Source organism: Myxine glutinosa, chromosome 4 (genome assembly GCF_964187855.1).
Source record: "Myxine glutinosa chromosome 4, kmMyxGlut1.1, whole genome shotgun sequence".
In the NCBI taxonomy this organism is placed as follows: Eukaryota; Metazoa; Chordata; class Myxini; order Myxiniformes; family Myxinidae; genus Myxine; species Myxine glutinosa.
The window spans coordinates 181,351,178-181,591,678 of record NC_136264.1 but is presented as its reverse complement, the minus strand read 5'-3'; the positions used below and the strand labels follow the sequence as shown (position 1 = coordinate 181,591,678).

At 46.1% G+C, this 240,501-nt stretch overlaps 2 protein-coding genes across 4 annotated transcripts; one reads left to right on the top strand and one right to left on the bottom strand.

Moving 5' to 3' along the window:
- Positions 1 to 2,010: 2,010 nt before the first annotated feature.
- Positions 2,011 to 61,133, top strand: SLC2A13 (solute carrier family 2 member 13). The gene is made up of 11 exons (XM_068114067.2): positions 2,011 to 2,752; positions 32,679 to 32,835; positions 33,121 to 33,389; positions 35,336 to 35,441; positions 36,296 to 36,459; positions 39,758 to 39,869; positions 46,505 to 46,630; positions 50,475 to 50,587; positions 50,898 to 51,050; positions 52,369 to 52,532; positions 60,387 to 61,133. The coding sequence occupies exons 1-11, from the start codon at positions 2,305 to 2,307 to the stop codon at positions 60,417 to 60,419; spliced, it is 1,845 nt and encodes a 614-aa protein (XP_067970168.1). The 5' UTR covers positions 2,011 to 2,304; the 3' UTR covers positions 60,420 to 61,133.
- Positions 61,134 to 82,334: 21,201 nt separating this feature from the next.
- On the bottom strand, positions 82,335 to 229,958 carry LOC137416734 (sodium- and chloride-dependent taurine transporter-like). 3 transcript variants are annotated; one of them, XM_068102352.2, is made up of 15 exons: positions 229,826 to 229,958; positions 218,275 to 218,591; positions 200,177 to 200,311; positions 179,710 to 179,938; positions 178,365 to 178,497; positions 177,893 to 178,027; positions 162,279 to 162,326; positions 160,844 to 160,947; positions 134,770 to 134,894; positions 132,377 to 132,489; positions 104,792 to 104,917; positions 91,865 to 91,967; positions 88,156 to 88,256; positions 86,185 to 86,355; positions 82,335 to 83,704 (listed from the first exon to the last, which is right to left on the bottom strand). In XM_068102352.2, the coding sequence occupies exons 2-15, from the start codon at positions 218,540 to 218,542 to the stop codon at positions 83,618 to 83,620; spliced, it is 1,878 nt and encodes a 625-aa protein (XP_067958453.2). In that variant the 5' UTR covers positions 218,543 to 218,591; positions 229,826 to 229,958; the 3' UTR covers positions 82,335 to 83,617. The 3 variants fall into 3 exon arrangements, with proteins under 3 accessions (XP_067958453.2, XP_067958452.2, XP_067958454.2); XM_068102351.2 differs by having other exon boundaries at positions 218,275 to 218,597; positions 229,826 to 229,912; XM_068102353.2 differs by lacking the exon at positions 162,279 to 162,326 and having other exon boundaries at positions 218,275 to 218,597; positions 229,826 to 229,923.
- Between the last annotated feature and the right edge of the window lie 10,543 nt (positions 229,959 to 240,501).

Sequence of the window (240,501 nt, the reverse complement as noted above, 5' to 3'; positions counted from 1 at the left end):
GCGGGTATAATCAGCTACACCTGTTGATCACGTGACCACCGAAGCACGCCTCGCTTGAGAGGCGTGGCTTCCGGTTTCGGTTTCGGGTTGTGCTTTATAATGCAGCCCGATAAACGGGCTTTTCAGTGTTCCCGAGTTGGTTTTGAGAATAAATATCTTCTCGGACGAGGCTGTGCCTTGCCATCCTTTTGTCCGTATTCTGCTGGAGCCCGGACTCCTTCACTGGTGACCCCGACGTGATATGAACACGCAACCCCGACTGCCCCCGCACGGATGCGGGGGCTGCGAACGGACACGGCAAGCACGCCCTAGCCAGGGAAGCCACCTAAGCTGGTGACGCCAGCTTCTCCCGCACGGCTTCGGGCGCAGTTTCGAACGCGGTTTCGAAATGCCGGAGTTTCGGAAACGACGACGGCCATGACTATGAGGTTCGCGCACCGCGCTCGGCTCCTCCTCTACGACCAGAGGGGCGAGCCTACTCCAAGACCCTCCGAAGGCACGGCCGCTTCGTCACCCTCGCGCAACTACTACTACAACTAAAACCGCAACTACTTCTCCGACCCTGCATCCTTGGGAGGCCCGCGAGGAACCTCGGCAGCCTCCCCCGAGGCCTTGACCAGCCCCTCGGCCGCCCCCCTTCCACTGCATCCCCCGAGGCCTTGACCAGCCCCGCATCCTCGGGAGGCCCGCGAGGGACCTCGGCAGCCTCCCCCGAGGCCTTGACCAGCCCCTCGGTTGGCTCACCCGCTTTTCGCGTGCACGGCTCGAGCCTTCTCGGCACTGCACCCGCGAACTGCAACCTCGGGAGGCCCGCGAGGAACCTCGGCAGCCTCCCCCGAGGACTTGCCCGGCCCTCGGCCGCCCCCCGTCCACTGCATCCCCCGAGGCCTTGACCAGCCCCTCACCCTCGGGAGGCCCGCGAGGGACCTCGGCAGCCTCCCCCGAGGCCTTGACCAGCCCCTCGGTTGGCTCACCCGCTTTTCGCGTGCACCGCTCGAGCCTTCTCGGCACTGCACCCGCGAACTGCAACCTCGGGAGGCCCGCGAGGAACCTCGGCAGCCTCCCCCGAGGACCTGCCCGGCCCCTCGGCCGCCCCCCCGTCCTGCACCCCCCGTCCGACCACCCGCCACCACACCGGACCCCCCCTGCCCGCACCCCCTGTCTGACCACCCACCACCACACCGGACTCCCCCCCCCCCCGCGACTGGCCTGGGGTCGTTTCGGTCGGGTCATCCGGACCCCCCTCAGGTTGACCTCCCTGGACAAAGTCCATTCTGGGGGGGCGTGTGTAGCGACCCATGGGTCCCCCAAGCAAGACCGGCATCAGAATCTCCTTGCTCCAGCCGGTGACGTCACCGGCGGGGATCCACGGCGCCAGAGTGGCTGGTCACGTAACCACCAAAGCGTGCCGCGCGTGTGGGTATAATCAGCTACACCTGTTGATCACGTGACCACCGAAGCACGCCTCGCCGGAGAGGCGTGGCTTTCGGTTTCGGTTTCTGGTTGTGCTTTATAATGCAGCCCGATAAACGGGCTTTTCAGTGTTCCCGAGTTGGTTTTGAGAATAAATATCTTCTCGGACGAGGCTGTGCCTTGCCATCCTTTTGTCCGTATTCTGCTGGAGCCCGGACTCCTTCACTTTGACTCTTTAGTTCCAAATGTTTGCCTGTGGCCCTTTGTGCTTTAACCACATACAAAACCAGTTTTTGCTCCTTTTCTCAAGACTTTCCCAGCAAGATATTACAGTCATCTCGTTTTTCCTGTTTAAGCATGTCCGTTCACGCCCGATGATCTTATCCAACCAAGACATATTTAATTTACCAACCTCGATCGTAATGAATCTTCATATAATCAATCTGATCGTGCAGACAAACAATTCTCAGTCTTCACTATTATTTCAGAGTGGCGATCTTGTTTCGGTGCCGTTTTCTGTCTGGTAAAGAAAATTAAAACGACCAACATCCATTCAAACGTGATGAAGGATGCATAAAGAGTGGGTAGGCGTGGTTTAGAGTGGGTAGGCGTGGTTTAGAGTGGGCGTGCTTTGACAAGGGGGAGAAGCTTGCCGTGCAGTTGCCTTCCGTTTTCAAACAGTAAAAGTAAGCGAGGAGTTTCTCATTTTATGGTTACGCTTTTACGCTTTTTTGAAGGTTTAAATAGCGCTTGTTGATGCGTACATGCTGCAAGTAAAACTTTTAAATTGGGAGAATCGTAAAGAGAATAGGATAGCTTATAGTTATACGAACCCGGAACTATAACAGTGGCGAGAAAGTGGCCAACGTAGGGTTCGCAGGTGTTCGAGTCATGGGTTCAGTGCTGCGCAGCCGCCGCTCTGACGATGAGCGAACACCGGTGTGGCAGCCCGACGAGCCCGGGTCTCCATCGAGGTCACGGTCCCACCAAGAGCAGCAGCAGTCATGCACGGGTTTCGTGGTCCTTTTGACCATGTTCGCGGCCATGGGTGGATTCTTGTTCGGTTATGACACCGGGGTCGTGTCTGGAGCGATGCTCCTGCTTCGCCGGCGCTTCGCGTTGACCCCGTTGTGGCAGGAGTTGGTGGTGACGGCCGCCATCGGGGCCGCGGCGTTTTCGGCGCTGCTGAGCGGTCTTATCGGAGTGACGGACATCCTGGGACGTCGACCGGTCATTCTTGTGTCTGCGGCCGTGTTTGCCGGAGGTTCCGTGCTGCTGGCCGCCTCGGGGAGCCGCGAGATGCTGCTGTTGGGGCGCGTCGTGGTCGGTTTGGGAATTGGTAAGGACGAAGTGGTGGTGGTGGTGGTGGTGGTGCTTATGGTGGTGGTGCTTATGGTGGTGGTGCTTATGGTGATGGTAATCCAGATCGTTGGATCCAAAATATTATGCTGGACCAATTATGGAGATTCAAAGGATCAAAAATGGAGTGTTAATCTCTGTGTTTTCAAATAACAAGGAGATGATTACAGATTAGCTGAGACCCAAACCTTGTGGAACACCTGCGTATGTATGCTAGAAATGTCTGTGGGCATGTCACCTGTGGGGAAAGGTTAAGATTTTACATGTTTTATACTATTAGGGGATACCCAGCGTTGCCAGGTGCTGTTAGTTTTTTTGGGGGGAGGGGAGGAAGAGGGTGTGGGCTAAAACACTTCCCTACACCTACTATAAGGAATGGGGTAGGTATCATTTAATATTGCCTTTCATGTAACACTGTGATGTAGTAGCACACAGTATCATGTAGTAGCACACTATCATGTAGTAGCACACAGTATCATGTATGATGTAGTAGCACACATTATCATGTAGTAGCACACTATCATGTAGTAGCACACAGTATCATGTATGATGTAGTAGCACACATTATCATGTAGTAGCACACTATCATGTAGTAGCACACAGTATCATGTATGATGTAGTAGCACACATTATCATGTAGTAGCACACTATCATGTAGTATCACACTATCATGTAGTAACACACAGTATCATGTATGATGTAGTAGCACACACCATCATGTAGTAGCACACTATCATGTAGTAGCACACATTATCATGTATGATGTAGTAGCACACACCATCATGTAGTAGCACAGTATCATGTAGTAGCACACTATCATGTAGTAGCACACTATCATGTAGTAGCACACCATCATGTAGTAGCACACAGTATCATGTAGTAGCACACTATCATGTAGTAGCACACTATCATGTAGTAACACACAGTATCATGTATGATGTAGCACACAGTATCATGTATGATGTAGTAGCACACAGTATCATGTATGATGTAGTAGCACACTATCATGTAGTAGCACACAGTATCATGTATGATGTTGTAGCACACTATAATGTAGTAGCACACAGTATCATGTATGATGTAGCACAGTATGATGTAGTAGCACACAGTATCATGTATGATGTAGTACCACACACTGTCATGTAGTAGCACACAGTATCATGTATGATGTAGTCGCATACAGTATCATGTATGATGTAGTAGCACACACTATAATGTACTAGCACACTATCATGTATGATGTAGTAGCACACTATAATGTAGTAGCATACAGTATCATGTATGATGTAGTGGTACACAGTATCATGTATGATGTAGTACCACACGTTATCATGTATGATGTAGTAGCACACAGTATCATGTATGATGTAGTAGCATACACTATCGTGTATGATGTAGTAGCATACACTATCATGTAGCAGCACACAGTATCATGCATGATGTAGTAGCACACTATCATGTTGTCGTACACACTATGATGTAGCACACAGTATCATGTATGACGTAGTAGCACACAGTATCATTTATGATGTAGTTGCACACTATCATGTATGATGAAGTAGCCCGCTGTATCATGTACGATGAAGTAGCACACAGTATCATGTATGATGTAGTAGCACACGATAATGTAGTAGCACACAGTATCATGTATGATGGAGTAGCACACAGTATTATGTATGATGTAGTAGCACACTATGATGTCACAGCACACAGTATCATGTATGATGTAGTAGCACATGCTATCATGTAGTAGCACACAGTATCATATATGATGTAGCAGCACACAGTATCATGCATGTTGTAGCACACACTATCATGTAGCACACAGTATCATGTATGATGTAGTAGCATACACCATCATGTATGATGTAGTAGCACACACTATGATGTCATAGCACACAGTATCATGTATGATGTAGTAGCATACACTATCATGTATGATGTAGTCGCACACTATAATATAAAAGCACACAGTATCATGTATGATGTAAAAGCACACAGTATCATGTATGATGTAGTAGCACACACTATCATGTAGTAGCACACAGTATCATATATGATGTAGCAGCACACAGTGTCATGCATGTTGTAGCACACACTATCATGTAGCACACAGTATCATGTATGATGTAGTAGCATACACCATCAATCCATCATGTATGATGTCGTAGCACACAGTATCATGTATGATGTAGTAGCATACACTATCATGTATGATGTAGTCGCACACTATAATGTAGTAGCACACAGTATCATATAAAAGCACACAGTACCATGTATGATGTAAAAGCACACAGTATCATGTATGATGTAGTAGCACACACTATCATGTTGTAGCACACAGTATCATATATGATGCAGCAGCACACACTATCATGTATGATGTAGCAGCACACAGTATCATGCATGTTGTAGCACACACTATCATGTAGAACACAGTATCATGTATGATGTAGTAGCATACACTATCATGTATGATGTTGTAGCACACACTATCATGTAGCAGCACACAGTATCATGTATGATGTAGTAGTACACTATGATGTAGTAGTCCACAGTATCATGTATGATGTAGCACACACTATCATGTATGATGTAGTAGCACACACTATCATGTATGATGTAGTGGCACACACTATCATGTAGCAGCACACAGTAGCATGTATGATGTAGTGGCACACTATCATGTAGTTGTACCCACTATGATGGAGCACACAGTATCATGTATGACGTAGTAGCACACAGTATCATGTATGATGAAGTAGCACACAATATCATTTATGATGTAGTCACACACTATCATGTAGTAGCACACAGTATCATGTATGATGAAGTAGCACACAGTATCATGTATGATGTAGTAGCACACTATCATGTAGTAGCACACAGTGTCATGTATGATGTCGTAGCACACAGTATCATATATGATGTAGCAGCACACTTTCATGTATGATGTAGCAGCACACAGTATCATGCATGTTGTTGTAGCACACTATAATGCAGTAGCACACTATCATGTAGTAGCCATCAGTATCGTGTTTAATGTAGTAGCACACTATAATGTAGTCGCACACTATCATGTAGTAGCCATCAGTATCGTGTTTAATGTAGTAGCACACTGTAATGTAGTAGCACACTGTAATGTAGTAGCACACTGTAATGTAGTAGCACACAGTATCATGTCGTAGCACACTATCATGTAGTAGCACACAGTATCATGTTTAATGTAGTAGCACACTGTAATGTAGTAGCACACAGTATCATGTATGATGTAGTTTCACACTATCATGTAGTGGTACACAGTATCATGTATGATGTAGTAGCACACACTGTAATGTCATAGCACACAGTATCATGTATGATGTAGTAGCATACACTATCATGTAGTAGCATACTATCATGTAGTAGCACACAGTATCATGTATGATGTAGTGGCGCATTATAATGTAGTAGCACACACTATCATGTATGATTTAGTAGCACACACTACCTTGTAGCAGCACACAGTATCATGCATGATGTAGTAGCACTTTATCATGTAGCAGCACGCAGTATCTTGTATGATATAGTAGCACACTATCGTGTAGTATTTGCTTGTCGCACTAAAGGCCTAGGCATAATAGAGCCATTTAAAAAAAATACATTTTTTTTCATAAATATTCAAAAATTGTTTATTGCCTAAAACGCTCTCCAACACTGACTGATGGCTGAGCGGAACTTCCAGAAGTTCATCTCAGAATAATGGCAAGACACACACACACACACACACACACACACACACACACACACACACACACACACACACACACACACACACACACACACACACACACACACACACACACACACACACACACACACACACACACACACACACACACACACACACACACACACACACACACACACACACACACACACACACACACACACACACACACACACACACACACACACAACGTCTCTCTTGTAGTTTATACGAGCAAAGGTACAGTATATATATCACGAGAATATTAAGTAAGATGGGTGGGAGGTGGGGGGGAAGAGGGGAAGGGAAGGGGGAAGCAGAGGGAGTGGAAGGGGGAGCAGAGGGAGAGGAAGGGGGAGCAGAGGGAGAAAGAGAGGGAGGGATGAGGACAAGGTAGGGGAGAGGGAGGATGAAGAGAGGAAGAGGGGGAGGGGAAGGGGAGGCAAGGAGGGATGAGGGAATGGGGAGTTGTGTGGGAGAGAGGGAGGCGAGGAAGGTGGGGTAGAGAAAGCAAAGGTACCCATCATAACCTTGAATGAATATTAACTATAAGTTATGGAACTATGAATGTAAATATGAATATATTATTCCAGTTGAATGTTTTATACTACATTTTCATTCCTTCTGCCATACATCTATTCCACTACTCTAAATTGAGAAATTTATTTGTCACTGATATCTATCTATAATTCCATTAATCTCTGTGTGTATGTGTGTATGTGTGTATGTGTGTATGTGTGTTTGTATGTTTGTCTGTGACCGCTGTTTCTCGACAACCACGGGTCCGATATACTTTAAACTTGCCAGGTATATTGCTGGGGACCCGAGGATGTGCCTTTTCAAGGTTTGAAATTAATCGGACAAGTACTTACCGAGCTATGGCGATTTAGCCGTTCGCCGTTCGCTTTGGCGTTGCGAATGGACCAAACCATTGCATGTAAATAGAGGGGGGGGTTCTGTGGTCGTTGCGAATGGACCAAACCATTCATGTAAATAGAGGGGGGGGTTCTGTGGTCGTTACTGCCACGTGGTTTCAAAGTTTTTTTTTGTTGTTGTTGTTTGCACGCATGTTTTTTTGCACCCACGTACGGGCACGCCCTAGGATGTTTACACACACACACCCCTACACAAATTTTTTTTTTTTTTTTTTTTTGGCAAGGAACGGGCACCCAGTCCACCCACGTACGGGCACGTCCTAGCTTATATATAGTACGGGCATGCCCTAGTACACATAAATCTACTATATAAGAGAGCCGTTGGTCTGTCTGTGTGTCGCCATTTTTTCAGAGATGGCTGAACGGATCTTCGTCAAACTTTCAGAGGTCCATCAGTGAGTGCCTGGGAATGCTTTCGGCAAAAAAAAAGTTTTTGAAAAATTAAGTTTGTTTTTTTGGAGTATTTAAAAAAAATCGCTCGATAGTGCCTAAGCTTTTAAAATCAATGACAGTTATATAGAAGTATACATTCGCATAAATAAATACAAAACAATCGCCAGACATTTGAACACAAATAAATCAAACAATTCCGGAAGTGTACGAAGGTTGTAGTAAGGCTTCTTCTTCTTCCTGAAAATCATCATACTTGACTTTTCAATATATTCAGCAGCATATATTCAACGAAAAGGTAAAATGATGATTTGACATTTGTAATGGATTCTGTTTGGATGCAATTGCTTTTCCACTATATTTTCCCTCATTTTAAATATGTTAATGTTTCTTTTTCGCTTGAGCAACTCCGGATACTACAGCTATAAGCGCTTAAATATACTTTACTCGGGGTACAAATACAAATACAACTTTGTCTGGGGGGGGGGGGGGGGTACCATAGGCTATGTGGCCACGGCCTCATGTGGGGGCATAGGGGACCGGGAGAGGGGTGTAAATTCTCGATTATAAATGTGTACCGTGTAGCGCCACCTGTTGTTGGTGGCAGAGGGTATTACAATTTCCTTTTTTTACCTCGGCAACACTGAGGTTAAAGCACTCTTTGCACAGGTAAATGTTTCCTCCTTCCCCCCCCCCCCTACCCCAAAACGGAGGGCCCTATCAAAGCCAACCCCCCCCCCCCCCTATCAAAGCCAAGTATGTATATATAGTATATCTTAGAGTCCCTGTATAGAGAGAGTTGCGACATGAGGAGTCCAGAAAAAATTGGTCAGGTGGTCTGTGGACGCCATGTTGTTTCCTGTCCGATCTTCACGTGTTTCGGGCCTTGCATTGAATACATACGAGGAACGCTCTATTTTATTGTCTGGCTTTGTTTGTTGTCTTTAATAATACTGTTACGGATCCGGGGGGCGGCACTCCTGTTAGCAAGGGGGGTTTAATCCCCTTGTCTTGTTAAGCTGGCCGTCCGACCAGTCCTCCTGGGGGTATGACGTCACGCCCGGTCAGTGCTGAATAGGGTAGTAGGCCGATTTGTCCTATGACCTAAGTACCAGCGCCTTCCGGTACGCAAGGAAATGCTCCCGCCCGAGCCGCAGGGTAATTGATGGATTGCGCCGAGCGAAGCGAGCCGCGACGCGGGCCGTTAACAAAAGACTAAACCCGATTGTGAGCGGTTCGGCCGAAATCGCGCCACAGGTACTCAATGGGGAAATCACTAAAGCGATCGGACGAGAAAGAAGCCAAAGAATAAGAAGGAACAGGGATTTATTAACTACTATACAAAACCAAAGAAACCAAAGGAGAAACGAAAGCAATATACAGAAGAAGAAGAAGACACAGCTCAATTCTTAAACACTCTTACTTATACCTAGAGTCCCTTTATAGAGAGAGTAGCGACAACTAACGATTTGACGCCATTTTGAGTCCATTCAGTGCGGAGCCGCCATATGGCGCTAGTGCATTGAACCGTGTATTCCATTATGTTCTCTATGTATGAGAGATGGGAATGGTCTTTTCCATGTTGATAATGAACAAATTATGTGAAGATGACAAAATAGAAGATTTATGACAACTAAGAGCCATATGATAAAGAAGAAAATCACAGAGCTGGTTGCGATTTAACAGTCACAGACATTTAGAACCATGACAAAGAAGGAATGAACTAGACAGGTACACATGCTGCTTATTTCAGCCTCATTTTAATTTCAGGGAGGCGAGAGCGAGACTCGAACTCTCACCTCCCTGCTTATACATGTACATGTACAATACAATGTTAAGAGTTATCTTTGTATTTCTGCAGTTGTTTGACCTTGTTTATCGTGTGTGGGTATATATTTGTTTGTTTAATTTTCATATTTAAATTATTAATCTAAACTTTGCTGCATGTTGCCGATCATGTATTAATCCCACCAAAAATAGATTAGCCCCCCTACCCCCGGCCCCCTCTTTCTCTCTCTCTCTTTCTCTCTCACTCTCACTCTCACTCTCTCACACACACACACACACTCTCTAATACAAATTACATATTTACAATCATACACATACACGCATGTGCTAATGCACACACATACAAATTATAAATTGAAAGTCACACACACAAACACAAGTTAATGTCCTCACACATTCAAATCAACAGAGACAAATACATACATTCAATGCATGCCCCCCCCCCCCCCCCTTTCTCAGTTGTGGCATACAACTGTATCACTGGCATGAATTGGTTTCTAGCAAATTCTTTCTGAAGCATCATTGAAAATTTTGAATGACAATAATCCTATCTTCCATGTGAAAGTACAAAAAATAAAACTTATTTTATTATTTGTTTTACGAAGGTCTCAGAGACCATTGTGAAAGGCTTTGAACTCATTTACGATTAATACTCAAACCGTGAACCTGTAACCTTCCACTTTTATAGCAAATTACATAATTTTGTTAAAAACAAAGCATGTCATTCACTTGTTGGAGTACTAACTGAAAAGTTAGGGGGGGAAGTTAGGGGGAAAATACCAGGAGGCATGACTTCGAACCAACATTGTTGCTAGAGCTGTAGATCTAGATCCACTAACTTGAAAAAAAATAAAAAATCTACACACACACGGTCACACAATTCTTCCAATTCCAGTGTTCTCATGAAAGATTTCATGTTCCTACAACAGTTAGTCTAATCCTAGACACAGACCATCCATGGCATGTGTTGTTCTTGGAAAAAAAGCAGTTCAACTCAACAAAATACTAAATAGGGTCTAACTTATATACGATGCGTTTTCACGGTATACCATGTGCGTAGTCCTGAAAAGGACTGTTGGGTTATTCTTTCGGAATAGCTCTGAAAAGAGCTGCTCAGAGAGCGAGTTGAGAAAAGAGTGAGAATATAGAGGGAGGATCTAACTCGGAAGAGGTTGTATCACAGATTTAAAATCTATTGGTGTGGGTGTTGTAGACTGCCAGATCTCAGGATACTAAACAGGTCGACCACCCCATAGAAGCATAGAAGGCAGCCTATCTAAATTCTGACTGTAGAATGGTCGGGACTGGCTTTTACCTTCTGGAGGTGGGGGAAAGGAGAGGGGAGGGGTGGGGGGATGGGGGAGAGGAGGAAAGGGGGGGAAGAGGTAAAAGGGAGGGCAGGGGTTAAAGGGGGGGGGAAAGGGTGGAGCGAAGTGGGGATGGGGGAGGGGGAAAGGGCGGCAGGGGGAGGGGGAAAGGGCGGCAGGGGGAGGGAGAGGAAGAGGAGGAGGGTGGAAGGAGGAGGAGGAGCTCGATGGAGCAGCGAGCGAGCAGTGTGTGTGTGTGTGTGTGTGTGTGTGTGTGTGTGTGTGTGTGTGTGTGTGTGTGTGTGTGTGTGTGTGTGTGTGTGTGTGTGTGTGTGTGTGTGTGTGTGTGTGTGTGTGTGTGTGTGTACGTACGCACGCATATGGGACCATTACCACCATCACACTGACCTGGCAGAGAACTCACGAAGAAGTTACTTTCCATCCAACACGACTGACTCTGTTCTCCCAGATTTTCCGTCTTTTAGCATCTGATGGAAATCTATACATCTTGAATCCCTTCTCCGTTCTATTTGTGCACCCACAGGCGCTACAACCTGTCATTTTGTCGTAAAATCGATGTAAAACACGAATGAGAACGCTGCGTACAGCGGGAACGTTAAAACGCTGACCGATATGCGTCCGATCCTGATCCTGTCCGCGATGGACTCGAAATGGCTCCACGCAATCACGTGACTAGATTTTTCCGGACCCTCTATGTCGCAACTCTGTATATAAAGGGACTCTACTTATACCCAGGGACAAGACAAACGGAACAAACTCACGTACACTAATGGGGTTTTTCAGGCAGGAATGGCGGGAAGGATGAGAAGGGCAGACAGTCCACAGAACTGGTGGTCAGGGAGGTTCGGGAATCGCGGCACGCCGTTGGTGGCCCACGTGCACGCCCTCGCTCTTTGTTCAGCAGGAACCCGATCGTCAGCGCGTCTCTCTCCAGCGCTCCTTTCTCATGCGTCTCCAACACTTATCGTGCTCCCTTCTCATGCGTCTCTTGCACCTCCTCCCGCGTCTCTGGTGGGGGCCTCTCGCCAAGGGTTTTATATCCACGCCCTTGGAACCCTCTCAAACTCTCTCGATGTTTCTTGCCACGCCCTATCAAGCCATGCCCACCGAGCCCTGGTTGGTCGTTAAGGGCTCTCTGGCTCCACCTTTGATGACGAGGTGGTGCCACGCCCGTGCTCTGGCGGCTCCTCCCCCCTTCTTCTCTGATCTTGGCCTCGTGGGCAATGGAGTTTTGGCGGTGTAATGCCAACGAAACAGCCCAACTGTTATTGGCAGCGAACGCTGCCTTACCGCTACTGCACTTGAAGAGCGGGAGACGATTCGGGAAAATTGAAAGGGGATCTATCTTATTTGATTGATGCAACATAGGGTCACACTATTGGGAACACAGCCTTACCTGGAACACATAATAATGAAATAACTACAGAGAGGTCCTATGGTTCGCTACATGTTGCTCGTGGACTAACTAAGGTGCAATCTTTAATTAACAGCCAATTAAGGGGAAATGTACACAGGGGTTATTTATAAGGGAATTTACTACTAAATTTACATGTGAAGGTTCTAAAAACCGTAACAATACTTAATAATGCGAGTATTGTCTTTAATACTCACTCATTCTAATGACGCCAAATACTTAAGGCTGGTTAAATTTTTTTTTCTGTTTATCATCACTTTTTTTCAAAAAAGTGGGTAGTGCAGGAGGGGTTTTTTTTTTTTTTTTTCAGAGTGAAATTTAAATGGATTATTCAACGCACAATATGTTTTTTTCTTAAATATACTTGATCGGACATACATGATGAATCATGTCATGATTTCTAAACTAGTAAACCTTCGTATGTACGCACTGATACGATTCAAATAAAGAAAATAAAGAAACCTATGTCACATTGAGTTCTGTTTACTTTTAATATTTGCTGATACATATAACAATGGTAGACCAAAACTGCGGCTTTTAAGAATAATGTCCGGTTGCCATACATCTATCTATCAGCAGCTACTGCTATTATAGCACTCATAGATGTATCTATATATCAGCAGCTACTGCTATTATAGCACTCATAGATGTATCTGTATATCAGCAGCTACTGCTATTATAGCACTCATAGATGTGTCTGTATATCAGCAGCTACTGCTGTTATAGCACTCATAGATGTATCTGGATATCAGCAGCTACTGCTATTATAGCACTCATAGATGTATCTATCTATGAGCAGCTACTGCTATTATAGCACTCATAGATGTATCTATCTATCAGCAGCTACTGCTATGATAGCACTCATAGATGTATCTATATATCAGCAGCTACTGCTATTATAGCACTCATAGATGTATCTGGATATCAGCAGCTACTGCTATAATAGCACTCATAGATGTATCTATATATCAGCAGCTACTGCTATTATAGCACTCATAGATATATCTATCTATCAGCAGCTACTGCTATTATAGCACTCATAGATGTATCTGTATATCAGCAGCTACTGCTATTATAGCACTCATAGATGTATCTGTATATCAGCAGCTGCTGCTTTTATAGCACTCATAGATGTATCTGGATATCAGCAGCTACTGCTATTATAGCACTCATAGATGTATCTATCTATGAGCAGCTACTGCTATTATAGCACTCATAGATGTATCTATCTATCAGCAGCTACTGCTATGATAGCACTCATAGATGTATCTATATATCAGCAGCTACTGCTATTATAGCACTCATAGATGTATCTGGATATCAGCAGCTACTGCTATAATAGCACTCATAGATGTATCTATATATCAGCAGCTACTGCTATTATAGCACTCATAGATGTATCTATCTATCAGCAGCTACTGCTATTATAGCACTCATAGATGTATCTGTATATCAGCAGCTACTGCTATTATAGCACTCATAGATATATCTATCTATCAGCAGCTACTGCTATTATTGCACTCATAGATGTATCTATCTATCAGCAGCTACTGCTATTATTGCACTCATTATATGAGCAGCTACTGCTATTATAGCACTCATAGATGTATCTGTATATCAGCAGCTACTGCTATTATAGCACTCATAGATGTATCTATCTATCAGCAGCTACTGCTATTATTGCACTCATAGATGTATCTATCTATCAGCAGCTACTGCTATTATTGCACTTGTAGCGGTTACCGCTGGATGTATACACAAAGAATTAAGTTAAGCACCCCCCCCGTTTTTTTACAACCTCGCACATTACAAGTTTGTTGTCGTCAAAACAGTGTAATATACCCATGATATTGCTATATTTTCTGGAGAAGTGATATTATGGTCACATAAAAACATAACAATCATGCCGTTTTCAATATTTTATTCTGAATAATTTAAGGTGAAATTTTTTGGGAATTTTAGGCATATTTTCACCTCAATTTAAGTATGGAGCTATAGGTCCATCACGGACAGTGTGTGTAGTGAAATTATACCAAGGTGAACCCAGGGATGCTCGCCACGAAAAAGGGGGGCCGTCTATAAGACCCGGGACACTCGGGGCGTGCGGACACTCCGGCGGGACTCACTGTGACATTATCCAGTAGTTGAATGGTATGTACGCCCCAAAGGCTGCGCTGCGCGAACCATTGTTATATCGAAGCTACCTTTGCTGTGCTTGAAATGCTCTGATTAAATGCCTATTGTTGCATGTATTGTTACAGGAGATATTATCGATCTAAATGATATTAAAGCCTACACTGAGGAAAGTCGTGTCTGCGCTTGATTTCACGACATTGCCGTGCGGTAGATGACGTTTATGTTGTCTAACGTACAGTCATTGTTCTGAGAAGACCTCTAGCGATCTTTGCGTCAACGTGTGTAGGACCCACGTGATCGGATCACTGACTCAACCCTACGTCTCATAGACCCTGTAAGCCGTCGTATGCGTTGCTGTGGCAGGTTGTTCCATTCCCGATGTAATGCACGTTCCAATTCATCCAGATTGGCTATTGGAGGGACCATCTTCGCAATTTGTCGTCCCAACATGTCCCAAACGTGCTCGAGGGGGTTCAGGTCAGGACTGTACGCAGGCCAGGGGATGGTTGTCACAGCACCTTGCTCCAGCAAGGCTCGGACGCGTCTCGCACGGTGAGGCCTGGCGTTGTCATCCATGAAGATGGGTCTGCTGGCGAGGGTGTGGTCATCGAAGTGCGGGATTACGGTGGTATTCAGGATTTCCTCGGCATATCGCTCTCCGTTGAGGTTACCTCGCACAGTTATCAGGTCCAATTTACAGTCATGGGAGAAGCATCCCCAGACCATAATCGAGCCACCACCAAAGGGTACCGTTGGTTGAATGTTTTTAGGTGCATACGCGGTGTTTTTGTGGTGCCACACCCGAACACGCCCATCTGTCACGTACAGCAAGAACCGGCTTTCATCCGACCAATGAACTCGCCTCCAAGACCGGATGTTCCATCCACGTCGCGCTAGGCACCATGCCAAACGCTCCCTCTGATGTCGTTCGAGTAGCCTTGGACGCTTGATCACTCGTCTTGACCTTAAACCGGCCGATTTCAGGCGGTTCCTCACGGTACGGTGACATAGCCTTCTGTTGGGCAGCCAGTTGTCCTTCAGGAAATGGCTCGAGGCGAAGGGATATCGTCGCACCAGTCTCAAAAGCGCTCTATCTTGGCGGACTGTTGTCACGCGAGGTCTTCCTGACCTTGGGCGGTCCTTCACCGCATCCGTTTCCTGGTGTTTCTGCACCAACCGACTGATCACCGAATGGTGGTAACCAAACGTTCGAGCTACAGCTTTTCTGGACATTCCGGACTCGATCATGCCTATTATCCGCCATCTTTCTCCGTCCGACAACTGTCTACGAGCCACCATTACGAGAAAATGACCATGTAACCCCCACACGAGCTCAGGCGTGACTTGCAATAACCCGTGATGATAGTGCATTTACAGAAAATCACGACCACGTGGATGATAACACGTGCTGCACGAGCGATGGGCGTCACAGATGCGTGCACTCATCTGCATTTCATCAATGGATAATTGCTAATGTCATACCAATCATTATTTGATCTCACATACCTTAGAATATATGCCAATGTATACATATACACAAAGAATATATATTAGGGGGTGCTTAACTTAATTCTTTGTGTAGGGGTGCTTAACTTAATTCTTTGTGTATACATAATCGCCTTGCACCGGCCAGAACACGGCCAGACGCGCCTCTCCCGGGCATGCCCGGACTCACTGTTCCCGGGCACGCCCGAACCTCCCGGGCACGCCCGGTCTCGTCTTTCCCGGGCATGCCCGCTCTCGCCTTTCCAGGGCTCGCCCAGAGCGTCCGGGCATGCCCGCTATCGCCTTTCCAGGGCTCGCCCAGAGCGTCCGGGCATGCCCGCTATCGCCTTTCCAGGGCACGCCCAGAGCGTCCGGGCATGCCCGCTATCGCCTTTCCAGGGCTCGCCCAGAGCGTCCGGGCATGCCCGCTATCGCCTTTCCAGTGCTCGCCCAGAGCGCCCGGGCACGCCCAGCCTCGACTTGCCAGGCCGCAGCCAAACACGCCCGGGCAGGTCCAGACTCGCCTTTCCAAGGCTCGCCCTTGATACCCGGGCATGCCCGGTATAGCTTTTGCCGGGCAAACTTCCCGACATAAATGTGTATATATATTGTTGCCCGAAAAACGGGCTTGTGAGAATACCTGAGCTGTTTTGTTTCAATAAAGCAACTCGGACGAATTCCGTCTTTGGTCGCGTCAATTCTTTCGACTCGCGTTGGAGCGCAGTTCCTTCACACTCATTATATGAGCAGCTACTGCTATTATAGCACTCATAGATGTTGAGTCGAGTTCAACACCAAGAGAATGTTGGTTGCCGTTTATTCATGTATCTATCATCACCTACTACTACATGTAGTGTAGCGCTCGTTTAATTTTTGACTAGAAATCCACAGCAATAATTATCACGTGAGGCTCTCCCGTTTGCCGATGATATTTGGCTTCTCCTTCAGAATAGCAACTACTTCTTGAACTTCCGAGTGGGCCTCTTCTCGGCAGTATGACGCTTACTGCAGGTACTGCATATAGGATATGACTCATCTGTGGCACTCAGCTCCTCAACACAGCCACAGAAATAGCACACATCTTCATAGCCAGCCGTGTAGTATAGCTTCTCTGTCGCATCGTTGCATGTGAGATTGGTTTTGGCGTAGACATTATTGAAGACGTTTGCCTCATTGGTTTCCTGCAGATCGGCGAAGTTCGAGCACATGTAACTTGGCTCAGACAGTACGCGAGCACATCCAAAATTCGAACCTGTTCCACTGAGCGGGAACGGATTTTACTGACTTCGCGAGCAAAAAAAATAAAATAAAATTTTAGAGGGCGGACGACTTTTATGGGGCGGGCGGCGATGATAAACAGGAAAAAAAATTTTAACCAGCCTAAAGTGCAAGTAAACTGATAATATATATTGGGCCTTATTATATAATATATCCTGAAGTTATGTTTTACTGAAATGAAATCTTTGAAATATTATTTTAACTATGAGAAAAACGCTTTTTCCTGGAAATTTCCCGAATGAATTTCGAAAGTGGGCGGGGCGCATCTGTGACGTCACGAAAAGACAATAGGCCTATCGAGGTCAACAACTATGGCATCAGCGAGTGCAGAAATACTTGTGGAATTTGAGGATTTGAGTGGGAGTGAGAGCGAGTTTGTGCTGGAATTTTCGGAGGATGAGGGAAGTTCTTGCGATGGATTTGTCAGAGAAGAGATCGAGGAATTTAATGTGGATTTTGCTGGGATTAAACCCTATATGTTCGAGCCGGAGCGCGACGCTAATCAGGCTAATGGCGGACCGCGAAACACAAATGTCGAGGAAGAAGCATCCAGAATGGGAAACAGTGACTGGTGAGTTCTTAACTAAATATAAATGTGCATGCTTTCATGAATGACAAGTATTTTAAGTATCGCCGCTTATGGACATAACATAATGTGTTGATGAGTGTCGTGTTTTGTTGCAGGTGTACATGTGGTCACTGCCAAGCAATGGCCACAGTCAGGGAATCGACGTGTCGTCACGAGATTGGACAGATAGCACGTCGAATTCAGGGAATGATGGATGTGAACTGCATAACACAACACCCGGGATTTCAGATTGAAAAGGGGAGGGAGAGGAGGAAGAAGAATCATGATGGAAATTAATTGCAGAGGAGGAAGAATCATGAAGGGAACAGATTGAAAAGGGGAGAGAGGAGGAAGAAGAATCATGATGGAAATTAATTGAAGAGACTTAAAGAAAAGATGGTGAAGGATGAGTATTGATTGGTAATACGTCATGAACCGATTGGTAATGTCATATTGAAACGGAAAGACAAAATTCATTCAAACTCTTTTGCACTGATCAATGGACGTTCCAAGTTTGTGGATGAAATCCTGTTCGTTGAGTTTCCGGGAGTTGTTGTTCCTCCATGTTCGAGTTGGAGAACCCAACCACAAACAGAATGTCACGTGATGATGAATAGTGTGTCCTACCTGGTTAAAGTGACGAGGAACGGGGTTACCTGAAGGATTCTTTGACCAAACTGTCGTCCAGTTTCACCGATGATGTCGGATGGTTGTAGGATCTTTTTTTTTTTTTTTTTTTTTTTTTTTTGGTATACTGAATCGAGGCTCGTGAAAGAGCTAACATTTACTTCACAAACAAATCGACCAGACAAACAAAATACACAAAAAGAGGGAGCGGAAGACAAGATGGGGAGAGAAGGGGAAGCACACAAACACAACATCCGAGAGCAGGGAGATGTGTGGAAGGGAGAGGGCCCGGGGGGAGGCGGCATGGGAAGGGGGGGGGGGGGGGGAGGGAGAAGTATAAAGCACAAGGACACCAAGGACTTCCAGGACAGAAGTTGGTATTTCAAAAAGGGGAATTGGGGTGAAATTAGCGGGGGTAGAAAAAATCAAGGTTTTGGATGGGGGAAGATAAGAGAAGGTGGTGAACAGCTGTTTTAAAGACTTGGAGGGTGGAGTGGGATTGAAGAGAGTGAGGGAGTTTGTTCCAGAGACGGGAGAAAAGAGGAGTGAAGGTGAGCAGAGAGTCTTGATTTTGGCAGTTTAACCAAAAGAGAGTTGCAGGAAGAGGGATGGATGATGGTTGTAGGATGGATGTGGGATGGTTGTAGGATGGATGTGGGATGGTTGTAGGATGGATGTAGGACGGATGTAGGATGGTTTCACCAATGATGTAGGATGGATGATGATGTAGGATGGATGATGATGTAGGATGGTTGTAGGATGGTTTCACCGATGATGTAGGATGGTTGTAGGATGGTTTCACCGATGATGTAGGATGGATATAGGATGGTTGTAGGATGGTTGTAGGATGGATGTAGGATGGTTTCACCGATGATGTCGGATGGATGTAGGATGGTTGTGGGATGGTTGTGGGATGGATGTGGGATGGATGTAGGATGGTTGTAGGATGGATGTAGGATGGATGTAGGATGGTTTCACCGATGATGTAGGATGGATGATGATGTAGGATGGATGATGTAGGATGGCTGTAGGATGGTTTTTTTTTTTTTTTTTTTTTTTTTTGTATACAAGATCGAGGCTCGTGAAAGAGCGAACATTAATCACACAGAAAGACAAACAGACACATAAAACAAATAACATCGGGAGCGGTAGACAAGATGGGGAGAGAGGGGGAAGGACACAAACACAACATTTGAGAGCAGGGACCGAGAGACATGGAGACATCGAGAGATCTGTGGGAGGGAGAGGGCTTTGGGGGGGAGGCATGTGAAGGGGGGGAGGCATGTGAAGGGGGGGGGGTGGGAGAGGTATAAACATATGGACACTGCCAGGATTTCCAGGAAATAAGTTGGAATTTCAAACAAGGTGGATCTGGGGTGAATTAGTGGGGGTAGAAAAGATCAAGGTTATGGATGGGGGAAGATAAGAGATGGTGGTGAACAGCTGTTTTAAAGACCTGGAGGGAGGAGAGGGATTGAAGGGAGTGTGGGAGTTTGTTCCACAGGCGGGAGAAAAGAGGAATGAAAGAGTGAAGGTGAGCAGAGAGCCGAGATTTCGGCAGTTTAACCATCAGAGGGTTGCTGGCAGATCTTGTGCGACCTGTAGGAATATTTGGGGGACAGAGCACAGAGAGAGCTGGGGGAGCAAGGCCGGAGAGGAGTCGGTAGAAGACAGAAAGACCACCTACCTGCCTGCGGTGAGTGAGTGAAAGGCCCTCAGAGATAGCTTCATCGCGGGAGATTCCAATGATTTTGAAAGCTTTGGATTCAACAGCGTGAAGCCGAGCCAGGTGTGAGGCAGGAGCACCAGCCCATAGGGGAGAACAGTATTCCATTGAGCTGCGGATGAAAGCCTTGTAAGTGGTGAGGAGCTCAGGTGTGCCGAGGAAGGACTTCGCACGACGGAGGATGCCCAGTCGGCGACTGGCTTTGGAGGCCAGCTTGGAAATGTGGTTTTCCCAAGAAAGATCATGGCAGATAGTGAGACCCAAAAGCTTGAGTGACAGAACTTCTTGGAGAGGATTGTTGAGAAAGTAGATGGGAGGGTTGTCCAGTCGATCTTTTCGGAGAGACATAGTAAGAGAGTGAGATTTGGCAGGATTGAAAGACATGTTCCACTTGTTTGACCAGTCTGTGATTTTGTCCAGGTCTTCAGAGAGTGAGGAGGCTGCAGACTGCCGATCTGAGGGAAGAGGAATGGAGCGGCAGAGAGTGGAGTCATCAGCAAAGAGATAGAGAGGATTTTCCAGAGAGTCAGAGAGATCATTGATAAAGACCAGAAAAAGCACAGGGCCCAGCACACTTCCTTGGGGAACTCCAGCCTGAACAGGAAGGGGAGATGAGAGAAATCCATTCAGGGCCACACGTTGACTACGACCAGAGAGGAAGTCCGCAAGCCATGCATGGAGATTTCCATGGATACCATAGGAGGAGAGTTTGGTGAGCAGAGCTGGGTGCCAGACCGTATCAAAGGCCCTTGATATGTCAAGGGAGACAGCTCTGATTTCCTGTTTGGCATTGAGGACCTCCATCCATTGTTGAGACAGCAGAAGCAGCATGTCCAGAGTAGAGTGACCTGGTCTGAAACCAAATTGATGATCAGAGATCAAGCCATTGGAGAAGAGGAAAGATTTCATATCCGAAGCAATGATGGATTCCATGACTTTGCTGATAATTGGGAGCAGGCTGATTGGTCTGTAGTTGCAAGGATCTGTTTTTGCACCTTTTTTGTGTAAAGCGGTAATGTTAGCTGATTTCCAGGATGCTGGCAGATGACCTTGAGCAAAAGATAGGGTGAAAAGAACAGAGAGAGGGTGAGATAGAGCGGCAGAGCAGGATTTTAAGACCCGTGGGCTGATGCCGTCTGGTCCAGTTGCAGAATCAGAGTCGAGGTTTGACAAAAACTCCTCCACCTTGTCAGGAGAGAAGGACACAGAGTCCAGGAGCAGTTGGGTTCGACTGGGAAAGGTGGGAACAGAGAGAGATGGGTTTGGGACTAAGGATTTCGAGGCGAACACAGAGTTGAGGCATTCGGCTTTGTCACGTGCGATGTCAACTGTGTGGCCATTTGAGGTAAGGGAGGGGATGGAGGGGGAACAAACACCAGAAACGGATTTGACCAGACGCCACCAGGATTTGGAGGAAGGAGACAGGTTTGAGAGTTCATTCTTGAGTGAGGAGAGATAGTGCTTCCTGGCACTCCTGAGGGTAGACACACACTTGTTCCGAGCTTGGTGGAAGGAACTGAGATTTCCTTCCGTTGGATTAGCCTTCCAAGAGGCAAAGGCAAGTTGTTTCAGGGCAACTGCCTCACCACAAGATTCAGTGTACCATGGACGGGAGGAAGGGTAAGACAATTGAAGGCGAGATGGGATAAATCTGTGCATGAGAGAGATCAGTTTGCTTTGGAAGAATTCCCAGGAAGAATTGATGTCAGAGGCAGTGGAGATGGGAGACCAATCCAGACGATTGATGGCTGCTTGAAGACCGTCCCAGTCGGCCTGAGTGAAATGCCAGACTCGTCGACGCTGAGGAGGCTCTCTGAGAATGGCCAGAGAGATGTCCACTTTGACAAGCACATGATCAGAAGAACCGATTGGAGCAGAAGAAGAGCAGCAGACATTAGCAGGGAAGTTTGTCATAACCAAGTCTAGAAGAGAAGATACTCCATTGGCTGAGATCCGGGTCGGGAAATTGACAGATTGTGTCAATCCCAGTGAGTCACAGAAGTCCTTTGCTGAGGTGCCATGACTAGTGAGAGAGGAACCCACACCCAACCAGGTGGCATGATGACAGTTGAAGTCACCACATATGAGGAAGAGAGAGTTGGGATGAGTGGATAGAAGTTGGTCCATGTTGTCAGACATTGAAATGTAGATGGAGTCATCACTGTTTGGGGGACGGTACAGAACACATATGAACAAAAGGTGGGAGCGGAGAGGAAGCCGTAACCAGAGGTACTCCTGCGGGTGAGGAGGAAAGAGAGCAGTGCAAGGAGAGTGAGGAAGAGAGTTTTTGACAAAGATAGCCACCCCACCACCAGGCCGAGGCTCAGGTCTATCATACCGGAGGAGGGAGTAACCAGGAAGAGATATTAAGGAATCAGAGACATCTTGAAGGAGGAAAGTCTCTGTTAAGCAGATCAAGTCTGGATTGTCAGAAGCAACCTGTATGGAGAGATCAGTCAGGTTTGAGCGAAGGCCCCGGATGTTTGAGGTCCATACCGTTAATGAAGAGAGAGGGGGAGCATCGGGTACAGGACAGGGGAGGGGAGGAGTAGGGTAAGATGAAGGATGAGAGGGGGAGGTAGGGAGAGCAGTTGATAGCGTTTCAGATGTTGCAGAAGAGTTCCAAGAAAGGGAAGGATGAGGAGGATGAAAGGTTTGCTGGTGAAGGGATGCGGCACAGTGAGGGGTTGTTTGAGGGGGGGCAGAGGAAAGTAGAAGGTTTGGGGGGGTGGAGGTATGAGATAGAAGGGAGACGAAGTGGGGAGGAGGCAGCTTGGAGGAGGAGGGGGGAGGAGAGAGAATTGGAGAGGAATGGTATGGGGGGAGAATTGAATGGGAGGGATTGGGGGGGAGTTTTGAAGGGGAGGAGTGAGGGGGGAGTTTAGGAGGGGAGGGGCAAGGGGGGAGTTTTGGAGGGAAGGGGAAAGGGGGGAGATCAGGAGTGGAGGGGCAAGGGGGGGGATTAGGAGGGGAGGGGCAAAGGGGAAGTTTAGGAGGGGAAGGGCAAGGGGGGAGTTCAGGAGTGGAGGGGCAAGGGGGGAGTTTAAGAGTGGAGGGGCAAGGGGGAAGTTTCGGAGTGTAGGTGCAAGGGGGGGGATTTGGATGGGAGGGGCAAGAGGGGAGTTTAGAAAGTGGATGATTAATGAAAGACGAACATTGATAACAAATTGGGTTTGTTGTGATTTTCAAGTTAGCAATCCGGTTCAGGATGATGGAGGAGGGATGGAATGAATGTGAATTTAGACCATTTAGTGAGGGAGACGTATAAGATATTGAATTTCTTTTTTTTGAAGTGGAATGAGTTGGAGAGGAAATTGAGAAAAGCCTTTTAAATAGGAAGAAAAACAGCGTGTTGTAATATACCACTGAATAAACCACTGAAGGGGAAAGGTTAAACATATTTAAAATAATATTTAAACAGAACTATGAACAATCTTATATGCACAAAAATACCAACGGGGGGAGGGCCGAGAGGGACCACCATGAGTCACGTGAACAGGGCAAACGGTGGATGGCAAGGAGATAATGGGGGTGGGGCGAACAGCACACCTGGACAGAAAATACAGGATGAGACAACAGTACACGTGGAGAAAAAAAAAAAATGTTTTTTTTTTTTTTTTTTTTTTTTTGGGGGGGGGGGGGAGGTGGGGATTTAGAACGTTAGACAGTATTATGTTCGGGGTAGAAGGGAAAAAACCAAGAGCCAAGCAAAACACACTTAAGTTAACAAAACACCGACGGGGGTACAACTACAGTACAAGGCCACACACGAGGAGCAGAACACGATTAATTAAATACGAGTTACAGGAAATTCAAACCAAAACTAACTATATCAAACAATATCACATGGACGATAAAATAACGAATTGAAATTTGACAATCTATCTGGGGAAATGGGGGAGAAACACGTGGTCGAAGAACGAACGAACGAATAAGAAAGAATAAACGAATGAGCACAGAGAAGGTAATGTCTTTTTTTTTTTCTTTTTTTTTTTGTTGAGATTTACATAAGGAAGTAGGCTTTGGGGTGGAAAGACTGCGAAAACAGAGAACGAAAGTTATTGGATCACAAACGACAGGCGCTGAGAGAAAAACAAAGCCTCAAGGTTGTACAGTGTACACTGTACAGGGCCTCGAGACGACACGAATTAACGCGATTTCACCGATGATGTCGGATGGTTGTAGGATGGTTTCACCGATGATGTAGGATGGTTGTAGGATGGTTTCACCGATGATGTAGGATGGTTGTAGGATGGTTTCACCGATGATGTAGGATGGTTGTAGGATGGTTTCACCGATGATGTAGGATGGTTGTAGGATGGTTTCACCGATGATGTGGGATGGTTGTAGGATGGTTTCACCGATGATGTAGGATGGTTGTAGGATGGCTGTAGGATGGTTTCACCGATGATGTAGGATGGTTGTAGGATGGTTTCACCGATGATGTAGGATGGTTGTAGGATGGTTTCACCGATGATGTAGGATGATATAGGGTGGTTGTAGGATGGTTTCACCGATGATGTAGGATGGTTGTAGGATGGTTTCACCGATGATGTAGGATGGTTGTAGGATGGTTTCACCGATGATGGAGGATGGATGTAGGATGGTTGTAGGATGGTTTCACCGATGATGTAGGTTGGTTGTAGGATGGTTTCACCGATGATGTAGGATGGATGTAGGATGGTTGTAGGATGGTTTCACCGATGTAGGATGGATGTAGGATGGTTGTAGGATGGTTTCACCGATGATGTAGGATGGTTTCACCGATGATGTTGGATGGTTGTAGGATGGTTTCACCGATGATGTTGGATGGATGTAGGATGGTTGTAGGATGGTTTCACCGATGATGTAGGATGGATGTAGGATGGTTGTAGGATGGTTTCACCGATGATGGAGGATGGATGTAGGATGGTTGTAGGATGGTTTCACCGATGATGTAGGTTGGTTGTAGGATGGTTGTAGGATGGTTTCACCGATGATGTAGGATGGATGTAGGATGGTTGTAGGATGGTTTCACCGATGTAGGATGGATGTAGGATGGTTGTAGGATGGTTTCACCGATGTAGGATGGATGTAGGATGGTTGTAGGATGGTTTCACCGATGATGTAGGATGGTTTCACCGATGATGTTGGATGGTTGTAGGATGGTTTCACCGATGATGTTGGATGGTTGTAGGATGGTTTCACCGATGATGTTGGATGGTTGTAGGATGGTTTCACCGATGATGTAGGATGGATGTAGGATGGTTGTAGGATGGTTTCACCGATGATGTAGGATGGTTGTAGGATGGTTGTAGGATGGTTTCACCGATGATGTAGGATGGTTGTAGGATGGTTTCACCGATGTAGGATGGATGTAGGATGGATGTAGGATGGTTTCACCGATGATGGAGGATGGATGTAGGATGGTTGAAGGATGGTTTCACCGATGATGTAGGATGGTTGTAGGATGGTTTCACCGATGATGTAGGATGGTTGTAGGATGGTTTTTTTTTTTTTTTTTTTTTTTTTTTTTTTGTATACAAGATCGAGGCTCGTGAAAGAGCGAACATTAATCACACAGAAAGACAAACAGACACACAAAACAAATAACATCGGGAGCGGTAGACAAGATGGGGAGAGAGGGGGAAGGACACAAACACAACATTTGAGAGCAGGGACCGAGAGACATGGAGACATCGAGAGAACTGTGGGAGGGAGAGGGCTTTGGGGAGGAGGCATGGGAAGGGGGGGGGGGGGGGGTGGGAGAGGTATAAAACATATGGACACTGCCAAGACTTCCAGGAAAGAAGTTGGAATTTCAAACAAGGTGGATCTGGGGTGAATTAGTGGGGGTATAAAAGATCAAGGTTTTGGATGGGGGAAGATAAGAGATGGTGGTGAACAGCTGTTTTGAAGACCTGGAGGGAGGAGTGTGATTGAAGTGAGTGTGGGAGTTTGTTCCAGAGGCGGGAGAAAAGAGGAATGAAAGAGTGAAGGTGAGCAGAGAGCCGAGATTTCGGCAGTTTAACCATCAGAGGGTGGCTGGCAGATCTTGTGCGACCTGTAGGAATATTTGGGGGACAGAGCACAGAGAGAGCTGGGGGAGCAAGGCCGGAGAGGAGTCGGTAGAAGACAGAAAGACCACCTACCTGCCTGCGGTGAGTGAGTGAAAGGCCCTCAGAGATAGCTTCATCGCGGGAGATTCCAATGATTCTGAAAGCTTTGGATTCAACAGCGTGAAGCCGAGCCAGGTGTGAGGCAGGAGCACCAGCCCATAGGGGAGAACAGTATTCCATTGAGCTGCGGATGAAAGCCTTGTATGTGGTGAGGAGCTCAGGTGTGCCTAGGAAGGACTTCGCACGACGGAGGATGCCCAGTCGGCGACTGGCTTTGGAGGCCAGCTTGGAAATGTGGTTTTCCCAAGAAAATCATGGCAGATGGCGAGACCCAAAAGCTTGAGCGACAGAACTTCTTGGAGAGGATTGTTGAGAAAGTAGATGGGAGGGTTGTCCAGTCGATCTTTTCGGAGAGACATAGTAAGAGTGTGAGATTTGTCAGGATTGAAAGACATGTTCCACATGTTTGACCAGTCTGTGATTTTGTCCAGGTCTTCAGAGAGTGAGGAGGCTGGAGGAGGTTTCACCGATGATGTAGGATGGTTGTAGGATGGTTTCACCGATGATGTAGGATGGTTGTAGGATGGTTTCACCGATGATGTAGCATGATGTAGGATGGTTTCACCGATGATGTAGGATGGTTGTAGGATGGTTTCATCGATGATGTAGGATGGTTGTAGGATGGTTTCATCGATGACGTAGGGTGGTTGTAGGATGGTTTCACCGATGATGTAGGATGGTTGTAGGATGGTTTCACCGATGATGTAGGATGGTTGTAGGATGGTTTCACCGATGATGTAGGATGGTTGTAGGATGGTTTCACCGATGATGCAGGATGGTTGTAGGATGGTTTCATCGATGATGTAGGATGGTTGTAGGATGGTTTCATCGATGACGTAGGGTGGTTGTAGGATGGTTTCACCGATGATGTAGGATGGTTGTAGGATGGTTTCACCGATGATGTAGGATGGTTGTAGGATGGTTTCACCGATGATGTAGGATGGTTGTAGGATGGTTGTAGGATGGTTTCACCGATGATGTAGGATGATGTAGGATGGTTTCACCGATGATGTAGGATCGATATAGGATGGTTGTAGGATGGTTTCACCGATGATGTAGGATGGATGTAGGGTGGTTGTAGGATGGTTTCACCGATGATGTAGGATGGTTGTAGGATGGTTTCACCGATGATGTAGGATGGATGTAGGGTGGTTGTAGGATGGTTTCACCGATGTTGTAGGATGGTTTCACCGATGATGTAGGATGGATGTAGGATGGTTTCACCGATGATGTAGGATGGATGTAGGATGGTTGTAGGATGGTTTCACCGATGATGTAGGATGGTTGTCGGATGGTTTCACCGATGATGTAGGATGGTTGTAGGATGGTTTCACCGATGATGTAGGATGGTTGTAGGATGGTTTCACCGATGATGTAGGGTGGTTGTAGGATGGTTTCACCGATGATGTAGGGTGGTTGTAGGATGGTTTCACCGATGTCGGATGGTTGTAGGATGGTTTCACCGATGATGTAGGATGGTTGTAGGATGGTTTCACCGATGATGTAGGATGGTTGTAGGATGGTTTCACCGATGTAGGATGGTTGTAGGATGGTTTCACCGATGATGTAGGATGGTTGTAGGATGGTTGTAGGATGGTTTCACCGATGATGTAGGATGGATGTAGGGTGGTTGTAGGATGGTTTCACCGATGATGTAGGATGGATGTAGGATGGTTGTAGGATGGTTTCACCGATGTAGGATGGATGTAGGGTGGTTGTAGGATGGTTTCACCGATGATGTAGGTTGGTTGTAGGATGGTTTCACCGATGATGTAGGTTGGTTGTAGGATGGTTTCACCGATGATGTAGGTTGGTTGTAGGATGGTTTCACCGATGATGTAGGATGGATGTAGGGTGGTTGTAGGATGGTTTCACCGATGATGTAGGTTCGTTGTAGGATGGTTTCACCGATGATGTAGGATGGATGTAGGGTGGTTGTAGGATGGTTTCACCGATGATGTAGGTTGGTTGTAGGATGGTTTCACCGATGATGTAGGTTGGTTGTAGGGTGGTTGTAGGATGGTTTCACCGATGATGTAGGTTGGTTGTAGGATGGTTTCACCGATGATGTAGGTTGGTTGTAGGATGGTTTCACCGATGATGTAGGATGGATATAGGATGGTTGTAGGATGGTTTCACCGATGATGTAGGATGGATGTAGGGTGGTTGTAGGATGGTTTCACCGATGATGTAGGTTGGTTGTAGGATGGTTTCACCGATGATGTAGGTTGGTTGTAGGATGGTTTCACCGATGATGTAGGTTGGTTGTAGGATGGTTTCACCGATGATGTAGGTTGGTTGTAGGATGGTTTCACCGATGATGTAGGTTGGTTGTAGGATGGTTTCACCGATGATGTAGGTTGGTTGTAGGATGGTTTCACCGATGATGTAGGTTGGTTGTAGGATGGTTTCACCGATGATGTAGGATGGATGTAGGGTGGTTGTAGGATGGTTTCACCGATGATGTAGGTTGGTTGTAGGATGGTTTCACCGATGATGTAGGTTGGTTGTAGGATGGTTTCACCGATGATGTAGGTTGGTTGTAGGATGGTTTCACCGATGATGTAGGTTGGTTGTAGGATGGTTTCACCGATGATGTAGGATGGATATAGGATGGTTGTAAGATGGTTTCACCGATGATGTAGGATGGATGTAGGGTGGTTGTAGGATGGTTTCACCGATGTTGTAGGATGGTTTCACCGATGATGTAGGTTGGTTGTAGGATGGTTTCACCGATGTAGGTTGGTTGTAGGATGGTTTCACCGATGATGTAGGTTGGTTGTAGGATGGTTTCACCGATGATGTAGGTTGGTTGTAGGATGGTTTCACCGATGATGTAGGATGGATGTAGGATGGTTGATGTAGGTAGGTTTTTATAAAGTGACCGTGAAACACAGTAGTTTCCATTGCAGGTGCCACAGGTAAAATGATCCTTGATATATTGATGGTCTGCTTTCCTTCGGATATATTGATGTCATAGGGTTGATAAAGTCACTTGTGTCGGCAACGGCTGCGCAGGTATCACAATAATCACACATATCACAATAACACACTTCACACAATAACACACAATAACTGGCAGAACAGCCGTACTCCACACACTTCCGTACCATTGTCAATTGAAACACGCAATAAGTAAAAATAATCGGGTAAACATCACACGGCAAATCAACGCGATAGCTTTGTGATGGCGATAAATCATCTGTTCGCAGGCGAAGTCTTTTCGTGACGTCACAATCCGGAAAATGCCGAACGCTTCCGGTTTATTGCATATGAAGGTGTGTGTTGAAAAATGGCAAAAATATGCTAATTATGTTAACTATAATCACTAAATATTGTGTATTGCCAAATAAATGTTAAAAATGAACATAATTCTCCCTAATAAGGCCCAATATATATTATCACTTTACTTGCACTTTAAGATCACACGCTGATAAGACTCTCCTTGTCTGTAATAGAACTCATATGCCATATGGGGACAAAGCCTTTTGCAACTCAGTACCTGCCCTCTGGAACAAACTACCTATAACTATTCGGACCTCACACAACATAAAAACTTTCAAATCAAAACTCAAAACCCATTTATTTCCAAAGTAACTTAATTGTATTTTTTGAAAAGTAGCTTTAAGTCGTATTCTTCTAAGATTGTGTAATGTAAGTTGTCGTTTTCAAGATATGTTGTGAAGCGCTTTGTTCATTTCATGCTAAGGCGCTATATAAATACTGTTATTATTATTATGTACGTGTATGTAATTTGGAATAGTTTAGATGTACAGCATACAACTAATTGTACATTGCTATGAAAAACGGGTATGTTTTACATGCATACTCTTCCATTGCAAGTCTGGATTACAATTTCTGGGCCCTTTTGTCCCCCGTCGCACCGCGGAGCGAAAGGGGGACTATGGTTTTCCCGTCCGTGCGTGCGTACGTGCGTACGTGCGTGTGTGCGTGCGTAAGCGAAGGACCAAATTCTAATTTGGTGTGTGGGTGCAACCCACGTCAAAATCCAAGATGGCCGCCACCATGTATGTCTGACGCCATGAATGTCTGAACATTGTGAGCGAAATATCTTGTAAAATAAACGAACTACTAACTTCTAATCTGGTGTGTTGGTGTATCTACGCATAAGGGAGAACGCTATTGCAAATTGGGTCGCCACGTCAAAATCCAAGATGGCCGCTTGCGGCTTCCACTTTGCAACTCACATCACTTCACCAGGGGACCTTGTATATAATTACAATTTAATTGTGCATATGTATTTCTCCCGGTGCGCCTACATGAACAGTTAAATTACTTTTTAATTTTCATATTTAAAATCAATATTTCTGTCATTTGTCAAGATGGTTTTAAGGCAATGTTGTTATAATAATAGGAATTTATATAGCATAAATTGCAGGAGCCTCTAAGCACTTAGAAAAGAGAAGAAAGCCAACGAGATGAATATACAAATACAAATTATACAAGAAGAAAACCTACGATATAATCAGATGTAGGCATTTTCAAATAAATGAGTCTTTAACAGAGATTTGAAAATGTTCACATTGTAGGATTCACATTGCTTTGTGTGCATGCATGTTAGTCAAGAAAGTAAGACACAAGAGAGCAAGGTAGTCCAGAAAATGATAGGCACTTCCTGTCCCCTCTTTCCCTTTTATTCCTTTTCCCCATCTCCTCCCTCTCCTCCCCACATAAAACTACATTTCTGAACAAAGATTATTGCAATAAACAAAATGTGATTCTTATCTTGGACTAAGAGTAAATCATATCAAAAGCGAGGGGCACGGTGCAAATCACAAATTACACAATGTAGGCACTCAAATTTTGTACTACGTTACGCACAATGTATACACACTAGCAGGCAGTGCACTAGTGCGTGGCGCAAACAATGGAAACAAAATGGCTTCTAATTCCGGGTTGTCGTAACTCTCTCTATACAGGGACTCGAGTATATCTTTACCCTCCCTCTCCCCTCACACATCTCTCCCCTCCCCCTCCCCTTCAACTCTGCCCACACCCTTCCTCACCCCTCCCTCTCCTGCCTACCCCCCCCCCCCCCCCTCTGGCAATGCCGGGTACTCCTGCTAGTACATATAATGTCAGTGGAATTTTGTTTTTTAGAATTTTTTACAAAATAATTAAAAATTAAATTCAGAAATATCTAATTTACACAAGTATTCACCCCCCTGAGTCAATATTTTGTAGAAGCTCCTTTAGCAGCGATTACAGCTTCAAGTCTTCTTGTGTATGTTTGTATCAGCTTTGCACATCTGGATTTGCGGAGTTCCTCCCATTCCTTGCAGATTTGCTCTGTCAAGCTCTGTCAAGTTGGATAGGGAGCGTCGGTGAACAGCAATCTTCAAGTCTTTCCACAGATTCTCAATGGGATTCAAGTCTGCGCTTTGGCTGGGCCACTCAAGGACTTTCACATTCTTGTTCTGAAGCCATTGCAGTGTTGCTTTGGCTGTAGGCTTGGAGTCATTGTTCTGTTGGAACGTAAATCTTTGCCGCAGTCTGAGGTCTTTTGCACTCTCAAGCAAGTTCTCAAGAATTTGCCTGTATTTGGCTCCATTCACTGTTCCCTCTATCCTTACAAGTCTCCCAGTCCCTTCCACTGAAAAGCATCCCCATAGCATGATGCTACCACCACCATGCTTCACAGTAGGGATGGTGTTAGATTGGTGATGAGCTGTGCTTGGTTTGCACCAGACGTAGCACTTTGCATTCAGGTGAAAGGGTTCAATTATCATCTCATCAGACCACAGAATCTTTTGCCTCATGCTCGTGAGTCTTTCCCATGCGTTTTTGCAAACTCCAGGCATGCTTTCATGTGACCTTTTTCTCAGGAGTGGCTTCCATCTGGTCACTCTCCCGTAAAGCCTATATTTGTGAAGTGTTGCAGAGACTGTTGTCCTTCCGGCAGGTTCTCCCATCTCAGCCAAGGAACTCCGTAGTTCTGTCAGAGTGGTCATTGGGTTCTTACTCACCTCCCTGACCAAGGTCCTTCTTTCCGGGTTGCTCAGTTTGGTCGGAAGGCCAGCTGTAGGAAGAGTCTGAGTAGTTCCATATTATTTCCATTTCCTAATGATGGAGCTCACTGTGCTCTTGGGAACTTTCAACACTCGAAATTGTGTTATACCCTTCCTCATAGCTATGCCTCTTCACAATTCTATCTCGGAGTTCTACGGACAGTTCCTTGTACTTCACGGCATAGTTTCTGCTCTAACATGCTGTGGAAATTTGAAATGGAAATTTGATGCATATTGGATGCCAATGCCCACTTATCCATTTCTCATTCATGTCTGACTACTGTTTTCTGTTTCAGGTTTGGCATCGGTAACAGTACCGGTTTACATCGCGGAATCGTCACCCCCTTCTCTTCGTGGTCGTCTCGTCACCATTTATACCTTGTTTATCACTGGTGGTCAGTTTTTTGCCAGTGTGGTGGATGGAGCTTTTAGTTACGTCACAGATGGATGGAGGTTTGTCATAAAGATTGCAGAATGAGAATAAATCTTGTTAAAATGAGGCATTGTATAGGAACAATTATTAAATTAATTAATTTAAAAATGATTATAAAATTAAACAATTAATTGTGTGCTGATTTCACATTTATTGCTCTTCTGTACCTTCTGAAAATGGGACACAGTAAAGGTTTTGCTGCATTGATACATTATTTTTGGAATTCATAGTTGTTGGATTTAAGGTGCTTGTTTGAACAATTTATCAGATGCATGAATTGACTCCCATGTACATCTGCTTCTCAGATACATGCTTGGACTCGCTGTGATCCCTGCAGTTATACAGTTTATTGGTTTCCTCTTCCTCCCGGAATCTCCACGATGGCTGGCTAAGCATGGCCGCTGGAATGATGCAAGGAGCGTCCTCACCAATATTTTTGGGTCAGATACGGCATCTGGTGTGTCCGAGTCTGCTTCGTCTAACGCCGAGCTTGGTGAACCAGCACATAGCCTGGTGGAAATGGAGATAGAATCGATCCGAGAAAGCTTGGAAACTGAAAAGGCTGAGTTGCACAGTAAGTAAATAAAGTGGTGGTTTGCTTTTTATTCCACCATGAAACCTTATTTGTGGTCATTATTTCCGCCACAGAAGTTGGACGGAGGTTATGTTTTCACCTGTCTGTCTGTTTGTTTTCTTGTCTGTTTGTTTTTTGTCTGTGAGCAGGATATCTCTTGGAAAAAGTTGTAAGATGGCAAATTTTTAATAAATAAAACACAATCTCTCAAATGGTTGTGGACGGATTTGGACGAAACTTGATGGACAGGTTGGGTGTGTGACAGACGGATTGGTGAGATTTTGGTTCAGACCCGGATCTAGATCTGGCCTCTCGGTGGGATACAAAATGTAAACTGTTCAGCCTGTCAGAGGTATGCGTTCTACCGAGTGCCATTCTAATTTGAATATGAGACGACTTGCTCCCTGAAGTTACATTTTCTTGGCGTAAGGTATGATCATGCAAGCATGTTGTTTTATGTGGAGACCCAAAAGACCCTTAAAGACGTCGAAGCATACATCTGCATACAATATCTCCCAAGGTAAACCCTCCTTTACGTTCCGAGCCAGCACCTCCATCACAGCTACAAATAGTAGTGGACTTAGTACCGACCCCTGATATACTTGAAGACTGTAGTAGACAAATTGCTTTCATAATACTTCCAAAATCCCCTAGTTTTGTGTTACTTCAATTTATAGAGGTTAATTGTGGTGGTGTTTAAGGGTGTTGTTCAGGAATGCTTCTGGACTAAATTTTTGGATTGTTTAAACGATCCTTAAAATTATTATTTTATTAAATTTGAAGTAACACTTCATGGGGTATCATGTTCTATGAACGCTCTAGTAGTCTCGTTTGTTCCTGCTGCATCCTTTTTACCTGTGATGTGTCACAGGTCTACAAGAGCTCTGCATGGTTGTTCTTGCTGTTATTGTAGTTCTTGTTGGGAGTTGTTTTTCGAAATGTCCACCCATTGGTCAGCTACCAGATCCCACCCACATTTGTCACTTAGGTTCACCCACCATGGCACCCAGATGAAATAATATGGCATTATGCCTGTAGGCCTCTGCTGATTATACACTGCCCAAGTTTGTTGCGTCAGATTTCCTTTGTCTTTATTTGGGTCAAGTGTTACTCACGATGTGGGACCCCTAAAAATCGATTTAATTTCGAATAAAAATTATAAGTAAGGTTTAATCAAGTCCATCAGCATGCATGGTACGCACGTGCCTCCCTAAAAAATAGCGTTAAGTAATTTTTGAACGGCTCCATATTGGGGTTAAACAATCCGTGACCGTGTGATGAATCAGCTCGTTCTGATATAAACCGTGGTGGAGGGTGATATGGATAAGAGGTGTCGAGCTAATATTTTAATAGCGCATTAAATGTGTGTTTCCCAATCGGCCCTTACTCAATTTTGTCACAGGTTGTGACCACAGTGCAGTCATTCTTGGTAAATGCTGAGCATCAAACAAGGAAATAGCATAACCATTTTAAAGTCTTTGGTATGACCTGGCTGGGGTTGAACCACCGACATTCCAGATTCAGCATGGATGGTCGAATCATTACACCACCGTGTCATTACACAGGTCGAATCATTAGGCTGTATAAATAATGCCCAAAGCCTTCTCATTAAGCTTACATCACCCCAGAGACTTTTCATGTGCAAAGGATGACATGCTACTCTGAACAGCTTTTCAACTCGTCACTAGGGGACTTCAGTAGCTACATAACTCTTTATTTCCTCAAAAAATGCATTTCCATGAATTATTGTTTTGCCTTCTTGGGATTATCAACTTGTCCTGAGCTTGAGTTGCACCATTTAATTTGTTAAATCAGACGATTTAATCACAAAGTCTGGTAAAAATGTTTTCTATGGCTGCTTTGTCCAAACTTTGGCAATGTAGCTGTGTTTGATTCCTTGTCTGTTTGTCTCATTTGCCTCCCCAACCCGCCCCTTCCTTCTTTAGGCAAGGTCCTGTCTGAGATGCTACAACATAAGCCAACCCGTCGTGCTCTTATTTTGGGCTGCTCCTTCCAACTCATCCAGCAATTTTGTGGAATCAATACTGTTATGTGAGATTACGTGTATAAGCACTGCACACACGCACTATTATTGTATAGCTCCTTATCATACAAGATGATTTTAAAAGTTTCATACATTGGGGAAATGCTTCTAGACACCCTTCACAAACACAGCACTTGATTTTGAATTAGGAATTACACATGACAATGCACACACACACACACACACACACACACACACACACACACACACACACACACACACACACACACACACCTTCCAAGCCTCCGTGACAGTTTGTGCAATTTAAAGACACGAACCTTTGAGAGCTTTGTATGTTTTGAGTCTCAAAACCCACTCAACTTGTGCGTTTTGTCTCAAAACTATCCATACTCGTGTTTCTGAGTCTCAAAACCGCTAGATTTGTGTGTTTTGTCTCGAAACTTGCTAGATCTATGCGTTTTGTCTTGAACCCCACCATGCTTGTGTGTTTTGTCTCAAAACTATCCAGTCTTGTGCATTTTGAATCTCTAAAACTGCTGGACTTCTGCGTTTTCAGTCTCAAAACTCGCCAAATTTGTGGTTTTTGAGTCTCAGAAATGCCATGCTGGTGGTGTTGGTGGATGGTGGTAGTTGTTCCACCATCACCTTAAGAGACTCGGATTGATGAACCAGACTGACTTTATGGAGATGCATTGGGCAATTGAAGGACAAATACCAGGTCATGCGATAGGGCATATTTTGTTGCCCCATCCTATCAATCGTAACAAAAAGAATTGTCTTTATAGGTGTCCCAACATCATGAGTTTACATGTGGAAATTGTCATTTTAGCTTTGGTATATCTGGATCATGTACTGCAATGTAACTTGTTTTCCCTAAATCTTTTGTTCTTTGTATGAACAGGTACTACAGTGCAACGATCATCCAGATGGCAGGAGTGCGAGAAAATTCCCGTGCGATCTGGATAGCTGCAGGCGTGGCCTTCACAAATTTTCTTGGTTCTATATTAGGTGTCTGGCTCGTGGAGAGAGTGGGTCGTCGTGTTCTCACCCTTGGCAGTCTAGCCGGTGTGTAGCATTACACTGTATATTGCTCCTTTTTTGTATACGAAGCTGAGGCTCATGGAAGAGCAAGTTCATAATCAACAGTGTTTTGCTTTTCACACCATTTTACATCGCTATCGCTGTTATGCATGAATGCATCACTTTGTGGGACTGTTTCTGGACCATTTGGTGCCTGGATTTATGAGATCAAGTTCTGATCCTCATTGCTTGAGGAGAGCTGCATCTTTAATTCTATACTTTATGCTGCTATTGGCATTGTTGTGTTTTATGGCCTTGCCATCACGTATTGCTGAAACGCCAACATTCTAGAATTGAAAAAGTTCACATAACACCTTGTGGATATGTGCAATGTATGACAGCATTCATTAATAATAGAATAATAATACATTTATTTTATATAGCGCTTTTCAAGAAGCCCAAAGACGCTTTGACAGAGTACAAAAAAACAAGTGCAAAAAGACAAAAATCAACAGGTAAATAATCAAAGCAAAAGGAAGGAGAAGGAGAAGGAGAAGGAGAAGAGATAGTCAGGGGTGAAATGCTGTGGGTTAAATGTTGAATGCAGTGTTGAACAGGTTGGTATTCATTGGCTTGGTATTCCATTCCACGTGGTACAGTTCCACCAGAAACCCCATTCTCGGCTTCCACGCTGCTTTTAAATGTGTATATATTACATCAAGAAGAAGGTGTAGAGCATTTGTACTTTGCAAGTCGAACATTCCATAGAAACCAACATAGACCATTTCTATGGGTCTCAATTGGAAATCACGGTTTTCTATTGGTTTCTACAGGAACCAGTAGTGTTTCCAGTAGAAACCTATCAATATGCGGTTGAAGCCAATAGAAACCATTAGATGCAACTGGTCTGAAACCCAAAGACCAACCAGAATACTTTAATTATGTTCTTTATAAATTAGCCAGATGGCTCAGATGGCAGACCACTGGTACATTTCACCAGCGGACAAGGGTTCAATTCCCAGTCCGGGCATGTAATTTTCCCAAATATCTCAATTGGTTATTTTCAATCTTGTTCATTCATACATTGGTATTCTATTGGTCTCCTACTGGTCCCAATGACCTACTGGTGTTTTATTGGTATTTTCTACTGCTCCAGTATTTCACTTTCCTTATTGGAACCAGTAGATCGTCATGGTCCAATTTCCTATGGGATTTGTCCTTTTGGTTTTCTATGGGATTTTCGACCTGGGTTATCTTATGTGTGGGTTTGTTGTATGCACAAAATCTTTCCATTTGCCTATTATTATCGAACAAATGGCAGAAATTCACAGATGTCATTTCCTCTGGTACTATACAGCTGGGAACACTGTCACCTCCACAATTATATTTATGCGGGTTTTTTGTTGTTATAAAAAAAAAAAAAAACCACCTTTAGAGGCCATTCGCGGGGATTGGCCTTTTTCGGGAACCGTGGTTGTTGTTGTTTTTCGGTCCCCTTTTTGAAGCAATGTTTTACGGCCGGATGCCCTTCCTGACGCCAACCCTTTTTGCCGCCTTTAACGACAAACAGGGAATTACCAGTGAACTGGTACTCAAATTAGCCGACCTCGGAAGGATGACAGGCTGAGTCAACCCCCCTGGCGTTAATTCAGCGATCGACCGAGATTCGAACCCAGGATCCTTGTTGTTGTTGTTGATTGATTTTTGATTTTTGTTGATTTGATTTTTGTTGTTGTTATACATAATTGAAGCTCATGGAAGAGGTAGTACACTGAACAGATCAGGACTTTACAGGTCAAAAAGGAACAGAAAAGGGAAGGGGGAAACACCAACAGCAGAGTTGAAGGCTAGGATAGAGGGAGATTTGGACAAACAAAGGGTGTGGGTAGAAATGGGGGCCAGGAGAGGAGGCAAGGGGTAGACGAGATGGAAACGGAAGGAAACTCTCAGGAGGGAAAACTGGAAGCTTGGAAGGAGGAGCGATTGGAGTGTGGTGAGAAGGAGGTGGTTAAATAGTTTGGAAAAATGTCATGGTTTGGGATTTGGGATGATCTGAGATGTTGGTGAACAACTTTCTTGAAGATCTGGAGGGAAGAATGAGATTGAAGAGGATGTGGAAGTTGATTCCACAGGTGGTAAAAAGAGGAACAAATGAGTGGAGGTGAGCAGTGATCCTGGATTTGGGTAGTTTTACTTGAAGGCGGTTGAGGGTGAACTTTGTGAACCCTACAGATACATTGTGGGGATAAAGTATGGAAAGAGCATAGGGTACAAGACTATAAAGAAGACAGAGAGACCACCGACCTGTCTGTGTTGACAAAGTGATCGGCCCATAGACTCTGCTTCATCACGGGAGGTTCCGATAATTTTAACGGCCTTGGTTTCCACGGCATCAGCCTGAGCAATATGTGAGGCAAAGGAGAGCAGTACCCCCATCTTGCTGTGGATAAAAGCCTTGTCGTAAATAGAAGTTCAGGTGTGCTAAGGAAGGGCTTTGTTCCCAGTCGGCGGCTGGCTTTGGAGGCCAACTATGAAATGTGGTTTGCCCAAGAAACATCATGGCTGATAGTGAGACCCAGGAATTTGAACGACTGAACTTTCTCAAGAGGATTGTAAAGAAAGTAGATGGGAGGGTTTGCCAGTCACACAAAAACGAAGCAGGACATCGAGTATTTCACCTTCGGAGGACATTTTCCATTCAAAATGGTACATCAGCAATTATGATAACAGCATAATCATAATATTAACGTTATTACAAAATAATAATGTTAATAACCGGCAGGGGCTACCTGGCACTGTCCGGGGATGTGGGGGAGGAGGGGAAGGGTTATACCCGGTGCTGCCTGACTGGGTGAGCTTTTTCCCGGCGGTGGTTTTGGGACGTGGTGGACATTGAAAAGCTATGAAGTTATTGCCATCATGGTGCTTACCGTTTGCCTGCTGATCAATGGCAGCAGTGCCTGATCCCACATCCCAATATATGCTTTATAGCGGCCTTTTGCCTCAAAATGGATGTTAAGGCCAACGTCTGGTAGATTTAAGACCTTGCCCAGATTCTGCAGTACCTACACCTAAAATTTGGGGCCTCTAAGTGCTACTCTGTCCCCCCCCCTCCCCTCCCTCCCCTCACTCCCTGGCCACTCCCTTACGGGGGCTCGTGTTTCCAGTAGATGAAAAATGAGTGTAAAATAATGTTTGCTTCAGCTCTCGGTACAACAGTCAAATCTGTCATTATTTGTCAATATCCACACATTGCAAGTTCCATCTCCCTCTGTCGTGAATTAATCCCAATTTTCCTTATTGATGCCCATTTCCTCCTCCCTGTACTATTTTCTCTTTGCAGGAACCATGTTTGGCCTGCTGGTGCTTGGTTTTGCTTTCTTGTTTGCTGCATTATCATCCCCTCCGGTGTCATTTTCCACTCCTTTGGCAGCCTCACCCTGCTCTCAATACAAGTAAATTTTTATCTATGTTCTGTGTACCCACAATTTCCAGACAAAGCTCATTATGAATTAGAACAGCACTCAGTAGAGAGCATACCTCCACCAGGTGAACAGTTTATGTTTTGTATCCCAGAGTAGACCAGAAAATCACAACACAGAATCGCATTTAATCAAAATCATCTGTCCACAACTTTTTGAGATATCCTGCTATGTATCGTTTTTGGCCCGATCTCCCAATGGTGAAGAATCACTTTAAAAAATTCTCGTAGTTGGATCCGAATCCGGATCTTCACGAGAATTAAATCGTTTCTTCCTTGTCACACACACAACCTGTCCAACAAGTTTCGTCCAAATCCGTCCATAACTTTGAGATATTCTGCTATATGTTGGTTTTAGCCCCATCACTCAATGGTGAAGAATCACTTTAAAATTAAATAATTATCATATCCGAATCCATATTCAGATCTTCACCAAAATCGAATCGATTCTTCCTTGTCACATACACAACCTGTCCACCAAGTTTCGTCCAAACCCGTCCACAACTTTTTGAGACATCCAGCTATGTATCGTTTTTGGCCCTATCTCCCAATGGTGAAGAATCACTTTAAAATTATATAATTATCATGTGAATGAATGATCGTTTTAAGGCCATTTTCCCCGCTAGAGCGGGGGTTAGCCTTGCGGGCCCCATGACGATCATGGTTCCCTGTTTGAGGCAATGTTTTTATGGCCGGATGCCCTTCCTGACGCCAACCCTTGGTCACGCTCTTACGATGCGCAGGGATACGGTGTACCTATTCTAAATTGGGGTACACACCGTGATCATTCATCCCAGCAAGCTGGTACTCAATTTGCCGACGGAAGGATGACAGGCTGAGTCAACCCCCCTGGCGTTAATTCAGCGATTGACCGGGATTCGAACCCAGGATCCTAGGATCCCAAGCCGGCACCCTAACCGCTAAGCCAACACCAGGCTTTATATAATTATCATATCCGAATCCATATTCAGATCTTCACCAAAATCGAATCTATTCTTCCTTGTCACACACACAACCTGTCCACGAAGTTTCGTCCAAATCCATCCACAACTTTTTGAGATATCCTGCTATGTATCGTTTTTGGCCCTATCTCCCAATGGTGAAGAATCACTTTAAAAATTATTGTAGCCGGATCCGAATCCAGATCTTCACCAAAATCGAATCATTTCGTTATTGTCACATACGTTACCTCTCTGGCAAATTTCGTCCAAATCCGTCCACAACTTTTTGAGATATCTTGTTCACAAACAGAAAATCAGACAGACAGACAGACAGACAGAAAGGGGTGAAAGCATAACCTCCTTCCACCTTTGGTGGCAGAGGTAATTCATAATCTTAACTAATCTGAAAGCATTATTTATTTGCTGCTGTGCAAGTCTGAGATGCATTCAAGATTTTCAATATATGGATGTGATGAGCATCAATTTACTCCAAGCCTCCACCAGTGTTTTCTACTATTATAACTAGAGAGTTCATAGAACACGATGTCCTATGCAGTGTTCAAGTAAATACTTCAGTTTTAATAAAATTAAGATTTAAAAAATCATTTAAAAAAAATCCAGATGTTTAGAGCTAATGAAGTAGTCTCATACACCACCCTTATACATTGTACATTGTAATAAGACGACGTCGTTCAGTCACAGTTTAGTAGATGGAGGCTTTATTGATTACCATAGAACGCAGCTTCAATCAGCATCATACATAGCTATATTGGCGGCCTCTTCTTCACACCGATACTGCACCATCTCGCATGCCACGCCCACTTCCCAAGTGTGCTTGGTGGATCGCTTGATGTCTCGTATTGCATGCGCCGCCCGATAGAACAAATCCAAGTACTGTAAAATTGGAGATTCTTTGAAGTATTATAAAGGCGATTTGTGTTCTAATGTTCAAGTGTAAAATTAAATTTAAACAAGCATTCTGAGTATTGCGCTGCAATACATGTCCCCTACCAAAGTTCAAAGTGCCATATCTTTGTCAAAAATGATCGAATATGCAAATGTATGCACGGTTGATGCTGGTTTTCAAACTTGATCTGAGGTATGCTGAGACACGTGTGTCACGCCTCGCCTCGTTGATAAGCCCGCAAGGTCGCTCCGTGGAGCAGCCTGCATGTATTGCACTGTGTGAATTATATAAATTATTACCAACTCACGGTCTGAAGTACTAGCGATTCAAGAGATATCCATTTAAAAAAAATATTTTCGTTTAATTAACGATATCTGCCAAACCACGTGCCCTATTGCAAATTCCAAAAGGACATTTTAGTAGACTGACATGCTGAACAGATTTGTGAAGTTTCCCCTCGATTGTATAAAAAATGAGGGAGGGGCTCGGTTTTAAAGGTTCATGCTTAAAAACGTCATAACTCTGAAACCATCAGTAATTTATTATATTTTCCGGTTCACGATCAATGATCGATGTGTATATATATGTTGCTCGGCTTGGCTCCGCCCCTCCCGAAAGCGCGTGCTGTGTCGTGCTGTTGACGTTTGCGAGACGAGGCTGAGGACACGCAGTGCGGCTTGAGGAGAACTCTGGAATAAACAAGAGATATCCATTTAAAAAAATATTTTCGTTTAATTAACGATATCTGCCAAACCACGTGACCTATCGCAAATTCCAAAAGAACATTTTAGTGCTGAACAGATCTGTGAAGTTTCCCCTCGATTGGATCAAAAATGAGGGAGGAGCTCGGTTTTAAAGGTTTATGCTTAAAAACGCCATAACTCTGAAACCATGTGATGCATGACGTCATGCTCACTGACTTTTTTGTTCGTCATGGATATGCGATTCTGCCTGCAAAGTTTGGCCTCGATCTGTTCAGCCGTTGCAGAGAAAAAGGGGTTTTCGTGTTTTCACGAAAAACAATATGGCGACCGAACCACGTGACCTGTGACGTCATAATTACCATTAAAATATTCTACAGACCGAGTCCATCATATGGTGAAAATTTGATCTCAATCGGTCCTATTATTGCAGAGAAATTGGTTTTTAAAGGAAATTAAAACTTAAAATGGCACTGAGTTAAGGATCATCAGAATTATCAGAATTACCAAAGTTCAAAGTGCAATAACTTTGTCAAAAATGATCGAAACGTCGTGAAGTTCGAACTCGATCTGTAACTTATCATGAGGAACCCATTTGCCAAGTTTGAAATCATTAGCGTTAAGCGTTTAGAAAAAAAGTCCAGAAAACTGTTCTTTGCGTGACGGACTGACAGACTGACGGAGGGACGGCGTGCAAACCTATAGTCCCCTCCGGTGTACACCGGTAGGGGACTAATAAAGGGTTTAAGAGGTTTAATGGTGTATAAATGTATTGATTCTGCGTTTCACTGCCATTTTACCCAATGTCTATTACATCACCCCATCAAACACGTTACATTAGTTCCTCGTGCCTGTTGTTTGTGTCATTTATAATGCCCCTAAAATCATTAAGTTTCCTGTTTGGAATGATTTTCAATTTTGTTTGCGTGCCAGACAGGCAGAGTAAAAATATTATTTCACTCCTCTCTGCGCATGTGGATTCGGGACGAATTCAGAAACAACGACTGTTCAACGGCAGATTTGTCTTCTGATTCGTTTTCAAAATATAATAGTCGGACCCTGCTATTCACTATTCCGCTATTCGCGAGTTCCGCGTGTTCACGGTTGATAAAGTGCGACCTGCTTCTCTATGTCCTGTGTATTCGTGGTTTTTCCCAGGCGCAACTTTTTTTTTCACGAACCACGAGCATGACACATTTATAAAACCCATCTTTCACCAGCCACACACAAAGTAGCTGGATAGACACAATAAACATCTTCTATGAGCAGCGAGCATGACATGCTTCTACATTCGCGGTGCTGTGCTTTGCATTTTTATGGCTTTTGTGGGATATCCCGTCATTCACACTGTGAACAGCTTCACATGATATCCCTCGTCATTCACATGTAAACAATGTTTCAGGGGATATCCCGTCATTCACACTGTGAACAGTTTCACAGGTTATCCCAGCAGCTGCATAACAAATACGTCATCCCCGCGAGTTACTGTACAGAATGAAAACACCACTGTAGCTATTGGTGCAATTAGCTCTCTCCCTTTTCCCCCATTGAAACAATGGCACGGCATGCATTCGCGGATTTTCATCGACATTCGTGGATTATCGTCGACCATTTGCGGATTTTGCCTTGCCATTTGCATTTTGTTCCTCAACATTCGCGGATTTTCGCAATTCGGGAACCAATCCCCCCCTTTCCATTGAAACAATCCCCCCCCACCCCCCCCCCCCCCCCCATTCGCGGTTTCGCAATTCGTGGCATTTTCGAGGAATGAATCCCCCGCGAATAGCGGGGTCCGACTGTATTCAATTTGAGTAAGTTGTTCCTCAATCATAAACTGACGATCATAAACTGATAAGATGGACAGACGGACATGAACTAATTGCTAAACCCCATTTTTTGCTCCGCTTGTGTGGGGTAACAGTGTTGACTGTTATTAGTCCCCTACCGGTGTACACCGGAGGGGACTATAGCTTTGCACGCCGTCCCTCCGTCTGTCAGTCCGTCAGTCCGTCACGCAAAGAACAGCTTTCCGGACTTTTTTTCTAAACGCTTAATGCTAATGATTTCAAACTTGGCACATGGTTTCCTCATGATAAGGTACAGATCAAGTTCGAACTTCACGACGTTTCGATCATTTTCGACAAAGTTATGGCACTTTGAACTTTGGTAATTCTGATAATTCTGATGATCCTTAACTTGGTGCCATTTTAAGTTTTAATTTCCTTTAAAAAACATTTTCTCTGCAATAATTGGACCGATTGAGATCAAATTTTCACCGTAGGAGGGACTTGTTCTGTAGAATATTTTAATGGTAATTATGATGTCACAGGTCACGTGGTTCGGCCGCCATATTTTTTCGTGAAAACACGAAAACCCGTTTTTCTCTGCAACGGCTGAACAGATCGAGGCCAAACTTTGCAGGCAGAATCACATACCCATGACGAACAAAAAAGTCAGCGAGCATGACGTCATGCGTCACATGGTTTCAGAGTTATGACGTTTTTAAGCATGAACCTTTAAAACCGAGCCCCTCCCTCATTTTTGATCCAATCGAGGGGAAACTTCACAGATCTGTTCAGCATGTCAGTCTACTAAAATGTCCTTTTGGAATTTGCGATAGGTCACGTGGTTTGGCAGATATCGTTAATTAAACGAAAATATTTTAAAAATGGGTATCTCTTAAATCGCTAGTACCTCAGACCGTGAGTTGGTAATTATATAATTCACACAGTGCAATACGTGCAGGCCGCTCCACGGAGCGACCTTGCGGGCTTATCAATGAGGCGAGGCGTGACACACGTGTCTCAGCATACTTCAGATCAAGTTTGAAAACCAGCATCAACCGTGCATAAATTTGCATATTCGATCATTTTTGACAAAGTTATGGCACTTTGAACTTTGGTAGGGGACATGTATTGCAGCGCAATACTCAGAATGCTTGTTAATCCAGCTTTGTTTGGGTGAGAAGAATCCAACGTTGTCATTTAGCAATGTTTAATTCACATTGATCAGAATCTTCAATACATTGTGATCACAACTCAAAGTAAACTGCACATGAACAACTAATATGAAGTGTTGTATTAGCAAATACATCACATTTACCAAACAAATCTAATTGATAACTAACTGTCAGGTTTTGCTCATCATTAACATGAGGTGTTCCTTTATACACATCCATAAAGTTAAAAGTCAACTTTTATTACTGCAGAATACATATCTAACAGGATAAACAGTTAGCTTTAAAAAATTGCTAAACATTCAGTTCATTCGTTCGTATTCAGCACAAGTTTCCAGGGAAGCATCATTGGCTGAGGGCGCAGTTGTGCCGCTTGATGCATTGGCCTCTGCTGGTTGGGTAGGATGTTTTGGATTTGGCCATGGTGCCAGCGATAGCTCACCTACTCTTCGTGAAGGACACCTTGGGATATTTAATGCGCACCAACGAACACTGGGACCCATGTAACGTCCATCTGAAGGACGGCACACACGTTTATGAATCGCCCTGCCTGTGAAACACTGGGATGACAGTTTATAGCTGGGTCGGGATTCAAACCCAGGCTAGACAGCTTAGAGGCGAGTAAAATTTCAGTAGAAGATTGCCATATAGTTGTTTCTGAATGTTATGAAACGCCCAATCCCTACGTGAAAGTAATACCCCTTGCCAATGGCGGGGCTCGGTCAAGCACTTGCACTATGGTGCCTGCACAATGTTAAATTGAAAATAACCTCCACAACTTACTTGTAATACCCGCTCTCACCACCATTGGGTGGCGCTATACAGTACACATTGCAGTTGATGACAAACGAGCACCGACCTATCATGTTTTTCATTTTTATTTTGTAGATATTGTGTATACATTTTGTTATTTGAATAAGATTTTATTGAATTTACATTGAACGCAAAGTTTTAGTTTAATTATGCAGATTAATCAGAGTATAAAAATGCAAAATGTTGAAGACCTTTGTATAGCAGTGTACAAATACTGTCTTTTTATGCTTTTCTTTCTCCTGAGACTTATTTCCTCCTCTTCAATCAAAACCCTGGTGTCACCCATTCCAGGATCTGTGATCCTTGTATGCAGAACCCAGCTTGCGGATATTGTTATTCCCATAATTTTTCCGGGGCTATCTTTGGTTACTGTGACCCAGCGAAAGAGGATGGTACTGAGGAAGCCATCTCTGGGAGGTAAGGCTGGAAACTAGAGATCTTCCCCGGGAGGTAAATCTGGAAACCAACTCGAGTAGAGATTTTCACTTATCTGCTTGACAGCTTCATTTTTTATTTTTTTTAATTGAATGAAAAAAAATCAAAATGTGTTAATCTGAAGTGTGCGCCAACGAACATGGAGGTTTATTGTGATACAACAACAACAACATGCATTTTAAAAGGCCATTTTCCCTGCTAGAGCGGGGGTTAGCCTTGCGGTCCCCATGACAATCTTCTCCATTTTGCCCTATTTTCTGCATCTCTCCTTGTTAACCCCCTTGCCTGCATTTCTTCTTCCACCATCTTTAGCCAAGTCTTTCTCGGTCTTCCCCGTCTTCTACTTCCTTCTACATTCATTTCCATCACTCTTCTCAACCAGTCACTTTCATCCTTCCTCAACACATGACGAAACCATCTCAACCTGTTCCTCTTCACAGCATCAATCACAGGCTCTATTCCCATCATCTTTCGCAATTCATCATTTGTCTTCCTCTCTCTCAACGATACTCCGCACATCCGTCGAACCATTCACATTTCCACCCTTTCCAACCTTCGTTGCTGCTCTGCGTTCATTACCCATGTCTCGCTCCCATAAATCATAACACTTCTCACACATGCAGCATGCACCTTTCCCTTCAGCTTCAACGACACTCCCCTCATCATCAGCACGCCACTCAATTCCCTAAACTTCTTCCATGCACATCTCACTCGAGCAACCGTTGCCGAGTTTGATCCACCTTCTCCATTCAGCATGTCTCCGAGGTAGCAAAATGTTTTCACACCTTCCAGCTTCACGCCGTCTCCAAGATCCAACTCAACATTTCCTCCATCTGCAGCTCCCTCTGTGCACACCTTACATTTGAATGTAGCTGCCACACTGGTTAATGACCCTCTCAGACCAGTACATTTTTGATGAACCCACTCAGCGCACATTGTACACTGAATGGAGTTCACTCCGACACCCTTCCTACACACAGCACAGGGCGACTTCCCAGTTCTTTCCACCTCACCACATGCTTTACCACTTGCCATCACCTTCGTCTTTCCGATATTCACCTTCAGACCTTTTGTCTCCATACATTCCTTCCACGTGTTCATCTTTTCCTTCAGTCCATCCATACTTTCTGCAATCAACACCAGATCATCTGCATACAACAACTCCCACGGTAAACCCTCCTTTACGTTCTGAGCCAGCACCTCCATCACAGCTACAAATAGTAGTGGACTTTGTACCGACCCCTGATGCACTCCCACCTGCACCTCAAACTCACCACTGTTCCCGTCCTTCGTCCTTACAGCTGTGCGTGCTCTTTTTACATTGCCATCACTACTCTGATCAACCATTCCTCCACTCCTAACTTCCTCAATGCCCATGTCAATACTTTGCGTGGAACCCGATCGAATGCTTTCTCCAGATCAACAAACCCAAGAAACAACTTCTTCCTCTTCTCCATGTACTTGTCCTGCAACTGCCTCACAATGAAAAGCGCGTCTGTCGTTCCTCTTCCTGGCATGAATCCAAACTGCATTTCGTCGATCTTCACTTTCTTCCTTATCCTCCTCTCCAACACAGTTTCCAATACCTTCATTCCATGCTCCAATAACTTTATCGCTCGGTACGAGCCACACTCCAGAGGGTCACCTTTCCCCTTGTATAGAGGGACGAGGGTACTCAGTTCCCAATCCACTGGAATGCGGCCTTCTTTCACCACCAGATTACAGATCTCTGTCATTCTCTTCACACCCCAACTTCCTGCTGCCTTCAACATATCTCCCACAACTCCCGTCGGCCCTCCCGCTTTGCTACCCTTCATTGCTTTTATCGCTTCCTCAACTTCCTTCTCAGTTATCTTCTCTGCCGGTCCTAAAACTGGGTTACTCTCTTTGTTGCCATCCCATTCATTCTCTGTATTCAACAGCATTTCCATATATCTTTTCCATCTTCCTTTAATTCCATCTGGGTTGACAACGATTTGTCCCACTTCATCCTTCAAGCAACTCATCCCCATCACATCACACCTCTCTTTCGCTATCTGCTTTGCAATCCTGAATACTGCTTTCTGACCCTCTTCCGAATCCAAGCGTTCTCCGAACATTTTCCTACATGCCTCCTGCGCCTTTGCTACCTCTTTCTTTGCAGCCTTCCTGGCTGCCTTATAACTTTCATGCTCTGCTGTTTCTGCTCCCGTACCCTTCGCCTTCTGCCACTCCTTGAACTTCTTCCTCTTCTCGTCAATCCTCTTTCCAACTTCATCATCTCACCACCATGTTTCCGAGTGCCTCGGTGGTCCTTTTGTCCATCCACATACCTCACCAACGGCTCCCAACAGACTAGCTTTCATTGACATCCAACCACTTTCAAGCTCAACCACATCATCCTCGACCCTACTCAGCCTCTCTTTTAATGCCTCCCTTACTGTCACCTCTTTCAACCTCCACACCTTCATTCTCGGTTGGTACTTCACCCGCCGAGCTCTCCTCGCACCTTTCACCCTTACGTCGCAGACAACCAAGTGGTGCTGTGAAACAGCCTCCTCCCCCGGGATCACCTTTGTGTCCCGGAGGTGCCCCCTATCTCGCCTACGCACCATCAGGTAGTCAACGGTTGTCGTCGACCCACCTGACGTGTATGTAACAAGCTTATTATCCTCTTTCTGGAACTGAGTATTACAAATCAACAAATCAGCTCCATCAGCAAACTCTAAAATCCTTTCACCTTCTCCATTTCTCACACCATATCCGTAACCCCCATGAACTCTGTCAAAACCATCCATACTCCTTCCCACATGTCCATTTAGGTCTCCTCCTACCACAACAACTTCCTCATCTTTCACGTTTTCCATCAGCTTCTCTATCGCACACCAGAACTTGTCCTTCTCTTCATCGCTTCGACCAACCTGCGGAGCATATCCCGAGATGACGTTCACCAAGAGCTTTCCAATCATCATTTTCACCATCATCAACCAATCACTCACTCTAGTCACACTCCCCACACTGTCTACAAACTCCTCAGAAAACAGGACACCAACACCATTCACGCCCTCCAGGCACCCTTGCCACACAAACTTGTATTTCTGTCCCTGCCTACCCTTCACCATTCTCACACCACTTCCCTTCCATCTCGTCTCTTGCACACAACATATGTCCACTCTTCTTCTGACCAATACTTCCACCACTTCTCCTGATCTCCCTGTCATTGTCCCTACATTCCATGTCCCAAACCTCAGAAACCGATCTCCACTTCGGGCTGTACCCTGCCCACATGTAGTTGTAATTGTCATGGTTATCTTTTTGAGGCAATGTTTTTATGGCCGGATGCCCTTCCTGACGCCAACCCTCTTAGTCGCCTCTTACGACACGCAGGGATACGGCGTACCTATTCTTATCCAGGGTACACACTGGGAGTTGTGATGTGAAGTTGAAACTGCTTTTGATGAAACATCTTTGTTATGCGGGACCTATATCATTGGGCTTTCTTAACTTTAGACTCAAAATGGATTTTATTTACATGAAACCGATAAGATAGTGATAACTAGTGTGAGATGTGCTTGATGTTTCAAGCATTAGCCCTTCCTCATTGAGTGAAAGGCAATTATCCTACTCTTATTGGCTTTCAGTTGATAAAATCCATCGTCCAACTCTAACACGCCTTCTAACACAGGTGCGAGTCACCTTAGCAAAGACTAGTCTTCCATTGTTTTGAGTCTCAGTTCAGCTTTTTCATGATTAATATAAAATGTAACTGAAGTTCCTTTGACACATTTAAGTGTCCTTGTGCAAAATATGTTTCTTTGTCTCTTCTCACCCACCTCCTCCAACACAGGTGCAGTAATGTAACGGATAATCATTACGAATGGGCTTACAACTACTGCCCCACACCTGATGCTTGGTTAGCTATACTGGGTCTCGTGCTGTACCTCCTGGCATTTGCTCCAGGTGAGCGAAAATGCAATGTGAAAGTCACAATTGCTCTCATAAAAGACTGTTTCAGTTTATTTTTTGACGTCATTCAATCTGTTATAATAATAATAATAATAATAATAATAATACATTTATTTTATATAGCGTTTCACTGTTTCACTGTTTCACTACAGTTTCAGGATACAACCGTTCTCTTTGCTGTTCAGGCCTTCTCAAACTTGGCGCTTTTACCTCGTTTAATCATCCAAGTTGAAAAATGTAATTTCAAAAGAAACATAACTTGGTTGTCATCTTTACCTTTTCTTGACTTTGATGGCCGTTACAGGCATGGGTTCTATGCCGTGGACTGTAAACGCAGAGATTTATCCACTGTGGGCTCGGGGTACTGGAAACTCGGCATCTGCTACTGTCAACTGGCTTTCCAACGTGGTGGTCTCCCTCACCTTCCTCCATCTCGCCGAGTACCTCACATACTTTGGTAAATCTTAAAAAATAATGCTTTGCCCCTTTTGCTTCTGTATTTCTAGTGACTTTTTATGAGGTTAAAGACCTCTCTCTCTCTCTCACAGTGCAAAAGTCTGTGTTGTACTGATGTGATTTGTTGGCCTTTTAGACCACTGCATTGCTGTGTGCAGCCTCATTAAATGATGGTACACAAAGATTATTAACATTCCATCTCGTAATTTGGAATTATGCAAGTCCTGACCTTTGCTTGCATTCTAGCCACAAAAGGTTTCTTGACAATTAACTGTGGCCTTCATTTTTGGAAAGTTGTTGCTCAAGTTGCAAAGGAAAACCTATTGTTGTACACCGCTCCTTTCCGATTCCATCTCCAGGCGCTGCATGACGTCATCACCGGGCACCAAGGGGGCCCGGTGATGACGCTCGCTGAAAGGGAGTACTCAGTTTTCACTCCGTTTCTTTCTCTCTTTCTTTCTTTGTTTGTCCGGGCGATATCTAATTTTGCTTTGAAGTAATTTTGCTATAATTCCATCTCGATGCGCTGCATGGCCGCATCGCTGGGCGCCAAAGGCACCCCAGCAATGTCACGCTGTATATGTTATTTATTTATTTGGCATGGGGCCTGTGTACTTTGAATGTATCTGTACTTGTTTGTAAAATTGTTTTCAAAGTAAAATTTCAAAAACCTTAAATTACTAAGTTGTATGTTTCAGTTTGTATGTGAAAAAAATTCAACGAGAGTGAATTCATTAAAAGTGAAAAAATTCATTAAATAGTGAATTCAACGAGGTAACCAGACTCTGTTGCATCATGATTAGAGCGTCCGCGCCGAGTCTGGGAGGTCAGTGCTTCATACCCTGGCCGAGTCATACCAATGACTTAAAAATAATATGTGCTGCTTCCTTGCTTGACGATCAGCATTTAAAAGGATAGAGCATGGATAAACACTGATGGGAAGGCAATGACAAATCACCAAGCACAATACTTGCCAATAAACTGCTTTAGGAGCACCAACGCTCTGTAAAGAGTATGGTACATCAAATCGATGTCGTAACTTTTGGGGAGGCAGCCATGTCTTGTCTACAATTGGCTAAAATTCACGTGATGTCAAATGGGTGTTTGACAAATAATATTGTGGAAAAGACATGGCTGCTTCCACAAAAATTAATTCAAGTTTAATTTGCTGCTTAATGGTACATGTACCTCGTTATAATTAATGGTTCTTATGTACCTCGTTATAATTTTATTTCAATTATTCGACTTTTGTTTCACTTGAAAGAAATGTTAAAATGTTGTTCTGGTCAATATATATGAAACCACCTCTTTTCTTCCAGGTGTGTTCTTTCTTTACCTGGGGCTATCCTTCCTTGGATTTATTTTCCTCACACTGACTCTCCCTGAGACCCGTGGACGATCGCTGGAGCAAGTTGAGCATCTCTTCTCCTTCTCCTTGTGCTCTTTGTGGAAGCGAGAGGAAAGCAATCCTGAAGGTTCACAGGTAGCTTACAGTCACCTTCTGGGGGTGGACTGGGCACATTGTGATGGATAACCTAACCATAAAGTTGCCAGGCAGCATGGTTAGTGGTGAGATTGCATTATCTGCATACATTGTTGGCTCAAGTGGATGATAAATTGTGAAGAAGGCTTCAACGTCCCCAAGTTTTGTTCTAGTTTTTGGGATTGTTGCCCGGTTTTCAAAGGACATTTTGAAGGACATTTTCGAGGAAAGGTTGAAAGTTGGAACTTCACAATTTGCAATAATTTGGGTGGAAGGCTGCTGTTTGAAGATCCAGCAGATTGCACTCTAATAGGGTGGTTATGTTGCCAGCTACCTTCTTCAGATGGGAACCTTATCTTCAGAGCATCGCTTTTCCTCATGAACACCACATTGGAAAAAGTTTCCTCCTTTTTGGAGGCGTGGGTGTGGTTGTCTTTATGCAACGTGTTAACCATTCTTTCAACACTTTTTCTTTTCTGCTGCCATAAGTATTATAGGATAAACACGTGCTTAACTGGAAATATTGAATCCAAATGCAATTGTGTGCTTTGTAGTACATATCTTGCAATATAATTATTATTATTATTGGTATATGGAGGTACAGAGTAAGCATTTGTTGCTGATGTCATGCTTTACTGTGTAGGACTAGGCGCATGTCGCCACAGCGTCGCTGTCAAGAGTGAACCTTCTGCTGAATCAGGCCCTGCACCTGGGACTGGCACTCGGGGGAATTGGAAGGAAGGGAAAGGAAAAGGGTGGGATGGTAACGGCCATTATTTTCCACAATGGAGTCATCTGTAGAGCTTGAACCGGAGAGGGGGTTTATTTGTTTTATTTATTTATTTATTTTACTGGGTGTCCAAACTGTGATGTTCCATTACTTAAACCACTGCTTGGACAAGGAAACAGATTTTATAGTGATAAAAATAGTTTATAAATGTAAAGGTCGACTTTAAGATGTGTGCACAAGTTTTCTAAACTTTTTTCTTTTAATGCAGTGTGTGTTTTTCTCGGGTTGGCAGGATAGATTTGAGGTATGCGCACTAGCTTTTGAGCTGTCTGGCTTGGGTTAGAATCCTGACCCAGCTATAAACTCACCCTGGTGTTTCTTATGCAGGGTGATGCATTGGTGTGTGCGCTTTCAAATCGGATGGCCTTTAAAGTGTGTGTCCTGTCTGACATCGATGGATGTTTATGGACATTAAACATCTCATGGTGTCTTTTGCGAAGAGCATGTGAATTATCACTGACACACTGGCCAAACTCTAAACTCCTGCCATCTTCATATCAAGCCTGGCCAGCTGATTCATGAAAGACTTTGGCCTTAAACGTTATACGGCCGACCCCATAAGTAGGTGGCAATAATTTAGGCAGTTAAATAAGTAGTTTTAGTAGTTTGCTTGACTTTCTCAGTGAAATTGGGAACTCTTTTAAAGTTGGTTTAAATGCTGGATTGTGTGTTTTCATCTGAATTAAAAGCGAGGTGTTTGGTTTTTGAAATAGTGATATCTCTATTTTGGTTCCTCCTTATCCGTAGCTGTTTCCCGATTGCTTCAGCTGTGCTGTTTCTAATGCACTTCTGGTGTTCCGTAGTTTCTCTGTCTTTTTACACCTCATCTGTCTTTATTCCTTCAAGGTTTCTATTTGCTTTTAAAGGGGCACAGCCTGTTTTATTAACGTTAATGTAACATGGTGCCATAAGTATAGTTTTTTTTTTTTTTGTTGTTTTTTTTGTTTTTTTTGTATACAAGATCGAGGCTCGTGAAAGAGCGAACATTAATCACACAGAAAGACAAACCGACACATAAAACATATAACATCGGGAGCGGTAGACAAGATGGGGAGAGAGGGGGAAGGACACAAACACAACATTTGAGAGCAGGGACCGAGAGACATGGAGACATCGAGAGATCTGAGAGAGGGCGAGGACTTTGGGGGGGGGGCATGGGAAGGGGGCGGTGGGAGAGGTATAAAACATATGGACACTGCCAGGACTTCCAGGAAAGAAGTTGGAATTTCAAACAAGGTGGATCTGGGGTGAATTAGCAGGGGTAGAAAAGATCAAGGTTTTGGATGGGGGAAGATAAGAGATGGTGGTGAACAGCTGTTTTAAAGACCTGGAGGGAGGAGTGGGATTGAAGGGAGTGAAGGAGTTTGTTCCAGAGGCGGGAGAAAAGAGGAATGAAAGAGTGAAGGTGAGCAGAGAGCCGAGATTTCGGCAGTTTAACCATCAGAGGGTTGCTGGCAGATCTTGTGCGACCTGTAGGAATATTTGGGGGACAGAGCACAGAGAGAGCTGGGGGTGCAAGGCCGGAGAGGAGTCGGTAGAAGACAGAAAGATCACCTACCTGCCTGCGGTGAGTGAGTGAAAGGCCCTCAGAGATAGCTTCATCGCGGGACATTCCAATAATTCTGAAAGCTTTGGTTTCAACAGCGTGAAGCCGAGCTAGGTGTGAGGCAGGAGCACCGGCCCATAGGGGAGAACAGTATTCCATTGAGCTGCGGATGAAAGCCTTGTATGTGGTGAGGAGCTCAGGTGTGCCGAGGAAGGACTTCGCACGACGGAGGATGCCCAGTCGGCGACTGGCTTTGGAGGCCAGCTTGGAAATGTGGTTTTCCCAAGAAAGATCATGGCAGATAGTGAGACCCAAAAGCTTGAGCGACAGAACTTCTTGGAGAGGATTGTTGAGAAAGTAGATGGGAGGGTTGTCCAGTCGATCTTTTCGGAGAGACATCGTAAGAGTGTGAGATTTGTCAGGATTGAAAGACATGTTCCACTTGTTTGACCAGTCTGTGATTTTGTCCAAGTCTTCAGAGAGTGAGGAGGCTGCAGACTGCCGATCTGAGGGAAGAGGAATGGAGCGGCAGAGAGTGGAGTCATCAGCAAAGAGATAGAGAGGATTTTCAAGAGAGTCAGAGAGATCATTGATGAAGACCAGAAAAAGCACGGGGCCCAGAACACTGCCTTGGGGAACTCCAGCCTGAACAGGAAGAGGAGATGAGAGAAACCCATTCAGGGCCACACGTTGACGACGACTAGAGAGGAAGTCCGCCAGCCATGCGTGGAGATTTCCATGGATACCAAAAGAGGAGAGTTTGGTGAGCAGAGCGGGGTGCCAGACTGTATCGAAGGCACGTGATATGTCAAGGGAGACTGCTCTAATTTCCTGTTTGGCATTGAGGACCTCCATGCATTGTTGAGAAAGCAGAAGCAGCATGTCCAGAGTGGAGTGTCCAGGTCTGAAACCAAATTGATGATCAGAGATCAAGCCATTGGAGAAGAGGAAAGATTTCATATCTGAAGCAATGATGGATTCCATGACCTTGCTGATAATTGGGAGAAGGCTGATTGGTCTGTAGTTGCTGGGATCTGTTTTTGCACCTTTTTTGTGCAAAGCGGTGATGTTGGCAGATTTCCAAGCAGATGGAAGATGACCTTGAGCAAAAGAGAGGGTGAAGAGAACAGAGAGAGGGAGTGAAAGAGCGGAAGAACAGGATTTTAGGACCCGTGGGCTGATGCCGTCGGGTCCAGTTGCAGAATCAGAGTCGAGGATTGACAGAAACTTTTCCACCTTGTCAGGAGGAAAGGACACGGATTCCAGGAGCAGCAGGGTACGACTGGGTATGGTGGGTACAGAGAGGGATGGGTTTGGGACACAAGATTTAGAGGCAAACACAGAGTTGAGGCATTCAGCTTTTTCACGTGCGGAGTCAGCTATGTAGCCGTTTGAGGTAAGGGAGGGGATGGAGGGGGAACAAACACCAGAAACGGATTTGACCAGACGCCACCAGGATTTGGAAGAGGGAGACAGATAAGAGAGTTCGGTCTTGAGAACGGAGAGATATTGTTTCCTGGCTCTCCTGAGGGTGGACACACACTTGTTTCGGGCTTTGTGAAAGGAAATGAGATTTCCTTCTGTTGGATTTGCTTTCCAGGAGACGAAGGCAAGTTGTTTCTGGGCAATAGCCTCACCACAATATTCCGTGTACCATGGACGGGAGAAAGGGTATGACAACTGAAGGCGAGAAGGGATAAAACTGTGCATGAGAGAGAGCAATTTACTTTGGAAGAATTCCCAGGATGAGTTGATGTCAGAGGTGGTAGAGATGGGAGACCAGTCCAGATGATTGATGGCTGCTTGAAGACCGTGCCAGTTGGCCTGAGTGAAATGCCAGACTCGTCGACGCTGAGCAGGCTCCCTGAGGATGGTCAGAGAGATGTCCACTTTAACAAGGACATGATCAGATGATCCGATTGGAGCAGAAGAAGAGCAGCAGACATTTTCAGGGAAGTTAGTCATAACCAAGTCCAGAAGAGAAGATGTTCCGTTGACTGAGATCCGGGTCGGGAAATTGACAGATTGTGTCAGTCCCAGTGAGTCGCAGAAGTCCTTTGCTGAGGAGCCATGGCTGGTGAGAGAGGTACCCACACCCAGCCAACTGGCATGATGACAGTTGAAATCACCACATATGAGGAAGAGAGAGTTGGGATGAGTAGATAGAAGTTGGTCCATATTATCAGACAGGGAGATGTAGATGGAGTCATCACTGTTTGGTGGACGGTACAACACGCATATGAACAAAAGGTGGGAGCGAAGGGGAAGCCGTAGCCAGAGGTATTCCTGGGGGTGAGGTGGAGAGAGTGCAGTGCAGGGCGAGTGAGGAAGAGAGTTTTTGATAAAGATAGCAACCCCACCTCCAGGACGAGGCTCAGGTCTATCATACCGGAGGAGGGAGTAGCCCGGGAGAGATACTAAGGAATCAGAGACATCATAAAGGAGGAAAGTTTCTGTTAATCAGATCACGTCTGGTTTGACAGAAGCAACCTGTATGGAGAGATCAGTTAAGTTTGAACGAAGGCCACGGATGTTTGAGGTCCATACCGTTAATTAAGAGGAAGGGGGAGCATCAGATACAGAACAGGGGGGAGGAGGGGTAGGGTAAGATGTGGAAGAGGTGGAAGAGGTAGGGAGAGCTGTTGAAGGTGTGTCAGAGATTTCAGAATAGCTCGGAGAAAGGGAAGGATGGGGCGGACAAAAGGTTTGATGGTGATTGGGTGAGGCACAATGAGGTGTTATTTGAGGAGGGGGAAGAGCGAGGCAGAAGGTTGGGGGAGATGGAGGTGAGAGTTGGAAGGGCGAAGAAGTGGGGAGGACGCTTTGAGGAGGAGGGGTGAGAGGGGAGTCTAGGAGGGGAGGAATGAGGGAGAGTCTCGGAGGGGAGGGGTGTGGGGGGAGTTTAGGAGGGAAGGGGCAGGGGGGGAGATTTGAAAGGGATGGGTGATGGGGAAGATTTGGAGGGGAGGGGTGAGATTGGATTTTGAAAAGTGTACGATTTATGGGAAACGAACATTTATTGCAAAATGAGTTTCTTGAGACATTCGAGTCAAAAATACGTTTGAGGACGCTGAAGGATGGGTGGAGTTCTGGAGAGTTTAGGGAATGAATGAAAGATGCACTGTAAGAGATGGAATTTTTTTTTTGAATGAATAGAATTGGTGAGCGAGTCGAAAGCATCCTTTTATAGAAGAAGTAGAAAAAAGTGTTATAGAATATGACATAATAAGTAATAACATACATACATACACACACACACTCTGATGTACTTTACTGTCGCAAAGTGCTGGTGCTGGCAAAGCAGTTTCCTCGCAAGGGTTATGCTGCATGGTTAGTCGTTGTCCACCCAGCAGTAGCTAGGGGAGGAATTTGGAATTTGGCCAAGGTGCCTGGGTTCCGGCAATAGCTCGCCTGCCTATGTAGCAATGGGATATTTAACATCCACCAACTAATTTCTCCTGCTGTTGATTCTCCTGCTTCAATGCTGTGATGTCGTGAGTATACAGCAATAATAACAAATTTCACTTCACTGGTCCAATACTTATGTAGGGTGCTGATGATCGTTTTTGGCCCTATCTCTCAATGGTGAAGAATGACTAAAAATTTATAAACACTCAATTTAGTATTGCTTTTTTGTATACAATATCAAGGCTCGTGGGAGAGCTCAAGCCGAAAGGAAAGAAACAAAATTGAAAGGGTAACCACCAACAGCATAGAAGTGACAGTGAGATCAAGGGGAAGGGGGGAAGCATGCATGGGGGTGAATAAGCAGCAAACAATCTGAATGAAACACAGCAAGAAGTAGGGGAAAGGGTGGATGAAACTAAATAAACTATTTCTTTGGTTTTCAGTGGAAAAACACAAAAAAAGGTTTTAAAATTACTAAATATTAGCTTATTCCACACAGAAATCATAAAATGGCTGGACAATATTATTGGCACCTTTTAGAAGTTGTTGGAAATAATTAGATTTCAAGCAGGTGATTCTCCTTTACTTTGGAATTGAACTCACCTGTGCTGAATTGCAGGTGCCTGGAATATAAAAATCACTCATTCAATCTTGTTTGAATAGAGAAAAGGAGGCATTCTGCTGTTTTGTGTCACTGTGTGTACCGCAATGAGCATGGAGAAAAGAAAGGAAACCCAAGAATTGTCTGAGGAGATCAGACACAAGATTGTAGCCAAGCATGGACAATCTCAAGGCCACAAGTCCATCTCCAGAGACCTTGATGTTCCTCTGTCCACCGTACGCAATGTTATCAAAAAGTTTAAGGCCCATGGCACTGTAGCCAACCTCCATGAATGTGGCCACAAGAGAAAACTTGATCGAAGATTGCAGCGAAGGATTGTTCGAATGGTCAAGAAAGCACCTCGATCAACTGCCAAACAGATGCAAGCTGACCTTCAGACACAAGGTACGACAGTTTCAACTCGCACCATCCATCACCAACTCGATGAAAGGGGGTTCTATGGTAGGAGACCTAGGAGGACCCAACTGCTGAGAGAGAGACGTAAGAAAGCCCGAATGGAATTTGCCAAAACGCACCTGAACAAGCCAAAATCCTTCTGGGAGAATATCCTGTGGACAGATGAGAGCTTTTTGGTGAAGCACATCATCTCTATGTTTGCAGGAAAACAAAATGAAGCCTTCAAAGAAAAGAACACCTTCCCAACAGTCAAATATGGAGGAGGTTCAGTGATGTTTTGGGGTTGCTGTACTACCTCTGGCACTGAGTGCCTTGAATGTGTGCATGGCATCATGAAATCGGGAGATTACCAAGGCATTCTGGAGCGCAATGTTACCCAGTGTCAGAAAGCTGGGTCTCTGTCCTGCTGCAAGACCCATGATCTTTGACGATGACCCCCAACACACCTCAGAAAGCACCCAGGAATGGTTCAAGACAAAACGCTGGACTGTTTTGAAGTCCCCAGCAATGAGTCCAGATCTAAATCCCATTGAACACCTGTGGGGAGATCTGAAAACAGCAGTTGGGAGAAGGAACCCTTCAAATCTGGGAGAACTGGAGCAGTTTGCATAAGTGTGCCAAACTGCCAGTTGAGAGGTGTAGGAAGCTCAGTCATGGCTATAGGAAGTGCTTGACTGCAGTTATTTTGTCCAAAGTGCTACCAAATATTAAGTTTAAGGTGTCAATAATTTTGTCAATGCCATTTCTTTTTATTTTCTGATTTAAAAGGATATATTAAGGTTGTGTTATATTTAGTGAAATTAAGAATTGTGGAGACCAAATACTTTTGTCAATTTCAACTTATTTTTAGAGAAAACTGAGTTATATGAAAAAAGTGCAAGGATGCCCATATTTTTGGCCATGACTGTATGTTTCCATTGGACCCGTTTCCATTACATTGGACCAGTGTTGGTGGAGGGTTATTTATTTGATTAAACGTGTCTGTCTGTTTTTCCCTGTAAAAATCGCCTTGTTACTTTGAAATAAAAAAACATTTTTGGGTGCTTTTTCAAATGTCTGTACTTTTTGTGTTCTGCTGCTTCTTCTTTGTAGGACAATATTACAACCAGAGGTATCTCACCGTGAATACACATCAACACCACATTGTCTTGGAAAGGGTCGTCGATTACTTCTACCGACAAACTGGAAGCTTCTGGGAGTCTGCGGTTTTCATTGATTTATTAATTTAAATTTGAGTTGAAAGCTGTTTCGTTTTTCTGTGACCTTAGCCCTTTACGTAATAGTTATTTTACCAAACTTGCATTTATGAACATCACTACAAACAAAGTACAAACTGAAATAAGGGTTGATTGATTAAAAAAAAAAAAAGTTTTCGTCTCCTGCGTTGGACCAATGTTTTCCACTGCACTTCCTGGATTTCAAGGTTCTTTCATTGCCACAAAATGAAGCATATCCATCATGGTAATATTTGAGTATTGGACACAATCGTATTACCTGCAAAACTGCATGCTGTATAAAAGAGAAAGATACTCATATTCTGGTGTTCTGCCTAAAGGCAAGAGCAGTTTCTTGACGAGGGTTATTGGGTGGTTTGCCATTGCCTTCCCAGCAGCAGTTAGAACAGGAATTTGGCCATGGTGCTGGTGATGGCTCAACTACTCGTCATGAAGGGCACTGTGGGATCTTTGGCGTCCACCAACTACAATGCCATAGATAGGATGCCCGTTTGAGGGATGGCACACATATTGATGAATCACCCTGCCTACTAAAAGGACATATTTTATGCATCTTGATGCTTGTAAGAAACTTGACAAGTGTTGAATAATATTGAGTTTGTGAGCCTTCGTCTCCACTTCTTCGGTGTAAGGGGAGGTACAAAATTGGAGTTGTTTTATTCACATTCCAAACAAATTATAGTTATGTTCTCCATTCCATCTTTTGACTTTCTGTTACTAATTTGTGCCACTGAAGCATTGCTAAGAGAGTCTGTTTTTTCAGGTTGTTAAATATACAACGGATTATTGGGATTTTACTTTCACCTATAGATAGAGGCTTTTGCATCCGTGTAAATGTGCATCTCTTTTTTTTACTTTTGCATCCCTTTTTACTTTGGATATTTTTTGAAAACTGGATGGTATTCATCGAATACTTACTCTGCGCAGTCAACTTGGTGCGAGCCAACTCTTCTGTTTTTGAAAAAAAAAGAAGAAGATATCCTGTGATCCAATATGGCTGCCAGGTCATGTGAGCGATTACATCATAAATTTATATTGTCTAATGTAATCGTTGCATAGATCACACTCAATACATTTTAAACTGATCAGACTAAGCATTATCCCTGTCAAATTATGACATCATAATTATGACACCAATTACGTCATCGTTAACACCTATTCCCCATGCGGAGTTCTTTACAATGAGCCACGTTTCAATTTTTTCCATGGGGCGGTTTTGGAGATATAGAGGTGTAACGTTTTTCAGTTTTTTTCAAGATGGTGCCTGTACCATGTGACCTATTACATCATAATTATCATTAAAATATTCCACAGGAGGAGGCGCTCCTATGGTGAAAAATTCGTGTCAATCGGACCAAGAATTGCAGTGAAAAAAAAATTCATACTGATCGGATGAAATGTTATACTCGAATTATGACGTCGTAATTAAGGTACCGATGACATCGTTAACATATATTATTCCCCATTGGGAGAACTTGACAATGAGCAATTTTTCAATTTTTTTCCATGAGCAGTTTCAGAGATATGGAGGTGGTAAGTTTTTCCAAGATGGCGTCTGTACCATGTGACCTATGACGTCATAATTGTGAGGAAAAAAAAATTGTACATGCAGAGGCGCTCCTATGGTAAAATTTAGTGTCAATTGGACCAACGGTTGCCGAGAAAATGAATTTTAAAAATGCAGACATGTATGCCACATGGACACACGTACGTAACTGAATGCCTAACCCTGCTTTTCGCTTCACGGGTGCAGGGTAATAAAACAAACAAGTACAGATACATTCAAAGTGCACCACCCCCATGCCAAATAAATAAATAATATCCTCCAGCGCTGCATTGCCGAGGCGCCTTTGGCAGCACATGGAGACGGTATTGGGAGGGAGAAGTTTACAATAATTGATTGATTAATTGCGTAATTAAAATCAATGAATAATACTCATTAAATAATTTCTTAATCAATTGGCTCAAAGCACACTTCAAGCACCAGCGTTTCATCCGAAGCTGTAACTTTTTGAAAATTGATTAAACTAGGGCATGCCCGTACAAAATTATATCCCCCCCCTCTATTTACATGAAATGGTTTGGTCCATTCGCAAAGCCAAAGCGGACGGCTTGCGAGTACGGTGACAATTCCCCCCCTCTATTTACATGAAATGGTTTGGTCCAAAGCGAACGGCTTGCGAGTACGGTGACAATCCCCCCCCCTCTATTTACATGAAATGGTTTGGTCCAAAGCGAACGGCTTGCGAGTACGGTGACAATCCCCCCCCTCTATTTACATGCAATGGTTTGGTCCAAAGCGAACGGCTTGCGGAGTTTGGTAAAGAAATCGCCATAGCTCGGTAACTACTTCTCCGATTAATATGAAACCTTGAAAAGGCACATCCTCGGGTCCCCAGCAATATACCTGGCAAGTTTCAAGTATATCGGACCGGTAGTTGTCGAGAAACAGCGGTCGCATACAGACACACACACACACAGAGATTGCTGGAATTATAGATAGACTAGGGCATGCCCGTACTATATATAAGCTAGGACGTGCCCGTACGTGGGTGCCCGTTCCTTGCCAAAAAAAAAAAAAAAAAAAAATTTGTGTAGGGGTGTGTGTGTGTAAACATCCTAGGGCGTGCCCGTACGTGGGTGCAAAAAAACATGCGTGCAAACAACAACAACAAAAAAAAACTTTGAAACCACGTGGCAGTAACGACCACAGAACCCCCCCCTCTATTTACATGAATGGTTTGGTCCATTCGCAACGACCACAGAACCCCCCCCCCCTCTATTTACATGAAATGGTTTGGTCCAAAGCGAACGGCTTGCGGTGTTTGGTAAAGAAATCGCCATAGCTCGGTAACTACTTGTCCGATTAATTTCAAACCTTGAAAAGGCACATCCTCGGGTCCCCAGCAATATACCTGGCAAGTTTCAAGTATATCGGACCGGTAGTTGTCGAGAAACAGCGGGCACAGACAAACATACACACATACAAACACACATACACACATACACACAGAGATTAATGGAATTATAGATAGATAAGTCATTAATCGAAAAAAAACTGATTCATTGACAAATCAATAAACAAGAAGACGTCATGCGGAGCACGACACGAGCAAAATCCGCTCCCGCCACCCAATAATTTTTTTTTTTTTTTTTTTGTATACAGAGTCGAGGCTCGTGAAAGAGCTAGCATTTATCAAACAAACAAATCAAACAAACAAGTAAACAAAGTATATAAAAGTGGGAGCGGTCGACAAGATGGGGAGAGAAAGGGAGGAAGCGCACAAACATAACATTTGAGGGCAGGGACATCGGGAGATGTGTGGGAGGCAGAGGGCCTGGGGGGAGGATAGGTATAAAACGCAAGGACACCAAGGACTTCCAGGAAAGAAGACAAAAGTCACCTCAAAAAAGTGGATTTGGGGTGAAATTAGCGGGGGTAGAAAAGATCAAGGTTTTGGATTGGGGTGGATAAGAGATGGTGGTGAACAGCCGTTTTAAAGACCTGGAGGGAGGAGTGGGATTGAAGAGAGTGAGGGAGTTTGTTCCAGAGGCGGGAGAAAAGAGGAATGAAGGAGTGAGGGTGAGCAGAGAGTCTTGATTTCGGCAGTTTAACCATAAGAGGGTTGCAGGCAGATCTTGTGCGACCTGCAGGAATATTTGGGGGACAGCCCAGAGAGAGCTGGGGGGGGGGGGGGGCAAGGCCGGAGAGGAGTCGGTAGAAGACGGAAAGACCACCAACCTGCCTGCGGTGAGTAAGTGAAAGGCCCTCGGAGATAGCGTCATCACGGGAGATTCCAATGATTCTGAACGCTTTGGTTTCAACAGCGTGAAGACGAGCTAGGTGTGAGGCAGGAGCACCAGCCCAGAGGGGAGAGCAGTATTCCATTGAGTTGCGGATGAAAGCCTTGTATGTGGTGAGGAGCTCAGGTGTGCCAAGGAAGGACTTCGCACGACGCAGGATGCCCAGTCAGCGACTGGCTTTGGAGGCCAGCTTGGAAATGTGGTTTTCCCAGGAAAGATCATGGCAGATAGTGAGACCCAAAAGCTTGAGTGACAGAACTTCTTGGAGAGGATTATTCAGAAAGTAGATGGGAGGGTTGTCCAGTCGGTCGGTCTTTTCGGAGAGACATCGTAAGAGTGTGAGATTTGTCAAGATTGAAAGACATGTTCCACTTGTTTGCCCAGTCTGTGATTTTGTCCAGGTCTGCAGAGAGTGAGGAGGCTGCAGACTGCAGATCTGAGGGATGAGGAATAGAGCAGCAAAGAGTGGAGTCATCAGCAAAGAGATAGAGAGGATTTTCAAGAGTCAGAGAGATCATTGATGAAGACCAGAAAAAGCACAGGGCCTAGAACTCTGCCTTGGGGAACTCCAGCCTGAACAGGAAGAGGAGATGAGAGAAACCCATTCAGGGCCACACGTTGACTACGACGAGAGAGGAAGTCCGCCAGCCATGCGTGGAGATTTCCATGGATACCAAAGGAGGAGAGTTTGGTGAGCAGAGCGGGGTGCCAGACCGTATCGAAGGCACGTGATATGTCGAGGGAGACAGCTCTGATTTCCTGTTTGGCATTGAGGACCTCCATCTATTGTTGACACAGCAGAAGCAGCATGTCCAGAGTAGAGTGACCTGGTCTGAAACCAAATTAATGATCAGAGATCAAGCCATTGGAGAAGAGGAAAGATTTCATATCCGAAGCAATGATGGATTCCATGACTTTGCTGATAATTGGGAGAAGGCTGATTGGTCTGTCGTTGCTGGGATCTGTTTTTGCACCTTTTTTGTGCAAAGCGGTGATGTTGGCTGATTTCTAAGCAGGTGGCTGTTGACCTTGAGCAAAAGAGAGGTGAAGAGAACAGAGAGAGGGAGTGAAAGAGCGGAAGAACAGGATTTTAGGACCCATTGATACAGCAAATTGTCCATTTCATCAAGATTAAAATTGTCAATCTTGATCAAAGATTTGACAATCATCAAGATTTCAAGATTGACAATCATTTCATCAAGATTGATAATCTTGATGAAACGCTCTCCGGCCTTGCCCCCCCCCCCCCCCCCCCCCAGCTCTCTCTGGGCTCTGTCCCCCAAATATTCCTGCAGGTTGCACAAGATCTGCCTGCAACCCTCTTATGGTTAAACTGCCAAAATCAAGACTCTCTGCTCACCTTCACTCCTTCATTCCTCTTTTCTCCCGCCTCTGGAACAAACTCCCTCACTCTCTTCAATCCCACTCCTCCCTCCAGGTCTTTAAAACAGCTGTTCACCACCATCCCCCATCCAAAACCTTGATTTTTTCTACCCCTGCTAATTCACCCCATATCCACTTTTGTGAAATACCAACTTCTTTCCTGGAAGTCCTTGCAGTGTCCATGTGTTTTATTCTTCTCCCACCTCTCCCCAAGCCATCTCCCTCCCACAGATCTCCCGATGTCCCTGCTCTCAAATGTTGTGTTTGTGTGCTTCCCCCTCTCTCCCCATCTTGTCTACCGCTCCCCTTATTATATGTTTTATGTGTCGGTTTGATTTTTTTTTGTGTGATTAATTTTAGCTCTTTCACGAGCCTCGATGTTGTATACAATAGAAAAAAAAATTTAAAAAAATCAATAAATCAACATATCATTTATAGCCACATCACTTGGTCATTGTCATGTCCAAATATCAGCTTTCTAACTCAAAAGATGCCTGCGATATTGCCCAGATGAGAAAGGAAATAAATAAGTACTTAATTAATCGATAATAATTAAGTAATTAATGAAATTATTAATCAAAAAACAAAAAATACCGTTTTGCCAAAGGACTTGCTCTCACTATTGTGCCAAAACTTCAGCATCCTAGCTCAAAGGATGGCTGAGAAATCTCCCGGACAAACAAACAAGATGTCACGATACTTGCAAAATCCACCCCCCACTTCCCCCCGAAAAAAGGTTGCAATTGATCCAGCAAATTGTCCATTTCATCAAGATCAACATTGACGATCGTGATCAAACCTCGGGTCAATAGGATGAAAATTGATATTGGAAGTTTGACTTTGAGTTGACCTTTTGACCTCAAAAATAGTTGGTTTCCCAATTTAGTGACTCAATATGCAAATGCTGTTCAATTTTCAAGTCAATCGGATTAAAAATGGCGATTTTAGAAATTTGACCTCCAGATGACCTCAACATCAATAGGCTCTTTGAATCAATTGAAAATTCTCAATTGTGATGACCTCTACAGCTTGGTGAAGTTTCGGGAAGATCAGTTGAAAATTGTGACCTGTAGGCAACTGACATACAGACAAACAAACAAACAAACTGAAACAGACAGACAGAATTAAAAATCGCTCATAGAGCAACACTTGGCAAAAGAGAACAAAGCAGAATGGCACTCAGTAGAGCATCCTTTTGACCTCACAAATAATTGGTGGTTGAATTCAGTTGGCTGATATGAAAATCATTTGAGATCTCGCGAGATCTTGCCGGCGAGGTCATGTTTTTTCGAAGCTGTCCACGCTCTCCACGCTATCGAAGTTTAGTAATTGTTCATATTTGTATTTTTGTCGAAACTGTATTTATCTTAAGGTGTGTGTACCTACAGTGTGTCCCAAGGAAGATTTATCGATGTTAATCTTTCGTACCTGTATAAAAAAATCGTCGGTTATTTCGTGCCGCATTTGTTGCGGCCTAGTACTTTGTTTCCTACCTTGAGGCTTTGTTTTTCTCTCAGCGGTCGATTGTGGTCCTTTTACTTTCGTTCTCTCAGTTCTTCCCAGTCTTTTCACCCCATTCTTCCTTGTTTAATATCTCAACTTAAAAACATAAATAAATAACATTTCCTTCTTTGTTCTTATTCGTTGTTCTTATTTGTTTATTCGTTGTTCTTATTCGTTCGTTCATTCTTCGACCACATGTTTCACCCCCATTTCCCCAGATAGTTTTCACTGTTTAATTTTAAAATGTTTAAACTTTCCCCTGAAGTGCTGTATTCTGTCATGTATTATAACACTTTTTTCTTATTCTTCTTTAAAAGGTTGCTTTCGACTTTCTCACCAAATCTATTCGTTTCAAAAAAAAATTCCACCTCTTACAGTTCCTCCTTCCTACATTCCCTAAACTCACCTGCATTCCACCCCTCCTCCAGCATTCTCAAACGTATCTCTGACTCGAAGGTCACAAGAAACTCATTTTGCAATAAATGTTCGTTTCCCATTAATCGTCCAACACTTTCTAAAATCCAAACTCACCCCTCCCCTCCTAATCTTCCCCATCTTCCATCCCTTTCAAATCCCCCCCCCTTGCCCCTTCCCTCCGAAACTCCCCCATAACCCCTCTACTCGTAAACTCCCCCCTCTCCCCTCCCATCCTAAACTCCCTCCTCACCCCTCCCCTCCTAAACTGCCTACTCACCCCTCCCCATCTAAACTCCCTCCTCACCACTCCCCTCCTAAACTTCCCCCTCGCACCTCCCCTCCTAAACTCCCCCCTCACCCCTCCCCTCCTAAACTCCCTCCTCACCCCTCCCCTCCTAAACTTCCCCCTCGCACCTCCCCTCCTAGACTCCCCTTCGCGCCTCCCCTCCTAAACTCACCCCTCCCCTCCAAATCTCCCCCATCTTCCATCCCTTTCAAATCCCCCCCCCCTTGCCCCTTCCCTCCGAAACTCCCCCATAACCCCTCTACTCGTAAACTCCCCCCTCTCCCCTCCCATCCTAAACTCCCTCCTCACCCCTCCCCTCCTAAACTCCCTACTCACCCCTCCCCTCCTAAACTCCCTCCTCACCCCTCCCCTCCTAAACTTCTCCCTCGCACCTCCCCTCCTAAACTCCCCCCTCACGCCTCCCCTCCTAAACTCCCCCCTCACTGCTCCCCTCCCAAACTCCCCCCTCACCGCTCCCCTCCCAAACTCCCCCCTCACCCCTCCCCTTCAAATCCCCCCATTCTCCTTTTTTCTCCAATTCCAACCCTCTCATACCCCTCCTCCTCAAAGTGTCCTCCCCACCTCTTCTCCCTTCCGACTCTCACCTCCATCTCCCCCAACCTTCTTCCTCACTTTTCCCCTCCTCTAACAACACCTCATTGTGCCTCACCCAATCACCATCAAACCTTTTGTCTGCCCCAGTGCCCCATCCTTCCCTTTCTCCTAGCTATTCTGAAATCTCTGACACACTTTCAACAGCTCTTCCTCCTCTTCCACATCTTACCCTTCCCCTCCTCCCCCTGTTCTGTATCCGATGCTCCCCCTTCCTCTCCACTAACGGTATGGACCTCAAACATCCAGAGCCTTCGCTTCATTAACGGTATGGACCTCAAACATCCGGGGCCTTCGCTCAAACTTGACTGATCTCTCCATACAGGTTGTTTCTGACAAACCAGACTTGATCTGCTCAACAGAAACTTTCTTCCTTCATGATGTCTCTGATTCCTTAATATCTCTCCCAGTTTACTCCCTCCTCCGGTATGATAGACCTGAGCCTCATCCTGGAGGTGGAGTTGCTATCTTTATCAAAAACTCTCTTTCTCACTCTCCCTGCACTGCCCTGTCCCAACCTCACCCCCAGGAGTACCTCTGGCTATGGCTTCCCCTTCGCTCCCACCTTTTGCTCATTTGTGTGTTGTACGTCCACCAAACAGTGATGACTCCATGTACATCTCGCTGTCTGATAATATGGACCAACTTCTATCTACTCATCCCAACTCTCTCTTCCTCATATGTGGTGATATCAATTGTCACCATGCCAGTTGGCTGGGTGTGGGTACCTCTCTCACCAGCCATGGCTCTTCAGCAAAGGACTTCTGCGACTCATTGGGATTGACACAATCTGTCAATTTCCCGACCCGGATCTCAGTCAACGGAGAAACTTCTCTTCTAGACTTGGTTATGACGAACTTCTCTGTAAATGTCTGCTGCTCTTCTTCTGCTCCAATCGGTTCATCTGACCACATGCTCATTAAAGTGGACATCTCTCTGGCCATTCTCAGAGAGCCTCCTCAGCACCGACCAGTCTGGCATTTCACTCAGGCTGACTGGCACGGTCTTCAAGCAGCCTTCAATCATCTGGACTGGTCTCCCATCTCTCCTGCCTCTGACATCAACTCTTTCTGGGAATTCTTCCAAAGTAAACTGCTCTCTCTCATGCACAGATTTATCCCATCTCGTCTTCAGTTGTCATACCCTTCATCCTGTACATGGTACACTGAATCTTGTGGTGAGGCAGTTGCCATGAAGCAACTTGCCTTCACCTCATGGAAGGCGAATCCAACTGAAGGAAACCTCAGTTCCTTTCACAAAGCTTGGAACAAGTGTGTGTCTACCCTCAGGAGAGCCAGGAAACAATATCTCTCCACTCTTAAGACTGAACTCTCAAACCTGTCTCCATCCTCCAAATATTGGTGGCGTCTGGTCAAATCTGCCTCTGGTGTTTGTTCCCCTTCCATCCCCTCCCTTACCTCAAACGGCTACACACCTGACTCCGCACATGAAAAAGCTGAATGCCTCAACTCTGTGTTTGCCTGAAAATCTTGTGTCCCAAACCCGTCCCTCTCTGTACCCACCATACCCAGTCATAGCCAGCTGCTCCTGGACTCTGTGTCCTTCTCTCCTGGCAAGGTGGAGAAGTTTCTGTCAACCCTCGACTCTGATTCTGCAATTGGACCAGACGGCATCAGCCCACGGGTCCTAAAATCCTGCTCTGCCACTCTATCTCCCCCTTTCTCTGTTCTCTTCACCCTCTCTTTTGCTCAAGGTCATCTGCCATCAGCTTGGAAATCAGCCAACATTACCGCTTTGCACAAAAAATGTGCAAAAACAGATCTTTGCAATTACAGACCAATCAGCCTTCTCCCAATTATCAGCAAAGTCATGGAATCCATCATTGCTTCGGATATCAAATCTTTCCTCTTCTCCAATGGCTTGATCTCTGATCAATTTGGATTCAGACCAGGTCACTCTACTCTGGACATGCTGCTTATGCTGTCTCAACAATGGATGGAGGTCCTCAATGCCAAACAGGAAATTAGAGGTGTCTTCCTTGACATATCATGTGCATTAGATACGGTCTGGCACCCAGCTCTGCTCACCAAACTCTCCTATGGTATCCATGGAAATCTCCACGCATGGCTTGCGGACTTCCTCTCTGGTCGTAGTCAACGTGTGGCTCTGAATGGGTTTCTCTCATCTCCCCTTCCTGTTCAGGCTGGAGTTCCTCAAGGCAGTGTTCTGGTCCCTGTGCTTTTTCCTTACTTCATCAATGATCTCTCTGACTCTTGAAAATCCTCTATCTCCTTGCTGATGACTCCACACTCTGCTGCTCCATTTCTCATATCTCATATCTCAGATCGGCAGTCTGCAGTCTCTTCACTCTCTGCAGACCTGGACAAAATCACAGACTGGTCAAACAAGTGAACATGTCTTTCAATCCTGACAAATCTCACACTCTTACTATGTCTCTCTGAAAATACCATCTGGACAACCCTCCCATCTACTTTCTGAACAATCCTCTCCAAGAAGTTCTGTCACTCAAGCTCTTGCAGGCCTGGGGATTTCAGATCTCATCGGTAACCGTTTTTCGGTTCCGTGATTTAAGTTTATGGGAACCGATGGGAAACGTACTTTCGGTTCCGTGTTTTTACTATCGAGCAAATTTCCCCCCAAGCCTTCTCCCTCCCACAGATCTTCTGTTGACTCTGTTCTCTGCTGTTGTACTTGTGTGCTTCCCTCGCCCTCCCCATCTTGTCTTCCGCTCCCTTTTTTGTATGTTTTGTGTGTCTGTGATATAAAATAAAATAAAACCTTTGTCGGCCCAGAGTCCTTGTGCTGAGTGAGTTGATTACATCATGTATTGCTATTGTAACAGAATGAGTATTTTTCCCAGTGATATAAATTTTTACAAATATTCAATGAGTGGACATGACTCGGTTTATGCACACAAAATTGTTCTCCAACACCTTGTAACTCCTCATCCGCTGCCGTGCCGATACGTGCCTGTTGTTTTGCCATTTGACACGACTTAGATTTTCACCACGTTGGGATTTGTGCCCAGACTTTGAGGAATGTTACATTCCATTCACGTTTGGCGTAACTTGAGTTTATTGCTTTGAGAGCATTGGGGAATGATGGTACCATCACATGTATTGTTCATTTGATGCAAGTGATATTTTCATTGTATCTTTAAGAGTGTTATTATTGTGCATGTGAGAGTCCTTAATACAATTACTTGTTTTGTTATACAACTGCATTGGTGTGGTTTTACCATGGTTTATTAGAACACTCAAAATAACAAATCTTTCTGCCGCGTTCTCTCTCGAGACTCTGAGGTACACCGTAACCGGGGGTGGGGAGGTAATACATAACAACATGACAGAGTAACAATGTCCTGCAGAGGAAGCGAATGGGAAATAATCAACGTATGTATAAGATATTGTTGCGGTTGTGCCATAAAGGCAGACCCTCTGTAGTCAATTGCACGACAACATGTAGCCTGCATTAGTCAGTTATGTCTTATTGAATGTAAAGATTAGCCCTTTCTCATTGTGTAGTATTAAAGACCAAATATGCGTTGAGTTAGGCAGGATGTCAAGCCTTCGTGGCTGGGAGAAGCCATTACTAATGTGCAGGAAGGTGTGGCCAGAAGCACAGGCCCACGTGACCAGTGAGGAGGCGGGAACACCTCGCCATGATGCTACAAGCCTCAGCCAATGGGAGGCTCTGGAACATTTTGAAGGGCGTGGGCAGGTCTGATAATAATAGCCCACGTGGAGTGCATTATCATTCTCTCTTGGCTTTGGATTTTCGCTGCGCACAGGACGACCACGTGTTCTGTTCTCTCTTTGCCTCGTGGACGACACGATTCTCTTTGCCTGGGATTTTGCCACGTGGACGACACCCTGCTCTGGACTTTCTTGTTTTAGCTCCACCAGACGACACGTGTTTTGACTTTTGTTCTTCGTCGACACCCATCGCTTCTGCGCCGATCTTTTGCGCCATCCAGCTGACCTGAAAGCGCTGGCCTTTCGACATGACTCACCTGAGCTGAAGTTGTCTGCCACCTGTACTGAATTTACCTCATCCAGGCTGCACGTCACGATCGAATTGCAAACTGCGCACACTAGACCACGTGGCCAATAGCGAGGAATCCCAGCATGTACATCGGTACGCCCTTAACCAGTGTCATTTTTCCCTGTGTGTGTGTGTTTGTGTGTGTGTGTGTGTGTGTGTGTGTCAGAGTGTGAAGGTGCCACGTCGGGGTTATTATTAGGTAATAATTGATAAGCTGAATCTTCGTCTCTGTTTCTCTGTGCCTTCAAAATAAAAGGCTGTACATTTTGTTGTTTACTTTCCAACCTGTTCGGGACGTCTTTTCTCCATTGGCCTAGCATCATCCAGGACCGCATTTGGCTAGACTCAGGTCCATAAATCTCGTGGGGGTAACGCCGCTTTCCACACCCTGCAAATCCGCAAGGCACACAATTGAATAAGGTGTGTGAAAGTGAGGGTTCGATCGTGCGGTTCTTCGGCACACGCGTGCACCTTGATCCGTGCACCTTGAAGGTATTCGTGATTCTCCGGTATTAACCGAGGGGAATCATGCAACAAAAATTGTTGTGCAAGAAGGGGGTTTTGAACCCGGCCCCCGCAACAAATTGTTGTTAAGGAGTGGGATAATTTGACCCTACCGCAACAATATCAATGAGTGCAAGAACATTCAATGGGCAGCCCTCCACTGCTCCTCAGCTCATTGAGGTTGAAGGTTGTTGTGAATTGGGTCAGTTGACCTCAGCGATCATGTGTTATTTATCTGCCGGTGAGTGTCAAGAGCTTTCCCCGCACTGTCCCCAGATGATAGGCTGAGTATTACCATAACCATATTTATTTCCTTTTTGTGCCTCCGCACCCGAAGGTGGCCAGAGGATTATGTTTTCGGGTTGTCTGTCCATCCGTCCATACGGGCTAAACCTTGTTTTTTCAACAACAAAATGTCTGATTAAGACAAGACTTTCAGGTAGGAGCGACACATGTAGAATGGTTATATTATAATTGTGATGTCATAGGTCACGTGGTATGACAACCATCTTGGATTAAATGCAAATGATTAAAAATACATTTTTGGGAAACCGCTGAATCGAAAAATGGGAAACTTGGCACATTGTCAAGAACACCCAATGGGGAACAAAAGCATGATAATGATGACATCATCGGTGAAGTGGTATACCAGCCATAAATGTTTTAATTGAATGTCTTCCACTAAAAATCTGATGAAAAAAATGTATGACCCATTTGTATCGAGTTATTACATTTATGACATCATAGGTCACATGTCTCGAAACTTTACGTGCATCATCGACTCGGCATGGCAATTAAAAGTTGATCACAAAAACGTCATCGGTCACATGGTGTGGCAGCCATATTGGATTGAAAGAAAATATTAAATAATTACATCTCGGAAACCGTTTACCCTATCGATGCAAAACTTTACAAACGCAATCTAACACCATTACTGCATATAGTTTGAAAATGATATCATAGGTCATGTGGTTTGGCAGCCATCTTAGATAGAAAAATAAACCTTATCCAATCAACACGAAACTTCAAAAATGAGATTACTGAATCGCGAAAACAAATGTGATCACGAAACCAAGCTTCAGGGATTTAAATCAAACTTGTTTATTTTTAGGACAGTCAACGAGGGTATCTACCCGTTGTCACAGGCAGGGAATACACAGGCATATTGGTGACGCAGTCGCATTTCTCTAGTTTGTATATGCATTGTTAAGGCTCATGGAATAGCTCGTTAAATGTTAAACTGAAGTTTGTTTGCCTGACGCATAGTTTTGAGGTTATGGTTCCGTGGTTTACTATAGGTAGAAGACCTTTGTCACGATGAGGGTGAGAAACACAAGAGGTGCATCAAAGAACTTGCCCTGCAGCATATGATGATACAGTGCAGCATATCTCTGGCTTTCTCAAGCCAAGTCAGCCCAAGCAGGCTTTCTGCAAGGTCTGTTCCCGGCACGGCTTTTGAAGAATGAGCACAGTGGATATGTCACCTGCAGGATGCTGTCTGCTTCCTTAGCATCAGGCCCAGATCTTTAGTGAAGATAGTGAACTGTGAAAAATAATTGGCACTGGTAATCTGAGGGTTAGATGCAAATTTAAGGGTGAATTTTGTGTGTCCATGGTGGACACTGCACAGTGGCACCATTATTGATCAAGGTGTTGGAGGCTGGGATAAAAATTGATAGGGTTGCAGGACACAGCCTCAACTGGCTACGGGGTGCCGGTGCCGATATTTGTGGCGCGGGATTGTGGTGATGTATTTGGGTCGTCTGGAGGTCAACGTGGTGCTGTGCATGTCCGAGGTGTGTGGACCATGTCTTCTGGATGGGTCTCTTGGTGGAGCATGGCAGTCTGCTAGACCTTGGCATGGTCAAGTGTCAGTGGGCACTGGGGGCTGCAGCTGTGTGGACTGGGGGATGTGGGAGGTGCAGGGGACGTGATAAGGATGCTACGCACTGCGACCGTTCCCCCCCAGGTCCAAGGTTTTGGGAATGGTAGATTTGGCAGCAGGTGCTCACCACATTAGCCAGCTGGGGCTAGAGCAGCCGTGTTCCTCAAAGGGGGGCCGAAGGATGGATGGTGGGTCGCACCCTTATGGACACTCATGGGCCATGTTGGCGTTTCGGCTGCTCAACCTGTCCCGATGGTCCTTGCACTGTAGAGGTGTGGAGCTGTCGTAGCCAAATGTAGTAGTGTAGTAAAGGTCACTGGGGGGAGGCGGATCCACATACTTGCCAGTACAGTGGTATAAAAGCTCAATTTGGTGAATTTGATCGGTCCCATGGGATAAATTGTGGGATCCTGTAGGGTGAATGGCACTCTTGGGCCCGACCAACCTGAAACTGCCTGCACATCAAGGTGAGGTAAGTGACTTTGAGGTGTACTCTTTCAGCCCCTACCATGTTGCTTGAACGGAACCTCCCCGCTGCCTAGTAGAAATGCACACACATGTGTTTTGACATCTATGCCATGGTCCTGCAGGGGGGTGAAATACGTGCTTTATAATGGTTTTGATGGTGACTGAAATGTGTTTGAATGGTTATGGGTTTGTGTTGAATGAATGTGGGCGAAATCTACCGAGCCATGTCACTCACCTGTAACACCAGGACAGGGCTCGTGGAAATTTAGGGCGCATTGGGATGGCCCCGCAGGTAACGTTGAGTCTTGTGGCATCCACCAGGGGACGCGGTCTGTCGGATGGGGATGTACAAAATACGTTCTTAAATTTTTGAGGGTTAAGTTTTGTGGTTAAGGTAGGTTTGTGTGTTGTTTTTTTTTTCTTCCTCCCCAGGAGTTAGGAACGAGGAGTTCAATAATTGTGTAAATATTTGAAATGTACATGGTTGCTTAACGGGGTAGAATGGTAAGGAGAATAGGTAATAGCTTTGGCTCACTTCCCACAGCCCTCCTGATTTATTTCATAGGTTAATCAAGTGTGAATCGGTAAGTGGTAAGACTGGAATGGTAGCGCCTTCAATGAACCTTGCGGGGCTACGGTTCTGGGGGTCGGGAGGGGGGGGGGGGGGGTTGTGTTATGTCGGCGAGGTAGAGATACTTTAGACCAGGTATATTTGTGTAGGTAACATGCTCCGACTGTCGTGAAGAAGAAGAACCACCACCAAGTAATAAGTAGCGGCCCTGTTTAGCCCGGATGTTGGATTAAGGTGTATCTTCATGCCCATTACGAGGAATGGGGCATGTTAACTACTTAGGGATTATATTAACTACTACCTTGTTAGTCAAACCTCTATGATCTATCCTTTGTCCTTTATGGCACCGCACCATAGACACTAGTTAGAATTGCCATTAAACTACACTAAATAACAATAAAAACCAACCGGAAGCTAGGCATCAAGCACGAGGGCTGACAACCCTGACTTGGCAGGAACACAGTGGACAGGCAGGCTGAGAGCCACGGCAGGCTGAGAGCCACGCCCAGAAGGACAGTGATTGGGTGGGAGTTGACCAACGGAAAGGCCAGGGTAGGAAGAGACTCGCTGATTGGTGAAGGAAGGACAAGGAGGAAGCAGCGCGTTGATTGGCAAGGTTTGCCCGATGATGTCAGAAGCGGCCTGCATGGGGATTGGTGGAGAGATGAGCATGCAGTGGTGGCCCGCGGGCATTGGTGGAGAGGCACAGATGACGTCATGACGGTCAATAAAATATATCTCGGACTGACATTCTCTCTCTTGCCTTCTCTTCTCGTGCCTTTTGCCCCTCACGCCTTCCTCTGCCCTCGACTCTCCTCTTGGTTCTGGACTTTGGTGGAAGATGGCTGTGCGGGGACGAAGGGCTCCAGGAAGCGATCGGACCGACCGTGTTCAGAGACGCCTTCGGAGACGTACAGAGGGAGCAGGAAGAGCCGCAGCCCGAGAACTGCGGTTCTCCGTGTGTGGACAAGTGTACGAGCGCTGCAGCACGAAAGGGTGCAACGAAGCTTGGTTTCCGCCAACGCGCGCGGCTATATATATATATATATATATATATATATATATATATATATATATATATATATATACACATATATATATGTATATCCATGTAGTGTGTCCCAACACCTTAGCCCTCCCCCCCCTGCCCAGCCCAACGTAGGAGAGGTAGGGAGAAACCACGAATAGTGGAAAAAAGCTTTATTATTCGACATCTCATGTGCACAGTTGTATATATATATAACATGTGCATATATATATATATATATATATATATATATATATATAAGCCGCGCGCTTTGCACGCAACGTCGCCAGCGTTGCAGACCCTGACGTTGACCTCGTTGACCCGTTTGCAGACCCTGACGAGATCCCACCAGTGATCGGAGCTAAGTGCATGAAATAACCCACTTTTTTTTTTCATTTATTCTTTCCTTCATCTGTGTGCAAGTCTGTTGTGGGGACGTCCCATTTTGAAATTTAGTTCGACCGTGTTTTATTTTGTACCGGCATTTTCTTTTAATAAAGCCAGTGTTTTGGACATTTAAAATCCAGTTTCATTTTAATCTGACCTTCAGACACAAGCTACAACAGTTTCAACTCACACCATCCTTCGTCAATTCAATCAAAGGGGGTTCTGTGGTAGGAGACCCAGGAGGACCCCACTGCTAAGAAAGCCCGACTGGAGTTTATCAAAACACACCTGAACAAGCCAAAATCCTTCTGGGAGAATGTCCTGTGGACAGATGAGACCAAATTAGAGCTTTTTGATAAAGCACATCATCTCTATGTTTACAGAAAACAAAATGAAGCCTTCAAAGAAAAGAACACCTCCCCTACAGTCAAACATGGGGTTCAGTGATGTTTTGGGGTTGCTGTGCTGCCTCTGGCACTGGGTGCCTTGAATGTGTGCATGGAATCATGAAATCAGGAGATTACCAAGGCATTTTGGAGCGCAATGTTCAACCTAGTGTCAGAAAGCTGTCTCCATCAAAAGTCATGAGTCTTGCAGCAAGACAATGACTCCAAACACACTTCAAAAAGCACCCAGGAATGGTTCAAGACAAAACTCTGCACTTTTCTGAAGTGGCCAGCAATGAATCCAGATCTAAATCCCATTGAACACCTGTGGGGAATCTGAAAACAGCAGGTGGGAGAATGCACCCTTCAAATCTGGGAGAACTGGAGCACTTTGCACAAGAAGAGTGGGCCAAACTGCCAGTAGAGAGGTGTAGGAAGCTCTTGACTGCAGTTATTTTGTCCAAAGGCTGTGCTACTAAATATTAAGTCTATTGTGTCAATAATTTTGTCAATGCCATTTCTTTTTATTTTCTGATTTAATAGGATATATTAAGTTCTGAATCAAAAACAAATGTTCTGTAATATTAACGGTGAAATAAAGAATGGTGGAGAACAAATACTTTTGTCAATTTCAACTTATTTTTTATAGAAACTTGTTTTTGTTTTTTTGTTTTTTTGTTTTTTTTGGTATACAGAGTCGAGGCTCGTGAAAGAGCTAACATTTATCAAACAAACAAATCAAACAAACAAGCAAACAAAGTATATAAAAAGGGGAGCGGTCGACAAGATGGGGAGAGAAGGGGAGGAAGCACACAAACACAACATTTGAGAGCAGGGACATCGGGAGATGTTTTTGGAGGGAGAGGGCCTGGGGGGAGGCAGGATAGGTATAAAACGCAAGGACACCAAGGACTTCCAGGAAAGAAGTCAAAAGTCACCTCAAAAAAGTGGATTTGGGGTGAAATTAGCGGGGGTAGAAAAGATCAAGGTTTTGGATTGGGGAAGATAAGAGATGGTGGTGAACAGCCGTTTTAAAGACCTGGAGGGAGGAGTGGGAATGAAGAGAGTGAGGGAGTTTGTTTCACAGGCGGGAGAAAAGAGGAGTGAAGGTGAGCAGAGAGTCTTGATTTTGGCAGTTTAACCATAAGAGGGTTGCAGGCAGATCTTGTGCGACCTGCAGGAATATTTGGGGGACAGAGCCCAGAGCGAGCTGGGGGAGCAAGGCCGGAGAGGAGTCGGTAGAAGACGGAAAGACCACCAACCTGCCTGCGGTGAGTGAGTGAGAGGCCCTTGGAGTTAGCTTCATCGCGGGAGATTCCAATGATTCTGAATGCTTTGGTTTCAACAGCGCGAAGGCGAGCTAGGTGTGAGGCAGGAGCACCAGCCCAGAGGGGAGAGCAGTACTCCATTGAGCTGCAGATGAAAGCCTTGTATGTGGTGAGGAGCTCAGGTGTGCCAAGGAAGGACTTCGCACGACGGAGGATGCCCAGTCGGCGACTGGCTTTGGAGGCCAGCTTGGAAATGTGGTTTTCCCAGGAAACATCATGGCAGATAGTGAGACCCAAAAGCTTGAGTAACAGAACTTCTTGGAGAGGATTATTCAGAAAGTAGATGGGAGGGTTGTCCAGTTGGTCTTTTCGGAGAGACATCGTAAGAGTGTGAGATTTGTCAGGATTGAAAGACATGTTCCACTTGTTTGCCCAGTCTGTGATTTTGTCCAGGTCTGCAGAGTGAGGAGGCTGCAGACTGCCGATCTGAGGGATGTGGAATGGAGCGGAAAAGAGTGGAGTCATCAGCAAAGAGATAGAGAGGATTTTCAAGAGAGTCAGAGAGATCATTGATGAAGACCAGAAAAAGCACAGGGCCCAGAACACTGCCTTGGGGAATTCCAGCTTGAACAGGAAGAGGAGATGAGAGAAACACATTCAGGGTCACACGTTGACTATGACTAGAGAGGAAGTCCGCCAGCCATGCGTGGAGATTTCCATGGATACCAAAGGAGGAGAGTTTGGTGAGCAGAGCGGGGTGCCAGACCGCATCGAAGGCACATATGTCGAGGGAGACGGCTCTAATTTCCTGTTTGGCATTGAGGACCTCCATCCATTGTTGAGACAGCAGAAGCAGCATGTCCAGAGTAGAGTGACCTGGTCTGAAACCAAATTGATGATCAGAGATCAAGCCATTGGAGAAGAGGAAAGATTTCATATCCGAAGCAATGATGGATTCCATGACTTTGCTGATAATTGGGAGAAGGCTGATTGGTCTGTAGTTGCTAGGATCTGTTTTTGCACCTTTTTTGTGCAAAGCGGTGATGTTGGCTGATTTCCAAGCAGATGGCAGTTGACCTTGAGCAAAAGAGAGGGTGAAGAGAACAGAGAGAGGGATTGAAAGAGCGGAAGAACAGGATTTTAGGACCCGTGGGCTGATGCCGTCAGGTCCAGTTGCAGAATAAGAGTCGAGGGTTGACAGAAACCTTTCCACCTTGTCAGGAGGAAAGGACACGGAGTCCAGGAGCAACTGGGTACGACTGGTTATGGTGGGTACAGAGAGGGATGGGCTTGGGACACAAGATTTAGAGGCAAACACAGAGTTGAGGCATTCAACTTTTTCACGTGCAGAGTCAGCTGTGTAGCCGTTTGAGGTAAGGGAGGGGATGGAGGGGGAACAAACACCAGAAACAGATTTGACCAGATGCCACCAGGATTTGGAAGAGGGAGACTGATAAGAGAGTTCGGTCTTGAGAACGGAGAGATATTGTTTCCTGGCTCTCCTGAGGGTGGACACACTTGTTTCGGGCTTTGTGAAAGGAAATGAGATTTCCTTCCATTGGATTTGCTTTCCAGGAGACGAAGGCAAGTTGTTTCTGGGCAACAGCCTCACCACAAGATTCCGTGTACCATGGACGGGAGGAAGGCTATGACAACTGAAGACGAGATGGGATAAATCTGTGCATGAGAGAGAGCAATTTACTTTGGAAGAATTCCCAGGATGAGTTGATGTCAAAGGTGGTAGAGATGGGAGAACAGTCCAGATGATTGATGGCTGCTTGAAGACCGTGCCCGTTGGCCTGAGTGAAATGCCAGACTCGTCGACGCTGAGCAGGCTCCCTGAGAGTGGTCAGAGAGATGTCCACTTTAACAAGCACATGATCAGATGATCCGATTGGAGCAGAAGAAGAGCAGCAGACATTTTCAGGGAAGTTAGTCATAACCAAGTCCAGAAGAGAAGATGTTCCGTTGACTGAGATCCGGGTCGGGAAATTGACAGATTGTGTCAGACCCAGGGAGTCGCAGAAGTCCTTTGCTGAGGAGCCATGGCTGGTGAGAGAGGTACCCACACCCAGCCAACTGGCATGATGACAGTTGAAATCACCACATATGAGGAAGAGAGAGTTGGGATGAGTAGATAGAAGTTGGTCCATATTATCAGACAGCGAGATGTAGATGGAGTCATCACTGATTGGTGGACGGTACAACACACATATGAACAAGAGGTGGGAGCGAAGGGGAAGCCGTAGCCAGAGGTATTCCTGGGGGTGAGGTGGAGAGAGGGCAGTGTAGGGCGAGTGAGGAAGAGAGTTTTTGATAAAGATAGCAACCCCACCTCCAGGACAAGGCTCAGGTCTATCATACCGGAGGAGGGAGTACCCCGGGAGAGATACTAAGGAATCAGAGACATCATGAAGGAGGAAAGTTTCTGTTAAGCAGATCACGTCTGGTTTGACAGAAGCAACCTGTATAGAGAGATCAGTTAAGTTTGAATGAAGGCCCCGGATGTTTGAGGTCCCTACCGTTAATGAAGAGGAAGGGGGAGCATCGGATACAGAACAGGGGGGAGGAGGGGTAGGGTAAGATGTGGAAGAGGTAGGGAGAGCTGTTGAAGGTGTGTCAGAGATTTCAGAATAGCTCGGAGAAAGGGAATGATGGGGCGGACAAAAGGTTTGATGATGATTGGTTGAGGCACAATGAGGTGTTATTTGAGGCGGGGGAAGAGCGAGGCAGAAGGTTGGGGGAGATGGAGGTGAGAGTTGGAAGGGGGAAGAAGCGGGAGGACGCTTTGAGGAGGGGGAGTGAGAGGGGGGAAATTGAGAAGAAATGAGGGTGGGGAGATTTGAAGGAGAGGGGCAAGGGGGGAGTTTAGAAGGGAAGGGACAAGGGGAGGGATTTGAAAGGGATGGGATATGGGGGAGATTTGGAGGGGAGGGGTGAGGGAGGAGTCTAGGAGGGGAGGGGCGAGGGGCAGTCTTGGAGGGGAGGGGAGGGGTGAGGGGGTAGTTTAGGAGGGAGGGTGCAAGGGGGGAGATTTGAAAGGGATGGGTGATGGGGAGGATTAGGAGGGGAGGGGAAAGGGGGAAGATTTGAAAGGGATGGGTGATGGGGAAGATTTGGAGGGGAGGGGTGATGGGGAAGATTTGGAGGGGAGGGGTTTTGGGGAAGATTTGGAGGGGAGGGGTGAGATTGGATTTTAGAAAGTGTATGATTAATGGGAAACGAACATTTATTGCAAAATGAGTTTCTTGTGACCTTCGAGTCAAAAATACGTTTAAGGACGCTGGATGGAGGATGGAGTGCAGGAGAGTTTAGGGAATGTAGAAAAAAGGCACTATAAGAGATGGAATTTTTTTGGGGGATGAATAGATTTGGTGAGCAAGTCGAAAGCAGCTTTTTAAAGAAGAAGAAAAAGGTGTTATAATATACGACGGAATACAGAACTTGAGGGGAAAGTGTAAACATTGAAGGTTAATAACAGTCAAAACTATCTGGGGAAATGGGGGAGAAACACGTGGTCGAAGAACGAACGAACGAATAAGAACGAATAAACGAATGAGAACAAAGAATAAGAACAGAGAAGGAAATGTTTTTTTTGAGTTGAGATTTACACAAGGAAGTAGGCTATGGGGTGAAAAGACTGGGAAAAGCAGAGAACGAAAGTTATTGGAGCACAAACGACGGACCGCTGAGAGAAAAACAAAGCCTCAAGGTTGTACACTACAACTACAAGGCCTCAAAAGATACGACACGAATTAACACGATTTTCTGTACAGGTATGAAAGATTTGCACCGAAAATCTTCCTCGGGACACAATATACGTACACACACCATAAAATAAATGCAGTTATAACGAAAATACAAATGGGAACAATTACTTAACTTCGATTTCGATGGAGAGCGTGGAGAGCTGCGAATAAACGAAACCTTGCCGGCAAGAGTTCTTTGAAAAAAGTGCAAGGGTGCCGATATTGTTGACCACGACTGTATACTTACCCAATAACAGTTTATTGAGAATAAACCACAAGACCATGAAAATAGAGATTCCCGAGAAGCTAGATAACAACAACGCAACAACAACATGCATTTTAAAAGGCCATTTTCCCTACTAGAGCGGGGGTTAGCCTTGCGGTCCCCATGACAATCATGACAATCTTGCGGTCCCCCGAGAAGCTAGATAAATGGACACTAATACCGGGAAATATATAAATGTAACGATCCGGTAGAATTAAGAGCATTTAATACAAGATAATGAACCAAAGGTGACACAAGCACACAACCATTTGCTCACAATGGAGGAGTGGGGGACAAGGCAGGCAAGGTCTTTGGACTGACCCGGAGATTGATACCACGACACAGCGAGGTGGTCTCCAGCCCACAGCATGGACAAGCGAGGAGCACTTTGGATTCAACCTTTCAGCAAAGGGACAGGTCTTATATAATAGTTATTATTAAAAATAACAGGGGAGAAAAAAAACAGTGGAAGTTGAAAAACTCTTTGGTAAAGTTAACACCAACATTAACACCAATTTCAATAAGATTTTCTTTATAATGTATTCATTCAATGAGACTCCTCCAGCAATCCAAGGCGTTTTCTTTGCCAGGTTACCAAGTCCACTATCTCTGGTTCCATAAGCTGCTTTATCCGCTGAAAAACATGGAGATATAGACACATATGTAAGACCCACATCATAAGTTTGTACAAACCCTCCATCAAAAAGTCCAAAGACCGATTATATATAGCCAATTACCAATCGTATTGTGTCGTGAAAACTTCATTTGCAAGCATTAGTTACAACTACTTTTTAATCCAACTATATTTGTGGGGTCATGGGACAAGTTTTTACCCAAGTCTTTCAAGAAACGACTGGTCAAGCCTGACATTCAAATGGAGCCAATTTTTGGCAGGAATTTGTAATTTGGTTAGGGGGGGCCATCGATAATTCACCTACACTTCGCAAAATATTAAAGACTTAGGATCTTTAACTTCCCATTTCAAGGAAGTGTTGAATCACCATCAATTGGGTTACAGGGAGTTTTATACAGGGATTTAATTTGGAAGGGAAAGACATGAATGGTAAAAGATTGAGCAAGAGCAGTATTCCAAAGGGATATTTTAATTCACATGGGTGCCATAAATGTCAAAGTGGAATTGAAGAGAACTTTGTAGGAACGTTAAGGCATCGATTGTCAGAACTACATCTGGAGACAATTTTTTTGGTATCAGAAAAGGCACTCGACGGTCACAGAAATACATGTTATATCCACAATTCTTTAAGGTCTATGTGGAGCAAATTATGAAAATGGCTCGCAATCATATTGGTGGGATTACCTAAGGAAATAAGAACTTAAGTCGAGGATTACTAGATTTTGTCATTACTGGCGTTTGTCTGCATCTGTAGACAAATCTAATAATAGCAAGACAGGGTCCTTGCTCTGAAGTGGGCTTTACTCCTGAAGCACCAGCCCACCTTTACTTCCCATGGCGGTTATTACACAATTGTTGACCTTCAGTTGATAAACCTATTATATTGTTGCGGATCTCAACGTCGGCCTTCCCTTTACCAAGGAGGGGATTAGTCCCCTTGTCTTTTACTAGCCGACGTGATCCGGAGCTATTACGTTCCTTCCGGTCAGCGCTGAATAGGGTGGTAGGCCGAATTATTCCCATTACCTAATTACCAGCGCCTCCCAGGAAGCAAGGAAATAACCCCGCCCGAACCACGGTTTTAGGTGGAAACGCCGAGCGATAGCGAGCCGTGATCCGAGCTGTTAACAGGAACTAACCCGATTTGAGCGGTGCCGAATCGTGCCACGCTTACCCAATGGAAGAAATCACTAATACGGTCGGATTAAGAAGAAAGGAAGAACAGATTGGTTTATTAACACTTTGCACAATGAAGAAGAAGCAGAATACACAGTGCAGCCTTAAAAACAGTCTTAACTTATCCCTGGACAAAGGGGCCCGCACACACAGACACACACACAGGGATGTAGCAGGTCAAGGGTTGAGGGTCCAGGGATGGCGTCCACAGCTCATCCTCCGGGTCCCCGACTCGTACGGCGGTGTAGATAATAGGACAGACGGCAGGCGCTCCCCGCGTGTCATTGGCGCGGATCAGACAATTATAGGGTGGAATGCTGCGAAAGGTAGGCTGGCGGTTACTGGCGACCACGGTCGCGTATGTAATAAATGTACTCGCACGCGCTGCTTGATGCGTTTGCCTCACGAGGCCTCCTGAACAGTCCTCTTGCAAAGCGCGTATATTCCTTCAGTCCTTATCAATTCTTTCGCACGAGAGTCCTCTTCACCTCTTGATACCAGCGCATAAGTCCTCCACACAACAATTCCAAGGCTTGGCTTCCCTCACGAGTCCTTAAGCAAAGCGCAAATTGTGCAAGTCCTGATAAACCGCATAAGTCCTCCTGAAGGGCTTTGTGCTCGCGGTTATATAGCGCCGCCCAGCAAACCCTCTCGAATTTGCCAGACGCGCACTGACCACGTCCCTCACGCCATTCCACCCGAGCCCTGGTTGGTTTGTTGGCTCTTACCGGCTCCGCCCTTGACATCTGCTTGACGTGGCCACACCCCCCGACCTCGCGCTCCTCCCCCTTTTCCAGGCCTACCTCATGGCATTTGGCTGGTTTGAGCATCCTAATGCGAGGGGCAATAGGGCGCAGACTGGATGGTGCGCAATGGGGAATGGGGCGCAGACTGGATGGTGCCCAACGAGGTCGATTGGAGGGTGGGCTGCAAAATGAACGGGACCTACTCTTATTTATTTCTTTACACAACGCAGGTATCACTATTGGAAATGTCCTTATCTCACATATACTATGACATAACTAATGTTCTAAGGTGGCCTACGTGTTGCATGTGCACTAACTATGGGGGAAAAACCTTTAACCTTTATTAATCATATATGTACACTTTCTCAGAACCGCAACAATATGTAAAGTAATCCTATATACTGATAAAGTTTGCTCACAGGAAATGCCTGTGAGATAGAGGATGGTCATAAGCTTTTTGAATGCATACAGCATATGCACGTATATAAATTTTGGTAAATACTTGGTTAATGAAATAATGTAAAGCAGAACTGTCAATGCATATTGTTATTGTCCTACCATGAGGATAGATCCGGGAGCCATGAGCAGGTGTGGTAGAACATATCCAGGAATACATAGTATCGAGGCCAGAGCCATGCACCATCCCAGGCCATGTGCCCATGCTGGATAGTGGTACACCTTGTTGTACACGAGGGTTTGAAATTTCACCAATGTATACACAAAGGTAACCTGCAGACAATTCATAACTGTATTGTTATGTTTGTAGGAGATAGTGATAACTTAGAACCAGGTAGATTTGCCTAAATTAGCATGCTCCGTATGTCGTGAAGAAGAATAACCACCACCATGTAATAAGTACTTGTTTAGCCCGGATGTCGTGTAAGGTGTATCTTCTTTCCCATCACGAGGGATGGGATCATGTTAATTAGTTTAGGGATTATGTTAATAAATCCCCTGTGTGTCGATGCCTCTGTAATTTATTCCTTTGTTTTTTTTTTTGACAATACACCACACGCAGTGCTAGAATCGTGCATTTAATGGCACTCATTAAAGAAACTATATGGAAGCAGGACATTGAGCGCTATGGCTGATAACACCAACTTGGATAGCAACATCGAAGCAGGCAGGTCTGTGGGGCCACACCCCGAAGAGCAGTGATTGGTTAGAGGGAGTGCGAGGTGCTCGGGGATTGGTGGAAGGATGACGTCAGTGAGAACGTTCTGGAGCGGGCGAGTTGGCACGGACCGGTTGGATTAGGATGAGGATGACATGACGTCAGGGGATGGATTAAAAAAGACTGGTGATCCTAACATCGCTCTCTCGGTTGCTGGATCGTGGACGTCTCTCTCCTGGCTGGCGTGGATCGTGATTATTTATCTCTCCTGGCTGGATGGCGGATTGACTGGCTGTCTCCTCGTCTTGGCATCACTCGCTGGGCTTGGTTGATTGTCTTTCGGCCGTGCCGTGGTCTGATTCTCTCTTGTTCGTGGTTCATTCACTGGCTCCTGGGGGAACGATTCGTTAGTGGATTCGTTCTTGGTTTCGTTCCTGGTTTGGTGCATCGGCACCAGCAGGATATTTCATTCCCTCTGCAACATCGAACGGCCGGAGTTTCAAGCGCTCCGGTGCGAGAACATCGGGAGGTTGGACGGTCAGAAGAACGACATGCAACTAGGAAAGCAGGGTCTGGCGGAGGCCGACTTTTTCAGCCACGAGTTGGCACCAACCGGCGTGCGTTTCCCGCGTAGGGACACGAGGCTTGGACGACTCGTGATGGGGGTTCAGGCCGAGCAAAGAAAGCTAAGTGCCAACCACATACATTTATTTTATATAACTTTATTTTATGCTTTGTCTGTATACGAGTCTGTGTGGAGGGTCCCTCAATTTAGGAATTTAGTTCATCGTGCATTGTCTTTGTTTGCTGGCATGTATTTTCATTAAACCTGTTTATTTTTGTACATTTTTATTCCGTTTTGTTTGAGTTATTTATTACAGGGTCGAGGACATCGGGGGATGCGTGCAGGTAAGTGCTCCGGTTTCTCCCCCCATTTTCTCCCCACGTGTATTAACTCCGCCATTGAACTGAACGCCTCGGAGTGTTAAAGCTCGTTTGGTCCTCCATGTCACCTTGCAGTGTTCACCACACAGGGTAGACACATGACAGTATTAATGAATCAGAAATGAAAATTATATACAAACCGACAAATCGAAACAACTTCTTAAACTTGTATTGCCAGCCTTATAACCTGTTCACACCGCAATGCATAAATGTTACAAGGCCAAACCTCCCTTCTCTTTTCTCGCCTCTTCTCTAACTCGCTAACTTTTATCTTGAACCACATCCAATTGTCATTTTTTATTTTTCCCTTTATAATACAATCTGGCCATTCAATGAATACAAGCACATTCCTTATCCTTGGTATTAAGATGATCACCTCTTATTGGCACATTGTGGTAAATTGTAATACCAACACAAAACGATCCCAATAAAATCATTGTTTACGCTCTACATTTTTGATAAAAACCCACCGTGATGATGGTGGGAGTAAAATACATCCAGCACCATTTCATCCAAGGACCAGGACGATAACCCAACATGTTCTCCACAGCCTTGTAGAACCGATTTGCTCCTGTCAATATGCACCACAAAAGGTAATCATAAAACATCAATATAATGATCTCTCTGAGTCTCTGGGAAATCCCCTTTATATATTTGCTGATGGCTCCACCCTCTGCCGTAATATCCTTCCTCCTTCTCACCTGCAGCCTCTTCACTCTCTTCAGACCTTGAAAAGAAATAGGGGCAATACCCCTGGGTGCTCACCTGGTATAATAAAGCAGTATATACACTGACTAAAGGTATTTTAAACAGTATCACGGTATTTTAAACCAATTTCAATGGTTGCTAGAAGAGAGGGCAGCATGTACAATCATACGAAGTAATCATGACTTTAAGCAAGCAAAAAAATACCTATTTTGGGGGGCCAACCAACTACCCCCCCCCCCCCTCTTTCACCCCCCGCTTCCACCCCCACACCCATATCCCTCTTCCGACTCAGATTTTTCTAATGCCTTGTACAATCATTGGTCCATCATCGGTGGTGAAAGTTGTGATCAGGTTTAATAAAAATTGCGTGTGTGTAGTTTCTGAGAAGAAAGCAAATACCTATTTTGGGGGGCAACTCACCTGTATACCCTCTTAGGGAACGATTTTTTTTTAAATGTCGTGAACAAACTTTGGTGCATCACAGGTGATGAAGGTTGTGGTCAAGTTTCATCGAGATCGTGTGTGTAATTTCAGAGACTAATGCAAATACCTATTTTGGAGGGGTCATTCCTGTGCCCACTTTGACCCCCTGTTGAGCCCCTCAGACTTCGATTTTCTTAGTGTCGTGAACAAACTTTGGTACATCACGGTTGATGAAGGTTGTGGTCCTTTGAGGGGACATATATACATACATCACTTTAGATATAAAACTACAAATCTGAATCTGAAAGATCCATAGTTTTGGGAAAGTGGTAATGAACAGAACAAGGAGAAAAAAACATAAAATGTCATACTCCCCGGATTTTATTCATTTTTCTGTATTGAGTTAAAGGCCACCAGCTGCCATCTTTTGTCTGATTACAAAACAAAATCTTCTGCATATGTCTCTCATGTATTGTCTTTGTTTGTGCCAAGTTTGAACAAGATCGGTAAGTGTCTGTCCGAGAAATGTTTGAGTATGTGTTCAACATTGTTGTTGTTTTTTACAAATAAAATGGCCGCCAGTATGCTATCTTTGATTGCATCGTGAAAGCAAATCATTGCTTTGGATATCAAATCTTTCCTCTTCTCCAATGGCTTGATCTCTGATCTTGATCAATGGATTCAGACCAGGTCAATCGACTCTGGACATGCTGCTTCTGCTGACTCAACAATGGATGGAGGTCCTCAATGCCAAACAGGAAATCAGAGCTGTCTCCCTTGACATATCACGTGCCTTCGATACGGTCTGGCACCCAGCTCTGCCCACCGAAATGTCCTCCAATGGTATCCATGGAAACCTCCACGCGTGGCTTGCGGACGTCCTCACCGGTCGCAGTCAACGTGTGGCCCTGAATGGATTTCTCTCATCTCCCCTTCCTGTTCAGGCTAGAGTTCCTCAAGGCAGTGTTCTGGGCCCTGTGCTTTTTCTGGTCTTCATCAATGACCTCTCTGACTCTCTAGAAAATCCTCTCTATCTCTTTGCTGATGACTCCACTCTCTGCCGTCCCATACCTCATCCCTCGGTTCGGCAGTCTGCAGCCTCCTCACTCTCCGCAGACCTGGACAAAATCACAAACTGGTCAAACAAGTGGACCATGTCTTTCAATCCAGACAAATCTCACACTCTTACTATGTTTCTCCGAAAAGACCATCTGGATAACGCTCCCATCTACTTTCTCAACAATCCTCTTGAAGAAGTTCTGTCACTCAAGCTTTTGGGTCTCACTATCTGCCATGATCTTTCCTGGGAAAACCACATTTCCAAGCTGGCCTCCAAAGCCAGTTGCCGACTGCGCATCCTCCGTCGTGCGAAGTCCTTCCTTGGCACACCTGAGTTCCTCACCGCATACAAAGCTTTCATCAGCAGCTTGATGGAGTACTGCTCTCCCCTCTGGGCTGGTGCTCTTGCCTCAGACCCAGCTCAGCTTCACGCTGTAGAATCCAAAGCTTCCAAATCTCTTTGCTGATGACTCCACTCTCTGCCGCCCCATACCTCATCCCTCGGTTCGGCAGTTTGTAGCCTCTTCACTCTCCGCAGACCTGGACAGAATCACAAACTCGTCAAACAAGTGGAACATGTCTTTCAATCCTGACAAATCTCACACTCTTACTATGTTTCTCCGAAAAGACCATCTGGATAACCCTCCCATCTACTTTCTCAACAATCCTCTTGAAGAAGTTCTGTCACTCAAGCTCTTGGGTCTCACTATCTGCCATGATCTTTCCTGGGAAAACCACATTTCCAAGCTGGCCTCCAAAGCCAGTCGCCGACTGCGCATCCTACGTCGTGCGAAGTCTTTCCTTGGCACACCTGAGTCCCTCACTGCATACAAAGCTTTCATCAGCAGCTTGATGGAGTACTGCTCTCCCCTCTGGGCTGGTGCTCCTGTCTCATACCTAGCTGAGCTTCACGCTGTAGAATCCAAAGCTTCCAAAGCTTTCAATCTCCTGCGATTAAGCTTATTCTGAGACAGATTCCAAAGGTTTCAGAATCATTGGAATGTCCTGCGATGAAGATGATTCTGAGGGCCTTTCCGTCGCTCACCACAGGCAGGTTGGTGGTCTTTCTGTCTTCAAACCGTCTCTTCTCCATCCTAGCTCCCCCAGCTCTGTCTGTGCTCTGTCCCCCAAATATTCCTACAAGTCGCACAAGATCTGCCAGCAATCCTCTTTGGTGAAACTGCCAAAATCAAGACTCTCTGCTCACCTTCACTCTTTCAGTCCCCTTTTCTCCCGCCTCTGGAACAAACACCCTCACTCTCTTCAATCCCACTCCCCCCTCCAGGTCTTTAAAACAACTGTTCACCACCATCTCTTATCTTCCCCCATCCAAAAGCTTGATCTTTTCTACTCCCGTTAATTCGCCCCAGATCCACTTTCCTGAAATACCGACTTCTATCCTTGAAGTCCAAGCAGTGTCCATTTGTTTTATACCTCTCCCACCCCCCACCCCTTCCTTTACCCTCTCCCTCCCACATGTCTCCCAATGTCCTTGTTCTCTACCATTGTTGTGCTTGTCTGCTTCCCTCTCTCTGCCCATCTTGTCTCCCGCTCCCTTTATTATATATCCCGTTTTATGTCCCTTTATTATATGTCCCTTTATCCCGTTTTATGTGTCCGTTTATGTTTTTTTGTGATTAATGTTTGCTCTTACCCGAGCCTCGATGTTGTATACAAAAAAAAAGAAAAAAAATGATGTGCGTTATGTATACCATCATGTATTGTCTGTGCCAAATATGAATAAAATTGGTCCATACATCTCCAACATATGATTGCGGACAGACGGACGAGACCCAATCCATAAGTCCCTGGACGGACACTGAGTAAGACGGACACTAAGTCCAACGGGTCAAATAATATGCAAGCGACGAATTGTGTTGAATTGATCTGTGCTATCTTTAACTTAATAACATACTTAATGCTACAATCTCACAGTAAGAGGGGATCATCACCAGTTTGAGTGACATAAACCTTCCAATCATGACGTACCATAAACCCAGGCCAGAGCGATGCATTCGAAAAAGACAACACAGAGCAAGCTGAAGCTGCCAATTCCATAGAAGTCAACCAGCTGGAATAAGTACATTCCTCCCTGTGGGACACAAAGTACAACTGTAAAATTGGCAAAGAGAAGCATAAGGTCGTCGTCTCTTGCTAATACCAACACTCAAATAAGACTTATTTAAATGATTCAAGTATCCATTTTGGTGTCTCCATCTGTTAAGTTGGATTTGATAAAAGAGGAAACAAGAAAGACGTCATGCAGAGCACGATATTTGCAAAATCCACCCCTCTCCCCCCTCCCCTCCCACCCCCCCTACCAAGCAAGACCGAAAGTCTTACATCGGCGTAGCTGGGCTTGTTTGATACTTTAGTTGAAGAGGATAGTATTACCTGGGTGGGGATACCAGTTAGCAAATAATTTAAGTACAGTATATATATTTTTTGAAGTACTCTAAGTCTCTAAGCTGTTTGTCACCATGAAAGTGAAGAGATTGCATTGAGACACTGATTTATTCTATATGTTTTGAGTCAACAATGAAACAACCACTCACCGCTTCAATCCACTAACCTTGTAATCACGACAAAGGGCTTACAGTGTTACGATTATATTTACTATATTATTATTACTAACGTTATTATTAGTATTATTACGAAAACAATACTACTATATCAAGAAACCTGGGCGAATTTGGCCAAAGCGGCCTGAATGTGAGGCATGAACTATGAAGGCATGAAGCCTAAGGCCGATACGTACTGTGACGTTTGAAGATCCTAATGCCTATGCTTTCGATATTTGACATCATTTTACCAATCGGTTTGTTTGGCTTTCACACTGAATGAAAAAACGGAAAAGTAGAGCATGGCAATTGTGATATACAGTCACGTGAAAAAGTAAGTACACCCCATGTAAAGTTTTGACTTTTTCAACATATTTCAACATACAGCTATTTGATCTTCATTTCAACAATATTGATAGATAAAGGTAATATAATATAACAAATATCATGAAACATTTCCATTTTGTAGTCCATTGTATAATTTAAATAAACATAAATGCAAATTTTGCATGTGGAAAAAGTAAGTACAGCCTTGGCTCTAATAGGTGGTATTGCCCCCTTTGGCAGGAACAACCTCAAGTAGGCGTTTCTTATAACTGTCTGCCAGTCTCTGACATCGACTGGGAGAAATTTTTGCCCACTCCTCCATGCAGAATTCTTTCAGCTGTGCGATGTTTGAGGGGTTTCTTGCATGCACAGCTCGTTTCTAATCCCCCCACAACATCTCGATGGGATTTAGATCCGGGCTTTGACTTGGCCATTCCAGAACCCTCCATTTCTTTCTTTTCAGCCATTCCTTGGTGGATTTACTGGTATGTTTAGGGTCATTGTCATGTTGCAAGGTTCACCTTCGGTTGAGCTTCAACTTTCCGACAGATGGCCTCACATTATCCTCAAGCACCCTCTGGTACAATGAAGAATTCATAGTGGATTCTATGATGGTGAGCTGCCCAGGCCCTGATGCAGCAAAGCTGCCCCAAACCATAATATTTCCACCACCATGCTTTACAGTTGGTATCAGGTTCTTGTGGTCAAATGCTGTCTTTGGTTTTCGCCAATCATGTCTTCTGGTACTGTGGCCAAATAGCTCTACCTTTGACTCATCTGTCCAGAGCACATTGTTCCAGAAGTGCTGGTCTTTGCCGAGGTTTTCATTGGCAAACTTTAGTCTTGCCCTGATGTTCTTTCTGGACAGCAAAGGTTTCCTCCTGGCACACCTCCCATGTAGATCAAATTTGTGCAGCCTCTTTCTAATGGTAGACTCGTGCACTTTGACATCAACAGTGGCAAGAGCTACCTGTCGGTCCCGTGATGACATTCTGGAGTTCTTAGAGACTTCCTTCAGCATCTTGCGGTCTGCTCTCGGGCTGAACTTACTGAGGCGGCCTGGCCTGAACAAGTTGGCAGTTGTTTAGAATCTTCTCCACTTGTAGATGATCTTCCGGACAGTCGAATGATCGATTTCAAATTGTTTGGAGATCTGTTTAAATCCCTTCCCAGACTCGTAGGCATATATAACCTTCTTTCTGAAGGCCTCAGAAAGCTCTTTTGATCGAGGCATGGTGACGCCGCACACTTCAACAACAAAGAGCAAACCAAACTAAATGTCTGAGGTTTAAATAAGACAGGTTCCTCTAAGATCCTCTCTAACGATGTTCTAATCATTTGCACCTGAGCTGGTGCACCTGATTCTAATTTTAGGTATTTGAAGTAGTGATAAATGTAGGGGTGTACTTACTTTTTCCACATGCGAAATTTACATTTATGTTTATTTAAATTATACAATGGACTACAAAGTGTAAATGTTTCATGATATTTGTTATATTATATTACCTTTATCTATCAATATTGTTGAAATGAAGATCAAATAGCTGTATGTTGAAATATGTTGAAAAAGTCAAAACTTTACATGGGGTGTACTTACTTTTTCACGTGACTGTATGACAGGTTCAACAATATGTCCGGTTTGAACAGCATAGGATTCAAAATGGCGGTGTGTGGAGTCAGACGTCGTACTGACATAATGACATCACATCACCCCTGTCATGTGACCAGCTCCTCAGCTCTGATTGGTGTACGTTTGAGGGGACATACATACATACATACATACATACATACATACATACGAGTACATACCTTCATACATACGGACATACAAACATTGCTTTAGACGGCTTTGCCCTATGGGCTACGCCGTAAAAAAAAAAGTTGCCATGGATACATCAAATTGTCCATTTCATTAAGATTAAAATTGACGATCTTAATCAAAGCTCGGGCCAATCACATTCAAATTGACGATTTCTCAGATGATAAATTGATGATTTTAGAAGTTTGACGTTGAGTTGACCTTTTGACTTCAAAAATAGATTATTTCCCAATTCAGTGACTCAATATGCAAATGCTGTTCAACTTTCACTGCCATCAGATGAAAATTGACAATTTTAGAAATATGACCTCAAGATGACCTTTGACCTCAAATACAATAGGCTTATCAATTGTGACTATATCCACAACTTAGTAAAGTTTCATGAGGATCGGTTTAGAATTGTGACCTGTAGGCGATTGACAGCCAAACAGCCAAACACAAGAAAACATCATGCAGAGCACGATACTTGCAAATTTCACCCCTCCCCAAAATAATAAGTTGCCATGGATGCATCAAATTGTCCATTTTATTAAAATTAAAATTGATGATCTTAATTAAAGCTCGGGTCAATTGGATTTAAATTGATGATTTTTCAGATGAAAATTGATATTAGAAGTTTGTCCGAGTATGTGAATGAATGAATGAATGATCGTTTTAAGGCCATTTTCCCCGCTAGAGCGGGGGTTAGCCTTGCTGGCCCCATGACAATCATGGTTCCCTGTTTGAGGCAATGTTTTTATGGCCGGACGCCCTTCCTGACGCCTACCCTTAGTCGCCTCTTACGATGCGCAGGGATACGGTGTACCTATTCTAAACCGGGGTACACACCGGGATCATTCATCCCAGCAAGCTGGTACTCAATTTGCCGACCTCGGAAGGATGACAGGCTGAGTCAACCCCCCTGGTGTTAATTTAGCGATCGACCGGGATTCGAACCCAGGATCCTAGGATCCCAAGCCGGCACCCTGCCAACGGGGGCTTAGCCAACGCCAGGCTTAACGACTGAGTATGTATAATGATGTAAATATTAACTGATTATACTTGGGGTCAAAGGTGTAATAGGTCTCTTAACATGAAAATGGCTGAAGTGATCTAATTCAAACTTGGTACAGGTATATAGAATGATGCAAAAATTAACTGATTAGACTTTGGGGTCAAAGGTCAAAGTCTGTAATCGGTCTATAACTTGAGAATGGCTGAAGTGATCTAATTCAAATTTGGAACAAGTATATATGATGATGTAAAGATTAACTGATTAGACTTTGGGGTCAAAGGTCAAAGTCTGTAATAGGTCTACAACTTGAAAATGGCTGAAGTGATCTAATTCAAACTTGGTACAGGTATATAGAATGATGCAAAGCTTAACTGATTAGACTTTGTGGTCAAAGGTCAAAGTCTGTAATAAGTCTATAACTTGAGAATAGCTGAAGTGAACTAATTCAAATTTGGGACACGTATGTATAATGATGTAAAGGTTAACTGATTAGACTTTGGGGTCAAAGGTCAAAGTCTGTAGTGGGTGTATAACTTTAAAACGGCTAATGGGATCTAATTCAAACTTGGTACAGATATGTATTATGATGTAAAGATTAACTGATTAGATTTTGGGGTCCCGAGGTCAAAGGCCTAAGCTCATGTCAGGTAAAAATGTGATAACTTGTGAACAGCTGAAGGGATTTAATTTAAAACTTCGTACAGGTATGTATAATGATGTAAACATGAACTGATGAAATTTGGGTGTCAAGAAGACAAAGGTCAGAGGTCATGTCAGGCAAAAATGTTATAACTTGAGAACAGCTGAATGGATTTAAATAAAACTTGGCACAAGTGTTATAATAATGTAATAATGTGGGCGGAGGCATATCGGTCTACTTCGTGATGTCGAAGAGTGTCGTTCTAGTTTTATTGTTATTACTTCGAAGATAATCACAGAATATACATTGGTTATAGGCTTTTTCTGTGTGTATTCCCACTCTATCACAAGCCGGACAATTCTCTAATTTATCGTATGAAGTATCAGGGATTGCAAGAGGTTCAACATCTGGTATAAAAAACCACCTTTAGAGGCCATTTTTCCCCGCAAGCGGGGGTTGGCCTTTTTCGGGGACCGTGGTTGTTGTTGTTTTTTTTGGTCCCCTTTTTGAAGCAATGTTTTACGGCCGGATGCCCTTCCTGCCGCCAACCCTTTTTGTCGCCTTTTTACGACAAACAGGGAATTACCAGTGAACTGGTACTCAATTAGCCGACCTCAGAAGGATGACAGGCTGAGTCAACCCCCCAGGCGTTAATTCAGCGATCGACCGGGATTCGAACCCAGGATCCTAGGATCGTAAGCTGGCACCCTAGCCGCTAGCCCAACACCAGGCTTGGTATACTGTTTGTATTCAGAATCTTTTATTTAGTATGTTTTCACTTAAAATAAAATTCATCTTCACTGTAATCATCATCGGTGCTTTCCTAATCATTAACAAAAACTACTTTCATAACTATCGTTTGAACGCAAACCCTCAGTATCCTGGCTGTCTTCTGTTCCAGTATAGATACTATCATCACTATCATAATCCCCAAAATTGTCAACTGAATAATGACTCATTTATTAAGGAAAAAAAGAGTTGATAATTTTATTTGAAGCAGAAAAGTATCTATACATATGTCTTAGAACATTTTATTTTAAGCAGAAAAGTATCTATACATATGTCTTAGAACATTTTACAGACTTGGCATTTAATATGAATTTATTTTTTTTCTTGACTTGGGTTTACTTTCTTAACTCAGTATATCAATCTGGTGAGTTTCTTTTACACTTTGGTGATTTATTTGTTAAAAGAACCATGTCACTGATTGTCTGTCGTAGCAAGAAGTCAACAACAGGATTATATCACAGGTGGCGTGGCAAAATGTACGGACAGGTGCATTTGATGATTGGCTTCACAGTCGGGTATACAAGGGTTCTTGCGTTCTGTATTAGTGGAAAACAACTGCTGCACGTCTCCAAAAGTTATTGCCGCTTCCTCTGGAGATGGTCCGTCAACTCGACAATGCTGTTTGTCATGGAGTGGTGGCTTTACGAAATCACGGCATGAAACAGCGTGCTATTCCTCGGCAGTATGGCATCACTCAACATCAGGTGTCAAAGATCCTGAAACAAAATGCTCAGAGGGGTGTCCCTACTCCAATACCGAGGCCAGGACGTCCCTGCAGAACCACAAGGAGGGATGATCGCCAGCTGCACCGGTTAGTCCGCAATGGCCATACCAAGTCAGCTAATCGGCTTAGGGCTGAGTGGCAGCAACTGACAAATGTGCCTGTATCCAGAAGGCTAGTCAACCAACGACTGGTTCAAGCAGGCTATCGTGGCAGGCATCCCCTGAGAAAGCCACGCCTGACCAGACAACACAGCCAGCGCCGATTGCAGTGGGCCAGAGAGCACCGTCAATGGCAGCCAGGACACTGGAATCACGTGACCTTCAGTGACGAGTCTAGATTTCTGGTCTATCATCAAGATGGCCGCGTCCGAGTGCGCAGACAAGTCCATGAAGCCCACAACGAAGATTGTATAGTGCCAAGAGTCCAAGCTGGAGGTGGTGGGGTGACTGTTTGGGCTGCTTTTCATGCAGGGGGCAAAACTGACCTGGTTGTTCTGAATGGAAACCTGAACCAGTTCAAGTTCAAGGTCAAGAACTTGTGGGCAGAATTAACGCGTCAAATCGACAACTTGGACCAGCAGCCTGCCTCTGTGCGTGAATTGCAGCAGGCTATTGTCACTGCATGGCAAGCGATTCCTGTCCAAACCTTGGCAAATCTCGTGAACAGCATGCCTCAACGTGTACGTGCTCTCCTGAATGCTCGTGGGGGTTACACGAAGTACTGAACTGTAATTTTACTGTCCGTAATCCCAGTCATAATTTAGCTTTTGTTTTTGTTGAATTTTTTTTTGGCTAATTTGCAAAATAAAGAGATACTTCTGGAAAACATACAGAAGTTTAACACAGTACTGTCCGTGAATTGAGTTCGATATCAGTTTACATCACTTTCAAGGATCAATTTATTTGCTTCGAAATGTCAAATGTCGTTTTTGTTTCTTTTAAAGGTCACATCAACAAAATCTGGAATAATTTCAACATAATTCCAATGAACTTTTGGTTCTAAGTCATCTTGAAAAGTAAGTTCACCCCCACAAAAAAAATATTCCATATTAAATGCCAAGTCTGTATTTTAAGCAGAAAAGTATCCATACATATGTCTTAGAACATTTTATTTTTAGCAGAAAAGCATCTATACATATGTCTTAGAACATTTTATTTTAAGCAGAAAAGTATCTATACATATGTCTTAGAACATTTTATTTTAAGCAGAAAAATATCTATACATGTCTTAGAACATTTTATTTTAAGCAGAAAAATATCTATACATATGTCTTAGAACATTTTATTTTTAGCAGAAAAGTATCTATACATATGTCTTAGAACATTTTATTTTAAGCAGAAAAAATATATGTCTTAGAACATTTTATTTTAAGCAGAAAAATATCTATACATATGTCTTAGAACATTTTATTTTAAGCAGAAAAATATCTATACATATGTCTTAGAACATTTTATTTTAAGCAGAAAAGTATCTATACATATGTCTTAGAACATTTTATTTTAAGCAGAAAAATATCTATACATATGTCTTAGAACATTTTATTTTAAGCAGAAAAGTATCTATACATATGTCTTCGAACATTTTATTTTAAGCAGGAGAGTATCTATACATATGTCTTCGAACATTTTATTTAAAGCAGAAAAGTATCTATACATATGTCTTAGAACATTTTATTTTAAGCAGAAAAGTATCGATACATATGTCTTAGAACATTTTATTTTAAGCAGAAAAGTATCTATACATAATGTCAGAACATTTTATTTTAAGCAGAAAAGTATCGATACATATGTCTTCGAACATTTTATTTTAAGCAGAAAAGTATCTATACATATGTCTTCGAACATTTTATTTTAAGCAGAAAAGTATCTATACATACGTCTTAGAACATTTTATTTTAAGCAGAAAAGTATCTATACATGTCTTAGAACATTTTATTTTAAGCAGAAAAGTATCTATACATATGTCTTCGAACATTTTATTTTAAGCAGAAAAGTATCTATACATATGTCTTCGAACATTTTATTTTAAGCAGAAAAGTATCTATACATATGTCTTAGAACATTTTATTTTAAGCAGAAAAGTATCTATACATATGTCTTAGGACATTTTATTTTAAGCAGAAAAATATCTATACATATGTCTTCGAACATTTTATTTTAAGCAGAAAAGTATCTATACATATGTCTTCGAACATTTTATTTTGAGCAGAAAAGTATCTATACATATGTCTTAGAACATTTTATTTTAAGCAGAAAAGTATCTATACATATGTCTTCGAACATTTTATTTTAAGAAAAGTATCTATACATATGTCTTAGAACATTTTATTTTAAGAATGGTTATACTATATCAATATGGTGAATACAACACATTGCAATGTTTGTAACCGTGAATATAAATATTATAACAAACATCTTCAAACCCACAAACACACATTCAATTTGCTTCAACTAATATCTCCATTAGAATGAGAAACAAAACATTGTGATGTCTGCTCTAAGGATATCTTAAAAGAGATTTATAAGAAACACCGTCAATCATGCAAACACAAGAAGAATGAAGAAGGGATGGATGGATACTCTATTGAAAATATTGATGGAGCATTTAAAGGACATTTAAGAATAAGATTGCTTCGCTTTTAAGAACAGGGACCATCATCAATCATTTCGACAATTTATATGGACTAGGACGTGCCCGTACGTGGGTGCCCGTTCCTTGCCAAAAAAAAAAAAAAAAATGTCTTCGCCCATGCATGCATGGGCGTGCCCATGGGCCCATGGGCATGCCCGTAAGTGCGTGATGTGACCGTACAATGAATGTATCGTCCCGACGCCGCAGCTCGGATGGCGCTGCAGTTAATCGGGCCTGTATCGGCAGAGTTATTATAAACGTGTACTACAATCGATCGTACCTTACAGCGTCTGCTCGCCACGTTCAGCATCAGTACGTCGTCACTATGACTATCCGTAAGTCCGGAAGTGACGTCCTCATTTGACTGTCCGGAAGGTCGCATATCGCAGTTACGATGAATCGCAAATTAGTTTTAATTAGTTTTAAAACATAGTTTAACGCCAACATAGCGCCAACATAGTTTGCCAACGTGAAATAAATGAATACGCTCTCAAATGTGCCGTCCGAGGCAGAGTCTGTTCGCCACGTTCGGCACACGTGATAGCTCGCTGCTCTCTGATTGGTTGAATCGTTTTTTGGACATAGCTCGGTAACTACTTCTCCGATTAATATGAAACCTTGAAAAGGCACATCCTCAGGTCCCCAGCAATATACCTGGCAAGTTTCAAGTATATCGGACCCGTGGTTGTCGAGAAACAGCGGTCACAGACACACACACATACACACATACACACACACATACACACAGAGATTACTGGAATTATAGATAGATAAACCGAGTAATGAAATTCTAATTAAAAACACATTGAGCGAAATCAATACTTTTAAAATTTTATATGGAAGTAAAATTGAATATGACAGGAGAAGGTGATGAAGAAACACCCTATATGAGAACAAACCCTCACTTTATCACGTCATTAAAAGATTTCGTAGATTGTGATGCCTACGATGAACTCCAAAGACAATAACTAAATGTTGATAATAGTGTGGTAATAGTGGATTTATTATTTAAAAAATCATTTTTTTGGATATACACATCTCAAAATCAGATCCTCGTAATGCTTCTTCCTACATCAATTTTCCAAAAGAGATAAAGTTTAAAAAGGCGGTTGTTAATATTCAAAACAATGATAATAAATGTTTCAAATTGTCTGTTCTTGCTCACCTGAATCCCCCACAATGGAAGCCTGAAAGAGTATCTCATTGTAAGAAAGATGAGAATACACTAAATGTTAAAGATTTAAAGTTCCCAATGCCATTCGTAGATATTCCAAAATTTGAGAAAAAGAATTATCTATCAATTAATGTATATGGATTAACCGATACAAACAAAGTTCAGATATTAAAAATTTCAAATAACTATAAAAATGATGAAACACACTGATTTTCTGTGCTACACTTTGGAAGAAAATTCACATTATGCTTGTATCAAAAAATTATCAAGATTAACCACTTCACAAGTAGTCAATCGAACTAATAAAACATATCCATGTAAGCAATGTCTCAACTTTTTTCACACTAAATAACGATTAAAGCAACATTCAAAATATTTTAGTAATCATAAATCAACCGCAATTAATATACCAGAAATAGTTTCAAACATATCATTCAAAGATTTCAACAAATCTATAAAGCATCAGTTTGTGATATAAGCTAATTTTGAAAGTATCCTTGAAAAGATAGATCAATCATACACAAATAAATATCAAAAACATACTCCTTGTGGTTTCTGTTATTATATTAAATCATCTGTTGATGAAAACAAGTTAGAACTTTATAGAGGAGCAAATGCCCCTCATGGGGTTTGTAAAACGACTGAAAAAAGACTGTTCGATTAACCAAGATAATGGGAAAAACCTATAAGCCAATGTCTTCAACAAAGGAAGAAAAAAAGAAATTTAGGGGAAACAATATCTGTCATATTTTTGAGAATGAAATAACTGAAGGTTTAAAGGTTAGAGGCCATTGTCATCTCACTGGGGAATATAGAGGTCCAGCTCATCAAAGTTGTAATCTCAATTTTAAACTTCTCTCTTTCATTCGAATCTCTCTTCACAACAACTCTCACTATGACACACATATTTTTATAAATAAAGTGAGTAAAACCAGTGGATACATTTTAGCCATTCCTAACATGGACCAGAAATACATCTCATTTACAAAAACAATCCCCACATCTCCCATATTAAATTTCTTTACACATTTAAGTTTATGTCAAGTCCATCATCTTACTTAGCATAAAATATTTAAAACTTTCCATTTCTCAAATCAAGAAGAGATTGAACTCATATCACAAAAGGGAAAATATCCTCATGATTATATGAACTCATTTGAGAGGTTTAAAGAAACACACTTCCCTCTAAGTTGTCTTTCTATAATGAGTTATATAAAATCTATATAACAGTGAAAAAAACAGTCAATTTTGATTGAGCAGCACAAGCCTTTATATTTTAGCCTTTATATTGTACTTTATGCTTCATATTGAAATGCCAAGGAAATCACAATTTTTGTATCGATCAATGATCTTTGAAAGGTGGAGGAGATGATCTTTGAAACGATTAAAAGAATTCACAAATCCAAGATAGCTGACAAGCCTTTGGATCAATCAGCTTCTTTGTAGGTTCTCATTAGATCTGATAACTTGGAGCATTCCTGTCAATTGTCAAGTATATCGGTCCCTGAGAAAAAGCATTACAATTGTTGATATACAGTGTATATATACAGTCACGTGAAAAAGTAAGTACACCCCATGTAAAGTTTTGACTTTTTCAACATATTTCAACATACAGCTATTTGATCTTCATTTCAACAATATTGATAGATAAAGGTGATATAATATAACAAATATCATGAAACGTTTACATTTTGTAGTCCATTGTATAATTTAAATAAACATAAATGCAAATTTCGCATGTGGAAAAAGTAAGTACACCCCTACATTTATCACGACTTCAAATACCTAAAATTAGAATCAGGTGCACCAGCTCAGGTGCAAATGATTAGAACATCGTTAGAGAGGATCTTGGAGGAACCTGTCTTATTTAAACCTCAGATATTTAGTTTGGTTTGCTCTTTGTTGTTGAAGTGTGCGGCGTCACCATGCCTCGATCAAAAGAGCTCTCTGAGGCCTTCAGAATGAAGGTTATAGATGCCTACGAGTCTGGGAAGGGATTTAGAAAGATCTCCAAACAATTTGAAATCAATCATTCGACTGTCTGGAAGATCATCTACAAGTGGAGAAGATTCCAAACAACTACCAACTTGTTCAGGCCAGGCCGCCCCAGCAAGTTCAGCCCGAGAGCAGACCGCAAGATGCTGAAAAGTCCATAAGAATCCCAGAATGTCATCACGGGACCTACAGGTAGCTCTTGCCACTGTTGATGTCAAAGTGCACAAGTCTACCATTAGAAAGAGGCTGCACAAATTTGATCTACATGGGAGGTGTGCCAGGTGGAAACCTTTGCTGTCCAGAAAGAACATCAGGGCAACACTAAAGTTTGCGAAATAAACACCTCGGCAAAGACCAGCACTTCTGGAACAATGTGCTCTGGACAGATGAGTCAATGGTAGAGCTATTTGGCCACAGTACCAGAAGACATGTTTGGCGAAAACCAAAGAAAGCATTTGACCACAAGAACCTGATACCAACTGTAAAGCATGGTGGTGGAAATATTATGGTTTAGGGCAGCTTTGCTGCATCGGGGCCTGGGCAGCTCACCATCATAGAATCCACGATGAATTCTTCATTGTACCAGAGGGTGCTTGAGGATAATGTGAGGCCATATGTCGGAAAGTAGAAGCTCAACCGAAGGTGGACCTTGCAACACGACAATGACCCTAAACATACCAGTAAATCCACCAAGGAATGGCTGAAAAGAAAGAAATGGAGGGTTCTGGAATGGCCAAGTCAAAGCCCGGATCTAAATCCCATCGAGATGTTGTGGGGGGATTTGAAACAAGCTGTGCATGCAAGAAACCCCTCAAACATCGCACATCTGAAAGAATTCTGCATGGAGGAGTGGGCAAAAATTTCTCCCAGTCCATGTCAGAGACTGGTAGACAGTTATAAGAAACGCCTACTTGAGGTTGTTTCTGCCAAAGGGGGCAATACCACCTATTAGAGCCAAGGGTGTACTTACTTTTTCCACATGCGAAATTTGCATTTATGTTTATTTAAATTATACAATGGACTACAAAATGTATATGTTTCATGATATTTGTTATATTATATCACCTTTATCTATCAATATTGTTGAAATTAAGATCAAACAGCTGTATGTTGAAATGTGTTGAAAAAGTCAAAACTTTACATGGGGTGTACTTACTTTTTCACCTGACTGTATATGTTCCCAGCAAGAACTACCAATAAGCTTCCAGTTTAGAGGTTTGAAGCGTAATTGTTAACACATTTGGCAATAAAACAGCTCTCACCTCAGTAACCATAGTAAGCCCCAGAAGGAAGCTAATGATGCAGCTTCCAGTAAGGAAAGACAGCCGGTAGCGGAGTATCCCAAATCTGTCCATTAAAGTTGTGACTTGTCCTTCTATTTGTGCAAACTAGCAACAGGGAAAGATTAAATCATTTTAAAACATGCATGCAACAACAAAATATAATACGCAAACAAAGAAATGCCGTGATATTTTTGAAAAGTCTTTTTTGGAAGGTGGATGGAAAGGGTGAAGTAGGAGTGAAGGGTGAAGTAGGGGTGAAGGGTGAAGTAAATTATACTTGTGAAAACAAATAAGATAAACAAAAGAAGTTTAAAACAGTCAAAAAATAAAAAGATTTCCTCAAACCCTTTTAATAAATTCCAACATAAAAACTTTTATATCGTTGTTTTCCCTTCAGTGTCTTAAGCTCATGCATGAGCTGTAACACAGATCATGCACACACATGCAGACAAACAGATGAGACAAGACAATAATTGATTTCAAACAAACAGCCACTGAGCCTCGGGAAAGTGACAGTACCTTCCTGAGTATGTGAGGACAACGCCATCTTTATGACGTCATTTTTCTCACTGCACTAAGCATGGCAATGAGGAGGAATTTCGTTCTCTCCATGGATGCCAACCTCTGGAGGGGTGTGTCCATGCTCTATCCTTTAAGTGCTGACATTCCAGCCACGTGCCATTTTCAACTCTTTGGTATGATTTGGGCATGGGTCAGAATCAAACTATTAATCGACCGCCAAAAAGCAGATACTCTAAACATTACACACCACCAAGTCTGGGGCTTGTTTTTATGTCCATGAGATGCACAAACGGCAATCTAGCATGCACCGCACCCCTTACTCCAATACCAAAGCAAGAAACATGTCAAATGCCAACCAACCACATGCAAAAGCTGAGACAGAAGCTAACACTTTACACAGATAAACAGATAGCCATTATAGACAGGAGGAAAAGTCAGCATTTGTAACTCCTTGAGGCATTTCTTGTTAAAAGTTGGTAACAAGTGTTTTTAACATAATTTGGGTATGCTGAATCCGAATCCGGTTGTTACCAAGCTGGCAAATGCTTTATAGTGGCTCAAAATCGCAATTCAAAATGGCCGCCAAAATCGCACATATTTGATGTGTCAAATTTTGTTATTTCATGCTTTAGGTTAAAACTATGTTAGCAGAGTAGGTATTTGGTCTTTTGAAAACACTTTCAGCATGGATAATTCAAACTAAGTTGATACCAAGCAAATACAAGCTGCTGGCACCCCGCCAGAGGACAAAATCCAATCAAAATCCAATGATTGCGGTAAGATCATCAATCGAATCTGACGCATTGTCCAGTTCATTTTTCAGCTGCTCGTCATGCTCCTCAAGGTAGCTTGTAAGTTGTGGTCGAAGCACTTGCCAAAGTGCCTGCAATGTTAGTTTGTGAGCTCGCATTCCTCTAGAATATGACTTGCCTGCCATACAGTGTTCTGTGGTGGACGGTCCCATAATTCCACTCGCGGACCAGATATCTGCTAACCCCGACGACTGCATGTGCTGGCCAATAGCTTTGAGAAAGTTCAAGGAGATATGAAGACCACCAAGGCGAGGGATGAGAACTTCCTTGAACTCCGGTATCGCAGATTTCAACTCCAGTAATTTGCAATACAATGCTTGGTCTACCGTGAGTACTACATACTTTTGACCTAGCTTTGAGCTGATGTGCATGCAGCGTTTTATGACCGTTGTAAGAGTGTCAAGCTCATGCGCCGGAGCTTGAATAATTGGTAAGTAGCCAATCGTTGTCATTTCTGGATCCGTCGTGCTGTAAAACTGATTGTGTTGCGTCCATCCCGACTGTGGATTTTCATTTTGCCGTTTCATAAAGAAAGACATATCTGTAGCTCGCGCCAGTTGCGCTGATGCGTTTTCATGTTCAACTTCGGTGTACCATTCTGGCTGGATTTCTGCAGTAAATGCTGGTGTACGTTGTGTTTCCCTGACATTGGCTTCTATTATGTTATTCATGGCATCTGGCACTGAACGTGATTTATGCTTCGATGGTACAAGATCATGGAAGTTGAAGTCTGGAGCAGGACCTTGTTGCCACACAGCCATCTGAGTGGCATGTAACGTGTTCTTTCCAGCCATCGATGAATCATTGATGTCAATGTTATCTGCGGAAAAATGTACAAATTTTCCTGGTGTCAAATTAGGGGGAATGACTGCACCATTTCCAGTATCCATGTTCTGGATGGTATGCTCTGCCAGAGCATTATCCACTTGTAGGATGGAATCGTAGCTGAGGACATGACCTGCACTATTAAACAGTTGCACCAGATGTTTGGACCTCGTTGCCTGGTGCAATGTACTTCCAAGTCCAATGTGCTTTGGGGTCCACTTTTTCCCATGGCTGACTGCAAATACAATATCTTGTGCAATGTTTAGGACGTTTGACCGAACTTTTGCCTCAAGTACTTCATCGTCATTTTCATCAGTGTCACCATCAAGAGCTGACTGGCCTTCAAACAGAAGACGAAGGAACATATATAGGGAATCTGGTATACATGCAGCTGCATCATCTTCACTGACGTTGAATCCTTTGTGGCCTGGCTGTGACACGAGGTCTCCTCTAATCTTAAGGGCTACGTGGACTAATGAAAGGAAAATGTCATCTCCAGGTTGATGGACTGGCGTGAATAGTTCGTCGTTGTCTTGATCTTCCATCTGTGAAATGGGAATATGGCGATATTTTGTGGGAACGAGAAGCGTTTTGTTTCCCGAGGGTGCCCTATCTAGCATAGGGATGAACTCGTAGATCTCCGTCAAATGATGTTTTCGCTTTTCTGCGAAAGAAGCCCTGCGGCTGAGAAACGATGGTGGAATCTCAATGTTTGCATCCTTGGTCAGGCAGCAGTACCGATTGAAAACATCATGTAGTTCCAATACATGTCCTTTCTGAGCTGAGACTTGCAGCTCTGAACATAGCCACGCCATGGCTAGATCAGTTCTGTGACTAATGCTTTGAATAGCTTGTGTGGACCTCGTAAAGTTCACATAGCATTGAAGGTGGTATTTGCCTTCTGACGCAATCAGATCGTTGACACATGCAACTCGAATACGTAACACTTTATCAAACTGTGCCGCCTCGATTATCTGCGCACTCATTTTCTGTGGTGTTACAGATACAAGTCTATGCTTTATATGCACAGTTTGACAGAATAAGCATTTGTCCCAGTCAGTACCCAGGACAGATCCTCACAATATATGTGTTGATCTGGAAGAGATGCACGTTTCTTTGCTGCTCGATGCTTGTTCTCCATCTGTGTCCATACTACATCCTGATGTTTTCTGATGCTGGTGCAACCGCTGAATTTTTCCCTTGTCAGTAAATTGTGCGTAGCAATGTCTATGCCACACAACTGACTCTGCATCTGTTGACTGAAGCACAACTTCGAGTCTATCAATAACATCTCTGTTGCTATCATCTCTGAGTTTACTTCGTGCGGTTACAGCATCTCGGAGTGTCAGCAAACCCTGCTTCCCAGCCTGGTGCACATCCTTGTCGTCCTTCTGACAAATGATACAGAGACTCAGGGATGGTGATGAAGATCGCCTCTTGAGACTAAGCACTGGGTCCATTTTTCTGAAAAGAGATAAGCCATGGTTAACACTCGTACCCAATAAGCATGTTCTCAAATATACAGGTTATAATACTATACTTATAATTAAGTCTTAAATAAGCCGCTCCGAGTGTACACATTTAAACTGTAGCTTAGACAACAATATGTTAGCATGTATATCTTACCTAATGCCATTGCACTGATTAAGTTTGTTAAACACCTTAACTAAGTCCACGGATTGTCGTCCAGCATAAAATGATTCCAATAATCTGAAAGAGAACTTATGAAAAGCAATAACATGAATGAGGCAGTATAACTACCACTACTCCAGATATCATCCAATATGTTTGCTGTTGTAGAAATAGTCAATATTGTGATTAATGAGTTGTTTTAACTCTAAACCTTAAGTACTACATTCAGACACCAATAACATATCTGTGGCTGGTGGGAAACCAAATATATGCATTTTTCAAATTTTACTGCGGCCATCTTGGATTTTGTCCTCTGGCGGGGTGCCAGCAGCTTGTATTTGCTTGGTATTGAAGGAGCTGGGGCTCCCACGTCGATCGGAAGAATGGACGCGACAAAAAGCTGGAATTCATCCGAGTTGCTTTAATCAAACCAAACACTCAGGCACTCTGAAAAGCCCGTTTATCGGGCAGCAATATATATACATATTATCCCGGAGCGTTTGCCCAGGAAAGGCGAGAGGGGGCGTGGCCCAGCGTCCTGGCTGCGGCCTGGCAAGTTGAGGGCGAGCCTGCCCGGGCATGCCCGGGCGTCCCGACCGAGGCCTGGCAAGTTGAGCGCGGGCCTACCCGGGCGTCCTGGACGAGCCCGGCATGGTGATCGCTCCGCGTCCTTGATAGGTGCAAGGCGATTGTGAAAACCCAGCGGTAGCCGCTACACATGTCCCCCCAGAATCGACTTGCACCGGCAGGGTCAATTTGAGGGGGGTCCTGATGACCCGGCCGAAGCGACCCCTGGCGGGTCGTGGGAGGGGGTCCGGTGTGGTGGTGGGCGGTCGAGTGGGGGGCACCGTGGACGGGGGGCGGCCTCGCCGTGGCGGAAGGGCCACCCGTGGTGGGTGGTCGACGTCCACGTGCGCCGGCTTGAGGTGGTCCACCGCAATCCGGTCCGACCTGCCGCCGATGTCGATGACGAACGACTTGTCGTCCCGTCGCAGCACCCGGAAGGGCCCGTCGTACGGCGGCCGGAGTGGCCCCCGATGTGCGTCGTGACGCACAAAAACATACTCCGCTGTGCGAAGTGCTGGGGGGACGTAGGACTGGGGGTCACCGTGGTGGGATGTTGGCACGGGGGCAAACCGTCGGGCGGCCTCCTGGAGGTCCGAGCGCTGGTGAGCTGCGGACCAGGGACTGGTAGCGTCGGGCACGAATTCGCCCGGGACGCGTAGCGCCTGGCCATAGACAAGCTCGGCGGTGGATGCCTGGAGGTCCTCCTTGGGGGCCGTGCGGAGGCCCAAAAGGACCCACGGCAGCCGGTCGGCCCAACCGCCGTCTTGAAGGCCGGCCATGAGCGCGGCCTTCATGGAGCGGTGGAATCGCTCGCACAACCCGTTTGCTTGGGGGTGGTAGGCCGTAGTACGGTGGAGGTTGACCCCCAGGTTGCGGGCGACCGCGCCCCACAGCTCGGAGGTGAACTGTGGTCCGCGGTCTGACGAGATGTCCGCCGGTGCGCCGAAGCGGGCGACCCAGGTGGCGATGAAAGCCTGCGCCACGTCGGCGGTGGTGGTGGAGACGAGGGGAACGGCCTCCGGCCACCTGGTGGTCCTGTCCACCATGGTGAGCAGGTGTGTGAACCCCCGTGACGGGGGGAGGGGGCCCACCAGATTCACGTTGACGTGGTCGAAACGTCGTTCGGGCACGGTGAAAGGTGCCAGCGGGGCCTGGGTGTGTCGGTGGACCTTGGCCCGTTGGCAGGCCGTGCAGGTGCTGGTCCAATCGCGGACGTCCCGACGAAGGCCGTGCCAGATGAATCGCGCCGACACCAGCTTCTGGGAAGCTTTCCGGCCCGGGTGGGAAAGGCCGTGGAGGGAGGCGAAGATGCGGCGTTGCCAGGTGACAGGCACGATGGGGCGAGGCTGGCCTTGGGAGATGTCGCAGAGCAGGACAGTGTCCGCGAAGGGGATGTCGGCCAGGCGGAGGCCCGTGTCCGCCGCCCGGAGGGCTTGCACCGTGGTGTCGGTGGTTTGGTCCGCCGCCATAAGCGCAAAGTCCACGCCCAGGTGGACCGCGTTAGCGCTGGCCCGGGAAAAACAGTCGGCCACGGCATTGTTTTTGCCGGCGACGTGCCGGATGTCCGTGGTAAACTCCGACACGGCGGAGAGGTGGCGCTGTTGGCGGGCCAACCACGGCTCCGTGACCTTGGCCATGGCGTAAACCAACGGCTTGTGGTCGACGAACGCCGTGAAAGGTCGGCCCTCCAGGAGGTGGCGGAAATGGCGGACGGCCAGGTGTAGACCGAGGAGCTCCCGGTCAAACGTGCTGTATTTGAGCTCGTTCGGCCGGAGCTGCCGGCTGAAAAAAGCGAGTGGCTGCCAAACCCCGTTCACCCATTGCTCATGTACGGCGCCCACCGCGTAGTCGGAGGCATCCGTGGTGAGGGCGATGGGAGCGTTGAGCACCGGGTGAGCGAGCAGTGTTGCGTCGGCGAGGGCCCGCTTTGAGCTTTGGAAGGCCGCATCCATTGCTGCGGACCAGGCGATGTCGTGCTTGGCCGGCTTGCCCCGGAGGGCTTCGTAGAGGGGCCGCATGAGTTGAGCAGCGCGGGGCACGAAGCGGTGATAAAAATTCACCATTCCCAGGAATTCCTGCAGGGCCTTTATGGTGCGGGGACGCGGGAACGTGGTGATGGCCTCGACCTTGGTTGGCAGCGGCACGGCCCGGTTCTTGGTGATGTGGTGGCCCAAAAAATCAACGGCCGTCGTGCCGAAGTGGCATTTGGCCGGGTTGACGATGAGGCCGTGCTCGCTGAGGTGCCCGAACAGTGTTCGGAGGTGGAGGAGGTGCTCGGCCCGGGACGTGCTGGCGACGAGGATGTCGTCCAGGTAAACGAAAAGGAACGGCAGGTCACGCAGCACGCCGTCCATCAAGCGCTGGAACGCCTGAGCCGCGTTCTTGAGACCAAACGGCATCTGCAAGAATTCGAATAAGCCGAACGGCGTGATGACTGCCGTTTTAGGGACGTCGGCCGCCCTGACAGGTACCTGGTGATATCCCCGTATGAGATCAATTTTCGAAAAAATGACCCGTCCCGCCAGACGGGCGGAGAAGTCTTGGATATGCGGGATCGGGTACCTGTCGGGGGTGGTAGCGTCATTGAGACGGCGGTAGTCGCCACACGGGCGCCATCCACCCCCCGGCTTTGGCACGATGTGCAGTGGCGAGGCCCACGCGCTATCGGAGCGCCGCACGATGCCGAGGTGCTCCAACGCGTCGAATTCGGCCTTCGCCACGGCGAGCTTGGCTGGGTCGAGGCGGCGGGCCCTGGCGTAGACCGGCGGGCCCGTGGTTGGTATGTGGTGCTCGATCCCATGCCGTACTGCGACGGCCGAAAACGTCGGCCGCGTGAGGGCCGGGAACTCCGTGAGCAGGCAAGCAAACTCGTTCGCCGCCGGGACGGCGCATGCCAGCTCGGTCGGTGCGGAGCTGCTCAATGTGCATACCAGGGAGCTGAAGGTTTCGGCGTTGATTAAACGACGCCGTTGGACGTCCACCAGCAGTCCGTGTGCGCAGAGGAAGTCGGCGCCTAGCAGAGCCATGGGCACGTTTGCGGTTACAAACGTCCAAGCAAAGCGTTGGCCGCCGAAGCAGAGGGTGACGTTGCGCGGGCCAAAGGTGCGGATGGTCGATGCGTTGGCCGCAACCAAGGAGGGGCCGCAAACCGCGGATTGCCTGTCCTGGTCAGAGGCGGGTATGACGCTCAGTTGGGCGCCGGTGTCGCACAGGAAGCGCCGTTCGGACGCTTTATCCGTGATGAACAGTAAGTTGCCCGTGTGGCCGGCGCTCATGGCTGGTAATGAACGCCGGCCCGGCCGTTTTCCGGCCTGCCGAAGGTGCACGGGGGTCGGCATGTCCGGGCCTTCTGTCCGAACCTGGCATGATAGTAACACCACGCTTGGTCAGGTGGAGGCCCCGGTCGTCGTGCTGGAGGTGGTCGGCTCGGTGTAGCGGCCGCCAATTGCGTCGGTAGTTCGGGCGTTGACCGTGCCGGGTGCTCGGGCGCCATGGGTGTTGCGTCGGACAGCGGTGGGTCCCATGTCGCCGCTGCGATGCGCTGTCCTGCGGCGGAGATCTTGTCGGCTTCTCTGGCAAGGGCCCGGGGATCTGTGATCGTCGTGCTTGCCAGGGCGAGGCATACCGGGTTAGGCAGCTGACGGAGGAACAGCTCCCGGAACAGGAATGCCGGAGAGTGCTCGCCGAGCAATGAAAGCATGTAGTCCATTCGCTCGGAAGGGCGCGTGTCGCCGAGCTCGGGCAGGTCGAGCAGGCGCCGTGCGCGTTCCGCCGATGGGATGGCGAAAGCATCGAGGAGAAGCTTCTTAATCGCGCCGTATTTGTCAGCGGCTGGCGGGCTCTCGAGGAGGCTCAGGGCGCGGGCCGCGGTGGCCGAACCGAGCGCTGCTACCACATGGTGGAAGCGGGTGTCGTCGGCCGTGATGCCTCGCAGGGCGAACAGGGAATCTGCCTGTGCGAACCAAACCGCCGCGTGAGCCTCCCAGAAGGTAGGCAGTTTAAGGGCGACTGCCGTGTCCATGTCGGTAGGTCACCAATGAAGGAGCTGGGGCTCCCACGTCGATCGGAAGAATGGACGCGACAAAAAGCTGGAATTCATCCGAGTTGCTTTAATCAAACCAAACACTCAGGCACTCTGAAAAGCCCGTTTATCGGGCAGCAATATATATACATATTATCCCGGAGCGTTTGCCCAGGAAAGGCGAGAGGGGGCGTGGCCCAGCGTCCTGGCTGCGGCCTGGCAAGTTGAGGGCGAGCCTGCCCGGGCGTCCTGGACGAGCCCGGCATGGTGATCGCTCCGCGTCCTTGATAGGTGCAAGGCGATTGTGAAAACCCAGCGGTAGCCGCTACAGTATCAACTTAGTTTGAATTATCCATGCTGAAAGTGTTTTCAAAAGACCAAATACCTACTCTGCTAACATAATTTTAACCTAAAGCATGAAATAACAAAATTTGACACATCAAATATGTGCGATTTTGGCGGCCATTTTTAATTGCGGTTTTGAGCCACTATAAAGCATTTGCCAGCTTGGTAACAACCGGATTCGGATTCAGCATACCCAAATTATGTTAAAAACACTTGTTACCAACTTTTAACAAGAAATGCCTCAAGCATTTTATATAAGGGCCTTTTGAGGTTTTACGTCCTGTCTATTAGGAAAATGTGGAATGGGGAGTGAGGGGCGGGGAAGGACAAATGCATGAAGACTCTCCACTATGAGGAAATTGAAATCATCTATCCAACTCAAATAGATGTGTTTGGGAATTTTTACGAATTGGTGAAAATCTTTTTCCTGCTCCCAGCCCGAAAGATTAAGTGTAGCTTCGGCCTTAGTATATGCTAAATACTATTAAGTTTGAAGGGGTAGAGATTACCTTAGTACAGTTGGAAATGTACAGAGTAGTATGTGCACCATACGGAGGGTGGTGCATTGTATGAAATAGGGTTTAAAGTGAAGGAAACGTGTGTAAATCCTCTTGAAATCCCCCAGGTAAGGTTGAAAGAAATGCGAACTCCGAGTTTGGGGAGAGAGGCAGATCATGGGGTTTCTGCCAAATAAAGGAGAGGGTTATGAAGAAGTTGTTTCTTGGGTTTGTTGATCTGGAGAAAGTATTCGATAGGGTTCCATGCAAAGTATTGACATGGGCATTGAGGAAGTTAGGAGTGGAGGAATGGTTGATCAGAGTAGTGATGGCAATGTACAAAAGAGCGCATGCTGTAAGGCTGTAAGGACGAAGGACGGGAACAGTGGTGAGTTTGAGGTGAAGGTGGGAGTGCATCAGGGGTCGGTACTAAGTCCACTACTATTTGTAGCTGTGATGGAGGTGCTGGCTCAGAACGTAAAGGAGGGTTTACTGTGGGAGTTGTTGTATGCAGATGATCTGGTGTTGATTGCGGAAAGTATGGATGGACTGAAGGAAAAGATGAACAAGTGGAAGGAATGTATGGAGACAAAAGGTCTGAAGGTGAATATCGGAAAGACGAAGGTGATGGCAAGTGGTAAAGCATGTGGTGAGGTGGAAAGAACTGGGAAGTGGCCCTGTGCTGTGTGTAGGAAGGGTGTCGGAGTGAACTCCATTCAATGTACAATGTGCGCTGAGTGGGTTCATCAAAAATGTAGTGGTCTGAGAGGGTCATTAACCAGTGTGGCAGCTACATTCAAATGTAAGGTGTGCACAGAGGGAGCTACAGATGGAGGAAATGTTGAGTTGGATCTTGGAGACGGCGTGAAGCTGGAAGGTGTGAAAACATTTTGCTACCTCGGAGACATGCTGAATGGAGAAGGTGGATCAGACTCCGCAACGGTTGCGAGAGTGAGATGTGCATGGAAGAAGTTTCGGGAACTAAGCGGCGTGCTGATGATGAGGGGAGTGTCGTTGAAGCTGAAGGGAAAGGTGTATGCTGCATGTGTGAGAAGTGTTATGATTTATGGGAGCGAGACATGGGTAATGAACGTAGAGCAGCAACGAAGGTTGGAAAGGGTGGAAATGCGAATGGTTCGACGGATGTGCGGAGTATCGTTGAGAGAGAGGAAGACAAATGATGAATTGCGAAAGATGATGGGAATAGAGCCTGTGATTGATGCTGTGAAGAGGAACAGGTTGAGATGGTTTGGTCATGTGTTGAGGAAGGATGAAAGTGACTGGTTGAGAAGAGTGATGGAAATGAATGTAGAAGGAAGTAGAGGACGGGGAAGACCGAGAAAGACTTGGCTAAAGATGATGGAAGAAGAAATGCGGGCAAGGGGGTTAACAAGGAGAGATGCAGAAAATAGGGCAAATGGAGAAGATTGTCATGGGGACCGCAAGGCTAACCCCCGCCCTAGTAGGGAAAATGGCCTTTAAAATGCATGTTGTATGTTGTTGTTGTTATGAACACCTCGGAGGGCGGAGTGTGGTCCTGAGAAAAAAGAGAGGACTAAAAGTGTCACACAGGTTCGGTGCGCTGGAGGAAGATGTAAAGAGAGTGTGTGAGGTGGGGATTGGAGGAAGAGGTAAAGAGAGAGGGTGAGCTTGGGATAGGCAGAAGAGGTGAAGAGAGGATGAGCTGGAGATTGGAGGAAGAGGTCAAGATTGGCAAGGTGAGCATTGAAGAAAGAGGTGAGATGAGGATTGGAGGCAGGGCGACAGAGAAAGTATGAATAACGATGATGCAGCAGGAGAAATGGCACAGCTGATGCATCAGCGTTGCTGTTCATTTGCGTGTTTTTGCATGGGCTGCTGGCTTCATGTGCCCAGCCAGGCCTCACATGCGGCCTTGTGGGCGGTTTGTCCGCAAAACTGCTGCGGACCAGGAAGTGGATGGGCAGGAAGTGTGTGGCGGAGCCCCGCACCAAGATGGCAGGAAGTTACTGTGGCGTCAACGGAAAAAAAGGCAAACGGCCTCAGCCTCGTCCTGTACCACGGTATCCTCTCTGGCCCGCGGAGCCCAGCAGGCCGCTAGGGTGGGGCCTTGCCTTGGTGCCCAAAAGCAGTGGGCTCTGCTCTCGGGTGTCTCAATGGGGCTCTTTTGTCGCACCATCATCACCGCCACCACATGAACAACCATGATCATAACCATGACAACCACAACCAGCTCAGCAAGCAACCTCAGAACCTTCACTCCAACTTCAACCACCGTCAGGACATGTTGGCCTCACCTGAGATGGTGAGGTGCACATTCAAAAAGACAATCCTTAAGCTGACGTGCCCCTGCTTATTACATCGAGATTGGCTAACTACTTATACACGGCTATACTATGCTATTCACTTCTAACTGTGTCAGGTCGCAGATCTGTTACTGCTTAAATGCCCTGTTATGGATGTCGTCCGACTAATATGTTATGTTATAAATGCTGTTTAAAAATGCTATTTCATAAAGTTAATAAAAGGTTGCCGCTTCGCTTTAGTTTAAAATGAGAAAATACTCGCTTCACCCGTGCTGAACGTCTGGCCTCATTGTATACGTGTGCCCCTTGAAAGCTAGATAAGCCTAAGTCATAAACCTTCTCTCTTCTCCCAGACGGCGCCTCAAACCGCGGGCAGGAGAATGGATAATATGCGCGTGGAAAGTGTAACTTTACGTAGGATGCTTGAATCGTAGACATAAAGCCTTTGATAAACTGCCAAAACATTAACTATATTTCGTATAATCACAGCGACGCTTGAGTTACAATAAATATGCTTTGAATTTATGTTTAAATGAGAAATGTGAACTGAAGGTGCTTTTAACACCTGGAACTCATCAGAACGACCTCATTTACTTTATGGTCTTATCGGAACCAAGAATGCAATCCCCCTTTCAGTGAGTTATATTTTCTGTCACCTCGGAGCCATGAAACCACATCTGGTCCGGATCCTAACGGTGCGTGCTCCACTCCCCCAAAATGAAAGGACGGATGACGGTGGGGGCTCGGCCCACTAGGGATAGCGGTGGGAGGAACTCTCGCCAGTTCCTTTGTTCTCTCGGAGATTTTCTGATAAAGCGTGTCCCTATATAAGTGGACTGTGAATCAATGTATTTTCAGGAAGGCTAGACGTGGCATGAAGCTGGTTCGTGCTGTAGACGTCTCAGTCTCCTCCAGATCTGTATAATTGGTATTTTAATAAAGTTTCGTCATTCTCAATCTCAAACTGTTGGTGAGCTTCTGTTACGATCGGTGGAGGTGTTCCCCACAATTTTGGTGCCGTGACTCGGATGCAACAGAGCAGGGACAGGCGAGGTGAATCCTGAACGACCGGAGGGGGGCTGCCTGAGGCCGGCGCCGGCACGCTGATTTGTTTTAAGGTGAGCATTGTTTTTTATCAGAGGGCAATTTTTCCAAATTCGTACCCCCCTTCCTCGAACGGGCACAGTCCGTCTCCCTTGTCACCTGCACTGCTTGCACTCCGAACAGAAATTGTAAGTAAAGGCTAATTTTTAAGCCTTAGAATGACGAGCCTTTGTTAAATTCACCAGGATAACGTTAAGAGGGTAACGGGTAACGCTAAGGGTAGAATTTGCGCAGGATATCAGTAAGGATAACGTTCAGTAAGGATAACGTTACAGTTAACAAGGAGGAGGGGGAAACGTGAGGTCGGACAGCCATAACAGCTGCACCGGTGACCGAGAACTTTCCAGGAAGGAACAGCCCAGAGACAAGATGGGGTATGCCATTGCATGCCAGGGAAAGAAGGGCTGTGGCTAACTTAGAGGGCCAAAGGAACATGGCCAGGAATAGGGAAACGCGCAGGTACCAGGTAGGCTTGACAAGAAGGTAGTGACAACTACGAGGTCAAGCCAGGAAGCTCGAGACTAAGCTTTAGACAAGAGGGCAGGAAAGTTGCTGAAGCTGTAGGGACAGAGGAAGCAAGCAACAGAAATCCAGATAGAAACAAACCAGGACCAGGTGAACAAGAGAAAATAAATAGGCTCACAGCAAGGGGCCAGGTAACCACAGGTAAGAAGGACAGAAGTGGTTTTTGAAATATTGAAAATTTAAGCATTACAGCTGTAGTTATTGAAGCTACAAGGACAGAGGACAATTAAGTAAGCAGTTAAGCAAGTAAATCAGCGGTTGATGCCGCTCGTCCAAAATCCGGACCAAGACCCCGCGACAGGGGAGGTAGCTACCATGCCTCTACCCCCCCCCCAAGCCCTGAGCCCTGTCCCCGGGCCACAGGCGCCACCTCTCCCACCCCCGCCCCTGTTTCCCCAGGGGTTAGACCCCCAGAAAACTAGACCAGCCGCCCCTCAGGTTCACCTTAGCCCGGGCAATCCATTTAGAGGACAAGAAGTTAGGGGGGCGGACAGAGGGTTCGCGGCCCCAGTAGGGCTAGGAGAACTGTACCCCTCAGAGGAAGGGTTCACGGAATCGGAGAACCCACAGCCTACAATCGGGATGTGTCCCTTAAAAACCATAGGACTGAACAGGGGGGCACCCATTAACATCAGGATACCCTGGAGAGAATCAGATTTGGCGTCTATGCAGGAGCGGGTGAGAGCCTTGCTGGCCGACGAGCCCGGTCAGATACCGGAATTTATGCGTTTGTGGATACACGATACAGGCGCAGATTGGCGGGACGTCTGCCATATGGGGAAGGCTGTATTGCCCGCGCGGGTGTGGGACCAGGCCAAAATACACGCACGCTGGCCAAATGTAGCACCAACCCCGGCCCAAACCGTGGCCCAGACCCTCGTCGATTGGAATGCCCTTGTCGACCTATTGTTGACCGGGGTATACACCGCACTGATGCCAGCCGCACTGATGCCAACCGACCAATTAGTTGAAGCGGCCGAGCAATGTAACATGGGCGACGATAAGAAGGCCGATGTGAAGGACGACATGTTGCAAATGCTTGTCCAGGAACCCACAAGGGCCCCTCCCCAAAACTGGAACATCCAGGGGCCCCCTCCACAGCCGCAGAATTGGGCCATGCAAACCACCCCCCCCCCCCCCCAAGACCTGAGCTCAGTCCCGGGGCTCTAGGCAACACCCCAACACCCCCGCCCTGCCTTCCCTTTCCACCTCAACCCACCCCGTCCAACCCGTCCCAAAAATCCTTTTTCCTTGAATGAGAGACGTAATATGAATGAACAAAGATTGTACATGGGAGTGACTGGAGGAGGGACATGATTTGAGTCGATCTGATTTTCGCGCGAAGTCTGGGAGACTCACTGGTATACGAATGAGGAATGAATGTATATTGGGATATTAATTGACGTGTGTATCTGGCCAATGTATTTGTCTGTATGACGTATGCAAAGCAGAGGGTTTCGGTGTGAAGCTTTGTAAGTGGTCTGCTTGACGTGCGGGAAATCCAGGCGGGGAATGTCGATTTTAGCGTCTATCCGAGGATCCTGGCGATGTTCATTTAATTAAAGTGTGGTACGAACCTGTGGTTTCCGCCGTGCGGCTCCGTGGAAGTTTGGGTTCGTTCGTGCAGGAGCCGAGCTATTGTGCGTTCGGGCAGGAGCCGAGCGAGCCGCGAGTCACGTGTGCGCTGTATGGGGGGCTCTCGGTTTTGGGCAGTTGTTGTTGTAGTTGTTGTTGGATGGGAAATAAGAGCAGGGGTTTTGAGTTTGTTGAATTGGGTTCGGAGCATGGGATTTGCTCAGATTGCAGGTGATAACCTGCCTACTCAAAAGGGATGTGCCCCGCACGGTGGGAGGTCCGTGAATGGCTGGCAAAGGGTTTCTTGAATTTAATGGCAGGAATTATGCGATTAACGATTATATTGTGTATTGGTGACTTGTGGTTTGTTGGCGGCGGTTGGCGGAGGTTGTGGTTGTGTTTGTCTGTCTGTGGAGTTATATTTCAGGATATATATATTTTCTTTCCAGGATATTCAGGATATTTCAGGATATTTCAGGATTATATTTCAGGATGAGGCATGGATTTCAAGGAGGAGGTGTGTGCCCCGAGAGGATTGTGGGTCGCAGATTGGGCACTCTGGGTGGGCACTGGGGCTGCAGTTGTGTGTGCGCGCAGGAGAGTGCAGTTGTGTGGGCGCGAGGAGGTGTGTTGATGAAGTGTGCGAACGAGGAGGGATGTGCGAAAGGTGTGCACCAGGTAGTAAGGGTGCTGCATTGTAAAGCACGCCTCCCACGGAAGTTCCTGGGCGGATTGTGACGGTTGTTTGATTCGTAGAAGCTGGCATTTTGCAATGTAGAGCCTCAATAATGGTCATTTGTCTGTCCGGATGTGGAGTTCTTGCAGGGGCGGAATGTCGCCGGACTTGTATTATACAATTTTCTGGATTGTGGGATGTGTTATGGGATGAAATTGTTGGATGTGGGATTGTGGGATGCCATTGTGGGATGAAAGCGCTGGTTACCCCAATTTGAAGTTTGACCTTTTAAAATTTATTTGACCTTTGTTCGAGATATGTAAGGGTAAGAGGTCAGAGGTAATTCACTAACCTTGGAAGAACGACAGGCGGAGTCAGTCTACTGGGTGTTGCTTTAACGGCAGGATATAGAACTTAAATCTGGAGAGAATATCGGGACATATACTGTATGTACGTAATTAGTGAACAGAGAATATCGGGACATATACTGTTGGTTAAAACTGAAATCATGTACGTAATTAGTGAACAGAGAATATCGAGTTCTGTTTGTTGTTGTGGTTGTCGTTGACGTCTCAGTAGGTGATTCAGGGGACTCAAGAAATAAACAGATTTCCGGTGCCGACCGGAAGCGTCAGGTACAGTATGCTTTGAATTTAATTTAACCGGGTCGAGTACAGTGACGTGTTTGATCGAGCTCTGGGGATAGTCATGTTAAATGGAGGACATTTGGGAGGATAAAGAGATGCAAGTAACATGGATTAAGTTGTGGTATCAAGAGGTGGGTGCCTAGGTGTATTGTGGTTATTATAACTTGCTGATTATAGGGGGCGCACCAAGTACAGACCGGGTTGCATGGTGGAGTATGCATGCATGGAGCTTGATGGAGCTTGGAGCATGCATGGAGCATGGAGCTTGAGGAAGCTTGGAGCATGCATGGAGCATGGAGCAGGGTGGAACACCCCGTGTGGTTGGAGGTTGCAATTGCGTGCAATGCAGTGAACATGCCCGATTTTTGGCTTTGCGAGGCTCTGGATAGAAGTTGGCATTTCGATACTGTGGATTATATTGTGCCTGTCTGGAGAGGTGATGTCCTGTGCTGAGGCTGGTGACACGCCTCTGTTATTTGTCCGTCTGTCTGTCTGATTGTAAGTCTGTGATACGATGGAGGGCTAATTGAGTGCTCAGGCGTCATTGTTCCATGGAGGCAAGTACTGTGTACCTTAGGCCGAGTTGGGCCCAGGTACTCATGGGAATGGATCAAACCCACAAGGAAATTCAGTCGCTGAGGTTGCCAGAACTGAAAATCGAACTCTGGGCTTCTCAAATGGTCACAAAATTTGGACATGGGATGTAAGGTCAATGAATCGGGGAAAGGTAGATGTAACAAAGAGAGATGGACAGGACAACAATGGAGTTTATATGGACTGGTTTGGGGCAGTTTCAATCTGACGATTACAGAGTGTTTTGTTCTGTTCACGAAACATGTAAAATTCATGGAGTTGAAGTGATTTGCAAGAAGACAGCAGAGTCAGTACTGGGATACAACCTCGTCCAGGGGTTTTGGTCCAGCCTGCAAGGAGTCCAGGGGTTTGTTTCAGGGGTTTTGGGGATGTTTTTGGATGTAAAATGGGATGCTGTGCTCATCTGGATGTAGAATTGTAAAATTAATACTGACTACTAGCAGATATATCCATCAAGGACGGGGGATGATGTGCAGTGTGATTGGGTAGGAGGTAAAGGCCATAAAACACCAAACCCATGAGGAACTAAATAAATGGAGACGTCGACAATCACATGATGGTTGGGATTGAAGAACAACCTACTGGGATTTCATGATGTCATCCGGCATGGTGAATGCGTTGATAAAAGTCTACTTTTGACTGGACCAAACGAGATCAAAGTTGGAAGTAAATCTAGATACATAAGGTGTGAAATATAGCATAAATAAGCTATAGGTAATGGAAATATGGCAGTGTAAGCTCGCTGAGGAAGAGTTGCCGGTAGTAGAGGACGTGGCAGATTAGTGGATTAAACATCGGAAAGCGCAGGTCTCAGAAGGGAGTAGTCAGCTTCGATGATGCAACAGTGTATGAGTGAGTAATTGTGATCTGTTTAAGTGTAAGAGGCGGTGGAGATGGAAGGAGGTGATGAAAGCGTGGATGAGGGTTTCTGCAGCCGTGGAGGAAAGGGATGGACGGAGACGGGCGATGTTTTTAAGGTGAAAGAAGGCTGTCTTTATGATCTGTTTAGAGTATTTGTCAAAGGAGAGGGTTTGGTCAATGAGGATGCCAAGATTCCGGATGTGAGGGAAGGTGGATACTGGGAAACCATCAATGTTGAGGGCAGAGTTATGGGTGGTTGAGATAGTTGTCGGGTTGTCGTTGATCTGAAGCCAGGATTTTATTTCAGTGATGCAGTTTGTCAGGATAGAGTGGGTTGTGGTGATTGAGCTGTTGAAGATGTCATCAATTTCGCTTTGGATGAATGAGAGAAAGGAGATGCAGTTGTCTACTGTGAATGACAGGTGGTGTGTGTTATCGTTGTTGTCTTGGAAGTTCAGTTGTTGACATAGTCCGGAGTGTTCTAATTTGCACAGGGAATGACAATTGGGATGACAATTGAAAAGAAAAAATTGAGTAAGTTACAAATTTTGTTTTGTTGATCTAGGGACAAGCTAGTTTGATGGGTACCCTGGGGTCTTCAGCGTGTCTATGTGTTTGTCTGTCTGTTACACCGGACTCTTGAATGGGTTTTCATGAGACGAATTTCAGACATAACAACAGTGAGAATCTATTTTTAGCGAATCACAGTGGGTGAGAAAAACATTGTGTGTGACCAGACACCAGAACTGACCAGAATTGGAATTGGAATTAGACCAGGTTATTTCTATTATTTGTTTATTCGTGAAAATAAATAAATAATAGGGGGAGGTTCATGGAGGTTAATGGTGGTTTGTTTGTGTTAATGGAGGTTAATGGCGGTTTGTTTGTGGTAATTCTAGTTGAAACTCTAGCTGAAATAATTTTCGTTTATTTTTATTTTTTATTGGTTTATTGATGTAGGAAACAGGCAAATGGGATGCTGAGAGAAGGATTAGAGAAAATTGGATTGAATTTAAAATCGAATATTGGATAAAATTGGATCCACTTGGAAAAAGTGGATTAGGAAATTGGTAACCAGGTGTTCCACCAGAGGAAAAAGACCAGGTGTTCGTGGAGCACTTCACCTGCAAGAACGCCTTGGAACCAAGGTGGAAGGGACCAGTCCAGGTGTTGCTGACTACACCAACGGCAGTCTTTTGCGAGGGCAAGACCTCGTGGATCCACGCCACGCACTGTAAGTTGGCCATACAAGCACCAGACACTACACCACAGCAACCATAGTAAGGATGGGCCTAATCATAGGTACGATACTATTGATAACGACAGCAGCTAGGGGAAGCTCCGATCCCAATAGATGCGAAAACGGAACCCGACACCTCACCGTAACATGGGGACAAAGAGTATCACTACCATGTTTCGAACAGAAAACCCTGTACACAAATTGGGTAACCGTAAGATGGCTAGCACTGTCGGCAGGGCCTGGACGCGTTGGCATTGTACTACGAAAGATACGAGAGTTCCGGGAAGACGGGCAAGCTAGCATCAAGACCTTGGCCCAACCAGGATACCAATGGGGAACCCCTGATTTTAAGCTACAAACACGCACACGCCTAGAGAAAGGCATGACTATGCAGGTCCGGTGCAGCGTCTGGACCCCTGGCGCGGCCAGTGGCGAAAAGAACTACATACGATGCAACGAATACATACTCACGCCGCAACCCCAGGATAAGGCCCCAAAGAAGGGTGAAAACACATATTGGAAAGTGGCCAGGGAGGTGGCAACAATTCAAAATAGGACACACTGCTGGTCGTGCATGCACTTTCCCCAAGCAGGCACCACAGGAATACACATGATAGTGCTACCTTTGTCCCTCAATGACCTCTGCTCACAACCTATCGATTCCCCATGTTTAGTCACCACGCTGGAAAGAGAAGGGGTTGACAACGGCAAGAGTTGCAATCGACAATTTAATTATCGCCCGTCAATGATTGCCCATGTGGCCGAGAGGCCTGCCCCCGTCTGGGTCAAACCACAGAAAGGGACGGTCTGCCTCCAGGGTTCCGGCCACTTGCGTATGGGAGAATCAGAATGCGCCTACACTCTCCCCGGGAAGCTGGGACAAGGGAGCTCGGGGATTACATTACGAATAGTACTGCAGGATAAACACAACCACAACATAACGGCTATAACATTCTCTAGGGGGGTTAGTAGGATTAATGGGGTGGTAAAGGGACTCCAGTGCTTATCCACCCACCTGGTCCCACCCCATGGGACAATGTTTATATGCGGCGACAAGGCTTACCCCTATTTACCAAATAATTGGGGGGGGCACATGTTATCTGGGTTCAGTCCTTCCTGACGTTGAGATACTGGATGAGCTAGACCCAAAGTCCTTGGACAGGCGACATAAGAGGTCAGTCATGAACGAAGATGGAACCACTAAACTACACGGGAGCCTATGGGAAAAGGTGTTAGGTTTCTTCTTCCCAGGTGCGGGCACAGCCATGAACAGCTTCCGGATAGACAAATTGGCTTTGGCCCTAGAAAAGGTGGCAAACGACACCGCTACGGCTCATGACATACTATTGGACACGGTAATTCACATGCGTACAATGGTGATGCAGAATCGGGTGGCTTTGGACATGCTCCTGGCAGAGAAAGGAGGGGTATGCGGAATAATAGAGGGAAAATGTTGCACTTACATACCTGATCCATCCGAAGGAGTGTCAGCCGCAATAGTGAGACTAAGGGAAACTAGCCACGCCCTGACGATCGATCGGATCGCGCGCGAGAACTCTTATAAATTTAGCTGGCTCACTGACTGGTTCCGGGGATGGACGGGCACCATAGTGAAGTGGTTATTGACCGCACTGGCCGTGATAATTGGGGTAGTAATTTGGGGGGCACTAATGAAATCTCTAGTCCTCCTCTGTATGAGAAAGTATTTTACAGGATGGAAAGTGAAGAAGCCGCCGACAACGACTATGGTTCTGACCACAAAAGCCGTCGACCTGAATGGGTCCTTCAACAAGGCAGATGTGACCGGCGCTCCAGAAAATTGTATTGAATTTTGTGATGACTGTGATACTTGTGTTGAAAATCCCATGTGGGAACTGGCTGCTGCCTGTAATGATGTTTGTGATGACTGTGATACTTGTGCTGTAAACCCCTTGCGTGTACTGGCTAACGCCTCTTATGTATTATCTCATGGGCATGATCGTTGATTAACTTCGAAGATCTGCAAGGACCGCGTCTGCAAAGGGTGGGGGGAGCAAGTTCCGCAGGGGAGGTTGCGGGCCCTCTGGCGGGGCAGAACCTCATCTGGACCAGACGCCTTCGTTGTGGATCCGAAACGTTAATGGACTTTCATGTTCTGAGCCCTCAGGTTCCAAGCACGCACCACACGACACGTTCCCCAAATGTACGGGCGAGGCGCTATGTGCGCACGGTATGCCCTTGGGAGATACCCGCATTACACGATTGTCTTTCAATAAAGCCCGATGCGGCACGTTGTCTCTTGAGATACTTTGTCTCGACGAGACAAGAGGAAGGGATGTCAGGTCGCAGATCTGTTACTGCTTAAATGCCCTGTTATGGATGTCGTCCGACTAATATGTTATGTTATAAATGCTGTTTAAAAATGCTATTTCATAAAGCTAATAAAAGGTTGCCGCTTCGCTTTAGTTTAAAATGAGAAAATACTCGCTTCACCCGTGCTGAACGTCTGGCCTCATTGTATACGTGTGCCCCTTGAAAGCTAGATAAGCCTAAGTCATAAACCTTCTCTCTTCTCCCAGACGGCGCCTCAAACCGCGGGCAGGAGAATGGATAATATGCGCGTGGAAAGTGTAACTTTACGTAGGATGCTTGAATCGTAGACATAAAGCCTTTGATAAACTGCCAAAACATTAACTATATTTCGTATAATCACAGCGACGCTTGAGTTACAATAAATATGCTTTGAATTTATGTTTAAATGAGAAATGTGAACTGAAGGTGCTTTTAACACCTGGAACTCATCAGAACGACCTCATTTACTTTATGGTCTTATCGGAACCAAGAATGCAATCCCCCTTTCAGTGAGTTATATTTTCTGTCACCTCGGAGCCTTGAAACCACATCTGGTCCGGATCCTAACGGTGCGTGCTCCACTCCCCCAAAATGAAAGGACGGATGACGGTGGGGGCTCGGCCCACTAGGGATAACGGTGGGAGGAACTCTCGCCAGTTCCTTTGTTCTCTCGGAGATTTTCTGATAAAGCGTGTCCCTATATAAGTGGACTGTGAATCAATGTATTTTCAGGAAGGCTAGACGTGGCATGAAGCTGGTTCGTGCTGTAGACGTCTCAGTCTCCTCCAGATCTGTATAATTGGTATTTTAATAAAGTTTCGTCATTCTCAATCTCAAACTGTTGGTGAGCTTCTGTTACGATCGGTGGAGGTGTTCCCCACAACTGTACTAAGGTAATGTCTACCCCCACCCCCTACAAACGTAACAATACTTTATCAAAAATATGCAAAATATATTTAGAAAATAAATCACATGTATGGGTTGTAGTGAAATCGTATCCGTACTGAACCCGGGTGGGGATGCTCGCTGCTCGCTGTCATTGTTGTCCCCACTAGGGGCGTGACTATAAGACCCGTTGCTGTGTCAGTGCTCCGAGACTTCTCCCTTGTGACATGTTACATCGGTAGCCTCGTTAATGGTACGCCTTTATAGAATATCTAGCTTGCTTGCATTGACTGATATGAATGGCTTTATGAGATGTCGCATCGTATGCTTATTGTGTATTTCTACTTACAGGAATGATCTAATGATCTAAATGCAATTAAACCAAACCGTTGGACTAAAGTTGTGCGGACCTGAATGGTTTTCCACAACACTTAATTGCATTTAAGATCTGCTGACATGGCTGGCAACAAGACGTTGACGGTGTCCATTTTCAGCGCCGACCCACAAGCCACGGACGGAGGCTTGCAACTCAAGCACTGGCTCCGACAACTGGAGCATCTCTTTGATGAGCCTGAGACCGCTCCGACGCCTGCCGCGAAGCTGGCAATATTACACTCAAAAATCGACTACCGGGTCTACCACGCGGTCGCTCAATGCACGACGTATGATCTTACCATCGCGGAGCTCAAGCGGCTTTATATAAAAGAAAAAAGCCCTGTGTATGCGCGTTATTTGCTGCAGACGCGGCGGCAGCAGCCCAACGAGCCTATGGATCATTACGCCCAGGAGCTCCGGCAGCTCATGCTGGACAGCGCCAAGGAGCCACGGACTCCCGAGCAGGCTAAAGATGATCGACTTTTAGATGCCTTCATAGCAGGGGTCTCCTCCCAGGAACTACGTCTCAAACTCTTGGAGAAGACCGACCTGACCTTCGCTACGGCGGTTGAGCAAGCGACGGTGTATACCGAAGCGCGGATGCAATCGAACGCCTATGATCGCACGCGCCTTTTGGCGGGCACCTCACTACACGCCCGGCCGGAGAGTACCACTGACGAGGACGTGGATCCGCCTGCTGAACTCCGGGAGGCTCCGGAGGATGACCCTACCCTGACAGCTGCCGTTACGACCAGCAGACCCAAGGCCTTGCGCGGGGCCGCATGTTTTTTTTGTGGAGGGCCTCGTCATGCCCGAGTCGTGTGTCCGGCACGTGACGCTATTTGCCATTTGTGCTCGCTAAAGGGACATTACGCGAAAGTGTGCAAGAAATCGGCACGCGGCTCGCGGCCCTTCGACTCGCGCAGCCGCGGTCGCGCAGGCGCGGCAACCTTGAACGGGCTTGTAGCAGAACCCACGAGCCCAGCGCCTTACCCGACTTCGAAGGGGAGGGCCCCTCTCCGCGGCCCGCTGGGCGCGCAGACAACCTTGACTGGCGCCACCGGACAGCCACCAACGTCTCATTCTCCATCGGGGACAAAGGCCGCGTCCTTGGCCAAACCTCGAGCCACGCAAGGGAAGAAACAGCTTTCGAATACTACGGAAGCCTTTTGTCAAAGCGACCAAACGAAAAAGGCGATTTCGAATACTACTACGGAAGCCTTTTGTCAAAGCGACCAAACGAAAAAGGCGATTTCGAATACTACGGAAGCCTTTTGTCAAAGCGACCAAACGAAAAAGGCGATTTCGGCTACAACGGAAGCCTTTATCTGCCAGGAGTGTCAAAAGGCGATGCCAAATACTACGGAGGCCTTTTCTCGTCGGATTTTGAATCGCGAAACACCGGAATGCTGGGGAAAGCCCTCTGATGACGATAATGGATTCCCCATGGTCAACGCAGACACCGGCCACGATCGCAAAACTGCTGCTGGTGTAGGATCCACCCGCGAGGCTGGTCCGACCCATTCGGGGGGCTCAGTCCCGCTCCCAGCTGCCTCGTCTGGCCTGGCTCAAGCCCTTATTCCCCTTATGGTTGAGGGCCATTGTGTTCAGGCCTTGGTGGACACCGGATCTACGGATAGTTTTATCGACCAGCGACTTGTGCTCAGGCATGGATGGCGGATCGGGCGGTCTACGAGACGGATCTTCATGGCTTCCCAGGGACTCCGGCTTAGCACAAAAGGGGAATGCCGATTGAAACTAGTGCTAAAGGGACGGGTTTTCCCTGATGTACACCTTATGGTTTTACCCGCTTTATGTGCTGATATTCTGCTAGGACACGATTTTCTTAAGCTGCATGGACGTCTGGTAATGGAGTTCGGTGGGCCTGACACTCTTGTTGTGGGGGCGGACGACGCGCTAACGGTGTGCGCCCTAGCGCAAATGGACGTCCGTCCGCTTTCACTGTTCCCCAATCTAACCTCCGACTGTACCCCTGTCGCGGTAAAATCGAGACGCTACTCTCGCGCGGACATGCAATTCATTGCGGACGAAACGACTCAGCTCTTGAAAGACGGCATCATAGAACCTAGTAGGTCGCCGTGGCGTGCCCAGGTCTTAGTGGTGCGCAGTGAGGCCCATCGCAAACGCATGGTGATCGACTATTCCCAAACGATTAACCGCTTTACACAGCTGGATGCCTACCCCCTTCCGGGGATGGACGCGCTAGTGCAACAGGTGTCCCAGTATTCGGTCTATAGTACTCTCGATCTCCGTAGTGCGTACCACCAGATCCCTATCTCTAGGGCGGATCGTATCTATACCGCTTTCGAGTCGGGGCAGCGGTTGTACCAATTCACACGATTGCCCTTTGGGGTGACGAACGGGGTCGCTTGTTTCCAGAGGGCCATGGATGACCTCGTTGCGCGGGAGCACTTAACCGATGTTTTCGTCTACCTCGATAACCTTACGGTTTGTGGATATGACCAAGGGCACCATGACGCTAATCTGAAGCGCTTCCTTGAGGTCGCGCAACGGTATCACTTAACTATGAACGAGGATAAGTGCCGATACTCCCTACGCACCATAGATCTTCTGGGGTACACCGTGACCCATGGCTCTGTCTCTCCGGATAAGGAACGTCTGCGACCTTTGCTCGACATGGCCCCTCCCTGCGATCGGGCGTCCCTGAAACGCGCCCTTGGGCTGTTCGCCCATTACTCCAAATGGGTGCAAAATTTCTCCGCGAAACTTCGCCCCCTTGTGGCCTGCGACACTTTTCCCCTGAGTTCGGCCGCATTGACGGCCTTTGAAGGTCTTAAGACCGACATCGCCCGAGCCGCCGTAGCAACCATCGACGAGAGCGGCTCGTTCGTCCTCGAAAGTGACGCCTCGGATCAGGCCATCGCGGCGACCCTCTCCCAAGGGGGACGTCCCGTGGCTTTCTTTTCACGGACTCTTACCTCCGCTGAGCGGCGGCACTCGTCCGTTGAAAAGGAAGCGTATGCGATCGTCGAGTCTATTCGGCGATGGCGCCCGTACCTACTCGGGCGGAGCTTCCAAATCATCACGGACCAGCAAAGCGTTGCGTTCATGTACGACACCTTACACGCCCAGCGCATTAAGAACGAGAAAATCACTCGCTGGCGTATCGAACTCGCCGACTTCTGTTACACCATCAAATATCGCCCAGGGAAGGATAACCAGGCCGCCGATGCCTTATCGCGCCCCACTACATGTGCTGGTATCACCTCGTTGGAGGGCCTACGGGTGCTGCATGCTACTGCGGGCCATCCCGGCGTAACGCGTTTCGCTCATTTCGTGCGGAGTGGGAATCTCCCTTACTCGATTGACGATATCCGCCGTATCTGTCGCGACTGCGCTATCTGCGCGGAAATCAAACCGCGTTTCTATAACCCCCCTATGGGGACTCTGGTGAAGGCTACACGCCCGTGGGAACGCTTGGCGATGGATTTCAAGGGCCCTTTGCCGGTGTCGAGCGGCTCTCGCTATCTGCTCACTATCGTTGATGAGTACTCACGATTCCCCTTTGCTTATATGTGCGCGGACATGACTGCTGCCACGGTGATGCGTTGCTTACAGAACTTGTTCTCAATGTTCGGTTACCCGGCCTATGTCCATACCGACCGGGGTGCAGTCTTCTTGTCTCAGGAGGTGCGCGGCTATCTGCTCCAAAACAACGTTGCGTCTAGTTACACCACGCCGTATAGACCCCAGGCTAATGGGCAGATCGAACGCTTCAACGGGATTATCTGGAGGGCCGTCATGCTCCATCTCCGGACCCACGGCCGGGGCCTCGATAAATGGGCTTGGTCGCTACCTGCGGCGTTGAACTCAATCCGGGCACTCCTGAGTACGGCAACTAACCAAACTCCCCACGAGCGTCTTTTCCACCACCCCAGGAGCTCGGGGTGTATACGGTCTTTGCCCAGTTGGCTCGCTGGGCCCGGGCCGGCCTACCTTAAACGGGCAGTTCGCGCGAGCAAGTACGACCCCCTTGTGGACAAAGTGCAGATTCTCCAGGCTAATCCTGAGCATGCTCGTGTGATGACGTCTGATGGTCGTGAGACTACTGTCTCCGTTCGTCATCTTGCCCCTTGCGGGGTCGACGACCTTAGTAGGGAATCGGACGAACCGGTCGAACCCATCTATGAGACTATGACCTCTCCCGACGCTCCCATCGCCGATAGTCCACCGACCCTCCCCCCGTCGGGACTGCCCGGGTCCGACGACTTGGCGTTACCCCCTTCGTCACCCGACCCTGTTGACGCCTCTGACACCGGGGATACAGGGTTACGAGACGCCGTACCCGGGGAATTTCGAACGCGTGCTGGCAGAGAAATTCGCCGCCCGGCCCGCTACGGTTGGGCCGACTGATACTCCGCGCCCATGCTGACGCTCACTCGCTTTTAGCCACGCGGCCGTATAATTCTGACGGGGGGTGAATGTAGTGAAATCGTATCCGTACTGAACCCGGGTGGGGATGCTCGCTGCTCGCTGTCATTGTTGTCCCCACTAGGGGCGTGACTATAAGACCCGTTGCTGTGTCAGTGCTCCGAGACTTCTCCCTTGTGACATGTTACATCGGTAGCCTCGTTAATGGTACGCCTTTATAGAATATCTAGCTTGCTTGCATTGACTGATATGAATGGCTTTATGAGATGTCGCATCGTATGCTTATTGTGTATTTCTACTTACAGGAATGATCTAATGATCTAAATGCAATTAAACCAAACCGTTGGACTAAAGTTGTGCGGACCTGAATGGTTTTCCACAACATGGGTGATATCATAAAATGGCCTGCATCTTTAAATAAATAATAAATGCAATTTATCCAGAACTTCCAGAAACAATCAGGTTCCTTACCACCAAGGATATGTGTTCAACAATCATGCAAGTGTGTGACCAGAAAGTGCACTGACAGCATATTCAAAACAGATGATTTGGAACAAAAGTGTACAAATGATGTAACAGTAGATTGCAGTAAATCTGCAGCAAAACAGACGATTCTCAATTCCTTTTAATACCTAAACTGCAGTAAATATTTTGATAATACTATTAAATGGAATGACTGTGAGCGGGGGAGTTACTGAGCACTTGTGACTATCATGTCTGTAGTAATGACTCTCCAGACAGTCACAAGTGCTCAAAATTCACACCGCACTACAAATCTTATCTGTACTTTGTTTAGCACTCGAGGGTGTAAATGTCAAGGTCTTGAAGTTACCTGACTGCTAATCCCAACCAGCAATATCATCAGGAAGAAGAGCACTGCCCAGAGACCTGGAAAAGGCATCATGGTCACCGCCTTGGGGTAAACGATAAACACCAGCCCTGGACCTGCAAATGCCAGCATATGTTTGCATCGTGTATAATTAGGTTCCACAACATGATCTGTTATAAGAATCACACGATTATTCTGTGATCAGGTGCAATATTACAGAAACGAATGGTAAAGCGCACTCCCGGTGCAACAACTGCTAAAACGTGATTGCAAAGCCAGCAGAAATACTTGTATGAGCTTTAGTTTTGAGAATCTTAGACTTATGTGCATTTTCTGATGATAATAGTTCATGTGCAGTTGTTGAGACTCTTTGCAATTGGTTGGAAGACGGCACTGGACTTAAAATGTACTGCTCTTATTTTTTCTTTTGTTACAGTCTAGGCTGGTGGAAAGAGAGGGGAGTGGACACCAACAGCAGGGTTGAGGACAAAGATAGAGGCGGACTTGCAAGAATAAGGGATATGGGGAAGAATGAGGGTGAGGGGATGACACACAGGGTGGACAAGATGGATACAGAAGCAAAATCTTAGGAAGGGACTACTAGAATCTTGGAAAGAGGTGGCCTTGGGGAAACCTAATGGGGTAGAAAAGATCATGGTTTTCGATAGGGGATGATCAGAAACGGTGGTGAACAACTGTCTTGAAGCTCTCGAAGGAAGAATGAGATTGAGGGAAAAGTGGAAGCTGGTTCCACAGGTGGGGAAAAAGAGTAATGAATGAGTGGAGGTGAGTAGCGATTCGTAATTTTGGTGTTTCACCAGAAGAGCATTGCTGGCAGACCGCATGCACCCTGCCAAAACCTAGGAGGGAACTTTTGGACCTTCACCGGAAGGGAGTTGCTGCCAGAATGCATATTCCTTGCTGATACGTGGGAGGGAGGGGGGGGGGCTTTGTTTCCTTTTGATGACCTTGAAGGTCTTGGTTTCCACCACGTCAAACTGAGCAAGGTGTAAGGTGGGGGCAGCAGCTTGGAAGGGAGAGTAATACTTTGTAAAGTTGTGGATGAAAGCTTTGTAGATGGATAAGAGTTCAGATGTGCCAAGTTAAGACTCTGCACGGCAGAAGATTGCCACTCAGAAACTGGCTTTGGAGGCCAACTTATAAATGTGGTTTGCCCAAGAACGATCATGGCTGATAGTGAAGCACAAATCTTTGAAGAACTCAACTTTTTCAAGAGGATTGTTAAGAAAGTGGATTGAAGAGTTTGCCAGCAAGAGGGTCCTTTCAGATAGACAGAGTGAAAGTGTGAGATTTGACAAGATTGAAAGACATGTTACATGTGTTTGACCAGTACGTATGTGGTGAATCAGACGACATCAAGCCAATTGCTGGCGTGATACACACAGCTGTCTGGCCGGGGCGGTCCCTGCGGAGATGGGTGTTATTCCATATGTAACCAGCTGTGAGAGTGGGAGACTGCCATACTTGCGGCTATGACTCTTGGAGAGCTAGATAAGAGTAGTAATTTGCTGCTTAGTAGTTTGCTTCATTTTAAATGTATCGGGATGCTTTGCTTGTGTCATGTAGACGAATGTTATGATATTGTGTTATGTTTAGATGCACCAGGTCGATTGCAATAAAGCCTCCTTTCTTGAGAGAGGTCTCTGGCTCTGATTTCACAACAACGTAATTATATCAAAGTCTACAGAGAGGGAAGTGAAGGCCTTGAAGAAGCATTTGCAAAATGTCTTTGTCCCATCATAAACTGGTTGTTGGAACATATATTGTTGTTGTTGTTGGAAATATTTGGAACATGGAGCAGGTTTGGAACATTTGCAAATTGGAACATGGAGGAAATGGATATGGGCTGAGGAATGAAGATCGGAGAGGATTCTTGAGATTGCCCAGACCCTTGAGATAGATATTCCTTGTGATGACAAGGTTCCGGAAAGGAGGAGGAACATCTATTTCACCACACATGTGGAGGTGTGCATCCCGATTTGGAATAGCTACACCGTATCCCTGCGCATCCTAAGAGGCGACTAAGGGTTGTCGTCAGGAAGGGCATCCGGCCATAAAAACATTGCCTCAAACAGGGAACCATGATTGTCATGGGGCCCGCAAGGCTAACCCCCGCTCTAGTGGGGAAAATGGCCTTAAAAAACGATCATTCATTCATTCATATTTTGTCTTTCCACCTCTCTAATCCTTACAACCTCAAAAGATAGCTAATATGGCAACCCGAATATTTTTTATACATCCCCAATGCGGTATATTTGTCTGTTCTATGCCCATCTGTTGCCAATTCACCAATTTTCTGTTGATAATCCTTCCTTTGTTGTTTTGCTCTTTCAAAACAGTTTCAACATTGTTATGCTTTAAAGAATAAAATCTACCTGATTCAGCAACATCAGAGATGTCCACCCCCTGTTCGTGAGCCATGAACCCAAGCAGGGAGAATATGACGAATCCAGAGAGGAAGCTTGTCCCGCTGTTCACGACTGAGAGAAGTAAGCAGTACCTGAAAAAGGAAGGATTCCTCTATTTGACCAGATGTAACTTTACCATTGACATGTATGTATTGCTTACTAAATGAAGATCATGTTAAATGCATTTTTGCAATGCCATATATATATATATTTTTTTGTATACAGAGTCGAGGCTCGTGAAAGAGCTAACATTTATCAAACAAACAAATCAAACAAACAAGCAAACAAAGTATATAAAAAAGGGGAGCGGTCGACAAGATGGGGAGAGAAGGGGAGGAAGCACACAAACACAACATTTGAGAGCAGGGACATTGGGAGATGTTTTTGGAGGGAGAGGGCCTGGGGGGAGGCAGGATAGGTATAAAACGCAAGGACACCAAGGACTTCCAGGGAAGAAGTCAAAAGTCACCTCATAAAAGTGGATCTGGGGTGAAATTAGCAGGGGTAGAAAAGATCAATGTTTTGGATTGGGGAAGATAAGAGATGGTGGTGAACAGCCGTTTTAAAGACCTGGAGGGAGGAGTGGGATTGAAGAGAGTGAGGGAGTTTGTTCCAGAGGCGGGAGAAAAGAGGAATGAAGGAGTGAAGGTGAGCAGAGAGTCTTGATTTTGGCAGTTTAACCATAAGAGGGTTGCAGGCAGATCTTGTGCAACCTGCAGGAATATTTGGGGTACAGAGCCCAGAGAGAGCTGGGGGAGCAAGGCCGGAGAGGAGTCGGTAGAAGACGGAAAGACCACCAACCTGCCTGCGGTGATTAAGTGAAAGGCCCTCGGAGATAGCGTCATCGCGGGAGATTCCAATGATTCTGAACACTTTGGTTTCAACAGCGTGAAGACGAGCTAGGTGTGAGGCAGGAGCACCAGCCCAGAGGGGAGAGCAGTACTCCATTGAGCTGCGGATGAAAGCCTTGTATGTGGTGAGGAGTTCAGGTGTGCCAAGGAAGGACTTCGCACGACGGAGGATGCCCAGTCGGCGACTGGCTTTGGAGGCCAGCTTGGAAATGTGGTTTTCCCAGGAAAGATCGTGGCAGATAGTGAGACCCAAAAGCTTGAGTGACAGAACTTCTTGGAGAGGATTATTCAGAAAGTAGATGGGAGGGTTGTCCAGTCGGTCTTTTCGGAGAGACATCGTAAGAGTGTGAGATTTGTTAGGATTGAAAGACAAGTTCCACTTGTTTGCCCAGTCTGTGATTTTGTCCAGGTCTGCAGAGAGTGAGGAGGCTGCAGACTGCCGATCTGAGGGATGAGGAATGGAGCGGCAGAGAGTGGAGTCAGCAAAGAGATAGAGAGGATTTTCAAGAGAGTCAGACACATCATTAATGAAGACCAGAAAAAGCACAGGGCCCAGAACACTGCCTTGGGGAACTCCAGGCTGAACAGCAAGAGGAGATGAGAGAAACCCATTCAGGGCCACACGTTGACTACGACTAGAGAGGAAGTCCGCCAGCCATGTGTGGAGATTTCCATGGTTACCAAAGGAGGAGAGTTTGGTGAGCAGAGCGGGGTGCCAGACCATATCGAAGGCACGTGATATGTCGAGGGAGACAGCTCTAATTTCCTGTTTGGCATTGAGGACCTCCATCTATTGTTGAGACAGCAGAAGCAGCATGTCCAGAGTAGAGTGACCTGGTCTGAAACCAAATTGATGATCAGAGATCAAGCCATTGGAGAAGAGGAAAGATTTCATATCCGAAGCAATGATGGATTCCATGACTTTGCTGATAATTGGGAGAAGGCTGATTGGTCTGTAGTTGCTAGGATCTGTTTTTGCACCTTTTTGTGCAAAGTGGTGATGTTGGCTGATTTCCAAGCAGATGGCAGTTGACCTTGAGCAAAAGAGAGGGTGAAGAGAACAGAGAGAGGGAGTGAAAGAGCGGAAGAACAGGATTTTAGGACCCATGGGCTGATGCCGTCAGGTCCTGTTGCAGAATCAGAGTCGAGGGTTGACAGAAACTTTTCCACCTTGTCAGGAGGAAAGGACACGGAGTCCAGGAGCAGCTGGGTACGACTGGGTATGGTGGGTACAGAGAGGGATGGGTTTGGGACACAAGATTTAGAGGCAAACACAGAGTAGAGGCATTCAGCTTTTTCACGTGCGGAGTCAGCTGTGTAGCCGTTTGAGGTAAGGGAGGGATGGAGGGGGAACAAACACCAGAAACGGATTTGACCAGACGCCACCAGGATTTGGAAGAGGGAGACAGACAAGAGAGTTCGGTCTTGAGAACGGAGAGATATTGTTTCCTGGCTGTCCTGAGGGTGGACACACACTTGTTTCGGGCTTTGTGAAAGGAAATGAGATTTCCTTCCGTTGGATTTGCTTTCCAGGAGACGAAGGCAAGTTGTTTCTGGGCAACAGCCTCACCACAAGATTCCGTGTACCATGGACGGGAGGAAGGGTATGACAACTGAAGACGAGATGGGATAAATCTGTGCATGAGAGAGAGCAATTTACTTTGGAAGAATTCCCAGGATGAGTTGATGTCAGAGGTGGTAGAGATGGGAGACCAGTCCAGATGATTGATGGCTGCTTGTAGACCGTGCCAGTTGGCCTGAGTGAAATGCCAGACTCGTCGACGCTGAGCAGGCTCCCTGAGAATGGTCAGAGAGATGTCCACTTTAACAAGGACATGATCAGATGATCCGATTGGAGCAGAAGAAGAGCAGCAGACATTTTCAGGGAAGTTAGTCATAACCAAGTCCAGAAGAGAAGATGCTCCGTTGACTGAGATCCAGGTTGGGAAATTGACAGATTGGGTCAGTCCCAGTGAGTCGCAGAAGTCCTTTGCTGAGGAGCCATGGCTGGTGAGAGAGGTACCCACACCCAGCCAACTGGCATGGTGACAATTGAAATCACCACATATGAGGAAGAGAGAGTTGGGATGAGTAGATAGAAGTTGGTCCATATTATCAGACAGCGAGATGTAGATGGAGTCATCACTGTTTGGTGGACGGTACAACACACATATGAACAAGAGGTGGGAGCGAAGGGGAAGCCGTAGCCAGAGGTATTCCTGGGGGTGAGGTGGAGAGAGTGCAGTGCAGGGCGAGTGAGGAAGAGAGTTTTTGATAAAGATAGCAACCCCACCTCCAGGACGAGGCTCAGGTCTATCATACCGGAGGAGGGAGTAACCCGGGAGAGATACTAAGGAATCAGAGACATCTTGAAGGAGGAAAGTTTCTGTTAAGCAGATCACGTCTGGTTTGACAGAAGCAACCTGTATGGAGAGATCAGTTAAGTTTCAACGAAGGCCCCGGATGTTTGAGGTCCATACCGTTAATGAAGAGGAAGGGGGAGCATCGGATACAGAACAGGGGGGAGGAGGGGTAGGGTAAGATGTGGAAGAGGTGGAAGAGGTAGGGAGAGCTGTTGAAGGTGTGTCAGAGATTTCAGAATAGCTCGGAGAAAGGGAAGGATGGGGCGGACAAAAGGTTTGATGGTGATTGGGTGAGGCACAATGAGGTGTTAGTTGAGGATTGGGAAGAGCGAGGCAGAAGGTTGGGGGAGATGGAGGTGAGAGTTGGAAGGGGGAAGAAGCGGGGAGGACGCTTTGAGGAGGGGGAGTGAGAGGGGGGAAATTGAGAAGAAATGAGGGTGGGGAGATTTGAAGGGGAGGGGCGAGGGGGGAGTTTGGGAGGGAAGGGACAAGGGGAGGGATTTGAAAGGGATGGGATATGGGGGAGATTTGGAGGGGAGGGGTGAGGGGGAGTCTTGGAGTGAGGGATGAGGGGGTAATTTAGGAGGGAGGGGGCAAGGGGGGAGATTTGAAAGGGATGGGTGATGGGGAGGATTAGGAGGGGAGGGGAAAGGGGGAAGATTTGAAAGGGATGGGTGATGGGGAAGATTTGGAGGGGAGGGGTGATGGGGAAGATTTGGAGGGGAGGGGTTATGGGGAAGATTTGGAGGGGAGGGGTGAGATTGGATTTTAGAAAGTGTACGATTAATGGGAAACGAACATTTATTGCAAAATGAGTTTCTTGTGACCTTCGAGTCAAAAATACGTTTAAGGACGCTGGATGGAGGATGGAGTGCAGGAGAGTTTAGGGAATGTAGAAAAAAGGCACTATAGGAGATGGCATTTTTTTTGGGATGAATAGGTTTGGTGAGCAAGTCAAAAGCAGCCTTTTAAAGAAGAAGAAGAAAAAGGTGTTATAATATACGACGGAATACAGAACTTGAGGGGAAAGTGTAAACATTGTAAGGTTAATAACAGTGAAAACTATCTGGGGAAATGGGGGAGAAACACGTGGTCGAAGAACGAACGAACGAATAAGAACGAATAAACGAATGAGAACAAAGAATAAGAACAGAGAAGGAAAATTTTTTTTTTTGTTTTCTTGTTTTTTTTTAGTTGAGATTTACACAAGGAAGTAGGCTATGGGGTGAAAAGACTGGGAAAACAGAGAACAAAAGTTATTGGAGCACAAACGACGGACCGCTGAGAGAAAAACAAAGCCTCAAGGTTGTACACTGTACAAGGCCTCAAGACACGACACGAATTAACACGATTTTCAATACAGGTATGAAAGATTTGCACCGAAAATCTTCCTCGGGACACAATATACGTACACACACCATAAAATAAATACAGTTATAACGAAAATACAAATGGGAACAATTACTTAACTTCGATTTCGATGGAGAGCGTGGAGAGCTGCGAATACACGAAACCTCGCCGGCAAGACCGGAAGCGGAAGTCTTTTGTAGCGGAAGCGTTCGCTTGTTCCGGAAGCGGCAGATTTTGTCATAAATATAAAAAATAGTCCAATTAAATATCTGCCAAGTTTAACATTGCTCGCACTTTCTGATATCCTATTTGTATAGGAGTACACGAGTATTCCACATGGAGGGCTGGCATGGAAAAAAAGGCCGCCCCATCAAGTATGTACAAAATGATACACTGAAAAGTGACGACATAGTGAGGAGCCACACCTTTTATTCTCAAACATTTGTAGAACCACCAAGACTGATGAAGATGCCAGTATACATTACGAAAGTACCAAATTTGGAGATTGCTTAACCTCTTAATTGTACTTTTTTTTCTTTCTTTTTTTAGTCAGCTGAGTACAATAATGGCTGAAGTGGTTACAATGACTCTAACATGAGGAAGTTTCCCCTTATTAGTCCCCTACCGGTGTACACCGGAGGGGACTATAGGTTTGCACGCCGTCCCTCAGTCCGTCAGTCTGTCAGTCCGTCACGCAAAGAACAGTTTTCCGGACTTGTTTTCTAAACGCTTAATGCTAATGATTTCAAACTTGGCACATGGTTTCCTCATGATAAGTTACAGATCAAGTCCGAACTTCACGACGTTTCGATCATTTTTGACAAAGTTATGGCACTTTGAACTTTGGGAATTCTGATAATTCTGATGATCCTTAACTCAGTGCCATTTTAAGTTTTAATTTCCTTTAAAAAAGATTTTCTCTGCAATAATAGGACCGATTGAGATCAAATTTTCACCATAGGAGGGACTCGGTCTGTAGAATATCTTAATGGTAATTATGACATCACAGGTCACGTGGTTCGGGCGCCATATTGTTTTTCGTGAAAAGACGAAAACCCCTTTTTCTCTGCAACGGCTGAACAGATCGAGGCCAAACTTTGCAGGCAGAATCGCATACCCATGACGAACAAAAAAGTCAACGAGCATGACGTCATGCGTCACATGGTTTCAGAGTTATGACGTTTTTAAGCATGAACCTTTGAAACCGAGCCCCTCCCTCATTTTTGATCCAATCGAGGGGAGACTTCACAGATCTGTTCCGCATGTCAGTCTACTAAAATGTCCTTTTGGAATTTGCGATAGCTCACGTGGTTTGGCAGATATCGTTAATTAAACGAACAGATTTAAAAAATGGATATCTCTTGAATTGCTTTATTGATCGACGTGAAACTTCATACTGTAGTAGAAGTCATGAAGAGTAACAAGTGTGCAAAATGTCAAGATGATTGGAAGTACGGTCTGGAAGCTAGAAGTTGTTATTGCGTGAAGAAGAAGAGGCGTCACGTGTGCGGATTTAATTATTTATCACATGTACAGACTGAAAGCATCGTTGGACACGACCTGTCGCGGTCATTTTAACCTCAAATAAAATTCTAATTTAAGATTTGTCAATAGCTGAGGTATATTAACAAACGAATAAAACAGATTTGGTCAAATTCTGACTTTTTTAACTCGATCGCATTTGACAGAGTTGTGACAAGCTGAGGAAGAAGAAACCTCGCATTGGCTTCTCCAATGTGCCATAAAAAAATGGATATCTCTTGAATCGCTAGTACCTCAGACCGTGAGTTGGTAATAATTTATATAATTCACACAGTGCAATACGTGCAGGCCGCTCCACGGAGCGACCTTGCGGGCTTATCAACGAGGCGAGGCGTGACACACGTGTCTCAGCATACCTCAGATCAAGTTTGAAAACCAGCATCAACCGTGCATACATTTGCATATTCGATCATTTTTGACAAAGTTATTGCACTTTGAACTTTGGTAGGGGACATGTATTGCAGCGCAATACTCAGAATGCTTGTTTTTTGTGTTTTATGTGTCGGTTTGACTTTTTGTGTGATTAATGTTAGCTCTTTCACAAGCCTCGATCTTGTATACAAAAAAAACCCGCCTCTGGAACAAACTCCCTCACTCCCTTGAATCCCACTCCTCCCTCCAGGTCTTTAAAACAGCTGTTCACCACCATCTCTTATCTTCCCCCATCCAAAACCTTGATCTTTTCTACCCCCACTAATTCACCCCAGATACACTTTTTTTTTGAAATTCCAACTTCTTTCCTGGAAGTCCTTGCAGTGTTCATATGTTTTATACCTCTCCCACCTCCCCCAAAGCCCTCCCCCTCCCACATTTCTCCCGATGTCCCTGCTCTCAAATGTTGTGTTTGTTTCCTTCCCCCTCTCTCCCCATCTTGTCTGCCGCTCCCCTTATTTTTTGTGTTTTATGTGTCGGTTTGACTTTTTGTGTGATTAATGTTAGCTCTTTCACGAGCCTCGATCTTGTATACAAAAAAAAAGAAAAAAAAGTGACTGTCTGTGGGGTGTTGCACACAAATCTATCGAGTTACTCGTATCTATGCTTACGTCAAGTTGTGTCCGAATTCTGGTGACGTACATGATCAGATTTCTCCAAACATCTCCATCCTGCACTGCTTCTCAAAGCTCTGGCAGAGACGGCTTGGTTGCATCTTTTACCCCATCCATCAGGCACATACAAGGGCTGCTTCTTCCTCTTCTTCGCTCAAACCATACCCAGCATGGTTGACTTCTCCACTGAACTTATTTGTCTTTCCAGATGTTTGTCCACCCTGACATTTCTGATCTCCCCAATGCTAACCTTCTGTTAAATTCTCCTCTGCATTCCCCACTCACTTCAATCATAGAACCAAGGAAGATGAAACTTTTCACGATTTCCACATCATCGTCTCCCAATCTGAACATGTCAATCTTCTCAGTTGATAAGATTTTAGTATTTTTAAGTTTAAATAAAAACCAGCCTTTCACCTCCCTTCTTCAGTCTGTAGCAGTTTCATCAAGTCGTCTTTACTTTCTGCCAACAGTAGTATCATCAACATACCTTAGATTGGTGATAGATCTTCCTCCAATCCTGACTACAGCTTCTAATACGGTCATCCAAGTTTGATTTCCTCATGATGTATTCACGATACAGATTGAACAAGGGATGAGAATGCACCACCCATTTCCAATCCATTTTCCAATTACAAACCTTTCTATCTCTCAATATTCTCTTCTTGCTGTAGCTCCTTGTTTAGTGTTCAGGCTTCTTATCAGACATATCAGGTGCTCTGACATCACCAATTCTCTCAGCATAATCCACATCAATTCATGATCAACATAATTACGAGCTTTGCTACAATATATAAAACAGAGATCCACCTTGTTTCGATATCTGTTGCTTTTTGCATGATCCACTTCATATTTGCGATTGGATCTCTACTACCTCGACCTCTCCTGAAACCTGCTTGCTCAACGGGAAATGATCACTTGATGAAGTCTTCTATTCTGTGTTGAATGATCTTTCATGATATATTTGTCGCATCTGAAATCAAGGCAATGCTTCAGTTATTTAACATTCTCTTGGATCCCCTTTCTTTGGCAATGGAATGTAAACTGACTTCTTCCACCTTTTAGGCCATACAATCATGCCCCTGATCTGTGTATAGATATCTCCAAACTTTGATGTCATCAGGTTTAAGATTTGTCTCCTGACCATCACTATTTTCTCTGTTTCACTTACTGCTCTCCCAATCTATAAACTTTATAGCTTCCTTTGACTATCTTAATTCCTGCTATGACGCCATGACATCCGAACACCCTCGATCAGAATTCCTCTATTTAGGAAACTTCAATGTGCACCGCAGGGTGTGGTTGAAATCTTCCCACACGGATGTTTGGGGGAGTTCAAGCCCTTACATTTTCCATTCTCAATGATTTGGAGCAAATATCACCCCCACCATATCCATATCCCAGATCCTCTTGAACACTCTTACAATAGAACATCCAAAAAACCCGCTCGAATTACACCGCAAACTTGGCTTCTGTTCTACAGATATTACTTCGAATACTTCGGTGTCTGCTTCCAAGAACTTGCTGCTTGTGTACCTCCGCCAGTAGCGAGACCACAAAATACTCGACAAGCCACGACATCTCATGATTATTGTGTGGCCATTGTCAACTCAAGGGTGGGCTATTATGATGCTTGTTTCTTCCCCTCCACCGCCAAACTCTTCGAACTCTTTACCTTCTCATGTCTTTCCGAAACATTTACGACCTTTCCCTTTTCAAAAAGCAGATTTTTTACTTCCTCAAAAACTCTGACGATTTTCTCTTTCTTCACTTTTCTATCAATGCAGCACTTTTATTTAAGGCCTCAATGAGGACTTTTCTCAGGGAGAAATGGGAAGAAATGGTCTCAATGGCCTGAATGAGGACTGCATAGTCCGTGACTGGAGCCTTCAACATAAAACTGTCTGACTGCTAATGACTATGAAGCCTTAGTGACCAATAATTGCATCCCAAAGACCAAAAGTGTAACAGCGGCGTAGCCAGGCTTGTAAAATATTATAAACCACAAACACATTATTAGCTTTTCAAACAGTCGCTAATGATGCTTATAACATTAAACAAAGAAATTTGGAGGAATCCCGACATCCATGAGGAAGGTTTTATTTAAGAACTGAGCGACGATCTACTGTAATCTATGTACCCCACATAGGTTGAGGTGTGCTCATTTACCAAGTAGCTAGCCGTTCCTTGCTTGCCGTCGGCTTGCCAAGCCAGCCGTTCCTTAACAGATTTGAATGGAGTGCTTGCTCGAATGCTTAAACCAAATGGCGATCTCTCCACAAGAAACTTGGTAAATGAACAGACACCCAATGTTCTTGAGACCCGATCATAGATCGACTGTAATCTATATACCCCAAAGAGGAATTCCCCTTTCTGCAGCTCCCGTAGTGAGCGGGTGTAGGCCGACTAGTAAATTAAAATGTCGGTTGGTGGAGTCAGCCGTCGTAATGACATCGTAGACGAAATGACGTAACGGACACAAAACTGCCGCTACATTAATATGTAGAAGGTGAACCATTTTAACTTCCAGTACGTTTGCAGTCACTACAAAGGGATTAGTGTTACAATTACATTTACTATAATATTAACGTTATATTTCGAAAATGATATGACCATTAAAAAACTGAGGCTAATTCCTTACTTCTGCGATTATTAATATTAGTGCCGAACACCGCTCATCATTGATCATGAACCATACACCGCTTCAATCCATTAACTTTGTATTCATGACATTGGGATTCAAGTGTTATGGTTATTTTTACAATATTATTATTATTACCGAAATGATACAACTGAAACGATACACTACTGTATTAAGAAACCTGGGCTTAATTTGTCCAAAGCGGTCCGAAGATGAGACATAAAGCCTAAGGCCTATACGTACCGTTTTGTTGGAAGAGACATAACGTCTATGCTTTCGATATTCGATGGTCATTTTAACAATCGGTTTGTTTGTGTTTCACACTGAATGAAAAACATAAAGGTAGAGCATGGTGATTGTGAATATACGTATATGACAGGTTCGACGATATGTTCGGCATGAACGGCATATAAATCAAAATGGCGGAGTGTGGAGAGTCAGCCGCCGTACTGCCGTAATGACATCAGGCGTAATCACATCACCCTGTCATGTGACCAGATCCTCAGCTCTGATTGGTTTACGTTTGAGGGGACATACATACATACAAACATGCTGTCCTGTGACTGCTCTCAGTTAAGACCGAGAGTAAGCCACGGATGGAAACGAGCGTTAATGAAGACGTTGTTCAATTGATGGCGGATGATACACGATGAGGAAGAAGAATACCGACTTACCTGGACGGCCTTGACGATGTCTGCACCCTTCGAAAAGAAACTCAAACCGAGGCGGATTTTAGGTAGAAAAATAAACATGGCTTTATTGCAGGAACCCGATACAAAGAATGCGACGATAAATACTACAATCTAATTTGGGATCCCACACACCAGATTTCAACAACAGATAAAGGAATATATATCATAAAATAAAGGGGTCGTCGTGCGTGTGTGGTGCGGGCTTATCTCTGTCTGGCTGTGTATGTCAGGAATCGTCAGGCCCCGAGCTCATCGTCCGAACACGGCTCCGGTTGACAGAAAGAAGGCCTCGACGCGCCCCCGTTCACCAGGCCTCGATAAAACCCCCTCCTCCGCCCCCCTTCCCCCCAACCCCCCCGCACAAAGCGAGCACGTGGCGTGTAACCCGCCTCCTCACCTGTGCAATGTCCTCACAGATTCGGCACGAAACTGCGATGCACTCAATGTTTGGATCAGAAGGGAGAGAGGGTCGAGGGTGAAGGAAGGCATGAGGGCAGCAGGAGAAACAAGGAAAAGCGTCTATGGTGAGGAGAAGGACATCCGGGCACGAAGGAATCCCGAAAACGAGAAGACAAAATGTCGGCTTGCCCGTTGTTTTATCAGCCGTCTCGTGACGTCAGATCTCTTTCTCTCCCAATCAGTGCCTTGCTTCTCGACCTCTCGAATGTTCTTATCGCATCCATCCCTTCCCATTGGCCGAGCGCTTCGTGCTCTTTCCCTCATGCCATCGGTCGGTGGCTAATCAGCGTGTCGCTTCTTGCTCCTTTCCTTCCACCAATCAGTCGCCAGCTTCTTGCCCATGCGTTGACCAATCACAAGCTTCATTCTGCCTCGTCTCCCTATTGGTGGTGTCTTGTCCAATCGTTGCCCCTCTGGGCGTGTCCATTGCCTGTTTGCTCGATGTTCTATTAGCATGCCGGTGCAATGCGCGGCCGCTTCCTGCCTGTTCTTCCAGTGAGTTTTATTGTTATTGTGGCGGAGGGGAATTTAAGTAGTGTGTGGTGTAACGAATGGGCCTACCTAATGTCTATGGTGCGTTGCCATACGGGACAAAGGAATGATCACAGAGGGAACGACGTACAAGGGAATTAACATAATCCCTGAACTAAATAACATGCCCCACCCCCTCATGGCGGGGATACATATCCAACTTATCCGATGTCCGGACTACACAGGTCCCTGACTTACTGTACATCAAAGTGGTTCTTGCTACCCGTGATTATTGGAGCACCTACCTATGCAGATCTACCTAAATCTATATATATAACTACCCCAAAATTCATAACAATACATACATACATACAGACAAACAAACTGTTCTAGATGGCTTTGCCCAATGGGCTACGCCGTAAAAAACGAAAGAATACAATTCCATTGCCTCACCATATATTGACTTGAAAAAGGTCAATAATTGGTCCAAGCATATTGTTGCGGTTTTGAGAACCCTCACTTGTGTAAATAAATTCAACATCAATAAAGGTTCAAGGTAGCACCCCTAGTTAGTCCACAAGCAACACGTAGGCCACCATAGGATTCCAGTTATTTCATTAGTATGTGTTTTAGATAAGGCCGTGTTTCCAATAGTTGAATCTGCGTTGTGTCAATCAAATAAGTAGGCCCCATTCCATTCAGTTTGCAACCTCCCTCTCCAAGCGACGCCATTACGCGCCCTCCAGTCTGCCCTATGGCTCCCCCAATTTGTTATGCGCCTTTGTTAGCAGCGTTCACTGCCTTGAGCTGGAGCTCGCTCAAATGCCGCCATAAGCCACGTGGTGAGGCCTGGAAAAAGGGGGCGGAACGCCAAGAAGAAGGTGTGGCCACGTCATCCAGCCATCAAAGGCGGAGCCGGTAAGCCCTCACCAGCCAACCAGGGCTGAAGGGACATCGCTAGCAGGCGTGGCTTTTGGGCTCGCGGAGCGATCGTTGCTTGCGTTATAAAAGCACGAACGTAAAGCCCTTTCAGGAGACTCATGTGCCGGCGTTTGTTAAAGAGGACGTGTTGGAAGGGTGGCTTGGAGAAGAACTGAAAAGAAGAAGGGCGCGCTTGTTAAAGAGGACATTGGGGAGAGAGAGGGCGTTTGGCACAAGTGTGCACATATTACATACGCAGGACACCAGCTTCCCCATGCTATATAATTGTCCGGTCGCGTTCAACTACACACGGAGCTGCCTGCCGGGTTTCGCCCACTGGACCGGAGCCTGGACTGGAGCCGACCGGAGCCGATCGGAGCCTGGACCCCATCGCCGGACCTTCCGCCCTACCATCTACAATCCCCGTGTGAGTGTCTGAGATGGGCCCGTTGTCCTGGGTATTAAGGATAAGACTGTTTTAAGACTGCCCTGTGTGCTGCTTCTTCCTCTTCCTATCTTGTATATTCCTTTCGTTTCCTCTTCTTCTTTCTTTGTACATTGTTAATAAATCAATCTTTGTTCTTCCTATTTTCTGGTTTCCTCTTGTCCGATCGCATTCATCTTTTCTCTAATTGGGTAAATGTGGCACGATTGGGAACCGCTCAGAATCGGGTTTAGTCACTTTGTTAATGGCTCGGATTGCGGATTGCTATCCGCTCGGCATTTTCCATCATATCCGTGGTTCGAGCAGGAGTTATCTCCTTGCTTTATGGCCGGTGGTAGTACCCAGGTAATTGGACTAAGACTCGACCAACAACCCTACTTACCACCGACCAGAAGGAACGTTATAACTTCTAAGGACTCGGGTCGGCCAGATAAAAAGACAAGGGGATTAACCCCCCCCTTGATAAGGGGAGCGCCGACGTCCGAGATCCGTAACAATATATACTACATGGCCAAAAGTATGTGGACACCAGAATATCATATGCGCATGGGCTCGTCGATCATCTCATTCCAAAATCATAGGCATTAATATGGAGTTGGTCCCCCTTTTGCTGCTATAACAGCCTCCACTTTTCTGGGAAGGCTTTCCACTAGGTGTTGGAATATTGGTGCGGGAATTTGCTTCCATTCAGCCACAAGAGCAATAGTGAGGTCGGGCACTGATGTTGGGCGATTAGGCCTGGCTCAAAGTTGGCGTTCCCATTCATCCGAAAGGTGCTTGATGGGGTTGAGGTCAGGGCTCTGTGCAGGCCAGTCAAGTTCTTCCACACCGATCTCGACAATTATATAGTTGATTGGAAAAAATGGAGGCTATGCTGTGTTAAAATTAACTGTATGTGTGGTTTGAGACAGTCGTGCCTCCGGCTAAGGTGGGTTGTTGTTATTCACTTTTGGTTCAACTATTTAAGCAAAGTGCATCCGTCTCCTTTGGAGACCTTGTCGTGAAACAAGTTTCAATGAATTTCCAAGCGCCACAGGCTGCATATGAAGACCCACCTTTAGAGGCCATTTTTCCCCGCAGAGCAGGGGTTGCCCTTTTTCGGGCACCACGGTCCCCTTTTTGAAGCAATGCTTTATGGCCGGATGCCCTTCCTGCCACCAACCCTGTTGGTCGCCTCTTGCGACACACAGGGAATTGGTACTCAATTTGCCGACCTCAGAAGGATGACAAGCTGCATATGATATTAAATAAAATTGCCTATTAATGTTTGAAGTAATTTCCCCGAGTGAAGGCCAGCTCTCCCTGCGGTAAGCGTTTTTGGACATGTTTCCCTGTTCTTGTGCGTGTTTGGTCTGGTGGACGACCGTGAACCTTTATTTTCTTGCAATGTTTTATTATGATAGAGAATGTTAGTCTGCTTTGGTATGCCGGCTTTCCTGTACCTTTATGCTTCTCTTTCTTACCATATATGGATAATTTTGAACGAGCTCAAGTTCTCATTCGCTTGCTAAAGATTACACGTATGCTATGTATTTGGTATGAAGATCTGATGTGCTTACAATGCTTTTAAGAGGGCACTGGAATTATTTCCTATCTCTGTACCATGCGCATGGCCAAAAAAATGATGCAACCAACCAGACGGATTGGATTCTTCCACGACACAAGCTCATTTATAAAGAAACACACTTCTAATCAGCCCACCTACTTCCACACCTATTGCTCACCTTCATTCCTTTGTCCCTTTTTTCTCACATCTATGAAACCACTTCCCAATGCTCATCCAATTCTACTCCTCTTGGCAGTCCTTCAAGATGACACAACATCTCATTTCAAAATCCTTTCCTGCCCATTATTTGTTCTATCCTGTTTATCCAACATCCACGTGTTCTTCACCACCCTGATATAATGATCTCTTCTCCTTTTGCTGTTTGCTCTTCAGTAAGTCTCCATCCAAGTGCAAAACGTTCAGCCTCTTTCCTCTTCATGTATCGCGAAATGAAGATCAAGACAATCAATGTTTCGCAATTTTTTTTTTTTTGTTTATTACAGTTTTGCTCCAGTCTGACCAAAGTTCAAATGCTTAAAACGAACTAGAAAATATAATTCGACATCAATATGTCAATGGATATTCCCTCGCCCGCATTAAATGTCAACCCACTGTTATGTTTGATCTAAATTTAAGGTCACGTGATTGAAGGTCGCATACAATAGAGCGTGAGAGAGAAAAGAGATAAGCAGAAGAGAGACAACATTAGATGCTTCTAACTCAAGTTATGGTCTCAAGTTACCTTTGACCTGTTGAACCCAAATTTGAATCGGTGCATTTATGAGTTACAGCCCATACTTTTGCCAAATTTGGTTGAAATCCCTTCCGTGGTCCAGAAGTTATTGCAGTAACAAAATTATTTTCAATTAAAAGTCACATGCAATTCGACCTTTGATCTTTTGAATTTGAAATGTAGTCAGTTCATCTTTGTATTACACTATTACAGTCTACGAGCAACGGTACCCGCCCTCTGGGCGGGGCTTCAATTGGGAGGCCCAAATGAAAAGGCGAAATATCAGAAATTGAAGGCATTTTTTCTTTTAAACGATTTATATAAACATCCGTTAAATCTCGATCGGTGCAGCCGTTTGTGCGGCACCCGGGAAAATAACGTCATGCGGGAGCAAGTATCAGCAGGATGTGGCAGTGTGTGAGTCCACGTTTCTGATCCTCCTTCATGCCGAAGTAGCCCACAACTTCTCCAAGCATTCTGCTCTTCAGACTTCAGATCCGCCATGACAGATTTAAGCTTGATACTGAAGACGCGTGCAGTTAGTACTCCCGATGTCGTATGTACTCCTGATACGTGTTTCTTTCATTGTAAAAACTACCAAATCAACAGTTAAAAGGATTTTGAGCCGATAGGTGTTACGGCCTTGGAAAGACCGATGGAGACAGCGATCTGTTAGCGTATTCACCGCCCAAATAGCTATGCGGAATTCTCTTATGTAGAGATTAAGCGTCGTTTGAACTTTGGCCGAGGTCATTATTTACTTTTAATGATGTTTATATACGAATGATGTTTGTATTGGTTTTGGGTCGTCCTTTCCGCATATCTCGTGGGATTGTGAGTTGGAGAGACGGCCATGATGGCGGGGAGGGGGTTGGAATTTTCTCAAGCAGGGATTTAACCCGTGTCCTTATAAAAGGTCTTTGTCCGAGGTCACCGAGTCCGATCGGTGCAGCCGTGCAGCGATCGGTGCAGCCGTTTGTGTGGCACCCGGAAAAACAACATCGTCACAATGAAAACATCGTCACAATGAACGTTATGCGAACGCGAATGTAATGCGGGAGTCCAAACCTGAGAATGCTGGAGACTAAAGCTTAAATTGGAAAAACAATATCGCCTATTTTACTCCAGGGGATCCCAGGATTAACCACCCAAAATATCGTTGCAATCGGTTCAGTCGTTTTTGCGGTACCTTCGAACGACAAACAGACAGACAGACGGATGGACATTTGGTGAATTATAGTAAGATACTTGAACCAAGTTTGCTTGAAAGCTCTTTCGTGGTTCACAAGAAAGTTATTGTGACAATGTGGTTCACAAGAAAGTTACCTACTTACGAATAATAAATTGTCCATTGAGCTGGTTGGATAGTCTAGAGGTATGCACACTCACCTCTGAGCCGTCTATCCTGAATTTGAATAACGGCACAGCTACAAACTGTCCGAGTGTCTCGCAGGTAGGGCAAGGCATCAATGCATGTGCTGTCCCTCGGATGAATGTTACACTGGGCCATCCTATCTGCCAAAAATAGTTTGCGGATGTTAAATATCCCAAGGTGTCAGTCGTGAACAGTAGACGAGCGGTCGCCGGTATCCTAAACAAGTTACAAATTCCTGCTCGAACCTACAGGGGGAACCACATCAGGGGCACAGCCATGCTCCCAGCCATGATGCTGCCAGCAGCCACAGGCTGCATATCACATTAAATGAAATTGCCTCTGAATGTTTGAACTAATTTGCTGAACATGTGTATTTGAAATTGATGTAATGAAGCTTTCTTAAAATCTGTTATCATGCTGAAGATTGTGTCAACTATTATATTTCACATACTGAAATCTTTCTGGTTTAACAGCCGTCTCCGGATATCTTCAGCATATTGTCGCGTAACCGTGATTAACACCACAGTTACGGATGACCGATTGCGAGACTTTACACTCCCGAGGCGAAAACTCAATGGCGGACTCAAGTTCAACACCAACGCGCGGAAGGCCAGACGCAGCGAAGGCTCCGCAACCTTATCTATTAAAATCAAACACCCAGGAAAACTGCGTTCAGATATTATGTACAAAAAGTAATATAAGGGTTTATTAGGAAAAGTAAAGCCAGTGAAAAAGCCCGCCGGTAAATCTAATAATTCTAATAAACCTAAATCGGGACGTCCCCACACGACTGACAGCAAACACAAACGAGGGAGATTAATCACGAAAATAACACGTCCCGTCGTTCAAAATATACGCGGAGATCGGGCTTATCTGTCTTTGTCGTCTTGTATTGTTGGTGTCCAGCACCGCTCCTTCCGGCCCGATCGCACACCACGAGGCCCCTCGCTCCAAGCACCACGCGTCCGACGCAGGCCAGCGGCTCCACTTGACCAGGGACAGGAAGGACTCCTTTCAACTCCACTCGACTCGACGACGCGGGAGTGCTGGCAGCCAAGTGCCAACGAACTGCTCAGTGCCAACTGGGTGTGCTCTCGTGTGTCTCCTGCGACTCCCTACAACCCGAACTGCACTCGAACTGCAACTGGAATGGCGTGTCCTCTCCAACTCTCCACCACCGCTCAACTCTCTGGTGCCTGCCTGCGTCTGCAGTGCCTGCCACGAACTCAACTCAACTGGCGAACTCTTGAAATGGCGTCCGACCGTCGCCTATATTGGTGGCCGATGACGTCACATTGCGCACTCCTCAGCCAATCAAAGCCTCCCGCGACTCCTGACATCTCCCCCGTTACGCGACCCTGCGGTCCTGGCATAACACGTGCCGGCCAGGTTTGTAGGCCTTTGGAGGTGTACACGGTGGCGGCCAATCATGGCGGTGTTTTTGACCTGGTTTCCTGTCAATTTAATACGAAGTCCTTGTCAGGGAAAGGGGATTATTTAATGTTGCGCTAAGGACCTAACTAATGTTTATGTGGTTTGCAGTGCCATAATGGACAAAGGTTTGACTACTAGGTGAGACTCACAGGGGCGTTACCTTTAACCCCTCACTATTTAACACTCGAATCTCCAGGTAGATCCACACTCATACATCTTACCCCGACAACCGCCTAAACATCAAGAACTTATTACATGTAGAGTCCCTGTCACGACAGCCGAATACCTACCTATTCAGATCTACCTAGCTCTAGATGTTGCATTACCAAATTCATAACACAGCCCCCCCCCCCTGGAACCGTAGCTCCTGCAAGGTTCACCGCAGGGCTACCATTCCAGCCTTAACACTTACTGTCACACACTTAATTAACCTATGAAATAAATCAGGAAGGGCTGTGGGAAGTGAGTCGGACTACCTACCTACACTTCCTTAACATGCTGAACCCCTTAACCATCATGCAAGTATGTACATCTTCTTCGTTGTTCCTGTGGAGGGAGGAAACAACAACACACAACACTAACTTAACCACAAAACTTAACCATCTTTCCAAAACTCAAAACTCTAACCTTTGTACATACCCCGGTCTACAGACCGCGTCCCCCGGTGGATGCCACAAGACACAACCTTACCTGCGGGGCCATCCCCAATGCATCCCACTAAATTTCCACGGGCCCTGTCCAGATGTTACAGGTGAGTGACACGGCTCGGTGGATTTCGCCCACATTCATGCAACACAGACCCCTTAACCACTCATTCTCATTCCATAGGTCATCAAGGCATTTCAAAAATCAACAAAGCACTTATTCCCAATACACCCCCTGCAGGACCATGGCATTGATGTCATTCACGTGTGTGTGCATTCCTCAACTAGGCAGCGGGGAGGTACCGCACAAAAAGATGGTGGGGGCGCATCAGGCTGTGGTGCCCGCAGTCCCAAAAACAAGTCAACCGACTTACAAGTTCATTGCCCCCCCCCCCCCTTTACCTCTTGGCCCCGTGACAGCCCAACAGCCCCTTTCCGCCGTTACCTCGCCGGTGAGGGTCTCCACACACACCAGGCTCCTTTGCCTCCTGCTTTCGCGCAGCAACACGGGTCACCGGGGGACTTCCTCACCCCGCGGCGCCCAACCAGACCCTCCACCGACGAGCTCCAATTTCCAGTTACCACCGGCTGCCAGGGGTAATTGCCGCAGAGGGGGGCCCGCAGGCATCGCTCCTCAGAGCTTGCTCTGTACCTGCGGACACACACACCTTCCCCACCCATGGTCCCCAAAACACACTTCCTCCCCCGCTGCCATTCAATTCTCCACACAACTCAGCACAATTCAGTACAATTCCATAGATGGTGTAAAAGGTGTTACAAGGCTTGCCATGGCCTGCTACATGTGAAATTCCCCCAGTTCACATTTAAACCATCACATCTTCCCAAAAGCACATTTCCAAAAGCACAATTATCACCCCTCATTATCTCCAATAATCATCACTCACTCTCCAGGTTCCACTCTCACGACCACATCAAAACACCTAACCACAATACAAAAACATACGCCACCCACAAGACACTGTGGCTCCCATTCCATCCCCTCACCGGCCATGTCATCACTCGCTCTCACCTCCCAACTCCAAATTACATGTCCCCAATTTCCCAAAGCAAATCCTGAAGCCTGGGACAGTACTCCTTAAAACACTCACCTCAAGTGCAGGTAGTTGCAGGTTGGTCAGGTCCAGGAGCGTCATCCACCCTTCACAATCCCAAAATTTCACATTGGGCCTACCAAATACTTCCAAATTTCTCTTTTGTCCCCACTACACTGGCAGGTATGTGGATCCGCATCCAACGGTGATCATCGCTACACAACTACCTGTGGCCACGACAGCTCTGCACCTCTACCGTGCAAGGGTCACCGGGACAAGGTGAGCAGTCAAAACGCCAACATGGCCCATGAGTGTCCATAAGGGTGCGACCCACCATCCATCCTTCGGCCCCCCTGCGAGGAACACAGCTGCAGCAGCCCCAGCTGGCCAATGTGGTGAGCACTTGCTGCCACAACACACACTACCGCACACACAACCTCGGCCCTGGGGGGCACGGTCGCAGTGCGTGGCATCCCTACAGCCACGTCCCCTGCACCTCCCCATCATCCCCCAGTCCGACTACAGAACTGCAGCCCCCCAGTGCTCACCCACACTTGACCACACCAAGGTCCAGTCAACAGCCATGCTCCACCAGGAGACCCACCCAGAAGACATGGTCCACACACCTCGGACACGCACAGCACCACGTTGACCCTCAGGCTACACAACTACATCCCCATCATCCCGCGTCCCAAATATCAGCACAGTTGCCCCCGCAACCAGTTGAAAGCTGTGTCTTGCTACCCTATTAATTTCATCACAGCCTCCAACACTTTGGTCTACACACCTGGATCAATAATGGCGTCACTATACAGTGTCCACCATGGCATTTCACAATCCACCCTTAAATTTCCATCTAACCCACAGATTACCCATGCCAACCATTTGTCACATTTCACTCACCTCACCAAAGAAGGATGCTTTGCCATACACATGCCAGCCGAGCATGGCCCATATGCTCGGCGCGTTACACATCTCCCGATTCACATCCCCATGGCTCTCTTCCCAACCCGAGAGTCCATAAATCATAACGGAGCATCTGTGGAAGGTCACTCACACCATCACGTTCCACAGATGCCCCAATGGTTGTCCGGCAGGCTATCTCCATCCCTGTCCATTCGGTTTGACCCGCGTCCATCGACCAACACGGCATGGCAGGTCATCACATGCCAGTTGTCCCAAAGTCTCAGGGAGAGGGTGTCAGGTCGCATGCCCGGGTGATCACCACATCAGTCCCAAGTTGGCCGTCCACAGTGCCACCACCAAAGCGCGACCCACAACACCTCCCCCTAGTGGTCCTCAATATTTGCCATCCCAGGCTTGAGAAACCACCTCGGACCTCCCTGGAGGTCTTAACCCCCACCAGGGTCCGGTGACCCTGCCGGCCCGAGCCACCAGCTCGGACGGCGCCCCGACGGACAAGGGACGCCACACCCCACCAGACCCCCCGTGGGACCCAGGTCGTACCTCGACACCCAAGGCTGGACCCCACGTCCAAATCTCGCCATCACAGCCCCCCAGCTGGCTGGCATACCCAAATTTTGAAAGGGGCAACTTTGGCCCGAGGCCATCACCCATGACCTCTCCATGTCCAAATCCCGCAGCCCGGGGACCAATCCCCACCATGGCTGCTCCAAATCAATTTCCCATTGTAATTTTATTTTACATTTTATTTTACAAATTTTCATTCCCATTGCCAACCCGCAGCTGCAGGGAACAACCTCTACCACCGGTTGTTCTGCCCCTCCCTGCAGTTGATCCAAATTCCCTACAGGGACCAAATCTCCAGAAGCTCTATCTCCCGATCCTCCAAGATCCAAATCCAGCCCGGAGCCAACACACTCCCCCAACTGGTTGTCCAATTTTGGAGCCTCTGTTTCCAAAGAGCAGTGTACAGTGAGCGTCCCCTCGGTCATTCCAACCACCTCCTCGGACCAACTCACCTCTTCCCCCAGACTCCTTTGGGCCTGAACAAGCTCTACCTCCATGGGACTGTCACAGGTCTCCAGCCGCTGGATCAAATCATCCTCATCATTACAAATCATTCCTGGCCCCGCCAGGCTTTGATCAATATCCCCAATAAATACCTGGTCCGGCTCCATTGCACGGACCCCCAAAAACTCTACCCCCTCTTGCTCCGCACCACCGCCCTGGTGCTGCACAATTCCAAATTCATCCCCCGGTTGGGGTGTTGTGACATCCACACGGTCCCGATAAACAACCAGGCCAGAATGTGGGAAACATTCCCCATTACAACTCTCACATTCCAAATTTCCTTCCCCGCTCACCTGTGGACACTCCACGTTTACCTGCAGGCCTTCCCCATCTACCTGTACACATTCCCCATCCACCTGTGGACATTCCCCGTCCACCTCTGCACCTGCAGTCTCCCCATTTACTTCAATTGCCATTCCCTGTGCAATTCCCAATTTTGCCATTCCCGGTGCAATTCCCTGCTCGTGAGCAACATGCACATCTGCATGGGCCGTACTCTCTCCTGTTCCCAATCTAGCTTCCCCCCGTTCCGATTCAATTTTTGCCACCTTTGGCTTCTCCTGTGCCCCCATTTGAGTTTCTACTTTACCCTCAAATTTCCCCAGTCTGTCCGTAATTTGGTTTTGCACTCTCCCTTCTATGCCATCAATTCGTTCCCCCAGCTGCTGTGCCATTTCCCCAATTTTTCCTTCCAATTGTTCATTCCTTTCCTTTATTTCATTCCCTTGTTCATTCATTTGTTCATTCATCACCTCCATTTTTCCCTCCAATCCATCGATTTTGCTGTCCATCCCTTCGATTTGTTCTTTCAATCCCTCCTTTAATCCTTCAATTTTATCACTCTGGGCATTCAGTTCCCCTTTTAACCCATCAATTTTATTTCCCATTCCATCAATTTTTTTCTCCAATCGATCACTCATTCCCTTCATTCCTTCCCTACATTCCTTCCCCTGGGACTCCATTTTATTTTTCATTTCTCCCATATCATTACTCATTCCCTTCATTCCTTCCTTCAATCGATCACTCTGAGCATCCATTAATTCCTTTAAAAATTTCATTAAAGCCTGGTCGTCTCTCGGGGCCGTCCCATTTGTTCCCGACTCCCCGGTAGGGGAGGGGGATAAGTTGGTGCTCGGGACGAGGGAGGTTCCAAGGCTCACCTCTGCATCAAATTCCCCTATTTCCGGCTCACTCCCAACGCTGACGGAGGCCTCGCTGCGTACTTCCATCTCATCAATTTCCGACATCCGCTTTCCGGAAGGTCGTACCCCGCGCGCGTATTTATTTTAATAATTCCTGAAACACAATTTAAATTTGACGAAGACGCGATATCGCGCTCCGTTTGCCCAATTGATTACTAAATTTCTCCGCCTCGCCTATACAAATTTTGCGTTCGAACGTCGGACACAATGTACGCCCGACCGTGTCGATGTCGCCCCGCGGACAAAAAAAATTTGTCCGACCGTGTCGATGTCTCGCCGCGGACAAAAAAATTTGTCCGACGGGTTCAAATCCTACACTCCTGACACCACTTGTCGCGTAACCGTGATTAACACCACAGTTACGGATGACCGATTGCGAGACTTTACACTCCCGAGGCGAAAACTCAATGGCGGACTCAAGTTCAACACCAACGCGCGGAAGGCCAGACGCAGCGAAGGCTCCGCAACCTTATCTATTAAAATCAAACACCCAGGAAAACTGCGTTCAGATATTATGTACAAAAAGTAATATAAGGGTTTATTAGGAAAAGTAAAGCCAGTGAAAAAGCCCGCCGGTAAATCTAATAATTCTAATAAACCTAAATCGGGACGTCCCCACACGACTGACAGCAAACACAAACGAGGGAGATTAATCACGAAAATAACACGTCCCGTCGTTCAAAATATACGCGGAGATCGGGCTTATCTGTCTTTGTCGTCTTGTATTGTTGGTGTCCAGCACCGCTCCTTCCGGCCCGATCGCACACCACGAGGCCCCTCGCTCCAAGCACCACGCGTCCGACGCAGGCCAGCGGCTCCACTTGACCAGGGACAGGAAGGACTCCTTTCAACTCCACTCGACTCGACGACGCGGGAGTGCTGGCAGCCAAGTGCCAACGAACTGCTCAGTGCCAACTGGGTGTGCTCTCGTGTGTCTCCTGCGACTCCCTACAACCCGAACTGCACTCGAACTGCGACTGGAATGGCGTGTCCTCTCCAACTCTCCACCACCGCTCAACTCTCTGGTGCCTGCCTGCGTCTGCAGTGCCTGCCACGAACTCAACTCAACTGGCGAACTCTTGAAATGGCGTCCGACCGTCGCCTATATTGGTGGCCGATGACGTCACATTGCGCACTCCTCAGCCAATCAAAGCCTCCCGCGACTCCTGACATCTCCCCCGTTACGCGACCCTGCGGTCCTGGCATAACACGTGCCGGCCAGGTTTGTAGGCCTTTGGAGGTGTACACGGTGGCGGCCAATCATGGCGGTGTTTTTGACCTGGTTTCCTGTCAATTTAATACGAAGTCCTTGTCAGGGAAAGGGGATTATTTAATGTTGCGCTAAGGACCTAACTAATGTTTATGTGGTTTGCAGTGCCATAATGGACAAAGGTTTGACTACTAGGTGAGACTCACAGGGGCGTTACCTTTAACCCCTCACTATTTAACACTCGAATCTCCAGGTAGATCCACACTCATACATCTTACCCCGACAACCGCCTAAACATCAAGAACTTATTACATGTAGAGTCCCTGTCACGACAGCCGAATACCTACCTATTCAGATCTACCTAGCTCTAGATGTTGCATTACCAAATTCATAACAATATTTTACCTCGACGCAGATACAGATCTTGCTTTTTTTCCCCCGAATTAATTTCCTGCCCACCCACCCTCCTCACTGAATATGAATAAAGAAGTCATCAATATCCCCATGCCAAATTGGAATTACCACACTGTGTACACTACCGGTCAAAAGTTTTAGAACACCTCAATTTTTCCAGTTTTTATTGAAATTTAAGCAATTCAAGTCTAGTGAATAACCTGAAATGGTACAAAGGTAAGCAGGAAACTGCTCGAGGTTAAAAAAAAAAAGTTTAGGTTAGCAAAAACGGGATAATAATGTAAATTGCAGTTATATTGTGAAAAAAAGGCCTTCTTCAGGGAACAAGTAATGGGTTAACAACTTACAGCTGTTCTGCAGCAACGTAAGCAAATGAAGCCTTGAAAGTTGATGCAAACAATTCCTACACGTGTCCCAACCTCTGCTGATTACTTGATTACAAACCCCCAGTTTGACAGGTCGAGTGGCAGTAAGAAAGCCATTGCTAGGATGGCAAAATAAGAAAAATAGGCTTGCCTGGGCCATGAAGCACCCACCACCAGTGGACTGCTGAAGACTGGAAGAAGGTCTTATGGACCGATGAATCAAAATTTGAAATCTTTGGTTCATCGCGCAGGGTTTTTGTACGCCGTCGAGTAGGCGAAAGGATGGTTCCTCAGTGTGTGACACCAACTGTCAAATATGGAGGAGGAAACGTGATGGTCTGGAGCTCTTTTGCTGGATCCAGAGTCGGCGACTTGCACAGAATGACTGGCACCCTGAACCAAAAGGGCTACCACAGCATTTTGCAGTGCTGTGCAATACCCTCTGGTATACGCTTAGTTGGTCAGGGGTTCATCCTACAGCAAGATAATGACCGTAAACACACCTCCAGGCTATGTCAAAACTACCTTCAGGAAAAGAACAAGATGGTAGGCTTCAAATCATGGAATGGCCAGCACAGTCTCCAGATTTAAACCCCATCGAGCTGGTTTGGGATAAACTGGACAAAAGGGTGAAAGCAAAGCAACCGACAAGTGCAACACATTTGTGGGAACTTCTGCAACAGTGCTGGGAAGAACTTCCCGAACAATATTTGATTGCCATTATAGAAAGAATGCCACGAGTGTGTTCGGCGGTTATATCTGCAAAAGGTGGCTACTTTGCTGAGTCAAAAATTTAAATTAAATTTTGTTAAGTAAAATGATTCTATGATTTATTTTTTATCTCCAATTGTTTATTTGTTCTATGCTTAATTTTAGAGTACATTGAGACGTTAAACTGCGTAAATTTCAATAAAAACTGGAAAAATCGAGGTGTTCTAAAACTTTTGACCGGTAGTGTACGTTGTTCAAAGAATGCTTCTCGTTGTGGAAAACACTTCCTGACACGATCCAAGGCTGCTGTTATTTTTGAGTTTCCAAGATAATGGGCCATACATTCTGAATGGCATCGTTTCTGCTTGAAATTTGGTGCTTTGTTTGATTCTTAATTTAGTACTCCTTTGGAGACCACTTCAACTTTTGGAGACCACTTCATTCTTGTACAGTATTCAATGAAGCAATTTTCAACAATAACATTTGACATTTTAATGTTTAAAATTGTTATTGTTTTACCTACACATGTTCATTACAGTGTATCAAATCAACATGTATAATGTAAAAAGTGAGACTCACTTGTAGCTGTTGTAATTGTATTTGTTGTAGCTTCCACATGTAATTATAATGCCAAAGCCAATACCGTAGGAGTAAAATATCTGTGTCGCTGCCTCCGTCCAAACCTTTGGGAAAAGTGGAAAGCTTCTTTCAATAAAACCTCAAGCAAGGACATTTTACATTTCTTAAGCTCATGAGTCGGTGTTACAAGGAATGAAAAATAAAATTTAGTTTCTGCTTTTTAAATACAGCACATTGAAGAGGTTTGTAAAATGGTACCAGAAAATCCCACACAGCAAACATCATACATCATTAGCCCATAATTAGTTGATTTGACAAACATAGAGAGCGGGAAAGGATGAAAGGGGGTAGAGAAGGAGAGAGGAAGTGAGAGAGAGAGAGAGAGAGAGAGGAGGTGAGAGAGAAAGAGAGAGGAAGTGAGAGAGAAAGAGAGAGGAGGTGAGAGAAAGAGAGAGGAGGTGAGAGAAAGAGACAGAGAGAGAGAGAGAGAAAAGAGAGATGAAGTGAGAGAGAACGAAAGAGGAAGAGAGAGAGAGAAAAGAGAGAGAGGAAGAGACAGAGAAAGAGAGACAGAGAGAGAGAGAGAGAAAAGAGAGAGAGGAAGTGAGAGAAAGAGAAAAGAGAGGAAGAGACAGAGAGAGAGAGGGAGAAAGAGAGACAGAGACAGAGAGAGAAAAGAGAGAGGAAGAGAGAGGAAGTGAGAGAAAGAGACAGAGAGAGAGAGGGAGAGGGAGAGAAAGAGAGAGGAAGTGAGAGAGAAAGAGAGAGAGAAAGAGACAGAGAGAGAGGTGAGAGAGAAAGAGAGAGAAGTGAGAGAGAAAGAGAGAGGAAGTGAGAGAGAAAGAGAGAGGAAGAGAGAGAGAGGTGAGAGAGAGGAAGTGAGAGAGAACGAGAGAGGAAGAGAGAGAAAGAGAGAGGGAGAGGGAGAGGGAGAGGGAGAGAGAGAGAGAAAGAGAGAAAGAGGTGAGAGAGAACGAGAGAGGAAGTGAGAGAGACACAGAGAGAGAGAGGGGGAGAGAGAGAGAGAGAGAGAGAGAGAGAGAGGAAGAGACAGAGAGAGAGACTTTTGACGTCCTTTTATTCCAAAAATATAAAGTGCATGGATGTACAGTGTATAAAATCAAAAAGGCCAAAATCAAGAGAAAACGATGAAAGTGAGGAAACAATACAGATACAAGCGTTAATCAGTTCAAATTTTACAAAAAATCAAAAGAAATCTTCTGCAGCAATACTACGAAGTGTAGAAATTATGATCAATTAAGAGAAAAATAATAGCAACTCATTTTGGCGGACTTCACAGACACTTTCCAAACACCATTTTTCTACAATCCATCAATTTCACCCATGATCCTGGAAAACTCAAACTCATGTTTTAGCCTTGCAGCACAAAGTGCATTGAAAAGCGTCATGACATTGCATTGATGAAGGGGCTTACCATTACGCTTCTCCTTTCTGGACAAGTAAGTAGCAAGCTTTGCTGTAGCTACAAAAAAACACAACAGGTCATATTCTTTGTTGTGTTGCGGTCTCTTTTTGAGCCCAAAATAAAGGATCGAAAAGTAAATCTGAAATTCATTTTGATCGACACAAAGTCTAACCATTTAAATAATGGAAAAAGTCTTTCACAACCAATAAAAAAAATGAAAAACATCCTCATTTACAGAACAAAAGGGGCAACATGCAGATATTGGGGCACAATTCCATACATATGTATTGTATGGGATGATCCAGTGGGCAAGGCGCCACTGAAGATCTCCTGTTCTTTTGTTAATCAGCTTACAATACATTGATTCCCATACAGGTTCATTGGGGGGCCCGGCAGGGAGTAGCCTCTTCCAACGTGCTACTTCATTTAACGGAGAAATACCAAGAACTTGAGATAAACACCACTTATACAGGCTCTTGCTGCTCTCAGCATGCAATTCACTTGTCCCTGTGCTAACAGGTGGAAGTTCCTTGGGAAAGCAGTCAAACATCAGTTTCGGGAAAGGGGACTCGTTGGGGTGTCCAAAGGTATTCCGAGTCCAAAAAATCTGTAACTGATGACGTTTTTGAACAACTTTCCTCAAAATCATTCCAATTGTCCTCTTGGACCGAGTCGCCGTCATGGTTGAAATTTCCTCCACATTCCTCCACCCGACACCGGAGTTTGGCCAAAGGTGCCATACTTTGTTTATGCCTGCATCAATGAAGCGTTGGCACAAATGACGACTCTTGAGAACATCAGGGAAGAGAGGATTGAAGAACAGAGGTTCAACCTCGAACATCCCTGGGGAGTAAGTGTCCGCTTTACGGCTCACGGAAAGTCTTTCCCAGGCACTGAGAAGGCTCTGGTAAAATATGGGGAACGTTGATGTATTCACATTGTTGTGGAATAAAATATTCATATTGACCATATTGCTAAAACTACAGAATGTGATCTGGTGCAAATATGCTCTGTGGTGCAGTTTGGTAAAACTGTGAATCCTCTTGAACTATTTAGCTTCTGTTAAAGAGCTAACAGGTGGTCAAGAGAGAGTTAATTTAAGGAACAGAATGTGTAACGCTCTTGGACTGCCATCTGTCTATCAAAAATAGCCTATGTTCAGTCCACTGAACACAGGCTAGAAAATGCATCTGTCACCTCTCTGACAGTTTTAACCATGGGCAAAATTCCCCCTCAGACAGGTCATACAAAAATGACCTCTCAAAGGGGTATGAAGCACTTTTAGCTTTCTATCCCAAACTATGGCTAAATAAGGCTTTTTGGATAAAGGAACCAGAGACGCTTGCAGGCTCTCATGTCCCAAGGGGTATTAACCCCTGGGTTGACCCTGCATGCTCCGTGACATCAAAGGAGTTTGGTCCTTTATAACCAAGAGAAAGTTGCGATTGGAGTTCAGTGAAACTGGGAGACCAACTGTGAAGTTCTGAAGACCTACAGACCGAGCTTCAACAAAGACCTACCGAACGAGCTTCAACAAAGACTGGAACAAAGACTCATTAAAGATCTCGGCTTAGTATACAACAAATTCTCTAAAGTGAATAAAACATTGATTTTGCTAAAACGAGTTTCTTGACGTTTTAGTAGTAGAACAAAGAAATTCTACTTCTACAACATACTTAAGGTGAGTCAGGAATACTTCCAGACCATAGCCGAGTCAACCCACCTGCTGTAAAATATGACAAGCCAAGGCATGGTTTGGCAGGTTTTCAACAAATAGGAGGCGTTGAATGGAGCACAGGCGAAAGGCCATGAGACAGGATTTCACTATATACACGTGAACAAGGCTCTGACCACCTTCAGATGAAGTATGGCATATTACGTTTGGCCGCAGCCAATGATGGCCTACCCAAAAAAAGTCCACAAGTTTGGCCTGTATCCTGTCCAGCAGCACTTCTGGTGGTTGCAGGCAAATGAAGCGATGCCACAAGGTTGTAGCAACCAAGTTGTTTGCCACTAAGACACGGCCCTTAAATGAAAGGTGCGGGAGGGTTCTTTTCCACAGGTTCAGCCTCCTCTCTATTTCTCCAGTCACACCTTCCCAATTCCTTTTCTCAAATTGTGTAGAGCCCAGGGACACACCAAGGTAATCAACACCATCTGCTTTCCACTCTAAGTTTTCTGGAAGAGCAGGTAGATGTGTTGAGACAGGTAGGCAACTATTAAGGTATGGCACCCAAAGAGCTTTGCTTTTCATCCAATTAACCTTCAGAGACGAAGCCATGAAAAAGGTTCTTAAGGACTTTACAAGAGCAACAATATCTTGGTGGTTTTTTATAATGACGCAAACATCATCTGCATAGGCCGATATAGTCAATGGTGGGCTTCCAGGAAAACAGGTTAGGCCAGAGATATTCTTTCTCAGTGTACAAAGTAATGGTTCCTTTGCTAACGCAAAAAGCAAACCTGAGACTGGGCAACCCTGCCGTACCCCCCTCTGAACCTTTATGGGGGAAACCAGTTCATTGTTCACCTTAATTATACTGGAGATGTCAGTGTACATTAGAGTTATAAAGGCCCTGAAATTTACCCCAAAACCGCATGCTTCAAGAACATGCCACAAGAAAACATGGTCAATGCTGTCAAAGGCTTTTTCAAAGTCTAGAAAAAGTATTCCAAAATCATTTTGGTCATGGTAAGCATACATTAAATCCCGCACGAAAAAAATGTTGTCGTAAATCGAACGACTGGGGATGCAGAAAGTCTGATCAGGTAAAACCAGATCACCAATGACTTTCTTCAAACGATTTGCCATTGCTTTCGAAAACAATTTATAGTCAGTGCACATTATTGAAACCGGTCTCCAATTCTCCATCCGCCAGAGATCTCCTGACTTTGGGAGAAGACTCACCACTGCTCTCCTTAGACTTAGTGGCATTACACCTTTTCGCAAGGATTCTTGGAATACATTCAAAAGTTCCGGGCCCAAAATTCCAAGTAAAACTCAGCTGGTAGGCCATCAATTCCCGGAGCCTTTCCAGATTCCATTTCAACCAGGGCACGCTGTAACTCATCAAGGCTTAAAGGCACATCCAGCTCCAGGCGTTGAGTCCCAGTTAGGGATGGGAGATGGGAGGTAAAACATTTTATTTTATCCTCATATATATCTTTTTTTGCAAATAGTTCAGAATAGTACTTTCTAATAGTGATTTTTACCCCATCAGAATTTGTAATTTCATTCCCACCGGGGTCCTTAACTGATAAAATAAGCTGAGGAGGCTTCGTTTCAGATTCTAAGTGAAAGAAGGATTTGCTAGGACTATCTGATACTTTAATGCTTTTTATTCTCAGTCTAACTAATAGTCCTGCAGCCTTCTCCTGTAATAGTTCCTGAAGTTGGGTCCTTTTTTCAAGGAGCAATTTATAATTTGTCTCATTTTCTTGTTCTGCCATTTTGTTTTGCAGTTTTAGAATTTCGGTTTCCAACCGAGCCAATGTGATTTGACTTTCATGAGTGATATGCGAATTAAACTGTTGACAAAACAGTCGTATATGAGTTTTCATATTGTCCCACCAAAGGTTAGTGGAAGCAAAAAGGGGCTTTTTTCTAACTATAGCTATCCATAGAATGCGAAAGGCTTCCTTAAACAGGGTATCATCCAAAAGACTTGTATTGAATTTCCAATAGGCGCTCCTCCGTTTGAATTGAGGGAAAGATAGGCCCATCGTGACCATGTGGTGGTCAGAGAAGATGGAGGGGGTAATAGTTGAGGAGGTTACAATATTCCTTAATCGTGGGGTGATATACCATCGGTCAAGCCTCGCTAAGGATACTTGGCCATTTGAGCATCGGCACCATGTGCACTGCCGGTCATTTGGGTGCATCAATCGCCACACATCAAGAAAAGCCCCACCTGAAAGAAACTGGGAGAGGTCACCATGGGCCTCGGGATGTGGTTCAAGTGAATTTCTGTCCATTTTGGGCTCTAGCGTACAATTGAAATCTCCCCCCATGCATATGTACTGATTGAGGTCAAACAAATTTAAATGGTTTATCACTTCAGTAAAGAAGAATTTATGGTCAGTACTCTCACTTGGTGCATATACATTAAAAATAATAAGCTTCAGGCTATTGATCACCAATTCTAGGGAGGCAAAACGTCCCCGAATCACCTGAAAGAGGCAAGATTCAGGTACAAGCCCTGGTTTTAACAAAAACCCAACTCCAGCAGATACAGATGACATATTACTGAAGAAACATTTACTTTTGAACATGCTGCACCAGTCATGTTCAACCTTCTCAATAATATGAGTTTCTTGCAGTAATATTACATCAACTTGTTTCCGTTTGAATAAACTATTCACTTGGATCTGGCGGACGTGACTAGCCCCACCACCATTTATATTGAGTGTTGCAAGATTAAGCGTCTTCATCACTCATGAGTAAATTTTGTCTGACGCTGTGAGTACTCACTCTTTGCCTTTGTTATGATTTTCTTTAGTCCATGAAACTGATTTTGTTAGGTTTAGTTCCTCAGATTTTTTTATGACTAGTTTTGCAGCCTGAATAAAGGGAGCCAAATCAGGGAAATGCTCCCCAATGATGACATTTCGCTGTCTATACGTTTCATTGAGAAATGAGAGAACAAGATGGGGAGGGATTGGGGGGGTGATCTACCATTAATTGTGATAACGCTGTTACCTCTACCTCCTCTTCCGATTCTGATAAATCAGAAAATGGTCCAATGAGGTCTGGGTCAATACCGTTTTCTTCTCCTGCTATGCAAACTAGTCTTCCCTTGTCTGGGGGGTCCGCACAGTGTTATGTTTGGGAAACATCAGCACATTGATTACTGATTTCCTCAGATGGCATGAAATCATTATTCCCACATTCCTGTGGATTTATGTTTCCACCCTTATCTGCTATATTGGCAAATTTATTATGGATGTCAGCCTGTTCGACGACATTCGTTTGGATCAATGATGCACCTTTCACAGACTCGTGGCCTGATTTATTTACATCATTAACGTCGTCTGTGTGAGTTATGGAAGCGCGTTGTTTTAGAGGCTGAATCCTGATACTCTTGTCTGGGTTTTCTTCTTTATTTATTTGGTCCACACTTTGCAGAGAGATTCCAGGTGCATCCTGAAGAGTTTTCCCACCAACAGTCTGCAAATCGAGCACGACCTTTTTACCTGCTCCAGATGAGTCATTATCATCCGGAGCCCTTCGTTTACTCATCCCCAATTTAATATCAGTGTCCATTTCAACATTCTGCTGAGGAGGAATAAATACATTCGTGCATGAAACACTGGATTCAGCCTCATTAGGAATTTTAAGCGGTGGAGTAGCGTTAACCTCCCCCCACCCCCCCCCCCCCCCCCCACTGGGAATATTAGTTAGTGGAGCAACGTTAACCTCCCTCCCACTGGGAATATTAATTAGTGGCGTAACCTCCTCCTTACAAACTATGACGGTGTGACCCGTCTTGCCACACCTGACACACGAGGCTTTGGGACAAAAACGTTTTAAATGTCCATACGCTCCACACTGAAAACATGTTAAGGTGGTGGACGATGCGTATAGCTGGAAATTTGCCTCTTCAAAATTAATTTTGAAGGTGATGTTGAGGCCTGTGTCGTCCCCACGGTCTGGAAGGACCATATACACCTGTCTGCGGAAGCTCATTACGTGCTTAACACGTACATTCCGACAACCAAGAGGGATTGTTGAAATCCTTGATACTATTTTACCGTACGGTGATAGCATGGTCATTAACTTGTCATTTGGGATAAATGGTGGTACGTTGGAAATAACCACTCTCGTCGTGGGAGTTAATAGCGGCGACACCATCATAAAGTGACCACTTTCCGTGGTTATCCCCGCACTTACCACGTCATGGACGAGTTCCTCGTCCGAAACGAACACCACCACTTTCTGGTGGTGTGACGCGAAGCTGCACGTATATTTTCATCCCCAACAATGCTCCCTACAGCGAGGATGATGTCCTCGACAGGGACTCCATCCGGAGGCACGCACACAAACGCATGCTTCCTGGTTAAGCCTTCAAAGCCATCGCAACGAGAGCGTGCTTTCGCCATACCGGCGATATTACCTTCGCCTTCTTGTCTGAACCGGCCAAGAAGGTATCAAACCGAAAAAAATCACACAAAAAAGAAAAACAAAACACGCATTATGAGCAATAAGAAAAAAAACGCCCACAACGCGTCGTTAAAGCGGGTAGGCTGCACCCAAAATGGGCCTGCTCTCAGTCTCTCTCTCGTGTGGATAGAGGAGAGGAAAAATGGAAAAAAGCCAGCGCACAAAACACGTAGGGTGGAAAAGGAAAGAGGGAGAGGGGCAGATGGGAGAAAGGTATACTCGGACGACTCACCACAACACACAGCAGCTGCACACGGCGGCCATGACACCACACCCAACTCACCAACGGCCAGCAGGGGGCGAGAGAGAGAGAGAGGAAGAGAGAGAGAGGAAGAGACAGAGAGAGAGAGAGAGGGGGAGAGAGAGAAAAGAGAGAGGAAGTGAGAGAGAACGACAGAGGAAGAGAGAGAGAAAGAGAGAGGAAGTGAGAGAAAGAGAGAGGAAGTGAGAGGAAGTGAGAGAAAGAGACAAAGAGACAGAGAGAGACAGAGAGAGACAGAGAGACAGAGAGACAGAGAGACAGAGAGAGAGAGAGAGAGAGAGACAGAGAGACAGAGAGGGGGAGAGAGAGGGGGAGAGAGAGAGAGAGAGAGACAGAGAGACAGAGAGGGGGAGAGAGAGGGGGAGAGAGAGGGGGAGAGAGAGAGAGAGAGAGAGAGAGAGAAAGAGAGAGGAAGAGACAGAGAGAGAGAGAGAGAGAGAGAGAGAGAAAGAGAGAGAGAGAGAGAGAGAGAGAGAGAAAAGAGAGAGAAAGAAAAAAACAGAAAAAATAAAAAGAGAGAAAAATAAAGAAAGAGAGAGGAAGAAAGGAATAAAAAAAAGAAATAAATAAAAAGACGAGTGAGAGAGAGAGAACTCACCCAAAGATTAACAATGATAGAAATGGCATAATAACTTGCCTGACTAGTGCAGGCCAACTAAAAAGATGACATCACATCTCCAGATCTTACTATTAGTAGAATTACTTTCAAGGAATAAAAGGAAAAGCAGATACAGGAAAGGGCTCTTCTGTACATCTGGCCAAAGGTGGTGGAAGAAGAAATGTGGGCAAGGGGGTTAACAAGGGGAGATGCAGAAAATAGGGCAAAATGGAGAAGATTGTCATGGGGACCCCAAGGCTAACCCCCGCTCTAGCAAGGAAAATGGCCTTAAAATGCATGTTGTTGTTGTTTGTACATCTGGCCAAAATTACATCTCCATCCTCCGTGGAATATTGCATCAAATTTTGGATTAACACCCAACATAATCACCCTGGTGTTGGGCTAGCGGCTAGGGTGCCGGCTTAGGATCCTAGGATCCTGGGTTCGAATCCCAGTAGATCGCTGAATTAACGCCAGGGGGGTTGATTCAGCCTGTCATCCTTCCGAGGTCGGCTAATTGAGTACCAGTTCACTGGTAATGCCCTGGTTGTCGTTAAAGGCGGCAAAAAGGGTTGGCGTCAGGAAGGGCATCTGGCCGTAAAACATTGCTTCAAAAAGGGGACCAAAAAACAACAACAACCACGGTTCCCGAAAAAGGCCAACCCCTGCTTTGCGGGGAAAAATGGCCTCTAAAGGTGGTTATTTTATATAATCACCAAGATTATTGAATCATCTTTATGGGTAGATTGGTCATCCTTCCAAGGTCGGCAAATTGGGTACCAGCGTGCTGGGATGAACATGCCAGTGTGTGCCTCGGTTTAGAACAGGTACACCGTATCCCTGCGTGGCGTCAGGAAGAGCATCCGGTCATAAAAACATTGCCTCAAAAGGGGAACCATGATGATTGTCATGGGCCGCAAGGCTAACCACCGCTCTAGCAGGGAAAATGGCCTTAAAAAGGGAATTTTATGGGTAGATTGGAGTACACCATGTTATTTTAATACATTTTCTTTTCCCGTTTGTACACTGCACATGGAAGAGCATCACACACAGAGGAGAGGGGCAGAGGATCGCACACAGGGAAGAGGCGGGAGGTAGGGGGAAGAGTGACACTTCTACCTTGACTTGATTGACGACTTGAGAGGAGGGAGAGGTGAGAACCTGCCTTGAATAACTTCCTTGAATAACTTACTTCTGCTGGGCATTTTTAAACTTGAAAGCATTGAATACACTTCGCTTTACAATTTGGAAATTGCTTAATGTAGTGAAATTATACCAAGGTGAACCCAGGGATGCTCGCCACGAAAAGGGGGGCCGTCTATAAGACCCGGGACACTCGGGGCGTGCGGACACTCCGGCGGGACTCACTGTGACATTATCCAGTAGTTGAATGGTATGTACGCCCCCAAAGGCTGCGCTGCGTGAACCATTGTTATATCGAAGCTACCATTGCTGTGCTTGAAATGCTCTGATTTAATGCCTATTGTTGCATGTATTGTTACAGGAGATATTATCGATCTAAATGATATTAAAGCCTACCCAGAGGTAAAGTCGTGTCTGCACTTGATTTTCACGACATTTAATATCATTTAGTTCGCCGAATGGCAGACCACAAGATGATCGTGGTTCCGATTCTCGGTGCCGACCCTCAAGCTGAAGGATCTGCATCGGAGTTTGCTCACTGGCTCAACACGCTGCAGAATTACTTCGCTGCTCACGAGACAGAGCCAACCGCTGCGATGCAGCTGTCCGTGTTACAGTCCAAGGTCCATCACACTGTTTATAAGACCATTTCTCGATTTGAGACGTATGATACGGCCCTGGCCGAGCTGACGCGCCTCTACGTAAAGAAACGGAGCGCTGTGCACGGCCGGCATCAACTCTCTCAGCGACGGCAACAACCGTCTGAATCGATCGATCGCTTTGCCCAGGAGCTGCGCTACTTATTGGCAGATTGCGTGCAGGACGTTCGGACTCACGAGCAAGTGCAGGACGATTTGCTCCGAGATGCATTCATATCCGGAATTAGTTCTGGAGTCCTGCGGCTCCATCTCCTGGAGGTCGCGGAGCTGACATTTACAGAAGCACTACGGCTGGCACGCGTATATACAGATGCTCGAGAACAATTGACCGCATATGATCACCCACGAGTCGTGGCGGGGACCTCGCAACTCGCGCGACCCGAGAGGGCCACCGCCGAGGATACGGAGGAGGACCAGACCCCCACGACGGCCGAGCCCCTGGGTGCTCCGGAAGCGGACTCCGCATCCTGCCTCACTGCGGCCGCCGCTGCCAGGCCACGGACTGCCCGGTATGCAAAATGTTATTTTTGTGGCAATCGGCAGCATCCTCGCTCTGAATGCCCGGCTCGAGAGGCGACATGTCACCTCTGCTCTACCAAAGGCCATTTTGCAAAAGTCTGCAGAAAGGCCGCTCGGGGCATGCATTCCCGAGCGACCTTGAATGGGCTCATCGCTGAGCCAACGGATCGCGCACCGGACGGGGCGCCTTGCACAGCTTTGATGAGCCGCTCTCCTCCTCGCGGGCCCCTGGCTTCTTGCCCGACCTTGGTGAGATACGTCGGGCCGCCGAAACAAATGGCGCGAACGCGACCGGTCACAGAGCATCCAACCTTGACTGGCTTTCAAACGCCTACTTCAAACAAGCGACATGCTCCTACTTTGGAAATGCCTCGCGAAGTGCGGCAAACGCAGCACGTGACTCGAGCGCCATCTGATGACAGCTTTTGCGAATTACATGCTCCCCCTCTGGCATGTCAATCTGCAGATGGCAGAAATCTTTCTCACGTGGCTCGAGCGCCATCTCATGGAAGCTTTTGCGAATTACATGCTTTGGCATATGACTCTGCAGATGGCAGAGATCTTTCTCCCGTGGCTCGAGCGCCATCTGGCGGCTGCTCTCATGACCACCCCACACCCACTCTGGCAAATGGAACTACCGATGAGCCAACTGACTTCAATGCTCCTGCTGAGGCCCGAAGGATTGCTGCCGGCGTGGGATCCACCCGCGAGGCGCGATCTTCTCGCCCGGCCGGAACTATACCTGCCGGGTCTGCCGGCCTAGCGCAGGCCTTCATTCCGCTCACAGTCGCGGGCGTTTTTGCGCAAGCTCTGATTGATACGGGATCCACGGATAGTTTTATTGATCAGCGACTCGTGCATCAACATGGGTGGCCGGTTCTCGGGACAACCCGTCGGATCTTTATGGCTTCTCAGGGACTTCGGTTGAGCACTAAAGGGGCGTGTCGATTGAAACTTGTGATAAATGGACGCACGTTCCCGGACGTGTATCTCATGGTATTACCGGCCTTATGCGCTGACGTTCTGTTAGGACTTGATTTCCTTAAGCGGCATGGTCATTTGGAAATAGACTTCGGAGGGCCGGACACGCTCGCTGTGTGTGCCCTCGCTCAAATGGACATGGAGCCACTCTCACTGTTTCCCAACCTGACCACTGATTGTACCCCTGTAGCCATCAAATCGTGGCGCTACTCTCGCGCGGACGCGCAATTCATTGCGGAAGAAACGGCCCTGCTCTTGAAGGACGGTATCATAGAACACAGTAGGTCACCGTGGCGGGCTCAAGTCTTAGTGGTGCGGAGTGAGGCCCACCGCAGGCGAATGGTAATCGACTATTCGCAAACGATTAATCGATTTACACAACTGGATGCCTACCCATTACCGCTGATGGACGCCCTAGTACGCCAGGTGGCCCTGTATTCCGTTTATAGCACACTCGATCTACGTAGTGCGTATCATCAGGTCCCCATCTCTAGGGCTGATCGCGTCTTTACAGCCTTTGAATCGGGTCAGCGGTTGTACCAGTTCACGAGACTTCCCTTTGGGGTAACGAACAGCGTCGCTTGTTTTCAGAGAGCTATGGATGACCTCGTTGCAAAGGAGCATTTGACCGATGTCTTTGTCTATCTGGACAATCTTACGGTTTGTGGGCATGACCAGGCGCATCACGACGCTAATCTAAAACGCTTCCTCGAGGTCGCGCGGAAATATCGCTTAACCATGAATGCGGCGAAGTGTCAATACTCTCTACGCACGGTAGACCTTTTGGGGTACACCGTGACCCATGGCTCCGTCTCTCCGGATAAGGAGCGTCTGCGCCCTTTGCTCGATATGGCTCCGCCTAGCGATCGGGCTTCGCTGAAACGCGCCCTGGGGCTGTTCGCCCACTACTCAAAGTGGGTGCAAAATTTCTCCGCTAAGCTCCGCCCCCTCGTGGCCTGCGACACTTTCCCCTTGGGCCCGGCCGCCCTGGCGGCCTTCGAGGGCCTTAAAGTCGACATTGCTGGCGCCGCTGTCGCAACGATTGACGAGAGTGCCTCTTTCGTTTTGGAGAGTGATGCCTCGGATCATGCGATAGCGGCGACTCTCTCCCAAGGAGGCCGCCCTGTTGCTTTCTTCTCGCGGACTCTCACCTCCGCCGAGCGGAGGCATTCGTCTGTCGAAAAGGAAGCGTACGCGATCGTCGAATCAATTCGGCGATGGCGTTCGTACCTGCTTGGGCGGAGTTTCCAAATCATCACGGACCAACAGAGTGTTGCGTTTATGTACGACACCTTACATGCTCAGCGCATTAAGAATGAGAAAATCACCCGTTGGCGTATTGAACTCGCCGACTTCTGCTACACCATCAAATACCGCCCGGGGAAGGATAACCTGGTCGCTGATGCCTTATCGAGGCCGGCCACTTGCGCGGGGATCGTATCTTTGGAGGGGCTGCGCACTTTGCACAGCACTATGTGTCATCCCGGGGTAACGCGCTTCGCGCACCTTGTGCGCGCGGGCAATCTGCCGTACTCGATGGAGGACATCCGCCGCATCTGCCGTGACTGCGCGATCTGTGCGGAACTCAAACCGCGTTTTTATAGCCCCCCTCTGGGGACACTCGTTAGGGCTACTAGACCGTGGGAGCGCTTGGCGATGGACTTCAAAGGGCCGCTGCCAATGTCGAGCAACTCTCGCTATCTGCTCACTATCGTCGATGAGTATTCCCGATTCCCCTTTGCTTACACGTGCGGGGATATGTCGGCTGCCACGGTTATTCGGTGCCTGCAGAATTTGTTTTCTATGTTCGGGTATCCGGCCTACGTGCATACCGATCGGGGTGCGGTGTTCCTGTCCCAGGAAGTGAGGGGCTACTTGCTCCAACATAACGTCGCTTCGAGCTACACCACCCCGTACCGGCCCCAAGCTAATGGACAGATCGAACGCTTTAATGGGATTATATGGCGGGCCGTCATGCTAAGCCTCCGGACCCTCGGCCGAGGCCTCGATAAATGGGCGTGGTCGCTGCCTGCCGCTCTAAACTCGATCCGGGCTCTCCTATGTACTGCCACCAACCAGACTCCTCACGAACGACTGTTCCACCACCCTAGAAGCTCCGGCAGTATCCAGTCTTTACCCAGCTGGCTTGCTGAACCGGGGCCCGCCTATCTCAAACGAGCGGTTCGCACTAGCAAGTACGACCCCCTTGTTGACAAGGTGCAGGTCCTCCAGGCTAATCCCGAGCATGCCCGCGTGTTAACGGCGGATGGCCGCGAGTCTACTGTCTCCGTACGCCATCTCGCCCCTTGTGGGGACGACGACAGGGATACCGACGAACCCGTCTACGAGTCTATGGACTCTATCGAAGCTTCCCCTATGGAACTACCGCTGTTACTCCCGTCGTCCCCCGCCCCCGTGCCCGAAGGCGCGGGGGCGCCCCCTCCCACTCCAACCTCCGGCGGCTATTCCGACGCGGGGGACTCCGGGCTAGGGGACGCCGTGCCCGGTAGTTTCCGAACACGAACGGGCCGGGAGGTTCGCCGCCCCGACCGCTACGGGTGGACCGACTGACGTGGATTGACGTAACCCTTTGGTTCATTGCTGATGCTTGCTTGCAAACTGCCGAGCGGTAGTATAGTTTTAACGACGGGGAGAATGTAGTGAAATTATACCAAGGTGAACCCAGGGATGCTCGCCACGAAAAGGGGGGCCGTCTATAAGACCCGGGACACTCGGGGCGTGCGGACACTCCGGCGGGACTCACTGTGACATTATCCAGTAGTTGAATGGTATGTACGCCCCCAAAGGCTGCGCTGCGTGAACCATTGTTATATCGAAGCTACCATTGCTGTGCTTGAAATGCTCTGATTTAATGCCTATTGTTGCATGTATTGTTACAGGAGATATTATCGATCTAAATGATATTAAAGCCTACCCAGAGGTAAAGTCGTGTCTGCACTTGATTTTCACGACACTTAAAACCAAATGTTATTATTTAATAAATATTGCATTCCAGAGTTAGTCCACATATACAATTTATTACGTACAAAGTTTTTCAAAGTATTTTTAATTACATAGTTGGAAAATAGTGAACACGCCTGTCCTAAACTCTTTACATACACCCCGAGAATATGAAAAAATATAACTAGACTACAGTCCGATCCCTAACTAACTTCAGTATTCAGTAGCTGTACTTTTAGAAGTAATATTATAAATAATGTTATGACTTTTGGGTAGGGGCATATGTGTAGATTTAGGTAGATCTGCATAGGTAGGTGCTTCGTCTGTCGTGATAGGGAATCTTGATGAAATAAGTTATGTAGCCCGAATGTCGGATTAAGCTTGTGTCTTCGTCCCCGCCACGAGGGGGCGGGGCTTTCTAACTAGCGTAGGGATTATGCTAATTCCATTGTGTGTGGTCCCCTCTGTGATCAGCCCAGTGTCCCTTATGGCAACGCATCACATACATTAGCTAGGCCCAATAGAGCACCACAATAATTAAATTCCCCCGCCGTCACAATGACTTACAGACGAACAGACAGCAAGCGATCATGCACTTGGGCTGACATCACCGGCAGGGCAGCAAACATCGAACAGGCAGGCCGAGAGCCACGCCCAGGAGAATTCGTGATTGACAGGTGGGAGGGGCGAGTTGGAAGCAGGTCGCTGATTGGATAGTAGGGAAGATGAAGGACGTGCCACACTGATTGGCCACCGACAATGATGTGCCACACGATGACGTAACACCAGGGGCGCGAGACGCTCAGCCAATCAGTGGGGAAGGCGCGAGAGAGCCACAACAAGCAACATGCTCATTGGAGGAGAAGCGCAGGTGACGCATGAAGGCACCAAAGGTCACAAGTAAACGACGCACTGTTTGGGGGGGAGAGAGAGCTGACGTCATGAGACGATCGGTAAAACCACCTGCTGGCCGACATCTTAGAGCTTCTCCTTTTGGCTTCCTTCCTGTCCGGACTGCTTTGCCTTTCCCTCCCGTTTGGACCTTTTCCCTTGTGATCCGAACACTGCCTTGCTCGTTGGCCGACGACGAACGTTGGAAAGACGTTGAAGCACCGACGATTCTCTTCCCCGGCGTTCACGTGCAAATGGCGAGCGTACGAGCTGCATTTCACTGTGACCGTGCCGAAGCCGGGAGAACATTGCACGCTCGCTCGCTCGCTTGGCACGAGAGGCCTGGTGAACAGGGACTCATTGAGGCCTGGTGAACGGGGGCGTGGGGAGGCCTGCTTCGTGCCAACCGGGGCGCGGTCGGACGACTGCGCTTGGAGCTGCATGTGACCCATTCGGGTCGCACTGAGGGCCGGTGGAATGCCCGCAGACGGGACCGAGCGGTTCGCGCTGACCAGAGCCGCGTCGGACGGAGCCTGACCGACCTGACTACAGACAGAGCTAAGCCAACACAAACACAAACACAACGATTGCTTTTTATTGATTCCTCCCCTGTGCTGTTGTTGAAGTCTATGAGTGGGATCCCAAACTAGGTCTTAGTTATTTATCGTCGTGTCCATTGTTCTCAGGTTCCGAATAATAAATTGTTTCTTTTTGTACATAATTCGGTTTTCGTTCGTGAGTTACTTTCCACAGCGTGAAGACGCTGGTGCGCGCGGACCGTGAGGTAAATCTCGCCGCTTCTTCTTCTTTCCTTCTAGCCCCCGTGCATATGTATAGCGAAATCTGCCATTGATCGTCGCCTCGGAGTTAAGCTTTGGCTATTCGTGATTTCCCCAGTCTTAACCGAGGGGGAATCACACAACAATAACTAATTCCTTGTAGAGAACCCAACCCTAACCCCTTCTCCACCGCCTCCCCTCTCTCCTTTCCCCATCCCAACATCAAGTCCGACTAGATATTCAAAATGGCGATTGGAATACATTTCACTGATTTTTCTCAACTTTTGTTGAAACCGAGTCTATAACCATCCCAGCGACTATTATAACCGAAATCAAATGGTGAATTAGAGTCGAGATAAAGCCATGAGGGTGTCAGACAGTGCGAGCCCAACAAAAGAGGCCTCAGAGCTATTTGGAGCAAACAAAATAGTGGAGATTTGTTTTTGAAGCCACTCCCAGAATGGATGTAGCCACTACCTCAACGGGTGAAGCCACTCCCGTAAACGGACAGGTGGGCACACTGGAGGAGAGTATTGTAGTGAACTATTTAATTATGCCATAAATTAGAATTATTTGATGGTGCTTGCTCTCAAAGCTAGAAATTATATTATTTAATTACAGAAACCCAGCAAATAATGGTTTTTTTTGAAATCCTGCCTGAAGCACGTACCTTTGGTTCTGCAAGTTGACTGATGTCTGGATACAAATACTGCTTGATACCGTTGACTGCGCCAGGTAGAGTAGCACCACGGATGAGCATTATGACAAGCATGGTGATGGGAAAGGTGGCTGTGATGTAAGAAACCTGAAGGAGGAAGGAATCATTTATTGGACAAAAGTGGTTTTACTGGTATGTAAAGGGTATCTAGGGAATGGTAAAAGATTAACTTCAGTGAGATATGATGAATAATGCTGAGACAGTGGTTCTGTTGCTGAAACCACAGTCACTTCTCTTGATGCTGGGGTTGAGTGCCCTCCTTCTGGAGATGTGCTCACTTATCATCGTGGCTACTCTCTTACAAAAGAACATCATTGTTAACAGAGTAGCAATAACAACAATCAGTGAGATAGAAAATAATGAAAGTGAAAAGTTTACAATATTTTACTACAAACAGTGAAGGGAAGTCATCAAAAGGGAGTACCTTTCCTGAAGTCTTCACTCCTTTCAAGATGCAAATAAATGTGAGGATCCAAGCCAAAATCATGCAGAGAACCAAGCTCCAGTTTGGCTTGCCAACCTCATCAATACCATTCGAAATCCTCAACACCTTTCTCCTGACAGAAGAAAGAAAATGATGACAGTATTATCCTGAAACCAGGGCTGGCATGATGGCCTAGATGTGTGCAAACAACTCTAAACCGTCTTGCATGGGTTTGAATCCTGAACCAGCTATAAACTGTCATCACGGTGTTTCACAGGTAGGGTGATTCATCAATGTGTGTGCCGTCCCCATCCCTCGGATGTACGTGAAACTGTTGTACCATCTACTGGAATTAGTTGGTGGACGTTGAAAATCTCACAGTCTCCTTCGTGAGGCGTAGGTGAACTATCGCCAGCACCATGACCAAATTCCAAAATTCTTGCCCGAACTACTTAGTTGACGTCAGGCCAGCCCAGCTGGTTCATTAAAGACTTGGGCACAAAACTTCCCTTTAGGCCGACCCAACAATAAGGTGAGAATAATTGTAGCCCCCAAAGAATTAGAAGAAGAAGGAAAGGTATGGTCCTGAAACCAAAAATCTAGGAGCATTAACAAGGTAACAATTTGTTGGAAAGAGAATCCCAAATAATTTACTTAGAGATTCAAAATCAACATTCTGTGTAAATGCACACAGGAATGATGTAATAGCAGGCTTCACTTCAAACTGTGCTGATGAAAATGATGACAGTGCAAATTAATGCTGGAAAGGAATGAGAGAGTTCTTAGAACACATTACCCCAATGCTGTGTTCAAGTATATACAGTACATCAATTGAAATAAATAATTATTTTAAAGAACGTTCAAAAAATTCCAGAAGTTTAGTGCTATTGAAACTCCTTTATATGAACTTTTCTTGAGCATTACCTGGTTCCACCTAAGAACATAAGGGTAGTCCAGAATGCACACGAGATTTTTGATTGTCCCATATTTTCCATAGTCATTCATTTTCCACAAACCATGGAATGTTCCTTCTTTTCTATAGTTTGGCATTTTCTACAAGCTATGTGTTCCTTCTTCTTTTCCTTCTTTTCTGTAGTTTGCCACATGGCACTTACCATATAAAGGGACCTTTTCTATGCCCCTGACATTTTTCGCAAGAATTGGTATTATGGATGACCAAATACTGTTGTCAATTTCAACTTATTTTTCGAGAAAATTGTGAGTTATTTGAAAAAAGTGCAAGGGTGCCAATATTTTTGGCCACGACTGTAAAGGGGATTTTGAGGAAGAACGGGAAATACAATTGTGTACTTTGCTTCATTATCTTTGGGTTTTGTCTACTTACTCCCAGAACTCTGTACCAGGTGAGATGTAGTTGGTGCCATTCGTTTGAAAACTGATGTTGTGTTTCATTGCATCCTCCACACAGTTGGGTGTGTTCCAAGTGTTGTTGCATCTTCCCCAAGGCAGGTCATTGGTGAAGGAATGAGCCAAGAAGTACAATGTCCAGGATAAGATGACCATGTAGTCAATGATTGAAAATGACAGGATAACCAGGGAGCCGTATCCAACACCTACAGGAAGTCAGAAACAATGATGCATTTTGTAAAAGTTTATCAAAGTTTAAAGGTTTAATAAATAATTACCATTAGAGATTGAAAATGGACAACAGTAAGCATTAAATGAACTCTTTTGAACATTGACATGAGAGAGCAAAAATAGGGACATGAGAGAAAAATACAAAAGGTATTGTCGCAATGCTGAGGGTTTAGTTACATAGAACCAAAGTCCAAATGACCCTCTCGACTGCCACGTGTTATTACTACATGTGATCCTTAGGACCGTTCACGGGCCGATCCTTGAGGAATGAAGCCAAGTGACTTACCCTTTCCTTCCCTATTGTTGCTTCCACAATTTTACTTTCTACCATTCAGCCTTTCAAACTCAGGGCACATACAGTTCACTAGTTAAAAGAATTCCAGGTTTGAAAACAAACATTTATAAAAGAAAACAACACTACACACAAACAACACTACACACAACACTACACATTTAGAAAAACAATAGTGAAGGAGCTGTGCTCCAACGCAAGTCGAACGGATTGACGCGACAAAAGACGGGAATTCGTCCGAGTTGCTTTATTGCACAAATCAAACTCGGGTACTCTGAAAAGCCCGTTTATCGGGCAGCAATATATATACACACTCAAACACGTCATGCCGGAGCGTTTGCCCAGGAAAGGCGAGACCGGGCGTGCCCGGGCGTCCTGGGCGAGCCCTGGAAAGGCGAATCTGGACGTGCCCGGGCGTCCTGGGTGAGCCCTGGAAAGGCGAGGCTGGGCATGCCCGGGCGTCCTGGGCGAGCCCTGGAAAGGCAAGGCTGGGCATGCCCGGGAAAGACGAGACCAGGCGTGCCCGGGAGAGGCGCGTCTGGGCCTGTCCGGGCGGCCTGGGCGAGCCCGGCATGGTGATCGCTCCCTGGCCGCGTCCTCGGCAGGTGCAAGGCGATTGTGTATACCCAGCGGTAACCGCTACAATAGTATATTTAGCCTGGAAGAAAATACATCTGAGACATTCAGAATCCAAGTCAATTCTTCATTAAACCGCAATGGGTCAAAACTTTCAAAACCCCTGCCGGGAAACCCCGTCCAGGAAAATGCCCAGATAAATAAACGAAAGCATATGCATAGAGAAAAATGGTGCTGCTCCACTTATCATGTATGTAGTTGGCCATTACCAACATACTGTGGAAGTGAAGATTTTCATGCCTCATCAATTTTGGCATGGAAAGGCATACATGCATATCACATACAAAATTAAATTTTGCATACATGGAAAGGGGGTGGGGGAATCCATAGCTAGGTTGTTGTAAGAAAAGGCCAGTCCGTGTGTTTCGAGTAGGTTAGATCGCCATGTATCAGGGACTTATCAGAGTAAGCCGTGTTGTTAAATGGGACGCTAAGGAGGCAGCGCATTTATTTTCTAGACAGTATAGCTAAGGATAACATGGTATGTGTGAAAAGCTCCTCTGGGCAGTCAGCATATGGAGACCTGCGATACTGGCCTGATCTATGGACGCGGGTCAATCCTCATGGACCGGGAATGAGTACTGCACACTGGACAACCACCGGAGCATCTGTGGAACATTGTGGCATTCAAATTGGAATGACGGGGAAAGCCCAGAGAGGCACGCATAACCTTCCACAGATGTTCTGCTCTGGTTAATGGGCTCTCTGTTTGGTAAGAGAGTTCTGGGTTTAATTTTCATGGGTTACAATGAAAAGATTGGCTACAGCAGATACTGCTGGTTTTGAATGGGCTTCCTATTTGTAATTGGGTGTGTTGGTAAATTTACTTTTCCCCATTGTTACGACTCATCATGCCTTGTTTTTTGAGGGTATACAGGTGAGTTGGGGAATTGGTATGGGTGATGCGCAAGAGTGGCCATGAGAGCCAATCACGTGAACTGGGTGGAAGGGGTTAAAAATGTGTGCGCAATAAAATAATTTTTACTGGTGGTTGTGTTGATTGTGGATTGCAATGATTTATGCAAGTCGTGGCAGGTAGGAAAATCTCTTTTTGCATGTACTGCAGGTGTAGGTGGAAAATGAATGGCAGTTGTTGAGGGATCATTGCTGTAAGGTTTGTGGGTGGGGAAGTGTTGCATGTCCATGGGTGGATCGGGCTCTGTGGAGAGTGTGAAGCCAGGTCACCTCTCCCCCAGTGGCCCAGCAAGTGACTGGAAATGGAAACAAAAGCAATACATAAAGTTTGGATTCACATCCTTACATGATCGTGGAGAATTAAAGGGACAATGCGTCCTCTACCAGAATGTTCATGGAAATCAATCATTTTTGCGGCCATCGAAGTTGAAGCTCCATTTGGAGAAGTTTCATCCACATCATCAACATAAGGATGTGGACTTCTTCAAGCGAATGGAAGAGAACGTGAAGCGCCAGCGCTTGGATCAAAGTGGAACATTATTTCAGCAAAACAAGCGTCTTACGGAGGCTTCTTATGCCGTCAGCCTCCTCATTGCGCAACAGAAGAAACCTCACACAGTCAGAGAGTCTCTGATCAAGCCATGTGCTCTGAAGATGGCTAGGATTCTGCTTGGAGAAGAAGCTGAAAAAAAGTTCAACAAATTTCCTCTGTCAAATAATACGGTTCAAAGGAGGATTGCTGATTTGTCTAGCGACATAAAAGAACAGTTGATTGCTGAAATCAAAGACGCTGCATTTGGATTGTTCTCAATTCAGTTGGATGAATCCACAGATGTTTCATCCTGTTCCCAGCTTCTTGCCTTCATTCGGTATGTGAAGGGCGATTCCATCAAGGAAGAATTCTTATTCTGCCATTCTCTCGAAAGAAATACCAGAGTTGTGGATGTGATGGAAAAAGTAACAGAGTTCTTTGACCATGAGGAACTGAACTGGCACAATCTCTGTGGAGTGTGCATCGATGGCGCCCCAGCTATGCTCGGAGCAAAAAGTGGCTTCCAAGCGCTTGTTCGAAATCGATCTCCAGGCATCATTTCTGTTCATTGTCTGATTCATCGGCAAGCTCTTGCTTCAAAAACCCTTCCATGTCATCTTCAGGATGTTCTTGAACAAGTCATCAAAATTGTGAACTACGTGAAAAGCAGTGCTTTGAATTCCCGACTGTTCAAGCAATTGTGCACAGAAATGGATTCAGAGCATAAGAACCTGCTTTACTACACCAGTGCACCAAGGTGCATTGGCTATCAAGAGGAAATGTTGTGGCACAAGTGTTTGAACTCCGAGAAGAGATGCAGAGTTTCCTACAGATGCAAGAAAAGCACAAACTTGAAGCTTCCTTCCATGAAAAGTTGTGGGTCTTTCACCTCGCATACCTTGTGGATATTTTTGATCAACTGAACAGACTGAATCTAAAGCTGCATGGAAAGGGAAGAACTATCATTCAGTTCATTGACACTCTCAGTGCATTTATACAGAAGCTTGAAAACTGGAAACGAAAGGCTGAGGAAGGGAACTTTACCATGTTCGAATCTCTTTCAGAAGTCACTATTAATGAGCTGTTGGATCCTGTCGTTGCAAAGGATGTTGTGACACACCTCAGCTGTCTCTGAGAAGAATTTCTGCAGTACTTTCCAGAAATTGGGAGAGAAGGACTGGCGCTCATGAGGAATCCTTTTCTTGTTAAAGTCAGTGACATCCAGGATGACCTGCAAGATGAACTGATTGAATTTCAAAATGATTCTGGATGCAGAGATGTCTTTGAAGCTTCCTCTATCTCTGAGTTTTGGCCAAAAATGATGGGAAGCTACCCCAACATTGCAAAGGAATGCCTTTGGAAACTCCTGCCCTTTGCAACAACTTATCTTTGTGAATCAGGCTTCTCAACGTTGGTGCAGCTGAAGACAAAGGCTCGGAACTGCCTTAAATGTGAGGCAGATCTTAGATGTGCGCTTTCTACAAGAGAACCTAGGATTTGGAAACTGGTGCAGAAAATTCAGGAGAACATCTCTCATTGAAGTAGCTTTAGGTTAAACTGGTTTGAGTTTTTTTTTCAATTGGCAGATACTGCAATGTTTTATGTCACAGCCCACAAGCAAAGCACCCTGGAGCTGAGTTTTCAAATCTTTTTTTATTTTCCTGGTTATTATTGCAATGTGTTAATAGAGGTTCATTTCTTAATTTAAAATAAATATTTGTTTTTTATGGAAAAGCCTTGAAGTCGGAAGTGTTCATTTGCCTTTTCAATTGATTTTCTTGTTCTGTTCTAAAAATTTCTCGCAAGACCCTTTGTCCCAAATAAATTTGCTTTACTTCACTCGCATTAATTAATTTCACCAACAAATTGTTCAAATGAGAAATATTGTTCCATTAAATACTCTAAAAGTCTAAATTGAATTAAGTTGTGGTTCTTATTGACATTTCTTTAGTTTCAAAAAATTGCTATGATCCCCACTGGGCCATGACATGTCAGGTAAAAAGCCAATTGGGCCACATAGCGAAAAAAGTTGGGAAACACTGATCGAGAGAGACTACTGGAGGTGTTTGAGCGGCATTCAGGGATGGTAAAATAAATAGGCGTGCCATTAGTTTATATGTTCGTGAATGGGTTAACACCAAAATTGCAGGTCAAAGTAAAGAAACTATGTGTTTCATGGGAAACTAAAACGATCGAGGAGATACTGCCTTTTACTGAACGTCCTGGGGACAGACCAGATAACCTGTCCAGACAGGGTTCATGTTACAAATGCAAGCAGAATAAACACTGGAAAAGGGAGTGTCCACAAAAGAATCGAGAAACACCCCTCGGACAGGTCTCTGTAGCTCCAGGCTGTCCTGGGTGTGTACCATTCCCAGTGGAAATCCTAAGGTGTGTACCTGGTAGACGCTGAAGGCTGATGGCTATATTTGTGAAGTGTGGTCTATGATGGATACAATCTGTGAATGTTTTTTTTTTTTGCTCAGATAGTTGAAAGTTGGTCATTCTGAAATGTTGTTGTAAGTATTAAGTCGTCTTGTGTAGTGGTTGACAGTGGTTGGGTTTAATACAATGTTGGTTGCTGGGCTGTCGTGCATCTCCTAAGTACAGTAAGGGGAGGGAGGTGGTTGAAAAATCTTACCAGCCAATTTGGACAACTAAGTCGTGAAAGACTGGGGCCAAACTTCATTTTAATTTATCTGTACGATATCTAAGAAGTTGGATGGATTTTGATGGAGTTTGGTGGAGAGATTTGGAGTGTAACAAAGATTAATTTATTTGATTTTGGTAAGGATCTGGAGGTGGATTCGAGAATAATTAGTTTTAAAGTGATTCTTCACCATTGAGTGCCATAATGGCTCAGGCTGTTGTGGTTGTATCGTGAGAAGACACTTGAATGGGTTGATTGGGATTTTCTTATTGAGATTCAATGTACATTCAGTCTGCTTGTGCAAAAATGGCAGGCTATTGTGGGCCTGTATGGAGAGCGTGTATATTGCATATTCCTGTAGGGTCTGAGCGATGGGAGTTGCGATTTTTTTTATGGGGAAGGGGTGCACATGTTTTAACGTGTTCCACGTATGTACAATGTTGAGGGAGGAGAGACGGGTGCATATGTCTTTGTTTTGTTCTCGCACACCTCTTCGCTTTGCCTGGCTTCTGCTGGGGAAGGCAATGGCAAACCACCCAATGTAACCCCGACTAAATAAATAGCACCACAAAGCGGGCGTAACCCCTCAGCCCATGCATGGTGGAAACCAATTTCAAGATGGCTGCCGTGGCGGCCATATTGAAAATCGCAGTGCACCCATTTTCGAAAGGAACCTTCCTCTACTCAACCCCAACACACACTGCAAAAATGGATTTAATCGGACAAGCCGTTCTGCATGAAATTGACGGAAACCAATTTCAAAATGGCGGCCGTGGCGGCCATATTGAAAATGCAGCGCGCCCATGAACCTTCCGCTACTCAACCACAACACACACTGCAAAAATGGATTTAATCGGACAAGCCATTCTGCTCGAAATTGACGGAAACCAATTTCAAGATGGCTGCCTTGGCGGCCATATTGAAAATCGCAGCGCGCCCATTTTCGAAAGGCACCTTCCTCTACTCAACCCCAACAAACACTGCAAAAATGGATTTAATCGGACAAGCCGTTCTGCTCGAAATTGACGGAAACCAATTTCAAGATGGCTACAGTGGCGGCCATATTGAAAATCGCAGCGTGCCCATTTTCGAAAGGAACCTTCCTCTGCTCAACCCCAACACACCCTGCAAAAATGGATTTAATCGGACAAGCCATTCTGCTCGAAATTGATGGAAACCAATTTCAGGATAGCTACCGTGGCGGCCATATTGAAAATCGCAGCGTGCCCATTTTCGAAAGGAACCTTCCTCTGCTCAACCCCAATACACACTGTAAAAATTGATTTAATCGGACAAGCCATTCTGCTCAAAATTGATGGAAACCAATTTCAAGATGGCTGCCGTGGCGGCCATATTGAAAATGGCAGCGCGCCCATTTTCGAAAGGAACCTTCCTCGACTCAACCCCAACACACACTGCAAAAATGGATTTAATCGGACAGGCCGTTCTGCTTGAAATTGACGGAAACCAATTTCAAGATGGCTGCCGTGGCGGCCATATTGAAAATCGCAGCGCACCCAGGAACCTTCCTCTACTCAACCCCAACACACACTGCAAAAATGAATTTAATCGGACAAGCCGTTCTCCTTGAAATTGACAGAAACCAAAAGTTGACGGACGCCCGGACGCCCGGACGACGCCCGTGACGACAATACCCCTTAGCCCAATTTGGGCTGAGGGGTGAAAACTGCTTCGGCAGTGCTGACACTCTGTGGCAGAGTATGAAGGCCGCATGAGGGAACACCCCCTGACGAGGTGGTTGGAGAGTGTGCAGGTCAAAACGTGTGTTGTAGTCCAAATTGTATGAATCGTCATAGTGGTTCGGAGCGAGCGTTCTGGGAAAGGCAGGTTTTAAGTTCGGCTCGCATGGGAGTACAGTCCGAGTTAATTGGATTCTGGTTGGAGTCTGAGTCCGGATCTAGTCTGTTGGTGTTGCGAAAGGCATGACTCCATTGACTCATAGTCAGATTTGCCGTGTCATAGGAAAGTTGTTTGCTGGCTTTTTGTGGGGAATTGCTCATTATTACATTTTTCTGAAGTTAAAGGTTCACTGAGAGTGAAAATCAATGTTGGCATTTTTATAAACTAGGGCATTGCCCGTACTATATCTATATCTAAAATTATATCCCCCCCCCCTCTATTTACATGAAATGGTTTGGTCCAAAGCGAACGGCTTGCGAGTACGGTGACAATCCCCCCCCTCTATTTACATGCAATGGTTTGGTCCAAAGCGAACGGCTTCCGGAGTTTGGTAAAGAAATCGCCATCGCGTGCACAAACGCGCAGGAAAGCGAATGAATCGCAAATTCGGTTTTATTAGTTTTAAAACATAGTTTAACGCCAACATAGTTTGCAAACGTGAAATAAATGAATACGCTCTCAAATGTGCCATCCGAGGCAGAGTGTGTCCTCCACGTTCGGCACACGCGATCGTTCGCTGCTCTCTGATTGGTTGAATCGTTTTTTGGACATAGCTCGGTAAGTAATTGTCCGATTAATATGAAACCTTGAAAAGGCACATCCTCGGGTCCCCAGCAATATACCTGGCAAGTTTAAAGTATATCGGACCCGTGGTTGTCGAGAAACAGCGGTCACAGACAAACAGACGTACAGACGTACAGACGTACAAACGTACAAACAGAGATTACTGGAATTATAGATAGATGTCGTTATGGCGGCCATTTTGGATTTTCAAAATGGCCGCCATTTTTACCTATAATTTGCCATATCTTTACTCCTAGATCACATAGAAATGCAAATAAAGTGTCGATACCTATGTTTTCAGGGGCAAGTATATCAATAAACATACGCACAGAGCTCTAAAATTATTCCATGGGGCAGATGTCATTTAAGGCAGGTCGGAGGGGGGCATGACCTAGCGGTGTTTGCACTCAAATATTGAGGCAAATAAAGCTGACACTCAAGAGGAAAGTTATGGGTTTTTATAAAGATCACAAGGCTTGATATATGGGGTGTAATTTCCACCCCATGTGCATTGTTGATCTGAAGGAAACCAAAGATCTGTATGGACGATTGATGGTCCACTCTAGGTCAAGCCGAGATATTGACCAAAAGCTCGGAATTGGCAATTATGAGTTCACCTTAACACCGAGAGCATTGTTCGCACCAAATGGATCAATGTTGGCATGTACTGACAAATCCAAGTTAATCCATGCACTGGAGAAGCTAACTCAAGAAGAGGTGGGACCATCCACTGTCATTGGTGATTCACAGGCTCCAGTTCTGCCAAACCCGATAGATTCGCAGGGTGATACTGTCACTGGTGATTCAGAGGCTCCAGTATTGTCAGACCAAAGAGTTTTGCAAGATGATCATGTGGAATCCATGAATGCAACAGCCACGTCTGTCACCGACCCACTTCCAAGTCGGAAAATCGCTGTGGTAGATGGTATGGTGGTGGTTCAAAAACGGTCAAAGCCAGCAACAGTAAAAACTGCAAAGGATCTGAGCATATGCTTTAATGCCAAACTGCTGTGGATGACTGATGGTTATGATGAAATTATTCTAGTGTTTGACACATACAAGCTGGATTCACTCAAGAGCACAGCTAGAGACAAGAGACGTCACGGCAAAGATCCAATTAGATACCAAGTTACTGAAGACCCCAACATCAAGCACGTAACAATGAGCCGTTTTCTCTCCCATGATCAAACCAAGGCTGACTTGACAGAGTACTTGACAGAAAAGACTCTGGAGTACAACAAAGACTCTCATAAGTTGATAATTGTATCAGCGTCTGGTCGTACTAGGAGCAACAGTAGTCTACCGTTTGAAGACAATAATCATGAGGAAGCAGATACCTTGATGATTTGTTCGGCAGTGTCTGCATCACAGCGGAGTCCAAGCAATGCCGAGATGACAATCTTCTCTCTGGATGTTCAGGTATGTTCTGGTACTGGCGATTGCAAACTATCCTCTTCTGATAAAGAACACATCAATGTCAATGACATCGGGTGTTGTAAACATACGCCCCATTTGGGTTGCTCTCGGTGAAGAAAAGGCCAAGGCCTACCTGCTTTTCACGCATTCACAGGTGCTGATAACACAAGAAGGTTTTCAGGAGTAGGCAAGGCAACGTGGTTTAAAGTTTTCCTAAAAGCTGAAAGGGATGCAATTAAAGCACTCCAGACGCTGATGGAAAACAGTGACGTCACTGAAGACCTCGTTTCTGTGCTGGCTGCTTTTGTCTGCTCAATGTATTGTCCTAAAGGAATTCATATCCAGAGTATACCTGAATTGCGCTGGCACATCTTCTGCAAACACATGGCTGAGAGTACAAAGCTACCACCTGCAATTGGTGCCTTGAAGCAACACATCTTAAGAGTTCGCATCCAAGCTAGAGTATGGGGTCAAGATGATGTTTTCCACCAATAATTCCTGGATCCACTTCAGAATGGGTTTTACAATGATGCCAATGATCAACTGAGACCACTAACAACATATGAACCCCCAGCACCAAAAGCCATCATCGAAATGGTACGATGTAGATGCACTACGAATTGTTCTTCAAGGTTGTGTTCATGCAGATCAGAGAACTTGCCATGTACAGATCTCTGTCTTTGTGATCCAGATCAGTGCGAAAACGACGACGATTACTTCACTGAGCTACTAACAGATGATGACAGTGATGGCGAAATGTCGTCACCCATCATGCTTATATAATTTGCTTACCAGTGGAATGTGTGGGCAATAGCTAATGCACAGTACTGTTGCACTTAACTGGCCTTGGATTCAGTTGACGTTCTGAACCACAAAGAGTTAGCGGTGGTGATGGTGAGTGCTCAAGAGCATTCATGACGACTTGAAAGTAGCATGAGAATTATGAATGTGTTATTTGTTGGTTTTGAACTCGTTGTTGGTAATCCATTTTAGAGATATTGAACACTGAAGTCAATTCCCTTATGTAATTTGTGCCTGCTAAACTAACCATTAAGAACATGTGTTCAACCAAACGCCTGAGTGGTAAATGGCTCCGAAATGGTGGCCATTTTGAAAATCAAAATGGCGGCACTCTGACTGTAATTCAATCATGCAAAATGAACTGCCATGCGTAACAAATGCTACTTTTTGCCAAAAAAAAATGGGCTTCATAGAATGAAAAATGCCCAAGTTATATTGAAAAATAGTTGAAACCTGACGGCCATTTTGAATTCCAATATGGCCGGCATAGACGGATTTTAAAAACTACATTCCAATGTGGATTTATCCTTGTGACTGTATGAACTCATTTGCTCTTATATAGCCATTAAAACTTAGTCTATTACAAAAAAGTCCTCACCGATTAATAAGATCTTAATTATTTGGTTTGTAATGGCAGCCATTTTGAAAAACAAAATGGCGGCACTCTGATTGCACTGGAACTATGCAAAATGAGCTACTACCCATAATAAATGCTATTTTGTGACACAAAATGGGCTTCATGGAGTAAAAAATGCCTGAATTATGTTGAAAAGTAGTTGAAACCTGGCAACAATTTTGAATTCCAATATGGCCGCCATTGAGTAATTTTTTAAAATGCCAACATCGATTTTCGCACTCAGTGACCCATAAGCTTTCAGAAAATGTATAGTTTTCCTATTCCCCCCCAAAAAGCCAGCAAAATTACATAAGGAAACGGACTATCATTTTGCTAACCTTGAAAGGATGACAGGCTGAGTCAACCCACTGGGTGTTAATTCAACGGACTGACAGGGACTTGAACCGGGACAAAATAACATCGGCTCAACGTTGGTTATAGTTTGGATTGATTACCTTGTGCTCGCGAAGCGAAAGTGGGGTTAAGCATTCAGTTGGATACGTGTGCCGTGTACCGTGTCTGCATTTTAAAAATTCATTTTCTCGGCAACCCTTGGTCCGATCGACACGAAATTTTCAGAATAGGAGCGCCTCCTCCTTTCAAATATTTTAACGATAATCATGACATCATAGGTCATGTGGTACAGGCACCATCTTGGAAAAACCGAAAAATGTTGCACCTCTATATATGTGCAACTGGTTTGGAGAGGAATATGCCTGGCGGTATTACGACAGGTGAGAACAGGTGAGAACAGGTGAGTCACACCACCCTGACTACAAACAGGTAAAACACCACTGCTGTACATAGGTACAGGCTGTGCACACTGTACACACACTGTACACACTATTAACAATACGTGCTGCTGCATACATACACACACACACACACACACACACACACACACACACACACACACACACACACAGATATATACACACACATATATATATATATACACACACACGTATATACACATACACACATACACATACACACGTATACACACACACACACACACACACACACACACACACACACACACACACACACACACACACACACACACACACACACACACACACACACATACACATACACACGTATATACACATACACACATACACATACACACACACACACACACACACACACACACACACACACACACTGTGCAGAGGGCGCGCTAAAATTAGGCTAAAACACGTGGCGGTGCCACTGATGCAGTGCCCCAATTCTGGTAAACTCGTGTGCATTTTGTCAGATTTGAGAGAGAATGGACTAAATGGGAAAAATGTAATTTTCTTTAATGAAAATTTTGGAAAATGAAGATGCAGTGCACAAAGGAAGAATGAGTGTTATTTGATGTGAAATGCACTACAGATGACTGACTGCTTGATACCTTCATGGGTGAAGGGTTGAAACTGAAATTGCATACATAATTTGTGGACGGGGAGGAGGGGAGGGGGAAAGGGGAGGGGAAGGGGGAAAGGGGAGGAGGAGGGGGAGGGGCAGGGGGAGGGGAGGGGGGCAGGGGGAGAGGAGGGATGGGGGAGGGGAGGGGGGAGGGGAGAAGTGGAGGGGGAGGGGGAGGGGGAGGGGGAGAGCGAGGGGGAAAGGGGAGGGGGAGGGGGAAGGGGGAAAGGGGAGAGGGGAAGGGAGGGGTGGGAGGGATGGGAGGGGGAGGGGATGGGGGAGGGGATGGGGGAGGCAGAGGGGGAAAGGGGAGGGGAAGGGGGAAAGGGGAGGGGAAGGGGGAAAGGGGAGGGGAAGGGGGAAAGGGGAGGGGGGAAGGGAGGGGTGGGAGGGATGGGAGGGGGAGGGGGAGGGGGAGGAGGGGAGGGTGAGGAGGGGAGCGGGAGGGGGAGGGGATGGTGGAGGGGAGGGGGAGGGGGAGAAGGAAGAGGAGGGGGAGGGGGGAAGAGGAGGGGGAGGGGGAAGAGGAGGGGGAGAGAGGAGGGGGAGGGGAGAAGGGGAGGGGGGAGGGGGAAGGAAGGGGTGGGAGGGGTAGGGGTGGGGGAGGGGGAGAGGGGAGGGGGAGGGGGAGAGGGAGGGGGAGGGGGGAGAGGGAGGGGTGGGAGGGATGGGAGGGGGAGGGGATGGGGGAGGGGGAGGGGATGGGGGAGGGGAGGGGGAGGGGGAGGGGGAGGGAGGAGGGAGGGCATGGGAGGGGTGGGGGAGGGGGAGGGGGGAAGGGAGGGGTGGGAGGGATGGGAGGGGGAGGGGGGAGGGGAGGGGGGAGGGGAGGGGGGAGGGGATGGGGGAGGGGAGGGGGAGGGGGAGGGGGAGGGAGGAGGGAGGGGATGGGAGGGGTGGGGGAGGGGGAGGGGAGGGGGAGGAGGGGGAGGGGCGAGGGGTGAGGGGGAGGGGGAGGGGAGGGATGTCAGGGGGGAGGGTGAGGGATGGGAGGGGGAGAGGGAGGGGGAGGGGGGAGGGGAGGGTGAGGGATGGGAGTGTGAGGGGGTGGGGGGAGGGGGAGGGGGGAGGGGGAGGGGGAGGGGGGAGGGGGGAGGGAGGGGGAGGGGGGAGAGGGAGGGGTGGGAGGGATGGGAGGGGGAGGGGAGGGGGAGGAGAGGTGGGGGAGGGGGAGGGGGGAGGGGGGGGAGGGGAGGGGGAAAGGGGAGGGGGAGGGGAGGGGGAAAGGGGAGGGGGAGGGGAGGGGGAAAGGGAAGGGGAGGGGAAAGGGGGGAAAGGGGAGGGGGAGGGGGAAGGGAGGGGTGGGAGGGGTTGGAGGGATGGGGGAGGGCCGAGGGGGAGGGGGGAGGGGGAGGGATGGCAGGGGGGAGGGTAAGGGATGGGAGGGGGAGAGGGAGGGGGAGGGGGAGAGGAAGGGGGAGGGGGAGGGTGAGGGATGGGAGGGTGAGGGGTGGGGGCGGGGGAGGGGGGAGGGGGAGGGGCGAGGGGGGAGGGGGAGGGATGGCAGGGGGGAGGGTGAGGGATGGGAGGGGGAGGGGGGAGGGTGAGGGATGGGGGGGGAGGGTGAGGGATGGGAGGGTGAGGGGAGGGGAGGGGGGAGGGGGATGGGGGCAGGGGGGGGAGGAGGGATGGGGAGGGGATGGGGGCAGGGGGGAGGGGGAGGGAGGAGGGAGGGGATGGGAGGGGTGGGGGGAGGGGGAGGGGGAGGAGGGGAGGGGGAGGAGATGAGGGGGAGGGGGAGGGGGAGGATGGAGGGGGAGGGGGAAGGGGAGGGGGAAAGGGGAGGGGGAGGGGGAGGGGGAGGGGGAGGGGAGGGGGGAGGGGGAGGGGAGGGGGAGGGGAGGGGAAAGGGGAGGAGAGGGGGAAGAGGGAACGGGAGGGGGGAAGGGAGGGGTGGGAGGGATGGGGGAGGGGGAGGGGGGAGGAGGGGGAGGGGCGAGGGGTGAGGGGGAGGGGGAGGGGAGGGATGTCAGGGGGGAGGGTGAGGGATGGGAGGGGGAGAGGGAGGGGGAGGGGGGAGGGGAGGGTGAGGGATGGGAGGGTGAGGGGGTGGGGGGAGGGGGAGGGGGGGGGGGGAGGGGGAGGGGCGAGGGGGAGGGGGGAGGGAGGGGGAGGGGGGAGGGGGAGGGGCGAGGGGCGAGGGGGAGGGGGGAGGGATGGCAGGGGGGAGGGTGAGGGATGGGAGGGGGAGGGGTGAGGGATGGGAGGGGGAGGGGGAGAGGGAGGGGGAGGGGGGAGGGTGAGGGATGGGAGGGTGAGGGGTGGGAGGGGGAGGGGGTGGGGGCGGGGGGAGGGGGAGGGGCGGGGGAGGGGGGAGGGGGATGGGGGCAGGGGGGAGGAGGGAGGGGGAGGGGGGAAAGGGAGGGGGAAAAGGGAGGGGGAGGGGGAGGGGAGAGGGGAGAAGGGGAAGCATACCTCACCTATAATATCAAAATTAGGGGGTGTGGTTGAACATATTTTGAACTTTACCAAAATATGTGCCCCAAACAACCACCATATTACAAAGTAATGATATATTCCAATGCAGTGGTTCCTTGCGAAGATTTTGAGGGGTCAAATGTTACTCTGGGAGTTTTCATTTTTGAAATATTGACAAAAATGTACAATGTGAATTCTGAACTCGAAGCGATTTCGACCACTTTTTCACTAAATTTAACATTGTTTTTGTCATTATATCAAAAATTTAATAAATAACCCCCACAAATGTTCTATATTTCTATTACTATATTAGTTGGCATCCAGTGTGCAAATTATTGGCACTCTGTGGTCCTTAAAAACATATTTATTCCAATTTTAGCAAATATCACATTTTTTGGCGAAGCGAAGCGGGCGTATGATAATATTTCGGGTGATAACACAGAGATGGCCGAGAGTTATACACTGCTATCACTTTTTTTTCATATCTAGGGACATATATCTTGCTAAAAATCACAATGAGCCTTACTCCATCTGTATGGTACCGACCGGTCAATTTGGGGGGTCTGGCTCATAGCCTACTAAGTTTATGTTCTAAGTTTATGGCATTTTCCATTCACTTTGTGCTTAAAACAAAGCAAAGCTTAAAACAAAGTTAACAAGTTTATGGCATTTTCCATTCACTCTGTAATGTTTTGACGTAAAGAATGCTACTTGAGCCCGTGGACATTCAGAATTTTCGCATACATCGGAGCCTGTATCTTTGCGCATTGACACGACGGTGAATAAACTATCATGCGATTTACTTGAGGTGTGAGCCTTATTAATATCTATGGATTGATATTTATTGTATCAATGGATTATCATGTATTCATCGGATTCATACCGCCGACCATAATACCAAGCTTCCCTACTCTACATCCACTACGCTATCCCTGGTCATCATGCGGTCCCCATATGCATCTGGAGGCATTTTTCGTGTCGCCCCCTTCATCCGTTGTTTTCCAGACAACCACGAAACGTCGTCAATAAGCAGTATCCCTTCCATATGCCAAGCTTACCCATTTTCGAGAGGATATCTCTGATGGTTTCGGAAAGATTTTGGGTTAATTTTGGAGAAATTCATTGAATTTTACAGTAGGTACGTACGACAAAAGTACATTTTTTACATTTCCGCTGTATGATGCGTGCGTAAGTAAGAGCCTTCAAAACTGACAGGGCCACAGAACCATGGGAGGTCTGTGCCTAGCAAAGATTCCTAGGCTGAATTATATGTACTGACGGAGATACCAGGCCGCAAAGTCGGCACAGGAGCTAAAAACCCTCCTTTTTGACTCTACATGACCGAGTTTGATGTGGTCGTTCACGGAAACTGGCAGGATTTCAGAGTTAAACTTTTTACACAAAGTCAGGTCAGGCAGGTTGTATACAATAAAACAATGCATAGAAATCGTAGTCCCACGAGTTCGGAATGAAACTCATTTTTTGGCACTATTTCAGGCGTCCGCTTGAGGCCTATTAAAGAAAGTGACTGCTGGGGAATGGGAAAAAAAACAAATACTACAATCTATTTTTGTTGTATTAATGTTAATAGTTGCTATTATGATGATTGGGAGATGATTATTGATATTGTTAACAAAATATATGACAAGAGGTGTAATTTAATTGGTAATTACAGATGTACACACACACACACACACACACACACACACACACACACACACACACACACACACACACACACACACACACACACACACACACACACACACACACACACACACTGTGTATATTTATGCTTGTGTATGTTCTGAAGGTGAAATATAGTTGAATCAGTTCAGTAAATTGACGCATTTTGTGGTTAACTTCGATATTGTTCTGATTTGGAGTGTTGTGAGCAGTTGAAGATTTGGGGATACCTCCACTCATCCAGTGAGAAATGTAATACACACACTCGGGGTCCTTGAATGCCTAGCCTGTGATCAAGAACACAACCGTTCATTATGGAGACAACAGGAGTCATGCTGTAACGAAACACCTGCTTGTACTTATGACTCGAGCTGTGACAATGAAATGCATGAGTACAAGGCCTGTGTGGCGCTTGTTCCACGAGCCCTCTTTCCACTGAACCTGTCTTGGCCATGTCACTGAGGCCTCCACAAAAACCGGCAGCAGGAACTTGGACAGGTGGAGGATGAAAAACCATACGTCATTGCAGTTCAGCTGTGAGCACGAATTTGCTGGTGCAAATGGAGGGGGCAAGGTGAGGTCTGACCTACAGGTGGAGTGCGACTGGCATTTTTAACCGGAGGGGCTTGCTGAGAGCAAGGACTGGATGCAGGGAGGCGTCCATTGGCCAGATAGTGTGGCTGTCCATCCATCGCAGAAGAAGAGACCACCTCCATTCCCAACAGGTAATCACACAAGTGGACGATGTCTGAGCTACAATAACGCACTTGTTCATCATCTAAAGAGCTCCCAGGATTTTGATGCCTTTTCAAACCCGGACTCCTCAAGTGCTTGCTCAAGACAGTGGACACTTCGCAAGGTTCATTGAAGCAGCAGTGCGACCAGCAGTTACCACCTTCGGCTGGTGCTCTCACCTGATCCATGGGGATTCTTATCCTCGAGGGTTGTCCATCTACCTAAAAGCAGAGAGTGTGGGCCAGTGGGGGTTTTACCCTCGCATTCACTGATGAACGTCAAGTACAAGTGCTCTGTTTCTTGTTCATTGAGGAGTCTTCCTTGGGCACATTATTTCTGAGTTCAGCTGATTTTGGCCCAAGCGTTGCTGGGCAATTGTTCTTCATTGCTAGGCCACAAAAACTCCGTGGACTTCGCGGGTTACATGGGCTGGACAGGCCTTTTAGTCCGATGTCTAGGCCGAAGTGTTCTGAGCAGAGAATCAATGGTGTTCTCAGGACTTTTTATCTACGACTTGTGCAGTTGTCCAGTGGTGATTTTCGGCCATGACACACCGGTACATGTACAACTGACTCTTGCCTCTTGGACGAACGGTGCCAAGAGACATCTTTAGCCCTTCCTGGAACATAATGAGTTTTGGATGCATATATTGTTTGAAAGTAATAATGAAAAACTTGTTTTCTTCTTAATTGAAAGGTTGTGACTTATCACAGGTTGGGTGTTCATAGGTTGTTTTCACGGGTTGGGTTTTCACAGGTTGGCTGATCACAGGATAATTGTTTAATTGTTACTCCCGCTAGGGAGTAATGCATTCACTCGTGTCCGTGTGTGTATGTGTGTGTGTTCGTGTGTTTGTGAACAAGATATCTGGAAAAGTTCTGAACGGGTTTGGATGAAAGTTGGTGGGATGATTGCTCTTGGGATAAGGAAGAATTGTTTGGTTTTGGTGAAGCTCAGGATATTATTCCGGATCCAGGAATTTCTTTTGGAAATTTTTTTGGGAAAGATTTTTTCTGTTTTACTGCATTAAAGCTTTTATTCTTATTCTTAAATGATGTTTTTCTCCTCTAATTCCGAGATATATCAAAATAAATTATCTGACAGTTAGGGCTTACTTTCTTTTTCATTTATTGTTTTGGGGAGAGGGGATGTTAAACAAAACGTATTATTCCAACTAAACCCACGGCGGGAGTATGCGCTCTACTGAGTGGCGTTCTAGTTTGAATTGTTTTAGATGGGACAAGAAGACATCTGACAACGACTTACTCTTCCGAAAATCTTCCATGAGGAGGTGTGTGCAAATTGGCAAATTGGCAAATTGTTCATTGGCAAATTGGGGGAAGAGGGAAATCTAAATTGAGAAAATAGGTTGTTCAAATAGTTGTGGTAGATCATTGATTCTTTTTTTTTTTCATTCTTTTTCATTCATTCTTTCATTCTTTTTTCTTTTTTTGTCATTCTTTTTTTGCAATTGTCTTTATGTTTTGCTATGCATTATGTTTTGCACTCTGTCAAAGCGTCTTTGGGCTTCCTGAAAAGCGCTATATAAAATAAATGCATTATTATTATTATTATTATTGAACAAAAGGAAGTAGTTTGTGCAAGAAATTATAAGCAACATAATTATTCTACAGTGTTTTCTGATCAGGAGAGAGAGAGTCGGCGAATTATCGCTGGCACCATGACCAAATTTCTGTTTAAATTCATTTCTCAGGATAGGGAAAGTGTAACTCTTAAGGAGGCAATGTTAGACCACCTCCTGTCATGGTTCCTTACGAACCAAGCAATTGGTAAATCAATTTGATGTAGTTTTTAATAAAGGTACTGTAATTATTTATTTATGAATAAGGGTGATATAGTTAGATATATGGTGCTTTGAAATATGGTGTTGGGATTATGTATTCCCAATGATAAATTCATCTGTACAATGTTGAAATACATGTTAAAATGATTTGGGAAATTTTGTAACATGTTAAACATGTATATATATATATATATAAGTTTTACTTGAGTAAGGAAAATACATTGGCACCAAAATGTCTGATATTACGAATGGTATCGAGTAATCAGCACGCCCTGCTAAACTAATCTAAATGAACACAACGCTTTACATTTCTGAAGCTGTGTGACGTTTGCACATCGTCTGTGACTCCTCGAGAGGTCAAATTCACCTTTGTTAACTTTTGAAAGTTCATTAACTTGAAATGCAACCTCACTCTGATTATTGTTTTACAATCTGCATATCCTTCCTTGCAAACATGTGGTGAAACAGACTCCCATTGTATCAAGCAACTTGCTGCCTTCAGGTTCAGGCAGCTATGCAAATATCCCTTCCCCCTGTTTGAGGACATGAAGGTATATAAGGACTAATTTTTGAGACTGTCACCAGAGCGAGCAATGATGTCGGCCAGGCAACATGCTCGTCTCTCCTATCAGATGTGCACATTATGATAGTTTGCGCTGTGAATAGATATTTTAAATAAACGATTCAATGAACTTTAGAGCCGGTGGTCTTTGAGGAATAAGACCTCTGAGTTTTCCTCCAACACTGGTTGTGGTGGTGGTGGTTGTGCTTGTGGTTGGACTGGTTGGCAACCATCGAAATATAAATATTTTTTCGATGCTTTTCATATTTCAGGGATTCAGATTCATTAATTTGTGATGCAGCTTTGGACTCTGACATGATGTCTGCGACAAATTGAGGGGAGAAACAAATAACTTGGATCTTTGAAAATGATGGCCCCCAATAAATTTGGAAGCATAATGAAGTAGAACAATGTGACTGTGTCGCCAATATGCCTCTGCATAATCCCACAACGGGTAGATGCCATCACTCTGCATATGTATGGGTAGGGGATGACGTTTGTGAAGTTTCGTGTTGATCGGATAAGGTTCGTTTTTCTATCCAAGATGGCTGCCAAACCACGTGATCTATGATCTCATAAATTTAATATTTCAATGCAAATGGGTCATAGATCATGTGCATGCAATTTCACATTTTTAGGGGAAGGAATTCGATTAAAACATTTTTGGCTGGTATACCACTTCACCTTTGATGTCATCATTATCATTCTTTTGTTCCCATTGGGTGTACTTGACAATGTGGCAAGTTTCAAAAAATTTCATTCAGCAGTTTCCGAGAAATAATTATTTGATTATTTGCTTTTAATCCAAGATGGCTGCCACACCACGTGACCTATGCCATCACAATTATCATAAAGACATTCTGCATGGGTGTCGCTCCCACCCTGAAAGTTTTGTCTCAATCGGACATATGGTTGCTGAGAAAAACGAGGTTTCGGATGGATGGACGGACATCCCGAAAACATAATGCCTCTGGCGACTTTGTCGGTGGAAGCATAAAAATTCTAAAAAGAACGTCTTTTGGCACTTTCATGTTTCATTTTGGGTCGAGTGAATTTTGGATCTTTCATATATTTTGATATCACCATGTAGGTTCATGAGACCGATATGAACCACCCAAATAACCCAGAGCAAGTTGTACAAAGAAAGTCCATGTTCTTTCACCGGACCCAATTCACAACTAAGTAAACATTCAGCAACATCTGAAGTGAAGTAAAAATAAGTTTATGTGAAAGTGTTTGAAATATCTACTGACCAGTGAAGAGCGGGCAGATCTTGGTCCAGGAAGTAATTGCACCTTGTCCTGTGAACTGTCCAAGTGCCATCTCCATGAAGAAGAGAGGAATGCCTCCTGTCAGTAGTAATATTAAGTACGGGATGAGAAACGCACCTGGATGAGCAAAGACAGGTTAAGCTAAAACTGACATTCAGGTATCTCATTATACAATTGAGCTTTATGTTGTACATTAGGAATTGTTTTTTGTATTTCATACAGTAATATGATTTTAAAGTAACTTTACATGAGTATCTTTTTGAGATCAACTGAACAAATTCATTTTCTCATTCCACAGAGGAGGTGATTTTGGCATTTGTGAAATAATCAGCAGCACAGAATCGCCACATCACGATGTGATCACTGTCAGTAGCTGTGGTGGTGTTTATTTGTATCCGGATACCATACACTATGTGAAATGTTCAGACTTCCACAGTACTGTACTCAACGACGATCCCATCATATTACACAACTATTCCATATTATTATACTATTCTATTTCACTCTTTTTCCTGCGTCAGAAAATAGATAGGTAGAGAGTATAGGTAAATTGTGGTTGGATATTGGCATCTGTGGTGCGTGGTGGAAGAATGGTGATTGAATGGGTGCATTAGTGTTGTGGAAATGGCTGGGCGTGTAGCTTGTTAGTGTGTGTAGTTGGTTTGGGCACTCCACCACTGTGAGGATGTCGGCCAGGTGAGGCCGCAGGTGGGCTCTGGGAGCCGGTAGAGTTGTTGTGGATGGGGCCCGAGGATCCGGAGGACGGACCCGGGTAGCCCAGTGCCAGAGGGCACCAAGGGGTGACAGAGCCAGGAGGGGCCTTCCCCAATTAGATAGGTTAGGTCAAGGAGCTAGGTAAGCTCGGGTGGCAGCTACAGTGGTGGAGGTGTGCAGGTGGGTAGACCTGCTGGGAGAGCTACACGCCCCAGTCCTGAAATTGTGCAAGGGCACAGGGAGTTGCATCGGGGGAGTGAGACCCCAAATTGAGGAAGCACCACAGTTTGGACAATGGGAATTGGTTTTTAGAACCCATAGTGTAATTTGGCCAATGGATTGGCAGGGAAAGACCCCAGGTAGTGTAAAGTGTGTTAATGTCATTTAGAAGATAGTTAGGATGGAGATCTCCTTGCACCATCTACATCCACTCACCTGAGGTGACATGACTCCACACCATGCCATGTTTTTATTATTTTATTCTGCAAATGTTTTGGAATGTGAGACGCATCATGACGTGGGTGTGACATTGTGCTGATGTTCCATCTCTTCCTCCTTATGAGGATTGATGATGAATTGGGTGATGGCAAATTTTGGTTAGAGGGATTGTGGGGACGAATTTGGTATAGGAGAGATATGGGGAGACGTGACAGTTGTGACGAATTTGTAATGTGTAGATTTTGTACATATGGGGTAAGGGCAAGGGTAGAGTAGGTGACAGGGGGGGTGACGTACGGTAGGGACGAGCTTTTCTCCGCTCCGTCTCCATACGCACCTCGCCTTGCATTGCCTTTATTGATGTGTACCCTTGTGACCTTACCCCTCGCTCACCTGTCTTTTCCCCGCCCTTGTCTCCCACATGAGGACTGTGTGCCACTGGGCGCCAAGGGGAGCGTGCGGAGGTCGCCTTGTGTGCCAGGACCCTCGCAACCAGCATGCATTGCATTGATGTACCACTTTATGGACCGCTGTTCTGCGGCCAAGTACCACTTGATGGACCCCAGGTTCTGGGGCAGGGCACCTCTGTTGGAGACCGGCCATAGTGGCCAGGGAATCTTGCTTGCGGACCTCGGTAAGGTGGCACCTATGCCAAACAGGTGGACCACCCTTAGTTGGCCCCTGTGGCCATAAATAAAAATGGACACGGTTTGTGCTTTTTATATTTCCAAGTAGGCCGCATGAAGCCAGAAGACATCGGGAAGAACATCGGCCCAGCAGAGAAGGAGAAGACCACCACCAGTTGTTTTTTTTTGTGTGTTTATTACAAACAGTAATGACTATGCACTGGTTGGTGCTTTTGGGTGCTTTGGGTGCTTTGGTGTTATTGGTACTGGTGCATCGATGCAATGCATGCTGTCTCCTCCCTCCCAACAGGAATTTCCTTCTCCTTGTTTCCCTAAAAAGGAAAAAAACACAGGTCCTGGGTTGCGTTGTAAATAAGGAATCACGTCACTGTAAATAATGCTCCCCACCGTAAATGTATAGCTTGAAAACAATTCCGTAATTCGGTTATCCTGTGGGCGCAAATCTGTTAGGCAGGGTGCAATGCAGCAGGGGGACATATTTATTTGTGTTTTAAAATTGTCACACTCAGGGTCAGGTTAATTGTAAAGGGAATTACACCTACGTGTCACACTAAAAGGAAAGTTGTATAGGCCCGAGCACGGGCCTGAAGGAAGGAGGGTGCAGTGTAACGAATTTGAGAAGTGTAACGAATTTGAGAAAATGTAAAGAATGTGAGAATTATGGTTTTGTTGTGTGTACATGGCACCCTCCGTAATGTAAAGAAAGGTCGAAGCTCGTCCTCATAGTTAATTCCATAAACCTACAAACAGGGCACCATATATCCTTTTAAATAGTTAGTCCCTTATTTTATGTAGGTTAAGGATGTGTTTCCCAATAGTTTGACTCTTCATTGCACCGAATTTACGAGTAGGCCCCTCCGACGCCCCATGGCGGCTTCCAAGTGCCAGGTTTGCCAGGTTTGCTGCAATTGACTCTTTAGCCACTTTGCTGCAATTTCATCCCCTGTCCACTGTTTGCTGCATTTGACTCCATTACGCACGAGGTAACCAACGGAGAAGAAAGGCGTGTCTCCACCTCATCATCGGGGGGGGGGGGGGGGGGGGAGGAGTCAGCCAAACGCGAGGAACAAGGCGTGGCTTTGCCAACGCGTCATCAAGAGGGGCGGGATCGGTAGCCCTTGCGACCAATCAAGGCCTAGGCGAGCTGACCGAGGGGCGTTTACAACGCACGCGGGTAAGAAACCCAAAAGCACGTTATAAAAGGACACGCGTGGGTTTCTATAGGGCTGGCTTTTTGGAGAAGATTGAGAGAGAGGTGCGGCAGATGCGTGATCCAGCTAAAGCAGCCAAGAGAGAACGAGACGTGAGGGGGTGCTGATACTGAGCAATACGCCGAGACCCTCTAGGCCCTATTGCCGGTTGTGGAGACGCGGAGCTGCGAGCTGCTGTTCGCTTCGAGCACGGAACGTGGACCTCGACGGTGTGGAATTGCCCGGACCTTCCTGCCCTGCCATTGGCTTGGACCTTCTCCTCCCTCCAGTGATTCCTGCCATCATTTCCCCCGTGTAAGTGTGCCCATTTGTCCGTCTTTCATGTTGTCTTGGGGTTTATAAGTAAGACTGCCATATATATAAGCTAATCATTGCACTATGTCTCCTGCTCCTTCCATTGCCTTATAAATCATCTTTCTTTTCCTTTCTGCTTCGTGTGTATAAATAGTAATAAATCTTGTTATTCCCTACTTTGTCTTTACTTCTTCATGCTCTTTCGGTCGCTTTAGAGGTTTCCATATTGAGTGTACGTGGCGCGATTCGGCCAACGTTCAGGATCGGGTTTAGTGAAGGCTAATGACTCGAACTTCGGGTTGCTAAAAACCGCTCGGCAACTAACTAGACCATCCAAACCGGGGTTCGAGCGGTACTTGTCTCCCTACTCTGCGGAGGGACGGTTAAAGGTATTCGGGATAAACCCTGGGCCCATAACCCTGATCCGTTCCATCCCGCGGGATAGCGTTACAAGTGCCAGGACCGGGGAGACGGCCACCTTAACAGGACAAGGGGCTAATCACCCCTTGCTAACGGGAGAGCCGTCCCCCGTATCCGTAACAATATATATACATATATATATATATATATATATACATATACATATATATGCTGTATATGTATTGTTGCGGATTTCCTCGTCGGCCTTTCCCCTTACCAAGGGGGGATTAGTCCCCTTGTCTTTTACTAGCCGAGGCGATCCGGGGCTATGACGTTCCCTCCGGACGGCGTTGAATAGAGTGGTCGGCCGAATTCCTATTACCTAAGTACCAATGCCGCCCAGGAAGCAAGGAAATAAACCCCGCCCAAATCACGGTTGTAGGTGGAAACGCCGAGCGATAGCGAACCGTGATCCGAGCCGTTAACAAGGACTAAACACATTCTGAGCGGTTCCAAATCATGCCACGCTTACCCAATGGAGGAAAACACTGATACGGTCGAATCAGGAAGAACAAGGAAGAACAGATTGGTTTATTCACAATTTGTACAGGAAGGAGAAGAAGAACACACAGTGCAGCCTTATTACAGTCTTAACTTATCCCAGGACACGGGCCCGTTTCACACTCAGACACACTCACACGTGGATGTAGATGGTCAGGTTGATGGTCCAGGGATGATGGCGTCCAGGCAGTCCACTCTGGTCCTCGACTCGCACCGCGAAGAAGATGGTCAGTGCGGCAGAAGCTCCCCACGGGTTGTTGGCGCGGATCGGACAATTACAGGGTTAAATGCGGGGCGAAAGGTAGGGCTGGCTGGGTGGTTACTTGCGACCACGGCCGCGTACGTAATAGATGAACCGGGCTTGGCGGTTATACTTGCGGTCACGGCCGCGTACGTTATAGAAGAGCCGGTGCTATAACCGCTCCCAATACAGTTCAATGGCAAAGCGCCTCTCCCGCAGAAGTCCTTTTAGCACCGTCCTCATACAAAGCGCGTATCCTCTGCAAGTTCTCTTTCAACGAATCCTTTATCATGCGCAAGCCCAAACATGCGAGTCCTCGACAGTCCTCTCACCAAGCCCTCTCCCAACGAGTCCTCTTTAGCACGCCCTTTTCCTCACGAGTCCTCTTTAGCACGCCCTTTCCTCACGAGTCCTCTTTAGCACGCCCTTTCCTCGCGAGTCCTCCCAAGGGCTTTGTGCGCGCGCTTATATAGCCTTTTCAGCGAACCTTGCAGCACTTGCTAGATGCGCACTCTCAAGCCATGCCCACCGAGCCCTGGTTGGTTGTTTCCCTTACCGTCACCGCCTTCTGACGTGCTGCTTGATGCGGCCACACCTCGTCCTTGCGCTCCTCCCTCTTTCCAGGCCTACCTCGTGGCATTTGACTGGTTTCGAGCAAAACCCAAGGGCAGCGAACGCAGCTGGCGGCCAAAGCGTAACAAACTGCCACGGGTAGCTCAAAGCGTAACAAATTGAGGGATGCCCAATGGAGCGCGGGATCGATTATGCCCATGATGGAGATTGGAGGGTGGCCGCAAAATGAACGAGACCTAAGCTTATTATTTCTTTACACAACGCAGGTATCACTAGTGGATATGGCCTTATCCTCACACATACTATGACATAACTAATGTTCTAAGGAGCCTATGTGTTGCTTGTGGAATAACTATGGGGGCAAACCTTTAACCTTTAATGATGTTATATGTACACTTTCAAAACCGCAACAGTATATACAGTCAGACCCCGATATTCGCGCTTGATAAAATGCTACCTGTCTCTATTCACAGAAAAGTGGAAAAGTGTCCCGCGAATTCGCGGTTTTTCAGGGGCGCAACTTTTTGTTTTTCACAAGCCGCTGGCTTGACACATTTATAAAACTTATCTTTCACCAGCCATGCACAAAGCAGCTGGAAATAAGCAAAAATACATCTATGATCTACAAGCATAACTTGCTTCTACATTTGCTGCTGTGTGCTTCACATTTGCATCGCTTTCGCAGCCGCAAATTTTAGCTGCACTACAATCGAGAGTTTCGCGAGATGTTCCACCAGCTGCATAAACAAGTCAAACCCACGAGTTATAGAATGAAAACGCTTCATTAAATATATTACAGTTCGCAATTGACGGCAAAGCATCATAAGAGATGTTACACAATGAAAACGCTTCGGGAGATGTTCCACCAGCTGCGTAAACAAGTCAACCCCGCGAGTTATAGAATGAAAACGCTTCATTAAATCTATTATTGAAATTAGCAGCTAGGCTCAATATGGCATCATCCGATAACATCCCCAACAAACAATGTCCGGAGTGCTCAGCCCTCCCGCAGCTACCCACAATGCTCGCATTCCTACATATACCACTGTCTTGGGTCTCAATCATTCTTCTCGTCCCGTTGCTTTGATCTGCGTTTTTGACTCTCGCTAAGCTCATCATTCAATCATGGCTCCCAAACGCAAGACCAGTACCGGAGATCCATCGACTACCAAGAGGCAGAAGAAAGTGATGATATTCTGGGATCCGAGACCTCAAAATTTGATTTTGAAGTGACACCCCTGCTATAAAATGTTTGACCCCTAGATCATGTCTGTGGGGGTGTTAGCCACCAGAAAAGTGACTTTAGCAAGGTAGTTTGGATTGCGCGAATTCTGTAGAGACGTTTTTTAACTTGGGGCGTCAACTGTAAAAAAGCAAGAAATTTAGGGGTAGGGGAAATTCAATTGACCATATATCCCATTATACAGGGGTGAGTGCAACAAATTACCACTCATTCTTTTTGTTATAAAGTTGGCTTTTATATGAAACATGATTCAACGTGATTGGACCATCCATGAGGTCAGCAGAGGTCAAAAGGTCACGGAAAGTGGGTTAAGCTAAAAGTTTAGCTCCTTTAGTAAATAAAATCACATTTTTCCTACTTCAAGCTCAATATAGCCAAACTTTTACACCCAAAATATGTTGTTTGTACCCCTCTGATGTTTTTGGGAAAGAAATGCCCCGACTGAACTTAACTTACTGGCATGTATGTCACTTTAGATTTGCATAACTTTAAAGAAAATCACCAAAATCGGGCATTCACACTATATATTTGCACGGTACTCTTCAACATGTTTTAAAACGACAAGTCATACCACATACTGTCTGGAAAAGTGTCATTACCTCTATTTACTCATCATCATCACCGTCATCAGTCAGAAGCCGTCCACATTTTTCTCTGTCGCCATTGCAGGCACATGCAATGATGCATGGTACTCCAGCTTTCGCACAAGGGCAATTCTTCAGGCAGTTCGGTTTCTTCTCATATTTGCAGTACTTCAACTTCGCAGCAGAAGGCTTTGATGGCTTGCTCTTCATGACAGGAATTAACCTGTCACCATCCACACTCCTGCCATACTCTTCAGGTGGAAGAAGCACTGGATTGCTGAGTGAAGCTTGCTTGTATAAGCTGATCTGACAAAGGCTCCTGAGAACGTGGAAGTGAAAAGCATCTTCTGTTGGAGGAAGGGAGCGCAGATCTAGTTTGCTAGATGCAAACAAGTGGGCGCGGAGCTTATCCAGGGATGAATACCCTGACTTGCCGTCGAGATCACAAAAGAAGCTTCGTGCTTCAGTTATCACCTGATCATGTGCAGAAGGTCCGGATTCATGTCGGATGAAATTGGACAACGCTGGCTGTTTGTCAACATGCTGGAGTGCGACTTTCACTGCTCTCTTCTTACCCCGTTTGAAAGGATAGCTCACCGAATCACAACCTGACAGAATGTAGGAGATGAGCAGTGTGTCTGTGAGTGCCAATACGTCCTTTCCAACTGCTTTGGCCAACTCATTCACCAAGTCATGGATGGGGAGGAACAGATCATCCTTTTCCACCCATAACTCAACAACGTTTGTCAACCGAGGGAAATGATACATTGACAAGACGATGATATCTGTATCTGTAGCCTGAATGACAACTACGCTGTTGTCACAGCTAGCAATGTGAGCAAAGATTCTGGTGTCCGCCTCCTCGTGGTTAGGGCAGTACAGCTCATCAACATTGGTATGTTCCGTCTGCGTCACACGAGTTGCCTGGGAGTTGACCCCAAGGACCAGGCAGAAGCCATCAGGCCAGGATGCCTCCTGGGACCAACGTGAAGCAAGATACGACAGCAGATTGGTCTTGTGACAAGGGTTTGACAGGAATGTGTTCCAATCAGGGATTTTCATGATGTCCGCTGGAACAAACTCTGGCAAGTTGGTATTTGACTCCCGTCTCTGGCGTTCATCCCCTTTTAGACTCTTTAACCCAAAATCATATTGATCGCCCACGAAATGCACTTCAGTGCAATGTCTGGGTTTCATGTTCAAGAGTTTGTTCCTGTACCTTTCCTGAAGTTGGTCAAATGTACTCGAACCAAATGTGTTGAACCGCTGGATGAATGCCATTGCATCGACTACATAAACTGCATCAGATGCAGAAGGAGGCAACTCTTTTAACGGTTCCCATGACTCGGCAACCTCTGCCTGTAGAGTGGATAGATAGTTGGATTTGCAACCTTTCCGCATGGAAAATCCATTCTTCTCTGGCTCAAACAACGAGGGAGGGTACTCAAGCCATTCATAACTAAATGCCTCAGTCCGTGCCTCATCACTCAGGTCCTGTGCGAAACAAAGTTGCCCTTGTCACTGCACTCTCCTCTCTGATGACTTCTTTCACAGTGTCCATCTTTTTCTTACTTTTCTTCAGATGCGTGGCGAATGTTTCTATCTTTGGTTGGACAATCTTGTCTGCATTCGTCGTCGTGGCAGCATCCATTGCCTCCAAGCCTAGACGTTTGGCATCTACCAGGGTAGTTGCTGCAAGAATCTGACCTGTGGATATGTTCATTAGTTTATCTGTCGCAAGTGAAGGATCGAATGGGTTTTGCATCTTCTCTTCCACGGTCCGTTTGATCTGCAACACGGCTTCCATGTCGTCTTTCCTCAGCTTCTCGTGGTGGTCAGATTGCGGCGAGGCCATGTGTGCCATCTGTTTTACACTTTCAGAGACAGAGGTCATGAACGGGTAGAGCCTTGATGTACTTTTCTCGTGCTGATTCAGACTGTGTTATACCCTTAAAGAGGCTTGTTTTGCCTTCCCTATTGTAGGTCTGTTCAAGGGCAAGGTCTGTCCACACACCATTAAAGTCTCCTGCAGTCTGGTGAACTGTGAATTTGCCAGCTGCAAACTCCTCGTGCACTTCTGGTGCTGTTTCTGGAAGCTTTTGCATCTCACTGAGATAGATCGGAAGGCAGGACATGTACTTACTATGGCCGGAAGCAATGGTATAGGGTAGCATATTCTGTACCTCTTGTAAGTGCTGTTGCCACAGCCCAGCTCTCAGCATGGATGTAACGCCTTAGGATAAGCCCTATGTCTATGTACATGCTCCAAAGATGGGCTGTCACTCCTAATCCCTTCTCAAAATCTCCCCAGAGCGACTCCAGTGACTCTAGGCATTTCATGACTTCCTTCATGAGTGCAGCAAATTCGTCCTTCTCTTTCCTGTCAAAGGCATTTCTAAGACTTTCAAGCAGAGACGAAAGCAAAGAAAGTGTCTCCTCATTCTTCTCGAACAACCGCCATTTCTCAAATGCCTCCGACTTCAGCATGAACAATGCCTCACTCAACCATGAATGATAACGGACCATCTTATAATCATCTTTTCCTGCCATGACTTTATTGGCTGTACCTCGACCACAGATATCACTAGAAACCAGAATGTCCTCTATGCCACTCTCCATTATGAAAAATCCAATAGATCCCAAGAAGTTCTGGGCAATATGGAATCCTCCAAGTCGAACAATAACATCTTTGTACTTTTCCGATTCCTTCCTAAACAACCCCTTTACTATGTCATATATCGCCTGGTCACAAGTCACCACCGTCTTAGCCTGACCCATCTTAAGACTCAAGGAGACAAAGTAGTCCAATGAGGTCTGGACTACATCTGCGTTGGTTGGGTTTTGTGGAAGCAATGGTCCATAACCAATCTTTGTTTTCTCTGTATGTTGCCCAGAACTGTATTCAAAGAAGCTGCTCCATGTCAGGCTACCAGTGTCCTTGTCGTTTTCACCCGTCATCAACTGTGTTGGATACATCCTCAGTAGGAACCAAACGATGTTCTTGTCAGCTAGAAAGCAGGCTTCCCCCTTGTCATCATGAGGAAGTTCAATATCACGTAATGACCTAGCCTGTCTTCTGTCCTTCAGTGTCAGTTTACTACTTACTGGAACGAATTTGTCTGGTTCACTGATAGTCAGTTTCCTGGTTTTCTTAAGGGGCACTGCCCCCACTACCTCCCCACTTCCTTCTCCCTCAAATGTGTACTGATAAATTATATTTGTTGTAGCATCAAAACTACCACCATCTTGTGTCTCTGAATCGAAGTTTAAGGCTGAAGATCGATGGTAATCATAAAGATCAGCAAGAGTGAAGCAAGTTGCTGAAACAAATGTGGCATAATAATCCCTAGCACCACACAAAAGATGAAAAGCATCAACCACCACAGTAAACCATCACTATTACGATCAATATAGGCCAGAAACAGTAGAGGGATGCAAGGAACATATTGTGACATATACATATGTGAATTATTTGATAAAGGAGCTAAATTTCCAGCTTAACCCACTTTCCGTGACCTTTTGACCTCTGCTGACCTCATGGATGGTCGAATCACGTTGAATCATGTTTCATATAAAAGCCACATTTATAACAAAAAGAATGAGTGGTAATTTGATGCACTCACCCCTGTATTATGGAATATATGGTCAATTGAATTTCCCCTACCCCTAAATTTCTTGCTTTTTTACAGTTGACGCCCCAAGATAAAAAACGTCCTTACAGAATTCGCACAATCCAAACTACCTTGCTAAAGTCACTTTTCTGGTGGATAACACCCCCACAGACATGATCTAGGGGTCAAACATTTTATAGCAGGGGTGTCACTTCAAAATCACTTTTTTACACATTTCCAGGCCTCGGATCCCAGACTATGAGTATGAGCCAGAAAGTGGAGCTGCTGGGACCAGCTTTCGAGAAGAGAGAGTGCAGCCTCTGTGGGCAGGCATTATGGCATCAACGAATCCACCGTTCGCTACATACGGAAGAATGAGAAGGCGATTCGTGAGTGTTTCAGCGAGTGCTGCATTGAGTACGAAGGTGGTCACCCATGTCCAGGATGTCCACATAGAAAGGATGGAGAAGGCTCTCAACATATGGATCGAGGACAACACGCAGAAGAATATGCCTTTGAGTGGATGTCTCGTTCGCGAAAAGGCCAAACAAATTTAAGACCATCTATCTTGCACGGGTGGTGCCTGCACGAGAGATGCGCCAACACTAGAGAGGATGGTACAAGCAGTATGAGTTCATTCACTGCAAGCAGGAGATGGTTTTATCGTTACAAGGAGCGGTATGGTCTCAAAAATGTGAACCTCACAGGGGAGCATGTATCAGTGGACCACAAGGCGGCAAAAGCGTTCCCTGCTCAACTCGCGAGGCTGATCGAAAATATGGGATACCTCCCAGAGCAGGTGTTCAACGCTGACGAGACTGTCTTTTTGGGGAAAAATATGCCCCCGAGAACTTTCACCTCGATGCGCGAGGAGACAGCATCAGGATTCAAGGCTACCAAGGACCGGGTGTCTCTTCTCCTCTGCGCAAACGCAAAAGGGATCTTCATGATGAAACCCATGGTGTACCGTTCCCTAAACCACGTGCTCTCAAGGGCAAGAACAAGCAAACTCTGCCCATGTTTTGGAGGTCCAACAGGAAAGCCTTGGTGATGGCAGCAATCTTCCTGGACTGGTTCCATAATTGTTTTGTTGCTCAGGTGGAGAGGTACATGGTGGAAAGAAACCTTGCGTTCAAGGTTTTCTTGATCCTCGACAACTCTCCTGACCACCCCGCAAACCTGGATATGGCTCACTCGAACGTCGAGGTGATCTTCCTGCCGCCCAACACCACCTCCCTCATCCAGCCATTCGATCAAGGTGTAATTTCAATATTTAAAATGTATTACACCCGTCGCACCTTTCGCCACATTTTGATGCAATGGAGTCTGACCCAGGGATCACCGTCTGGCAGTGATGGAAGGATTGCAACATTGCCCACTGCATCAGCGCCATCAAAGAGTCACTGGATGAGGTGAGAGCCTCCACCATCAATATGTGCTGGCATAACCTGTGGCCACAGGCAGTGAAAACCTTTACTGGCTTTCCCGATAACACGGAGGAGAGGCATGTGATTGTTGGATTGGCACAGCAGGTGGGAGGGGAAGGCTTTGATGGCATGCAGCCTGCGGAGTTAGAGAATCTAATTTCCTCGCATGGCGACGACCTCACCAAGGAGGAGTTGGAGACCATAATAATGGTGCCGAAGGCTTATACGTACTGTGTCGTTGGAAGATCCGTAACGTCAATGCTTTCGATATTTGATGGTCATTTTAACAATCGGTTTGTTTGTGTTTCACACTGAATGAAAAACGTTAAGGTAGAGCATGGCGATTGTGAGATATGACAGATTCGACGATATGCTCAGCATGAACGGCATAGGAATCAAAATGGCCGTGTGTGGAGTCAGCCGTTGTACGCCGTAATGACATCAGACATAATCACATCACCCTGTCATGTGACTAGATCCTCAGCTCTGATTGGTATACGTTTGAGGAGACATATGTACATATGGACGGACAAACACTGTTCTCGACGGCTTTGCTCCATGAGCTACGCTGTAAAAATGTGAAACGGTACATGATGTTTTTATTTTTAGTTTCACGGTGCGGTTTGGTTAAGCACTTTTGATAAACTGTAAGCGCATTCCTGGTGTTCTCGTTTTATTATAGCTAATAGAAACCACAAGGACACTGCAAGGACTTCCAGGAAAGAAGTCGGTATTTCAAAAAAGTGGATCTGGGGTGAACTAACAGGGGTAGAAAAGATCGACGTTTTGGATGGGGGAAGATAAGAGATGGTGATGAACAGCTGTTTTAAAGACCTGGAGGGATGAGTGGGATTGAAGAGAGTGAGGGAGGCAGGAGAAAAGAGGAATGAAAGAGTGAAGGTGTGCAGAGAGTCTTGATTTTGGCAATTTCACCAGAAGAGGGTTGCAGGCAGATCTTGTGCGACCTGTAGGAGGTCATTTCCGGGACTTTCATAAACATTTGCGGATTATCATCGACATTCACGGGATTTGCCTCAACATTTGTGGATTTTGCCTTGCCATTCACGGTTTGTCCCTCGACATTCGTGGATTTTCGCAATTCGGGAACCAATTCCCCCTTTTTCCATTGAAACAATGCCCCCCCCACCCCCCCATTCACGGTTTCACAATTCGTGGCATTTTCCAGGAACGTATCCCCTGCCAACTGTATACCACTTTTTAGATTTAGAAAAGAGTAAGAACTAATAGGATGATCCTTTTCAGGAAGTCAAGAGGATTTGAACACCCATGCTGTCAGGCTGAGTAAAAGTTTTTTTATTTTTTGTTTTTTTTATTATACTGAATCGAGGCTCGTGAAAGAGCTGACAACCAGGAGGGAAAGACAGCACAGGGGGACCACGAGGGAAAGACAGTACAGGGGGAAACATTCATTAAAACACATTCAACAAAAAGACATCCAGGAACACAGCACAGGGGGACCGCGAGGGAAAGACAGTACAGGGGGACCGCGAGGAAAAGACAGTACAGCGGGACCGCGAGGGAAAGACAGTACAGGGGGAAACATTCATTAAAACACATTCAACAAAAAGACATCCAGGAACACAGCACAGGGGGACCGCGAGGGAAAGACAGTACAGGGGGAAACATTCATTAAAACACATTCAACAAAAAGACATCCAGGAACACAGTACAGGGGGACCGCGAGGGAAAGACAGTGCAAAGGGAAACATTCATTAAAACACATTCAACAGAAAGACATCCAGGAACACAGCACAGGGGGACCACGAGGGAAAGACAGTACAGGGGGAAACATTCATTAAAACACATTCAACAAAAAGACATCCAGGAACACAGCACAGGGGGACCGCGAGGGAAAGACAGTACAGGGGGACCTGTACAGGGGAAAAGTACCATTATGGTATTGAAGGAGTCCGGACTCCAGCAGAATACGGATAAAAGGATGGCAAGGCACAAACTCGTCCGAGAAGATGTTTATTCGTAAAACCAACTCGGGAACACTAAAAAGCCCGTTTATCGGGCTGCCTTATAAAGCAAAACCAAAAACCGAAACCGAAACCGAAAGCCACGCCTCTCAAGCGAGGCGTGCTTTGGTGGTCACGTGATCCACAGGTGTAGCTCATTATACCCGCACGCGCGGCACGCTTTGGCGGTCACGTGACCAGCCACTCTGGCGCTGGGGATCCCCGCCGGTGACGTCACCAGCTGGAGCAAGGAGATTCTGATGCCGGTCTTGCTTGGGGGACCCATGGGTCGCTACACACGCCCCCCCAGAATGGACTTGGTCCAGGGAGGTCAACCTGAGGGGGGTCCGGATGACCTGACCGAAACGACCCCTGGCCGGTCACGGTCCGTTGGCTTGGGGGAGGTAGGCTGTGGTGCGGTGCAGAGTGACTCCCAACGAGCGGGCGACCGCGCCCCAAAGTTCGGACGTGAACTGTGTGCCGCGGTCGGACGAGATGTCCGCCAGTGCGCCGAAGCGCGCGACCCAGGTGGCGATGAACGCCTGCGCCACATCGGCGGTGGTGGTGGAGGTGAGGGGCACGGCCTCCGGCCACCTGGTGGTCCTGTCCACCATGGTGAGCAGGTGGGTAAACCCCCGCGATGGGGGCAGGGGACACACCAGGTCCACGTGGACGTGGTCAAAACGCCGCTCGGGCACGGTGAAAGGAGCCAACGGAGCCAGGGTGTGACGGTGGACCTTGGCCCGCTGGCAGGCTGTGCAGGCGTTGGCCCAGTCGCGGACGTCCCGTCGCAACCCGTGCCAGACGAAGCGTGCCGACACCAGCTTCTGGGACGCCTTCCGGCCTGGGTGCGAGAGGTCGTGGAGGGAAGCGAAAATGCGGCGCCGCCAGGAGACCGGCACGACGGGGCGCGGTCGGCCCTGGGAGACGTCGCAAAGCAGGACCGTGCCCGCGAAGGGGACGTCAGCCAAGCGGAGGCCCGTGTCTGCCACCCTGAGCACCTGCACCGTGCCGTCGGTGGTCTGGTCCGTCGCCATCAGGGCGAAATCCATGCCGAGGTGGACGGCGTTGGTGCCGGCCCGAGAAAGGCAGTCGGCCACGGTGTTGTCTTTCCCGGCGACGTACCGGATGTCCGTGGTGTATTCCGACACGGCGGAGAGGTGGCGCTGCTGGTGGGCCGACCACGGCTCCGTGACCTTGGCCATTGCGAAAATCAATGGCTTGTGGTCGACAAAGGCCGTGAATGGGCGGCCCTCCAGGAGGTGGCGAAAATGGCAGACGGCCAGGTACAGCCCGAGGAGCTCACGGTCGAACGTGCTGTACTTCAGCTCGTTGGGCAGGAGTTGCCGGCTGAAGAACGCGAGCGGCTGCCAGGCCCTGTTCACCCATTGCTCATGGACCGTGCCCACGGCATAGTCGGAGGCGTCCGTGGTGAGGGCGATGGGGGCATGGGGTACCGGGTGGGCCAGCAGCGTGGCATTGGTGAGGGCCCGTTTCGCGCCCGCAAAAGCCGTGTCCATGTCCGTGGACCAGACAACGTCATGCTTCACCGGCTGGCCTCGGAGGGTGGCGTACAAGGGCCGCATGAGTTGCGGCCGCTTGGGGCACGAAGCAGTGGTAGAAGTTCACCATCCCGAGGAACTCCTGCGGCGCCTTGACTGAGCGGGGGCGCAGGAAAGCGGCGATGGCCTCGACTTTGGCCGGCAGCGGCACAGCGCCGTGCCGGGTGATGCGGTGGCCCAAAAGGTCGATCGTCACCATACCAAAGTGACATTTGGCCGGGTTGACAATCAAGCCGTGCTCGCTGAGGCGGCCGAAGAGCGTCCGGAGGTGGAGGAGGTGCTCGGCTCTGGACGTGCTGGCGATGAAGATGTCGTCCAGGTAGGTGAAGAGGAACGGCAGGTCGCGCAGCATGCCGTCCATCAGGCGCTGGAACGCCTGCGCCGCGTTTTTGAGGCTGAAGGGCATCCGGTGGTACCCCCGAATCAGGTCCACTTTAGAAAAAATGGTCCGCCCCGCCAACCGGGCGGAAAAATCCTGGATGTGCGGGATGGGGTACCTGTCGGGGGTAGTGGCGTCGTTGAGGCGGCGGTAGTCGCCGCATGGCCACCATCTGCCCCCCGGCTTCGGGACGATGTGCAACGGCAAGGCCCAGGCGCTGCCGGAGCACCGTACGATGCCGAGGTGCTCCAGCGCCGTGAACTCGGCCTTGGCGACGGCGGGTTTGGCGGGGTCGAGACGGCGAGCCCAGACGTACACCGGCGGGCCTGTAGTGGGGATGTGATGCTCGATGCCGTGCCTCACCGCAATGGCCGAAAACGTCGGCCGCGTGAGGGCCGGGAACTCCACGAGGAGACGTGCGAAGTTGTCCGCCAATGGGAGGGCGCAGGAAAACTCGGTGGGTGCGGCCCGGCTCAAGGCGCATGCCAGGGAGCTGAAAGTCTCGGCGTTGACGAGACACCGGCGTTTCACGTCTACCAGCAGCCCGTGGGCGCACAAGAAATCGGCCCCGAGCAAAGCCATGGGGATGTCCGCCGTCACGAACTCCCAGTGAAAGAGCTTGCTGCCGAAGCAGACGGCGACGGTGCGTGGGCCGAAAGTGCGGATGGTGGAGCCATTGGCCGTGACCAATGGGGGGCCGCAGACGGTGGCCTGCCTGTCCTCCGCCGAAGCGGGAATGACGCTCAGCTGGGCGCCGGTGTCGCAGAGGAAGCGCCGCCCTGACGCTCGGTCCGCGATGAACAGCAGGTTTCCGGAACGGCCGGCGTTCATTGCTGGGAGGGAACGCCGGCTCGCCAGTTTCCCGGGGTCGAACGTGCACGGGGGTCGGCATGATTGGGCCTGCCGCCCGAACCTGGCATGGAAATAGCACCAGACCGGGTCCGGCGGGGGCTCCGGTCGACGCGTCGGGACCGGGCGACGCGGCGTCACCGCTGCCAGTCGGGCCGGCCCGGCGGTCTCCGGGAAGGAGACTGCGTCACGGGCGTCGGGCGGGTGGGCGGGAAGGCTCCCGGCCGCCACCCCGACAAGCTGGCTCGCCGCTCCAGCGAGCTGGCTTGCCGAAGCGATCTTGTCGGCCTCCTTGGCGAGGTCGCGGGGGTTTACGATGGTCGTACCTGCCAGGGCGACCCGTACTGGGGCCGGGAGCTGGCGAAGAAAGAGCTCCTGAAACAGGAAATCCGAGGGGTGCTCGCCGAGCAACGCGAGCATGTAGTCCATGCGCTCGGACGGGCACGTATCGCCGAGCTCCGGTAGGTCGAGCAGGCGTCGTGCGCGCTCAGCTGGGGAAAGGGCGAACGCGCCCAGCAGAAGTGCCTTGATGGCGTCGTACTTGCTGTCAGTGGGCGGGTACTGGAGGAAGCTCAGGCAGCGGGCGGCGGTCGCGGAGCCGAGCGCGGCGACCACGTAATGGTAGCGGGTGGCGTCCTCCGTGATGCCACGCAGGGCGAACTGGGAGTCCGCCTGCGCGAACCAGACGGCGGCATGTGCTTCCCAGAAGGTGGGCAGCTTGAGGGACACTGCGGTGTCCATTGCCGTGTTGCAAATTCGGGGTCACCAGTGAAGGAGTCCGGACTCCAGCAGAATACGGATAAAAGGATGGCAAGGCACAAACTCGTCCGAGAAGATGTTTATTCGTAAAACCAACTCGGGAACACTAAAAAGCCCGTTTATCGGGCTGCCTTATAAAGCAAAGCCAGAAACCGAAACCGAAAGCCACGCCTCTCAAGCGAGGCGTGCTTCGGTGGTCACGTGATCCACAGGTGTAGCTCATTATACCCGCACGCGCGGCACGCTTTGGCGGTCACGTGACCAGCCACTCTGGCGCCGGGGATCCCTGCCGGTGACGTCACCGGCTGGAGCAAGGAGATTCTGATGCCGGTCTTGCTTGGGGGACCCATGGGTCGCTACAGTATTAAGGTTAAGCAAAGAGGTTCTCCACATTTCCAGTGGAGAAGTTCATGTTTGAAAGGATACTTGTGAAGGAAGTGCGATGTTAGGGAAGTATCTTGGGGACGTGGTGGCTTTTTGTGTTGGAGATTGAATTTGTTGATGTCATGTGTGTGAAATGCAATCAATTATATGGAAAACTTTACCTATAAAGTTTTTAAATTTTGGGACACCTCCTTTAGGGTGGGCATTTTTAATGTTCTGGTCTCTATGTACTTTATGAACTTCATAGAAGCCCATACTCACCACCGCCATTCTTGTAGCAGAGGTAAGGGAATCGCCACACATTCCCAAGTCCCACAAAAGTACCAACCATTGAAAGAATGAACTCCAGCCGATTGCTCCAATTTCCTCGTGAGGCAGTAGATTTTGAACAAATGTTTTGTGGGGCAGTAGACTTTGAACATTCACAAATGATCTCTTGAGGGCAATCACAGACTATGTGGGGTACCTCACCAATTGTTGGCCCACCATATCCAAGTGTTTGCAGCTCCTCTTCATAAGCATTCGTCATAGTTACCAATTTCCCTCGTTTGCCTCTTCTTAGCTTGTTAGCTTTTTGCCTGCAACTGAAAAGATTGCAGTAAGTTCAGGATTTTTACAAGACTTGATCCCAATGGTTATTGATAAATATATTGAAAGAAATCGGATACTGCATTGTTCATAAGCCATTGGTCACTAAATCCATCCAAACATTCATCACACATACAGCATTAATGTTGTTACGGGTCTCGCATCTGGTCCAATCGCATTCCCGACGTCAAATGTTACATTCTGCACAAAACTGTTCGAGCTCAATCAAGTTGTGTGGGGAGCGTTGATGGACAGCAATCTTCAAGACATGCCACAGATTTTCAATTGGATTTAGGTCGGAGCTCAAACCTGGCTACTCAAGAACATTTATCCTCTTGTTCCTTAGCCACTCCATTGTAGTTTTGGCTGTGTGCTTTGGGTCGTTGTCATGCTAAAAGGTGAACTTCTGTCCCAATGTCAGCTTTCTTGCAGAGGGAAGCAGGTTTTCCTGAAGGATTTTTCTGTATTTTGCTCCATCTATTTTCCCTTCTATCCTGACAAGTGCCACAGTCCCTACTGATGTGAAACATCCCCATAAGATGATTCTGCCATCACCATGCTTCACAGTAGGGATGAAGTTCTTTGGGTGATGTGCTGTGTTGTATTTGCGCCAAATGCAACGTATTGTTGCGGTTTTGGGAAACCACTAAAAAGTAATGGCAGCGACCATACAGGTCCCTTACAATAGTTATTTCATAGCAGACCATTATCTTAGTCCCTTCCCCTCATTTCGGATTAGTATGTCTTTATGCGTTGGGGGAAAGGAAAGACAGGTCCTCCTCTCATAAGGGATCATTTGCGAGCCAATGTACACCATGGTGTCCAGGCTCAGAAACCCGCCAATCAGGGCCTGTCATTTTGGGGGAGCTTGTGGGGCGGAGTAACGGGCTCCACCAATTGGAAGCCAGGACACCCTCCGAGATCTCCCCCCTCCCTCGATGAGGGTGAACAAAGGGAGATTCAAGACATTGATTCTCTCTCTGGCCGCTCTCTCTCGGCCCACTCAGGACGTGGACATTTTGCTCTTGGCTGGTCTCCCTCTCACAGGCCTCGACACCTGCATTATTTGAGTCTGGGCCTGTCTCTTGTGCACTCACCACGTGTCTGCAAGATTGCTCTACTCTGGGCCTGTCTCTTGTGCACTCGCCACGTGCCTGCAAGATTGCTACACTCTGGTCCTGTCTCTTGTGCACTCGCCACGTGCCTGCAAGATTGCGATACTCTGGGCCTGTCTCTTTGTCGTCTCTGGCCCTGACTCTCTCTGCTGGGTTCACTGAGCATGTGTGCTCCTCTCTTGGGGCCTGGATTGTTCGCCAAGCACGTGCCTGCATTATTGACACTCTTGGTTTTTAGACATTGTGGACCTAACACGTGATTGTTTGGTCTCTCTCTCTCTCTCTGCCGTTTTCACTGAGCACGTGTGCTCCACTCTTGGGCCTGGATTGTTGACTTAGCATGTGCCTGCATGACTCACTTTCACACTGGACCTTGTGGCTGAACACGTTTTATTGACACTCCTCTTAGCTTTGGACTTTGTTCATTCAGCACATGTTCATTGTTCTCTGCTGGCTGCCGCACTCCCTCTTGGTGCACGTGTGCACGACCTCACCTGCCCTTGTTCGAGCTGATGATCAACCTTCACCTGCCTGTTCGTGGCTGGGATCGCCATTATCTGTTCGTGCTGCTCAGTGGCGACACCGGGATGGGGGCGTCGCGAGGAGAGGCATCTGGAACATTGGGGCCTTTGTGTGAACAGTAACAGGTTTCCAAAGCTTGTTCGTTCCCCTCCCCCTACCCCGTCAAAGTGTACTGGGCCCATGTGGTGTTTATTTGTAGTGATCGTAATAAGGTGTAGAATAAGCTACATTCCTGCTTCTCGTCCGTTTTTCTTTCCTATTGAAATAATTACATTGTAAATATTTGTAATTAAATCAAATTGTTAAACGTTTCCTTTCCCTCTATCTGCCAAACCACATGCCCTATCGCAAAATCCAAAAGGACATTTTAGTAGACTGACATGCTGAACGATCTGTGAAGTTTCCCCTCGATTGGATCAAAAATGACGGAGGAGCTCTGTTTTAAAGGTTCATGCCTAAAAACGTCATAACTCTGAAACCATGTGATGCAGGACGTCATGCTCGCTGACGTTTTTTGTTCGTCATCGGTATGCGATTCTGCCTGCAAAGTTTGGCCTGGATCTGTTCAGCCGTTGCAGAGAAAAAGCGAAAAACAATATGGCGGCCGAACCACGTGACCTGTGACGTCATAATTACCATTAAAATATTCTACAGACCGAGTCCCCCCTGCGGTGAAAATTTGATCTCAATCGGTCCTATTATTGCAGAGAAAATGTTTTTTAAAGGAAATTAAAATTTAAAATGGCACTGAGTTAAGGATCATCAGAATTATCAGAATTCCCAAAGTTCAAAGTGCCATAACTTTGTCAAAAATGATCGAAACGTCGTGAAGTTCGAACTCGATCTTTAACTTATCATGAGGAAACCATGTGCCAAGTTTGAAATCATTAGCATTAAGAGTTTAGAAAAAAGGTCCGGAAAACTGTTCTTTGCGTGACGTACTGACGGACTGACGGACTGACAGACTGACAGACTGACGGACTGACAGACGGAGGGACGGCGTGCAAACCTATAGTCCCCTCCGGTGTACACTAGTAGGGGACTAATAAGGGGGGTGGACACTATCCACCCAAGATAATCTAGTTTTGTATATATATATATTGTTTTAATTTGTCGAATTTATTTTTTACTTGGAAGTTGTGAGTTCCAATGTAAATTGTAAATAAAGGTGCAAAAAGTCTGATTTCATGCAATTTAATTCCAGGCTATAAGGCAACAATAGGTGAAAAATTTGCAAAGGGGTGTAGACTTTCTATAGGCCTTGCAAGTTTACGAGCAAAACTAGCAATGGGTGATACGCATGCCTTGGATGCTATGTATTGTCTGCCGTGTTCAGTGAATGCATATAACTGGGGAAGAGAACAGGAACAACACATTGACACAAATGAATAAAACCTTTCGTGCAATAGCATCAACCAAACATAATAGTGTAAGCTCTAGGGGGGAGTTCGTGGCCATCGCAAAAGTACAAAGTCACCCATGATTTTATTGTTGTACATACCAAGACCTTTCAAAGAAATTTGGGTGACAAGCCCAAATCTTTATAGATTTTGCAACAGAGGGCGATTTTCAAAATGGCCTCCATAAGTATTACTTTTGACCATATCTTGGTCTGTGAGACACATAGAGACATGATATTGGTGCCTAAACCTATGTTTTCAGAGTCAAGGAACTCAATAAGACCAATAACAATTACATTGGCTCCTTCCTTTGCGGTAGCCATCTTGAATTTCAAAATGGCCGCCTTTCAAAATCGAAGTTGTCCATATATCAGTCATCAAAACACATAGACGCTTGATGTTGGTGGCTATACTCATGCATTTAAGGCCAAGGAATCCAATGATAAGAGTATAATAATACAGTGATATAATAATACAGTGGTTCACTGAGACCAGCAAAAATCTTCTTGAGTATATTCATGCAACCTATAAATCCAATATGGCGCCCATAGCTATTATCACCCAAATCATGGGTGACTTTGTACTTTTGCGATGGCCACGAACTCCCCCTAGAGCCAGGAGTATATGGTGTCCATCACAAAATTGAAGATTTGCTGCTTTCTGTAATCATGACGTTTAAAGATCTTCATTTAACAAATCAACTCACTCTAATCCACCTCTCTTTTATTTCAGATAAATTCTGAAGACAAGCCCTAATACAAGACCTAATACAAGCCCTAATCCACAATCAGCAATGGAATTTGTACAGCTTTCGGGGACAGGAGTTGGTGATTTTGACCGGACAAAGTGTGTAATTTGTCAAGAGCCAACGCAGGGAAAACTGATCAGCACACCCAACGGGTGTAAACGAATACGGGAAGCTAGTGACATACGAAACAACTCTGTAACAAAATGCATAAAGTTGATGCCAGCCGAGAGTGACTTCTTCTATCATGTTTCCAACCAGTGCTACAAGAAGTACACCAATGCGAATCTGCTCAGACACATCCAGGAAAGAGGGAAATCACAGAAAGCATCGCTATCCTCAGAAGAATTTGGCAGTCCACATGGGGTTGCCACTCGTGCTCACTCCGCTGTACGTTCACCTCCAAATCCTACAGATGCATATAGTGTCAACTACTCGATGAACTGCATCATTTGTAACAAGAAGTCACACAACCGGGACTTCACGAAATATCGTATATCTGAGTCGAACTGTGCTACTTCACTTTTACAAGCAGCAAACTTCTTCCAGGATGACATTTTCAGTCGAATGTGTGACCTCCAGGATGAGCATGCAGTTTTTGGAGCTGACTTGTATTATCACAAACAGTGCATGACATCATACATCCAAAAGTTTGAGAATGCTCAACGTTCAACTGGCGATACACCAGAGCTGAACCCCAAGCAGCGTGCATGGAGTGATATCGTTTCTGAGTTAGAAGAGGGACTGAAAAGTGGCAATGGCTATGAACTAAGTATAATCAGAGATCGATTGAATAGACTTGTGGAGGACGAGCATCAATTTCGCAATAGAGATGTGAGGATTTTTTTTTTGAGACACTTTGGTATTAGCATTGATTTTACATATCCTGACCAGTTCCGAACGTCTTTAATGGTTTATAGTGTGCCATGTAATAGAGCAGATGTTTTGGCAGAGCGTATTCGCTCCATTGATCCTGTACAGGTTTGCGCCAGTGTTCTACGGCAAAGTCTTGATAGACATGATTTTAACCTAGATGATAGATTCTGTGATGCTCAAGCTCTAAAACATGCATGCTCCAGTTTGAGAATGCCAGAACCGATACTTAGGTTTTTAGGATATTTATACAATTTCAACCCCGAGACATACCCCAAGGCAGCTGAAGCTGTAATGACGGAAACAGATCCTACAGCAGAAGATGTAGATGATGAAGCGTTAGATGACGATGCATGTGAAACAGAGAATAGTGAGGGTCGGATTAACAGTGATTCCAAACAGACTGCTGATGGTTGCCTCTCTGCTCAACGTTGCAGGAAGATCCAAGCTCTGTTTCAGACTATGTACTAATGTACTATGTATGTCATTGTGGCAGAAGGAGAACGCCAATGCATGTAATGAATGCTGAATCAGCTCACAGTCTCGGGCATGGAGGGAAAATCCTCACCATTATCTTGAATCGTCAAGGGCTTGCGCTAAGCTATGGAGAACTGCGACGATATCAATATGACATGCAACCTACACTGCACAGAAGAATAGGCAGGATGTTGCACCACCAGCTCATTTTGATCCTGGAGAATTCACATCAGCAGCCGTTGACAACTGGGATCATGAAGGTGCTAATGTGTCTGAGCATGACACAGTCTGCGTTCTTTTCCAGGACAAACCTAGTTCCCAGAGATTTAAGCCCAAACGGTCTGATACACTGGTCGAACATGGCCCGCAGGCTTTTAAGGGAACATCATGCCAGATTCTTCAAGATTTCCATGCACCTGTGAAACGACCTGACCTTCCAAGTTCCTTCAAGGGCAATGATGAACTCTACGAATCTGAGAACACAGAAGAAAAGAAGCTCACTGACATTGCGTGGTCAATTGGACGTCTGAATCTTGAGGTCAAAGACAACCAGGTTGCTTGCATCATCTACCCTCAATTGCAGACCATGCCTTCTTGGAGTGCTAGTAATGCCGTCTGGACAGATGAAAAAGTTCCACTCAAGCAAGTAGCATTCCTACCTGTTCTGCCAAATCCCATCACATTGTATAGTGCTGTGTACACACAGATGAAGAATCTCGTAGCAATATGATCACAACTGGTCCAGGGCAAGCTTCCCGTTTATGCAGATGAAAAGGTGTACTGTATGGCTAAGGAGATCCAGCTTCTGCGACCAGCGGAATTCAAGAGTCTCGTACTATGTCTTGGGACATTGCACACAGTCAAGACTTTGCTTAAATGCACTGGAAAGAGTTTACAAGGAAGTGGTGCAGAAAATGTGTGGCTAGAAGCTGGAGTGTATAGGCCAACGGTGATCCAGAACTCTATTCTCAATGCAGGACATTACAGTCGTTCACTGGATGCGCAAAAACTCCTAGCTGAATCAATACAACGCCTGCTGTACAAGGAGTTATTTGCAGATAAAGGAGTCGAAAACTATTCTCATGAACTAGAAATTCTAGATCAGCTTAAGAAAAGCACAGCCAGTGGAAATGTATCAGAGAGTCAGAAGCTCTTGGAGCAGTTCCAAATGTCCTCTTCAAAGCTAATCGATGATCTGAAGACTTTCATCAAGACAAGATCATCCACAAATGAGAACTTACAATTCTGGTGTCAGTTCCTGAAACGACATGAAATAGCTCTTGATCTGTTGCGAGCTGACCGAGAAGGATTATGGGAGTTACATCTTGATGCAATGCAACATGCCCTCTATGAGTTTGCTGCTTGGGACTCAACTAATTACCTTCGCTGGGGCACAGTGTACCTAGAAGATGCAAGGAGTCTGCCTGAATCAGCACCATCTGTCTTCAGGAACTTCTCTGAGGGTCATTCCTTCTCAATTAAGGACAAGCCTGGTCGCTTTACAGCAGTTGGCGGTGATCAGAAGCTTGAGCAGACTATCAACCTCTCATCAAATCACAGTGATGGTAAATAATCATTGATTTAGAGTCATTTCAAGTTTAGCCGTTAGGTTTTGGTGGCCATTTTGGACGTCATTGTGGATTTTTAGGTTACATGATAACTCAACCAAATGGACCACTGTAATATTATACTCTTATCATTGGATTCCTTGGCCTTAAATGCATGAGTACAACCACAAACATCAAGCGTCTATGTGTTTTGATGACTGATATATGGACAACTGCGATTTTGAATGGTGGCCATTTTGAAATTCAAGATGGCTGCCCCAAACGAAGGAGCCAATGTAATTGTTATTGGTCTTATTGAGTTCCTTGACCCTGAAAACATAGGTTTAGGCACCAATATCATGTCTCTATGAGTCTCACAGACCAAGATATGGTCAAAAGTAATACTTATGGCGACCATTTTGAAAAGCGCCCTCTGTAGCAAAATCTATACAGATTTGGGCTTGTCACCCAAATTTTTTTTTGAAAGGTCTTGGTATGTACAACAATAAAATCATTCATGACTTTGTACTTTTGCGATGGCCACGAACTCCCCCCAAGAGCCAGGAGTATAAGGTCCCATTGCACTTTCACTTTTTTCTTTTATATACAAGATCAAGGCTCGTGTAAGAGCTAACATTAATCACAAATAAACATAAACAGACACGTAAAACATATAATAAAGGGAGTGGGAGACAAGATGGGGAGAGAGAGGGAAGCACACAAGTACAACATTTGAGAACAGCGACATCGGGATATCTGTAGGAGGGAGCGGGCATGGGGGGTAGGGGACAGGAAGGGGAGGAGGTGGGAGAGATAAAAACAAATGGACACTGCTAGGACTTCCAGGAAAGAAGTCGGTATTTCAAAAAAGTGGATCTGGGGTGAATTTATGGGTGTAAAAAAGATCAAGGTTTTGGATGGGGGGGGGGGGGGGGGAGATAAGAGATGGTGGTGAACAGCTGTTTTAAAGACCTGGAGGGAGGAGTGGGATTGAAGAGAGTGAGGGAGTTTGTTACAGAGGTGGGAGAAAAGAGGAATTAAAGAGTGAAGGTGAGCAGAGAGTTTTGATTTTGGCAGTTTCACCAGAAGAGGGTTGCTGGCAGATCTTGTGTGACCTGAAGGAATAATTGGGGGACAGAGACAGACAGAGCTGGGGGAGCTAGGCCGGAGAGGAATCGATATAAGACAGAAAGACCACCAAGCCTACTGCGGTGAGCGAGTGAGAGGCCCACAGAGTCAGCTTCATCACGGGAGATTCCAATGATTCTGAAAGGTTTGGTTTCAACAGCGTGAAGCCGAGCTAGGTGTGAGGCAGGAGCACCAGCCCAGAGGGGAGAGCATTATTCCATTCAGCTGTGGATGAAAGCTTTGTATGTGGTGAGGAGCTCAGGTGTGCCAAGGAAGGACTTTGCATGATGGAAGATGCCCAGTCGGTGACTGGCTTAGTAGGCCAGCTTGGAAATGTGATTTTCCCAGGAAAGATCATAGCAGATAGTGAGACCCAAAAGGTTGAGTGACAGAACTTAATGGAAAGGATTGTTGAGAAAGTAGATGGGAGGATGGTCCAGACGGTATTTTCGGAGAGACACAGTGAGCGTGTGAGATTTGTTAGGATTGAAAGACATGTTGCACTTGTTTGACCAGTCTGTGATTTTGTCCAGGTCTGCAGAGAGTGAGGAGGCTGCTGCCTGCCGATCTGAGGGATGAGGTATGGAGCGGCAGAGAGTGGAGTCATCAGCAAAGAGATAGAGAAGATTTTCCAGACAGTTGGAGATATTATTAATGAAGACCATAAAAAGCACATGGCCCAGAACACTGCCTTGAGGAACTCCAGCCTGAACAGGAAGGGCGAAATGAGAGAAATCCATTCAGGGCCACATGTTGACTGCGGCCAGAGAGGATGTCTGCAAGCAATGCGTGGAGATTTCCATGGATACCATAGGAGGAGAGTTTGGTGAGCCGGGTGGGGTGCCAGACCGTATCAAAGGCACGTGATATGTCAAGGGAGACAGCTCTGATTTCCTGTTTGGCATTGAGGACCTCCGTCCATTGTTGAGACAGCAGAAGCAGCATGTCCAGAGTATAATGATCTTGTCTGAATCCAAATTGATGATGAGAGATCAAGCCATTGGAGAACAGGAAGGATTTGATATCCAAAGCAATAATGGATTCCATGACTTTGCTGATAATTGGGAGCAGACTGATTGGCCTGTAGTTGCAAGGATCTGTTTTTGCACCTTTCTTATATAAAGTGGTAATGTTTGCTGATTTCCAAGCTGATGGCAGATGAGCTAGAGCAAAAGAGAGGGTGAAGAAATCAGAGAGAGGATGTGAAAGAGCGGTAGGGCAGAATTATAGGACTCGTGGGCTGATGCCGTCTGGGCCAGTTGCAGAATCAGAGTCGAGGTTTGATAGAAACTTCTCCAACTTGTCAGGAGAGAAGGACACCGAGTCCAGGAGCAGCTGGGTATGACTGGGTAAGGTGGGTAGCTTTGTCGACTTCCAAGCAACCTTTGACTCAATGTGGAGGAAGGCCCTGTGGAAAACGATGAAGAAAATTGGTGTTCATCCGAAAATTGTTTCAACAATAAAAACATGTCTGAGTCTACACAATGTGCAGTCCTCATTGGAGGATAACTGGTAGAATGGTTTCAAGATGTTGGAGTTAGACATGGATGTATCATTTCCCCAACCCTGAAAAACATATTTCTTAAAATTGTCATGAAAGACCTGAAAAGTCTAGATTGAGGAATTCGGCTGACTGACAAAAATGTTGAAGGATATCAGATATCTGGATGATAGGGCAATTGTGTCTGCTGTATTCGACAAATTACAGTCGGCAAAGGAAGAGCTGGAGAAAGCCTGAAATAAGTGGAGATTGAGGATGAATTCTGAAAATGCAAATTGATGACCCCAGCCAAAAACAGAAATATCATAATTGACGGCACATGTAACTACATTTACCTCTCCGGCCTTGCTCCCCCAGCTCTCTCTGTGCTCTGTCCTCCCAATATTCCTTCAGGTCGCACAAGATCTGCCTGCAACCCTCTTCTGGTTAAACTGCCAAAGTCTAGGCTCTCTGCTCACCTTCACTCTTTCATTCCCCTTTTCTCCCGCCTCTGGAACAAACTCCCTCACTCCCTTCAATCCCACTCCTCCCTCCAGGTCTTTAAAACAGCTGTTCACCACCATCTCTTATCTTCCCCCATTCAAAACCTTGATCTTTTCATTCAAACCAAGGATTTTTCTTGATCCGCTAATTCACCCCAGATCCACTTTTTTGAAATACCAACTTCTTTCCTGGAAGTCCTTGCAGTGACCATGTTTTATACTTCTCCCACCCCCACCCCCTTCCCACGCCTCTTCCCCCAAGCCCTCTCCCTCCCACAGATCTCCCGATGTCCCTGCTCTCAAATGTTGTGCTTGTGTACTTCACCCTCTCTCTCCCCATCTTGTCTACCACTCCCCTTATGTTTTATGTGTCCGTTATTATTATTTTTTGTGATTAATGTTAGCTCTTCCAGGAGCCTCAATCTTGTATGCAATAAAATAAAATAAACAAGTCAGGAGACGACGATGGTTCACGAGCGAGCGGTATTCAATGACAAAGGACGGTCTACAACCGAAACAGTCCCAGACTGGGGGTCGGGGGCCCACGTGGCAGGTGTCGGCCCCCGACATGTGGTGTACATGCCTATTTACAAAGGGCCCCAATGCGCTGCGTGCACAGGCCTTCAAGAGCCAGCTGTACGTAATTGTGTGTGGTGCTGGCCTTTAAAATTATCTACACTCAACATTATGGTAGAGAATAACTTTAATTTAATAATGTATAATCAGTTATGAGGTTAGCTAGCTACACAATACCGAAAATTCGGTTCTATTCCGACAACTTTGAAAAATTGACCTTTGTGACCTTCAAAGGTCAAAGGTCGAAAATTCTGAAATTTGTTGGAAAACTTGTATTTCATGATGTGTGATAATATAAGATCATGTACGACATTTCACCATATCAGGAAGCGAACAATGTAATAAAACCATCAAAAATCGACTTTTCTAAATTTCGCGACCTTGACCTTGGGGCGAAAATAAAAAATCGAGCTCCGTGGGGCTAGACACATGACATTGGCCTAAGCAAATACCAAAACCCTCGGAGAAGATGTAGCTTGAACTCGATTACCCCCTAAAAAGACATCTTTTTCGGGCGTCGCTCTGCCCACAATGGGCGCAATACGCCCACTCTACGCAGGACACAACTAGATCATGATATCAACCTCCCACCCAAGTTTCATCAAGATCAGATGATATCATCAGGTAGTTATGCTGCGGACAGACAGACAGACACACACCCATGACGAATATCTGTTTGTCATTCTGTTTGATAACTCGTGAACCACAAATAAACCAGCAGCCACAAGTTGTATACGAAACAACAACAGTTATTTCCTCCTTGTGAAACATTCCATATCTAGGCTTTTGTAGTTTCTTAAGGTGGGGTTAGGCACTCTTGCTTTCTGCCTCTCCCGCAAAATCCAGCTTCCTGCTCACCTCGACTTCTGTATTCCTCTCTGCTTGCGCAACCTTCTTCCACCACATAAGGTTCTGCAAGGTTGTACTTTGTACAATCTCTCCACTCTCCCCAAGGCTTCAGTTACCTGTCATGCACTACCTGCTTACTTATATCGCTGTACTTCATCCCATCCAATGATGTTTTTCTCCACCCTCATTTTACCCTCCCCTTCAAATTTTAATTTTCTGTTTTATTATTTTCTCTCTGACTTCTATTCGCTCATCCTTGTCTTGTCATACTCCTCTGGAGTCAGTGCATTGCCTTGTCAGTGGGACAAGAACCCTGAGTGAGATATGTAGGCTAAACAGATGTTCAGGAATATTTTATGGAGAACGCCATGACGGCAAAATATTTTTGGGAGTCAATGTAATTTTAAGCAAGCCTTGCATTTCATGTGATAAAACAAACGCAGCTCAACACGGGTTTTTAATAGCACATTGCAAAACGAGCTGTGTTCAAAGCATGGGGAGGCATCGCAGAGTTCAACGAATGGTACAGGATATGCATGTTGCAAACTTACCAAAGAAACTGACTTCAAACTTGTTAAAAACTGGTAGCACATGTTTGAGAAAGGAACGAAGGAAATGATTTTAGTAATGGTAGCCCATATAAGGCTATAACATAAAAACAGGCTATACATCAAAACATTTTATGTATTGCCAGGAAAACAGTGTCCCAATAAGTGTGTTTTTGGAGGTTTAAGCAATTTTTTCCAAGTTGTCACATTTTTAGAGTGACTGTTAGGTGGGGGAAAAAATCTTTGAAAAAAAATAAAGGAAAGAAAATACAAATGGTAGGACAAAACCTGCACTCAAAAAAAATAATACATAGATTGTGCATGCAAAAAACACAACAGCATTACTCAATAATAGAAAAGATTCAAATGAATTAGGTAAGGCAAGAATCACAACAGCATTACTCAATAATAACAGAAGATTCAAATGAATTAGGTAAGGCAAGAACAACAACAGCATTACTCATTAATAGAAAAGATTCAAATGAATTAGGTAAGGCAAGAAACACAACAGCATTATTCAATCTATAATTATATAATATATAAAACCGAAAATCACAGTCTGGGAATCCGTTTGTCCGTCCCCGGGAAGCCGTCACAAGCTGTGATTGTGTCTATTAATTCCACACTGTTTGAACGCCGGTTGCTTCTTGTCTATGAATTATGTACGTATGTTAATTACGGATAGCTGGAAAATACCTTTCGACACTTTAGACTGCTGAGACCCCTATGACCTTTGAAGGCCCTTTAAGTCCCCCAAGACCCTTAAGATCACCAAGACTCCAAAAAACCCTGAAGAACCTTAAAGACTCAAAAGCCCCAAAGGATGCAAAATAACCGGAAAACTCCAAAGACACAAAAGATCCCGAAGACCCCAGTGAAGCTGTGATTACATGTCTATTAATTATGTACTGTTTGATCACCGGTTGCATCCTTTGTATTAATTCTGTACCAGTACGTCTATTAATTACATATTGTTGGAATATACCTTTCGCCCTTTTGACTGCAGGAATTCCTTATACCTTTCAAGACCTTTTAAGTCCCCCAACACTTTTAAGACCACAAAGACCCAGAGGACCCAAAATAACCGTAAGACCCAAAATACCTCAAAAAACCCTTAAAGTCCCAGAGGACCCAAAAGACCAAGCTCGTCTGCCTGCGTGCCTTATCATTATTTAGTTCAATTAAATCAGCGGACCAAATGTGGTCGGTGCCTTTGGAATAAACTTTCCTTCTTTTAAACTTTGTGATTACATACTACCGGTCAAAAGTTTTAGAACACCTCAATATTTCCAGTTTTTTTTGAAATTTATGCAGTTTAATATTCAGTGGATAACTTGAAATGGTACAAAGGTAAGCAGTAAACTGCTCGAGGTTTAAAAAAAAGTTTAGGTTAGCAAAAACGGGAAAATAATGTAAATTGCAGTTATATTGTAAAAAAAAAAAAAAGAAGAACTTCTTCAGGGAACAAGTAATAGGTTAACAACTTACAGCTGTTCTGCAGCAATGTAAGCAAATTAAGCCTTGAAAGGTGATGCAAACAATTCCTACAGGTGTCCCAACCTCTGCTGATTATTTGATTACAAACCCCCTGTCTGTATAAAAGCAGTATTGGAACAGACTGTTATTACACCCTCTGAAGCATTATTTGGACAATATTGCACTGCAGGAAGTAGTATATTGGAAACTGGAGGAAATTCTGACAGGAAGAGGTCTGGCAGACCCAAAGCCACAACAGAATCAGAAGACAAGTTTCTGAGAGTCAACAGCTTGCATGATAGGCGGCTCACAGGACAACAGCTTCAAGCAGAGATTAACACTGGTCGAAGTAAGCAAGTCTCAGTTTGAACTGTAAAGAGAAGACTTCGTGCTGCAGGTTTGACAGGTCGAGTGGCAGTAAGAAAGCCACTGCTAAGATGGCAAAATAAAAAAGAGGCTTGCCTGGGCCATGAAGCACCGCCAGTGGACCACTGAAGACGGAGAAGGTCTTATGGACCGATGAATCAAAATTTGAAATCTTTGGTTCATCACGCAGGGTTTTTGTACACCGTCGAGTAGGTGAAAGGATGGTTCCTCAGTGTGTGACACCAACTGTCAAATATGGAGGAGGAAACGTGATAGTCTGGAGCTCTTTTGCTGGATCCAGAGTCGGCGACTTGCACAGAGTGACTGGCACCCTGAACCAAAAGGGCTACCACAGCATTTTGCAGTGCCATGCAATACCCTCTGGTATACGCCTAGTTGGTCAGGGGTTCATCCCACAGCAAGATAATGACCCTAAACACACCTCCAGGCTATGTCAAAACTACCTTCAGGAAAAGAACAAATCAAATTAGGTAGGCTTCAAATCATGGAATGGCCAGCACAGTCTCCAGACTTAAACCCCATCGAGCTGGTTTGGGATGAACTGGACAGAAGGGTGAAAGCAAAGCAACCTGCAAGTGCAACACATTTGTGGGAACTTCTGCAACAGTGTTGGGAAGAACTTCCCGAACAATATTTGATTTCCATTGCAGAAAGAATGCCACGAGTGCTTTCGGCGGTTACATCTGCAAAAGGTGGCTACTTTGCTGAGTCAAAAATTTAAATAAAATTTTGTTAAGTAAAATGATTCTATGATTTCTTTTTTATCTCTTGTTCAATGCTTGATTTCAGAGTACATTGAGACATTAAACTGCGTAAATTTCAATAAAAACTGGAAAAATTGAGGTGTTCTAAAACTTTTGACCGGTAGTGTAGGTTTATGCAATTCATCAGCCAAAAGCTCCTTCGTCTTGATAACATCATCAGAGCTTCATAGTTTTTTGAGGGCTGGATTTTTGAGGGGGAAACACCTGGATAACCAAGACCAAGTTTCAATTTAGCACATCAATTTTTTCACAATAAACCTATCAACTTTCTCTCAACGTTGGATTTTGTATCAAAGACAGATTACACAACATTTCTGTCGGCTTCGTGTTTTTCATCCAATGTAGTGGTATTCCCATAATCAATATCGTGCTTCATACACACTTCATCAACACTATTTAGAGGTTTAGACCAAGGTTTAGGATTGTCAGCCTCATCTAATCTTTTATCCAAGTTTGTTCCTGGACCACAGAAAGAATATCCAGGTAGATGTAGTTCCCCTGGTATTCCAGTTGTTGTAAGTTTACTCCCTGACAAAAACTTTTGTATATCTCCCCCACTTTTATCCTTGGAAATGAATTGACACTTTTTAGAGCCACACACGAAGCATATTCCCTTTTGATAAACTCTATTATTTTTTACCTTTAACATACGATATATTTTTAGTATTGGTTTTCTTTTTACACTTAACACAATAACTCATTTATTTATGAGAAAAATTCATACAGAGTGCAAAACGTGCTCGCGCTCACGCTGTTGAGGCCAAAGCTTTCATAATCATTGGAATCTCCTGCGATGAAGTTAACTCCGAGGGCCTTTTACTCACTCACCACAGGCAGGTTGGTGGTCTTTCTGTCTTCTACCGACTCCTCTCCTGCCTTGCTCCCCCAGCTCTCTCTGTGCTCTGTCCCCCCAATATTCCTTCAGGTCGCACAAGATCTGCCTGCAACCCTCTTATGGTTAAACTGCCAAAATCTAGGCTCTCTGCTCACCTTCACTCTTTCATTCCCCTTTTCTCCCGCCTCTGGAACAAACTCCCCCACTCCCTTCAATCCCACTCCTCCCTCCAGGTCTTTAAAACAGCTGTTCACCACCATCACTTCGTCTTGATAACATCAAGGAGATCGAGGAGATCTCGCGAGATCTCGGCGAGGTCACGTCTTTTCGAAGCTGCTCCATGCGCTCACGCTTTCGAAGCTAAGTGATATTTCTCAATTGTGTTTTTGTCGAGACTGTATCTATCTTTCAGTGTATGTACCTATAGCGTATCTTTTGGAAAATTTTCGGTGCTAATTTTTCGTACATGTATACACAATCGTCGGTTAATGGTATCGAGTATTCTGCGGCCTAGTACTCGTAGGCTTAGACTACCATACCGTCTCCGACCTTGTGGTTTGTTTTTCTCTCAGCGATTCGTCGAATGCGCTGAAATTATTTTCGTTCTCTGTTTCGTACCAGTCGTTCACCCCGTACCTCCTTGTTTAATATCTGTACTCACAAACAAAAAAAAAAAACCCCAAAAAAATATTTCCTTCCCAGGTCTTATTCTTTTATTTGTTGTTCTTTTTGTTCGTTCGTTCTTCGTTCGCGATCACGCGGTTAGAAATGTATAATCTCTCCCCTGAACAACTATTTTCTCTCATATATTATAACACCCTTTTCTTCTTTTCCTACAAAAGGATGCTTTCGTCTTGCTCACCAAATCTATTCATTCCAAAAAATATATGTAATACCATCTCTTACAGTTCCTCCTTTCTACATTCCCTAAACTATCCAGAACTCCATCCCTCCTCCAGTGTCCTCAAACGTATTTTTGACTCGAAGGTCTCAAACTCATTTTGCAAAAAATGTTCGTTTCCCATGAATCGTACTTTTCAAAATCCAATCTCACCCCTCCCCTCCAAATCCTCCCCATCACCCATCCCTTTCAAATCTCCCCCCTTGCCCCTTCCCTCCCCTCCCTCCTAAACTCCCCCCACACCCCTCCCCTCCGAGACTCTCCCTCGCTCCTCCCCTCCTAGACTCCCCTCTCACCCCTCCTCCTCAAAGCATCCTCCCTGCTTCTTCCTCCTTCCAACTTTCACCGTCATCTCCCCAAACCTTCTGCCTTGCTCTTCCCCCTCCTCAAATAACACCTCACTGTGCCTCACCCAATCTCCATCAAACCTTTTGTCCGCCCCATTCTTCCCTTTCTCCAAGCTATTCTGAAATCTCTGACACACCTTCAACAGCTCTCCCTACCTCTTCCTCCTCTTCCACATCTTACCCTACCCCTCCCCCCCCCCCCTGTTCTGGACCCGATGCTCCCCCTTCCTCTTCATTAACGGTATGGACCTCAAACATCCGGGGCCTTCGCTCAAACCTGACTGACCTCTCCATACAGGTTGCTTCTGACAAACCAGATGTGATCTGCTTAACAGAAACTTTCCTCCTTCATGATGTCTCTGATGCCTTGGTATCTCTCCCAGTTTTACTCCCTCCTCCGGTATGATAGACCTGAGCCTCGTCCTGGAGGTGGGGTTGCTATCTTTATAAAAAAACTCTCTTCCTCACTCGCCCTCCACTGCCCTCTCTCCACCTCACCCCCAGGAATACCTTTGGCTACGGCTTCCCCTTCGCTCCCACCTTTTGTTCATATGTGTGTTGTACCGTCCACCAATCAGCGATGACTCCATCTACATCTCACTGTCTAATATGGACCAACTTCTATCTACCCATCCCAACTCTCTCTTCCTCATATGTGGTGATTTCAATTGTCACCATGCCAGTTGGCTGGGTGTGGGTACCTCTCTCACCAGCCATGGCTCTTCAGCAAAGGACTTCTGCGACTCACTGGGACTGACACAATCTGTCAATTTCCCGACCCGGATCTCAGTCAACGGAGCATCTTCTCTTCTGGATTTGTTATGACAAACTTCCCTGAAAATGTCTGCTGCTCTTCTTCTGCTCCAATCGGCTCATCTGATCATGTGCTTGTCAAAGTGGACATCTCTCTGACCATTCTCAGAGAGCCTCCTCAGCGTCGACGAGTCTGGCATTTCACTCAGGCCAACTGGCACGGTCTTCAAGCAGCCATCAATCATCTGGACTGGTCTCCCATCTCTACTGCCTCTGACATCAACTCATCCTGGGAATTCTTTCAAAGTAAATTGCTCTCTCTCATGCACAGATTTATACCATCTCGTCTTCAGTTGTCATACCCTTCCTCCCGTCCATGGTACACAGAATCTTGTGGTGAGGCTGTTGCCCTGAAACAACTTGCTTTCGTCTCCTGGAAAGCAAATCCAACGGAAGGAAATCTCATTTCCTTTCACAAAGCCCGAAACAAGTGTGTGTCCACCCTCAGGAGAGCCAGGAAACAATATCTCACCATTCTCAAGACCGAACTCTCTTATCTGTCTCCCTCTTCCAAATCCTGGTGGCATCTGGTCAAATCTGTTTCTGGTGTTTGTTCCCCCTCCATCCCCTCCCTCACCTCAAACGGCTTAACGGCTGACTCCGCATGTGAAAAAGCTGAATGCCTCAACTCTGTGTTTGCCTCTAAATCTTGTGTCCCAAACCCATCCCTCTCTGTACCCACCGTACCCAGTCGTACCCAGCTGCTCCTGGACTCTGTGTCCTTTCCTCCTGACAAGGTGGAAAAGTTTCTGTCAACCCACGACTCTGATTCTGCAACTGGTCCTGACGGCATCAGCCCACGGGTCCTAAAATCATGTTCTTCTGCTCTTTCACTCCCTCTTTCTGTTCTCTTCACCCTCTCTTTTGCTCAAGGTCATCTGCCATCTGCTTGGAAATCAGCCAACATCACCGCTTTGCACAAAAAAGGTGCAAAAACAGATCCCAGCAACTACAGACCAATCAGCCTTCTCCCAATTATCAGCAAAGTCATGGAATCCATCATTGCTTCAGATATTAAATCTTTCCTCTTCTCCAATGGCTTGATCTCTGATCATCAATTTGGTTTCAGACCTGGTCACTCTACTCTGGACATGCTGCTTCTGCTTTCTCAACAATGGATGGAGGTCCTCAATGCCAAACAGGAAATTAGAGCTGTCTCCCTTGACATTTCACGTGCCTTCGATACGGTCTGGCACCCTGCTCTGCTCTCCAAACTCTCCTCCTTTGGTATCCATGGAAATCTCCACGCATGGCTGGCGGACTTCCTCTCTAGTCGTAGTCAACGTGTGGCCCTGAATGGGTTTCTCTCATCTCCTCTTCCTGTTCAGGCTGGAGTTCCCCAAGGTAGTGTTCTGGGCCCTGTGCTTTTTCTGGTCTTCATCAATGATCTCTCTGACTCTCTTGAAAATCCTCTCTATCTCTTTGCTGATGACTCTACTCTCTGTCGCTCCATTCCTCATCCCTCAGATCGGCAGTCTGCAGCCTCCTCACTCTCTGCAGACCTGGACAAAATCACAGACTGGTCAAACAAGTGGAACATGTCTTTCAATCCTGACAAATCTCACACTCTTACAATGTCTCTCCGAAAGGACCGACTGGACAACCCTCCCATCTACTTTCTCAACAATCCTCTCCAAGAAGTTCTGTCGCTCAAGCTTTTGGGTCTCACTATCTGCCATGATCTTTCTTGGGAAAACCACATTTCCAAGCTGGCCTCCAAAGCCAGTCGCCGACTGGGCATCCTCCGTCGTGCGAAGTCCTTCCTTGGCACACCTGAGCTCCTCACCACATACAAGGCTTTCATCCGCAGCTCAATGGAATACTGTTCCCCCCTCTGGGCTGGTGCTCCTGCCTCCCTTGCTCGGCTTCACGCTGTTGAGGCCAAAGCTTTCAGAATCATTGGAATCTCCTGCGATGTAGTCAACGCCGAGGGCCTTTCACTCACTCACCGCAGGCAGGTTGGTGGTCTTTCTGTCTTCTACCGACTCCTCTCCGGCCTTGCTCCCCCAGCTCTCTCTGTGCTCTGTCCCCCCAATATTCCTTCAGGTCGCACAAGATCTGCCTGCAACCCTCTTATGGTTAAACTGCCAAAGTCTAGGCTCTCTGCTCACCTTCACTCTTTCATTCCCTTTTTCTCCCGCCTCTGGAACAAACTCCCCCACTCCCTTCAATCCCACTCCTCCCTCCAGGTCTTTAAAACAGCTGTTCACCACCATCTCTTATCTTCCCCCATCGAAAACCTTGATCTTTTCTACCCCCGGTAATTCACCCCAGAGTCCTTGCAGTGTTCATATGTTTTAATCCTCTCCCACCTCCCCCCAAGTCCTCCCGATGTCCCTGCTCTCAAATGTTGTGTTTGTGTCCTTCCCCCTCTTCCCCTCTCTTTTGTGTCCTTCCCCCTCTCTCCCCATCTTGTCTGCCGCTCCCCTTGTTTTTTGTGTTTTGTGTGTCGGTTTGTCTTTTTGTGTGATTAATGTTAGCTCTTTCACGAGCCTCGATGTTGTATACAAAAAAAAAAAAAAACCTTTTTGGTTTTCAACATATACATTTCTATCTTGATTTTTAAAGCATAAATAATCCTTAAGAATGCCTTCACTCTCTCCTCAATTTATTTACAAATAGAACTAACTAAAGTCAATAACACCAAAATCATCAACCACATAATCTTTTCCTTCTTCTTCTTTGTCCCCACTTTCTCGTTTAAATCTCCTTCCTAAAATTGAAGACAATGATGCCGTTTTTCTTGAAAATAATATTTTCGTTTGACTTTGAAATTCTTCACATTTTCCTCCTCAGTGCGTTGAGTTTGATTTATTTTCCGTAATACCTTCAATCTGTTATTAATCTCACTGATTTCCATATTTTTATATTTTTCCTCCCTCTCTCTTTTATCCCTTTCCTCCCTCTTTCTTTCCTCCCTCCTCCTACTCCTTTTTCTCCCTTGCCTCCCTCTCTCTTTCCTCCCTCTCCGCCTCCTTTATCTCCCTTTCCTCCCTCCTTTTTCTCCCTTTCCTCCTTCTCTTCTTCAACTCCTTCCTCAGCCCTTGCTACCCTTGAGTTTGAGCACCATAGAATATTGTTACGGTTTCCGCGCGACCTAGTTAGGCAGCTCAGCAATTTTTGGGGGAACGACTTTACAAAAGTACCATTTTTATTTTAGTGGTTCATTGGACCATATGCAATAGAATTAGGACCGGAGGCAAGACATATACAGTGTTTGACTTTTGCGCAAATACGACTCGCACAGCATAATATCGAGCAATACATTTATGCAAATAAATCGTCAGCTATTGGAGTTAGACTAAAATCGTAAATACATAAATTGCTGGACAAATTACCTTGAACAACATGTTGTCTGTTCTAAAGCTATATTGTCATTACATCCTTGTAGTTGCGTACATGTTAGATATATGAGAGGTGCGCGAGTCACAAGTATAACACATTTGTATAAACACTCGGTATTATATTACTAATTATTATTACATGGAAGCGTAAGATTTATTATGCAGGCATGCATAAGTTTTACAAATAACACTGCATGTAATGAAATAAATGTTAGCCTCCTTGTTGGAAATCAGCAAACATTACCGCTTTACACAAAAAAGGTGCAAAAACAGCTCCTTGCAACTACAGACCAATCAGCCTGCTCCCAATTATCAGCAAAGTCATGGAATCCATCATTGCTTCGGATATGAAATCTTTCCTCTTCTCCAATGGCTTGATCTCTGATCATCAATTTGGTTTCAGACCAGGTCACTCTACTCTGGACATGCTGCTTCTGCTGTCTCAACAATGGATGGAGGTCCTCAATGCCAAACAGGAAATCAGAGCTGTCTCCCTTGACATATCACGTGCCTTCGATACGGTCTGGCACCCAGCTCTGCTCACCAAACTCTCCTCCTATGGTATCCATGGAAATCTCCATGCATGTGTTACATATTTATGTGAATGTATGTGAAGTACCATGCAGGTCTTTGCTTCCGTGTGTAGTATATTAAGTTGTTGTGTAGTTGTTGTGGTTGGAGGGTCAGGAGCCCTTCTGAAAGAGTGGCAGGAAACGGAAGTGGCCGGAAGCGGAAGTGACAGGAAAGGGAGGAAAAAAAGACACGAGGAAAAGGAAGGTTCCTTCTTCCTCGCCCCGCGACGACGCGAAGGTGGAATCGACCTTACGCTGCGCGGAAAACGCGCCGTTGCGAAACGTCTGGCGAGAGGAGTTACCTGGGCGGTAAATACCTTTGGACACGTCCAGTCACTGTGAGTTCGTGCACGAAACCAAGCGTCCGGGACAGTTTGCCCCGTCTACAAAGACGCGTACGGGTCCGCACGTTGGGCCTCGCTCGAGTCGGAAGCCGCGCTGGGTTTTGCCCCGTCTACAAAGACGCGTACGGGTCCGCACGTTGGGCCTCGCTCGCGTCGGAAGCCGCGCTGGGTTTTGGCCCATCTACAAGGACGCGTAAGAGTCGCACTTGGGGCCTCGCGCACGTTGGACGCCGCGCTGGGTTTGCCCCGTGGCTTGGCAAGGAGGTGCGCTGCAGCCGCGGCCCCAGTCCGAGACGGCACGTTTAGAGCACGTCCGCCCGGGGCTCGTTCAACCGCCCGTGTGCGGAGAGGAGA

Bases quoted from the DNA above. Each gene is read 5' to 3' on its own strand.
- SLC2A13 (XM_068114067.2), top strand. From the start codon at position 2,305: ATGGGTTCAGTGCTGCGCAGCCGCCGCTCTGACGATGAGCGAACACCG. The intron at 36,460-39,757 runs GTGTGTAGCATT...TTCTCTTTGCAG, and splicing joins CACCCTTGGCAGTCTAGCCG to GAACCATGTTTGGCCTGCTG. The intron at 39,870-46,504 runs GTAAATTTTTAT...CACCCATTCCAG, and splicing joins TCACCCTGCTCTCAATACAA to GATCTGTGATCCTTGTATGC.
- LOC137416734 (XM_068102352.2), bottom strand. From the start codon at position 218,542: ATGACGAATGCTTATGAAGAGGAGCTGCAAACACTTGGATATGGTGGG. The intron at 160,948-162,278 runs GTAAGCCCCTTC...CTTTTCCCAAAG, and splicing joins CAGAAAGGAGAAGCGTAATG to GTTTGGACGGAGGCAGCGAC. The intron at 104,918-132,376 runs GTAACTTCAAGA...CCCTGTTGCTAG, and splicing joins TGGTTGGGATTAGCAGTCAG to TTTGCACAAATAGAAGGACA.